Here is a 288,358-nt window from a genome sequence, read left to right as displayed (position 1 = left end):
TCCTTATTTCGGATAAGGAACAAAATAGCAAATTTTCCCGGAATTCGGTGACCCACTAGATCGGTTTTTCGTGGAATGGTTGATCAGAAACCGTTTTTTATTATGACTTATCTCTATTATGCATTTCTGTAATAATTCGATCCAAAATGCAAAGAGAATTTTGAGTAGACCTTTTGCATGGCTTAAATTTTGAAACACAAAATTTCATGCAATATCTGGAGTAACTTAAAGTTTAATTTCAGAAGAAAATTTTATGTAATTTGTAGATTAATCTCTAGCGAAGTGTGTGCCAGCTATTCAAAGTAATAGATTTAAAAAATGTAGATAAATTACTTGTAGGGTATTTTTATGCGTACTTGTTTGCATTTCTGACAGTAATGGAAAAGTACGAACATGTCTGCTGAACTGGACTAAAAACAAAACAAAATGCTTGTGAAAATCAGAGTGCTGACTTACTCGCATCTGTCGCAATGCCACCAATAATGTCATGTTCGGAATCCAGGAAAAAAAGCATTCCTCAAATCCATGTATCGTGATTCCTCTCCACTAAATTGCCAGCAAATCGATGAATGATTGATAAAAATGATCAACCCAAGAGCCACTTGACTCGCCCTTCAATTCACGCAAGGCAGGATTAGCCCACATAAGTCCACACGTTCAGCCAAATCGAAACATACAACCAGAGGCACATAAAAAACCTCCCCCTGCTCGTGCTAAAATTGTCCCGGGACCAAATGTCGTTTTATTTTATTTGCTCGCATCTATCACATCCGGCGGGAGCAGGCTTGCTGCCGCAATGAACCCCTCCTGGTATTGAGGTGGGTATCGTATGGCAGGGCACAAATTCCCATGTTTTACCAGTCAGTCAGCTCAGTCCAACAAGTGGGGGGAAATATTATCAAGCCCTAGGAATAGCAAAACCGTCTCTAGTTTACTTAAAAATAGCCAATGAAACAAATCGAAACAACCAAAAAAATCAAACATTAATAAATTAAACATTTTTCAAAAAATCCAATAAAACAAAGTACTTAAAATCTTATAAACAGAAATCAGATTTTATAGTAGTTTGGCCATTTTTTTATGTATGTATTTGTTTTTATTTTCCATTTTTTAAGTGCTAAGTTTCAGTTTTTCATTGATTTATTTTATTTAGGGTTAATTATTGAGTTTTTATAGGAATTAATTTCTTAGCGCTAATTTCTTATTTTTATTACTTGTTTACAACTTTTTTATAGGAACATCAATTGATATTTTTATTGCTAGTTTCCTATTTATCGAATTGTCTAATTATTTTATTGGCTACTTTTCAATAAAACGCTTAGTCTTCCCATAGTTTAATGCTTTTCAAATCAGCTGCCAACAAGTGTGCTCCATCGGCCGTGTTATGGTCGGATTCGACAGTGGATAAAAAACGATACGATTCCCTCCCCTCTGAGCTCGGTTCGGATTCTTCAATCTTCCGTTGATGCTCCTGTAGGGAGGACAACGTAGCAGCAGTTGACTGATTGATTGCCAGTAATAAAAAGTCGTGTATTACCATCTTGTTCGAGGGGTGGGGGAGTACTGCTTGCCGGTGGGGTGACAACATAAGTTTTTGGCAGGTTTTATGTCGCTGACCGACACTAGTTGCTTATCAGCTTCTGCCAAATTGGCGATGGGACTTACTGTTTATCATATCCATTTACAGTTCATCATACTCTAGACTAGCAAAATTATTTGATGGATCGAGAAAAATACATTTACGTACATTATGAATATAAAATTTAAAATAAATACCTATTCAAAAAAATTCTGACATGTAAGAGATTACATAATCCAACATAGTATGATTATTCAATTAATCCAAAAATATTTTACACACTTTGAAACATTGTTAACTATCCTACGAGCGGATTAAGAAAAATGGTTACGGTCATGCAAGGTCATCTTGTTCATAGGATTTTCACAAGTGCACTTTTTAGTTTTATATGATATTGGAAGTTCAAAATTTGTCTTGCATTACAATTGAGACACCTTCATACCTTAAATGTATTAAATAAGCTACGATTAGTCCAGATAGCCGTAGTGGTAAAAACGTAGCTATTCAGCAAGACCAAGCTGAGCGTCGTGGGTTTGAACATTAACATTCTAATTTTAAATTTGAGGATAATCTTTTGGTTTCAAATCTAAATGATTTTTAGGCTGTTCCTTAGTGTGCAGTACATTTGACCTATTGTTTTGTATCTGAGATTTTCAGTTTGTGTTGATTTTTGAGTTTGTTTAGAACTCTTTTACATAAATCTGAAAATGAAAATGTAGTGCTGGACCACTGCGGTGAACACATTTCCAGGATTTTAAAGAAAAAAAAGCATCAAAAAGTAAGGAAATCCAACATTAGTTTGATATATTTTGAATAAGTTATATTGATTTCAAATCATTTTTGCTCAAAAGAAGGTATTTGTCACTTACACCCATTGATCCCAACTTGCACTTCTGAGGGTTTGACAGCAGTTCAAAGCTAACTTCTGGTAATTCAAATCATATCCACAAACTTCGTGCGGGATGACATTGGGCCATGATTTTTACAGTAAAATAACAACAGAATAATGAAAACAATGTGGCAAGCTTCAAGAATGAATACGTTATAAATAGCTACTGGATGGTCATGGATTAGGTTTTTGACTTCCGTACTAGCCAGGAGATGCATCGAAAAGGGCGGTCAAAGTCTCCTCCTAGGCCCAATGTCACACCGCACGGCGGAACATTGAGCATAAAACTTTTTAAATTTCCAATGAAAACATACTATAGCATTTTATAGCAATATTGTTTTCTGGAACAAGGCCCCCACAAGACTCTGGCCCCGGGGCCCTCACATTTGTAAATCCGGCCCTGTTTTTAGCCCTAGGCTAGTTCATCTCGGGACCAACTTTTTACCTCAGAAGTGATTATCTCGGGGATGGGATTCGATCCCAGGTCCTTGGCGTGAGATGCGTGTGTTCTAACCACTACACCAGGTCCGTCCCAATGGACTGCTTTGGATATGCTCATAAAAACACTAAACGGTGAAGCAGGAGAGACGCAACGCCAAAAATTAATAAGAAGAAGTAGTTACGATTAGTAGTTCTTCGAAAAAGTATGATTCTCATTACAATTTTTCATGTTTCAATGGAAATTTATTTTTTAAGCATATAAACATTAATGTAATAGCAAGTTTTCGAGAAAAATAGGTATTATTCACAACATCACATTCAAAGAATTGTATTTTTTGCAATAAAGCCGAAATATTAGTTCCGTCTACCAGCAGTATTTTTTCTACAACAAAAAAAATCACACTTCAGTAGTCGCGTTGTTGTGTTTTGTACAACACATAACGAAGAAACTCGCTACTCGTACTCAGCCGGGCCGATTGTGCTTCTGATGTTGGTCTACCACGCGACAGGTGAAAGGTTAAATCGCTATAACTTTTTTTTGTTTTCTGTATTTTTGTACCATTTTTCTCATGGATGGATGGTTGTGGCTGTTTACATGCGTGAGCAATAACTTAAGTATGAAAATCTATAATTTCTGTACAAACAATGTTGGTAACTTTTTATTTTCAAAATTGAAAACATGTATATAATTGGAAACATTGGAAAAATATTGATTGCCGCCAACATAGTAGCCACTGCCTCACGAAGTGTTATCATATATTTTCTCGCAACACTAATTTGCTGATACGCAGGCCCAGATTGGGGGGGGGGGGGGTGCCAAGGGGGCAAATGCCACACAAACACCCTTTTTATTTATATAGATATAACTATTTTCGCGGTATTCTTCAAATATTGCATTTTTATACTAAGAGCTTCGATTTTACCCGATTCCTAAATTACTAGCCCAAATGAATAGATTATCATTTTCCGCTTGAGACCTACTTATAGAGACTATAGCATCATCTGCAATATCTGGAACAAAGCAAGGGACTAAGACATGAGCCTTGGAAAAGGTTTATATCACTAATTCTAGAAGTTTGTTAGTTGACCGGAATTTAAGCTAATGTGTTTTTCTTGAAGCAATTGCTCTTTGTTAAAAACTAGTAGGGTAAGTGTACCAGTTTTGGCCACCCTAAGGAAAAATATTGTTTATTTATGAATCAAAAGACCTTTGGTTACGGTCAATACATCAAACGAAAGCTTTCAATCCATGCTCAGCAGGGAAAATATAAAAACTAATCAGAAACTTTGTTCTTGTATTAAAAATGGTGGTGGCGAATACTGGTCCACTTGCACCAGTATTCGCCATGATTTTAATTTCGGTTCCTGAATTCGCCACTTACGTTGATTTCTTATGGAGGGTGGTGAATCAGGAACAGGTGGCGAACAATAGGTGCAAAGGAGCAAAAATTTTAAGGAAAATGATTTTTTCTATTTTTTCTAAAATTTTGCAGTTTCCAAGAATGTTTCCTTATCATCTTAAAGCAATTTAGCAGTAAGGCTTCGACTACCGAAGCGTTAACACGTCGTTTTGATAGCTCGTCAATCGGTGATATTAAGTGAAGTGTCGTTGGTGAACCACGTGCAAGTTGGCCCGGAATCCGGTGCCGGAAAATCGTTACACAGCGTGAGCATCTCGGACGACGGTTCGAGGATGAACAACCGCAAAATCCGCGAAAACACGTTCCGCGTGGAATTCGCGAAACTACCAAAAAAAACCAACCTCGGAAGAGGTACACAAAATGGTCGGGCTTCAGCTCGGCATCACACGGTCTCAGCTGGTGTGTATACAGTCACACAGACGAATGTGCCTTTGTGAAGGTCACAGAACAAGCTATCGCTCAGCGGGTAGTGGACCAATACGACAACAAACTCGATTACGACGTCAAGGGTGTCAAATATAAGCTACGGCTCCGTATGGCGGACGGATGCGTGGATGTGAGGCTCCACGATCTTTCAGAGAACACTACAAACGAACAGATCCGGAGACATATGGAGGTTCTGTCCGTACAGGAACTGTTATGGAGTGACAAACACCACTTTCCAGGACTCTCATCAGGTATCCACCTAGTGAGGATGGTTCTCAGAGAGCCAATAAAATCGTATATCACGATAGACGGAGAATCTACGCTGGTCACTTACCCCAGACAAAGACAAACGTGTCGCCATTGTGGAGAATACCTCCACACAGGAATATCCTGTGTCCAAAATAAAAAAACTTTTGGCACAGAAGGCCGGTTTGAACGATCGGCTCAAGAAAGCTTCGTATGCTGGAGCTGTGAGAGGCAACCCGGCTGAAGCAGCATCAACACATCAGGGAAACGATACAGCATTGATCTCAGCACAGGCTACCAATACATCGACGCAGGCTCCTTCTGTACAGGAAGCTTCAGGAGAGTCCGTTGGATTGAGAACAGACGTAGAAATAGAAACGGACAACACCAACAACGCTGCGGGCGAGAGCGTGGATGACCCAAGCACAGGCATTGCAGGATTCGCTCTCATTTGAGTATGAAGCACGATCAAAGCAAGCAAAGAAAAACATCCCATCTGTTGCGGTCCACGATCGTCATTGTATCGCAAGGTGTAACAAGTCTGATAAATGGAAGCAGCGAGCGAGAGCCCCAACGAGAGAGCGATGATAAAATCAATTTTTCTCGCTTGTTTACCGTTGGGGATAGGTGTTTTTCTTTACTGGCACGATAAACAATCCACGAACTTCCAATAGCAATTATGTCCCCCAGGCTTGGAGCATGTTTAGAGGGGTTTTATCATGCACTACTATCCCCCCAATCTGATCAAAGTTGTAGCAGTATACGATAAACAGTCTCTCATAACGTGCAGCATGTTATGATAGTTACAGAGAGCGATACGTGAGAGATTCTCTCAATTTTCTCTGGATTCAATCCCTGCCCAAGCAATCGCTCAAATCAAGCTCCAGACATCGGCAACATCGCTCAGACCAGCACGATACCTGATGAGCATGGTACTGATACAGCGTCCGAATATGGATCTGTAGAAGGATCGGGTCCCTCTCATCAATCCGTTCCAGCACAGCAGCCAGAACCAGAGGCAGGTCCTTCGTCACCTGGTCGGGTTATGCAAGCGCTATTAAGTATCACATCGAACGAAAATGAGGCCCAGAAAGGTAAGCACAAACAGGAAGACGGTAGTACCAGTGAAGATTCTAGCGCATTCACTGTCATTGGTAAGCAGCGTGGTCGAGGTCGCTCAAAGAAACTTAAACAGTAGAAAACATGACACTCGCGAATTTCTAAAATGGATTCCTCAAGCTACATCATAGGTACCGTTAATATTAACAACATTACTAACAAAACCAAATTAGAAGCTCTTCATCATTTTGTGAGATCACAGGATGTGGACATCCTACTTCTCCAAGAGGTGGAAAACAGTAGTATTTCATTTCAAGGATTTAACATTATTTTTAATGTGGATCATACTCGCAGAGGCACTGCGATCGCGCTAAAAAGTCACATAAAGTACACTCATGTAGAACAAAGCTTAGATACAAGGCTGATCGCCGTTAGGATTCATGATAAAGTAACCATTATTAACATTTACGCTCCCTCTGGCACACAGAACAGGGCATATCGAGAATCTTTTTTTAACACAACGTTAGCTTATTATCTGCGTCGTGCTACAGAGCAAGTGATTATTGGCGGGGATTTTAATGCGATAATACATCCAAAAGACGCTACTGGCGAAAGTAACTTCAGCCTCTCTCTCAAAAATACAGTACAACAAGCTCAGATTCATGATGTATGGGATCGCTTGCGCCGAAGGGTCACTCAGCACACATACATCACCCATAATTCAGCTTCCAGAATCGACCGTATATACGTGTCAACTGGATTGTTGGAACATCTGAGAAACGTAGATACACATGTGTGTTCATTTACGAACCACCATGCGTTGACAGTTAGACTATGCTTACCAAATCTTGGTAGAGCGGCTGGCAGAGGATACTGGTCAATCAGACCACATGTTTTAACTGTTGAAAACATGGATGAGTTTCAATTAAAATGGGACTATTAGACACGTCGAAGGCACAATTATAATTCGTGGATGTACTGGTGGTTAACCTTTGCAAAACATAAGATAAGATCTATTTTTCGATGGAAAACCAAACTTAAGTATGATGAATTTCACGATCGATACCAGTATTTGTATTCGCAGCTTCGTGAAGCATACGACCGCTATTTTGGCGACCGCTCGGTACTTCCAACAATAAACCTTATTAAAGGTAAGATGCTACGTTTGCAAAGTGAGTTCAGCAAAATGTTCGTACATTCAAATGAAAGCTTTGTATCTGGTGAGCCAATCTCAGCATTCCAGGAAGGAGAAAGTAGACGTAAAAGAACCATTATCAATCGACTCGATCTATCCGACACTGAATACATAGAAGATTCTACAGAGATAGAAAATCATGTCTACGAACACTTCCGAGAGATGTACTCTCAAAGAGAGGAAACTTTAAACACCGAATTTCACATGGTCAAATGTATTCCAGACGATAGTAGGGCGAATGCAAAGTACATGGACCCTATTTCTACGGAGGAAATTTACTTTGCCATAAAAGGAAGCGCTTCTGGTCCAGATGGACTGCCGAAGGAGTTTTACGCTAAGGCCTTTGATATTATCCACATTCATCTAAACCTCATACTAAACGAAGCACTAAGGGGTGAATTGGTCGGGGTTCTGCTAAATCGCACCAAGTGCCATTTTTTCACAAATTGGGTTTTTTACACCAAAGGAGTTAAATAATCATAACCTCTCTACCATAAAAGTATTGAGTGATTTGAGCACTCCATTATAATGTTAGATCATAAATTTTGTTTGGAAGATCACGTAAAATTGTAGTTTTGTTCAGCCAGAGTGAACCATAAACCAACGCACGTCATCAGAGGGAATTCATTTTTCAGATATAAAGCTATATTTTTCCAATTTCTTCTATATTCTTAGAATTTATCCATTCCAAGCAACTCATAGAAACAGAGGCCAGTGAAATTGGGCAGAAATTGATTAAAAAAAATTAAATATTGTTTCGGTGGCGTTGATGTATTTTCTTAAAAATTTTATCCAGCCACACCGCACTAAGTACTGTTTATCTGAAAAACACATTTAGACATGAAGTAAAGGCATTTACATGCAATGAATACTTGCATTTGCTTGTTATATAATATGTTTATCAATCCACACAGAAGCCGTAATGAAAAAACGAATTAATTTAATCTGTTGCTATGTGAACAACTCAGGTGGACTTGGTGCGCTTTAGTTGTTCAGTAAATGGAATTTTCGCCATCAAACCCCGTCAGACAAAGTGCACATTACTTGATTCAAGTTTATCACCATTCCTTCAAGAAGTAAAGATGAAGCACACTAGATTACTACTCAGGAGGCACGAGTTTGAATCCTAATGATTTTTTTTTATGATGATGGTGATGGAAATCAAACAACTTTTAGATTTTGTGGTTATTTTTATATTGCAGTAAAACATCAGCAGGTCAATGTACATCTGAAGTGATGGTCATTCTTGGTGAACACTTCACGCATTGAACTGTATACTTGATCAGCAAAGGTGCATTGAATTGGAACAACTTGGTCCGCTTTGCAGAGCGAATTCATGGTTTTCTTTGATCATTAGGATTTATGTATGAACACGTGAGAACCATGATTCAATACGTACGAATCCTTCCCATTGTCCATTGTGACATGGATTCCAACATGCACGGTGATGATAAGTATCATTTGTCTCTAATTTTACTTATGTTGTTGAAAACTGAAACACATCCAACCATACCGAACCAAGAACCATATTTTTCAATTTTTGTTCAGCCAGAGTGAACTGAGTGCATCATATTGTTTAATGAAATCCAATTACATCGTTAATTTTTGATGATTTATTTGTATATTTCATCTCGGTGTACTTATTGAACACTGTTAATCGCATGTGAGCGATAAAAAAATCAAAATTTTCGTCCGCGATAAACTAGTACAGGAAAAGACTTTGAAGTAAAATATCTCGGAATAAAGATTTTGGCACTTGGTGCGGTTTAGCAGAACCCCGACCAATTCACCTCTGATTTCACTAACGGTGTGATAGTCCTTATTAAAAAGAAAGGCACCAATAACACACTCAAATCCTATCGGCCTATTTCTCTTTTAAACGTAGACTTCAAACTATCATCTCGAATCCTGAAAACTCGGGTAGAAAGAGTGATGACGCAACATTCGGTTATCAGTAGCTCTCAAAAATGCTCCAATCACAAACGAAACATATACCAAGCCACATTGAGCTTGAAAGATCGCATAGCACACCTCCGAGAGAATAAACGTTGCGGTAAGCTAGTTTCATTCGACTTAGAGAGTGCATTCGATCGCGTCAACCGAACGTTTCTATTCGATACCATGAGCTCTCTTGGTTTTAATGCGAATCTTATAGAATTGCTTTCTAAGATAGGTACTCTTTCAAACTCCCGTATATTAGTAAACGGTCATCTCTCTCGTGAGTTCCTGTGCAGAGGTCAGTTCGTCAGGGCGACCCGATTGCTATGCATTTATTTGCCATTTACCTACAACCACTGATAACAAAGCTAGAACATTGTCTCAACGACCCAGAGGATCTGTTGGTTGTATACGCAGATGATGTAACCATAATAACCACTGATATAAACAAAATCGAGAGAGCCAGACTGCTGTTCGAGCAATTTGGTAATTCATCTGGAGCTTGCCTCAACATCTCCAAAACGATTTCGCTGGATATCGGTTTAATAAGCGATAACAATCGGTTGATAATATCGTGGTTATCGACAACGGACAGAGTCAAGATCCTTGGTATTGTGTTCACGAATTCGGTACGTCTGATGACCAATTTCAACTGGGATCCACTGATCTCCAAGTTCGCTCAGCAACTTTGGATGCACAAAATGCGTCTACTATCGTTGCATCAGAAAATTGTGTTACTAAACAGCTATGTTAGTTCCAAAATTTGGTAGGTCGCATCCATTGTGAAAATTAACAAATCGCATATAGCAAAACTGACCACATTAATGAATACATTCTTATGGTCAGGCTGCAGAAATCGAATTCCCATCAATCAGTTAGCTCTGGATATTGAGGAAGGAGGTTTGAAGTTACAGCTTCCAGGATTTAAATGCAAAGCATTGCTAATAAGTAGACACTTGAAAGAGATAGAGTCGATGCCTTTCTATTCTACATACCTAGAAAACGTAGGTAACCCTCCTAACGTAAGAATTATTCCTTCTAACTGTCCTTGTCTACAGTCAATAGTGCAGGAAGCAGCTTATTTGCCAGAGCAATTAGAAAGTCATCCCTCACCAAAAAAGGTTATGTACGCATTTTTGAAAAAAGTAACTATTCCGAAAATCATGCAGAAACATCCAGAAGTTTGTTGGAAACATGTTTGGTGTAGTATAGCATCTAAAACATTCAGCTCTGATGAGAGGAGCCTGTATTACATTCTAATTAACCAAAAAGTCATGCATCGTACTCTTCTGGTATCAATGCAACTGGCAGATACAGTTACATGCCTACATTGTAGTTCTGCAGATGAAGACTTAGAACATCTTTTTTTCCAAATGTCAGAGAGTAAGAGATTCGTGGAGAATACTAACACAGATGATTGAGGCCGTAGTAGGTAGAGCTTATAGTTTCTCTGAATTGTTATTCTCAAACATAAATACTTCAAAAGAAAAAAAAGACAAAAACGATGAAATTGTTCATAAACTATGTCAAGTTTATTAATAATGTTAATAATACTGTAGATGCTAGTGCAATCAAATTTCACCTAGAAAACCTGTAGATTATAGTTTTTAATATGAATGTAATTATACCAATGACAAATAAACGATTTTTATAAAAAAAAAATAATGTTTCCTTATCGTCTTAAAGCAATTTAGCAAACACTAAACAATTGGCAACCATATATGTAGTAAAACGGTATAAAATCTGGGGTGGCGAATAACTGGTACATAACGAATACCGGTACACCTTCCCTATAACGCCATTTTGCCATTCCAAAAATCAAATTATGTATTTGAACGTGTATTGCAGTGGTCATCAAAGTGCGGCCCGCGGGCCGCATGCGGCCCTCGAGAAAGTTTTGTGGGGCCCGCAAACGAATTTTGAATTCTATTATAATGTGGCCCGCATGATTTTAATAGAAAGTTGGTTGTTAAAATCATAGCGGATTTATTTGAATATTTTCGATGTTGAATATTTGAAAAACTATCAAACATTACTGAAAAATAGAGTGTTTCAATCAACTATGGAAAGAACAGAACATGCTCTAAATATCTCAATTGTATTGTAAATTCAAGACTGTTCCAACGCGTGAAAAGGTTTCTGTAGTTCTGTATTCTGTTTTTTTATATGAACCTCGTAAAAATAGTTTTCTGTACTTCATGATGCTAAGGACATTTCAAATTTTTGAAGTAAAATACAGCTTAAATGACGATTCAGAAGACGATTAAAAAAGGGCAAAGATGAATTTTTGAAATAAAAACTTAAGAAATTCCTTTTTTTAACTTAATTTTTCTTATTTATTCTTATCCCTCTTTTTGTACCTTCCAGGTGGTTTCGGACATTTACCCCTCTACCAGCAGCTTCATTTTTTACCGAAAAATAAATATTCAAAACGTGATTCCTACTCTGAATTAATCATACAAATCGGTTAAGTATTTTTGGAGATATCTAAAAATTATCATTACGTAATTTTTAGATATCTCCAAAAATACTTAACCGATTTGTATGATTAATTCAGAGTAGGAATCACGTTTTGAATATTTATTTTTCGGTAAAAAATGAAGCTGCTGGTAGAGGGGTAAATGTCCGAAACTACCTTTTTTGAAGTTTTCAAGATCTTTATTTGGCCAGCGTGGTACCAGAAACCTAAATGCTCATCACTAATTTTTTCACAACATACTCTCATTGATGAATTGATCCGAATAGTGATTATTTGATTACTTCGATAGAAATTCTTTAGCCCGCGAAATATACGTTGATTATTGCTACACGACGGTCTCCCAAGGAATTTTGTAAAAACTCCGGATCCAGATAATCAATCATCGAAATCGACACACATTCTTAGACTAGAAGAGTTTTTTGAGAACTTGTCAAAATATGGTGCAAAAATATCGAGAAACAAGAAAGTTATCGCGGTATGAATATCTATTTTGCGGTAAAAAAATGAGCTGCTAGTGAAGGAGTTAAAATAATAATATTTTTATCGACCTAACTTATCTTGCGGCCCGCGCTATGATTTGAAAGCATTGAGTTGGCCCGCATAGTCCGTTAGGCTGAGGACCACTGGTGTATTGTTTATTCCGGTCAATATAGGATCATATTTTTGTAACAATAAAGGTAGAAAATCAGAAAATTTCTACATTATCAAATAAAATATGTTTGAGGTCATGGCTTTCAGTCTTAAATAAAACTCAAAAACTCAAATTTTTGCTGCTTACATCCGACGGGCCCTGTGGGCAAATGATAAAACGGAACACAGCTAATCCTTGAAAAAGGCACAATACATGTGTCCGAAACGTTGGATGTAAGCAAAAATCCGTGTTTGAGTTTTATTTAAGACTGAAAGCCATAACCTCAAACATTAACATAACAGTCGAAAGTTCAAATAAAATAGTTAATCGATTTGTGCGTATCACTGTCGTTCATGTCCATTTAATAGAAATTTCTGCAGGAAAATTGATATAATATATATATATATATATATATATATATATATATATATATATATATATATATATATATATATATATATATAATTTTTGCTATTGTCATCGAAGTCTCTATATATATATATATATATATATATATATATATATATATATATATATATATATATATATATATATATATATATATATATATATATATATATATATAATTTTTGCTATTGTCATCGAAGTCTCGACTAATCGGAACTTTTTTAATTTTGACTTGATTGAGAACGACTCTGTCAAAATTCAATATCATAATATATTCTGTGCGACTCTTCAAGTATTTTATACGGATGATTTATTTAACTCAACGTTTACGATGCGATGTGGAAATATTCAATCAATCAATATATCAAATTTGAGCAAAATTACATTTTTTTGGAGTTTTCCGGGTATTTTATTTTCACAATACTGAACTAACCGCTCATTTTGTGCTAAGGGCCCTCGTCAAGAGACTGACTCGGGCCCCCCAAAGCCCAAATCCGGCACTGCTAATACTGACATTTCTGAAACCTTCCATAACGCCCGAAGCATCAAAACTAAGCCATGTTGAAGGTGGTTGAATTAAATTCTCAGTCCAGTCCAGGATCTTTCCATTCTGTAATAGCAGTTTACGCAACAAGTTGCAGAATGATAATTTTAAGTCAGGCATTTATCAAATGAGGCTTTCAGAGTTAGATAATTACGGTGAGTGCTATAAAAATTGAGCTCTGTAACAAGTTGTATACATTTTATTTTTACAATTTCGTTAAAGGCCTTTTGAGGATATCAGAAATTGTATCACTATTACTTTGCAATTTCTTAAAACTGTTGTATTATTCATTAACCAACTCAAACAAATTTTGTTATGAAAAAGCATTATGTAGTGAGTCATTACGCAACTGAAATCAGTCACGTAATGACTGTTATGGCACTGCATACTTCAGTGCTGGAAAGTAGGTCGTTTCATGGCAGATTTTCTTGATGAAAAAACAGTCTATTCCAACTTCTGGGTACAATATATCATTGTAACACAGCTATTTTTCCCGCCGAATTTGGGAAAATTTTGCTAAATTTTGCATTGCTGAAATTTTTAGAAATTTTTTTTTTTGCAAAATTTTTCACCAAATTCTGCTGATCAACAACAACAGTTTACTGAGTTTCAGCAATTGTTAACTGATTATCAGAAACTTGAATTGCTAAACGCTTCAGCTCCGCAAATGTTGCTGACTGGATTTGGTGTGCACTGTCACATAAGAAAATTAAATGCAAAAATGACTTGGGAGTTAAACAAAATATCAATTGATAGAAAATCGATTGAATGGTTTAAAAAAATATGCTTTTCACATACGCTTTCTTTATTTTTAAGAATCCTAAGGGCACTGTAAATGGCTGGGCATGACGTACCATTGGTACCTCGCGTACCTGCAGGAATAAAATAGACCCCTTTGTGTGGTCCTTAGCTTCTTGCCCAGCAACTCCTATCCCTACCTCCCCGTGGTACTGGCTGGGGAACGGGTAACCAACCCCGGTGAGAACATCGGTCGTATGCTGACAGGGAAGGGCTGGGGGGAGGCTTGCTTCTGCTTTTGCCCCTGCAAACCTGGAGCGTCTGTACTCCATGTTAGGAGCGGCTCACAACTGCGTCTGTTCCCCATGTCAGGGGCGGCTGATCAACGTCTGAGTGCCGGAGAATGACTCTGAGCTAAACTGCGCACTATGGCCCTCCGAACATTCCGGGGGAATGGTCCTCCGGAAATCTAAGGGGTTGGTGTCAGGCCCTGCAAGCCAGCCGTAAAAACACCAAACAACGAATAATCAACGAGAGGATACGAACCGGGCCGACGCCGTCATTGACTTTAAAATTGTAAGCTTCCGATCTGTGCACATTGAGTATGGCAAACGGATCCCAAGCCCCATTCATTGAATCTCTGTGCAACAATCGAATTCTGGTTAATCACGGAGTAGCAACTACGAAGCGATCATCTATGCTCGCTCATTCTCAAAAACATTTAAAATGTATTTAGGAATTGAAAAATTAAACTGTTTTCTTTGAAACAATTTTGTTTGAATTGTTTTTGAAATTATGTTTATGTTGTTGAGTTTTCCGTTTCCTTAACAAATATTTTCCACTACATATAATAAAAGTTTGTATTCTTGTTCTCCGAAGTGCATACATGTTTGTTTGTGTCCTGCTTTCGGAAATAAATATCTGTCATCTTAAATATTCAAATTTAATCTCCCCGGTCGTCGCGGCATCCGTTCGCTACTCGTTTTCTGTTACAGCTTCTACATTTTTCATTTGTCTTTTCTGTTACACGCTCAATTGCGAATCCACCGAATTGGTTACCGAGCGGCACGAGGCACAGCCGGAGGGAAGCAACAGCCAACATTTATTTTTATGTTGTCGGCAGCCTTTTTGCCACCCGACTCCTACACGATGACGACGACTTTGACTCTACTACTGAAGGAAGCAACTCCGAACAAGAGTTTCGTTTAACTTTTTGATTCCATAGAACTCTAGGCAAACACCCGCCCGGGTGCTCCACATGGACATGAAAGGGAATGGTAAAACGAGATCTGTTTCTTTTTCCACTGTTTTATGCTGATTATTCGCGAAAATTAAGTAATGCTGTGCAAAATTTATCAATCAACACCCTCCGCCGAATAGAGATCGGCAATCGTATACAGCCGCAATGGGAACGGAGCAATTTCCCCGCCCGAAAGACGACGACTCCGCCACCGCCGCGGTTCATAAAGTTTGCATGAGCTTGAAGAAGTTGTTCGGTAGGATTACTCGTTGGTACCGAATATGGTATCATGTAATGAACTCAGACGAATTGTCTGTCATTAAAAAGTGAATAATTTCTCACAAAACAAAACTCGAATAAGTTATTAAACACACTCATCTTTGAAAGGTAATTAAACATAGATTATCGAATCATAGTCATATAAATTGTACACATCCTACTTTGAACCTACTCGGTTTTTACGTTTAATTTCCTAATTCACAAAACGACGTAAGTAAGATATTTAACTTAAGATTACAAATCCAAACCACAACTAACGCCCACTTTATTATGTTGAGAGACAAAATGACGTAAGCAATCAAAACAAAACTTTGTGAAAATAACGTGAACATTGTTTGACAGTATTTAAAGGTACCCTTTACATTTTTACCTCACATACGCGTGAACCTAATCTCCAGAATCAATGTTTGATTATGAAGTTCTTGGAGTTTGCACGAGTGAGTGACTTTAACTGCCTAAAATTATGACTACTGACTTCGCTGGAATGCTTGTTTTCGTAATCTGAAACAGCCCGCGTGATTCAAATTCGGAGGGGAACATTTTGTTGTAATTGCTTACGCATGTTCATCATGGTTCATATGTTAATTGGAATTATTTGACTGATGAAGTTTTAAACTGGTTGGTTTCCTCTTTTTCTCACCCTTCTACCGTAAGGACATTGTCATGAGATACCTATATAGCAAACTCGTTCAACCCGCCCAGCTTTCCTCTTCAATTAACCAAAAAACAAACAAAACCTACCCTCCCCTATCGCAAGCGAAAAACTCCCGGCCAGCCTGTCGCACGTCCCGAAATCAAATTTCCAAACGATTAATCAACGTCACATTAATTTCGTCGCGGGTTGTGGAATTCGGGAGCTGGCACGATATGGCACGCAAGCAAGCCTGACTGCCCCGATTTTGGGACGCAAACTTTCACGTCCTCCCTGAAGTCAACTCCCGGGAAAAATAACTGCGTGTCATTTATTATTTGATTAACACGATGAGAAAGCCATAGGTCCCCGGTGAAATTCCGACGAATCATTACCCCACCGCATCTCCAGCGACTTCCAGCATGCTCAATTTCCTACTGTTACCTCAGTTCAGCTGTGTTTCAATTGGATGGTGTGGGTAAAGGACTCCGAGGAGTTTGGCACCAAGAAAAACGTCAAGCAAACGCATCAGCAAGCTGTTGACGCGTGAGATTCCCGTCGTCACCGGGTGGCGTTGTGCCTAATTGAGGGGGAAATTTGTTTGTAATTTAACAGGGTGTTTCGTGAAGGAAGGAAAATAGGAAATATGTAACCGGTCTTGCCAAAATATCGGTTGTGATGACGATAGTTCAATTACTGAATTAATTAAGTAGATTTCTGAAGCCCGTACTTATATCTGCAATAGTCTATTTTCAAATGGTATATTTCCCACTTGTAACAAGATTCAAGTCATCAACAACTTTAAGTACATCTTTACCAAGTACTAATGCAGTACACATATCACAAGATACGCTTTTGTCTCTCCCTGCAATCATGCACTGCATGCTTGGTAAAATTAATGGTCAAAATTATCAGAAAAATCTCCATAAATCGATGCCGATGAGGTTTATAATGTCTGTAATACCTTAGAAACGATCCTTAGTCTCCACGAGCCTACGTGTCATCTGTACTAAATTGCAAAAAAAAAGTTTAGATATTTTTTCTTAATGCTAGCAAAAATGGCATATATTCTAAAGCTCCCAACGACAAAGATACCACTCGCTCTAGACAACAGTGCATTTTATCGCATCACTTTGTCAAGATGCAATTGAAAATTCTAAAGGAAACGGGTCAACCTAGCCAATGAAACCCAATCCAGTCAGATTTGCCCACTAAAGTGACACAAAAGGTTCTTTATTCGCAGTGACACTTCTTTCAAAGAACGTCTCGTCTTGTGGCATTCATGATCCACCCCGCGGCCAAAAGTGTGACACGCAGACCGTGTCCATTCAAATCCTTTTATGAAGATAAAATGACATGATCACGACGACCAAGACGACGATGACACCAGTTGCCACGGTGCTCCGTAAGTTCGCAAATCCGATATAAATCAAAAATATTTAAACGGGTCCTTTTTAAACGTGATTATATACCTCGAAATTTTGAATTTCAAATGTTTTCAATGACACTCTGCACTGCCCATAACTGCATAATAGTCACATTCGACATTTTTGACAAATTGGAGTTAATACCATGGAGAGTCATTAAATGATAAATACTTTCGATCAACTTACTGAAATCTGTAAGATTGTTCTAGAAAATTGGAAAAAAAATACCAAGTTGTTTTGTCACATTGGTAATTAAAATCGCAGCTTATAACAGTCACACTGAGATTAGAAATGAGCCTCCTAATGTAATAGCAATGAAATTTCTATCAGAATTATTTTCTGACTATAACCCTAGTATGCAGTACCAGTACAACTCATATCTTGTACAAAATATCAGCCTTTTGAGTTTCTGGTAATTTTTAGAAATTTTAGTTTCCTCCCATACTGCTATAAAATGCACACTTCTTATTCCATTTACTCAATGCCTACTTTTGTCGAATGTTACAAATATGCAGTTATGGGCAGTGCATGCGTCAAATATATTTTACAATTGACTGGTTTTCCATAGGCTCAATCACTATAAGACATTGTGGAGCTAATTTCAGCATGAAACCAAATTAGTTTTTGTAGCACAATATTCTGGAAAGTTGAATGAAATATGCACACATGATCCAATATATTTTACATGCAACTCATTGATACATGTTGTATAACGAAGCAATAACCAGTGTTGTGAAAAACTCAATTTCTCACAACTCACGCTTGAGATTTTTCATGCGTGAGTTGTCAATCATGCAACTCAGCAGTCAAAAAATTATGGATGAGTTGGCTCACCTTTTTAACTCATTGTCTCGTATTTCCACAGTTTACTCACACACGGCAAAAATTTCTTGTTAGTCTGGTAAAATTATGTTAATCCTTTCTAACGTAAACAACAACATTCGGGTTTCACGAGATTTTGCTGGGTTTTGCGACTGAATCATTTTTTACAGTTTGAGTTGATTGAGTTGATTTTGCATCAAAATCTCAAGCGTGAGATTTGCGAAGCAGATCTCTAATGAGTTTGCTCTCACGGGAGAGCGTATTGATTGATATTTTGAGTGAGAGTCTATCAACACTGGCAATAACACTTTTGGACTTGGACGGTTATAGCAACTATCAGTCATACTTTGTTAGTCTTTCTTTGTCAGTTTTATATGGAATAGAAGTAAACTACTGTCGTAGAAAGGTGACGCAGCCAAAAGGAAAAAGATATGAAGTGTAGAACATCCGTTATTATTGTTTTCCATGGAATTAAAAATTGTAGTATATACAGAGCCAAATTTGTAGTTGACAACTTAAAAGCTTGTGTAGCTCCAGCAATACATTGTTTTTGTTTGCTTTTACTGATTATTATTGGCGTAGTTAGCGTAGATTTTTTCTGGAGGAAGCCTGGCCTTTTGTGCTGTTAAAGATATCATTCCGTCGCAACAACAACAATTATTATGAATTTCATAGCGCTTGTATTTTTGTTTCTCATTCCACTTTTTGTGGAGAGTGCGTTGGAAGCCCAAGCAAGCGGTTTTGTTTTTTCCCTGCCGCAGTGTTTTTTTATTCGGTTTGCACGTTTTGTTTTCATAGGCAGCTGTGCAATGGATAATGGAATATAAACTGGTGAGCTCGTTCCATGCTTCTGGTTTAAATGAGTGAAACATGATGGTTCTATTATAGAGACAGCGAAAGGGCATTTGTATCGGTTAAGCAAACACCAAAAAGTCGATTACTGTCGGAAAAACAAACCTTAAATCAAGTTTTGTATAATGTTTAAATGCAACATGCCTTATTTTGCCTATTTTTCAAATAATACAATACCTTTGAATGCTTTGACACAAGAAGTGTTGACATTTGCTTTATTAGTTCGTCATCAAAGGTGTTCACATATTGTGCGTTCAGTCATTTCCCTTTCAGACTCTTTCAAACAAGGCATTGTTATTGACTTTATTATATTTGGAATCTGTGTAACTAGTAAAAATGATGAGTTATTTCTAGATTACCCTTAGACCATTGCAATTTAGCATGTCGTTCACCAAGACGAATCCTTTAATTCAACTCTATCCCATTTTCCAAACTCCCAGTGTTTTCTCGTGGAAGTGTAGAAGACTCAATGGCTTCCTTAAAGCTAGTAACACGTCAACATTTCCTACCTATCCCAAATTGACCTGCATTCGGACGCAGCCGGCGCCGGTATTCTTTAGTACAACGAATGAAAACTCCAATACTTACACACTAAGTGTACAACTAATCTCAAGTTGCATCCGTTGATTCCTTGTGCAAGTATAATTCTTCCTGCAATAAAGAAGTATCACCTGCGGCGGTCAATCATCTTCATGCTCATTTGCTGTCATTTAACTTTTTGTGACTATCACGCATCTATCATCCTGTCTCGATTTGGTATTCATAGGAAATTTTCATAAACATAAATATTAAATTTCAATGTGGAAAATTTCAAACGTAAAATTTTCAAATTCATCCATGAACTGCAATCGAATAGTAATTTCAAGAATTCCTTCAGATATCATAATTTTCAATCATGGAATAGTACAGGAATTTTCAAAAAAAATATCAATGATTTTTTTTTTTCAGGATTATTTTTAAGAACGGCTGCATATATGATGGGAAATTTTTATGAGGGATTTCTCAAAAAACTTTAGAGCTACACGGGGATGTTTCTGGAAATCTTAGAAATTCACCATTTATTATAGCATGGATTATTCCCGAAGTTTCTCCACACGTTATATTACTTCAGGAATTTTACTAAAATTCTTCCTAAGGATTCCCTAGATTAAAGACCATGATAATCGTTAAAAGATCATTCAGTTTTCTCCAACAGATTTGTTAGTGAAATATCCAATAATTTCATCAGTGATTCCTACAATATTTCTCTCATTATATTCTGCAGAAAAAAAGGATTTTTTCTGATGTTTCTCTAGAATTTCTTAAAGAAATTCTACAGGATATTATTTATTATTATTTTGCAGTGGAAGTACCATGGCATTCCTCTTAAATTATCTCAAAGGATTGATCTAAAGTTTCCTCCAGAGATTAATCCATGGCTTGTTCCAGATATAATAAAACTTCTTCGAACATTCATGGGATGTTTTCTCTAAGATTCAAATCCAGGATTTTTCTAAGAATATCATCACATATCCAATAATTGTTCAAGGGATTCAGTGACTTTAGAAAAAGCAGTATTGAAATCTTAAACGTATTTTACTTTTACTTGAATTATCATCCTTCTATGAAGAATTGCTTCAGGTAGTCCATGATAAATTCCTCAAGAAAGAGGTTTTTGAAAGAAAATACTATAAAAACCGTTTGAACTATTGTCTGTACGTGTCTTCCAAACTGCTTTCAGAAAAAGCATAATTAACCCAAACCTGGATATTTGAAAAATTCTTCCAGGGATTTCCACAGGAATTATTTTTCAAAAAGCCAGAAGGGCAAACACGTTTCTGAAAAGCACGTAAGGATAACCTCTAAAAGAATTCCCAAAGCAAAATCTATATCAAAAAAAAAATAATAGTTTAAGAATGGTTGGTGAAATTACTTGCACAGTTACCGGTGGCAAATTTTCTAAAACTTTCACGGAATTTTCTATAGAATTAATGTTGATACAACTCACGAAAAATCTTGCTTCGACTGAAGAAAATTCTTTCATTTTATTATTGATTTAAAATGTCGACATAAAGAGAGAAAAACATTCCAGAATGAAATTCTTGCACACTTATAGAAAAGATGTCTTGGAATTCATTGACATTTTTGTAGAAATCCAGAACGAGGCTAATTTTCATCGCACAGTGAAAAAAACAGCTAAATTACCAGTTACCTAAACAAGGAAAGAACATAATTGAGGATATATGCATCCTTACTTTTCAAGGAATCAGTGTTGAAAGGTTTTATAGAATTTTTGACGAAATTATTGACTAATTCAAAAGTGAAATTTTGAAAGGTTTTTTTTAACATGAACAGAAAATATGTTCTTTTTATGGAATTTCCATCGCAACCCATTTGAATTATTCAAAAAAATTCTGAGGGGGGGCATTTTAAGAGCACGTGAACAATATTTCGGTGTTTTTTTGATGGAATTTCATAGTGACATTGCTAAAAAAATACTCATGGAAAGTTTTGTAACAGTATACTAGTCTAAGCTCTGCAAGATTTTGTCGTGTAGTACTGAAGCAGTTTCTTGCTATGAATATGCGTTTTCGTATAAAAAATTTCATGACCTTTTCAAGGAAAAGTCACTTAAAATCTGGTTTACTAAGTAAAATAAATGTATGCAAAAAATCTGAAATGAAGCATTCCGTTTAATATTCTTTATGGATTATGCTAGAATTTTATGCGTATTTTGTGATTAATTACACGAAAAGTGCCTATAGGATTTGCTTTGAAAAATCTGCCAAATATTCCTCTAACAACTCAATATTAAACACCGACAAATAATTGGCATATAAATAAGGCATATAAATAACTTAATATATCGTTTTATCAGAAAATGTTACCGATTTTATGAATAAAAAGCAAATTAAAGCAATTAATTTAGTTATTTATCTTAATTGAAAAATATTCTTCTTCTTCTTTCTGGCGTTACGTCCCAACTGGGGCAAAGCGTGCTTCTTAGCTTAGTGTCCTTATGAGCACTTCCACAGTTTTTAACTGAGAGCTTTCTATGCCAATTGACCATTTTTGCATATATATATATATATATATATATATATATATATATATATATATATATATATATATATATATATATATATATATATATATATATATATATATATATATATATATATATATATATATATATATATCGTGTGGCAGGTACGATGATACTCTATGCCCTGGGAAGTCGAGAAAATTTCCAACCCGAAAAGATCCTCGACCGATGGGATTTGAACCCACGTCCCTCAGCTTGGTCTTGCCGAACAGCTACGCGTTTACCGCTACGGCTATCTGGGCCCCAAGTACTATCCTATCAAATACCCCAAATAGTTCTATTATAAATTTATATCATAATTTGATTAAAACAAAAAATCCTAAGTCCGTGTATAGCAGAAATCTTTAGCATTTTCAACAAAATCAAAGAATACCTTTTGGTGTGTATTCTAAAGTAAATCCTTTTAGCGACCATGTCACCAACATCTTTTCGAATTACATATTCAGATAATTTTTTGTTGGGGACGGACCTGGTGTAGTGGTTTGAACACACACCTCTCGCGCCAAGGACCTGGGTTCGAATCCCATCCCCGAGTAACAAAAATCTTTGCCGAAGACACCAAATGCCGGAAATGCTTCGTTACCGATTTATTACACTGTTCGACAAAAAAAGTCGATCTGAATGCACAGAGACCGGACACCCCGGGCTTGAAAGTATAAAAATAAACAAAAATAATGGCGTTTTCAGAATGTTCGTGTCTGCCCCAGGTCATTTTTAAAATATACTTGAACTTTTTGCATTTTTTATTTAAAAATCTAATCTAATCAATAAGTGTTTTATATTCAGGACAGCGGAATTCATGTGCCATATATTTTTAACTTTAAATACAATATGAAGAGTTGTAATAAGATTTGCAGGGAGCCCTCCCATCTTTTTTTGTACCCTCCCCATTTTTAAAGTATTGCAAATGATGGAATATTTGAATATTTGGGGTTGTCAAAATAACTGGGACAGGCAAAAATTGGGCCAACTTTGGAATGCTGTAACTTTGACAAAAAATGACAGATTTCAATTCTTTAAGAAGTAATGGACGGGTCAACTAATCTAGTTTTGAGGTGCATCCACGGAGATGAACTATGACCACCGGATACCGATGATAATCCGGATTTCCGGAAGCATGTCTTATGCAGTAAAATTATGTCGTGTTTTTAGCAAAGGTCTCGGCCCGGAGGAACCTGTCATTGGGAACATTTCTGTTCTTACACCGAAACATATCATGCGACGGCTCTTTCTTCATGCCTTGTCGTAAATAAAGTAACTGTAGACTCAAAATGGGAATTTAATTGAATTGGCCACTTCTGGGACCACCGGGTGTCCCCCGATTGGGGACAATTGGAATTGAGCTCCAATACTCATCGTGCAACGGCCCATTCTTCATGTCTAGTCATGAATAGACCGAAAATTGATATTTAACTAGAATGGCCACTTTGGGGACCTCCTATAGTTCCCTAAGTAACCTAACACTTTTAAGACCACCGGAATTCCCCGGAGGAATCTGTCATTGGGGACATCACTGCCTCCCTCAGGGATATCCGGTGGTCCCAAAAGTGGCCACTGTAGTCAACTATCCATTTTGAGTCTACAGTTGCTCTATTTACGACAAGACATGAAGAATGAGTCGTCGCATGATCTGCTTTGGTGTCAAAATCGAAATGTCACCTGTGCAAGGTTCCCCCGGGGCACTTGGCGGCGCCATGAGTGGCCAAATCTGTACAAGACTCATTTTCAATGTATAATAGGATATTTTATGATGAGCTAGGGAGAAAACAATATTGCGCGATATATTTTGAGTGAATGTATTATTTGATCCCAATTCGGATCCACTACCGGCACCGATTCCAGGGAAATGGCCATATCTTGGTTGTTTCTGGACCGATCTTAATACTTGGCGCCCCAATCGCTTCAGAATTTAATCTTCTATCTTCATGTGTAGTAAAATTTTGATTTTTTAGCCGAGACCTTTGCTAAAATCACGTCATAATTTTACTGCATAAGACATGCTTCCGGAAATCCGGATTATCACCGGTATCCGGTGGTCATAGTTCATCTCCGTGGATGCACCTCAAAACTAGATTAGTTGACCCGTCCATTACTTCTTAAAGAATTGAAATCGGTCATTTTTTGTCAAAGTTACAGCATTCCAAAGTTGGCCCAATTTTTGCCTGTTCCAGTTATTTTGACAACCCCCTGCATATCAAATATTCCATCATTTGCGATACTTTAAAAATGGGAAGGGTACAAAAAAAGGTGGGAGGGCTCCCTGCAAATCTTATTACAACTCTTCATAGTGTATTTAAAGTTGAAAACATTATATGGCACATGAATTCCGCTGTCCTGAATATAAAACACTTATTGATTAGATTAGATTTTTAAATAAAAAATGCAAAAAGTTCAAGTATATTTTAAAAATGACCTGGGGCAGACACGAACATTCTGAAAACGCCATTATTTTTGTTTATTTTTATACTTTCAAGCCCGGGGTGTCCGGTCTCTGTGCATTCAGATCGGCTTTTTTTGTCGAACAGTGTTATTTTTGCCCCACCAGATTGCGTCCCTGGCCCATAGTTTTGAACCAAATTTTAATTTTTCAACTGAACTACAAAAATACAATACCTAGCTTTCATTTGAGGTAAGATTTTCTATCGACCTATTCTTGTGAACGTACCAACCATTACCGAAAATGGGCAGGCCTGATCTGAAGTACCGTAGTTTCAGGTGAAATTGATCATTTTTCACGGTATTTCTTATCTTTTTCCTACAATGTTAACAATGCCCATAAATTTTTTAACAAATGTAATTTTAGTGCTGAAAATCATATCTTAAATAAAACATGGGGGAAACCCATTTCGGGGTGAAATTGATCACATGCCAATGCGATTATTGTTAATTTTCGAAACAACACTACATAACAAATATGAGCTCCATGAATCCGAATATGCTTGCTAAATTCTTAACAAAACAATATTTATAGAAATAATGAATACCGTAAACTGGGGGGAAGTTGATCACTTTTGAGCGATTCTGTGCTATAGTTTCTAGTGGGATGCATGTATTATCATCCAAATATTTTTAAAACCTGTACTGGTTGAATGTTTAACGAATTATACAAACGAAATTTTGACGAATTGTTATCGTAATAACCAAAACAATTTTTGGAGATCAAAAAGTGGTGTTTTTTTATTCCGGGGTGAAGTTGATCAATTACTGCGATAGGTTTCCTAAAATAAAGAAGTATGCTATTCACTAAATTTGGGGTCTCTGAATCTGAATCAAGACTTAAAAATCTTACAACTTATTGATAAATCGGGTATTTTTTTAATTGAAAGTTGTGAATTACAGGTTACACCACATTAAACGCCTAAAGGTAGGCAATTTTCTTTGAAGTTAGCAACCATCTTGCAAAAAGATAATTTTTTCTCTAAAATAAGAATTTGTATCCTCAATACAAATTCGAAACTGGGTACACAAAGCATATCTGGAATGTATGAAACAGTTTATTAAAACTGTAGCTTTGTATAGCCGTGGAAAAAGTCGATTGTTTGGAGAAGAACCCTTCAACAGTTCATGAAACATTTCCTAAAAAATCTGTTTTTCCATGAAATAATTACCTTGAATGCCAAACCGAATTTATAAAAATCAAGAGTAGCTATCAGGTAATGCCACAACTCAGAAATAGTGATAATTGAAATCGTGGCATAGCTCTTATAACAGTCTATACATGTGGGTACGGGAATGAACAACTTCTCCTCGCTGATCAACTACACCCCGAATTACGGTAGTTAAATTTCAAGAATTACGCGGACAACGCCTAAATGTAGGCAATTTCCTAAAGAATTAGGTGATATATTACAGAAATTCAATTATTTCAACCGATTGAGCAAATGGGTACGAGTTTTGTTGATGAAATCTGGTTTGGAGACATATTTTAAGCATCCTCACAAACTTTCAGGTTCTTGCCACGTTCAAATCCTTCTTTAGAACTAGAAGTTTATGAATGTTTGTCAATACTGCGCCGAACATGATTTTGAAATTTACATCATTTTCATAGAAATAAACTTTCTTTAACGCAAAAAAACCTTTACAACACACAATTCGGCAACAGTTACGACAAACAACGTTCATTCACTGCAGGTTAAATTGATATTTTTACTCCATTCGGAAGAAAGCAAATCATGTGACACGGTGATCAATTTCACCCTTCTGATCAATTTCACCTGAATTTAAGGTATTATGAATTTTGTTGGTAAATATTGTTTAACACATAGAATTTTAATTCTGTGGCAAATCAAGCAAATAAATCGCCATACAAGCTGGTAAACTTGAATGAAAGTTGACTGAAATTGTCAAATTCATTTTCAATACTAAATATTCCAAAAACTATACGTGCTATGATATTTTTGAAAACTGCAATGAATTTAACAACCATGAACTAATTAAAAAGTGATATCGGGTGCTTTATCGGACCCGTTTGAAACACGCAAAGGACTTCGACAAGGCGATGGTCTTTCCTGCCTCCTGTTCAATATTGCGCTAGAAGGTGTTATGAAACGGGCGGCTTCAACATGCGGGGTACGATCTTCAATAAATCCAGCCAGTTCATTTGTTTCGCTGACGACGTGTAAATTGTCGGAAGAACGTTCCAGGTGGTTGCTGAACAGTATACCAGGCTGAAACGTGAAGCAGATCGGGTTGGATTGAAGGTAAATACGTCGAAGACGAAATATATGCTGGCTGGAGGAACCGAGCGCGATAGAGCTCGCATAGGCAGACGCGTGACGATCGACGGGGATGAGTTCGAGGTGGTGGACGAATTCGTCTACCTCGGATCATTGATAACGTCGGATAACAACTGCAGCAGAGAAATTCGAAGACGTATCATCGCCGGAAGTCGTGCTTACTATGGACTCCACAAGACCTTGCGGTCTGGTAAACTTCACTTCCGTACTAAGTTTACCATGTACAAGACGCTAATAAGACCGATAGTCCTCTACGGGCATGAGACGTGGACAATGCTCGAAGAGGACCTGCAAGCGCTAGGAGTTTTTGAACGACGTGTGCTTAGGACGATCTTCGGCGGAGTATGTGAGAACGGCGTATGGAGGAGAATAATGAACCATGAGCTTGCGCAACTCTACGGTGAACCCAGTATCACGAAAGTCGCCAAAGCTGGAAGGGTACGATGGGCGGGACACGTTGTGAGAATGCCGGACAACAATCCCGCAAAAATGGTGTTCAACTCAAATCCGGCCGGTACAAGACGAAGGGGAGCGCAACGAGCTAGGTGGTTTGACCAAGTGGAGCAGGATCTTGGAAGTGTGGGGCGATCGAGGAATTGGAGGTTAGCAGCCATGGACCGAGTTAGTTGGCGTAACATTGTGGCGCAGGTCATGTCTTGAAGGACGTAGAGCCAGCAAAAGTAAAGTAAAGTAATCTTTTATCCTTTGGATTTATGGACCTTTATAATCAAGAAGGGCGTAACTTCAAAACGGGCCCTACTATTTTTTAATTTTGCTCAGAAATGCCATTGAAACGAGCACACATTTCAAGAAAAATTAATGGTCTGAGGAGCACCGTGCTTACGCTTATCCAGCACAACGAATGCAATGCAGCAGCAGCGACAACATTCGGTACAGTATAGTTCACGGTGCATTTCCTTGGTCTCGATTGCAGATTATGCTTCTCCTTGTTCTTCGCGATCCGCGATTTCGTCTGATGAAGACCGCTTGGGGCAAACGGTCGAGTCTCGCGACGAGGATAAAATGATTAAAAAATTTGTCATTCAATCCAACTGGTGGCCACGATGCACCCGATTCCAGTTTATCTCTTTGTCGTCGTCGTCAACTTCGCGAGCTCAAAACTTCAGGGAGGACGTTTTTATAGCAAAGGAGACTGATTGTAATCAGAGATTGGATTTTTCCTCTGAATGGTGTTTTGTGCGACTTCCAAAGTCAAGAGTCACGTACAATGGCACCCTTTTATTGATGACGAGAAATGCAAGAAACCCTCGGTTCGTCTCGAGTGCTATATGTGGCCGTGGAGTGCAAACATTTGGACAGGACGTCAATGAACGACTTCAATGACACGAAATGTAGTAAGAACGTGCCGACCAAAGGTCACCCTCCACACGAAAACAGCATCATCAATTCGCAATAATCGAAATTACTTTATCAGAGCACATGGGGGCACACTCGAAGGACGACGATGGCCTTAATGACAGGGAATAAAACATTTGACATTTAATTTATTCCGATTCATTAATTATCACACACCGAAACTCGGGAAAAGCCTTTTTCCTACACGGAATACTAATCACCTTTTCACTTTCGTCGTCGTCCCCTCGAATTGGTTTGCAGCACATCCCACTGACCTTTGGTGCTGGAAAGGAGAAAAAATACAGCAAAAACGAGAGTGTTTCTGAAACAATAAAATTGAGATTAGCAAGAATGGCATCGACGAGGATGGGCAGCATCTGAAGGCATTCACACCATTAAGAGTGGCAAGGAAACTGGACACTTGATACGGACAGATGTGTCAATCGTTGTTAAGATCTATCGAGCTGCGGGAACATGTGCTGCTGTGGATTTAATGGAAAATCTTGTGAGGGAAAAGTCAAATGTAAGAATATGAATATTTCCAATTGAAGATACACTTTTGACGATCAAAATTAATATCAACGGTTGTTTCGGCCCTCTAATACACATTTTTTTCGATCCTAATATTATTCTTTGCTATCTTCTACCACCCCTGTTCATTTTACTACAACTTCCCCTAGTAGGGGAAGAGCACCAATTTTCATCCCTGCATTAGATTTTGGCCTACTTTGTATGAAAATCCGAAAATTGGCGCAGAATTATTGAAGGTCGGAAATTAGTGCTGCTCTTCTATTGGTATTGAAATAAGATTTATTTGAAAAAAAGAATAATCGAATCTGATTTAGGTAATTTTCGTTATTTTAATAGTATTTTTTAACAAATTAGGGAGTCAAACCAATACGACAACGTCTTTTCAAACCATACGGTTCAATCGACGAATCGATTTTGCATGTCAAATCAATATCAATTCTACAATATTGATTTATAGTCAAATCTTTCCAAAACTGAATTAAGGGGGAAAAAGATGGACATGTGGACCGGCAACACGGGAAAATCAACTCTGCAAAAATTGTGGAACAAATGGGCGGTTTCACATTGAAAAAATTTTAAAATCCAATCTCCCATTTCATTCTTACCATTTTTACGATAAAAATAGTGTTATGTGAAGTTATCAGCTTTTTCGTTGATTATTTGAAGAAAGCCCAAAAATAATGTAGTTTTAAATAACTACAAAAAAAAAATAAAAAAAGTACCATACTCGTTAGTACTGTAATGCAGGTACAAACGTATAATCCCAAAGTGTAAACTCATTCTGAGAACCATAATGAACAAAGTTGCTGAAGAAACAAATTCTCCCATCTATTTGATTGAATTGCTCTTTTCAGTAACTTCATTTCATATGGTTATAAGAATGAGTTTTCATTATGAGATGATAATTTTGAACTAACATTACAGTACTAACGTGTTTGAAGCACTACTCAAAATTTCTCCATAGCAATTAGGAACTGATAAAATTTTGGCATAGCTGGAACTCTTTTCAGGATTATTACAAATTCCGTTTTTGCATAGATTTGTATTGACTTTTTTTTGTGATTTTGTCTCCCATCGCTGCACAAATTGAAACACTTTGAATTTTCACTGTGGAAAATATCATCTTTTTTTTTAAATCTAGTATACAAGAAGAACATGAGGAATATCCCTTGTGATATTTACACGGACTTTTCATGTATTCATCCAAGTTATTGTAAAAGATTCCTCAGAGAATTCCAACTGATTTTCTTTCATGAAATATTTCTGTACTTTTCAATGCTTTCTCCAAGAACTCCTTTTCCAGTTTTCACTGAGTTCCTCCAGGGATTCCTAAATCATTCCCAGAATCAGTAGTTATGATTGAACAGACTTTTCGAGAAGATTTTTTTAGGCTTTCTGATCTTACCAGAAAATTTCTCGAAGAATATGCATACAAAAATCTATTCCGACAGAGAATGCTTTGGAAATTCCTTTAAACATATATCCAGGGAGGTCCTACGTACTTATTCCATATAAATTCCAACTGTTAGTTCCATCCAATCACCCAGTTGTTCAATCATGATTTATTTAGAATTTTATGGAGTTATTACAGATTTCTCCAGAAAATGGTACAAGAAATTTTAGGAGTGTCACCAAAATTGTCAGATTCTATCCACAAATTCTTCAAAGACTACATCGATGTTTCATTGGGGATGGAATGGCCCGTGAATGATTCTGGTCACGGCACCAATGTTTCGTCCCAGGAAGGGGGCCTACGTTGTGTTTAGGATGGCGGGGACGACGACGAAGAAACAACACGATGCATTTCAACTTCTAATTGAAACTTTTTTAAAGTTATTTTTCATTTATAAATGCCGTCAAACTTGGCTGAAACACAAATTTTATTTGTATTTGACCAAGTTCGATCAAAATGTGTATGAAGTAGAGATGGGCAAAAAGAATCGGTGCCGTTCAAAAGATCCTGATCACTCAAAAGAACGAGTAATCCGTGGCTCGTTTTTTGCGAGAGTCAGTTCATTTGATCAGCACGGATCAGACAAAAAGTGGCCCGGAAAAATAACGATTCGATTCTTTTCTCTTATTCTCCTACGTTCGTTCTTCGGTTTCATTATAGGCCTAATGCACGACATGTGCTTTGCTGGGTGCAGGTCGTCAGGCCGAATGCCGTTAGGTCAAATGTCGTTAGGCCGAAGGCCATTAGGCCAAAAGCCGTTAGGCCGAAGGGGTCGTTAGACCGAAATAACACTTGATCATTTACTATTACAGTCGCCTCTCCACATCTTGTATCGAAGGGACCATCGAGATAGGGAGAGATCGAGACAAAGAACTAATTTTTGATGAATACTAGATTGAAAAACACTCCGTTGCCAAGAAAATAATACATAAACAGACGTCATTTAGCGCTCCTAATTTGTTTTGAATCCCAAATCTTTGGTCTAGTAACCTTTGATATTGGTCATATCGACATACGGAGAGAAAATTGAGAACAAGAAATCAACAGAAACACATCGAGATATGAAGATATCGAGATATGAAGAGTTAAAATGTATGCAGACTGAAGGGACTTATGAAATCATCGACATAGGGAGAGATATCGACATCGAGACATCGAGATGTGGAGAGTCGACTGTATTTCAATTATCTAATACATTCATCAGTGTTTTTTCCTTCTTTTAATCAAAGGCTATTCTTTCAAGTTTTATATCACAGCGGTTATTGTGGGCTTCTAGGTTCATTACGACTATCGGCCATTTTCGGCCTAATGACCCTTTCGGCCTAACGGCATTCGGTCTAATGGCCTTCGGCCTAACGACATTCGACCTGACGGCATTCGGCCCAACGGCATTCGGGATGGCCGAAGGCCATTAGGCCGAATGCCGTTAGGCCGAAAGGGTCGTTAGGCCGAAAGGGTCATTAGGTCGAAAATGCCCGATAGCTCTAATGAACCTAGAAGCCCACAATAACCGCTTTGGAATATAACTAGGAAGGACAGCCTTTGATTAAAAGAAGTAAAGAACACTTATATGTAGCCCGACCATTGTGCATTGGTAAGATCCCCCTCCCCACATACATGACCACGTGGTTGATGGACGACCCCTTTAATGAATTCTTATTAAGGAAATCACCGGACACCGGGTATCGTCAGAATCCATGGGAAAATGTTGCTTTATCCTATTTTTTTTAACAATAATGTTTACTTGAGCCAGAAAATACGAACGCTTATCTACACAACAACAAGCTGGTTCTAGCAGTATCCAATCAAATCAAATAACAGCATGACTGTTAATCTTTCGGTTGTCGCTTGATTCACCGAAGTCAGAACCGCCTAGCTGATACTGTGTACGACAAGCGAGGTTTTCCCACTATTGTTGTACAAATTGAAAGAAACTAGCTACTGAAGACATTTTGTCAATAATAAGAGTCATGCAAATTGATTCAAAAGTGTTTTCATCTTGTTAAAAAATGGAAATAGTTTTTTTTTTTAATTTTATATTTCTCGATTACTTTTTTCAAATTGACGTAAGTTACTTTCAAACGTTTTTGAGAAAATTAATTAAGAAGAATCACAACCTGTCTTCTAAAACTGTTTTAAAATGAATCACCTTTTTAACATGGGCTGCAAAACGGTGAGTCGACAACTAGGAAGGAGCGTTCAACACAGCTCTGGTCCTCACAAGTTCCTACCTCACGCTTCCACGGGTCAAACGATGACAAGGACCGCCAGCTAAGCGTTGCGTACTTAGCTGGTAGTGCAGCCTGGGCACTGTTGTCCTTCTGACATCAGCTAGATTGAGGAGGTACGTCTCGAGCGTCTGTTCACCAGGAGGTGCGGCTCAAACAGCGTCTGTTCTGATATCTAGCGGCTGAGCAAGAAATGCTGAATCGTGCACAGCTAAATCCATGGTGGTAGCCCCGTCAGCGCGATCGTCCTAGTGTTAGTTGGGAAGTTAAACAGAGCTGGCACGATGGCGCTCCGGCGAGACAGGAGTGTTGGCGTAGGCTCAATAAGCCACCCGTAAAAAACCTTGTTGCGAATAACATAGGAGATAATACGACCCGGAACAATCGGCAAAGACCCACGCGACGAAATAAGGATTACGATTGGAAACTTGGAACAGGGAACTGCAAGTCACTTGGTTTCGCAGGTTGTGACAGGATAATCTATGATGAACAACATCCCCGTAACTTCGATATCGTAGCGCTGCAGGAACTTTGTTGGGCTGGACAGAAGGTGTGGAAAAGCGGGCATCGAGCGGCTACCTTCTACCAAAGCTGTGGCACCACAAATGAGCTAGGCTTCATTGTGTTGGGCAAGATGCGACAACGCGTTATCGTGTGGCAGCCGATTAACGCAAGGATGTGCAAGATGAGGACCGTTTCTTCTACTACAGCATCATCAACGTACACTGCCCACACGAGGGGAGACCCGACGACAAGAAGGAGACGTTTTACGCGCAGCTGGAGCAGATTTATGACGGATGCTCGCCGCGTGACGTGAAAATCGTTGTTGGCAACATGAACGCACAGGTAGGACGAGAGGAGATGTACAGACCGGTGATCGGGCGGAACAGTCTGCACGCCGTATCCAACGACAACGGCCAACGATGCGTCAACTTTGCAGCCTCTCGTGGTATGGTAGTCCGAAGCACCTTCTTCCCCCGCAAAGATATCTATAAGACCACCTGGAGATCACCCGATAACCTAACCAAGAACCAAATCGACCACGTTCTAATCGACGGAAAATTCTTCTCTGACATTACCAATGTTCGCACATAGCGCAGTGCGAATATAGATTCGGATCGCTACCTAGTTGCTGTATGTATGCGCTCATAACTTTCGACGGTTACCAACTCGCGTCGAAGCCAAACACCGCGGCTTAACATCGAGCGGCTACGGGGCTCAGAAGTAGCCCAAGAATACTCGCAGCAGTTGGAAGTGGCCCTACCAACGGAAGAGCAGCTTGGCGCCGCCACTCTTGAAGATGGCTGGAGGCACATAAGATCCGCCATAGGTAGCACCGCAACAGCAGAACTAGGTCCAGCGGCCGCGAATCAGAGAAACGACTGGTACGACGGCGAATGCGAGCAGTTGAAGAATGAGAAGAATGCAGCATGGGCGAGAATGCTGCAACACCGCACGAGAGTGAACGAGGTACGGTATAAACAGGCACGGAACAGACAAAGCTTGATCTTCGCCATCAAGAAGAACGAGATCACGAAGCGATGGAAGAGCTGTTCCGCGCTAAAGACACACGGAAGTTCTACGAGAAGCTTAACCGTTCGCGCAAAGGCTTTGTGCCACAAGCCGACATGTGCAGAGACTGTGACGGAAATTTTCTCACGAACGAACGTGATGTGGTCGAAAAGTGGCGGCAGCACTTCGACAAGCACCTTAATGGTGATGTGGCCAGTAGCGAAGGTGGCACGGAAATAACTTTGGGAGCACGCGCGGACGGACCAACTACCGAGCGAGTTGCTAAAATACGGTGGTGATGCACTGGCAAGAGCGCTGCACTGGGTTATTTCCAAGATTTGGGAGGAGGAAGTATTGCCGGAGGAGTGGATGGAAGATGTCGTGTATCCCATCTACAAAAAGGGCGACAAGTTGGATTGCGCCAATTATAGTGCGATCACAATTTTGAGCGCCGCCTACAAGGTTCTCTCCCAAACTCTATGCCGCCGTCTATCACCAATTGCTAGAGAATTCGTTGGGCAATATCAGGCAGGATTTATGGGTGAACGAGCAACAACGGACCAGATATTCATTATCCGACAGGTGTTGCAGAAATGCCGCGAATACAAGTACCACCCCAAGTAACATTAGTAGCTGAACAATGGTTTGTTAAATTGAAATAAGCTTCAGAGTTATTTGTTCAGCTCTAATTCAGCAAAAATGTTTGTTGGGACACCATTTATTCATCGATTTTAAATCGACCTATGATACAATCGATCGAGAACAGCTATGGCAGATTATACACGAATACGGCTTCCCGGACAAACTGATAAGATTGATCAAGGCGACGATGGAGCGAGTGATGTCCGTAGTCCGAGCATCAGGGACACTCTCGAGTCCCTTCGAACCTCGCAGAGGGCTACGGCAAGGTGATGGCCTTTCGTGTTTACTGTTCAACATTGCTTTAGAGGGTGTGATAAGAAGAGCGGAGATAAACACGAGTGGCACGATTTTCAGAAAGTCCGTTCAGTTACTTGGTTTCGCCGACGACATTGATATTGTTGCACGCAACTTTGAGACGATGGCGGATACGTACATCCGACTAAGGGCTAAAGCTAGGCGAATCGGACTGAACATCAATGTGTCGAAGACGAAGTACATGATAGCGAGGGGCTCAAGAGAAGACACGGCACGCCGCCCACCTCGAGTTCATATTGACGGTGATGAAATCGAGGTTATCGAAGAATTCATGTACTTGGGCTCACTGGTGACCGCCGACAACGACACCAGCAGAGAAATCCAGAGACGCATCGTTGCTGGAAATCGTGCCTACTTTGGACTCCGCAGAACGCTCCGATCGAGCAAAGTTCGCCATCGCGCGAAGTTAACCATTTACAGGACGCTGATTTGACCAGTACTCCTCTATGTGCACGAAACATGGACCCTACGTGCAAAGGATCAACGCGTCCTTGGTGTTTTCGAACGGAACCATCTACGGCGGAGTGCAGATGGAAGACGGAACGTGGAGAAGGCGGATGAACCATGAATTGCACCAAATTCTGGGTGAACCAACCATTGTCCACCTCGCAAAAATTGGGAGGCTGCGGTGGGCCGGGCATGTCACCAGAATGTAGGATACCAACTCGGTGAAAATGGTTCTCGAAAACAATCCGACCGGCACAATACGACGTGGTTCGCAGCAAGTAAAATGAGTTGAGGACAGCCAAGGCTGTCTTGGTAGTGTCATTCTCAAAACACACCCAAGCCGTTCCCATAGCGTTAGCCACAAGGAAGGACGTTTCAAGTAGCGGACTTTGGGGCAAGTGTGCCATAGGGGCAAGTGTGGCACCCCTGCTTTTTATAAAAACTACATTATATATTTTCTTTTAGAGCTTAACAATATGTTCCCTTATAGTTCACAATACAATGATCAAAATATGATGAAAAATGCTCTATATTTCACGTATTTACATCAACTTGAGCAAAGACAACCAAATTGGAGTGTATTTTTATAAGATTTTGTTGTTTTCTAATTGGCATGGTGAAAGATAAATTATTAATAGATTTTTATAACGTACTCTACATCGTGAAACCATTAAAATGTGTAAGTTATTGTGGCTTTTGAACGAAAAAAGTATTTGGATTTACACACGAGATCCAGTTTGGTTGAAATGAATACTAATTGGGGCAAGTGTGCCACCTATTTGGAAAACAAAAATTTTTGGAGTGAAATTTACAAAAATGTAAACATTATCAACAAAATCATAATAATAAACTAAAATGAGGCACCAGTAGTAGTTTCTGAAGTACAGTAGGGGAATAACTGACATTTTTGCCCCCCAAAGCGATTTTTTCTCAAAATATTCAAAAATACCATGTTTTTCGGCTTATTAAGTACCGGTTTACATATCTACATCAATATTTTACCCTTTTTTAGTGCTGATCTAGTTTAATATTATACATATTCATCATAATATAAAGGTTATACATATATGTTATTGAATGGAGTCAAAAATAACCATTTTAGTTATTCGAATTGAGTAATAGGGAGTTACGCATGTTTTGAAAATTGTTATAAAGCCTCTCCTTACTACGGTAAACTTAAAATTATTTTTTAAATTATCGATTAGCGTGTGCTTTGTAAGTAATATTAATAGGAAACAAAGAAAATTTCATTACAAGTAGAACTACATGCGATGTTCATTCGGTGGCCGTCTTGCCCCATATGGGTGGCACACTTGCCCCATAGTGTCGAAAAATAGGTTATTTTGGATGATATTTGAGAAGCTCCGAAACTAATACTTTTTGAAATTATTTTATTTTTAAATGGCATAGTGGTTTTGAAAAGATGTGAAACTAACCTCATGAGGCTAAATTGGTGGATTTTATAAGCTTTAATCAAAGTTAGAGAACAATTTGCTTAAGGTGGCACACTTGCCCCAAATTCCGCTAATACTGTTCCATATGGTATGCCCTCTTCAACATCTAATCCAATTTCTTTCGCCATTCCCTTACGGTACCTATCCATGAACGTCATTCTATTGACCACTGTAAAAGCGATTAAATGTGAATTTTATTCAATCATCCTTCGTTTACTACAATGTCGCAGCCGGTAGGATCGAACCTACGCTCCCAGAGGGAACCTAATTTCGAGTGCCTTTTGTAATCAACCAGCGCTATCGATTTTCAGCTTTTGGAACCATGGAAGTGGCTTACATGATGCATTTCAATTCTTACGAGAACAAAAAAGCGGACCAACAACATCAGTTCCTTCTGCATTTGGACTGAAGTTGATCAGATCAGATAGTCGAACTTCCGCTTTATTACAGACTCTACTCAAATAATCTTACAGCGAATTCAAATTTTATTTATTTATTTATTTATTTCACTAATAATTCGTAACATAAGACTAGCGTCTTTTTGAATTGTTACATAATGTAAGGAATGCTTAGAAAGGTGTGTCGTTAACCATTACTAATTCAAAATAAAAATTCAAACATTTCAATAATTTATACAATCTTAAAAATAACTTCAAGCTAACTATTAAAGTACTCCGTACATTTCCTCTTAAACGCAAATAAAGAACTCTCAAGGGTTATATCATTGGGTAATGAATTCCAATAGGAGATGCCTCTCACGAAAAATGAATTGCCATAAGAGGATGTGTTGTGTCGCGGAATAGCATATTTTTTTGCACGGGAATTTCTCAAAGGCTTTAGTTTTTTGTATAAATAACCTGGAGTTTTATGTGTCGCAAGTTTAAACAAAAATAAGCAGCATCTTAATGGAGCAAATTTGTCGAATGGGCATCCTAACAAGTAATGCTGAAGATGTGAGACACTAGAATATATATCAAGGCCGAATACTACCCTAATGCAAGCATTAAGAGCTATTCGTAATCTAGATTCAGCGTACATTGAAGATTTCGAAAGAATAAAATCACAGGCTATGAAATGTGGAAGAATTAAACTTTAGAAGAGTTTGAGCTTTATATCGACATTCAAAAAAGAAGAAACCGCACGGACAACTCGTAGACTAGCATAAATTTTACCACATTGACCAAATATGAAATTATCAAATTTAAAACTGGAATGAATCGTAATTTCCAAACAGATTGCCCGATCTACAAATTCAATTTCAGTGTTGTTTATTTTCAAAATTGGTTTAAGGATACTATTAGAACGAGAATTGCTTAGAAATCTTATTCGCATTCAATAATAATTTATTCCTTATCGACCACTCAGCAATGCTTGTAAGATCTTCGTTGATTTTTCTTGATATTATTGACGAAGAATCATCGCAACATCCAAAATACAATTGAACGTCGTCTGCAAATATATGGATTTGGCAATATTTTAAAACATTTGGAAGGTCATTAATGTATATAGAAAAGAGAATAGGTCCCAGAATTGAACCTTGGGGTACACCGGAAGAAATAGGGAGATAACTAGAGAAAACCCCGTCATTCAAAACAGTTTGGGTTCGTCCAACTAAATTGCGTGGCTGGAAAAACCAAAATTTGCTGTTAACTTGCGACAAAGAATTCGGTGTGAGATGGTGTCAAAAGCTTTCGAAAAGTCAAGAAGCAATAAAACGACTGGTCGTCCATTATCTATGACAAGACCTATGTCATTGAAGACTTTCAGCATTGCAGTTTTTGTGCTATGTTTGGCACGATAGCCAGATTGGTGTGAAATCAACAAATTCTCCTGATTGATAAAAAGACAGACTTGCTCCTTGATGATTCGTTTAAAAACTTTGGATAACGCTGACAATATACTTATTGGACGAAGATTTTGTGTAGAATTTAGATTAGCCTTTTTCTTGAATGGTATTATTTTTGATTTTTTCCATTCATCCGGAAATATACTCGTGGCGATAATACAATTAAACAAACGCGCAATAGGTCTAATTATCAATGGATTGATTGATTTCAGAAATTTGATTGGAAGTTCATCTAGTCCTATAGCATTAGATTTTGTGTGATATAAAGCATTGACGACATCAATTTCATTGATTTGGTCAAAGTAAAAACGATTTCTCCTGAAAGATTCGTTGAAGATACTGTTGACCTCTGATTCATCACTACTATCTGTGAAGTTATTAGCAAAGTTGGCATTGATTTCGTCTGAGTTGAACAGAGTTGTGGGTGATTTTGCTGTTTTAGTTACACCAATATTTTTTAATCTTTTCCATAGTTCTTTGGAAGGCAAACTAGTATCCAGTTTTCTTTCATAATGTGACTTTTTAGATTGCCGAACTTTCATGGTTACCTGATTGCGGAGTATTTTGAATAGATTTAGGTCATCGGGGCTTTTCAAGTTTTTCCATCTTTTGTAAGCAAGATCCCGATCCACAATTGCTTTACTGATTGTACTGTTGAACCATTCGTTTTTGTTATTCCTTGAAACTAGAGTGTCCATCCCGGGACATCCCGGGACAAAAAATCCCGGGATTTGGCAAATTTCGGGATTTCCCGTTTCCCGGGATTTTATTTCTGATATCCCGGGAATCCCGGGATTCCCGAAATGTACGTAGAATTTAATGAAAACCACTAAATATCAATGAAAAACATTATCATTTTTCCTCACTATCAACCTTATTTGATAAAGTAGAAAAGCATATTGAAAAAGAGAATAAACGAGTAATTAGTTTCATGAAAAGATCCATTTACCAAGTAAGAAACACAAATTTTTATTTTGTCTTGTTATAAAGTTTTAATGCTTTTCTTTTCAACATTAGCCATTTTTATAAGCCTATGCTGAGATAACAAATTTGAAAGTACACCTAAACTGCCGCAAATCGCAAATCGGTACCATTTGTAAAAAGTAGGCATTGAGAAAATAGACCGAAAAGTTTTCAATCCCGTTTTCCATGCAAATATTCAAAAAAAAAACAGGGGATTGGAACATGTTTCGATTTCAATAAAACTTTCATAATTTGCTTTTCACCCCGTTACCTTTCCAAGAAAAATATAAAAATGACCAAATAACGATTCATTTTTGTGTTAAACCATGCGAAAATCTGCTATGGAATTGACATGCGTTAACTTTTCATTATGGGACAATTCGACTTGGTGTTCTTTCCTAATTTTCCTGAACGAAAAGTGATTTCTCGTTAGTGCAGCAGAAAGATCATTAGAAGATATAATGAAAACTGATATCAACTCAATTATGGCCAAAATGTAGATACCACTGACTTGCGATTCACAGCTGTAAACTTCAGCCATTAATTTTTAGTAATTAACTTTTAGCATGATCTTTGATCGTTTCTTTTGTTCTTAAAGTTTTTATGGCTTCTCAAATGTTAGAAGCAAATTGCTTTAATATTGGGACTTAAGTTTTTATTATACTTCCATTCATAAGTGTTATAGAAAATTTGAAAAAAAGAACCATGACAAACCCGTAATTAGTCAAACTAGGTTTTGATTTTTGTTAGGTTTCTTCACCAGAATATCTGAAATGTGATTTTCTTTAATTAACATATTATATTACATTATCTGTTTATTTCATTGAAATAAACATTGTATTTTTAAATTTGAACTTACATTTTCAACCAACCAAACCAAAACATTCAACCAAAATGCTAGTTTTGTTGAAAAATTGATAAATCCCGGGATCCCGGGATTTCCCGGGACAAGCATAGATTTTTGTCCCGACGAGCAAAATGGCCGGGAAATGGACACTCTACTTGAAACAAATGAACGGATAGGAACGTACTTCTCATGTAATGCTAAAATACTTGAGTTGAAAAAACTAAGAAGAAAATTTGCATCATTTGAACGATAGTAATTAAACCAATCTAGAGAATCAAAATCATTAATGAGACTATCGATATCAATGGACTTGTAATCGCGATATTCAATTTTTTTAGGTGTATGAGTTGTGTCGAAATCGAACGAAACGAATATCATGTCATGATTTGAAAATGATGGGACATCGACTTGGTTGAATCTTAGAACTCGAGATCTACAATTAATAAGCATAAGATCGAGCTGCGATGAGCCGTTGTTATAAAAAAAGGTTGGTTCGGATCCGATACTAAACATGTCATGAATGGACATTGACGTAGAAGTTCTGTTGTTCTCGTTGAATTATGGTTCAGCAAATTTGTGTTCAAATCACCGACAAATAGTATATCGTTGAATTGAGTGCCATAACTAGATAATATTTCATCAAATATTAGAGCACAGTTTACGACAGGTGGGTTGTACATTACAGCAAGGCATATTTTTTCAGAACCAGTAACTATCTCGACTACCGCATATTCAGAATAAGACGATTCAGGTTTATGTAATGATTTTTCGAGTACTTTGAAGTGGATTGCTTCTTTTATAAAAAATGCGATACCACCTCCTAATCTTCCTTTTCTGTCATGCCTTATAACTTTATAGCCTTCGATTGTCAGCAATGAATCGTCGATCTTCTCATTAAGCCATGTCTCTGTTACGCAAATAATGTCAACTAAGCTCGTTTGAGCTATTTGACGCAGTTCGTCTAATTTACAAAACTTGCGAGCGCATATACTCTGGCTGTTAATACAACACACTGAAAGTTTATTTTTAACGAGTGCACTTTTCATAACGGTCCCTGGTAAACACCAATTCGACGAGGCATCTCTACTAGATCTACTAGCCATTAGGATAAATTTTGATCTTAGCGATTAAGAGGAAATAAGTAAGGAGTACAAGAAGCTGACTACAAACTAAAGAATTCATATTCGAAAATTCAATCATTATGTATTAATTCATGTACGACGCAAAAACTTGAGTTGAATTACAAACCACGATTAGAGATGGTCAACTATCCGTAGCAGCCATCGGCATCCCCTAGCAAATCCAGCATTTCCAGCAGCAATCGGCACCTGAGCAGCATCAGCAACAACAGCAACAGCAACGGTGTTTGACTTTTAGGAAGGAAACACGGGAAAAAGGATGGGAGGCAAGGATTAAACAATAGCTATTGAGGAAAGGTTAAAGCAGCCCCTGAACATCAATATCGGATGATACGGGTTTTCCTTGATCGTTGGCAGTCATCTTGATGTACACGACACCCATCCTTGTGTAGACTCCACATTTCACCTTTCTTTTTCATCTGCAAAGCCTTCGTGCGGAGCTCTCTTGCAACTGGTCCCAAATTTTCGTTTACGAAAATGCGTCGCTCACTTGAAAACCCAATGTCCGTGAGAGACAGCTTCCTTGATCGCAAATAACGTGCATAGAATTCGACGTGCTGCACGGTCATTCCTAATTGAATCAGGATCATTTAAACTTTTCCATTCATTGGTGTACCTTTGGCGTTTTATTTCGACCAATGGAACGGATTCTACAGCATATCCCAGAGAACGACACCAGGTGACGAAGTAATTAGCCAAACTTTCTCCAGTGATGAATGGAACACCGCTCACGACAAGATCATTTGCTCGCATGCTTCTATCGACAGCCGTCAAACATTCTGATTTATTCACCTCCACGGTATTGAGTAGATCAGTTGTAGCTTTTTGGTTCTCTTTGCGTATTTTCTCGAGGTCCAGTGAAATATCCGATCGCAGCTTAGTCATTTGAGTCTGAAGAGAGTATTCCATCCGACGTATCTCTTCAACAGTGCTCTGCTTGTAGGAAGCAAACTGTGACTTCATGATTTTGGCCAACTCAGAGACGCTCATATCGTCGGCAGAACTCGGAATCTTTGAAACTGAGTGGCTACGTAATAGACGACTATCATCAGTCATGAATGCCCGAAAATACAGCTGCTCGAAAACGGTGCTTTTGTTGGCAATTGTTGTTGTATCCACAGCTTGGAAATAACGTGAACAGTTTCACTTAATTTTGGCGAAAACTGGATTCCAATTTGTAGTTTTTCCACAATTAAACGATGAAACCTTGGATAGAATTAGCGACACGCAGCGAATAGTGATTTGTACTTGGAAAATAACCAGGAATTTAGCGATTTACGTCGTCACGATAACGTTTACGTCCACACCATTCTACAGCGTCACTCACCGTTTGTTGAGCTTAATTCAATTCAGTGAACAGTGCTGCCAGCTATCAAAATTTTTGTGTTCCTGCATGAAAAATTAGATAACACTGGACGTCCATTGCTAAATATTGAATATTTATCGCGTAACTTTTCAAAAGAACGTATACAACATAGAGGGGCTCTCTTTGTTTACTTCTTGTTAAATCAATAACTGAGCAACATTACCCGACTAAGGGTACATAACAAAATTATATTAGCATATGTTATTATGTTATAAGTTTTTTTCGAACATAGGTTGTTACAAACTTGATGCAGGATGTTGTTAAAATTACTTGAATTATAACAAAAAGTGTATGAATAGACATAAACATAACAAAATGTGTTTTAATTCTATCAAAAACATATCAAACCAAGTTATGATGTTTGATACAAAGTATCAAAATTATAATACTGTTCGATATAAGATTATATTGCATATTATTGAAATGCATAACTATCTTTTTATTTTGTTATAAAGTTGTTAAAAATGAATAAAAAAATATCTTAAAGGGAAATAAAACACATTATGCTATATTTCCGTTTTATTATGTTCATTGGATAACGGAGCCTAACAAAATTATATCATAATATGATATGCATATCATATTTTGATAAAATTTTATTATATTTTTTACAAGCCTCTAGTCGGGTAACCTCTTCTGTTGTGTTTTATGTATGAAACGCAAGCCAAGGGCATTGTCTTTTGATCTTAGCTTCAGTATTGCACTGTTATAACGCAGCGGAACTTGTCTCATGCACCAAAATTCCGCTATTTACTTAATTTGAGGTCGCTGAATTTCCGTTTTTGATAATGTCACAGCACGTCTAGATATTGAAAGTTAAAAATGCATTATTAATCGAGTGCAGTCAATTTGCATGAAAATTTACCAACTTGTATGTTAAATTAGGTGCTTTATTTGATACAGAAACCAGTTTTTAGGTACTAAAGGATACGAGTCAACCAAGTTTGTAAAACTTTCGGTCATAGAAAAGCATTTTTTGATGAGTTAGATTGTGTCTGATTTTAATACATTTCGTTTGAACATCAATAAAACCCATACTTTACACAACTTTGACGACCTGTCCAACAAAATTGAGACGAGCTGGAACTTTTCTGAGAACGACAGTGGACTCACCAACTCCAAATTCATGGAGACACATAATTCGATCTTTGAAACATGCTGAAAGGTTAATTCTGTTCAGCTGTGTAATCGAAAGAGAGTGTGAGAGGAGAGAATCTCATGTTGATATATGGGCCCTTTAATAAAGTTCAGCTTGATTTTATTCCACGATCAGCTTTTGTCCATTTATTTCCTTCCCTTATCACCCTTATAGCCTATGAAATGTACTAATTAACAGATTTTTCACGTGTTATTCGCTTCAAACTTCACATTATCTATGGAACCTTCTATAATTAAATGCCTGTTTCGGATTCCGAAAAATGACACATGCGTTCGAATAAACTGATGAAATATTCAAGCAATTTTCTCTCGGTTAAACGAACTTTAAGCCAACGAAAATTTCAGTTAACAAAACTACACAGACCTGAAATGATAAAATAGGCATTGACACGCTAATAACATTCAGGCACTGAATAAATTATGCCCACTTTACTGCCTTGCGCGAGATATTTCATTAATAACGCGACGTCCCTCCCGTCATGCGAAAATTTCGTCGCCTTTGAAGACGGTTCCTTTCGCGCAAGATTGTCTCCTTTGACTTTCCCTTCCAGCGATGCCACCGACTGGCAGCGAGCAGCAAAACAAAGCATGAAAATTTTAATACCTCCTCCACACACAACGTCACACAGTCGTCGCATTCTATACAAATGTTGGCCAAAAGTTTGAATCTCACTCAGATCGTTAAAAAAAAACATTCTAATATATTGAAAAAATACAAGCTTTTTGGAGGTAATCTTAAATGGTTGCTGAAGCAGAAATATCTTTATTTCCAGTTCTCAGAATCTGTTTAAAATAGGCATATTTCATAATTCCATTTAAAAAAAATCCTCTTATCTTCATCAAATTCATTGAAATGTAATTATTTGCTAACCAATCTGAAGTGAAATATCTTGAGTTTTCAATGGCTTCTGAGTTTATTTGAGACAGCTGATAATGGCAACAAGAAGATTCCAAAGGGTCAATTTTAGCTCTACATCTCTACAGTTAACATATTGCAAAAAATTGAAATACATGTACGTACACCAACCCATCTCAAGCATTGGGGAATTGCTATCGAACACTAAAAATAATAATTTGCAAACTTCATTTTATAATTTTTGGCCAATTTTGGACAACTGTGCACTAGAAGCAAATAAACTCCACCTCCAGAGCACGCGAGATCCTCATTGCACCGCCGGCATCGCGAACTTTCAACTCCAAGACGTTTGTTCTTTTGGTTATGCCGCGCGTTTATTCGCTTGGAGGGCTTTTTGCGGGGGTGAGTGGATGGAAGCGATGCCACGCGAAGTTAATCTTCTCGAAATTATTTTGTCATTTTTCGGGAAACTCTCTCGGGGATATATTTTTCACTTTGTTCTTTTGGCGGCAGCTCGCGCAGAAGATATGCTCAAGACAAGCAGTAGCTCGAAGGCAGCATCGCTTCCAGGCACCGCCTTTGACGTTTTCGCGGCAAAACGTCATCTTGTCTAGCGGGAAGAAAAGACGATAGCGAAGCGACAGCTTGAAGAAGCGGAAAGTATCTTCTTTTGGTGCTTCACTACACTTGTCAGTGTTCACATTTCTGTCTTGGAAAAGTACGAAACGGTTCCACTTTGCGATCAATATTAGGTATGAAGCAATCTTCCTTCATGTTCGTACGAGTTTCGAGAAACAAAACCTTAAAAAATCTTCGGTTACAAAGAAACGTGTATCGACGTCAAACGAAAGTCAAGGTAGGATTTCAGTGACTATCTTTCTGGCCAAAGATTTTATATGTCCTATCTATACATTTGGTTTGCAGTCTATTCGATGTAATGAAAGTATCCATCTATTGAGCAAGTTGATAGAATCATATGATATAACATACATTCTTGCCTCATACCCAAATTGAGCTCATTTCACCTTTGCCACTCCAACCGAACAACACTTTCCCCGGTTCTAACAATCTAATCGCATTTTCAATTGGCCAATGATTTCTGCATTCCAAACAACAACTATTTAACCAACGTTCCTTCGTATCTGCCGGCAGTCATAGTTGGGAGATAATATTTAATTACAGTCCTCAGTTCACATCCCACAGCATGGGGGCATTGGGTTCGTACTTGTTGACTTCCATCCACACCGGTGCACATATGTAAGACTATGCCTACCAAGGAGCTTCGGCTGTCTTACGTTTGTGTGCCCTCTGTCCCCGCGGACATTCGGAACGAAGTTTGCATTGGTTTGCACAGAGATCTAAGACGTTCGTCGTTGCCACTCTATCAGTAGTGGGGCTGCTCTTTGTCTTAATCATTTTGCCTCGAAGGTACAGTTAGTTGTATGCAGACAAAGTCCCTAATAGAATTAAGGTGTAAGCAGTGCTCACCGTTTACCAACTTGCAAAGTAAGAGTAACATGTGCCGTAGGTGTGCTGACATACAATGTCTCCGTATGCCGTAGCTATCTAAACTATCTAGTTAAGGCTTCGGAAATCGCTAGCTTTTCTTGGGGCAAAAGTGTTATACTAACTCAGATAGGGTAAAAGCTTTGATTTGGGCCATAGCTCCAAATGTAGCCATAGTGGATTGAACACTGTAACCTCAGTTTACGAACTAGGTCGGGGGTTGCGTATATTTTGAAGAATAGTTTGTATTATCAGATCCGAGTTTTGGAAACTAAGTGAGTGCAACAGGTGTTCTAGTTTATCCAAAAACTTCCTGAAATATATACTTGCAATGTTCTGGCGTATTTAGCAATCCTTTGATGTTTTTTTTTTTTTTTGATATGGCATAAGTCTTTATCTATTCATAGAGTGAAATAAGTATTTTTATAATTTATACTGATGTCCTAATGTTCTATCGATAGTTTTTTTTTTAATATGGTACAGTCTTTTAACCATTCATTTAAGTATTCGGAATATTTTGTTGGTTTGTACGGATGTTTTTGGTCCTCCAAGGATTCCATTGAATCCTAAATGGCCTTAGGATCTACGACCGTAATAAATTATTTAACGTTAGTTTTCAAATACTCCAAAGACCCCTTAACATTCATGTGGGTAAACGGTGTATTGTATTATTTTGTGCGGATGTTCTTGGTTTTCAAAGATCTATATCGGATATAGGCCTTAGGATCTACAAGATACAAGATCTATTGATAATCAATAGATAGTTCTTTAATATTGCGAAGGTCCCTAACTATCCATATTAGTAAAAGAAAAAATTGCATTGAGTTGTGTCGATGTTCTTGGGCTTCCAAGGACTCCGCGGAATAAACCTTAGTATCTACAAATGTAAGTAGTTGTATATTGATGATATTTAGTTATGGCCTAATTTATTAGTTATAAAATCTTAACTCTTCATGTAAGCAAATGAATCAATGTACTGATCTGTATAGATGTTCTTGAATTTACATCGTAAACAAGTGACGTCAATTGAATTTGCGTAAAAAAAGATTTCGTAAATTAAGGTTTTAGTGAATTGGATTTCAAAATAACGTCGTACATCGATTTTCGTCATTCCCTTGTCGTGCCCGTTCAGAAAATACCCATATTGCATGGGTTTCCAACGATTTACACTTCGTTAAAAAGTGACGTAAATTGAGTTTGCGTAAAAACAAGACTTCGTAAATTAAAGTGTACACTGTTTTGCATAGCAAATTGCCATGAATAATTTCGTGTTTCACAATTAAGCTACATTCTAAAATAGAATGCACTTTCCTTATAATATTTGCTGATGAAGACCTAATTTGGTTTTGATACTCCTAATTTGACCACTCTTAAAAAAATCAATGTGATTGATCAAAGGAACCGAATATTGAAATATGGCTGACACCTGGGGGATTACTTACTTTACTTTTGCTGGCTCTACGTCCTTCAAGACATGACCTGCGTCACAATGTTACGCCAACTAACTCGGTCTATGGCTGCTAACCTCCAATTCCTCGATCGCCCCACACTTCCAAGATCCTGCTCCACTTGGTCAAACCACCTAGCTCGTTGCGCTCCCCTTCGTCTTGTACCGGCCGGATTTGAGTTGAACACCATTTTTGCGGGATTGTTGTCCGGCATTCTCACAACGTGTCCCGCCCATCGTACCCTTCCAGCTTTGGCGACTTTCGTGATACTGGGTTCACCGTAGAGTTGCGCAAGCTCGTGGTTCATTCTTCTCCTCCATACGCCGTTCTCACATACTCCGCCGAAGAACGTCCGAAGCACACGTCGTTCAAAAACTCCTAGCGCTTGCAGGTCCTCTTCGAGCATTGTCCACGTCTCATGCCCGTAGAGGACTACCGGTCTTATTAGCGTCTTGTACATGGTACACTTAGTACGGAAGTGAAGTTTACCAGACCGCAAGGTCTTGTGGAGTCCATAGTAAGCACTACTTCCGGCGATGATACGTCTTCGAATTTCTCTGCTTCAGTTGTTATCCGACGTTATCAATGATTCGAGGTAGACGAATTCGTCCACCACCTCGAACTCATCCCCGTCGATCGTCACACGTCTGCCTATGCGAGCTCTATCGCGCTCGGTTCCTCCAGCCAGCAGATATTTCGTCTTCGACGTATTTACCTTCAATCCAACCCGATCTGCTTCACGTTTCAGCCTGGTATACTGTTCAGCAACCACCTGGCTGGATTTATTGAAGATCGTGCCCCGCATATTGAAGCCCGCCCGTTTCATAACACCTTCTAGCGCAATATTGAACAGGAGGCAGGAAAGACCATCGCCTTGTCGAAGTCCTTTGCGTGTTTCAAACGGGTCCGATAATGCACCCGATATCTTCACACAGCACTGTACACTATCCATCGTTGCTTTGATCAGTCTAGTCAGTTTCCCGGGAAAACCGTTCTCGTCCATAATCTTCCATAGCTCTTCGCGGTCGATGGTATCATAGGCCGCTTTGAAATCGATGAATAGGTGGTGCGTAGGGACTTGATATTCGCGACACTTTTGGAGGATCTGGCGCAACATAAAGATTTGGTCTGTCGTCGATCGCCCGTGCACAAATCCGGCTTGATAACTTCCAACAAATCTGCTTGCCAGTGGCGATAGACGGCGGAAGATGATCTGGGAAAGCACTTTATAGGCTGCATTAAGAATGGTGATCGCTCGATAGTTCTCACATTCTAACTTGTCACCCTTTTTGTATATTGGGTATATTATTCCCTCCTTCCACTCCTCCGGTAGCTGTTCTGTATCCCAGATCCTGGCTATCAATCGGTGCAGACAAGTGGCCAACCTGTCCGGGCCCATTTTAATAAGTTCCGCTCCAATACCATCCTTTCCAGCTGCTTTGTTGTTCTTGAGCTGTTTGATAGCATCTTTAACTTCACCTATTGTGGGAGTTGGCACGTCTCCCTCATCCGCCGTACTGATGAAGCCATTCCTCCTGCTGTCTTGATCTTCCTCCTCTGCGCCGTTTAGGTGTTCATCGTAGTGCTGCTTCCACCTTTCAATCACCTCACGTTCGTCCGTCAAGATACCTCCATCCTTATCCCGGCACATTTCGGCTCGCGGCACAAAACCTTTGCGGGATGCATTTAGTTTCTTGTAGAACTTACGTGTTTCTTGAGAACGATACAACTGCTCCATCTCTTCGCACTCCAATTCTTCCAGGCGGCGCTTTTTAACCCGGAATAGATGGGTTTGCTGTCTTCGCTTCTGTTTGTATCGTTCCACGTTTTGACGGGTGCCTTGCTGCAGCATCATCGCCCGCGCTGCATTCTTCTCGTCCAAAACCGTCTGACACTCCTCGTCGAACCAACCGTTCCGTCGATTTGCTTCCACGAACCCAATGGCACCTTCCGCCTTAACCCAATGACACCTGGGGGATGCGAACTTGAAATCAACAAGCAGCCAGGCTGCTGTCAAACTAAAATTTTCGGTAAAATGATCTGAGTATGCTTAGAAATGTAGGATCATAATTTCGTCACGCTAAAAATTGTTATTCAATTCATGTAACACAAAAACCTCCAAATTAAAAAAAAAAGTTGTGCATGGACCAAATTATGCATAAATCTTGTACAACTGTTTTAAAATATTGTCTGACTATCATACGGTCAAAAACTTTCTGATTAAGTCTATTTATTGGGTTCATTGCTTGCACTAAACTGATGAAGCTTTGTGTGAAGTATTTTACGTGTGCACTTTGAATGTGGTTTCCTGTGAGACAAGCAAACAAACAATGGTTAGCACCTGAGAGTTAGCACTCGTGAAAATGATCGTGTTCAATTTGAACGACTTAAATGTTCGAGTCCGCTCCCCTTAGGCTGACACTGTCTCGGATGCCTAATAATGACCAACGTGATTTCAATGCGAAGCAAAGCTACTACCCAGATAAGATATTTTTCACATATAACCTGGATTGTACGCTTCAATTTGATATATTTGCTGTACATATTGGCCAAGGGCATATAGGTCTACACTTATGTGGGCTCATTGAATTATGTTAAAACGAGTTCAATATTTTTCCGCTAATCATTGAATTCTTTTGAGTAGAGGAATTTAGATCAACAAGCGTAACGTGTAATCTTTCTGATGTTAGTGAATAAAGTTTAGAGACAAACAGGATCAATAAAATATGTCCCATCATGTCTCGAAATCAAAGAATATTTTCGATTTTCCAAAAACATCTGTAAGTAAAGGCCTTAGTATCTACAGACGTAGCCAGTGATCTTTCGACAGTTTATGAATAAAGTTCATACCCAAGCAGACTCAACGAACATATTTTATAAAGTTTGAAGCCCAACGGCTTTCTAGGGTTATTCAAGAACTCCGTTGAGCCTGGGTCTTCAGGTCAACAAACGTAACCAGTAACGATAAATCAACATAGTTTACACTCATGAAGGCCCATACAATTATGGTAAACCAAGTTTAACATTGTCCGGTAATCATTGAACTCCTTTCAGTTATGGCATTCAGATCTATAAGCGTAGCTTGTATCGTTTCTGACACTAATGAATAATCACTGCCAAACAGACTCAATCAAATATGTCCCATCAAGTTTCGAAATCAACGATTGATTACTGTTATGCAAAAACTTCTTTAAGTAAAGGCCTTTGTATCAACAGGCGTAACTAGATATCTTTCGGAGATTTAGGAATAAGGATCATACCCAAACATATTCAAACAAACATGTGATACCAAATTCGGAATCTAACGTCCTTTCCAGTGTTTTAGATGTACTTCGTTGAGTAAATGAACTCAAATCAACTTACCTAACCCGTAATCTCTTGAAGATAAACCAACAAGATTTACACTCATGTGAGCTCATACGATTATGATCAACCTAGTTTAAAATTCTTCGGTATACTGAGTTAAAACCATACTATCTACACATACACCCGATTCTGTTTTTGCACGGATTTTTTTTACACGGCCGTGCAAAAAAAGTTTCCATACATTTTTTTCCGCCAAAACCTTATTTTTGCATGAAACGTCGAGAAATGATGTTACTTTTTTTGCACGGTTTTTGAAATTTTGAACTGAAATTTTTTTTGCACGGTACGCATCCCCCGTGCAAAAACAGAATCGGGTGTATAACCAACAACCTTTCTAACCTCTATGAATATGGTTCACATTTACAAATTTGCTCAATGAAATACGCCCTATCATGTTTCAAAATCTACGATTGTTTACGGTTATCCAAAAACTGCTTTGAGTAAAAGCTTGTATAACTACATGCGTAACCATAGATGTCCAAGAAAACAAAGCTTGGTAGTACGTTACTATATGAGTCTGTATAGGTATTATTCTAGTTTGCAAGGTTCTGCTCATTACCGGTAGATGGGAGACCAGTAGGATCCAAGAAGCAGACGCGACAGGATAGTAGGGACGCCGCTCCAAGAGAGATATGCAGTACGAACGCCACTCCACGCGAGAATGAGTGGACAAAAGTAGTCGGCAGAGGGGAGAAAAACCAGCAGAAGCGGACGAAAAATGGAGCAGCAGAAGAAAGAAAAGCCTCCACCTCGGCAGATGCCACAGAAGAGAGAAGCCGTACTCGTTAAGGCTAACGATGCTACAACGTACGCAGCGCTTCTCAAAAGCGTCAGAGAAGACCCGATGTTAAGGGATCTGAGCGAAAACGTGGTCAAAGCCCAAGTACCCAAAAAGGTGAGATGCTCTTTGAGTTGAAGGAGCATTGACAGTTTGGCTATTCAAGAGCGCATGGCTCAATCCCTGGGTGATAGGGCAGAAGTGAATGCTTCATGCTCGGAGATTGTACTTGTCTGCAAGGATTTGGACGAAATTACGTCAGAAGAATAGCTGAATAGTGCACTTAAGTCACAGTGTAACTTAGGCGACGTGCAAATGGCGATCCGATTGAAGAAGATGTATGGGCACGCAGACAGCGTTGATTTGTCTGCCGGTGACCGCTGCGAACAAGGTATTGGAGGTAGGCTAAGTGTCGATTGGCGCTTGTAACGGAACAGATCCAAAATGTGTTGGAATTATGAGGGAACGTGTCATCTCGTGAAAGACTGCACGCAAAGACCAAAGTGCATGCTATTCACTCCAGAAGATGGAAACGACCATCAAATGCCACGGTGTTGATGTATTCCAGATGGTGGATCAGCTAACTGACAAGTATATCGAGAGGAAACCGATACTCATTTACGATACGTTTTGCAGTCCTGCACTGTCTGCGGATTTGAACTAGAAGTTTGTGAGGGGTACACCCATAGCAGTTCGCTATCGCATCGGTTAAAGAAACCCTGCGCCAACAAAGGGAAAAAAAAACTAGCGAGCGGAATTGGAAGACAAGAGCCTTTAATGAAGAACTATTCGTTGAGGCACTTCGTCAAGAAAGAACGCCACCGAGCTAATACAAAGGATGGCAATGGCTTGTGACGCAACTATGCAGCGAAAACTGGAGTCGAGGAACAAACGGCGAACAGCTTACTAGTGGAATGATACGCTTAGCACGCTTCGCTTTGCTTGTTTCAGCGCCAGAAGGCGGGCTCAGAGAGAAGGGAGCATAGGACGGCTTTTCGAGAAGCTAGGACTACACTCCAACAGGAGATCAAGCTTAGTAAATCTAATTGCTACAAGGAGCTGTGCCAAGATGCAGATACCAATCCGTGGGGTAATGCGTATCGCGCCGTCATGGCAAAGATCAAGAGCCCTTCGACACCAGCTGAGATGTGCCCAGACAAGCTGAAGTTGATCGTGGAGTGTCTCATCCCGAAGCACGATCCAACGTCCTGGTCACCAACGCCGTACGGTGAAGACGCAGAAGCAATCGTTTAGGATCGGCAAGTGTCTAACGACGAGCTTGTAGAAAAACCACTAAAACCAAAGAAAGCCCCTGGTCCAGATGGAATACCGAACGTAGCGCTGAAAGCTGTCATTCTTGCATATCCGGACATGTTCAGAAAGGTCTTTGCAGAAGTGCCTTGACGAAGGTAACTTTCCAGGAATTTGGAAGATTCAGAAACTGGTACTGCTACCAAAGCTAGAGAAGCCACTGGGAGATCCAGTCTCGTGTAGAACCATTTGCCTGCTGGATACGCTCGGAAAACTTCTGGAAAGAATCATCCTTAACAGGCTGACGAAATGTACGCAGAGTGAGTGCGGTTTGTAGCAAATGTATTCCGCGAAGGCTTATCGACGGTAGACGCAATTCGAACAGTACTCGAGTGTGCTGAAAAGGCGTCGAAGCGGAAACGAAAAGGGGATCGATACTGCGCTGTGGTCAGGATAGATGTAAAAAAATGCATTCAACAGCACCAGCTGGGAAGCTATCGCCGCAGCACTGCCAAGAATGCAGGTTCCCGACTATCAGTGTAAGATCCTGAAGAGCTACTTCCAGAGCAGAATCCTGGTGTACGAAACAAATCAAAGGCAGAAGTCAATGCAAGTGACAGCGGACGTCGCTCAACGTTCCATTCTCGGTCCAACTCTTTGGAACGGGATGTACGACGGAGTCTTGATACTGCGACTACCCAGGAAGGTGGTTTTGCGGATGATGTGTCACTAACGGTAATGGGCGAGACGCTGGAAGAAGTGGATATGTCAGTGATGGAAACACTTGAAGCAATCGAGGGCTGAATGAGCGGAGTAAAACTGCAAATAGCTCATCACAATACAGAGGTACTGCTAGTTAGCAACTACAAGGCGGTTCAGCAGGTGGAGGTCAACGTCGGAAGGTATGTGATTGCACCGAAGCGCGTGTTGAAGCACCTGGGAGTAATGATCGACGATCGGCTGAATTTCAACAACCACGTTGATTATACATGCGAAAAGTCCGAGAAGGCAATGAACGCAATAGGGAGAATCATGCCAAACTTTGGCGGTACAAGCAGCGGTACAAGGTGTCTACTAGATAACGTCTCGTCATCGTTGCTGAGGTATGAAGTTCTTGCTTAGGGCAAGGCACTAGAAGTAGATGAAAAAAAAACGAATTTAGTACTATACCATTTAATTCCACTAGAGTTTGTATCCTTTGACAGATACGCGTATTTCGACCTCAACTGTAAGGCCGACTGAAGACGTGCCCGTGTAGTTTAGTCGACTCTAGTACACGACACTGAAGACGGCCTTACAGTTGAGGTCGAAATACGCGTATCTGTCAAAGGATACAAACTCTAGTGGAATTAAATGTTATAGTACTAAATTCGGTTTTTTCATCTACTTCTAGATATTCTACTAAACAGCTCGAAGATTTATTATCAAGGCACTAGAAACAAAGTGAAACCGCGAAAAGTTGAACAGAGCGTTTCGGCTGATGGTGGTGCGAGTGCATATAGAACGTTATACGTTATATGCGTTATAGCCGGTATGATACCCATTTGTATCACTTTGGCGGAGAATATCGAGTTGGTAGAAGAGACGTCAGAAACGACCGGAACATGGTCAAAGTCGAACATATGGCGAAGTGGCAGAACGAGTGGGACTGCGCGGAGAATAGAAGATGGACCCACCGGCTCATCCCAAACCTGTCGACGTAGATGAATAGGAAGCATGGAGAGGTGAACTTTTACCTGACTCAGTTCCTATCAGGCCATGCATGTTTCAGAAAGTATCTCCATTGATTCGGGTACGCAGAGTCGCCACACTGCCCAGACTGCCCAAACATCGAGGAAACCCCACAACATGTAGTTTTCGACTGCCCAAGATACGCGGAACAAAATGCTCGGAAGCAGCGACGGAGATTTAAACCTAGATCCTCCGTCGGGGACTAGGCCGAGTAGTTCGAGCGTCACGTAATGTTGGTGATGAGTGATCGCGGCACCTGCGACCTGGAAGCCTTCCTCTACCGGAATCACTGGACCGACCTCGACACTCTACCGGCCAAAAACAGAATAAGCATAACGCATAACGTTACAGGTTTTGAGAGCTATTTCCCCGTTGGAGAACTTTTCATCGGAGAGTTAAGAGACCTAACAAGCACAAGAACATCTATCATAAAAAGTCTCACATGGCCCAAACGCGTGGCCGGCCTCAAAATGTAAGTGACGGAGCAAAGGCAAATCGCAGCCAAAGCGTATAGAGCCAAAGGAGACGAAATGACGAAATCTCGATGTTCTAAATCTCGATGTCTCTCTCTATGTCTCGATATCCTCCTCATCTCGATGTGATTTTCTTTTCCGTTTTTTTTTCTCTGTATGTCGATATGCCCCTCAATGGGGCAGAATCTAAAAAATGCGGAAACAACCTGTAGTTCTTCGGAATGAAGAAATAGATGTTTTTCGTCTTTAGCGAAAATGATCCTTTCCACGAGACCGATGATTTGAGATACAGTCATATTTTTTGTGTTATTCACATAAATGGCTCATATGCCATTTCGGTCAAATGGCATTTTAGGTGTGTGTTTCCTTGGGCAAAGTTGTTGGTTGTTTTATGCTGAAAAATATTGCTGAAGACGTCAAATTTCAAACACCCGCTATTTTGAAAATATAAATAATTTTAAAGAAAATGGTGCTAAAAACCGTAATATTTGAGTTTTGCTTGTATGTTTCATTGCTTTATTCAATTAAAATGCCATATATTGCCTACGACTATATCAATTATTGGCATAAAGCAGTTCTGGTAAAAATATGAGGGTAAAAATAAAATTTGGTTTGATTTTTCAAAGAATATCCATATCCATAATGTGGGCTTCGTGGCCGTGCGGTTAGTGTTACCAAGCATTTAGCCGCATCGAGTCAAGGGGTATGGGTTCGATTCCCGCTTCAGTCCGGAAAATTTTTCGTCAGGAAAGTTTTTCGACTGTGCCACTGGGCGTTGCATGCTATTCCGTTGTCTAGTGTGGTGCTTCCTTCAAAGGGCAAATCGTCTACTGGAAGCATTAACGTGTCGGTGTCTTTAATATTCCCAAAAATCATGGATATTGCATATAGGACATTCTTGCGATCGGGCAAGTTCAGGCAGGTGATTTCATCGCCATCCAATTACGAATGGTCAGAGCATTATTTTCTAGGATATGATATTTAATATATTTTTTATGCGATGCGCTAGTATGCTAAACTTATAAAAAAAATCAAAATTATTCTACATCACAATATAAGAGTTTTCCAATGAATACAAAAGTTCAAAATAACAATGAACATTCTTGCGGTTTACTGTTGGCTACATTTACTTTAATATGTGTTACATACATTGCTTATGTATTTTCTATTCGCAAAAATGTCCTAAACGCCATTATGTTAACCGAAAAGGTCGATTGGATATTCAGGTAGGCATATGATTTGTTCCGAAAAATTTGATCGTTATTTTATGCTGAAAATAATAGCTAAAGATGTAAAATTTCCAAAGCCTACTATTTTTGAAAAGCTGACAAAATTTTAAGAAATCTTGTTTAAAATATTTGTTGTTAAATGTAAGTTTTGCTTGATTTTTTTTTTCAGTTTAAATAGTTTTTTTTTAATTTCTTTATTAGTATCATTCTAAACATTACATTCATTTCTTATATCTAGATGTTCTGTGTTATTAGACAACACTATCATCCTAATTTGGTAAAACAAATTTAAGATTTAATTAACATTTTGTTAACAACATATTACATTTCATTTGCCGTAGCAGTTCAGTTTTTTTTACAGGTGAGTTGATTTCACCTGCTTATAAGAGAAAAAAAAACGTTTTTAATATACTTAACCTAACTTAACCTAAACATATAACGCATTAATCGTGGCAATATAAGATTGTAACGATTTTTGCCTGAAATTATTAATGATTGTATTTGACATTTATTCCAATGTTTCAACATTGGATATTCTATGTAACTCATTGGTACTATACCAGGGAGGAAGCCTCAGAATCATTATCAAAATTTTATTTTGAATTTTCTGCAGAGCTTTCTACCTGGTATTACAACAGCTAGTCCATATTGGTACAGCATACAACATGGCTGGCCTGAAAATTTGTTCGAATATCAAAAGCTTGTTCTTAAGACAAAGTTTCGATTTTCTATTAATAAGGGGATAGAGACATTTTACATATTTGTTACATTTGGCTTGAATGCCCTCAATGTGATTTTTGAAAGTTAAATTCTTATCTAGCATGAGCCCTAGATACTTAACTTCATCTGACCAATTTATTGGAACCCCTCTCATCGTGACAACATGTCTACTTGATGGTTTCAAATAAAGAGCTTTTGGTTTATGTGGGAATATTATTAGTTGAGTTTTGGAAGCATTAGGAGAAATCTTCCATTTTTGCAAGTATGAAGAAAAAATATCCAAACTTTTTTGCAATCGACTACAGATTACACGCAGGCTTCGTCCTTTGGCGGAGAGGCCTGTGTCATCTGCAAACAGAGATTTTTGACATCCCTGAGGTAACTCAGGTAAGTCAGATGTGAAAATATTGTATTATATTGGTCCCAAAATGCTGCCTTGGGGAACACCAGCTCTTACAGGAAGTCTTTCAGATCTGGAGTTCTGATAATTAACCTGAAGTGTACGATTTGATAGATAACTTTGAATTATTCTAACAATGTATGTTGGAAAATTTAAGTTTTTCAATTTTACAATCAAACCTTCATGCCAAACACTGTCGAATGCTTTTTCTATGTCTAGAAGAGCAAGACCAGTAGAGTAGCCTTCAGATTTGTTGGAACGGATCAAATTTGTTACACGTAAAAGTTGATGAGTGGTTAAATGTCCATGGCGGAATCCGAACTGTTCATTGGCAAAAATTGAATTTTCGTTGATGTGGGCCATCATTCTGTTCAAAATAACCTTTTCAAAAAGTTTACTGATGGAGGAGAGCAAACTGATTGGACGATAGCTAGAAGCTTCTGCAGGATTTTTGTCTGGTTTTAAAATTGGAACAACCTTAGCATTTGTCAGGAAAATATGCTAATTGAAAACATTTGTTAAATATATCAACTAAAAATGATAAGCTACTTTCTGGAAGTTTCTTGATGAGGATGTAGAAAATTCCATCATCGCCAGGAGCTTTCATGTTTTTGAATTTCTTAATAATAGTTCTCACTTCTTCCAAATCAGTCTCCCAGGCATTTTCGAAAACGTTCTCTTGATTAAGAATATTTTCGAACTCCTGAGTAACTTCATTTTCAATTGAACTAGTAGGTCCTAAATTAAAATTGTGCGCACTTTCAAACTGCATAGCAAGTTTTTGAGCTTTTTCGCAATTAGTTAGTAATAATTTGTTTTCCTCTTTCAATGCCGGTATTGGCTTCTGAGGTTTTTTTCAAGATTTTAGATAATTTCCAAAAGGGCTTAGAGCCAGGGTCCAATTGAGAAATTTTATTTTCAAAATTTTTGTTTCTTAATTGAGCAAAACGTTTCTTGATTTCTTTCTGCAAATCCTGCCATATAATTTTCATAGCAGGATCGCGAGTGCGTTGAAATTGCCTTCTCCTCACGTTTTTTGAGACGGATCAAGAGTTTAAGATCATCGTCTATAATCACGGATTCAAATTTTACTTCACATTTTGGAATTGCAATGCTCCTGGCTTCAACAATGGAATTTGTTAAAGTTTCAAGAGCATTGTCAATATCATGTTTAGTTTCTAAAGAAATGTTAACATCAAGATTAGAGTCAACATACGTTTTATATATATTCCAGTCGGCTCGTAAATAATTGAAAGTGGAGCTGATAGGATTGAGAATCGCTTCTTGGGAAATTTGAAATGTAACAGGGACATGATCAGAATCAAAATCAGCATGAGTAATCAGTTGGCTACAAAGATGACTAGAGTCGGTTAAGACCAAGTCAATCGTAGATGGATTTCTAGAAGAGGAAAAACATGTAGGGCTATCAGGGTATGGAATTGAGAAATATCCTGAAGAGCACTCATCAAATAAAATTCTGCCGTTGGAATTACTTTGAGAATTATTCCATGACCGATGTTTGGCATTAAAGTCACCAATGACAAAAAATTTTGACTTATTGCGAGTCAATTTTCGCAAGTCAGTTTGAAGCAGATTAACTTGCTATCCAGAGCATTGAAAAGGCAAATAGGCAGCTATGAAAGTATATTTACCAAACTGTGTTTCAACAGAAACACCTAAAGTTTCAAAAACTTTAGTTTCAAATGATGAAAACAGTTGATGTTTTAAACGCCGATGAATGATGATTGCAACTCCCCCACATGCCCCATCAAGTCGATCATTACGATAAACAAAAAAGTTAGGATCTCTTTTGAGTTTAGATCCAGGTTTTAAATACGTTTCGGTAATAACTGCTATATGCACGTTATTAACTGTAAGAAAATTAAACAGCTCGTCCTTTTTACCATTCAGAGAACGAGCATTCCAATTTAAAATATTTAAATTATTATTTGGATCCATTAGAAAAACGTAATCCAATAACATTTTGATTTGTAAATTTTACACCTACTTGGACTGCTTCAGTCATAGTGGTGGCTTTGAACATTGCATCAATCATTAGATTCAATTGTTCAGTTAGAAAATTAAAATCAGAGGCAGACATGTCATGTGATTTCCCATTGGAATTTCCGGTAGACGAAGAAGCGGAGTTACCTGTGGCGATAGGGTTTTTTCCATTTGATTTGAAACAAGTAGAATGGGTACCCATGGATCGAACAGGGGAGGAGTTCAAATTTCCTGCTACGATATCGGCAAAGGATTTACCGTGGGTAGATACAAAAAAAAGAAAAAAAAAAAAAAGATTCGAACGGCTACCCGACGGATTAAAATTAGTTTGTGAATGAGCATGATTATGATCTTCCTGATGGGTATGATTCATGATCAAGCGATCGTTAACTGAAAAATGAGCATTGTTCGATACTCTACCAGGCAAATTCTGGAAACGACCGTTATTGTAACGGATATTATCTTTCATCTGCCTGGCACGAGCCTCAATGACCCTTTTGCGTGGAGGACAATTCCAAAAATTGGACTTATGGTTAGCCCCGCAATTACAGCATATTAATTTGGTGGTATCTTCCTTCACTGGACAAACGTCTTTGGCGTGAGAAGAACCTCCGCAAATCATGCATTTAGCATCCATGCGACAATTTTTTGTACCATGACCCCACTTTTGGCACCGACGGCACTGAGTGGGGTTCTGGTAATTTCCTCCAGGTTTCTGGAAATGTTCCCATGTCACACGGACATCAAACAAAAGTTTTGCTTTTTCTAAAGCTTTAATATTATTTAGTTCTTTTTTGTTAAAGTGAACTAAATAAAATTCTTGAGAAAGCCCTTTCCGAACAATGCCAGATTGGGTTCTCTTTTTCATAATGATTACTTGGACTGGGGAAAATCCAAGTATATCATTTATTCCATTTTTGATCTCTTCAGGTGATTTATAGTCACTTGAGAGACCTTTCAAGACAACTTTGAACAAACGTTCAGTTTTGTCGTCATAAGTAAAAAATTTGTGCTTCTTCTCTTCAAGATATTTGAGAAGAAGTTCACGATCTTTAAGAGTTTCCGGCAAAACGCGACAGTCTCCTTTCTTTGCGATTTGGAAGGAAACCTTGATTCCCCTAATGGAGTTCAAGATCTCCTGCCTAAATCCCCCGAATTCAGAACAACTGACCACGATAGGCGGCACTCTTTGCTTCCTCACTTGAATCAAAGAGCCTGGGCTAGAGGCTGCTTCGATTTGGTGTTCGGAAAATTTGTCTAGAGCATCGAACTGATTGCTCATTTCAATACAATTATTCATTTCACCCTTGGAAGAAAGTTCGCATTCCGGGGAAACGTCCTTTCTTCCATTCTTGCCACGTGTAGTGACAGTTTTGAAACCCACTTTTTTGGAAGGAAGTAGTGAATTCAGAGATTCACCCTTCCTTTTGTTAGTTGTTGATACCATGTTTAGTTAATAAACGAGAAAGACGTGACCTTCGAGAGGATTTTCCCTAGACGGTGTCCAAGAAGGATTACCACCGCTAGCTTTCGCCAACGGGTCCAACGAAAAATCGAAGGCACGGGTCCAAACAAGGATCGTAAAGGGATCAATTTATTTATTTATTTATTTATTTAACTTATGAATTTTGAAAGAGGGAAAAGCCCCTTTGAGTGATATTCAAATGAAATCTTCTCAAAAAGGCACAAAACCTCTTTATCTTATCGAATAACGTTATAAAATAATATATATTAAATAAAGGCTCTCCCGGAATCGATCCATAACTGAGCCGTTCAATCAGTATGTTCATCAGTAATGTTCACAAGCACGTATCCAAAGAGCCAATCGATTAGATGGGATGAGTGCCAAAATTGTTGTCTCTGAAAGTAAAACCAGAAAAAAAAACGAGCAGTATCATACACGATAAGAAATTTCATTTAAAAATTCGTATAAAATTTTCATGATTAGGAATGAACGATTTCCCAAAATATCTCGAACTGGCACAGGAATATCAAGACCCAAACTAATTAAATTTTCCAGTAATTTTTCTCTAGGTGCTTCAAAACGACAACATTCAAAAACAATATGATCTATGTCTTCATATGACTTATTACATTCACAAATATTTGAATCTGTGATATTCATGCGGTACAAATGACTACTACAAATATAATGATTAGACATTAATCTGGAAAAGGAACAAATAAAATTACGTCCAACAGGAAGATGTCGGAACCAGGGAAATACTTTAACTTTCGGATAAATGGAATAACAATATCGACCTTGGTCACTTGTATTCCAAGAAATTTGCCATTTGCCATTTATTGAATGTTTTTTCAAATTAGTAAAATATTCCGAATAGTTAATATCGCGTTTATATATTGGTCCGCGAAAAACACCCAGTTTTGCCAATAAATCAGCCTGTTCATTACCATAAATATTGCAATGAGCTGGAATCCAAACAAATTTAATAACGAATCCTCTGGAATATAAATCATACAATAACCCTTTTATTGATAAAACAATATGATGAGTTTTGATATTGAAGCTAATGGAACTCAAAGCTTGAATACAGCTTAGGCTATCTGAACACACCACAAATATATTAGGTGTATAATTTTTGATCAAATTGCATGTAAAATATAAAGCTGTTAATTCAGCTGTAAAAATGGAACAAGGAGATTCTAATTTATAAAAATGAGCCAATTGAAAGTTATATACACCAAACCCAGCCATATTTTCAATTAAAGATCCATCGGTGAAAAGTAAAGGGATCAATAGTAGAAAAATTAGTACTGAAAAGTACTGTTTTGGTAGCACTGAAAAGTACCGTTTTTAATTTTAGCACTGAAAAGTACTGTTTTTGTAGCACTGAAAAGTACTGTTTTATTGCTTTAGGTAGTTTTTATGAAAACTTCCAAGAGCAGAGAGAATTCGTGTACGCACAGCACGAAGGTACGATGCGCACTGAGTTTCAATAGTTTAATACCATATATCGCCTAGGTAAAAAAAGGGTCTTTGTGTATAGGCTTTTCTGCCGTTCTACGCATATTTGTCCCAAGGTCCATAAGGATTACATAGAACATGGGACAAGTAGGCGTAGAAGGGCAGTATTCTTGCGATCAGTCCAGTTCGGACAGGTGTTTTTATCGCTATCCACTTATCCATTTTTGCCAAGAACATAATATTTGCTATATCTTTCAATGTTATCTTCTGGAAGTTGGCTAAGCTAAAAACAGGCTTGAAGTAGAAGTTTTCCAATTAATAAAGTTCCAAATAATGATGAATATTCTTGCGGTTAGCTATGTCAAACCTTGTATAGCTTTTCTAATGTTAGATAGTATTTCATACCGCGTGCATGAAGTACTCGTAGCATATGGGATTTCCGGTAATGATTTCAAAACGCAAACTTATCGCAATGCACAGATGCATTCACTCTAACCAAAGACGAAATAAAGACGATCGTTTCTCTTGCATTTTCCTAATATTCAAAATGAGGTAACATAAAAACATATAAAATACTGAGAGTGTAACAAACAAACAAGTGCAGCTCAAATTTTATAAGTCAATAACGGTGCCGGCCACGTCCTTACGGTCATCGGGGAAGGTAAGGAATGTTAGTTCGACAACTGTTGTTACTAGAGACCGAGATCACCTCTGCATCTCCACAGTTGTCATGGAAAGGATATTGGGTTAGTGGGATAAGGTAGAGATCTGGGAGTCACCAATGTTTGGTGATGCGATCCATGATACAATCACGCCTAACCGGATTCGTGAAATAATTCAATAATTGCATTGTACGTCGAACAAGTGTTCGTCACTCGCCCACGTAGGAGCAAGCGACACGATCAATAGATCAAACACTACTAACGATCAGCGGCGCTTTTTCATTTCTCTGAGCGAACGACGCGTGACAAGTTTGATCCTGACCTCATTGCCCGCCCCCGCAGGAGCAAGCGACAAGGTCGAAGGATCAAACACTACTAACCATGTTGATATAGATAGCTAAAAGAGCTATTAAACTGATAGATATAAGAAATTAAAAATCTGGAATTGATATCTTAAATTCACTCGTGGAACAACATTGGCATATCATATTTAGCTTTTGTAAGATCTGGCAAATAGCTGCGAACTATTCATTAGATCTGAAAACATCAAGTTTTGCTATGGTACAGAATATCCAGGAACTAAATTTTCATATTATCTTCAGATGTTTTATCTCTTATGACAATCATGTCAATATCACGTTTTGATTGTCAGAACTTATACTCGGGCCTTCCTTAGCCGCGACTACAAAGCAAAGCCATACTGAAGGTGTCTGGGTTCGGTTCCCGCTCGGTCCAGGATCTTTTCGTAATGGAAATTTCCTTGACTTTCCTGGGTATAGAGTATCATCGTACCTGCCACACAATATACGAATGCGAAAATGGCAACTTTGGCAAAGAAAGCTTTCAGTTATTAACTGTGGAAGTGCTCAAAAGAACACTAAACTGAAATGCAGGCTCTGTCCAAGTGGGGGCGTAATGCCAAGAAGAAGAAGAAGAACTTCTACTCTGAACGACCACTCAAAACTTCATTTGGTGGATTTGTTCCAGATCGTAATCCCATGTTGAATAATTTCAACACATATTGTCACCTTCATCTAAATTCCTTGTTAATATTTCTATACAATCTTTCGAATAGTAGTGGAAAACGACACCTCAATCGTCGGAGATCATCGCTAAGTTTATAAATAGCATCTGCTGGGAATCTTGCCCCACTTTAAGTTCTGAACAAGAAAAGAGATCATATGCTCAACCAAGTACCTAATCGGCAACACTTAAACGGCAGCAAACTTTGCCCAACATTATTCTGATCCACGACCGACATTAAGCTGATAGCGCAGAGGTTGACACTCACAAATGATCCTCGCGGCACAGTGACTTCAACAGCAGCAGACGACGACACCGCAGAAGTCACTGTGCGACACAAGAAAAATAATATCTTCGATTGGACCCTGGCAAGGGACTTCCAGCCCAGCCACAGGAATCCGGCGGAAGGCCACCTCGAACCGCACCGTGTTTCGTGATCTGAACCACCCAAATTCAAACTGTGGCACGACGGAACGGAAAATACGGTTTAATTAGTTAACCTTTTGTGCGACACCATCTTCAACGCCATCGCACGAGAGGCAAATTCTTTGGTGTCTTTTCCCGTCTTAAAAAAACGTTTATGCTTACCGTAATCCTAAGGTCGGAAATTAAACACCATCCAGTTGCAAGTTGATCGCGATTGGCACATTGTTCGGTTTGCGGTGACTGCGAGGGTGAAAATTAATTAAGGTGCTAAACGCGATTCACTGAAGGTACGACTTGGGAAGTGCACCGTTGGTAGGTGCTAGATCGGTACAATATTCCTTCTGTTTAATGGGGTTCCCAAAATGACACCAATGGATGGTTTCCTTCTTCCAACGGGGACAACGGTATTGCTGGGTGGGTCACGGACATCACTCGAAGAACAAGAGATTCAGCAACGATTATTCCTATATTTGTACCCATTTTCAATTTAGTTGCTCGATGTTCAAATTGCCCTACTGCTAGTGCAAGCGTTAAGGATGATTGTGTGCAGCACCACTTTGTTATCAAATTAATTTGCAAAGCGCATCTCGTTGGCCAAGTTGATCCACCTGGGACTCTGGGAGCAGAACAAATGAGTGCTATGTAGATCGTACGTCCCCACGGATGCTGGTTTGTGATGACCTACGTGGTTCACTATGTAATTACCAATCATTATTGGAATGCGATTGAAGATTATTCAGCTGTTGAGATTATTATGACCTACCATTCACTGTACCGAAGAGATCTTTGCCAATTGACCATTTTGCATGTGTATATCGTATTGGCAGATAGGAAGATCCTCTATGCCCTCGGAAGTTGAGAAAATTTCCTTCACGAAAAGATCCTCGACCGGTGGGATTCGAACTCTCGACCCTCAGCTTGGTCTTGGTGAATAGCTTTACGTTTACCCTACGGCTATCTGGGCACTGCAGGGATGGCAGTTTATAAAAAAAAACATTTACCCAACACAATTCCGAAATCCACCATCCCTTGCAGGGTAAACCCCTCAAACCCCAAAACCGCAAAAAGTTGCCTTACCGATTCTGCCGCCTCGTGGCGGGTGTTGCAATGATGATGTCAAAGGCAATTGTCATAGATCATAAACGCCTCAGTTACGCCGCGTCATTACCACGTCCCTGAACCCGCCGAGACACGGGATGTGTGAGACTTTTCCGGAAGCACTTTAACCACCGACAAAAACTATGTTTCACAACCCGTCCACCGCAAACCTCCCCACTTTTTATAGAGATCCGACTGTTTCCAGAAACGCCGAGGGAAACATTTTTGCAACACCCCAAAGTCAGCGGTTCCCATATCAAAGGACCATTTAGAGACCACGTTTTATGCTCGTTTGTACGGGATGGAGTATGTGACGGCTTGGGGATCACATTTGAATGTTTGGTTTACCCACCGCCGGCAGACGGAAACTATACGTGTCCCACGATGGCAATTGTAACTGCGAGTGGGAGGAAAAGGAAAATATCAATTACTTTAAACGGTTATGGGCATTGCTGTTTCGGGAGTGGATATGTCGTTTGTTCCGGCGGTTTGTCTCTGGAACCCTTCTCCCTTGCCGGTTGGCACTATCACTGGAGGAAAAGGACACACTGTTAAGATGAATATTTTATCGTGCGATAAACCTTTATGGCCATCAAAAGTTCATCTGCAAAAGTGCGATTTTTGATGGTGTTAGGATTTATGATGAGGAATCTGATTTGAATTAGGACGGTATCGTCTGTATACATTTATGATTCATAAATGTCATGGAATGTACCTTAAATCGCAAAATCTCGAATAATCTATATAAATAACCAACAATGATTTTAGAACATGAATATTTTCATGACAGTTTCATGATACCTCACAAACAGTAGGATGGGATGAATTCAATTAACCTGCTTATAAGAGCAAAAGCATTTTGATCAACTTTACCTAACAAAACTTTCATAAGGACTGTTCATTTAAGAAAGTGGACACGTGTTTTTTACAATAAACTGTTTATTTTCGAACAAATTCATGAGTTTACCTAAAATACATGGAAATCAACGTAATTTCGATCAAATTCACATAAATTTGAACATTTATTGAGCATTGCTGGAGAATGCTCTTACTTTTCTTTTGATACCTCCCATAAAATTCTGCACAACGTTTTTCGGAACTTTTCGAACTGCTTTTTGAACTGCTGACCACATTTTCTTGAAAAAATCGATGGAGCTTGCTTCTCTTCCATCCTTCTTAAGATGCCGTTTGATTATTGCCCAATATGTTTCAATGAGGCGTAGTTCTGAGCAATTTGATGGATTCGATCATTTTTCTACAAATTCGACTTATTCCTTCTTAAGCATCTCCAAAGTAGCTGAAGCATAGTGAGCCGATGCTAGGTCTGGCAAAAACAATGGAGGCATGGTATGCTTTCAGTAGATGGGCAGAAGCCATTTTTTTAATGTATTCTGTAATTTTCGCCGTTGATTGAACCCGTCGTGAAATATGTAGTACTTTCATACCGCAGGAGCAAATTGCTTGCCATACCAAATCATTTTTCCCAATTTTTTCTGTTGGGATGTATCGTACGTCGTCAGGAATATCTGTTTTGGCCACAGCGTTGAAAAAATTCAATTTGGACACTTCGCGATTTAAGCCAAACCTCGGAAAGGCAGTTTTTCTGTACACCATTTGTGCAGAAAAAAATTGAGAGTCGCCATGTCAATTCGACCCATCGTTTAGAATTTATAATTTTTTATGTCAACTTTTGTCTGCTGTCAAAATAAACACTTGAGATCACACTGAAACAAAATTTTATTTGTTTTTATGGAATTTTTACACCAAAACGCTAATATTTAGGTGTCCACTTTCTTAAATGAACAGTCCTTAGCACTTATCGTGATAACAACGATTTATGTCTTAAACTATTAATAATATCATTTGACATTTGTACCAATGTTCCAGCACTGAACATTCTATGAATTTAATTAGTTGTATGCCTGAAAGGCAGCTTCAAATTCGTCTTCAAAATTCTTCTTCTTCTTGGCATTTACGTCCCCACTGGGACAGAGCCGGCTACTCAGCTTTGTGTTCTTATGAGCACTTCCACAGTTATTACATGAGAGCTTTCTTTGCCTAAGTTGCCATTTTCGCATTCGTATATCGTGTGATAGGTACAATGATACTCTATGCCCAGGGAAGTCAAGGCAATTTCCATTACGAAAAGATTTAGGAATAACCGGGAATCTATTCCAGACACCTTCAGCATGGCTTTGCTTTGTAGCCGCGCACTCTAACCACTCGGCTAAGGAAAACCTCTTCTTCAAAATGTTATTAGTAATTCTCTGTAGAGCCTTGTTCACGGTACAACAGTTAGCCCATACATATTAGTATATCACACAACATGGCTGGCCTAAAATTTTGTTTGATGACTAAAGCTTGTTCTTAAAACAAATTTGTGATTTTCTGTTAATAAATAAATAAATTTTGTATATATTTGTTACATTTAGCTTGAATGCCCTTTAGATTAATGCGGGGCACAGAGATCACAGCAAGCCATGCGCGCGGGCGGCTGTGTTTTGAATTGTTTCACGTTTACTTCGTCACGCTTTTTTTTTTCTCAATTCGGTTGGTGAAGAATTAGATTCGGCTGATGGCGCTATTCCACGTGCAAATGTTCTGTGGAAATATGTTGTTAAGGTGAAGATGAATCAAAGCCAAACTTCAAATTTTCAAGAGCACGGATCTGGTGAACCAAACATCCGTTTAAGCTGAAAACTTAATCGATTGGTCACTAGCTGGAAAAATAAAATCCTGCGATGACGCTACACATGTGCTTGAAATATTTTAACGATCAACGCAGTATGCTGCCCTTCTACGCAGTAGGCGTAGAAGGGCAGCATACGAGTCAACTCAGTTTACGATTTTTTTATTACATTTTTAGGAAAATTCCACGCAACTTCTACTCCTCGCAATGAAGGTGCTGCGAAAATGGTCACTATTTGCTTCAAATAGAAGCTCACAAAAATTCATCAATTGATTGAAATGTGAGATGTGTGTTACGCAATAATACATTTAATTTAAATAAATGTATTTTGATTATTAAAATGTATGTTTATTTTCTTAGTCTTCTTGCAATCAAAAATATAATTATTTGCCGAATTTCGGTAGTGGTGTGCCGAGATTTTCAGCAACGGATTACCGATATTTTCGTCAAATTTCACCTTCGGCGGGATCATTTACGGGAAGATTTACGAATAATTCCGTTTCTGGTTTTAATCATGTTACTAATAAAATAGTGATAATGGGATAATATAGTGAGATGACGTTATTGTGTCGAATAAGTTTGTGTGATTAATGGTAGTAAGCTACAAAGATGGTGATTATTAGAGTGATGATAGTTGGTGAATTGTGAATATTAGTGATATAAGCAACAAGAACCCTTCTTTTATTTTAATGAAGATAATGATATTGAGTGTTGATATGTTATTTATTACAGTGAATATTTTTAATGAGAAGTTTTATACTTTAAACTTGATGAAGCAGTACTCTTGTGTTGTGGCTGGGTTATAGATGTGATGTTAATAATGAAATTGGTACCGTAATCCGGGGTAACATTGATCAGCGGGGTAACATTGATCGGAATGACTCATCTCGTTAAAAGTTCAAATAAAGATTTATTGATGAAACATTTTCGAATAATGAATAGTGCCTCTCTTTCTTATATTCATAAGCTAATGAAAATTAAGGTTTTTGCCAAAATTGCGTTTACTCCATGTGTAAATTTGTCAACTTTTTGAATCAATGATTTCTAGCACTTTCACTGACACTACCAAAAATTCATGTCTCACATGAGTTCTGCAGACGATGTGATCAAGAAAAATGCGGTTGTTACTAAATATGACATCGCCGAAAACGATTCCTTTGTCAAATCTTTTATAAGTTTATTCAATTAGGCAACATTAACTAATTACAATTAAGAATGTAGAATTTCCTTAGGAAATTGCCTACTTTTAGGCGTATTCCGCGGTTCAAGGTGTTTTTAATTTTGAAATTACTCAAAAAGTAAATGACTTGTAAGAGTTTGGTCTTCATATTCGGCTTCAGGGGCTATGATTTCAGTAAGTAACGACAATTCTAATATTACCGAACGTTGTTTACTTGGGTGATCAATGTTACCCCATATCAACTGAATCAAAAAAATCACTTAAAACATTTATTTAAACATGTTTAAATCTTTCGAAAAACAAAATAAAGTATAAAGTTAGGAGCGGTGGGTGCCAGTACTTGTTTTAAAAATATAAAACTTGTAACATTTGTATTGTGAAATGAAAAATTTGAGAAAAACTCAAAAAAATGATCAATGTTACCCCGGAGTACGGTATAGATAATGGTGACGCTGTTAGCAGAAATTCTGTTAATAATGAAGATGGTGATATCAATACAAGTGAATAGTGACATGAAGTAATCTAATAGTTATCAAGTGAAGTGATAGTGTGAAAAGAACGTTTCCCACCTTCTACCGTAACCTTCTGAGACAGATCGCAACAGTGTCTTTTTGGAAGCCATCTTTCCGTTTACGTCTGGTGAACTGCTTCAGAAAGATTACGTCCTCTTTCCTATCTAAAGTCTACTTTAGAGCTTCGGACAGTATTCACTGTACGGCTAGCAACATTAAAAGAAAAATACTACACTGCTTATTTTGGGCTTCGTGACCGAACGGTTAGTGTCGTCAGGCAGTGTGCGCATCGTGTCATGGGGTGCGGGTTCGTTTCCCGCCTCAACCATTAAAACTTTTCGTCAGGAATATTTCTCAGTTGTGCCATTGGATCATGCTTGTCCGTTGTCTAGTGTTAGGTTTACAGTTTGTGTGCCATGTGCAGCTAAATGCCGAAAAACGATGTCCGTGTCATTTTTACACTGTTTATTTTCTGGGCTCTATGTATTATGGGGTAGGTTAAAATTTTCTTCTCTTTTCAGAAACAGACCGCACAGTAAAAGTCAAACGTTTTATAGCGTGCATAGAAACATGAGGTATTTCTATTTGAATTGCATGTGTACCGAGTGACTAATTGTGACTAGATGACTCATAATAGTATGACCAGTGTACATGAGTTGTAAAAATTTGGATATCATTTCAGATTTAGGAGACCAAAATTTAGATAATAAGGAGGTGATCAAATATGTCAAAATTTTGAGTGACATGATTTGTGTAGAACCCAGAAATATGCTTTGTTTAGAAGAAGGGAAAATGTATATGATTAATAATATTAGCAGTCTTCTCGACAAATACTTTTGTCGATATAATTCTGAAGAACGGAAAAAGTTCAAAAGAAGGGTGATTCTCTTTGAAAATTATAGCAGTCATAATTAGAATAGCACGAAAAAGCATGTTCTTGCATCTACTTTAGAAATTTTTCCCGCTCAAAAAACGGCTATATCATATATAAACTTTAATTTTAAAAATGGGTTCAAATAACACTTTTGATCATGTTTGATGTTCACTTAGTCGACAAAAATGCCACAGGACTCTTAGTTTTAACACTGGGGTTGTTCCTATCTGATATTTCTGAAGGGACACGAAAATAAAGTACACCAAAAAATTGAGTTTAAACCAGGGGGTCTGACAAAATCTCAAAAAAACTGTAAAAATCGTAAAAAAATGTTTTTTTGGACTTGAACTAACGAAAAACATTTGAAAATTGAGTAAATATGTGTTTCTGGCTTAAACTACTTTGATTTGATACTGAAATTGGGACAGGGCTTTAGGTCCTCATGGATTTTGTTTATCAGTTTGAACATTATTATTAGTTTAAATAGCATAACTCTGTTCTTTGTATGAGTATTGAAGAAGGGCAGTTACCGTAAAATGGGGTTAAGTTGATCACTTTCGAGTGATTCTGTTCTGTAACTCCTAGTAGAATACATGTATTATTATCCTAATATTTTTAAAACATGTACTGGTTGGATGTCTATCGAATCATACAAACGAAATTTCGACGAAATGTTCACTTAATAACAAAAACATTTAAAAAAATCAAAAAGTAGAGTTTTTGATTCCGGGTGAAGTTGATCAATTATTGCGATAAGTTTCCTAAAATAAAGAGATATGCCTTTCACTAAATTTGGGGTCACTGAATCTGGATCAAGTCTCAAAAATCTTACAACCTAATGATTTATCGATCAATTTTAAATTTGAATGTTGTAAATTACAGAACACATCACATTGAACGCCTAAAAGTATGCAATTTTCTTTGAAATTTGCAACTCGCGTACAAAAATATACATTTTGTTACTCAGAAAATGATTGTTTATCCACTAAGCAAATACAAAACTGGATTCACAGATTATATCTGGAATGTATGAAACAGTTTATTTAAATGAACTGTTGAAGGGTTCTTTTCCAAATAATAGACTATTGACAAGACTATATTGTCAATAGTCTATTATTTGGAAAAGAACCCTTCAACAGTTCGTCAAACATTTCTAAGGAACATTAAAAGCAGCCATTAGGTAATACGACGTCACAGAAATTGTGCTTATTGAAATCGAATCATAGCTTTCTTGACAGTTTATACATATGGGTACACGAATGATCAACTTCTCTCCACTGATCAACTACACCCCGAATTACGGTACCCAATGAAAATATAGACAGTTTGGACAATAACACAATAACAATAACACGAAAACGGACCGACAGAAAAGTTCCATAACAACAGCACAAATATGGTACAGAGTTTTAAAATGTCTTGAGGTTATTTAGTTTTATAGTCATTTTACAGTTGTAAACTTTTCCAATGGATTCTGGGATCAAGAAAATTGGTCTACGTTATTTATATATATACATCCAAACTAAGTTTGGGATCAAAATGTTAAAAAAAAATCCTACCCATAAAAATTCTCGATCTGATGAAGCCCAACTCGTAATCTTGCTAACTAACTGAAAATATGGTCATTATGACTGCAAACAATTCAAGGGAATTCATGGAAATATGTCATATCCACGGGCGTAGCTAGGATTTCCGTCTGGCCTTAAAAGTTGATTTACGAATTTTACACATAAACGATCATCATACACAACCTTTGCATTCTTTTTGCATGAGACGTTAAACTAACTTTTTTTCAACACTTCCACTAATGATACATGCAATCTCTTATTCCATTGAATGTTTCCTCTTGAATTACACTCAGAATTCCTCTAAGGATTGTTTCAGGAATATTATCAATGTTTATTTCAGGATCCAATTTAGAACTTCATAAACAATTTATTTTATACTAGTGGTCCCGGCAAACTTCGTCTTGCCATCAAGTAGGCTGTTGGAAAACGCTATAGATTGTCCCATACAAAACGGCAGTTCCGTTCACTTTTGTTTTTCAACTTTCCTGTTGAATATTCTGGGATTTTTATACACACAAACACGTCGGAACCCCTGACGAACAAAGCGGAGGAAGAATCATACAAATCCGTGGACCCGTTCGCAAGCCATTTCGTGACATACAAACACCATTCCATTTTTATTTATATAGATTTAACATATTTTCAGTTCTTTGGATGTTTCTGGGGCTCTGCCATACAAGTTCTATGTGGAATCAATCTCTTTGGAAGTTTTTCGTTAGACATTCCTATGCATTCCAGGATTCATTATGCATTCAAGGATTTCTTCAAAAGTTCCTTCAAAGATATCTCTGAGAAAAACTTTAACATTTATCTTAAACTTTTTATAGAAATTCTTCCTGGCATCCTTTGGAGGATTCTTCTAAAATTAACACCAATAACTACTTCAAAAATCAAGAATTACTCTTAGATCACCAACAATCCTACAGAGGTTCATAGAATAGCTTCTATTTTGTTTTTTTTTTCTAGTATTCATCTGAGATTTTTTCTAGTATCCATCTGAGGATAATTCTAAAAAATAATATATTAAGAGAGTTAAATATAATTTTGTTTTCAATAATCCCTGAAAACACATCCATGAGTTCCTTTAAGAATTCTATTTTCAGATTTTTTCAGAAAGTCGTCCAAGGATTTATCAATTTTTTTTTCTAAGAACAACTCCAGAAAACCCGTAGGAAGCATTGTATGAAGTCTTGAAAAAATCTATGCACTGTTTTTCTTTCGATGCCTTTTGAAAAATTTCTGTTTCAATATTAGGAGGAATATTCAAGGGAAGTCACAAGAATCAGGAATGAAAAAATCAATAAAAGATGTTTCAGATAAATTTTGTTATGATATCTGGAGGAAATCTAAATAATGCACGTTTTTACTTCTGGTTGAATTCATGTAACTCTTAGAAATTTAGAAATGTTAGTTTTTTGAATACGGTTTTTGAAATTTCAAACTGTTAACTTGTTTGCACGATACGCATCCACTTTGAAAAAAGCGAATCGGGTGTATTATAAAAAAATCATTTTCTTTTTCTGGGATTCCAAAGTTAAGATACTTCCATCTTAAAATTATTTGTTTCGTAGAGTTTTCATAGAATTGTTTGGAGGTAAACTTTTGAAGAAATTTTGCGAGGAGGGAAAATATTTTAAGATGCGTAAGTAAGAACTCCATGAAACAAATTGAGCTACTCGCAGGGACTGGGGTATATTATTGAAATGATTATTGAAAAAACTACTTGAAGAATCGAAAGAAAAATGTATAGTAGAAAATAAAGAGGAATCCCAGAATTAATTCATGGCGCATATTTTTTGTAAGATTTTTTACACAAGTTTAATTTTTAGTTGGACTTTAGGTAAAATCACGTTGCCTGTTGCTAATTTGATAAGCTCTTAGTTACGTTTGAAAATATTTCAATTCAACATAAGAATATAAAGATGCAATTAGTCATGGATTCTCCAGACGATACATTATTTGTTTGAAAATTTGCTCTGGTCACTGTCCCATTTTATTTATTATTGAATATTTTTCCGCGAAATGGGTCATTCCGGGTAACGTCTATACGGGGAATGTCTTTCCGGGAAATGGCATATGGTTTTCGGGAAACGTCTTTCCAGGAAATGGTATAAAATCAACTGATCACAGTTCCATAAGATTTCATTACATACAAAATTTGCAACAATATCACACTATTATACGTCACCCACTTTTATGGGTCAATTCCATTTGAAATACATGTAAAACAGAGTGGCTAATAATCGTTATAAGGTGACCCATAATAGTGTGAACAGTTTTAATTAACGTTATTTGCCTCAACTTTTGTCAAATTAAAGTTGGTACATAAATCAAGTCATGCTGAATAGGAACTTTTTCAACCCCTGGGAAGTCTATGAACATAATGTAAAATTCATACATCATGCTCAAATGACAGACATTCAGAAACTCTTGGTACTAAACAAGGAGTTAAGTACGGTGACAGCCTGAAGCCCTTAGCCGAGTTGTAACGACTGCGGCTACAAAGGAAAGCCATGCTTAAGGTGTCTTAATTCGATTCTCGGTCGGTCCAAGAACTTTTCGTAATGTAAATTTCCACGACTTCCTAGGGCATATCATCGTGTCTGCTACATGATATACGTAAAAATGTCAATTTCGGCAACGAAAGTTCTTATAGAACACGAAGCTAAATGGCAAGAGTGTTTTGTTCCAGTGTAAAAATATTGTTTGAAATTGGTTCCAACATGCTGCCTTAAGGTGAAGATGAACCAAAGCCAAACCTCAAATTTTCAAGAGCACGAAACTGGAGAACCGAACATTCGTTCAGGCTGAAAACTTAATCGATTGAACACCAAATTGTGACCAATCGACGAAGTTTTCAGCTCAAATGGGTGTTCGATTCTCCAGATCCGTGTTCTTGAAAATTTGAAGTTTGGTTTCGATTCTACTTCACCTTAACCCTCTAATACCCAACCCCGCCTTTAGACGGGGTACACTTTGGAATTTTGTGTATTTTTTCATAGCTCGGAAATTAAAATGATTTTATTTTTGGCTTAAACCTTAACTCATAACACGCATATAAGAAAAGTTTTTTATGATTTTTGAAAATTATTTGTATTATTAAAAATTGTTTGAAAAATTGTATTCTTATATAACCTACAAATGCCTGGGATTCATTTAACGTGTATTATAAAAAATCGTACCTTTTATATTTTTCTACGATCAACCTATCACAGAAGAAGAGCCTGATGGTATTGAAATGATTTCAAACCTGTTTTTCCGTTAGTTACACGGAAAACAAAAAATGTTCCAGAAAAAAATTAAAATAATTATATTTTCAAAAGTATAGTAAAAACTCAAATTTTTATTATTGTCAAAAATCAGTATCCAGAAGAGGCTTTAAGAAAAAATTTAAAAGGATAGGGATGTTCAAAAATAAAAATAATAAAAATCAAAAACCAAAATTCATAAATTTGCGAAGAAAAATAAATCATTGCCCAAACCGTGTTTAGAATGATTTTAGATAACGAAAAATAAAATTAGGTCGCAAACAAAAATTTGGGTATTAGAGGGTTAAGTAATGCCAGCTGTAGTGTGAAGTATGCCAGACTTGTAATTCTGATAATTTGGACGTTCAATTCAATTCAAAATTTGGAGATAGTTGCAAATGATACTATACAAAGTGCGCGGAAAGAGTAATACAATAGGGCAACCCAACTAACAATTTTAGCGCTATAAGCCAGGATTATTTGCTTTGTGCTGTATAACAGTTGAATTGAAGCAGCGAACGCAGCAAAAAATGAAAGCTGTCAAAAATAGAACGATTAGCGTTAATACAGCTGTAACGCAAACGTTTGCAGCTACAAATCTTAGCTGAAAAAATTTCGTCAGTTATCGCTTTTGCTGCTTTCACTAAGCTGTAACTCAACACCGTAAAAGTTAGCAACCTAATGATGTGGAATAAAACTCGCCATCATCAATCCTGCTGCTTCTATACTATGATTTGTTATGCTGCTCAATATATATTTAAGAAGCGCTTTGTCGTTAGTTATACAGTGAGCATACAGCAGTATGCTGTAAAACAACAACTTGTGGCGCATCTACTCAGCTTGTTGAATGTAAACACTGCGTTTGACGTTTCGCACCCTTTTACAGCCTGATGAAGTGGTGTAAGCGTGGCTATGGCATCTTTTACGATCATTATAAAATATTGTGTGAACCGTTTTCGAGGTAGAACAAAACGGTGTGTTTTCTTTGTCTTTCGATATAGACTGTGGTGGCAACAAGGACAGCGTCGAGACTTGTGGATGCAGAGATCGTGAGTTCGATTTCAAGCGGTGGCAGGTAACGTTGGGAACATTAAATTTAGATACTTATTATATGAATTCCGGAAGCTGTGAAACAGCTTGAAAATAATATTTAATCAATAATACAGCGAAGCTGTATAATAATTATTCAACAGTTGCGAAATGGTTGAGAAAGCGCCTTCCGATGTTACACAGCTACTTGTCGTATAACTGTCGAGATAGAGCAATGATCGGTATGAATAAAGAGCTGCCAACACAGCTTTAGATTCGCCAGATTTGTTGGTAAACGGATCGCATATAAGCTTTCGTTCGTATGTACAGCGCCTTTACTCAGCATAAAGCCGTATAAAAGGGCCTAGAGCATGTTTAAATTTGCTCTAAATGTTATTTGGGAAGTCACTAGTTGTTGAACAAACTAATTTCTGGACAAATCTTGAATACTTCCTGAAAAAAGCATGTTCAACATTTGGGTAGAAATGACCCTGATCAACAATTGACGACTGTATTTTAACTAAGCGAATGTCTCGGTTACAAATTCAATTGAAAATTTTCCACACTAGTTTTTAGTGTATGTGATACATCACCTACTCATGAAAGTATTCAACTTAAACTCTCTACACGTCATAATGATAATAATAAATTATGTGAAACATTATCTAGGTATTTCCGACTTATGTTTGGGATGGACTCAACGAATGTTCATCATTATATTGGAGAAATCTGAGTAAAAAAAAAACTATTGAATTTTTAAGATTAAGAAGAATATCGAATATCTTCTTCTGCAAACCTTAATTACAACTGCATCGCATATCTTCGTTATCTTAATAGTAGAATAGAAAATCATCTTTATTATAAAATATCAGCATTATACAAACCATTATTCCTACTCTACTCTTCCGAGCTACACAAATCTATAATCTACAAACTACGGACAAATAATCTACATTCACGCACGGCACCAATCCAATCAATGATGCCTTCCATAGTACGACCGATCCTGCTCGTGTCGTGCCCCATCCTGGTGGTAGTTGTTATTCCTGGACCCTCCTATGTTCACCGAATACTGTCTCCGTCCGGCCGAATTGTTCGTCCCGGACGTCTCCTGTTGCGCTTCCAGGTCCCGAACGATCTTGATCGGCGTAGAGCTGACGTATTTGTCATCCTTGCGATCACTGCTGGGATTCCGTTCCGTGGACGCTTTGTAGGGAGCCTTCGTTGGGTAGAACGGATCGTAACGGTTCGGGTACTTGTTGTAGTTGCGATAGCGCAGATCTACAGTGGGAGGCGTTCGGACGACTTCCGGAAGTGTTGCGTAGTAGATGATGCGACGGTTTCTCGTTGGGACGTAGGGAGGAATGACGGGAGCATCCAGGACGTCGTTCGTCAGAAGATAGTTTCGATCCCGGTAGTATGAAGGAACATCAAACCTTTTGTCCGGATAGTAGTAGTAGCTGGGAAATGAGTATCTTGGGAAGTAGGTATCGTAGTCGTTGTCATACCGTCGCTGGTAGTACATGTCGAACCGGTGGGGAGCCGGTGGATGCATCCGATCCATCATATCCCGATGGTATTCGTCGTACTTGTTGTAGATCTTAGGATACATAGGGGACTGGGAGTGGGACGAGTATGAATCGTAAGCCCTTGGCGCAGCTGGGTATTCGTAGAATAGTCGGGCCAGTGGTTTCCGATACAATTCGGGAACAATCTTTTCCTTGTCTTCACGAGCCTCCGATTGATCTGAACTGAGCTTCTTCTGTGTGATGAAGTTTACCCGAGGAGCTCTCGCTTTGATTCCTTCGCTCATCATGGAAGCTTCCGCTTCGGAATCCATTTCTTCTTCTTTCACCGGTTTCTTCACCTGGTACGGGGTTTTCACCCAAGTTTCCATGGTGCGTTCGTTCATTCGTTGGTGCTCTGGAGTGGGAAGTTCTTCCGTTGGCTTCAATTCATCAGTTACACCGTCATTCTCATCCGTAGTACTTCTCCGTTGTCTTTTGTGCGTCGGACGATCTCGATTATTTTGACCTTCTTGATCTTCCATCTGAGGTCTGAAATGACTTCTCAATCCAGGAGACTCCAAAACTCGGTAAGGCACTTCTCGTTTGTCACGAATCGCTCGATAATAAAATGGTTCCAGTAAACTTCGCCGTTCGTAGAAATCATCCTCTGGGTTGATTTCGGTCCCAGCCGATTCTAAGTCGTACCCCTCCATAATCTCCATGTCTTCTGGAATGTGCATTGAACTGACCACGCACACCGTCAACAGCAGTACCGTCAACGAGGTCGCGCGCGCATTCCACAGGTGCGCCATTTCCGTTCAAAATCTGGCAAAAGAAACAGAGATGAAAGCATTAAAAATCTAATCAAACTGTATCAATCAGCTTCCCATTTACAAAGTTGGGAAATTTTGAATAAAAGAGCTGCACCGCAGATTAGATTGCCAGATCCAATCATGCTTCTTTATTACTGCTGAAATTGAAATCAGTAACTATTGTCCAACCGGAAGTGCTTAATAGAAAACGAGAAACAAAGCATCCAACACATGTCGCTGGTCATTCCCATTTGTATTGGGCCGTTGTCACCTGTGCTATTCAATCGGGGGATTGGTTGGATGAGTTTTCGTCACTGACATGGGTGTTGGCGTCAAGGTCAATCCCAGAAGGGGTACCTTTTGTTATGCATCGTTTTGTCTAGTCTATTAGAGGTTTACGTCATTCGACGCTTTACATTTTCATCATCCGATGCTCATATTACTCCATGGTTCCTGGAAATTGGAAAGATAACTCAACGTCTGAAAGTTTAATGTCTGCATACATGTTCGTGCCGTTTTCTAGATAACGCATTAAATATTGAAAATTTAAACTTCAATTATAAATGTCTAACTACGTTCAACAAGGCCCGGATTTGGGGGGGTGCCAAGGGGGCAAATGCCCCGGGCCCCCCCATGAAGGGGGCCCCCCGAGGAATCAAAATTAAGAACAAAAAACTTTTTGAAACACCTTACAATATTTTCTCTTTAGACATTTGGACATATAATTCTAACGTAAAGTTAACTTTCCAATACTTGAGTATTTTTTTTTTTCTTTGCCTAATCTCACAGTATGGTTTGGTCAATTATCATGCTTCGATGTATTACAAAAAATATGAATATTAGGCCAAAATCTTCTAAATTCTACTCTAATAAGTTTAAAAAAAAATTTGGAATTAAAAATTCGCTCAAAGTTTTTGCAGGGTCCGAAGAAATACGGCTAAACCTGCAAAGCACTGCTCATTCCAAAGAGTTTATCAGGTTCCTATCAGAACCTTAAAATTTTAACATATTTGCAATTCTATCAGAAATTTGCAGCGTAAGGGAAATTCTTATTTCTAAATACATTTTTTTGTATTCCGTAGTTTATGAAGTTTTATTTGAATTCAGTTAAAGCTTAGAAAAAAAAAATTTGAATATAATTAATAGAATATACAGTACTGCCAAGAATAAAGTACATGAAGATCGATTTTCATACAATAATGTTCAAGTTTAGGGAACTGTATAAAAGCTTCTAACGTGAACTACGTCTCAAAAATAACTTGAAATTTGATTTATAGAAAATTAATAAAATTATATTCAAGAGTTTGGAAGCTAATAAAAATATTATTTTGAGAAAAATGACAACATTTGCAAATTTGAATATTTCTGAAATGTGAACATTTAGCAAAAGACATGTTTTCTGTTTGCAAAATATCTAAGTATCAAAATTTTGATATTTTTGTCAAAATGGGTGAAGTTTAAGTACCTAGACATATTTGCATAGAATTAGATGATTTATTTATAAATCTGATTTGAAGCTACAGTTAACTCTCTCTTACTCGATATTCCGTATCTCGATATCGAGCTAGAGAACCATAATAAAAGTTGGTTTTCATGGCTAATTCGATGGTCCCATGGATCGCAGTTGCACTGGTTTTGTGTTAGGCGGCATCCACAAATTACGTAACGCTAAAGGGGGAGGGGGGGAGTAGGCTCAAGTGTTACGGCTCATACAAAAATTTGAAATTTTTCATACAAAAAGCGTTACGGAGGGGGGGAGGGGGTCGGAAATTTCCAATTTTAGCGTTACGTAATAAATGGACGCTGCCTTATGTAACTTGATACCTCCCTAACTCGATGGTCCCTTCAATATAGAGTTAGGGAAAGTTTACTGTATTTCCAACAAGCAGTTCAAATTTCAGATCAATCGGCCTTGTGTACTTTATTTTTGCTAGTAGGGAAAAAGCATAAATTTTCGACCTACAAGAAATCTGAATGGAGTCAAAAGGAGCTTTGGAAAAACGACTTTGAAGGTAAAAAGAGATTTTTAACTCCATACAAATTATATAGAAGCCAATCTCCTAAAAATTATTATATTTTTCCCTTTGGACGCAAAAATCACATCAAAACATTGTTGGAAAGCTTAAAAACAGTCGAATTTTTCAATGTTTATAGCAAACAAACGAAAATGTCACTCACACTACTTTGAATTTGGGCCCCTCATATGTTTGGACCGACCATCTCGTTCAAAACTCAAATACAATGCGTTAGTTTGTGGAATCCCAAAACGTGCTGAATTTTGTATAAAGGAGCCCCCTTCATGAGAACTGACCCGGGCCCCCCGAAGCCCAAATCCGGCACTGCGTTCAACTAGACTAGACAGTACGAATCCGCAATCCAACAAAATTCAATAGTGATAACCAGAGCAATTCGATGTTCAAGAAAATATCGTAGAACAGGATTTGAACAAGCTTATTCAGGGGTTAATTTCTGAGAAAATTGAGTGTATCTCTCATTAATCGCTCTCTGTAACATCCATGATCCGCAACACATCATGAGAGTCCGTTTATCGTCTACTGATACAGCTCTGAATATATCGGGAGGATAATAGTGTATGATAAAACTCATCATCCAGTATTGTAAAACATCTACAGCCAATAGTAAATAAGTGAGAAAATGGGTTTTATCATCACTCTTTCTTTGGGGCTCTCCTTTAAGGTTGCTATTTATCAATCTTACGAAACATTTGCGATCATGGGCCGATACAGATGCGACGTTTTTCTTCGTTTGCTTTGATCGTGCTTCGAAATCCATTATATAAATCCATTATATATTATATGAGCTTATATCAAGTTCTCTTAGAGCAGGGGTTTTCAGCCTTCTCGGCTCGTGGAACACTTTGTGAAATAAAATAATCAGCCGAGTGGAAGTTTGAACAGCTATCGTAAAACTATCTATTACATATACATTGATGTGAAATTTGCGAAAAAGTTACATGTCTTCTCGGTGAGAATCGAACTCATGACTCCCTTTTCGAGAGCGCATTATTTATAATGTATTGAAAGTTGTTGCGTGTAGCACCTGTTATTCAACATCACTCAGTTTGCAATCTGGACTTTTTACATGCTTAAATCGCCCCTATAATACGAAAATCACGTAGTAAGATTTATGTTGGCCAATCATTCATTAAGCTGAAGATGATTCTAAGCCAAACCTGAAATTTTCTAGAACTCAAGTCAAGAGAACCAAACATTCGTTTAAGCTGAAAACTTGATCGATTGACAACTACCGAAAAGCTAAACATTACATATACTTTGCAATTGGATTAAATGGACAAATTGATGTGAAGTTTTGCCAAAAAGTTACACGTCTTCTCAGTGAGAATCGAACTCGCAAAAAAGGACGCGAAAAAGGACCACGTGATTATTGAGCTGAAATCGAATTCAGGTTAACTTCTGCGTTCATGAGTCCTCTCATGGCGTAGGGGAAACGCGCCCTAACTAGAGATCAGGGAGTCGTGAGTTCGATTCTCACTGAGAAGACGTGTAACTTTTTCGCAAAACTTCACATCAATTTGTCCATTTAATTCAATTGCAAAGTATATGTAATGTTTAGCTTTTCGGTAGTTGTTAAACTACCACTCGGCTGGTTAGCCGTAAAACCACGATTCATAATTAAAAACAAGTATTGATCGATTGGTTTCTATCAAGTTTTTAGTTTTACTCACAACTCTACTGACCCGTCCGAACACAACAGGCAAATTTTTTTTCGCTTGTTTTGTAGCGCATCTTCCTCGCTCATTTTTCGTTGCAACTTTGCCTAGTATATTTTTCGCTCTCTCACAAAGAGGCAAAGACAGCACGTTGCTTAGAGCAACTACCGAACTCTGGTGATGTTGAGGAGTATTATGAAGCGAGTTTCTCTAACGAGATATTTCTTTATTAAACCTATATTAATGTGTTTGAATGGATTAGCCACAAGTTCAGCACACACGGTTCTCGAGTTCAACACTTCAGACATTTGATAAAATTCGTGAAATATTCTTAATTCTGTATCACGGTGTCAAAATTTTGATTATTGTCGAAGTTCCTTGTTCTTCATATATTTTTTCGTCGACAAAACATTCACACCCAGAAAGTTTCAAAATATTCTGTAATGGTAATTTGGGGTAAATAATCTCAAGTCAATTTTGAGAGTTGTTTTCCATACTAAATTTAAAAAAAAAACATTTTTGCAGCATAAACTGTCCCATACAAAATGTATGAGAAAATTTTCCTATACATAATATAAATCATCATCCAATAACAAAACTTTAGCCCAAATGTTGAACGTTTCCTTAAAAATATCCGAGGTATATGAAAGTTCAATAATGATCGAAATTTTGACACAGTGTGTAAAACATTCGTAAAAATTGTGTTCTGTCATCCGCCATAACGCCGAAAACAACATAAAGTGAGAATGAAAAATATAAATTTTCAGAAGTACAAGTCTAGAGAACAAAACAGAGGTCTTATATGAAAATTTAATCTCAGCTTATTATAATTTAAACCGTATTTTAAAGCAAAAAGTTGAGATATTTTGAGATTTTGGTACAAATTTTTAAAAACTCTCGCAGAGCACCAACTGCTGCTAGAGATTTTTAAAAATTTTGAGTTCAATCCGAATGCGAAAAAAATTCTATCGATTTTTTAGCACATTGTCGTTATCTTAATTGATGATATCGATAAGTGATTATTCAAATATTACGCAACGCAAAATTTTCCAATTTCAGACCTCCTCCCTCACTCACGTTACTACTTTCGTATGGAAAATTTAAAATATGTGTATGAGACATAGTTTGATTGAAATTTCCCGATTTAATGTATTTTTTCTCGTATTCATTAGGAATAGCTACAAGCTGATAAATTGCATGCAAGTTGACTTAAATGAATAAATAATGCTTTTTTAACAATCAGAATCTCAAAACCAGACGTACTATGACATTTACGAAAACGGCAGTAAGTTCAGCAATCCAATTTTAAGTAAATATCGGTATTTTTTACTTGAGACAAAAACTAGTTCCGCACTGAAATTAATCGATCAATAACATCATTACAGATGTACACGTAGTGATCAAAGGATGAATGCAGTATTACAACAAACGATTGGGTACACCCCAACCTCTTTTTACGACCGTTATCGGGAGGTCGTAAAAAAATCGGTCGTAAAAAAAATCAGGGTTATAATTATGTTTTTGAAAAATACAACGTCTAGATGCGGAAATACTGATTCGAGATATTCGGCAAAGTTGAAGCATGGGTTGAAAACTTTCCAAAATGGCCGTTCAAGTTTTCATATTTTGGCAATAGATGGCAAGACTGCTCGATTGTTATCAAAAGAGCCAATTTTATGAGGGTGTGATATGCAAATACCAAAAAAAAAATAAAGACAACGAATGTTCACCAAAGTTGAAGAAAGTGTTGCGTGCCATATTGTCGGCCGAATCACAAATGTTCATGTGGCTGGCAACACTGTTTGAGAAGAATAAAGTAAAGATCAAAACCATCAAACTTGAGCGGAACAGAATAATATAATGCTTAGCAACATAACAATACTCTTCAACTGCAGTCCAGTTTTTCATGAAGGGTTCAAAATTTTTTTCGTAGCTGGCAACACTGCTTAACCCTCTAATACCCAATTTTTTATTTTCGATTTAAGTATTATTTTTCGTTATCTAAAATCGTTCTAAACACGTTTTGGGCAATTATTTAATTTTATTCGCAAATTTTTAAATTTTGGTTTTTGATTTTTATAATTTTTATTTTTGAACATCCCAAGCTGTTTTCATTTTTTCTTGAAGCCTTTTCTAGTGGTTGATTTTTGGCAATACTAAAAAATTAAATTTTTACGGCACTTTTAAAAACATTAATTCTCGATTACTTTTTCAAATCGACGTAAGTAGCTTTCATACGGTTTTGAGAAAATTAATTCATAAGAATCACAACCTGTATTTTAAAACTGTTTTAAAATGAATCACCTTTTTAACATTTTTTCACAGTGTACACCACTTAAATTTTGCATACAATCAGCTCGCGTTCAAAAACTACGTAGTTTCTATTATTTCCCAAAATAAAATAATTATACAAAATGATAAGCCGTTTCATCAAGTTACTTTCGACGTTTTTCTACCAGTGTAAAATCGGCTCAAGTAGTGTTTTATTTTGATTCGTGGTTAAGTCACTTTGTCTCTCCATACAGCGGGGCGGCGAAAGTAGTGGTTAGGTTGCGAAAGTTGAAAATCTTACTTTCGTCGTTTTGTAAATCCGGAAATTAAACGTTTTAAAAGTGAAAAGTTGAGTTGGTACAGAGCGGTACGTGTAGAATTCTGCTGCTTAACACGTAGGATCGATAAAGTAAGTTTGTATACTTTTTTGACTTGAGTCTGTATGAATAAGTTTTCGAGAATTTTTTTAATTTTTTTCGGAGCGTATTTTATTTTCCGTGTAACTAACGGAAAAACAGGTTTGAAATTATATTAATACCACCAGGCTCTTCTTTTGTGATAGGTTGATCATAGAATAAAAGGTACGAATTTTTATATTACACGTTAAATGAATCCCAGGCATTTGTAGGTTATATAAGAATGCAATTTTTCAAACAATTTCTAAAAATACAAAAAAGTTTCAAAAATCATAAAAAACTTTTTTAATATGCCTGTTATGAGTCAAAGTATAAGCCAAAAATAAAAACATTTTGATTTCCGAGCTACGAAAAAATATACAAAATTCCAAAGTGTACCCCGTCTAAAGGCGGGGTTGGGTATTAGAGGGTTAAGTGAAATTGCGCCACCAGGCAGTACAAGTGTGCATGCAACTATTGTTTTGCGGATATCTCAGGATCCTGACCACTTAGAAAGATGGCCTCTTCGGCAAAGTTGTTCAATAGCTCAAGGACTTTCATTATAAAAGCTATGAGATTCAAAATTTTGCCACCAGGCGGCGCTAGTGAGCATAGAACTTTTGTTTTGCGGATAGCTCAGGATCCTGACCATTTAGAATGATGGCGTCTTCGGCAAAGTTGTTCAGTAGCTCAAGGACTATCATTATTCTAGCCTAGAAATTCGAGATTTTGCCACCAGGCGGCGCTAGTGAGCATAGAATTTTTGTTTTGCGGATATCTTAGGATCCTGGCCACTTAGAAAGATGGCCTCTTCGGCAAAGTTGTTCAGTAGCTCAAGCGTTATCATTATAAAAGTTATGAGATTCGAAATTTTACCACCAGGAGGCTAGTGAGCATAGAACTTTTGTTTTGCGGATAGCTCAGGATCCTAACCATTTAGAATGATGGCGTCTTCGGCAAAGTTGTTCATTAGCTCAAGGACTATCATTATAAAAGCTATGAGATTCAAAATGTTGCCACCAGGTGGCGCTATGCTCACTAACGCTACCTAGTGGCAGATCTCCACATTTCAATGACCACCATATGTTAGCCCTTGAACTACTGAACAATTTTGCTAAACATCATTATTCTCTATTTTTAATACTTTTTAAGATAATGATCATTTATAAAAACGGTCGTTAATCTGAATTTCGGTCGTAAAAAAGTGGTCGGAAAAAGAACCTTCGGTAAAAAAATGGTCGTAAAAAGAAGTTGGAGTGTACCTCGAAGGTTCAAATTTTTAAAAAAAAAGTTAAAAAGTCAACTACTGTGTTAGAATATCTAACAACTCCGATGAGAACAGGCTTTCAACGTTACATATGCATCCTGCTGGTCCCCTAAGATATGATAATAAGGTTCATATTCACGTAGGGAGACTTACGACTTCAGCACCATTCGACTATTATCGGCAATCAAATTTCAAACGCCAAATTCACAATATTATTCTATCAAAACACGTCAATGAAAACATTCAGATGATTCTTTGTTCTGTCCGCTTCCCACTGACGAGATTTCCGAGACTGAACAAACAATACCGCCAGATATGTCATCAATTCAAATGAACTCGCCTCAAAATGCGACTGATTTGGAGCTGCCGAAGTGATTCACCAGCAGTTCTTATGGGAAAGTTGCCGAACAGAATTAGGCTGCCGACAATAGTCACACTGACAAAAGATGTTCGCAGCGTTGTAAAAACGTTCCCAAAAGCATTTTGACAAGTCTGCCGGTGTGAATCGATAGAGGATTGAGCAACGCATAAATGTAAACAGACAAACACGGAATTTATCTGCTGATGTCCGAGAATATCACAAAAGAAGTACGGCATCGGCTTAGACTGCCGAGAATACGTAAATTCCCCTAGCTCATAAGGGATGGTACACAAATTATGTCACGCTAAATTTCAACTTTTTTGACCCCCTCCCCCCCCCCCTTTGTCACGTTTTTTGTATGAGTCCTCCAAAAATTTTGTAAGGCTTGTCACGCTTGGCTTGACCCCACCCCCCCCCCCTTGGAGTGTGACGTAATTTGTGCACGACCCCTAAAATTATGTTCTAAAAAGTTGAATAATGTAGAATAACTAAATACGCTTGTAGATTTACAGACAATTAATTGATGGAATTCATGGATATATTCGAAACATAGTTGTAGGTGATAAAAAAACGGGCAGAACTATATTCTATGATCCTGTCTATTAGGTATTTTCTAAGAAAATTTTAAAGTTTCTGATAATGTTGCCACATTATTTATATTACTGAGATGAGCCAGCCTCGGGCTGCAAATCTCGTTAATAAAGATAATAATAATTATTATTATTATTTATATTGGATTTGAAAAAGCTGAAACCAGACAACAAGTTTTCTATGGACCAGCCTATGTAAACATAGGAAAAAAAGTTATAAATCGATTATTTTCAGAGGAATTTATGACATTTAGTCGAATGACGTTTGGTCAAATGACATTTAGTCGGTATTGCACAGTGATTGCGTTAAATGTGTTTTTTTTACATTTTTTGCTATCATGTTTCTCATTCAGGCTGATTCTGCGAGTCGAATGAATTACGACAAGCTGATTTCAAATGGAAGCAACTCAAAATTTGACACCTAAGTTGACTCTTTTCACCTTCGTCAGAAGCGTTTCATAAATGTAATGGCCACTGTATTCGACGTGTTAAAGTGAATTTTATGCAGACATTTCGAGGTGACTAAATAGCACTATGCCCGTTCTAAGTCTATGGTCGCAACATTTCAAATGTTCAACCAAGTTCGTACTCTTTAAAAGTTTAATATCTGAGAATCAGAAAAGTGTCCAAGCACTCATGCCGAGTATCGTTGGGTAAGTATCAGCAGTTATAAATGAAGAACAATCAATCAATCAACATCGGTGAACTTGAAAAAAACTATTTTGAATTACTTATGAAATAAAACGGCCTGTCTTTCTATCCAACGGCAGCTGAAGGACAATATAACAGAAGAAAATAAATAAATTCCTTCGACCAAATGTACTTTCAACCAAAAATCTTTCGACGGAATGCCCTAACTTTTATCGTACCGAGCAAAGTCCAACATCAAAATGAAAGCAAGTTGAAAACATATGTTGTTTTCAGCATCAAGCTGATATCATAATTTGATATCAATTAATCAATAAAGTATTCAATATCATATTTTGTTTTCGTTTTGGTATCATTTTTAATTTTTGTTTATATATTTTTTATTTAATTATAAATTTATTCGTGCTGCATGTTTCAATACTATGAGAATATAAAAATAAAGCAGCCACGTTTTAATATCAATCGAAAATACATATATCTCAGTGAGTTCTCAATGATAGCAGAAAATGTTTTCAATTTGCTTTCACTGACAGCAAAAAGAGTTTTCAATTTGATTTCTTGGGACCTTTTATTGCTTAACCGTTAAAACAACCAAACTGGCAGCAAACTAAGTTGTTTCTCTTTCATTCATTCTTCATAATTTGTTAGACAAGCCAAAAAAAAAACCATAAATGGACAAAATTTGTTGCTGAAAGCTAATTTAGTCGAACACAAGCTTAATTATTCATAAGCTTGATTCTCCAAGATTCTTGAATTATTTTACACAACACTAAGAGGCATTTTTGCTTAATTCTGGCCAAAATTATCACAAAAGTTAGATATATTTCTAACCAAATCTAGGGTAAGAATCCTCACAGAATTCTGGATGAAACATGTTGAAGGGTTATCATAGAATGTTAGTTGGTACTCTCACAAAATAATTTTCACATATAAAGTTGATTGCTGACTGAATTCTGAATAGGATTATTGTGAAATCGACATCTTAAAGAGGGAAAAACATTTTTTGAACCGAATTTCATTAGATGTTACAAAAAATTGGAATAGCTAGAACAATGACCCGCAGAGCAATATTTGTTTCTGAGATTTGACCCGCGATACGAAAAAGTTGGGCAGGCCTGGTCTAAAACTTCACTGAAGCATGTTCAGTCAGCTCTCTCCAACTCAATATTCGGTATCTCGATGTCGAGTTATAGAATCATACCCAAGTACCATTAGTACGCAAATTCGCCTTTTTTACCTTATAAGGCTTATATAGGGTATGTAAGCCTATATAAGCACGCAGGACGAATTAAAGTGCCATTTGGTTACCTGGGTAGTAGAAGTTGGTTTTCATGGCTGCCTCGATGAACCGCAGTACACAATCAGTGTGCTCTATAGCTCGATACCTCCGTAACTCGATGGTCTGTACAGTATCGAGTTATAGGGAGTTGACTGTATACCATAGTTCTTACAAATAAGAAAATTGACTATTTAATTTCTTTAAAAATGTGAACCATTCTGAATAACACTAAACAAGAGGTCTAAATAATATCAGCAACTATGTAAAAGACACTTTTCGTCTAATGTTTCATTCATTCAAGACATCGTTCCGCGTAAATCTGCTCTCAGGATCATAGTGCACGGTTAACGTTAGTGTTCAGTTAGTTTATAACTATTGCATTTAATGAATTTTAAGCCACATCCACGATGAGAGAGATGTGCAGCGAAATCTATGTGATATTACAATTAATTATTTTTGCTGTGAAGTCCTCGTCATTAGTTTCTCATTGGTTTTAACAAGTTTTCAGCATTTCATTAAATATCACTAGCATTTATGATTGTTAACCCTTTTTTTAATTTTTTGTAAGTTTTGCTAAAAACCATCACAAATCCGGCGCCCAATGTTCTTTCAGTCACTTTATGTAATGTATCATCATTCATTCCACCTGCAATCCCAAAACTTTCACTAGCACAATACTTCCCCCCAAATGCCAGAGAACGTACCGAAACTGCACAGCAAAACCGCAGAACATCCAACCCGAACCGAACGCAATACCTAACTAAGCTGCGCCAAACTCTTGCCACCGTATGTCGATCATCGCGTCACACCACATCAGAACTACCGGTGGAAAAATCTGCAAAAAAAAGCTAGAAAACCTGAAAAGCGTCCGCAACCAATGCATGGGTGAGTTATTTCCCAGAACACAAAAGAGTTGTTCCTCTTTTTTTGCTACTTCTAACTCGGGCTCGATACAATTTGAATAGGACGGAGCAAAACGTCACATACCACCCGCACCTGTAATTACCGCGTGCCGTCACATGTGAAGTTAGAACCTGAACTATTCTATTATTGTTAATACCAGGCATGTAATACAACATGAAAGCCTAACTTGAGTGAAATGCGTTTTAAATGGGGCACAGTCGAGAACTTTTGGGTGTTCAAGAGCAACATTACAGATTATTACAAATTACTTTCTGTTCAATTATATTCACTAGTCTCTTAGAGCTGTTTAATAAAATCGCATCGGGACTTAGGGGACGGTGGGGAGTTGGTGATAATTAGACTGATGCAAATTTTGAAATTTCTATTCCCCTATGCTTAAACGATCTCAATTATGATAAAAATCATTCTCCCAAAATTTGAAGTGATTTGGAGGAAATTTAATTGTGCACACGCCATTTGAAGTTTATATGGAAATTACTATGAAAAAGACAAACCTTTTGTATTCAGTCTTCTAATTGCTCGTAATAATAATTTATGGAAAAGTGAACACACTCTTCTCAAGTGAATTCTTCCCAGCTACAACTTTGTCGAAGACCACATTTTGATTGGACGTAAGGATAATTTATTATCATTGATAAAAAAAAGTCTAAATCATGCTGAGATGATCATTAAATTACTTTCAGAGCAACACTGCGTTTTTTCTGTAGACCATAGTAGCCTGGATTACTTTGATCTACTCTTCCCGCCAGGAGCACCACTGTTGCCTACCGAGTAGTTGGTTAAGCATGCAAAATGCAAACCCACTTTATTATTATGAATAGCAATTTATCCTGACGTCCAATCGAAATGTTGTTTTCGGCAAAGTTGTAGCTAAAAGGATTTCGCACGAAAAGAGTTTGTTCACTTTTTCATAAAAAATCATCACGACGAGAAAGAAGGCTTTACACAAAAGGTTGGCGTTTTCCATAGTAATCTCCATATAAACTTCAAATGGCGTGTGCACAGTCAAATTTCTTCCGAATCACTTCAAACTTTGGGAGGATGCTATTTACCATAATAAAAATCGTTTGAAGCCAAAATTTCAAAATTTGCATCACTCTAATGACCATTCTGTGCCAAGCTTATAGGAACGCACTTTAGGGCAGAGTTGCAATATCAGCAGAGAGTCATATCAGCTGATGGCCTAAAACTATCAATATCACTTTCGAGCTATCAATATCATTTTGAGTTGACAACTAACAGCAGTGAAGCGACACCGCCCTCTAGGTGACCAACAAATAGTTGCCATCAATGCACTGCACTGTCAAAAATATCGTACTCATAAGTTGCCGTTTTATTAGCTTAATTTAAGACTCAACTTAACCTTTCAGTAATATCCATATTCTATCACCATCAGTGCACTGAGAATGGAGTAACCAGCATGATGTTGATGATATACAGAATGATCTGAGTTGTATCGTAGTCGGCTAGTCGGAATCAGCAAATTTTAAGCATTGATAGTGACAGCGAGCAACTCTGCTTTAGGGAACAATTTTTTATATCCTGCAAATAAAGAATAAAATAATATGTTAATCTGTCCACAGTTCGAGAAGTCTCCCTTCTGCGCCTACGGTAGCCAGTATTTATAGCTCAGAAATCCCGTAGGTACGAACAAGTAAAAGGTACCAGAGTCATAAGAAATATCACTTGAGATAGGTAGACATGACACAATTATGTTTGATTTATACTTTTCGAGAATTGAAACGATTTAGTTACTAACAAATCTATAGCCGATTCTTCCGGTCATTGAGTCCGAATGACTACAACCGGTATATGTTAAACGGTGCAAACCTCTTCATTTATAATGTTGAATATCAGATCTTAACGATTAATGCAAATTAAAATGATTGTCATTGGAAATAAACAAAAGTAACTTGGTATGTCCCAAAAAATAGCATTTTTTTACCAGGGTGTCTATTCATTTTCAGAAATGAAATTCCCTGATATTTCCAGGTTTTTTTCAGATTTTAAGCAAATAATTTCAGGTTCAGGAAATTCTCCAACATACATCAACTATTGACGAATTTTTCATTTAAGATGACTAAAAATTTATTTTCAAAGATTATGGCTTCGAAATACTGCAATAAAAAAACCTATCTGTTCTAAATGTCTAAACAACCTAAGAAAAAAATGACGATTATCTTTAAATTTCCTCGAAAACCAAGAATGCTTTTCAAATGATCTGAAAGTGCCTTTCAATAATCAAAGTCAGATATGAAGTAAAAATAGTCTATTTGAACTTTGAAATAGTCTTTCCCTTGAAATGTGATTCAGATTTATGGATATCAGCATCGCACCCAGACATTTTCTCTGGAAGGCGTTTTGTATTTTTGCATAGATAATATTTGACCGTCTTGGAAAAACATCTTTAAAAACCTCTTAGCAGAAAAAATAACTAACAAAAAGAACCTAATAGGAACTTCGACATGAGAGTTTGATTCCTCATATCAACAAGCAATTCTTTAGGAATATTTCCAATATTCTTCTTAAAATTCCTCGACATTACGACAAGTATAACTGCTCTTTCACATATTACTCCAAAGATCTCTTCAGAAGTATGATTGGTGATATTTCCCAAGCTTTCTGAGTAATTTGTCCATGATTTTCTTTTTAGATAGAGAGCCGGATCCTATTCTTGGCACTTTTGATTCACTTCGGCAGTGGGGTTTTTTGAAATCTACTGAGCTCATATTTTGCCACAATATGCGTCATTTTGAAGCGCTTCTTATCGCAAAATTTCCGACAATTCGGCCAAGAAAAACTCCCTATGCCGAAGTGAATCATGGAAGTGCCCAAGTAGCTCTGCACCCTACCTTCACGAATTCAATCTGGAATTTTTCTAGGAATTAGGATTCCTCCAAAGTTCATTTCATTCTTTAAGAAAATTTAAAGTTCTTAAAAAATTTATCCATTGATTTTCCTAGGGTTTTTTTATACATTCCCGTTTAGACATCTTCAAAAACTCGAAATTACTTCAGGTATTCCTCCATTTTTTAATTTTTCTAAGGAAGTCTTCAAAGAATTTTTCAATCATTCATTAAGGGATGTTTCCAAATGTCAAGGAAATTTTTCAGATTTTTTGGGAGAAAATATTGAAAAAAAAATCGCGAGGAATCGCTGAAGACAATTCTAGAATAATTGCTGATGAAACTTGTTTAAGTTCTAAGTATGCCTTGATGAATTCCTACGATGATCTCTGAAAGAAATCCTGGATTCTAGATGATTTTTTTTTCTAGGATTTTCTTGACAAATTACTAGGATGACTGAAAAAAATATTCAAATCTCTGAATAATGTCGCACAAGTTTTTCTTTTCAGAAATTCTGACACAATTTCTAAAGAAATTTATATATGTATGATCAGAGCTATAACTGTAATAACTGACGTAGTATTAACTGGCATGGACCTTAAATTAAGTTGTTAAGAATCCATGGAAATTTTGAAATTTTATATGAAAAATTATTTGAGAAACCGCAGCAACAATATTTCAATGAAATGCCGATTTTTTTAGCAATTCCTGAAAGTAATCGTAGATGATTTTTTTAAATAATCCTCATGAAAATGTTTGGCATAAAATAATAGACGTAAGAATTATCCTAGGGTTTGTGGGAAAAATGTCAGAACGATTTTTTTAAATACTTTGGAATAAACCTTTGTGTAAGAACTCCTATAGGATCTGTGGGAAATCTCGTAGAAGTAAAGGCTGGAGAAATTGTAAAAAACATCTGCAGAAAATCCTGGGATAATCACTAGGTTTTTTTTGCAGGGTAATCTCTGAAAATTACTAGAAGTCGTAGCGTAAGAAGGATTTTCTGGACTAAAATTCAAAGTGTTTCCGCTAAGCTTCCCTTGAGAAATCGCTGGTAGTATTCCTGGAGAAATTCCTAATAGAATTTGAAGAGGAATCTCTGGAGAAATCACTAGAACTCCTGAAGCATCCCTCTGGATCTAAAGAAATATCATTAAGAACTTGTGGAATAGTGGCGTAATAGTCTCTGGAGATTTGTCTTAGCCTCTAGAATTTCGCACCAGGATTGGATTCACTGCGAGCAGAATAAGCCAAAAAAGTGACTTTAAAGACAAGTTTGATTAAAATAGAGACCATGCATCGAACATAGAAACTTTTTGAAGACTTGCATTAAAGTAGTGACCAAAACTCTAAAAAAAGGCCTACTTTCCTAAGAAATGTACTAAATTTCGTACCTGTTGAAAGTTTTGCTCTTTTTCTATGAAGTTCAATATTTCTGTAGGCGAAAACATTAAAAAAATGTAATGTGTTCAACCATGTTTCATAAACACATGAACGACAACTAACTGGAACTGGGAACTCTACTTGCATTTACCAATTTGGAAATCATGAGTTATACTTCATTATTTTAAAATGTTTTTTTGAATTAAATTACACACACCAAATTTTCTATCCACCTTTCAGCAATAGAGTTTGCTGAAATCATTTCAGCAATACATAGTTTTGCTGATATACAGTACTTTTGGATTTGTTTGCTGAAATTCAGCAATATTATTTGGTGGATACTTGTGAACGCTTTCAGTTTTGCTGATTTTCAGTAATTTATTTGACAGATTTGGAAATTCGCCGTAAATCAGTAAACTCAATTGCTGAACTTACATCAGCAATCATGTTTTTGCTGTAAACCAGCAAACTGTTCGATCTGTCACACGAGAATCTTCACAAACAATAAAGATTTTCTCATCCGTTAAATCTGCTCGTCTAGATTTGTCGGAAGTGGGAAAAGTTAATGTTTTGTGATTTATTTGAATAAGTTTGTGTTGTGATGGATAATGCAATTTAAGGAGCTTTCTAGTAAGTACAAAACTTTAATTTATTGCCTAATTTTTAATTGCGATTGTATTCCAGGATGACGACAGAATCGGAAGGACGAATGATGGTATTGCTATGTCTCTTTACTCCAGAACACGGCTTGATTTTTTTATTTTTGATTTAAGTGTTCAATTATTTTCCGAGAATAAAAGTGTATTACATGTGTAAAATAATATCTTGTCTTAATTTTCAAAGTGATAATCACTAACATCTGCTATTTTAATACAATATGCAATTGCTTGAAAGCAGTAAGATTTGCCAAATCCCCATTACTGATCAATCAGCAAATTGAAAAATAATTTGCTGAATGTTCAGCATAACAGTTGTCACTTTTATCAAAATTCACTTTGCTGAATGATCAGTAATTTATAATTTTGCTGGATGGATTGCTGGACTTACAGCACAAAAAAAATCAGCAAAAATTTGCTGATTTACAGCAATGAAAATTTGGTGTGCAGAATGTGGTTTTGATAGCGGCGCAGCCGACAAAATTTTGTTTCACAAAAAAGACATATTATATGTACCATGTATTACAAATTCAAAATAATTTCCATGTTTGTGGCCGAAATTCCCTGAGAATTCCAGGTTTTTTTCCAGGTTGAATCAAATTCCCTGATAATTCCCGGTTTTCCAGGTTTTTCCAGGTAGTAGACACCCTGTTTACCTGACTTGACCCAGTTACCCACTGGAATAACTCCGGCCACAGGAATATTTCCGAGCTCCTCTGACTACATCTAAAAACTAGATATGAGTGCCAGTATAGGTACTGATAAAAAATCATTTCAATCCGTTAAGAATTCGCTGAGCGGTGAGGGTTTTAGTATTTTTTTTTCTTTCATTCAGGCCTATACGGATAAAGTAGGTATGTCTACGAATATCAGTTGAAGTATTGGCAAACTACTGATATGTTCTGCGATACTCAGAATCTTTAAAACAAATCCAGGTTTCAAATCACCACCAATCTCATGTTCAAACTTGACGTTGACCATAATGCACAAAGTTCCTTCATCAATTGCAATCGCACTTTTCAGTTCACATTCATTTACAGAGGTGAAAAATGCTTTCACTCTCACTTACCGGGCAGTTCACCTGTCGCAATTGTTGTAACACCCAGTTTACGAAACAATGAACTGACCTGTGCCATTCTGGTTTCGCCCCATTAATTTTATGCAAAACAACATCACGGTGGTCCTCCTACGAAGTCAACACCACAAATGCCTCCCAAAAGCGCGAATCATCGTATGTGCAGTTGCAACGTCACGCATTTGCATTTTTTCCATCTACGACGCATCGAAAAATGGACCCATTCTGTTGCTTGACGACATCACCAGTACGAGTCCAGAATTTATGTCGACTGCTCGGTGATCAATCGTGCGAGAGAGCTCGTTGAGGGAAAAGCCCCGGCAATATTGTATTCAAAATAGGTTGTCGTACCCAACGCTCGTTGACGAAAGAGTTATCTGACCAGAGCAAAAAATATCTATACTTGTTGTCACCATAGAATGCTTTATGCCACTAGATTAAAATTATACGCGTGTTGCACCATTTAATCGGTCTAGCTGTTCTGGATGATGCCGAACTGTGAATAATACCATAGAGCACGATCACGCTGCGAGAGCAATGTGTTTGCGGATTTACGCTTCAGGTGCTGAAGAGAGAGGCGATAGCAAGGCACGTTCGTGGTTTGACCAGGTTAGTGACCAGCAGCGTGAGTATGACGATATTTGAACAATTCGCATGCCATTACGAAGCGTTTTTGCCATTCAAGCTCTAAATTTACAATGCAAACATGATAAAGTCGTATCATTTTGAGGCTTCTTGAACACGGATGAGCAAAATACACTGCCAAGTAATAGGTACTTTTGCTGATTTTGAAGATCTTCAAGACCACAAATACAAGAGTTTGGGCGTTCTGCATAGTTCACGAAACTTCTCAACCCTTCTACGTGATGCTTCTTCTACTATTATAAACACATATCCAACTTCTTAACCCTCTAATACCCAAATTTTTATTTTCGATCTAAATATCATTTTCAGTTATCTAAAATCGTTCTAAACACGTTTTGGGCAATAATTTATTTTTATTCGCAAATCTATAAATTTTGGTTTTTGATTTTTATAATTTTTATTTTTGAACATCCCTATCCTTTTTCATTTTTTCTTGAAGCCTCATATAGTTACTGATTTTTGGCAATAATAAAAATTCAAGTTTTTACGGTACTTTTAAAAATAATAAATTTGAAATATTTTTCTGAAAATATTTTTATGTTGCGTGTAATTAACGGAAAAACAGATTTGAAATTGTTTTGATACCACCAAGCTCTTCTTCTGTTATAGGTTAATAGTAGAAAAATATAAAAAGTACGATTTTTTATATTACACGTTAAATAAACCCAAGCATTTGTAGGTTATATAAGAATACAATTTTTCAAACAATTTAAAAAAAACAAAAAGGTTTCAATAGTTATAAAAACTATTTCTCATATGCGTGTTATGAGTCAAGGTGTAAGCCAAAAATGAAATCATTTTGATTTCCGAGTCATGAAAAATTAGGTACACAAAATTCCAAAGTGTACCTTGTCTAAAGGCGAGGTTGGGTATTAGAGGGTTAAAGCATCTGTGTTCATATAATGGCACAATCAAATTAAATACAAAAATATGATTATCCGTAGTTTTCGTATTTTTCCACAAAATCATGATGAAAAGCTTTCAGATGATGATGCCGCTGGCTATATTTTTCGATTGCATACAAATATTTGTTCTTAGCTAAGCGGCTATTGGTACAATGACCCTACCGTCAAACGGGGTGACTTGCAACACATTGTTATTTACCACTAAATTTCACTATAAAACCCAAATTTCAAAAGAAAAATTGTTTTAAATCGGTGTTTTAATATGTGTGACTCACAATTCAAGTACCGTGGACGTACCATATTTGACGCGGTTAAGAAAATTCTAAATTCAAACACTTGTCAAATTGTCTAAATCTGTCCGATTTTGTTGAAATTTGAACCTATGCTAGCTCAACTATTATAGAATTAGGGAAAAATCAGTAAAAAAATATTAAACTTTTTTTCTTCATGTTTGATTGACTTTTTGTGGATTACATTAGGTTCCTTAATTGTGGTAGTGCTTCGTGAGGCCCAAGCAGGACAGTTCGGTTTTGCGTCGTCCGATAGATTTTACTCACGATTTCGCGCGTGTTTTCGTCGCCGGAGTATCTTTTGAATTGTTCGACATTGTGAATGTTGACGTATTTTTTAAAACTTCTACCATATCGAGACAAAATGCAAAGTAATACTCATATGTCATTTTCAAACAAACAATGTATGGTTCGTCACTACAAGTGTCGGCATTATTCCTGTTTCATATAATTTAAAATGTATACATGTAATTTTCAGTTTTCGTAATTATTAAAAACGTCTTTTGAATTGTTCGACATTATAGATGTTGACGTATTTTTAAAAGTTTCTACCAAAAACTTCTCGAGACAAAAATACAAAACTAGCTTTAAATATAAGTCGTATATTTCCCCCTTGTCCATGGATCGCATCACCGACCAGAGGTGACTCCCAGATCTTTTCCCCGCTCACTAATAAACACCCTTCCCGTGGTGATTGTGGAGATGCAGAGGTATTCTCGGTCTCTAGAAGCAACAATCATTACACCCTAACATTCCTTCCCCATCCCAACTGACTGTAAGGACTTGGCCGGCGCCGTTATTGATCAATAATATTAGATCTGCTAAAATTGCACTTCGAGAGTAAGCGAAAACTCCCATCCCTTATTCATTTGGATCGTAGTGCAATTCTTACCAGTTCCGATCAATCACGGAGTAGCAACCATTGACATGTACAGTCAGTCTATGCTATGCTATGCTATGCTATTACATTAGGTTCCTTAATTGACGCATCAATTCTTCAATGTGCCTAATTTGACGCACTATGTTCCTTATTTGACGCACTTAAAAAATATTTCCAAATTTTAAAATATACAAGAGTTTCAGTATTCAATAGTTCAATTAATTGAAAAAAGCGCTTTAGAGTGAACAGAAAAGTTAGAACCTTTGGAAAAAGTTTTGAATGACGTCATCCGGTAGTACTTTTGCTATGCGTTTAGTTAAGCATTATTGTTTAGTTTAATGTATTTTCGTCGTGATATCAAACAAGGGAAAGGTTTGAAAACTACGTTGCGGGGAAGGTAGTTGCTTAAATAAGGACAAATTAGTCAAAAACTAGAACGAAAACAACCGGTTCCAAAAATGGCCGTTTTAGAATCTTCGTTACTTATAACACGTGAACTACGCCTACTTGTCCCATGTTCTATGTCACCCTTATGGACCGGGGGACAAATATGCGTAGAAGTTCTACGGTAGAACCAACGGCAGTATGGGCCTCGAAATAGATCGAGAACCATATATGCGGTCATACATTAAGTACGTCATGTTATTAGGGGGAAGGAGGTGTTCTGCAAGATGTGACGAATCACACAAGTTTTTTGAAGGCTCTATATAAAAAGTGAAACGTAGGGCGGATGGGCGGGGTTTTTGTAGAAAATAGTATGTTTTTGTGACACGTATCTCATGGACACCCCCTATTGTATAATTTATACGAAACAAACCATTGAACCTACACCTCACCTCCTGACGCATTTATTGAAGCTACCTTGAAACATTAGAAGACGTCCATGAACCGCGATAAATTGTATAATTTTCAACCATCAACCCCTCTCAACCTTGGCCACATTTATTTTATGAAATGTGCGAATATTTTGTATAAATCGTTGCGTTTACCTGAACCTCCTCCTCTTCCTAAAAACGTGACGTAATCTATGGATGACCCTTTACATGTGATTACATAAAGCATTGGGTTGTTCTGCGGACGGATTTTTTGTATGCCAGCACCATAAATATTTCCGATTCAATAAAACATGCTGAACAAAATAGCAAATAATTAGGAACATTGTGTTCCTAACTTGACGCACAAGATTTTCATACAAAAATATGTCTTAAACCTTAAAAATAGAAAATTTTCGACGTCAATTTATGAATAAAAGAATATTACTGACTGTTGTTGATGATATTGCTGTAAAACAGCACAATATTTTCATGAAAATTGATTAACAATATTTAGCACATTCACTAAGGAATGGCAAAATTGACGCACTTGTCGGATGCATTTTCAAATAATTTTTATTTTTTGCCCATTATTAATCAAAACTAAACTTTTTTTGGTTGAAATCTTTCAATAACATGTAAATGAAGATTTAGGAATAATTTTTTGAATGCTATTTTGAACTAGAATTAATTTATAATAAAATTAATAAGAAAATGCGTCAAGTTTGGACCCGCGTCAAATATGGTACGTTCACGGTAACGGTCATAATTAAAGCTGTTATTACAAATATGTTTATTGATTAAACATAATTCTTTTAAATGTCTTGAAAACTGATACTTGATGGAGGTTCAAAATCGTGACCTGAAAACATGAGGTAGATATAATTTACAAAAGTAATACTCTACATGGTGTTTCTATAACTAATAAGTGATAAAATGACAAATTTTATTTTACGAAATTGTAGCAATAACTTATTAATAAAAATCATGTTTATATAAATGTACCTATGCGGGGTGACTTGCAACACTTTATTTTCAAGCAATTTAGAGTTTTATAAAAGTTAAAAACTTTTGTGTTAGGTCTACTTCATAATCAAAAGAGTAATAATTTGTCAATAAACTACAAACACTCGTTAAAAATATTGTTCAGTTAAGATATTGGACCTTGATGATTTAATGCCTCTTTTTCCCATACAAAAATAGCTCAATTATTTTCTTACAAAAAGGTATTCAAAATGTTCTTGTACTGGTTCGAATGTTTTAAATACACGATTAACAATACTTAACAAGTGTGACTAAGAAAAAATATCAACATTTTGTTGGAAAAAAACTGAATTAGCGTTGAGTGTTGCAAGTCACCCCGCACAAGAACATTTAAAAATTTTCACCTTTTAGATGACTTTTGATATGACAAAATAATTCAATTCAATCTTCTATCATCTCATTCTGTAGGCGGCCCGGCCATTCAAAGTTCTACAAGGAAATTAGATTTTTAGATGACGTTTAGATCATGGTTTTGGTTGATTGAAGTTGAAAAGTGTTGCAAGTCACCCCGTTTGACGGTACGTTCTTTAACCTATTTATTTAGTATTTCAGTCCTGGTTCGTCTTGACATTACTGGAGAGCGGAGCAGAGTAACATGAAAGATTTAACAATACTTCTTCTTCTTCTTTCTGGCATTACCTCCCAACTGGGACAAAGCCTGCTTTTCAGCTTAGTGTTCTTATGAGCACTTCCACATTTATTAACTGAGAGCTTTCTTTGTCGATTGACCATTTTTGCATGTGTATATCGTGTGGCAGGTACGAAGATACTCTATGCCCTGGGAATCGAGAAAATTTCCTTTACGAAAAGATCCTCGACTAGTGGGATTCGAACCCACGACCCTGAGCATGGTCATGCTGAATAGCTGCGCGTTTACCGCTACGGCTATCTGGGCCCCAATTTATTTAACAATACTTCTATCCCCCCAAATATCCCAAAACTTACCTACTGTGTTCCGTTTCCCACCAAACAGTCATCAACAACCAAATCGAATCACGAAACGACATATACCCGATATACCCATAGAAAGAAATAAATGATTTGTAATACATTTAAAATATGTGTATCATTTTCGCACACAGTTTATTCAACTCTTGATTCTGGTGTTTGATTTTCCTGTTCTTTTGCACGACTAAACGGGTGATCATCGCTGTTCCATTTACAAGCAATTTTCTGGTGGTGTGCCGGATAATCGCTCTTTGACTCACTATGCTATTGTATTTGCCTATGCAATGCTGGGATAACCACATAAAAAGAAACAAATGCCTAAACAGAACTGAGTAACAGTAGATGCGGTTGGTAGAGATAACTGTGTGACTAATCAACTAAATGTGCCTAAAACTAGTAATAGAGCATCCAACATATACGCTTATACTAGCAAATCGTGGATCCTAATAGCAATATCGGAAATAGCGTGTAATAAATTACAAAATAGTTTATTTGCAACGACAGATACACTTGAAAGCTGGTTCAATGCCCAGTAAAATTAGCATTACTCGTCTAACACAATGACCTCGCCAGGTTCGGCCGCTTGGCCGCCGTGATTCCCACTGGCGACCGGAGGATCAACCTCCATCGCTTCCGACGTGTGCTTCTTATTACTATCACTGCTACCCTTGGCCAAAAATTGACTGATTAGATTGCTCTTGGTGGTCTGATTGATGCTTTGCCCTCGCGGAACGGACATCAGCAGCTGGACGCGCTTCTTTACCGCCGGTTTGGCGTCTGAACTAGGTGACGGCGCAGCTACAGGTAGTTTTGCAGTAGTGGCAGATTTTTTGCTTGCGCTGCTGGGAGAGGCTGTGCTCGATTTTCGTCCCTTCGCAAACTGTTTTCGTTTGTCGTCCTCGGAGAGTTTCTTCGTGAACTTGGTGATGCTGGAGGCGGGTGTGGTCGGAGGTTTCGATTTTGTGGCCGAGCTCGGTGTCGATTGCAGTCTGAGAAGTCGTTTGAAACGTTAATCAAAGTATTTTAAATAGAAATATAGCACAACATGTGATAAGGGCATAACTTGCAAAAGTCTACATTGAGAAATTCATTCGGGAACTCAGATGTATCACTAGAACTCAGTTATTTTTGGACCGATTTGAATGGGATTTCCATAGCACGTCAAACAGAACTTTGAACCTCACATATTTTTTTTAGAGAATTTTTATTTCCATTCACAAGATTAAAAGTAACAACCAAGCTTCCGAATTCTCACCCACTCTCGCGATAATGGATTTCTCCCTCACCACAATTTTCAGCGAAAAGCTGCCTTGCGAAATTATCCGTCTACAAAACAAAGCGAAAATAGATAATGGCACAACTCCACAGCTGTAAGAATTTTATTTTATCTTTCTCCTCTCCAAGGAGAACTTTTCATGTGTCCATCGGTACAAGCAGCAGTTGCTTTTATGCATCAAATTAACAGCGGCTTTCGTCAAGTTGATGTGGTAGCATGGTTAGCGTGCACGCATCGCGGCTGTTTTTAGCAATGTTGTAGGTTCGAATCCCGTCGGCGGCACCAGTTTTTGTTTATCCACATAGTGATAATTCTCGGGAGAAGTTGGTGAGCGAAAATATGATGTGGTGAAAAAGAAATTATCCCCGGAGTGGAATGATTTTCGGTTATCCTCCATCGTAACTCTAGGGAAAATAAGTGCGAGCGAAAAAAGATTTTCACGTGAGGAAGTGAAAAAGCATTCTCCTTACGTGCGAAAAATCGTAGATTTCGCATCATTGATACCGTTTTGATTCATATTACGGACACTTAAGGCCTTAAACGCGCAGCTATTCAGCAAGACCAAGCTGAGGGTCGTGGGTTCGAATCCCACCGGTCGAGGATCTTTTCGGGTTGGAAATTTTCTCAACTTCCCAGGACATAGAGTATCTTCGTACCTGCCACACGATATACGCATGCAAAAATGGTCATTGGCATAGTAAGCTCTCAGTTAATAACTGTGGCAGTGCTCATAAGAACACTAAGCTGAGAAGCAGGCTCTGTCCCAGTGGGGACGTAACGCCAGAAAAGAAGAAGAAGACACTTAAGGCCTCAGTGAAGTATAACCCAGCTTGGACCATACAAAATAAATCATTCTGTATGATTTTTTAGCGTTATCGAGCGTCGGAAGCCCTTAACTTTCGGTGGGTAAAGAATACGCATCCGCAACTTTAATAATTTTAAATAGATCAAAACGTGTGGCCTTTTCATGATTCTTATTCCGGACGCTCCCTCACTTTTGCCTCATATTCCGGACGCTTTGATTCGAATTACGGACAGCTCATGATAATCATTAATGGAACAGTCAAATGATCAATTGAAATCGTTCAACCGCTTAAGAGACGTCTAAGGTAGTTGGGCATTATAAATTTGCAATGATATTTATGGAAAAAACCTAATAAAACGAGCCTCGTAAATGAGAACTTTTGGACGGCGAAAATTGAAACATTTCGTGTGAAATGTTTCCCATACAAACGAGAGTGTCCGGAATTTGAAGCTGTCCGTAATATGAATCAAAACGGTACGATAATTCAGAACCCTGGTAACAACAATTTGAATCGAGAACTCCCTATCCACGGTCACAGAGTTTGACGATGCCAAAGTAGAAGGTGCACTATAATAATATCCGTCTATGAAACATATCACCTTCACACTTAATAGGGTAGATGTATTAATCTTCGCCCCCCTGATAGAACATTAACTTGTTCTGGATTGTAATAAAATAAAAATGTTTTACTTTTTAACTTATATAAAAGATTTAAATAAAATATACTTAGTTTCCAAATTTTACGAATTAAAGCAATCTTCTAAACCGCCAAATAAGCGCATATAAAAATGTTGAAAAGATGAAACGCTATTTTTTCCGTTCAATGAGAAAAGCGTCTATTATTTAAGGCAAGGAAAACATATTAAGTTAACTAGTGCATCTGTAAAAAAATAATAGTTCTGATAAGACATGCATCAGCAAGAGACACGAATAGATTTTTTCAACTATTCCCGCAATTATAATCAGTTTTAAACTATTTTTTTCAGGTTGGCGAAAACTAAAGCACGTTTTAGTACGATTCTAATCTTCGCCACTGGCGAAACTACCTGTAACGTTCTTTCAGTGGTGCGTGTATTAATTTTCGCCCCTCCTCGAAATTGTTCGAAAAACAAAACAAACTCATTGATTTTTAACCTGTTTACAGGAGGTTACAGGAAGTTTAAAGGATTTTCTGAATGTGCCGAATAGTTTCTTCTTCTTGGTTTCCACTGGGACAGAGCATGTTCTCAGCTATATATTCTCAGCAGTATTCATATGAGCACTTGCACAGTTATTAACTGAGAGCTTTCTTTACATAAGCTGCCATTTTCGTATTCGTTTATTATGTGGTAAGCACAAAAACACTTTATGGCCAACGAAGTCAATATTATTCCCGTTAAGAATAGATCCTTGATCGACCAGGAATCGAACTCAGACATCTTCAGCATGGCTTTACTTTGTAGACGCGGACGTTACCACTAGAATTAGGTAGAATAAGGAACTTCATCAACGATTTTCAACCGACTACTAAAATCTGTTTAGTTTACAATAATCTGGTAAAAATCCTGACCAGTGCAGTAAATGTGACCATGTCCATAGTAGCACTCACTACAAAGCATTTCAATCCGTGACACCTACCGTACAGCACAGTGTGGTTCAATTTTTATAATAAAATCTATGGCGATGAAAATTTGAAAATGAAATTGAAAGTGATTGTGATAGTTTTGTTAAAAATATATGTATAATAATGATGTGAACCCTACTAATTTAATAATGGCCATAACACATTTTGCAATCATTTCTCAGAATATAAACACTTTGGGTTCATTCACAAATTTCATAACGCCAAAAATGGCCGTTTTGTATACCCACCCACCCCCTCGTAACGCTTTTTGTATTAACAATCTACAAATATTGTATGAGCTGTAACATTTTGAGGACACCCACCCACCCCCTTCAGCGTTATGAAATTTGTGAACAGACCCTTTTGCGTAGTTTATCACACATGCATGATAAAAGTGTTTATAATGACAGCGAGTGCAGAAGGGAGCTACCCCGTTTGGCATAAAGCCATTTGGCATAAAGTCGTTTGGCATAATGGTCATTTGGCATAATGGACGTTTGGCATAAAAGAAAGGAAATTATAAATTTAAATAGTGCTACTTAAAAGATGATCTGGTGATCAAAAGAAGTGAAAATCGTCGATGAAAATGTTAGTAGTCATAACGCCAACGTAGGAAAGAAGGCAAAATTGTCAATGAAAATGTTAGTAGTTACAATGCAAAACACTAGTTTAACAACGTATCGAGAAAGAACAGCCTATGACCAAAAGAAGGGAATATCATATATGAGAATGTTAGCAATGGTAACGCCAAAAACATAGCAACTCAGTTTTCAATGAGTATGCCAAATGTCCATTTAGTCACTTGGGTATGAAGTGAATTAACATGAATCACTCGAATATTTAGTCAATTAATCTTGAATCACTTGGATATGAAGAGGTTCCGACTTGAATAATTTGAGTATGATACTTGTTTTTAATTATGAATCGTGGTTTTACGGCTAACCAGCCGAGTGGCGGGTTAGCCGTAAAACCACGATTCATAATTAAAAACAAGTATTTATCGAACAACGGACTCATGTTCCGTAAACGGTCGTTTGAGAACGTCGCGAACCATTGGAAGCCCACACAATAGAAACCTCAGCCAGCGCAGTTGCTGGCTAGTGTAGTGTGCTATTCCTATACCTAAAAAACAATGCGCTCTCGGGCTAGGCATTGAATATATATAGAAAGTGTTGTGTTTGGATGGGCATCTAATTCTTCCGAAAGAGGTGCACTTTGCGAAAAAGGACCACGCGATTGTTGAGCTGAAATCGAATTCAGGTTAACTTCTGCGTTCATGAGTCCTCTCATGGCGTAGTGGTAACGCGCCCCAACTAGAGATCGGGGAGTCGTGAGTTCGATTCTCACGTGTAACTTTTTCGCAAATCTTCACATCAATTTGTCCATCTAATCCAATTGCAAATTATATGTTATGTTTAGCTTTTTGGTAGTATGATGTTAGTCAGGCCTGAATCACTTGCACATGAAGTAAATCATACGGTATTCTGGTTACCAGAATCACTAAAATAAGAATCAGACATGAATCACTTGAATATAATATGATTATGTCCCTAATCACTTCCACTTCCAAATGCCAAAGGATTTCTGAACATCATTCTGACAATCTATATTATCAAAATCATGAGATTTTGGTACAGCCAACCCTCCATAACCGGATGTTCGAGTTGAAGAACCATAGTAAAAGTTGATTTTCATGGCACTTGGACTGCAGTAGCACTGATTATGTGTTTTATAACGGGATTATCCCTTCAACTTCAAGTTCAAGATGCTCAATTTCACATGGTCACTAGCGCTACCCAGCGGGAGAATAACAAATCAAACTGTTTGTCGTGCGGTTTTTTGCCTTTGCCTAATACCGTGACATGCTCTATTACCGTGAGGTTAAAAAAAACTCAAGTTTCAATCGATCAGATAAAAATAACGTATGATTATTTTCAAGTCTTTCATGTTTTATATAGTAGACCGTTTTATACAATTTGCATGAAAAATATGATTTGAACCATTTTGGAATTTTTAACCATAGTTACAGTTGATGTTGTTAAACATACCAGTGTTTCAAATACCGTGCATCTGACCCCGACCAACGGGTCACATTTTGAAACATCTCTCAATTGAACGAACGAAGCGCATCAAAAATAAAACTTTTGTATCAAACAACGTATTGAGGTTTGCATCATTGATTCGGGAAATAAAATATATATTCCACTTCGCCATTTTGGAATTATAACTGAAACACGGTATTTGGAACACATAAACAACCGTGCCCTAATACCGTGTGTTGGCACCAGGCGATTGCATTCTAACATTATTTTTGTTTGTTTGTGTGTGCAACTTTAGTTCAAGTTTGTCATGGCTTTCTAAATACCACTTAACCCTCTCTTTCCCATGGTAGCACAGGTGATCCACCGATTTTCAACGAACGCTACCTAAACCGAATTGGTACGAGTAGCTCAATAATTATTGGAATAAATTTATACGCTCATTTGACTTATCAAACATCGAAATAAGTGACCTAAGGGTCAAACTATTGAAAAACAATCAACTAACTATTGAAAAACAATCAAAAATTTTTATTGTGATTTTGAATAATATAGCTTATTTGGAACAACTTTTGTTCAAGCACTTTTTTTAGAAACGCCATTTTGATAGTTAAATTATCGAACAAAGCTGTGGGAAAGAAAGGGTTAATGTGCTAAGGTTTGGGACTATCATTTAGAAAAATGAATAATATAATATGCTATAAATCCACATAATTCCCAAATACACGGTATTAGGCAACACACGGAATTAGAGCAGGTCACGGTATTCGAATTTGTTATTTCATCAGAATCACAATACAGAACTAGCATAAAATTCTCCAGGGGACGGACCTGGTGTAGGGGTTAGAACACACGCTTCTCACGCCGAGGACCTGGGATCGAATCCCATCCCCGAGATAGTCACTAAAAATTTCAGTGATGACTTCCTTCGGAAGGGAAGTAAAGCCGTTGGTCCCGAGCTAACACAAGACGTGACAGGTCAAAGTACAAAAACGAAACCAATTGCCTGTCAAAAAAGACCACTTCTCATTGGTCGTTTTGGCAAAAGCCTACTTTCACATCGTTGAGTTGAATTGCAACAGGGCACTTTGTTGCTAACTTGGCCGTGTTGCTAGTTCATAGATTAGAGTTTGCATCAAAAGTTTGTAAATTTTTCATGAAATTATATTGTTTAAAATCTGTTTATATTCGATGTTAAGTTCAAAGCATGTGTTCATACAATACAAAAACATATAAAAAATACCTAATTGAGACCAATATAATAGAAATTGTGTCAATTTTCTCTAAAAATATCGCTGTTTTTGTATTTCAACCTAAGTTGAAAAAAATTATAGCATCCTCTATTGCAGTTGATTAATAAAACGTGCAAGAAACAATCAAATTATGCGCCTTGATATTTGAATTTGTTCACAAGATTTGCTCAAAAAGGATACTGGTAACACTGGCATTTGTATCGTCAAGGTTATCGACTGAAAAACAACGGAGCAGTCTTAGTTGAGCTGTCACGTCCTGTCCTAGGTCCCGAGATGAACTAGCCCAGGGTTAAAAATCTCGTTAATAAAGATAGAAAAAAATAAAATAAAATTCTCAATTCAACATGTTCACTACCGCCACCTAGTAACACAATTAGGTACGAACTAAACTGTTTGCGTTTTGGATTTCCTTGGCTCTGCAAAAAACATAAAAATTCTTACTTATCAAAATCATGAGATCTAATATGAAGTACTCATTTAACATAATCAACAGCGCCACCTGAAAAATCAAACTGTTTCGCTTCCCTTGAATTTCCGAAAAAATTTACCGAAGGCTCAAATTTTCTATACCATCTGGTTCACAAGATAGAATTTTTTTCATATATTTGATTAAATATGCTTACTAGTGCCACCTAGCAGAAAAATTAGGAACCAAACAATTTGCATTTGACTTTCTGAACAATTTTTCCAAAGACTACAAACATTGTATCTCATATGGATCAGGAGATAGAACTTGCTTAACATGTTCAATTCCACATTTTTCATTTTCTATCTTATTTGGATCACAAGACAAAGAGTTAAGAATGCTCAATTTCACATGTTCACTTGCGCCACCTAGCGGCAAAATTTCGAACAAAACTGTTTGCATTTTAGATGTCTTTGATCTTCTAAACAACTTTGTTGAACGCTCGAACTTTTTATCTTATCTGGAGGATGATATAAATGCTCATTTTTATATGCTTATTAGCGCCTCCTAGTGGCAAAATTTCGAACAAAATTACCTGTTTTCCGGATGTCCTTGACTTTCTCACCAACTTTGCCCAATACTCGAACATTCTACAGTGACCGGTGAAAAAAAGATCATTTTGCCATTCTTCATACAAAATGGCCAATTTTGGAAACTTGGATCTTGACTCCTAGAGCTCCGATTGATCTGAAATTTCCACCACCTCTAGGAAATAACTTGAAATTTGTGCAGTACGAAACTCACACCATTTTAATCACAAACACACCAACCAAACTTGGTAATTTTGTATGGAAAATGGTAAAATGATCTTTTTTTTCGCCGGTCACTGCATCTCATATGATCACTAGGTAGAACTTGCTTAAAGTGTCCAATTTCACATGCATACTAGCACCAACTAATGCAAGATTTAAATCAAATTGACCATTTTCCGGACGTCATTGAGTTTCTGAACAACTTTGCCAAAGACTTGAAATTTCTATCACATGTGGATCAAGAGATAGAACATGCTTAAAACGCTCAATTTTACATGCTCACTAGCGCCACCTAGTGACAAACTTGCGAACCAAACTGTTTGCCTTCTGAATGTCCTCAATTTGCTGAACAAGTTTGCTGGAAACCGCACCATTATAGATCATCAACATATCGAGATATAGCATCATGAATGTTCCTGTTTTGATATTATGCTAAAATTTTCAGGGTGATTGAATATTCAGTTGTGTTGCAATACTTGTTCAAGCAAGTCCGTGTTTATAACGAGAATTGTATGAGTATACCTAGCTAATAATAATCTTGATAAGGAAGGATAGTGACAAATTTCATTCGTCCACATTTTAGAGCTATGCCCTTTTCACGTGTTATGCAAGAAATTACCATGCTTACCTGTCGTTCTTCTCTTTATCCTTGGGAGATTCCTTTTTCGACTCTGGCTTTTTCTCACCTTCGTCATCCCCATTTGCTTCCTCATCCTTCTTCGGCTTTTTCTCCCTCTTGCTCTTGATGATAGGCTTCAAGATAAACTCCCATCCGGTAGGGATTTTCAAATCGGTCAACCCGTACTTGACCAGTGCTTCCTTGTTGACGTACCAGCACATTTTGTTCTGCATTGGCCCTTCGTCCGGGCAGGGCCTCCAGCTGGCCACTTCCAGAATTTTCGTCCTTATACTGTCCTGGCCATACTGTGGTGCATTGACTTCTCCTTCGTCCCTACGCTTGGCCCAATATGCGAGGAATTCCTTTATTAGGAACTTTCTGTTCAGAGCACTGCCGTGGATAAGCGTAATCAGTTCCTTTACACCTTCGTCTACAAGTTTGACCTGTTTGGGCTTTCGCTCTATCGGTTCCTTTTCTTTCGAGGGTGAGGAGTTGTTTGATTCGGGTTCGGCTTTCTGAACCGTGAAGGAAATGGGTTCATCCGGGTCATACAGCATGGCTCGAGCTTTGAGAATTTCCCAGATGACCGGCGAGCATTCTGGCTCATCATCGGGTCCATTCTCCCACAAGCAACCAATGAGGCGAGGTTTGATCTTCTCTGTCTTTTTCTTCATTTCGGCGGCGAATTCTTGCTGCAGGATTTTCAGTTTGGCTTTTTGGGTTTCGGGGCTATTGTCCTCCATCACGTCGTCTTCGGCTTGCATCTCTTCGTCGCTCAAATGACCATGCGGTACGAAAAAGTCGTTGTCCACTTCGTAGTCCTCTTCCGGGTCCACATCCTTCTCGTCGTCACTGCCGTGGAGCGATTCTCCTGGTTCCTCTTCTTCCCACTCGTCGTCCGAATCGACTTCGTAGTCGAAGAATTTCTACAACACGGAGGGAAAGTCATAAGCCATTAGGTCAAAGTATTTGATAAACCAGGTAACTTACGGTATCCTGAATGAAAGGACGCCGAGGTTTGATCTGTGAGCTGCGTTTGCGCCATGTTCCGCGATATGGAGGCCGGCGATTTTCCTCGAACAGGAAGAACTTGGCCCGGTAGCGACGAGATGGGGCAGCTGACGGGTCCACTTCGATCTGGTGGCAAACGTTGTCGTCTGGAATTCACGAATGGAATGCATAAAAACAGGGGGAACTGATGCAACAAGTACAGGGCTGGTAGCGATTGATTGCCTAAAATATAGGAACTTTAAACATGCCTTAAAAAAGAGATCAGGAAGGAACCAGAAAGGGAGCCGGACCCAATTCTTGGCACTTTTGATTCACTTCGGCAGTGGGGTTTTTTTAAAGCAACAAAGCTCATATTTGGCCACAATATGCGTCGTAGTGAAGTGCTCCTTATTGCAAAGTTTCAGACAATTCGGTCGAGAAAAACCCCCCATGCCAAAGTGAATCGTGGAAGTGCCCAAGTGGTTCTGCACCCAATATACCAAGGGTTATTTTTTTTTCAACAGTCAAGTTTTCCGAAATTCGCTCATGGGAGCCAATTAAATAACCCTACGGACTAGGGCCCCTTCTTCAATATTAATTGACGTTTTTATTTGATGAATAAACATTATGCCTTTAATAAAAATATACTAAATTCGTTGAAAAAAAAAATGTTTACCAAATGACTGAAAACAAACCCCTTTTTTAATGGACTCCCGTTACAAATTACTACAAGGTTTTATTACGTAATTGTCAAAAGAGGGGGAATAAAGCGTTTTTTCATACCATCAAAAATATTCTATTTTTTCAAAATTTAGTTTCAAAAATTAACAGAAAACGTAATTAAAAGTTTTAAGTGCATTTAAGGAATTAATTCTTATCCTGTGCAATAAATCTTTACTTTCAATTTTCTCTATTTTAAGTGAAATCAGGGAAAAAACGGGTTCCACTAAATAAGCGATATTATGTCAGACATAACAGCATATTTTTCAATTTAATTCTTGACAAGTAACTTATAAAAGAGAAATTTTTATCATCTCATACTTCTTTCAACGCTTTTAGTAAAGAATGTTTAACTATTTTTAAGTATGATGTGAAATCAAATTTAACTAACAGGAAGGGCCTAATTCCTTAGCCGAGTGGTTAGAGTCCACAGCTACAAAGCAAAGCCATGCTGAATGTGTCTGGGTTCGATTCCCGGTCGGTCCAGGATTAAAAATGGCAATTTCGGCAAAGAAAGCTCTCAGTCAAAGACAGTGAAGTGCTCATAAGAACACTAAGCTGAGAAGCAGGCTCTGTCCCATTAGGGACGTATGGCAAAGAAGAAGGAAAAGAACAATCGTTGCAAATATTAAAAGAAGGAGAATCAGGGTATTCAAAATTCAACCAACATAATATAACGATCGCATACCATACTGAACTCTCTCTCAATGCATAAATAATCGCAATGAATCGTTTTGGTCTTAATCATAAAAACAGATGCATTAGAAAGGTGTTGAAATATGTCATTGTGCACTCAAAATAATCCAAACGTCAAAGCTACGTGAAAACATACGTAGTTTTTTTCCATCCTACTTTCCACGTAGCACTTACGGGAATCGTAGGTAGTCAGGAATGAACAAATGAAATCCCATTCTGACGCAGTACAACGTAGTAGCTACGTGAATTTCCCGTACTTATCACCAAGCGTGGTTGTGAAAGTTGCATTCTGTTCCGGCATATTCTATCAGAACTTCGAATGAAGAGCACGTTATTAAACAATAACATTCATAATCATATTTTGTGAAAATCACATGGCCAGGAAATTAAAGATTAAGATTGAACGTAATCATCAGCAATAAATTAGCGCTGATGGTAAGCATTTATTATTGTCACATTTTGGTAATTGCAAATCCGGAACAGATTGTTTACGATCCGAGTAGGTAATTGGTCGTTTGTGCGTAAGAACGACTGTGCAGCACGATATGGCGGCAGGCGCAGACGGAATGTCAGTCACTTTTGAAAACCAGTAGTTATCCCCTAATACAATAAAAAAAAACTAAATTTCGAAATTACTTATATCAAGCACATTTACTTACGTCCACTTCTCGTCGTGTGATGATTATAAAAAAGATGAAAGAATGCGTGCGGCGTCAACCATTTCGGGAAAAAAAACAAAGCTTTAATCGTTGCTGCAGAGGGTTTTCCAAAAAGTGGGTGTTTATCTACCACAACAGATTTCATCTAGTTCACCTGACGCATGAATATCACAAAATGAACTCGGAAAATAGGTACGTGTTTTTCCACATAGGGTCTACGGGTAGATGTGATACAAGATACCAGTGTTTCATTTCACATTCATTCGTTGTCCGGTGATAATTACCTTTGACAGATAAACTTAACGGAATGAATATAGGCCAGGGGAAGTGGTTCACCTAGAGTGAATTTCTGTCAGAGAAAAAGTAGAATTTGTATGAGATTTGACAGAAAAATGAATGACCAGTTCATCCACTTCTCCTCGCCTATGTTTTGGCGCTTACGTGTTTTTTACGTAGCATCGACGTTTGGATTTTTTTGAGTGTGCGTGACTAAAATTACTTCGTGCTTATTTTGCCTATCAAATGTTAGAAGACTGTTCCTTCGAAAAAATTAAAAAATTAAATAATTATCAAGTCTATAAAGAGACCCGCTACCAACCCTGCACGTAGATGTATACAGTCGCCTCTCCACATCTCGATATCGAAGGGACCATCGAGATAGGGAGAGATCGAGACAAAGAACAAATTTTTGATGAATACTAGATTGAAAAACACTCCGTTGCCAAGAAAGTAATACACAAACAAACGTCATTTCGCGCTCCTAATTTGTTTTGAATCCCAAAACTTTGGTCTAGTAACCTTCGATATTGGTCATATCGACATACGGAGAGAAAATTGAGAACGAAAAACGAACAGAAACACATCGAGATATGGAGATATCGAGATAAGGAGGATATCGAGATATGGAGAGTGAAAATGTATGCAGACTGAAGGGACTTATGAAATCATCGACATAGGGAGAGATATCGAGATGTAGAACATCGAGATGTGGAGAGTCGACTGTATATAGAGCAATGTAAAAAGATAAATTTGTATTTCCTGGACAACTTACCAACAATCATCACATCATCCTCATCACCCTCGTCATCCTGCGCCGTCCAAGTTCGGTCACATTTGCCCACCACATAATCTTTGCGCTTCAGTTGCTGCAGATACAGTCCCTGCCTGCTGACCTCCTGAGCCGATGGGGAATCAACTAGCACCTTCTCCAGCCGCTTCTTGCGATCCTCCTCAAGGGTAGCCCTACAAATTGGAGCCAGTCGCATATCGCCCTTTACACAGAAGGGCATAAATGCCAGGCGAGGTACCGCCTCGTTGCCATCACCCACCGACTGCCGATCCATCGAATTTTCGTCGTCCGATTGCTTCACATCCCTCTGCGCCGGTTTCTTCACGAAGAAGCTTTGGAAAGCCTGGGCCGTCTTCTGTTTGCGCTTCTCTTCGGCTTCCTTTTCCTCTTCCTTCTTCTTCCGCTCTTCCTCTTTCTGTTCCTCCTTTTTGCGCTTTTCTTCGTTCTTTGCTTCCACCTCGGCCAGCCGTTTGCGTTCCTTCTCATCCCGCTCCTTGCGCTTCTGTTCCTCTTTCTCTTCCTTCTCCTTGCGCTTCTGCTCTTCTTTTTCTTCCTTTTCCTTGCGTTTCTGTTCTTCCTTCTCTTCCCGTTCCTTGCGCTTTTGCTCCTCCTTCTCCTCTCGCTCCTTCTTCTTCTGGAGCTCCTGTTCCTCCTTTTCGCGCTGCTTGGCTTCTTTCTCCTCTTGCTTCTTTTTCTTCTTTTCCTCCAGTTCCTGTTGTTTGGCGGCCAGCTTCTGCTCGGCTTCCTTCCGCCGTGCAATCTGCTTGGGTGTCAGTTTCTTGTCCTGCTTGCTATCCGCCAGCAAGGATCGGTCCTTTGAGTTGGGTGTGCACAGCATGTAAGCATTCTCCTCATCATCCGCATTCGCTCCACCGTCATTGGAGTCGTCCAAACAAATGCTAACACTTATGGCGTTGGTAGCAGGGGTGCTGACAGCGCTTCCTTCCAGTTGATCCACTTCCATCGGGCTATCTTCCGTTTTTGGGGACTTTTTCTCTGGAGTCTTCAGAATCTCGATAGCTTCGTCAGGTTTCTTCTTGCTTTCGGTTTGAATTTTGGCAAACATTTTATCCAAAGCACCGGTGGTCGGTTTGCTGACCTTCTCTGTTGGTTCTTTGATTCCTTCGGCAGTTTGCTTGGCTTTAGAGTTCGGTGTATCAGCCTTCACCGCTTTTGAGTTTTTAGGTGTCTTGGTTTCAGAGTTCTTATCAGTTGGAGTTTTCTTTGCTGATTTGCTTCGTTTGGGTGTGACTTCGTCATTCTTCGGCTCAGCTTCACTGGTTTTCTGCGAAGCTGCTCTCGGAAGGCGTGCACGACGAGGCGTGATTGCTTCATCCTTCACTTTCTTCTTAGCATCATTCGATTGCTCGTTCTGCTTAGTTTCAGTTGAAGTATTCTCAACTATCGTCTCGTTTTCGGTTAACTCATCGGAAGCTTTTTCAACTTCTGCAGCTTTTTCTTCGGGGATTTCTGTACTTTCTACGACCTTCACTGGCTCTTCTGCATCGCATTGATCTTCAACCTTTTCCTCTACCTTCACATCATTTTCCTCTGTGTGCTCCTGATCCTTCTTATCATCGGAAGCATCGACTGTAACTTTAACTTCGTCCTTCTCAGCTTCCTTTTCAGCATCCGATATATCACTATCATCAAGTACGATTGATTCCTCCGCTGGCTTGGCTTCCTGATCATGCTCCTTGTTTTTCTTGCCCACCTTTCGATGCTTCTTTTTCTCTTTTGAGACTTTTTTCTTCGCTGATCCTTCATCTCCAGCGCTGCTCTTACGAGCTTTCTTTTTACCAACCGGGAACTTAATCATAATTCTGTCATCTTTGTCCTTGTCACCCGAGTCACCGTTACTTTCATCAGCCTTCTTAGTAGGAGTTTGCGATAAATCATCCTCTTGAATCTCAACCACGGCAGAGTCATTCGCAACGGGTGCCTCCGTACTTTCCTCATCTAGGACCACAACAGGTTCAACGGAATCCTTGACATTTTCCTTTGCTTCGGATGTTCGGCCAATTTTAGTTGCTCTGTTAGTATCAGCTTCGATCGATGGCTTCCGTTTGCGATTCGGAGTTGACTTGGTTGCTTCCGGAGCGGCCACCGGAGATCCACTTAAGATCTGTGAAACAAAGAATCATATATACAATTTTTCTAAACAAGAACTCTAAAAAATCAAGACCAACAATCCAAAAAGTAAACAATAAGAAATCTTATTTTGCTTTAAATAAATCACATGTATAATATATCTACCTAAAAAAAACAGCCTAGATTTTTCTAGGGATGTCTCCTGAAATTACTTCAAATTTCTGCAAAGATTATTCCAGAAATTTGTTAAGAATGTTTTAAGATCTCCCGGAATGTATTCAATGGATCTTCCATGGAATTTCATATTATCAAACCGGGATTCTCACGACAATCTTCAGTGGATTGCTCCAAGAATTCTTTAAATGATTTTTCAATCGATGTTTTCCAATAGTTCCTCCAAGATTTACTTCCAGGACTTCCTCAAGAAATGAATAGATTTTTACAGAAGTGCATGGTGTTTTTTTATTATTTCTCAATCAGTTCATCCAGTAACACCCACGGATTTGTTAAATTTTCGATACAATTGTCGATTTATTTAAGATTAAAGCTACGATGTTCGCTGAGGATACTTTTGGAGCCTGGCTCAAAAATTCTCTTCCCAGATTCTTCCCACAGAAGTCCTTAGGAAATTTATTTTTCCAAAAATTCTGAGAAAATATAGGAAGGTAGGATGCAGAACCACTGGGATTCACTTTGACATGGGGGTTTTCTCGTCCGAGTTGACTGAATCTTTGCGCTCCAGTACGACGCATATTGTGGCCAAATATGAATTCTGTAGCTTTCAAAAAACGCCACTGCCGAAATGAATCAAAAGTCCAAAGAATAGGTTGCGACTCCCTATTTCTAAAAGCAGAAGAGAATCCATTCAAGGGTCTCTGATGAAACTGCGGACCCTTTAGAAAGTTCTAGAGGATTATCTAGACATATTACTGGAAAAAATATTGGAAAATTTGCCAAACAATACCTCCAGCTCTAATTACAAGTATACCTAGATTTAGTTGACATTTTGATTATAAAATAATATCGAATTGTACATAAAATCGAAGCAAATTTTTATCACGCTTTTTGTTTTCTATTCATTTAAAAGATCATTAGAATGTAACATTACCGCTGAAATATTAATTTTCGATACAAGGCTCAGTGTTCCAAGGTTAACTTGAATTAAAAATTATTTGTAAATGCAGTCCGCATTGAATAAAATGCCTTCTAAAACAGATTGAGTATATATTCACATAAGAATACTGTTAAAAATTCGACAAATACGGCTTTAATTCAGATTTAATAATTTGTTTATTAATAGGCTTAAGCGCCATCAGGCATAACGGAGCCGAACTAATTTTTTTTTTTTTTTTTTTTTTTTTTTTTTTTTTTTTTGTCGGTAGCGATAGGGGTAGTACTGGCACTCTTAATCTGCCCTAAGCTCCTTCCCAGCATTTGCTTTTATAAGCCTCTATTGCGTTCATCACACAGACGTTCCTAAGCAATGTTGCTCAAATGGTCACTGTGTACCCTAGCAGCAATCAGCCCTTACCGTAGTAGTTTTGCAGTCTAGTACTTTAGACTACTATCAAACTATGATAAGGCCTGAAATGCTACTAGAGTGGTTGAAGTGAAGAACGAAATAGTTTTATTAAAAGGTCCTCATTTCCCATTTCATTTCATCACTCACTATCGTCACTTTTATTTTCGACACTATCACGTTTATCACCGATTATCACTCATCAACTTTCGTAATACACTTCAGATATACTTTCCATTATATCACTTTTCACATCACACCATTTTCATATAAATTCATTAGCATTTACCATCTGTTAGCATTACTAAGTAATTAAAAGATATTCAATTTAAATGTTTCATTATTTTTGTTGCTGTAGAGTCATTACTATTCAAACTACAATTTAGCACTATCAACAAGGTTACAGTAAAACAAAATCACTTCGATCCATTTTCTCCATTGCACTCGCTGTCATCATTAACACTTTTATCATGCATGTTTGAAGAACTAGGCAATAATGTTTATATTCAGAGAAATGATTGAAAAATGCATTATGGCCTTTATTAAATTAGTAGAGTTTACATAATTATACATCATTATTATTATATTTCTAACAAAACTATCAGAATCACTTAGAATTTCATTTTCAAATTTTCATCACCATAGATTTTATTATAAACACACTATTAGCACCAACACAATCACTAAATTTAATAACAACAAGTGTTACGCGCAGTTCCACCAAACACCCATTCTTATGTTGCATTATAAAACGATTGATCACACGTTAGCTTCGAAACTTAACAACCATTACTGATTAGTACAAAGGATGCTACAGCTCGTGGTAAACGAACTGAACCATCAACAACCAGCACTGGTTTATAAGTAACTAATGAGCCCTGGCGGTCACTCCGTTCGAAGAGGACCTGATAATATGCCGAAACATATTAACAGATCCTCCGCCTGAATGCAGCCGTTTCATGATAAATCATGAACCGTTAGAGGTGTGCCAAAGTATTTGGAAGGTGATATGTTTCACAGACGGGTATTATTATGGTGCACCTTCTACTTTGGCACCGTCAAACCCTGTGATCGTGGCCAGGGCATAACGGAGCCGAACTAATTAAACATTTTATACATTTCTGCGTATATCAAGAATCAAATCATATGTCTCCAGTTAATTTGGGATTGCTGAATCTGATCCCGCTGCCAGAAACTACATGTGGCAAAAGTAAAATACCAGTTTTATTAATATTTACATGGAATCCAAACTATTATATATTAAACTTTTAGTGATCTAATCCACCTACCATGAAGAATGAGACCTAATATTTGATGTAAGATATAATATGGTAAAAATTGCACGTGAAATTTCGATGAAATCGTTTTTTTCAGTATGCTTGTTGTTTCTATACCAAATTCTTCGTTTCTTTTAAAAAACAATATTTTTCAAAAACGTTAAAAATATCTTTGGAAGTTTTTTTTTTCATTTTATTTTTTTTAAGTATCGGAAGTATTATGAAATGCATATATTGATAAGTAATCTCTACACATTTAGTTTGAATTTAGCGGGAAATTAAGCAAATGAATCGTCACACAAGTTGGTAAACTTGCATGAAGTTGACTGAAACAGCACAGTTAATTAATTAATGGTCAAGTTATAGGCAATTTGACACGTGTTTCGTCGTGTACATGTAAACTTCAAACAGCTTTTCAACAGTCAATATTTCAAAAACTAGACATGGTGAAACGGCGTTTCGAAGATTCAATAATCCTAAATTAACGGCTTGAACGAGGTTAGAAATAAAAAGTGTTTTAAATAAGAATCATCTTTTCCGTAACATTAACCTGCATAATATTCTGGCGGTTTTGCTATTATTCAACGTGGAGCGGATCAAACGAAGGACTGTAACGACATAAAAAGAACTGATTCTGATGGGAAATGAGGCGACCGGCAAAACGACAATTTTCTAAAGATATCTCTAAAAATATTCTGATCCTTATCAAAGAAAACATTTAAAATAGTGAAAAATGTTTCATTTAAAAATGTGAAAAATGATGAGAAAGAAAAAAATTATTCTTGTAGGAAAATTTCATAGTTTAAGGTTTATTTTTCTTTTTTTCTCTTCTTCTCATTCGCACTTTGTAGTTAAAACCTCCTTAATAAATAATAATAATAGTTTATGGTGAAACAGCATGGAATCCAAATTCAATAATGTACTAAAACGTTAAAGACACAAATCTCGCGAAAGAAGCATCAAATGACAGTGCAATTTCATTTATCTTCACTGGTCGTATTATACACAGCACGAGTGTCATGATTCCTGAACGTGCGATCACTCTCTATATAATCTATCGAAGCATTGCTCAATCTTTTGGACGATTCCCACAGCACACTCTCTAGAAGTTCTTGACTGAAATCGACGTAGAAATTTCTAGAAGTAGTTTTTAGTTAATTTCTGAAAAATGATTTGCATAATTCATAAAATTATTTAAAGCAGATTGCGAGATATTTTTGCAATTCTTTTTAAAGAAAATCCAGTGAAATATTTGATGGAGTTTCTGCACAATGAAACATTTTTCAAGCATCTTAAGTTTCTCCTGAAAACTTTAACAGGGTCACTACAGTACAAAAACTACACTCACAGATTTTTTGCTGTTAATCCATTTGATATCTAGGGACAGATGAGGAAAGTACAACTCACTGGTTGTAAATGCTTACCTTCTGGTCTTTTTTTGACAACTTTGTTTAACAAAATTTATTTAAAAAAGATATAAATATGCAGGATACTCTGATTTTTTATATGAATTATAACAAAAGTTGATCCAATGAATGATCCTAATGAGTAGTAATGAGCTGGTAGTAATTTTCTTTTTAGAAACTTGGTCTCTATTTTAAGGCTAAGTAGCCCGTCATTCGTTTTGGCAACAATAATGACTTTTCAGCTTGCATTTCAAAGTGATAAAACTCAGTCTGGATAGCTTATATTGACTTGAAAAAGTATCACTGTACGCGCTAACATACATAAAGTATGCTGATACATTTTCAGCTGTGTCAGTGCAAAACCAACTGATTTTCTTTGATTCGAAATCGTGAGATGAATTAGCAACAATCATCAACCACGTCTACAAATTGCAATGACGGCTAACTTCAATAAAACCTTCAGAGACTGTAACGGGCTCTTCAAGAATTTAAAGTCTCGGACTCCCTGAAGAAAAGCTTCAAGAATTATCATAGTGATTTTATTTAGATTTCTTTCATGGCCTCCTACAGGGTCCTCTTCAGAAATTCTTCTAGAGATTTCTCTACCAATTCTCCCAGAAATTATTCTATCATATTTTCAAAGGACACTTAGAAGAATTTCTCCAGAATTTTCTCCAGGGAATTCTTGAGAACTCCAAAGCTACTATCTCCGGTAATTTTCTCAGTTATTACTTTGATTTTTTTCCAAAACTGTAATAGAATTTCAAACTAATTCTCCAAATCTCCAACTCAAGAAAATCTCCCAAGGATTTCTATAGAATTTCTTCCGAGGAAATCCACAATGGTTTATTCTAGAGTGTTTGAAAAAATAGCTCAAGGGTTTGTTTTTTTTTTTTTTCAAGAAACGGTGCAAGAAATCCTCCGCCTGTTCATGTAGGTCCCTTCAAGAGTTCATCAACGTTTCCTCCCAGAAATCCGAAATTCTTTGAGGGATTCTTCGAACAAATCTATTATTCTTAGTAATTTTTCCAGTATTTCATCCAAGTATTACTCCTGCTTACCAAACATTTCTTAACAAATTTCTCATGATATTCTCAAGCAATCTTTAGAAGTTTGCTTAAGCATTTCATACTAGTTAATACTACAGCAATTTTCCTATCATTCCTCCGAATATTTCTACACAAATTTTTAGAATCCAATAAAAAAAATAGCAAATTATCTACAAAATGTTCTAAAACTTAGCGTTGGCGTTAGCGTTAGCGTAGTTACGGTATACTTCGTAGATTGCATACTAGCAACATTCATGTTTCTTTTTAATAATCTCATCCTGACTACTTTCAGGAACAAGGCAGGGGAGTGTACCTTGTTCAAATCATATACAAGAATACTAAAAGCATGAATATCACTATTCCCGGCCACGCCCATCTTTACCGTAACTTGGGATAGGGGAAGGAAATGTTGATGTAGCACTTACTTAATGAGAGGCCACCGACTCAGCGACACCCTCATAAGTGCTACGGAGTTGGAGTTTGGGGAAGGTATATGTAATGTTCTGTCTTTAGAGTGCTTTCGGTAAAATCGATATGTATAAGTCTCTAACGAGATGAACTGAATAAAGTAGTTTATTCGAGCTTGAGCCGTGATCAAGAGCGGAGTCAAATCTTTAAGTGTTTTATTATAAATCGCATTATCACAAAGAAGTTTAATACAATAAGTTTATTTAGTCTAAGAGGGGATTAATATAAATGATATTTAGTGAACTTTACAGTGGCGACGAGAAAGTGAAACGAATCCACAGATAGTACCCCAGCTCAGACGGAAATTTACAGTGTGAGCTACGGTAAGTAGTTTGTAGAGCAGATATTGAGTCGAACAGTGAACTTGTAAGCGGAGTTGCTAGAGTATCTGTTGAGCATATCTGTGACTATAGGATCCATTGTAAAAAAAGGCGTTTCCAGCTAGTGAAATTTTGAATACCTATTGAAATTGTGAAATTTATCATTATTTCAGGATCTATTGTTCTACTATAGCGTGGCATCTAATCTCCATTTTGAAACTTTTTTCACAGTCATCATCATTAATCGATCGACATTTTGTCCGTCGGTGCCTTCTGTACAGAGCCGAGAAGAGTGAAGGAAGCAGTGAGAGGAGAGAAGTTTATGCAGAATCCATGAGCTGCGACTGCGAGCAATTCTAAGTGAGAAGTAAGCGACATCATTGGATAGGAGAGGAGAGCGTATGTGAAAAGATCAGTGAGCGAAGTGCATGCCGATTAGCTGAGCAAGGTGCATGAGAACTTGTGTCAGCAAGGTCGAATCGGATAGTAGATCGAACGGAGTGTAAAAGCTACCTCCAGCGCGAAAGAGAAGAGAGAGACAAGCAAAACAGCAGAGCAGGAACAGCAGAGGAGAAGACGACCACTGCGAGATTTTCGGCGGTGAGACTGAGTAGTGAGTCGAGTGAGAAATTGCATTCGCAACGTTTGAGTGAGTGTCCAGCATCTAACGTGAGTAAACACCTTTCATTTTCTCACTGGTAGCTTACAGAGTGCATTTGTGCATACAGGTCGATACGAAATGTCGGTACCAGGTATGATTGGGACCATTGATCATTACCATACGGGTAAATCGTTTAGTAATTATGTAGAGCGTTTCGAAATTATGTGTAAATTGAATACAGTTAAACCGGATGAGAAGAAACAGTGGTTTATTTCACTAAGCGGTGATGATGTTTTCGATTAGATTAAATTGCTATTTCCCAAGAAAGATGTTAACGATTTGGATTATGACGAAATGATAAATAAGCTTAAATGTCGGTTTGATAAAACTGAACCAGCTCTCATGCATAGATACAAGTTTTATAACAAATATCAAGGACACGCAGAAAGTGCTGAGAATTTTGTTCTGGCGGTAAAGTTGTTAGCGGAAAGCTGTAATTTCAAAGAATTTAAAGATGAAGCGGTGAGAGATAGGCTGATTATAGGTCTCCATGACAAGAAATTGCAGCGTAAAATTCTTATGGAAGATGAGATAACGGTTGATGCGGTAGAGAAATTGATTATAACGAAGAAGCAGGAGAGAAGGAAATTGTTGATCCGAACGACGCCGGTGCGATTTTATCCGTGAAAAATCGACTAGGTCAAAAGCATGAAGAATATAATTTATTTATTTATTCATCGTCTTCAACTTTAAAGCTGTACAGACTGATATGCGACACTTAAATTCTTCACAAAACATTGAAGATTAGAATAGTTTACATTACAACACAGCATCGATAAAAAAGAACAAAAAAAACGCTTCGAACTAAATAAAATCAAACACAAGTAAAATCAACAGCTTAACTGATCACAAAACTTCTTTACGGTTTCCATACTTTATTTTGTCGCCGGCGAAATTCACGACACCTAATACCATCTGGCCAGGTTGATGCACACAGAGCCTTATCCTTCCATTTCAACTTGAGTACGACTTGGAATGAAATGTAATCCAGAAGACTGCAATCCAATCGAGTTGACACCAATTTAACTATCCTCAGGCAGTCTCCAGAAGGCATCCCCAAGCATTTATCCACCAACGTTTCAATATCGTTCTCCGAAGTGGCATTGTCGATGTTTGTTAATAGCAACGAAAAACAGCGATCGCTTGGTGATGTCTGCAGATTCTCGGTCGGCATGATTTGATCTGGTATTGTAGCATCCTCGTGTCCAACGTTTGTTCCATTTATTCTATCAGCAGAAACCACAGGAGTAGAATGACGGGAAGACATATCAGTCGACTGTGTTTCATTCGGAGCGAATCGTTGAAGAGTGTCCACAATAAGAGATACTTGTGATTTCAAATCAGCTATTTCGGCGTGAATAAGGCTTGTATCATCCAGTGCTCTCGGCTTTTGTTGTGATTCTAACCATTCGTTGAAATTCGGCAAACATTCAGTACACATCCACATCAGGCCCCGTGATAAAGATCGTAGTTCTTCTCTCCTAACACCAGCGCATGCCATGTGAAAAGAGTTTTTACATGGTCCAGCGCACATGACATACAACCTTAGTTCTGTGTATATGCAAATTGCACACTTTTTGCATTTCACCATATCTTGGCAACTTTTTGATGCGATTTCGGTCATATTGCAGGCAGATGGTTGATAATAACGTAGTTTTTCCACAACGATACAATGAAATATTAGTTCGTTTGCAAACAGTAGACTATTTCAGCAATATTTTTGCGAAAAATTCTCGAGAAAACAACGAAAATCAACGAAGAGAAGGAGTTCAGCGGTACGTCAACTCAACACAAGCATACAACATCATAATAGCAGAAGGTTCGGTAGATTTAGTTCTAGGAGCAGAAGTAGAGATCGATCTGATAGTCGCTCCAGAAGTAGAGATAGAGGCACTGGTTTTTATCGTAGTGGCCGTGAACGTGAGTGGAATGGACACAGCAAGGCCGTATGTAAAAAAAAGAAAGCTGGCGATAGACCATAAACATTTGTTGTTTAAGGACTTCACGAAGCACTACCCAGAGCAAGACGCTCCAAAACAGGGAAAAAAAAATCTCCAGCGACGCAAACACGCGCGAAACCGCGAGCAAAATCTATCGGACGACGCAAAACCGAACTGTCCTGCTTGGGCTTCACGAAGCACTACCCAGCAAGACGCTCCGAAACAGGAAAAAAAATCTCCGGCGATGAAAACACGCGCGAAACCGTGAGCAAAATCTATCGAATAAATATCAACGAAGATTCTACCCAGCAAGTCTATCTAGAAAAAGTTCTGAAACTTCATCAAAAATCCAGAAGTTCTTTCAGATATCCTTGTTCAATAAGAGTAACTTGAAAACTTATTCTAGTTTTATCAGAAATTAACTTAGGAGTTTGTTCAAAAATACCTCACGGATTTATTTTTCAGAAAAAAAAATTTTCTTGTTATTTCCCTGGAGACAAAAGAAAAAAAAATAAGGCTTACTTCAGCAAATCTTAAAGAATTACTGGAGAAACTTCTGTATGAATCTTAGAAGGAATCTGTGGAGCAATTGCAGAAATCTTTAGAGAAATCCTTAGTTGAAATATTATTTAAATCTTAATAATCAATTTTAAAGGAAATCCCTAGAAATTTCTGGAGAAGTTATTGATTCTATTTTAGAAGACGTTTTGAACGGCAATCTTGGAGGATATCCTAGGGAAATCGATGGATGACTTCCTGAATAAAATCTTGAAAGAGTTAGGACTTTATGGATAAAAAAAAAACTCAAAGAACTTTTGGAGGAATTCAGATGATTTTAAAAAAATATTAGGGGATTCCATTTCTATGGTTCTTTATGATAAAATCCAGAATGAATTCTTGGGGTATCCTAAACAATTTTTTAGAAATTTTTTCCCTAAAATGTAGTAACTTTAAATTTCAGTCCAGTAGTAAATATTTTTATCTTCATTGTGCACAAAATACTCACCAACGTTTGTCCATATAGCGTGACAAAACCTTACAAAAAACGTGACAATGGGGGGGGGGGGAGTGTTCGAAAAAGTCGAAATTTGACGTGGCAAAATTTGTGTACCACCCCTAAGCCTTTATGAACAAGGATCTCCGAATTAACTCGTGAGCTTTTAAGGAAGTTTTAGAAGATTTCGTAGATAAACTCATCTTCGTGAATAATAAATAAACTGATAAACTGCTTGTTTTTAATTATGAATCGTGGTTTACGGCCAACCAGCCGAGTGGAACTAGTTATAAACTAGTTTTCTGAAAGAATCCTTGAAAACTATGGAACGGAATATCTTAAGAAATGTGTGTAGGAATGATCGGAAAAAAATTGTAGTACTAACTGATATGGATCCTTAACGTTCAACGCTCCGTCATCGTAATCATCGAAACTTCAAAAGCAATTTTTCTTATTAAAACTAAAAATTATTCGATGAAAATGTGTTCACTGTGTTTCGGTTGGAGAATAGAATGCAGTGAACACATTTTCCTGAAAATTTTCTTGATTTTGAACGAAAAAATATGCTTTTGAAAATTACGAAATCAATTACAGATCCTGCCCCCCTAACGCTTTCAGGATGAACGATTTTTAACCTTTATGGTCCAATTTCTTTTGCAAAGTTGTATTATGCGAAATTAAAAAAAAAAATAAGATCGCAGTTACTTCAAATCGTTTTGGTGGCTTCTGCACGATCATTCCTAGGACAATCAGCAATCAGACAACGCATCAATTTGAAGTAACTGCGACTGTCTACAAGTATTTTGAGATTTTCGAGATCGTCGTCGCGATAAATTGTACTCTTCACTAGTTGTTAATGTAACTCGGCTATGAAGAATTGAAAACTGAATGAAAGTATACTAAGTAGAAACTACTAGTAGAAAAAAGAATTTTTGGAGAGATCCCTTGACTACCCATAAAAGCATAACTGTCCCATATGGATTTTCGAACCAACAACTTTTGTTCTATTATATACTTTACAACATTCATGTTTTATTATATACTTTACTATGAATATAAAAAATTACACACTTTGTTAGAAAATATTATGAGCAATCCCATACTGAAAATGAAGACATAACAGTCTCTTTATGAACTTTCAACTAAAATAGCAACCGCAGAATGGAAATTCTGTTCAAGTTTTTATTTTTTGCTAACCAGTAGAATTGAAATAAGTTATCTGTGCGGTTGTGTGAAATTAATATGGCATGGAGAAGTGTACTAGAAAATTATGAACATTTGTATGAGAAGACAAACTTTAAACTTCAAGAGCTATTTTTATAATGCATACTTTTTTCATATTGAACAGTTATGTCTTTATGGGCAATGCAGGAGTTCATAAACGTATTTCAGACGAAATTTCTGAGATTCTATCCTGTTACCCCGAAAGCAGGCATGGTAGCGAATGAGTGCCTTTAACATAGGGACTAATGTCTCTAAAAGAGATACCGAACAGGACCAAAAATGGGGGCCAAAAGGGACCACGGTATTAACTCGAAATCGTCAAAATTGTCGAATGAGACAAAATGTAGTTATGGGCAGAGGAGTTTGCAAATGAAATGTTGTAGAAACACCTATAATAGTGTGGACAGTGCATCATCGAATCAGAGTTCACTGCAAGGAGAACGAAAACTGTGACTTTAGAGACCTTCTTCTGCTTCTCGACATTACGTCCACACTGGGACAGAGCCTGCTTCTCTGCCTCCCTTCCACAGTTATTGACTGAGAGCTTTCTTTGCCTAAGTTGCCAATTTTACATTCGTGTATCGTGTGGCAGGTACGATGATACTCTCTATGCCCAGGGAAGTGAAGGAAATTTCCATTACGAAAAGATCCTGGACCGACCGGGAATCGAACCAAGACACCTTCAGCATGGCTTTCCTTTGTAGCCTCGGACTCTTAACTACTTGGCTAAGGATTTTGTTTTACAATTTGTATACATACTTTTGAATGATTATCAATTTCAGAAAGAATAGATTCTTCTATATTAAAATCAGCAGAAGATCGATTAGTTTACACTTTGGACTTGTGGTCTTTTCTATTGTTGGTCTTGGAATCCTCACCTGGAACGGAAGTCTCGTTTGCTTCAGCTTCTTAGCCGATGCCGAAGGGGACAACTTGCAATCGCCTTTGGCGACCGATTCCATCCTTGCCTCGCGAATATATTCCTCTTCTTACTCCTTCTTTGTTGTCCGCTTGTTATTGAGTTTGCTTCTTCCTTTCGTCGCCCTTCTTCGAGCTCATTAATCCGCTTCCTGGCCCGGAAGATCTCTAGCGCTACCGATCGGGCGAACCTTCTCGTATCGTATCAAACCACGACCTCACGATCGATTTAAAATACCTCCCCCAAAACCAACTAATTCGTCCAATTTTCACGCACAGTCTACGGCACTAATTACACCCGCAATGAGTCACCGGCAATCGCACAGAATTTGCACAGAAAATTCGGAAAATGCACGTAATTTTCTTCGCACAGACACCACACGAACCGAACACTGGCTGAAGAAAACCGCGTTTGACGTTTCAAAAAGAGCGCGGATTTCAAAATAAACACCCCACCAGTGGAAAGAGTGGAAAGCGATGCACGCGTGGATGAACTTGGGCGCTTTCCAGGAACCATCAGCGAATGAACCCTTCCAGAGCGTTACGTGCGGGGTTACAGGCGTTTCGCGCTGGACAGTGGGAGATTATAGTAACAAAAATTGGTAAAACATTTTCCTGGATTTGGGATGTTCAGTGATGAAAAATTCACAGTTTTTGTAGCTTGATCGAAAAAGCACATTTTTCTAAGTGTAACACGATTTTATTGCTCTTTGATATCTTATCTTGTATAGTCATAAAAAAGATTGCATTCCGTCGACTCAATGACATTTCAATTTACATAATGACAGCGCGTCCCGAAGTAAAAGTAAATTTTGCCGAGTGGTGATTCAAACGGGATTTCCATACTAAATTCAAACGTGTTTTAAAAATAGTTCCAGGGCACGGAAAATTATGATTCTGGCTCAATTTTGAACGTAAAATCAAAATATCAAGCGTGTGCTGGAATAAGGGCGTAAGTCTCATGATCAATTTCTCTTCACCGATCCTCTCTTCTTTCTACACCCACCCACCCCTTCAAAATGCATTTTGTAAGAATATTTTCTGAATTTTGTATGACCTGTAACATCTTGATGACAATCACCCACCCCCTTTAGCGTTATGAAATATCTGAATGGGCCTGTAGCAGTTTTATAATTCTCTTGACAACTTTAACCTAAACTTTTCATCAACCAGAACCTGGTGACCCAAAATTGCTGAGAAGCAGCAAAAAAATCCCAAAATTTTATTGCTGCTAACCAGCAATCCTTCCAGCAAAATGAAATTTGCTGTATATGCAGCAATGCATTTTGACAGTTGTTTTGCTGGATTTTCAGTAATCATAGTTTAGGGCCCATTCACAAATTTCATAACGCTGGAAGGGGTGGGTGGGTGTTCTTGCGATGTTACGGTTTGTACAAAAACATAAAAAATATCAATACAAAAAGCGTCACAAGGGGGTGGGTGGGTGTCCAAAATGGCCAATTTTGGCGTTATGAAATATATGAACAAGCCCTTACAATTTTTAGTTGCGTTTTGCTGAAAGTTCAGCAATATAATCGTGATATTTATTAGTATCAAAATTATTGCATATGCAAACGACTTTGATGTTCAAAACTATATTTGTGTCTTAAAGTAGAGAATAACGCTTTTTTTTCGTTGTTTAAGCACAACAAACTGATGTTAGAGTCCCATGATGGGCAATCCTCCTTCTTTCATCATTATGAAAGTTCCTCCAGTGCCGGAACATCGTCATCATTGTCTATCCAGCTTTTCTCAGGGCCGTAATGACCGCCACAATCAGGCTCGCATTCTGGTAGGGATCAAACGATCTGACTTTTGGGTTGGGTCGTTTGACAGCTAATCGATAAGTTTTTGATCGATCTTATCGATATGCTATCAAACGACCAAAGCCAAATATCAGATCGCCTAGTCCCTAACATAAAGCGAGATTCTTTGTGGCGTCCATTAGCGCTCGTAGAAAGCTGAATAAAGAAACACTATCAGATTGATTGAAATAACTCAATTATAAATCAGAGAGAAACAGACGTAACACTTAGAACAAATCGCGATCAAAATCAGGTGGCGGTAGTGTGTAAACGTCAAACACAAACAAAAACGACGCGAGTGCTGCGGGTGGTCGATTGACCACCTACCAGATATTCGAATCGATCGTTAAAAAGTTGGTCGATGGACAGCGATGAGAGTGTGACGACAGTTTGTCTGTGTATAAACTAAAGCTTACCTTTAAGTGATGAAAATCTGGAAATTTAATTGGTTTTTCTCAAAATGAATAATTTTATGAGCATTAGAAACCTTTTATCATTAGTTTATACTGAAATAAAAATACTTATCATTTTCAGAAGAAATTATGAAAATCCACCGTACTGGACACCACACTTCAGAAGTGCGGGCGGGATCAAAATCTTTATTTTCGCCTTTGGCGGGCAAGGAAAGGCAGTGAATCGGTATCGTGCCAATGAAAACTTTTTTTACATTTTAGCAAAGCCATGTGCTTTCAGCAGGGTTGCTAGTCTGTTTGTTTCACTTGTTTTATAAAAAAAACACTTGCTTGTTAAACATTTGTTCCAGCTGTATCCAGCTTTTAAAAACCGCTAATGGCTGCCGCAAGCAAACTCGCTTTCTAGCAGGGGTCGGGCGATTTGACGTTTGGCTTGGGTCGTTGCTATAGAGCTTAGTGACATTTGAACACACGAACACTCGCGTACGCTCATCATACACAGTTTTTTTTCGTTTTCCTCGACGAAACTTGCACACGCTTTCGAGACTCATCAAAATGCGTATGGAAATAATACCCAATTTGATTTTTTACCCAGATTCTTGGTGTTTTTTGACACGAAGTGCATACTATTTTCCTCTGAGTTTCACAACTACATCTACACTAGAGCACCCATATCATTGAGCGTGATAACCACTATTTAACGAACCCAACCCAAACGTCAAATCACAGACAAACAGACGTAACACTTAGAACAAATCCCGATCAAAATCATAGTCACGATGACATCTACGCCCAATGCTAAAATCGGTGTGTTTGGCCGATGGACCAACAGATGGCGGTAGTGTGTAAATGTCAAACGCGAACAAAAACGATGCGAGCGCTGCGGGTGGTGGATTGGCCACCTACCATATATTTGAATCGGCCGTTAAAAAGGTGGTCGATGGACATCGGTGAGAGTGTGACGTCTGTTTGTCTGTGGTCATATCGTCTGATCCCTACCAGAAAGTGAAGCTATTTGCGACAGCCATTGGCGTTCGTAAAAAGCTGGATTGATTCCGCTTAAAATACTACGCGTTGCAAGAAAAAATTAGCTTCCTGGAAAATTCAGAGCATTCTATCGGAAAAATTTCCATCAAATTCATCCAAGCCACCCGTGAATTTTGTTGCACCTTCTGTTTGTGCAGATTTTACCTGCTTTACTAAGGGCTCATTCATTTATTTCATAACGCTGAAATTGACCATTTTTGACACCCACCCACCCCCTTGTAACGCTTTTTGTATGAATATTTTACAGTTTTTGTATGGGCCGTAACATCGTTAGTACACCCACCCCCTCTAGCGTTATGAAATTTGTGAATGGGACCTAAATGCATACAGCTTCTTGTATGAATATTTTGATGAATGAACAACAAGGAAATACATGCATGCAGATTTGCAAACTGGTAGGAATTGTTACATATTCTCAAAACGAACTGTGCGTTCAAAAATACAGTAAAACCTCCATGAGTCGATATCTGAAGGGACCATTGACTCATGGAAATATCGAGTAATGGAACAGAAATACTGTGGAAAGCTGTTTGAGGGGACCATCATAGTAACCATGAAATTTTGCTTTTAGTATGGTTCCATTAGTCGATATCGAGTCATGGAACATCGACTCATGGAGGTTTCACTGTATATGAAATCAAAAGCTTTGTAAGGAGTTTGAAGAGATGATATTGTCAAAAGCTTTACAATAAACATAAGAGTTAAAACAAACGATAATTTTTTGCCTCTACGAATCGTACGAACAATATGTTCGCTAGAAAAAAAAAAAAAAAAAACGGTGTGCAAAATATTCCATTCAGAGACTCCGGTTTCTTATAAGGATTCAGGATCAGATCGCATATCTTTGATTCTGATGGCTTTTGATTCCATGGATGGCTGATTTAGCTCATCAGCCGATCTCCAATGTTTATCTCATACTTTGTGAAGAAAATGATAGCTTAAACAGACTTAAACAAAGGAAAAGTAGCTGAAAATCGTATTGCAACTTTTGCTTACTGTCATTGCTTTGAAACGAACCTTCTGTACTCAAGCCGACTGCAGTGCTTGCTGTGATTCATTTCTTCTATGCGGGGATTGCTCACTGCGCGTTATTTCCGCGAAGCAATAAACCATTTCCGTCAGATCTTACCCCCTATTTTTATATTTTTCTTCGAAAGTCGATTACTTTTAATGAATATTGACGCTTTTAGAACTAATTTATATGAACTCCTTATTTTATTATATTTTTTTGAAAACTTGGATATTCACCACTTTTTGATGTAGAAATAGGGTCCTAAAGGCCAATGCCAAACGCTTAAGTTTAGGCTAAAAACACATGTTTACTCAATTTTTTAATGTTTTTCTTTTGTTTAGGTCCAAAAAACATTTTATTAGCTTTTGTCACATACCTTGGCTTAAACTTAAATTTTGGGTGTATTTTGCTTTCCGTATAATATAATATTTTAATACCAGATCAATTGTCTTGCCCCATGTCCGCGCCCATCTTTATGAGTTCAGTTCTGATACCACAGTATGAAAGTTACTTACATCGATTTGAAAAAGTAATCGAGTAATCGTCCTATCTCTACCAGAGAGCGAGCCTGATTGCGGCAGCCATTAACGAATTTAAAATACTGGATAAAAAACAATTTTGTCCAATTATTTTCATTGAATCACTGTTCAATGCAATCACGTTATGTTCCACCCCATCGTTACAACTGTTACATTTGATTGCAAATTCAAAGCACAAACAGACTCCGATGGCAACACTTCGATATTTTGATGTCTGCCGCAGAGAACTGTCAAAACAATCAATCAAAAATCGCGAAAATTCTAATTGGAATTTCGAGTTCTGGTCGCAGTGTTTGTTCTGGTCGGTCAGTCGGCTTCATCAGCAAGCGAAAAAAAGGGATTAAAGTATCGGGAGAAAGGCTAATTTGTATTGAAACTAGTCCAATCAAGTTGGGTTTCAAGAACGTTGCGAATCTTGCGGTTGTCGGTCAGTACTGCGCGTAGTGTGAGATTGTATTGATCCGTTCTGGCCATTCCTCTTCTAGCCTAAACAAAACGTAAGTACCCAAGGTCAATTTTTCCCAAGTTTAACCCACTACTAATAGGCTTAAATGGGTTTCAGTAGCTTCGATTACGATGAGTAAAATGACTAAGAACAAATTAAACCTAACGTTGCCGCCGGGTTCGGTGGATGTTACGGCCAGTCAGCAAACGACTCCAACGCCCTCCTTCAAGACCCCATCCGGGACGGAATATGTCATCGGGAAGCACAACCTGCTGGGGAAGCCGAAGAATAGTATCGATGCCCTGACGGAAACGCTGGAAGAGCTGGAAATCGACGAGAATGCCCGGAAGCGGATAAAGGTCTTCCTGAGTCAGAAGGAGAAGATCGGGGAACTGAGCGATGAAGATTTGGAGAAGCTGGGCGAATTGGGTTCCGGAAACGGCGGGGTAGTTATGAAGGTACGACACATTCCGACCGAGTTGATAATGGCTCGAAAGCTGATCCACTTGGAGGTCAAGCCGGCCATCAAGAAGCAGATTATCCGGGAGTTGAAGGTGCTGCATGATTGCAACTTCCCGCACATTGTCGGATTCTACGGGGCATTCTACAGCGATGGGGAGATCAGCATTTGCATGGAGTACATGGACGGGGGGTCGTTGGATTTGATCCTGAAACGGGCCGGGCGCATTCCGGAACCGATTCTCGCTAAAATTACCTGCGCCGTACTGAAGGGACTGAGCTATTTGCGGGATAAGCATGCCATCATGCATCGGGACGTGAAACCGAGCAATATCCTGGTGAATAGTAGCGGAGAGATTAAGATCTGTGATTTCGGAGTGTCCGGGCAGCTGATCGATTCGATGGCGAACTCGTTCGTGGGCACCAGGAGCTACATGTCGGTGAGTAGGCTTTTTTTTATTTCGGCTTTTAAACTGCGGTTGTAATTTATGGAATGGGTTGGTTTTCGACGAATCCGTACCAATGTATTACTATTTCTACGTTGAGATATTAAAACAGAACGTTGAATCTTTAATAGTACTCTTTAATACATTAATTCTAATCCTCTGAGCAAAATTTCAATAGAGAAACTAAAAAAGTAGATTGGAGTACCTTTTATCTTTTAATTCCGCCCTAAATTCTTATCTTTGACTGATATGCGTATTTCGTCTACCACTTGCAGTCTTCGTCAGTGTCAGTTACTCGTATCCACTGATGTGTGGATACGAGTAACTGACATTGAAGAAGACTGCAAGTGGTAGTCGAAATACGCATATCGATGACAGATATTCATAAACATTTAGGAATTAAAAGGTACAAGGTAATCCAATCTACTTTTCTAGTTTCTCTAATAGTAGCATAGTCACTGAACAAATTCTTTTTCATTGATGCCATAAGAATGATTCACAGCCAAGGAAGTTCGACATCACTGTAATAAAGTCCAAAAGTGCCTAATTATTGATCCATTATTCTATTAAGACATCGTGGGGCAAGTGATTGTGGAAAATCGTAAGGTTCTCGACATCATTAATACTTCCGGTTGAAACGAATAAGGATGCGTCATGGGACAACAATTACGTTTCTGTTACAGTTTTTACTACTCGGTAGGTTTTTTTTTTTTGTAAAAGTTGAATGTGACATTGGAAAAATGCTGGTCACCAAATTTCATTCGAACTTTATGGAAAGTGATCTACTAGACGTCAATCGCATTCTGGAATTCATAGACCAAGCTGATCCTGCTCCCGATAATTCTTGGCTTGTTCGTCCAAAGGACTTCTTCTTCTTTCTGGCGTTGCGTCCCAACTGGGACAAAGCCTGCTTCTCAGCTTAGTGTTCTTATGAGCACTTCCACAGTTATTAACTGAGAGCTTTCTATGCCAATTGACCATTTTTGCATGTGTATATCGTGTGGCAGGTACGAAGATACTCTATGCCCTGGGAAGTCGAGAAAATTTCCAACCCGAAAAGATCCTCGACCGGTGGGATTCGAACCCACGACCCTCAGCTTGGTCTTGCTGAATAACTGCGCGTTTACCGCTACGGCTATCTGGGCCCCAAAGGACTTAGAAAGGCAAATTCGCAACCTAAAAACAACAAGAAAGCTCAGATCAAGATCAGATAAGAAATGTTATGCTGAAAAATTGGCATTGTCCTATTGGCTAAGCTGTTCTCGGCATGCCTGAAATTATGTCTCTTCCTATATGGAAACACGCCGTTTTCTTCTTTTTTTATTTCTTTATTAGTATTATTCCAAACATTACATTAATTTCCAATATCTAGGTGTTCTGTGTTATTAGACAACACTATCATCCTAATTTGGTAAAACAAAAATTAATATTTTATTAACATTTTGTGAACAACATATTACATTTCATTTGCCTATACTATGTACTATACCAGGGAGGAAGCTTCAGAATCATTTTCAAAATTTTATTAAATTTTATGAAATATCCTGAAGAGCACTCATCAAATAAAATTCTGCCTTTGAAATTACTTTGAGAATTACTCCATGACCGATGTTTGGCATTAAAGTCACGAATAACAAAAAAAAAATGACTTATTGCGAGTCAATTTTCGCAAGTCAGTTTGGAGCAAATTAGCAAGTTAAGTCCAGAGCATAGAAAAGTCAAATAGGCAGCTATGAAAGTATATTTACCAAGCCGTGTTTCAACAGAAACACCTAAAGTTTCAAAAACTTTAGTTTCAAATGACGAAAACAGTTGATGTATTATACGCCTATGAACTATGAACTCCCCCACATGCCCCATCAAGTCGATCATTATGATACACCAAAAAGTTAGGATCTTATTTAGTTTGAATCCAGGTTTTAAATATGTTTTAGTAATAACTGCTATATGCACGTTTAAGCTGTAAGCAAATTAAACAATTCGTCCTCTTAACCATTCAGAGAACGAGCGAATAGGGGAGGAGTTCAAATAAACTGCTACGATTACGGCAAAGGATTTACCGTGGGTAAATACATTCGAAATTAAAAGATTCGAACGGCTACCCAACGGATTATAATTAGTTTGTGAATGAGCATGATTATGATCTTCCTGATGGGTATGATTCCAAATCAAGCGATCGTTGACTAAAAAATTAGTATTGTTCGATACTCTACCAGGGAAACTCCGGAAACGACCGTTATCGTAACGGATATTATCTTTCATCTGCCTGGCACGAGCCTCAACGACTTTCCTGCGTGAAGGGCAATCCCTATTGTAACAGATATGCGGAACGAACGGACATCGACCTCAAAGCGGACTACCGAGAGAACCGAGACCTTTCGGAGTAGATAACGTAGATCTGACTACTTTCGTGGTTTAATTTAGACTGACTAGAAGGGTATATATTTTGCTGTATAAATAGTATTATTTTGCACAGTGATGTAGTATTAGTTCACACTCAGAGAATTCAGTTCACTCATCACCGATAGCACCAGCTATTTTTCATCCGTTTACATTCGGACACCCTATCTAACCTGATTTGAAATTAGGTTTCTAATTCATTTTTTGAATACTTCGCACTTTTCTTAGTAGTTTTGCTACAAAATGTTACTAATTTCAAGTTAAACCCTGGGCTTGGAATTATATTTTCCAGGGAGCGATGAATTTTGATAATTGATCGCTGTTGTTAGTAGTTTTGATTAGATGTAGGGTGAATTTCAAAGCAATGGCAATGGCCTCTTTATTACAACATTTAAATTTTATCTTCTGACCTAAAGATTCTGGTTAAACTACTGTACTATGCAGTTGGGCTGCACTACGCTATCACTCATCAAAATTACTTTCACTTCGGGAAAATATAATTTCAAACTGGCGAGAAGATTACAGAGAGGAGCACAATCAGACCCTTGAATGTGCAATGTGGGGTAGTAATTGGGAATGCCATTGACGGTTTGTAATCTTCTACGAGGTTTTCGAAAACCAACAGGGCGCGTGCACCGGGTTGCGGATAGGAGCAAAGGGAGATCAATAGCATCTACTTAAAATAATAGAGCAAAAAGCCGTTCCATGATTAGGTAATGTTTAGCGATCTTCTATGGTGTTCTAGTACTATAAAATTCTTCACTCACTGGGAATTCTGGCCTTGATCATATCAATAGTGATAAAAACAAAATAATACCTAATATTTAATAAGTACAATGTAGCTTCAATGTAGTAATAAATAAAATAAAATCAATTTTCTATACTTGACAAGGCTTTGAAGACAATCAATGAGTGAAAGAACTACCTATTAGAAAAGCCACATCAGCTAAGGCTATACATATACAAATGTTGGTCATAGGGTCATGGCGAGCATTCGGTATGTATGTCTATGACTGATTCTTATCTAATAGGGGCACTAGAAGACCACGCGGAAAATTTCGAAACAAATTATTTTCATACATCGGTCTTACGATCCGAAAGGCTCAGCTATGCTGCAAAATTTTTGTAAGCTATTCATTACTACTGTTTAATTGTTTATAATTCTAACAAAACTACATAATTAACTCATTACTAATCACTGTTCCTATATTCTCTTTTTCTCTTCTTCTTATCTGTTGCATGATTATGAGCATCACTAATATAATGCATGAGCATGCACAATAAGAATAATTTCAGGATTGAAAGCAGTACATGGATACCTGGATAGAATAGCTTCGAAAAGGATGCTCAAAATAGAATATTTCTGGTCAGGGAAGTATCATCATCAAGGGTATGTAAATTTTTTCCATTATTAACTGATAGATCACACAAACAAATGAACTAATAATATCAAATATTTTTATATAAATCAGCATCGTCAATCAGTGCAAAACAGATACAGTTTGTAAAGTTATCACCATCGATTGAATTGCGCTCTTTATAGTAATGTTCAATCAGTATCAAAATCTCCTAAAGCGCCGCATCGTGCCATCAGCAGCCCTTAGCATCACTCTCATATTCTCATATTGTTATTATTTTGTTGTTTATAAAATTTCTAGAAAGCGATCAGCATACTCTTTCTTACTTGTACAATGGCCGATCTATCTGGAATTTTAATAAGTCAAATCAAACTTCAAAACTCAAATTAAATTGCTTTCAGCACATTTACATTTTGCAGCATTAATCGCATTACTGTGTTAAGTCTTCTCCAATTCCCTATACCCTACCCCAACCCTTCTTATCCTTTCCGATGGTGTTCAAGTGGTCCGCATAGACTATTACGGCCATTACCTATCCCTTCCCCCGGCTTTGGACTGACTTGCGCTCTCATTGCCCCACCAAACGCTGCAAAATGAAAATGAAAATGTTACTAATTTCAAGTTAAACGTCTAGTCAAACAATTCACATCTCTTCTTCTCCGTTGGATGTTTCACAACCATCTATATCTGCCAGTTGACACCAGCGTTTGATTCTGTCCCCCGAATACACTGTAGTAGCCCATCCTCCTCGAGCCTTTCGTTCCTGGTATTTCTTGAAGCTCATATCGATCGTTATCCAGTATTTTCATCACCACGAACGGCCCCTTGAATCTAGACTCCAACTTTCGGCTGTGTCCCATAGCAGTCAGATCTCGTTCAACTTTAACCATGTCACCTACCTGGTATTCTGTAGGTTTTCGGCGCTATTCATCGAAGTAGTTTTTCTGCACCTGCTGTCTGGCTGTAATTCTTGACATCGCTCGCTGCCTAAGTTCATTCGAGTCCCCCACCACGTTATCCGCTTCATCGTGCAACGCCATCACAATCGCGTTTTGATTTACGTCTCTCGGCTTGAATGAAAACGCTAACGCATTCGGGGCCAACTGTGTGGTCGAATTCACCACCGAATTGATTGACCACTGAACTGCTGCTACTCGTTCATCCCAGCGCGTTTTGTTCTCACCCACGGTGCACCGCAGAGCATTGAGTACAGTTTTGTTCGATCGCTCCACCTGTCCATTTGCTCTGGGGCTCCCCACTGCAGTCTTGATATGCTGAATTTGATTAACACGACAATATTCTACGAACTGTTTCGACGTGAACGCCGTACCTCTGTCGGTCACTATACGGTTAGGGGTCCCAAACACTCCGGTAATCTCAATCAAAAAACTTAGTACCGGGCCAGTCTGCGTCGATCGCACTGCGCGGACTATCACAAATTTCTAAAACCCGCAGGTTAACAGGAGCACATAACAATTTCCGCGAGCAGAGCGAACGAACGGCCCCATGTGGTCCAAATGAACTGTGCTGAAGGGTACTGGTTCTTTCGGCACTGGGTGCAGAAACCCCTCTGGCTTATTCCCTTTGCACTTGTAGTATGCACACTGAGGTCAGGCTTCAATATATGACCGAACATACTTCCTCATTTTCGGAAACCAAAACTTGTCACGTAACAACTCGAGAACTTTTTCTTCACCAAAATGTCCCATTTCATCGTGGTAGGTGTTGACCAATCTCCACCGCACTCTGCTCGGCACCACCCACAATTTTAGACCATCAACGATCCTCATCAACCGATTCTGCACTAATTCGTAGTTTAGTTTAACCTGTCTGTCTTCGCCCGTAGTAGGCTCGCGTCGCAAAGTGTCTATTATCAACAGCAATTTGGGATCTTGCCTCTGTAACATCTCTGCCAACACTGGTAAGGTTTCACTTCCTGATTCCACTGGATTCCGACTGAGGGCGTCTACGTGTCGCATCGAACTCCCTGGTCGGTGCACCATTTTGAAGTCGTACTCCTGAAGCTTTAAAAACCACCTAGCAATACGAGCATTCATCTCGCGCTTCTCGTAAGTGTCGCGCACCGCCGTACAATCCGTACGAATCGGGAAGAATTTCCCAATGAGATAGTTTCGAAATCTTTCTACACTCGTCACAACCGCCAAAACTTCTAACTCGTAGCTGTGATAATTGGATTCTGCTTCGGTAGTCTTCTTACTGAAATAACTTATTGGTTGAAGGCCCTCATCCATTTGCATCAATAGGATTCCTGATAAACCATCCTTTGAAGCGTCGGTGTGTAATTCGACCTCCCGCTTTGGATCAAACAGCACTAGCAGTGGTCGTGAACTCAACACCTTCTTCAGCGCCACAAATGCTTCTTCTTGTTCTCGTTCCCAGCCAAATCGTGCTTCTTTCTTCAGTAACGCGAACAAGGGCGATGCCACCAGACTGAATCGCGGTACGAATTTCCGGAAAAACCCGGCTAAACCCAAAAACTGCTGTACTTGCTGCACTGTTTGCGGCACCGGAAAGTTTTTCACTGCTTTTGTTTTGGCTGATCCGGGACGCACATCCTTTTTCGAGATTTCGAACCCCAAAAACTCGATGGTTGATTTAAAGAAATGCGACTTCTTCAGGTTGATTGTAAAACCACTTTCTTCCAACACTTCCAGCAAACGTCTAAATTTTTCCAATAATTCCACCACACATTTTCCCCCAATCACTAGGTCATCAATATAGACGACTATACCTTCTTTCCGCAATTTTGCCGTCAAATTGTTCATTGCCCGCTGAAATACCGAACAGCCATTCACCAGCCCAAACGGCATACGGAGGAAATGGTAATGACCATCCCTTGTCGAAAAAGCTGTACATGCTTGACTTTCTTCCGCGACGGGAATCTGGTAATACCCGGAATAAAGATCCACGGTAATAAACAACTCGGCCCCACTCAACTTATTCAAGCACCACTCTATATCAGGCATTGGGTAACGGTCCTTAACTGTCTTCTTATTCAGCAAGCGGTAATCAACTGCCATACGATACGATCCATCTTTTTTCGGTACCATAACCACTCTACTGCTATACGGCGATACAGACTCGACCACAATATTGGCATCCACGAATTCCTCCACAATCTCCCGCAACGCTGCCTCTCGGGCGAATTCCATGCGATGTGGTTTCACATATACGGGATCTTTATCACTCAGTTCTATCTTCATCTCAGTGTCTTTCGCGATTCCCAATTCCTTCATGTTCTTGGCAAAGCACGATCGAAACTCATTCACTAGTTTTAAAATTTCTTCCTTTGTGCCATCAGCATTCAAATCACTTTCCCTGATTTCTTCGAACTCGGAACGGTCATCGATCGTGAACATCGTCTCATATTGTCGCTTTTGGAGTTCAACAACCATTTGGCTTTCAGGTTGTGCCTCCACGGTACGCACACTACCGTCACGCTGAAACCTCACTTCACCACTTTTGTTCACCATCACTACGCCATCGTGATTTAACACATCTCGACCCAAGATCAATGCCGTGCTCTGAGTCCAGTTTGGAACAACGTTCAATTTTACCGAAACTTCTATTTCATCTAGCTTCACCGTGGTCTTCACCATTTTATCCACTTTCACTTTTCTTCCACCGAAACCCACTAAAGTGGTGTTTGTGTCTTCCAATCTGCCTGCATTTCCCGCGAACCGCCACTGTATAGTCGACACCTTGCATCCGGAGTCAATTAGGGCGTTCAACCTCATGCCTCCTATTCCAACCATTTTGATGAAATTGTTCTCTTCGTGGACCATCTGCACTCGCGACGATGGTCCGGCCCGAGGCGATTTAGGGCAACTCTACGCCTGATGGCCACTATCTCCACAGCTGAAACAACTCCGATCTGCTGTCGCTTTACACACTATCGCTTTGTAGCCAGGCTTATTACACCTATAGCACAAGGCACGCTTCTCTTTCCTTTTCTCCCCAATTTTCACTACATCTCTCTCCGAAGGAGCGTCCATGAAACCCTCCATCCATTTCCATCAACGCTTCGACGGTAGCTATTTTCCCGGCCAAGGTCACTTTACAGTTCGCCGTGAAGTCCCTCAACCCATTGATTACGTATTTCACTATCACTGATTCTTGAAAACCAGCACGCTTTCCCATAGCCACTTGGGTATAGACATACTCATCCAACGTTTCCTCTTTTTGCTTCTTTCGTTGGGACATCTGATTGTGGTAGAAAATCGGATCACGCGCCGACGGGTAGGCATTAACCAATTTCTGCGAGGAGGTTGCCCATGTAGTCGCAACGCTTTGAACCTCAGCCCACCACAACTTCGCCGAGCCCTCCAAATTCAACCGAGCACAATGGAGCTTTGTGTCTTCTTTCCACTTATAATGAGCCGCCGTAGTATCGATCTCCTCGATCCATTCTTCGGCAGACAAACAAGGCAGAGCTCCCAAAAATCTGGCCGGCGATCTACACTGAAACTCGTCCCACCACTCGTTCCAGCTCCGATTTGCAACAATTGCATTTTGACCTTCTGGATCTCTTCTTCTTTGGCTTCTAAATCTGCTTTCAATTTTGCATCCATCAGCAACAAACACGCGCGACTTTTGCTTAGCTTTTCGATCGGTTACGAAACACACCGGCGTTCTAAATTCACCGTCTCTATAACCAGCCGTCTCAACGTCCGACCTATCTTCGTCGTCCGTACTCATCCACGACTACCGTATCGTGAATTATCAACCGCGAACTTCCTTCGCTAACACCTGAACCGTGTGCTTAACAAATCTCCGCAAAAACCACACGTTCACAATTTGCAAATTTCACCATCCGACAATGCGCACCGTATCTATTGTTCGCACTGGCCCGTACCACACAAGGCTTTCATCCTGTCTACAGCTTGTAACAAATATGCGGAACGAACGGACATCGACCTCAAAGCGGACTACCGAGAGAACCGAGACCTTTCGGAGTAGATAACGTAGATCTGTCTACTTTCGTGGTTTAATTTAGACTGACTAGAAGGGTATATATTTTGCTGTATAAATAGTATTATTTTGCACAGTGATGTAGTATTAGTTCACACTCAGAGAATTCAGTTCACTCATCACCGATAGCACCAGCTATTTTTCATCCGTTTACACTATGAAAACCACTTATTATTTACAACAGGTTTCGCGTTGAACTTCATTATTTTGGCTTAAGAAACCAAAATTAAAAAGCAAAGTTTTCATGGCAACTGGAGACGATCCAAGAACCTTGCGATCGACAGGCTCATGCGTACACTACGCGCCTATCGACCGCCTCGAAGCAGAACGATCTTTAAACGATGCATAAAACGTTCACGTTGCAATAATCGTTCCACCTTTCAGAAGGCACAATATATGGATTTCGATAGAGTAGCTTGCTGCGTGCATGGTCTTCTGCTTACCAAGCAGAAGCGATTGTCATGAGACAACAAGGCATATTGAATGGGATTCTTAAATGACCTGCAGATTCTGATTGAATTTGAAACACAATTTTCATAGAATCTTGTGTAGAACTCAGGGACGCATTATTTTAGCATCCTGAGCTCAATAGCATTCTCCGTCTCCACAAACTCGAGCTAGCTCAATGGTTAGTAAAGGCAGAAATATTCCCGAGTACCTGAGGACTGTTCATTTTATAAAGTGGACACTTTGCTATATCTTTTTTAATTATTGATAAAATCGTTATCAGTTTTCTTTGCATCGTTCAACTGTTATTCAACAATACTATGGAAGTATAAGATCTGATAATATGTGGAAAATAAAATCGATTTTATTACAGCGGTGTAGCCAATTTTGATGATCGTCATTGTGCTTTGAAAGGTCTTCTAAAAATAAAGCAATTGTTTTTCTATTGTGCTTTAAATGTAGCGTGGGGACTAAATAAGTAACTCTATGAAGGCTTAAGTTGTTTTTAATATTAATGCTATATTAGCACTCCCGTCAGGACGTTCTTCAAACCAAAATAATTCTACTCATACTGACACGAAATAATTTGAATCAGTTAGTATTCGCTGCGCGGAGAGAGCTTTAGTATTTTTGCTTTCACTCAGGCCTATACGGGTTAAAAGGCTCTACAGACGAGGGACGAACTTTGGAACAACTGATTTCATAGATTAAAGAGCAAATTTTATGTTTCAGTTGCGTTTTCAATTTCCGTTCTAGTAAAATTTATAGATTTTTATTTAAACATTTTTCATTCGCAAAATTCATATTAATTACGAAATTATGATCATTGATTCATGTGCCTAAAGACCACCAGCCCGAAGTACACACATATCGAGGCCACTCCGATGACCAAGAAAGAGAGCAGCAATGACTTACCGGTGCTAACCGGAAGATCTTTTAGCTTGACACACTTTCCATTCACATATTCGTGGTTATCATCGTGAAAGCACTCTGGGTACACATAATTCTCCACATAGCTAATGTTGTTCGATGTTAACTCGGCTTTTATCGCATCCATTCGGAACTCATCGATTTGCCTATTGTACAAATAGACTTCCTTGAGTTTTGGGGCAGCCAGTAGCAGGGCAGTTACGTTGATCGCCGTTAACTGGTTGTCCCGAATGTTCAAATATTCCAACGAAGGAAGACTGACGTTGCTGAAGTCAACCGATTTGACCGAACTCCAAAAGCTATCCAAATGGATCAGTCCACAAGGCAAATCGGTCCATGGGATCGTTTCGAAAGAGTTGCCCTGGAGGTACAGATGCTTGAGCTTCGTAAGCAGACGCAGAATAGAACCGGGAATAGTGCGGATTTTGTTTCTCTCCAAGTGTAGCATTTCCAGGTTCACAAGACTGGCCACAAAGTCGATATTGGTCAACTTGCTATCTCGGAAATCGAGAGAGGAGACTTGGTAGGTCTGTGCGTGTGATACATTTACGGAGTGTATGTCGTTGTAGGCAAAATCTCCTAGCAGCAACGTTGGTGGCAATACCAGTTTTTCCATATGAACGCTGGCCATCTCAATAATCGATGGTTGATGCATTGCTTTATAGAGCACTTCATCGAAAGCGGTCACTCGTGATACCGTCTCTCTCTTGGAGCGTGATTCTTTAACTTGATACTGCTGGTAGCCTGTGGGAAACGTGATCACATCGCCAGGACGGTACGATATGTACTCAACAATGCACACTGAAGCCATTGGATACGGAAGGCACTGGTAGTGGACGGCAAATGCGTTTGCAAACAGTAGCTGAAACCTTGTGGCGGAAATGGGTCAATGTGTTTGGTGGTCAAACATAGAACGACAATTCTTACCAAATTAGCTTTAGCTGCATCTTAGTGGTGTGTTGCTTTCTATGCGTCGCAGTCGCTACTAATAAGAATCAATTAATTAAAGCTGACAAGCGCTGATAAGAGGATAGAGCATGACATAAAAGAAAGCAGCAACGAATTGAAACGAACGACGAATCAGTATTATAGCCAATTGAGCGGTTACGTAGAATCAGTACCTTCAGTCACAGTTCGGATTCTGCCATAGACATTCGTCCACTCACCAACTCTAATGTTTAACAAATTGACTCGTTTCAACAAATCTGAAAGCTAGTATTTCGACAGAGTTTGGCATGAAGGCTTGATTGTAAAATTGAAAAAAACTTGAATTTTCCAACATACATTGTTAGAATAATCCAAAGTTATCTGTCAAATCGTACACATCAGGTTAATTATCAGAATTCCAAGTCTGAAAAACTTTCTGTAAGAGCTGGTGTTCCTCAAGGCAGTATTTTGGGACCAATTTTATATACAATATTTTCACATCTGAATTATTCGAGTTTCATCAGGGATGTCAAAATTCTATGTTTGCGGATGACACAGGCCTCTCCGCCTAAGGACGAAGCCTACATTTTCTAATGCACAAAAATTTGGATATTTTATCTTCATACATGCAAAAATGGAAGATTTTTTTTAATGCCTCCAAAACTCAACTTAATCAAAAGCTCTTTATTTGAAACCTTCAACTAGACATGTTGTCAAAATGAGAGGAGTTCTAAAAAATTGGTCAGATGAAGATAAGTATCCAGCTTTATAAAAATTTAACTTTAAAAAATCACGTTGAGCCAATATTCTGTATGCTGCACAAATATGGACTAGAAGTTGTAATACCAGGAAGAAAGCTCTGCAGAGGATTCAAAATAAAATTTTGAAAAAGATTCTGAAGCTCCCTCTCTGGTATTATATAAAAGTACTAATGAGTTGCTTAGAATATCCAATGTTGCAGCATTGGAACAAATGTCAAATAAAATTATTAATAATTTTAGACAAAAATCGTTGCGATCTTTTATTGCGACGATTAAGGCGTTATATATTTAGGTTAAGTAAATTTAAAGCGTTTTTTTGTCTCTCTTACTTACTTACTTATTTGGCTTTACATCAATTATCTTGATAAAGCCTCGCCAACAATATTTCGCCAATTCCCTCGGTTCATGGCCGCTTCTCTCCATCCTCGACTGTGACCCACGCTCTCCAGGTCCTGGTGTACCTGATCAATCCACCTAGCTCGCTGCGCCCCACGCCTTCTTGTTCCGACCGGATTCGTGGCGAACACCATCTTTACAGGGTTGTTGTCCGGCATTCTTGCAACATGCCCTGCCCAGCGTATCCTTCCAGCTTTAGCTACCTTCACGATATTGGGTTCGCCGTAGAGTTGAGCGAGCTCGTGGTTCATCCTTCGGCGCCACACGCCGTTCTCCTGCACGCCGCCGAAGATCGTCCTTAGCACTCGGCGTTCGAAAACCCCAAGAGCTTGCAAGTCCTCCTCGAGCATAGTCCACGCCTCATGCCCATAGAGGACTACCGGTCTTATGAGCGTTTTGTACATCGTGCATTTGGTGCGGGGGTGAATCTTTCTTGACCGCAGTTTCTTGTGGAGCCCATAGTAGGCACGACTTCCGCTGATGATGCGCCTTCGTATTTCCCGACTAACATTGTTGTCAGGCGTCAACAAGGATCCGAGGTAGACGAACTCGTCCAAATTTTATGTTTCAGTTGCGTTTTCAATTTCCGTTCTAGTAAAATTTATAGATTTTTATTTAAACATTTTTCATTCGCAAAATTCATATTAATTACGAAATTATGATCATTGATTCATGTGCCTAAAGACCACCAGCCCGAAGTACACACATATCGAGGCCACTCCGATGACCAAGAAAGAGAGCAGCAATGACTTACCGGTGCTAACCGGAAGTCTTTTAGCTTGACACACTTTCCATTCACATATTCGTGGTTATCATCGTGAAAGCACTCTGGGTACACATAATTCTCCACATAGCTAATGTTGTTCGATGTTAACTCGGCTTTTATCGCATCCATTCGGAACTCATCGATTTGCCTATTGTACAAATAGACTTCCTTGAGTTTTGGGGCAGCCAGTAGCAGGGCAGTTACGTTGATCGCCGTTAACTGGTTGTCCCGAATGTTCAAATATTCCAACGAAGGAAGACTGACGTTGCTGAAGTCAACCGATTTGACCGAACTCCAAAAGCTATCCAAATGGATCAGTCCACAAGGCAAATCGGTCCATGGGATCGTTTCGAAAGAGTTGCCCTGGAGGTACAGATGCTTGAGCTTCGTAAGCAGACGCAGAATAGAACCGGGAATAGTGCGGATTTTGTTTCTCTCCAAGTGTAGCATTTCCAGGTTCACAAGACTGGCCACAAAGTCGATATTGGTCAACTTGCTATCTCGGAAATCGAGAGAGGAGACTTGGTAGGTCTGTGCGTGTGATACATTTACGGAGTGTATGTCGTTGTAGGCAAAATCTCCTAGCAGCAACGTTGGTGGCAATACCAGTTTTTCCATATGAACGCTGGCCATCTCAATAATCGATGGTTGATGCATTGCTTTATAGAGCACTTCATCGAAAGCGGTCACTCGTGATACCGTCTCTCTCTTGGAGCGTGATTCTTTAACTTGATACTGCTGGTAGCCTGTGGGAAACGTGATCACATCGCCAGGACGGTACGATATGTACTCAACAATGCACACTGAAGCCATTGGATACGGAAGGCACTGGTAGTGGACGGCAAATGCGTTTGCAAACAGTAGCTGAAACCTTGTGGCGGAAATGGGTCAATGTGTTTGGTGGTCAAACATAGAACGACAATTCTTACCAAATTAGCTTTAGCTGCATCTTAGTGGTGTGTTGCTTTCTATGCGTCGCAGTCGCTACTAATAAGAATCAATTAATTAAAGCTGACAAGCGCTGATAAGAGGATAGAGCATGACATAAAAGAAAGCAGCAACGAATTGAAACGAACGACGAATCAGTATTATAGCCAATTGAGCGGTTACGTAGAATCAGTACCTTCAGTCACAGTTCGGATTCTGCCATAGACATTCGTCCACTCACCAACTCTAATGTTTAACAAATTGACTCGTTTCAACAAATCTGAAAGCTAGTATTTCGACAGAGTTTGGCATGAAGGCTTGATTGTAAAATTGAAAAAAACTTGAATTTTCCAACATACATTGTTAGAATAATCCAAAGTTATCTGTCAAATCGTACACATCAGGTTAATTATCAGAATTCCAAGTCTGAAAAACTTTCTGTAAGAGCTGGTGTTCCTCAAGGCAGTATTTTGGGACCAATTTTATATACAATATTTTCACATCTGAATTATTCGAGTTTCATCAGGGATGTCAAAATTCTATGTTTGCGGATGACACAGGCCTCTCCGCCTAAGGACGAAGCCTACATTTTCTAATGCACAAAAATTTGGATATTTTATCTTCATACATGCAAAAATGGAAGATTTTTTTTAATGCCTCCAAAACTCAACTTAATCAAAAGCTCTTTATTTGAAACCTTCAACTAGACATGTTGTCAAAATGAGAGGAGTTCTAAAAAATTGGTCAGATGAAGATAAGTATCCAGCTTTATAAAAATTTAACTTTAAAAAATCACGTTGAGCCAATATTCTGTATGCTGCACAAATATGGACTAGAAGTTGTAATACCAGGAAGAAAGCTCTGCAGAGGATTCAAAATAAAATTTTGAAAAAGATTCTGAAGCTCCCTCTCTGGTATTATATAAAAGTACTAATGAGTTGCTTAGAATATCCAATGTTGCAGCATTGGAACAAATGTCAAATAAAATTATTAATAATTTTAGACAAAAATCGTTGCGATCTTTTATTGCGACGATTAAGGCGTTATATATTTAGGTTAAGTAAATTTAAAGCGTTTTTTTGTCTCTCTTACTTACTTACTTATTTGGCTTTACATCAATTATCTTGATAAAGCCTCGCCAACAATATTTCGCCAATTCCCTCGGTTCATGGCCGCTTCTCTCCATCCTCGACTGTGACCCACGCTCTCCAGGTCCTGGTGTACCTGATCAATCCACCTAGCTCGCTGCGCCCCACGCCTTCTTGTTCCGACCGGATTCGTGGCGAACACCATCTTTACAGGGTTGTTGTCCGGCATTCTTGCAACATGCCCTGCCCAGCGTATCCTTCCAGCTTTAGCTACCTTCACGATATTGGGTTCGCCGTAGAGTTGAGCGAGCTCGTGGTTCATCCTTCGGCGCCACACGCCGTTCTCCTGCACGCCGCCGAAGATCGTCCTTAGCACTCGGCGTTCGAAAACCCCAAGAGCTTGCAAGTCCTCCTCGAGCATAGTCCACGCCTCATGCCCATAGAGGACTACCGGTCTTATGAGCGTTTTGTACATCGTGCATTTGGTGCGGGGGTGAATCTTTCTTGACCGCAGTTTCTTGTGGAGCCCATAGTAGGCACGACTTCCGCTGATGATGCGCCTTCGTATTTCCCGACTAACATTGTTGTCAGGCGTCAACAAGGATCCGAGGTAGACGAACTCGTCCACCACCTCGAAGGTATCCCCGTCTATCGTAACACTGCGTCCTAGGCGGGTCCTGTCGCGCTCAGTTCCGCCAACCAGCATGTACTTTGTTTTCGACGCATTCACCATTAGCCCGACTCTTGTTGCTTCGCGTTTCAGGCGGGTGAACAAATCTGCCACCGTTTCAAATTTTCTCCCAATAATATCCATGTCGTCCGCGAAGCAAACAAATTGTCCGGATCTCGTGAAAATCGTGCCTCGACTGTTAAGTCCGGCTCTCCGCATGACACCTTCAAGCGCAATATTGAACAACAGGCACGAAAGTCCATCGCCCTGTCGTAGTCCCCGCCGAGACTCGAACGAACTGGAGTGTTCGCCCGAGATCTTCACGCAGTTTTGCACACCGTCCATCGTTGCTCTGATCAATCTTGTGAGCTTCCCGGGAAAGCTGTTCTCGTCCATGATTTTCCATAGCTCTATGCGGTCGATACTATCGTATGCCGCCTTGAAATCGATGAACAAATGGTGCGTAGGGACCTGGTACTCACGGCATTTCTGGAGGATTTGCCGCACGGAAAAGATCTGGTCCGTTGTCGAGCGGCCGTCGATGAAACCTGCTTGATAACTTCCCACGAACTCGTTTGCTATAGGTGATAGACGACGGAAGAGAATCTGGGATAGCACTTTATAGGCGGCGTTTAGGATGGTGATTGCACGATAATTTTCACACTCCAGTTTGTCGCCCTTTTTGTAGATAGGGCATATAACGCCTTGCTTCCACTCCTCCGGTAGCTGTTCCGTTTCCCAGATTCTGACTATCAGCCGATGCAGACAAGCGGCCAACCTGTCCGGGCCCATCTTGATGAGTTCGGCTCCGATACCATCCTTGCCAGCGGCTTTGTTGTTCTTGAGCTGTTGAATGGCATCCTTAACTTCCCCCATCGTGGGAGCTGGTTGATTTCCGCTATCCGCTGTGCTGACGTAGCCATCGCCTTCGCTGTCCTGACCTTCTGTGCCTGTGTTCTCTGCGCCATTCAGGTGTTCATCGTAGTGCTGCTTCCACCTTTCGATCACCTCGCGTCCGTCCGTCAAGATGCTCCCATCCTTATCCCGGCACATCTCAGCTCGCGGCACGAAGCCTTTGCGGGATGTGTTGAGCTTCTGATAGAACTTCTGCGTTTCTTGAGAACGGTACAGCAACTCCATCTCTTGGCATTCCACCTCTTCCAGGCGGCGCTTTTTGTCCCGGAATAGGCGGGTTTGCTGTTTCCGCTTCAGTCTGTATCGTTCCACGTTTTGCCGCGTACCATGCTGCAGCATTGCAGCCCGCGCTGCATTCTTCTCCTCTAAAACCTCTTGGCACTCCTCGTCGAACCAATCGTTTCTTGAGCTCCGTTCCACATATCCGACAACGCTTTCGGCAGCGTCGTTAATGGCTGCTTTGACTGTCCTCCAGCAGTCCTCAAGAGGGGCCCTATCGAGCTCGCCCTCATCCGGCAACGCTGCCTCAAGATGCTGCGCGTACGCATTGGCGACATCCGGTTGTTTCAGCCGCTCGAGATTGTACCGGGGCGGGCGTCGGTACCGTACATTGTTGATGACGGATAGTTTTGGGCGCAGTTTCACCATCACCAGGTAGTGGTCGGAGTCAATGTTGGCGCCACGATAGGTTCTGACGTCGGTTATGTCGGAGAAGTGCCGTCCATCGATCAAAACGTGGTCGATTTGCGATTCTGTCTGCTGGGGTGATCTCCAGGTGTACCGATACGGGAGGCTGTGCTGGAAATAGGTGCTACGAATGGCCATGTTCTTGGAGGCGGCAAAATCTATCAGTCGTAGGCCGTTCTCGTTCGTCAGCCGGTGGGCGCTGAACTTTCCAATCGTCGGTCTGAACTCCTCCTCCTGGCCAACCTGAGCATTCAAATCTCCTATGATGATCTTGACGTCGTGGCTTGGGCAGCGGTCGTACTCGCGTTCGAGCTGCGCGTAAAATGCGTCCTTGTCATCATCAGTGCTTCCGGAGTGTGGGCTATGCACGTTGATTATGCTGAAGTTAAAGAATCGGCCTTTGATTCTTAACTTGCACATTCGTTCATTGATCGGCCACCACCCGATCACGCGCCTTTGCATATCACCCATCACTATAAAAGCTGTTCCCAGCTCGCGTGTGTTGCCGCAGCTCTGGTAGATGGTATGATTACCTCTAAACGTTCGCACCAATGCTCCTGTCCAGCACACCTCCTGCAGCGCTACGATGTCGAAACCGCGGGTCTTCAGTACATCGGAGAGTATGCGAGTACTTCCAATGAAGTTGAGAGATTTGCAGTTCCACGTACCGAGTTTCCAATCGCTAGTCCATTTTCGTCGCTGTGGTCTTTGCCGATTGTTCCGGTCCGTATTCTCTCGTTGACGTTCCTGTGCTGATGTGTTTTTACGGCTGGCTCGCAGGGCCTGACACCAACCCCCTAGATTTCCGGAGGACCATTCCCCCTAAATGTTCGGAGGGCCATAGTGCGCAGTTTAGCTTAGAGTCCTTCTCTGGCACTCGGACGATGATCAGCCGCCCCTGACATGGGGAACAGACGCTGTTGTGAGCCGCTCCTAACGTGGAGTACAGACGCTCCAGGTTTGCAAAAGCAAACCCCCCCTTCCCTGTCAGCATACGACCAAAGTTCCCACCGGGGGTTGGTTACCCGATCTTCCCCAAGGTTACTCGTACCCCGGCCAGTACCACGAGGAGGTAGGGATAGGAGTTGCTGGGCAAGAGGCTAAGGACCGCACAAAGGGGTCTATTTTATTCCTGCAGGTACGCGAGGTACCAATGGTACGCCATGCCCAGCCATTTACCGTCTCTCTTATAAGCAGGTAATTTCAACTCACCTGTAAAAATTCTGAACTGCTACGGCAAGTGAAATGTAATATGTTATATAAGCTTAATTTAATTTTACCAAATAAGGATGCAAGTGTTATCTAACATAGGAGAATGTAATGTTTGAAATGATACTGATAAAGGAATTACCTACAGTCAAAAAGAGTCACTTTTTAATGACATGGTCACTATTTTTGCCCAGGTCACTAAAAATTCACTATTTGCAACATACAGTCACTAGAGTCACTTTTTTCGGTAAAAATCACTAAAGTCACTTTTTTCATGATCTAATGATAAAGTAACAATGGACTGGGTTAGTTTCTCTGACTCAAAGCAAGACAATAGAGCTGCACGGTTTTTTTTTCTTAAACGTAATTTTAAATAAAAGCTATGTTTGATTTCTAAATTTAGATGTCAACAAAAATACGGATTCCGGGCTAACTTTCTAGAAGAAATCAGGTAGAAATTTGTGAAAGATAGTCTGAAATAGTGTCTGGTGTTAGGGATCTTCCCCTATATCGAGATGCTGAAGAAAATTTATTTCTACAGTCGCCTCTCCACATCTCGATAACGAAGGGACCATCGAGATAGAGAGAGATCGAGACAAAGAACAAATTTTTGATGAATACTAGATTGAAAAACACTCCGTTGTCAAGAAAGTAATAAACAAACAGATGCCAGTTTACGCTCCTAATTTGTTTTGAATCCTAAAACTTTGGTCTAGTAACCTTCGATATTGGTCATATCGACATATGGAGAGAAAGCTGGGAACAAACAATCAACAGAAACACATCGAGATATAGAGATATCAAGATAAGGAGGATATCGAGATATGGAGAGAGAAAATGTATGAAGACTGAAGGGACTTATGGAATCATCGACATAGGGAGAGATATCGAGATGTAGAACATCGAGATGTGGAGAGTCGACTGTAGTGTTACCTAGCGGTTGAATTCTCAATAATTCTTTTCATGTCCAGATAGCCCTTGATCAGCTGATAAGTATCTTGAGATACAAAATATTGATGAAAATTTGTTAGTAGCACCGCCTAGCCCTTGATCTGCTGAACAGCTTTGCCGAAGACACTTACCTTCTAGCTGTTAAGGATCCTGAGAAAAAGATGATTGAATAAAAATTGTCACTAGCGCCAAGTAGCGTATGAATTATCAATCAGATTTATTTTATCGCCAGCTAGCCCTTGATTTGCTGACAAACATTGCCAAAGACACCAACCTAATGCTCATTTGCCAGAGATTTCGCCATCAGACCGTTTCTGATAGGGCTCCAGGATTACCTTCAGCAATTCCTCCGGGAAATTCTCCAAGGATTATTCCAGGAATTTTTGTAGGGATATTTCTACAGGGATTCCTTTATTCAGAGATTTCGCAAGGGGTTCCTGCAGAAATGTCTCCAGTAATTCCGTTGTAGGTTTCTCCAGTGAAATCTTTACTGGAATTTTTCCATGAATTTCACCAAGGCTTTCAGGATTTGTTTCAGTAGTATTCCGGATGTTTTACGGAGATTTCTCCAGGGATTTTTCAAGCGATTTATCCTTGTATTTCTCCAGAGGTTTCTCTAGAAAATCTTTCGGAGACTTCTCCAAGGATTCCTCTAGGAAAATCTCTACAAAGATTCTTGCAAAGATATCTTCAAGACATTTACCAGGAATTGTTCCAGGAGTTACACTAGGATAATCTTTTCAAGCATTACTCAAGATATTTCTCCAGTGATTTTTCCAGAGTTTCCTCCGAGAATTTTTCCACGGATACGTACAAAGATATCTCCTAGTAGCCATCTCGAGATTCGTCCAGAAATTATTCTGAAGATTTTTTCCGGGATTCTTCCACGACTTGCTCCAGAGATTTTACCAGATATTTTGTTCTACAACTCACAAATTCATCAATGGATTCTTCAAAAATTTATCCAGGAATTCTACCAGAGTTACTACCAGGAAAATCACTGCATGACTAACTCTAAGCATCTCACCAGATAATCCTATAGGGATTCCTCTGGGATTTCTCGAGAGATTCGTTCATGATTTTCCAAAAAACATCCAGGGATTCCTCCAAGAGTTTCTCTAAGAATTCTCCCATGGATTTCTGTAGAAATTTCATCAGAAATAATGGTAAAAATTTCTCCAGTAATTACATTAGGAAAATGTGTACAAAAATTCCTCCAGTAAAATCTCTACATCAATTCCTTCATGGATCCCTCCGAAGATTTCATCTGGGATTTCTACAAAAATTTCTCAATTGATTCCTCTGAGGATTCCAGAGTTTTCTTCAGAAAAATCTCTTCATGGGGTTTCTTGGGATTCCTCTAAGGATTCCACCAGCAAAATCTCTACAGTAATGCTTCCTGGGATACCTTCAAGGATTCTCCAGGGATTCCTCCAAAGATGCCTCCAGGAGTCCTTCAGTAATTATCATTGATAATCCTCCCTACAGAAGTTTCTCCAGAGACTCCTCCAAGGGCTACTCTAACATAATCTCTAAAAGGATTCCCGCAGAGAATTCTCCAGTTTTTTTTTCATGAATTCTTTCAAGATTACAGAGAATCTATAATGGTTTGTACTAATAATAATAATTGTACTAGAGATGAGCTGGTAGAGAATCGACTGTATATATTAATTGATGCTTTTCGTCTACGCCTTCTTTATCATAGAAAAAGTTGAAAAAATGAAGACTGCGTAACCGAAAAGCATGTTTTATGTTCCATGGATTTCTTCAGGAATCCTCGGGAATCACTCCATAGGCTAATGCATGAATTTCTCCAGGATTTTTCCATAAATTTCACCGATGATTCCTCTAGATTTTTTTTTTCAAGAGGCTCCTCCCGGGATTGTTCCGGGAATCCCTCCAGGAACTTATGCAGGGATTTTTTCAAAAAACTTCTTCAGGAAAGGAGTTTTAGGAAGAATCTCTTAAGAAAATCGGGATGGAAACCTGGAGGACTTCTTATTCTGTTTAATGAAATCCCTGGAGGAATTCATGGGTAAATCTGTGTAGGAATTCCTAGAGGAATTCTATGAGTTATCCCCGGAGAATTTTTTTTGAGATCCAGTATGAATCTCTGGAGAAATTTCAAGAATTACCTGAAGAAAAAAAATATAAGAATAATTCATGTAGTGAATTTTCTTGGAGAATTCCTAAAGGAAACTCTTGGGGAATCTATACGATTTTATGAAGTTATTTCTTGTAGTATCCTTAGATGAATTTTCGGTGGAATCCCCGAAGGAATTCCTGGAGCGATCTCTGGAGAAAATCTCTGAAATAATTCCTAGAAAAATTTAGAGAGGACTACTTGAGGAATTTCTGGAGAAATCACTGGAGAAATATCTGAAGTGATCCTTTAAGGAATTGTCGTAGTGTAACCTGGAGAAAGCCTTGAAAACATCTCTGCAATAATTCCTATGCAGATTTTTCTAGAGGAATTCTTAGATGTTTCTGGAAGAATTTTTGGAGGGATATAAGGAGAAATTGCTTGACAAATTATTGGATGAATCTACGGTGGAATCACTGGAGGCATTTCGACAGAAACTCCTGGCAAAATCGCTATAAGAATCCCTGTAGAAATGTCCTTGCAAAAATTACTCACGGCGTGTATATGGGAAAGGTTTATCACAAAAAAATATGCATCGCTAAATCTTTCACCATTCGAAAATATAGGTTTTTAGCTTTCATTTGACGTGTTCCTTAAAAAAATCCACCGAGGGATCCCGAACATTTTTTTTTTTTTTTTTAATTTTTGTTCTTTAGAGTACATTGTTTTTAAATGTAATCATTGCAAAAGACAGCTTCGTTGGATAAAAGTTTTATTTTCATATAAAAGTTCATAAAATAAATAGATATACATATCTATTGAGTAAAAAAACAAAACTGTCCTATGTGATTTTGAGGATTTATTGAGCTATAGGACACTTATTCGATTAGATATGTTGTAAGTCCGACTGTTCTCTTATTCATACTGTGGAAGTACAGTACTGGACAGAATAAAGTACGCATTGGCCGTTTTTCCATACAAAATGGTCAAGTTTGGAGATCTGAATCTCAGCTTTTAGTGGTCCGATTGATCCGAAATTTTCACCACAGCCTAGATATAACATAGATTTTACTCAATTAAAATATCACTGCATTTGAAACACAATCTTTTAAATCATTAAAAATCTCAGAATTGGCAAAAAATTGCAAAATTTAATTTTGAAAATATTTTGAAAACAATCAGTTTTAACGAAAAATTATGTTCTGCAAACTTGTGTGTCTTATCGAATTGTACATTTTTGCAGAAGGACATATTGCTCTAAGTATTTTCATTTAAAAATTATTTTTACTCTAAAATTTTGTCATTTTTATCAAAATTTGAGATTTGCGATAACTTAAAAGTTCGTTGATGAAAAACTAGGAATTTCTAGCCTAGCAAATTTGAGGTTACTTTCAAGCTGCGGTGAAAATTTCAGTCAATCGGACAACTAGAAACCGAGATATAAGACTCCAAACTTGATCATTTTGTATGAAAAAACGGCCAATGCGTACTTTATTCTGTCCAGTACAGTATATCTAACCGAGCACTGTTTCTTTTCATGCGGTTAGAATACATTAAATTTATTCTTCTTCTGTCTGGCATTCCACCTCTGCTGGGACATAGCCTGCTTCCCAGCTTAGAGTTCGTTGAGTACTTAGTTATTGATTGAGAATTTTCTTTGCCAATCAACCGTTAAAGATTAAAAGTAGAATGGATCAAAATTACAACGGCCTACGAAAGTAAATGGAATATGCTTAAACGCCCTGTTACCCAAGCGTTAGCAAAAAGCTTAAAAAATCCTCATTAAGAAGATTATCCTGGCACCCGGAGTAAGTGACACTACACAGAATTTTTAACTAGTATTGAAGTTATTTTGATGTTTTTATCTTGGAATTTCAAAATTTAATAAGAATATAGTGGAAGATATTTCCTGTTAAATTAAATCATAAAAATAATTCCACCGTGAAAGTGGTTTTCTGACAAGCAGAACAACAATAATACAATTTTCACAATTACTGCAGTAATTAAAACACGTAAGTTTTACCATTTTATACTCCTTTTAGATTGATATCATATTCATATAATATACATATGTTTTCAACATGAAATATGGTTAATTATGTGATTATTGGCAACGGTAAGTATCATAAGGAAGAATAAAAAGTTAAATTTCATGTACCCACTTGCCCCGTAGGGTTGAGTAACTGCAATTTACAGTAGATTTTTATGACTTTATTCTAAGGGTTTCAATATCTCGAAAAGATACCTTCCCATTCGTGCGGACATCAGCTAATACAGGGTGCAATTTTTGCAATTTTTTGGGCTATTTCGTGAAAGCAACATAAATCAAGTGGCTGCATTTATTGGTCGTAGCAAAATGAGCTCCATACAGCATGCATTTTACATTACCTTTTTGAGCTTTTTGGGGGGTTTTGCGATGATAGCGACTCAAGAGTCTGCCTTGAGCTCTGCCTCTGTTTTTACAGTAACTCCATAAACTTAAGTCAGGAGGAGTCAAATTAGGATCTCCAAATTCAAATCATGTGTCCCTTTTTTATGGCAGATGTCCATGGAATTTCCGTTTCCGACATAATGACATAATTTCGTTTCCGACATAATGAACAAACTTCCAAAGATATCGAATTTATCGACTGTTTCGTACTGTTTGGAAAAAGAAAAAATTCTCAATGATTTTTTTGGTCTAGTCCAAACTGTTAGTACTTACTTGGTCATGGAATGGCATTTCTTGAATCTTGAATAGATTTTCTGTTCCTCAAATGTGGCATTTTTGCTTATTTATGAAGCCAGATTGTGCCTGTTGACCACGATATTTTCAAGGATATAACAGTTGAGTTAACACAACTGCAAGACTTTTTTTCAATTCAAAGAGTCAATATTTTGGCATGTTGTTTTTTATATCATATTAATTGTGGAAAATATGACAATACTAACCCAGCAGCAAGTGATATTGATTTGTAAAAATGGTTCAAAAGAGCTCTATTTCGTATCAATCGTTTGGCAGCGTCCTATTATTATGTAACGCTAAAATCGGAAATTTTTGAACACCTCACCCCATCCCCCTCCGTAACGTTTTGTGTATGGAAAAATTAAACGCTATTCCTCCTCCTCCTAAAGCGTTACGTAGTTTGTGGAATTTTCAGGATGGTTGATTAGATCTCATCGGTCGAGTATATTTTTCTTACACACAATATATAAAAAAAACGATCATGATAGGCGAATCAAATTCTCAGTTAATGAGTAACCGAAGAACTCTTATTTGAGAACCTGGCTTTGTCTTAATAGGGGTGTAATTCCAGAAAAAAAGGAAAAGAAAATTAATCTTTTCTAAATATGAACAGAAACAGTTATACACTAGAATCAAATACACACTTAAATCCGCATGCCGATCTCAGCTGTGCAAATCTCGGTTAAAGGTCGTGTGTTGACATCTTAGTAAAAGTGACGTTTGGTAACGGCACTCAAAGGTGCTGTTTTAAGTAAGCTTGATGTTAGGCTGACATATCAGTTAAAATTAATTTGCTTACCGCTCCGCTGTGCGGATCTTGGTAAAAGAATGAAAAATTAACTCAACTGAGTGTGTCCTCCACTGTACGAGTAAGTGTCCTATCCACAAGATCACATAGGACAGTTATGTCTATTACAATATGTAATCTTATTTATCTATGTTATATCAACTTTAATTTGAAATTTGGGCTACCATCGAGCTTGAGAGAAAAAAAACTGTCTTTTACCATGATTATATTTGAAAATATTGTACTTCAAGGAACAAAAATTTAAAATAAAAAAAAAAATGTTCGGGATCCCTCGGTGGATTTTTTTGGGGAACCCGTCAAATGAAAGCTGAAAACCTATATTTTCGAATGCTGAAAGATTTAGCGATGCCTATTTTTTTTTGTGATAATATTGTTCTACCAGACACGCCGTGTACTGGAATAATCCTTGAGGGAATCCCAGGGGAAATTCCTGGCAAAATTCCAGAACGAGTCGCTGGAGGTATTTCTGGAGCCCTATCGAAGCCGGTCTAGAAAATCTGGTACCGAACAACAGTTCTTCATGAAGGAGTCTAATGGGTTTCGGAAGGAATCGATAAAACATTCAATAAATGATATCCTGGAGGAAATTCTAAAAACCGTGAAGTTCTCTAGTCTCCGACTAATAATCCAAACGATTTCCTCAACAATTCTTGACATTTTCATGACCCTTGCAGTCTTATAAGGAATTCAAAGAAGGATAAGTTGAGGAAAATCATTTGTTAATAATGTACTTTGATAACATGTAACATGTTGACGAACAATGAATACACCACACTTTGGTTGCTACGACCAGCAGTCATGGAACCAAAGACATGTTTTTTTCGAACTGTGTAAAACGAAGGGGAAACGAACCTACAGAACCTCAAACAGTTCGCGCGAATATTGAACGATTTTTTTAACGAACTTCCATGCATTGCGCGTAGTAGTGTAGTTAAGGCTTAAGAAATCCGCCAAAAAATTTCTACAATCAGCACCTTAAATTGCCGTTCTAAATTATCTACGAATGCTTCAAGCTTTTCATATTATATTTGTTCCGTGCAGTGAGATCCTTATTACGCCATGTTGGTAAAACTTCCCCTTAGTTTTTCTTCTACCCTATTGAATTTAGGGCACCCGCTTTCTAATTACTAGCCATGACAATCAAATCCTGGATGGATAACTGCTTTCAAATTACTAGAGTATATGTATTTAAATAACTATTTTCGTTTGTAGACATTCTGTTTTGATCTTCATCACTTTTTGGTAATTTTCCGATCATGACTGCTACCAGCCCTGTCTTATGATAAATTACTACTATATTGCCATCTGGAAGCTACCAACCATGCTACAGCTACCTGATTTCACATCAAAATGCTCAATTAATCTTTTTATCTTATTTTCTCAAAGGGGTATCTCTATTTATAAAATTATTTGGGTAGGATAGAAGCTCTAATTCTGGTCTTCTCCAACCAGTAGTTACCATAATGGATCATAGTATCATTTCACGAAGCAAATCAGCATTGATCATTTCGTGCTCAATTGCCCATTGCACGGTGACGTCATCAGAAAATCGCTCTCTTTCTCTCCTACAAGAGATCTGGAAACAACGGTGCCAGTACCTGTCAAAGTTGACAGGTACTGGCACCATTGTTTTCAAGTTTTGTTGAAGAGCGAAAGAGAGAGCATTTCGCCGTGAAATGCCTAATAGACTACATTAAGGTAACACGGGAGACCGTGTTATTTTCCCTATCTTCTGTTTCACTCTAACAATTTTCATCAAAACTTTGCAGAAGCAAATCTCGAGTTCTAGTGAACTGATGAAGCTGAAAATGTAATCGATTGTGCACTACATATGTAGAATTATATGATAAATTTTCCACATCGATATATGGAGTGGTACTTGAGATTTGCTTCTTCAAATGGATAGTGTGATTATAATAACGTCCCGTGCGGCCCTAACCTAATGTAGCACTTTTATTGATATTTATTGAATCGTCAAACAGAGGAGATAATATTCATTCCCAAACAAAATTGACATTCTCATAATCTAATTTGACCAGGGTGTCCCAAAGTAGCCACTATCATGAGTAATAAATGCGATTGACCGATTTAGGAACTGAAATTAAAAATTTGCTCAGAACTGGTTATGAAATTCCACAACGCGCTTTTCAATGCAACTAAATGATAACTACCCACTTTCAATGAATTGAAAGCTTCCATTTGACGTAAGTCTTGTTGGCTTTCCACACATATTTTTTAAATATATCCTCTAAGGCTGGCTAAAACCGGTGCTTCTGCCCCAATTGCAGTCTCTTCCATTCAATTCACTTCGTAATGGGTTCGAACTTTGAACCGTCCAAAATTACATTTATTCGCATACACATTTATTCACTTAATCATCCATTTACATCGAACAAACGCTACAAAACTTCATCTTTAAAAGCACTAACAATTGATAAGCATAATGCCTACCATTTCGTTGATTCAGACTACCTCTTGTTCCAACACAACTATCGTCATCGGTTCATGTGTCTAAACACCACTAGTACAATGTATAGAAATAGCACGGCAGTTACGATTACTAGGCTCGAAAGCAGTACAGCTTTACCGATGCTTACGGTTGATTCCTCTGGTCGTCTGTGGACGCAAATTCCAAATTTCCTCTCATAATTGTCATCAGTGTTACACATATCATACTTTTCGTCAAAGCTGACGTTGTGCGCCTTTAGTTCGGCAAATATCCTACTCATTTCAAGACTATCTATATGACTATTGTACAGATGGGCTTCCTTAAGTTTGGGAGCAGCCTGTAGCAGATCAGTTACGTTGATCGTTGAAAGCGAGTTATACTGAAGATTCAGGTACCCCAACGATGGAACGCTAATTCTGGAAAACTCCGCTGTCGTAATGCTGCCAAAATAGCAATCGAGGTGGATCATGCTGCTAGGCAGAGCATTCCAAGGGAATGACGTGAAATAGTTGTATTCGAGATATAGATATTTGAGTTTTGTTAGCGGGCGCAGTGCCGAACTCGGAATGTGATCCATAGTGTTACTCTCCAGAAGTAATACTTCCAAGTTCACTAAACGACTGATGAAATCTATGTTGGTTAAACTATTAGACGACAGATCCAGATAGGTGATTTGGTAATTTTCTGGATTGGATAAATTCACCAAAGTAATGTGATTATTGCTAAAATCTCCCATCGACAATTCAGCAGGCAATATCAGAGTCTGCATTTCCGTATTAGTCATCTCAATACTCGAAGGACGGTGCATGGCTTCGTAGAGCTCACTGTCGAATGTTTTCACTTTGGAAGAGATCATTTTTGCAGATGGTGACGATTTGATCTGATATTGCTGGTAGCCTGTAGGAAAGCTAACTTGATCGCCCGGATGGTAGGAAATGAATTCAATTCTGCACAAGGAAGCCACCGGATACGGAAGGCATTCATAGTGGGTAGCAATTGCTATGGCCAGCAATGAGAGAAACCTGGTGAAATAGTGTTACTCGATTAAGAGGTTAGAATTAAAAGGGGAAAGGCTACTTACGGAAGGAATGTTTGCAATCGCAGCATCTTGTATTAGTACTGCGTACAGGGAGCCGGTTCGAGTTCGAATGATTGCGCTGAAGCTGAACTCGCAAATTCGTGATAAGGTTGTTTTTATGTATTTCGTCGTGAAAGTTTTCGAAACTGATTATGCTAGATCAGAGGTTTTCAACCTTCTTGACACGTACCGCATTTTGAGAGTTCCACTAAAATTTCAATGAAATCTCTATTGTCGTATGCTTAGTGCTTATCGAGAGAGTTAAATCAACTAAAAAGTAGCTTTGTGTTTATTTGCTAAATTATTATAATAATTACAAGAAATTATAGCCTGTCTCATTAATTTTACTTGGTGGTGATTTCGATCTTGGAATCGTAAAAAATTACATATATTTACATCACATAGACCAATATAAACAGTTACATGTTTTCCTTAATCAAATTCTATTTACAGCTATCGAACGCTACAAAAATTCCTCAAACATAACACTTACAGTTGATAAGCATAATGCCTACCATTTTTCGCTGATTCACACTATCTCTTGTTCCATCACAACTATCGTCATCGGTTCATGTGTCTAAACACCAGCAGTACAATGTACAGAAATACCACAGCAGTTACGATTACTAGGCTCGAAAGCAGTACAGCTTTACCGATGCTTACGGTTGATTCATCTGGTCGTCGCTGAACGCAAATTCCAAATTTCCTCTCATAATAGTCATTGGTGTTACACATATCATACGGTTCATCAAAGCTGACATTGTTCGCCTTTAGATCGGCAAAAATCTCACTCATTTCGAGACTATCTATATGACTATTGTACAGATGGGCTTCCTTAAGCTTGGGAGCAGCCTGTAGCAATTCAGTTACGTTGATCGTTGAAAGCGAGTTATGCTCAAGATTCAAATACTCCAACGATGGAAGGCTGACTCTGGAAAATTCCGCTGTTGTAATGCTGCTCAAATAACAATCGAAGTGGATGATGCTGCTAGCCAGAGCATTCCAAGGAAATGACGCGAAAGAGTTATATTGGAGATATAGATATTTGAGTTTCGTTAGCGGGCGCAGTGCCGAACTCGGAATGTGATCCATAGTGTTACTCTCCAGAAGTAATACTTCCAAGTTCACCAAACGACTGATGAAATCTATGTTGGTTAAACTATTAGACGACAGATCCAGATAGGTGATTTGGTAATTTTCTGGATTGGATAAATTCACCAAATTAATGTGATTATTGCTAAAATCTCCCATCGACAATTCAGCAGGCAATATCAGAGTCTCCATTTCCGTATTAGTCACCTCAATACTCGAAGGACGGTGCATGGCTTCGTAGAGCTCACTGTCGAATGTTTTCACTTTGGAAGAGATCATTTTTGTAGATGGTGACGATTTGATCTGATATTGCTGGTAGCCTGTAGGAAAGCTAACTTGATCGCCTGGATGGTAGGAAATGAACTCAATTCTGCACAAGGAAGGCACCGGATACGGAAGGCACTCATAGTGGGTAGCACTGGCTATGGCCAACAATACAAGGAAAAAGACTACTTACGAAAATAATGTTTGCAATCGCAGCATCTTGTACTAGTACTGCGTACAGGGAGCCGGTTCGAGTTCGAATGATTGCGCTGAAGCAAAGCCCGCAAATTCGAGATAAGGTTTGTTTCATGTATTTCGTCGTGAAAGTTTTCGAATCTGATTATGCTAGAACAGAGGTGTTCAACCTTCTTGACATGTACCGCATTTTGAAAGTTTCATCAAAATCTCTATTGTCGTATTCCTTGAATTTTTGCTTCTTCTCTACATGAATATCTATAACGCATTCAGACATGAATGAAAAACAGTAAAACCAACTGGAAGCCTAACATTTTAATTTTTTCGAATGGAATGGTTATTCCAAATGTATTTAGCTTGAAGATAGCGTTTTATGTTTAATAGAAAGACCGGTCATGTTCTGACCTGACAAAGAACGATTTTTTTCCAATGTGGAATTATGCTTTACGAATTTCGTTATTATGAATCCGGCTCACGATAATAATTGTTGACGTTGAATTCTAATATTTTCATAAAAGATTTTACACTTATTTAAATAGGCTTTTCTTTAATCGATAATGTTAGAATGATCATAATCACATGAAGTGGCCGGCCTGCCGGCATTTTCACGTCTATCACTCTTCATCAATTCAGTAAACGAATCAAAATCTCATAATTCTTGCCCTTCCAGCCGGAACGCCTGCAGGGCACCCACTACTCGGTCCAGTCGGACATTTGGTCGCTCGGTTTGTCGCTGGTCGAAATGGCCATCGGAATGTACCCGATCCCGCCTCCGGATGCCAAAATGTTGGACTACATCTTCCAGGACAAAGGCGACGATAGTTCACCCGGCCAGAACATCATCGAACCGAAACCGATGGCCATCTTCGAGCTGCTGGACTACATCGTCAACGAACCACCGCCCAAGCTGGAGCACCACTCATTCACCGATCGGTTTAAGGACTTTGTCGATCGGTGCCTGAAGAAGAACCCCGAGGAACGGGCCGATCTCAAGACGCTAATCGTAAGTAATCGTTGGAACACATTTTTCAATTCTTTTCGTTTCACATCAATATCGTTCGCACAGAACCACGACTGGATCAAGAATATCGAACAGGAGGACGTGGACATTGCCGGCTGGGTGTGCAAAACTATGGATCTGCTCCCATCTACGCCGAAGCGCAACGCGTCGCCTAATTAAACCGAACGGAAGCAGTTTTAATAAGCATGAAAGTGAAACGTCTCTATGAATGTTTAAACAAAGGTCTTAACTATGCGCGTAGACTTATAGCCGCATAGCATGCGAGTAGGTTAGGTGCGCGGAATTCCGGCATCGTTCCGTGTTTGTAGTTTTATTTTTAGTAATGCATAGGAAGTTTTATTTTAATTGTGTACAGTATAACGCTTTTTATTGTCTCAATCGATATAGCATGCAATAGGGGCATCTACTTCAGTGTACGAGTTTTACAGTGATGCATTAAATGCTATCGAAAAGTATGATTCAACACAATGAATAAAATACATTTACTGAACATATGTGTCATTATAGTAAATATTAATGGGTATCTGAACATATTGATCCATGTACAACAATATTAAATCGAGATGCAAGAGAAAGGAAGAATGACAACACTTACCGGAAGGAAAACGCATTCCCTCTATTCTTAAATACTCTTTCAATGTAGTTGCAGAATTAACCTAACAGGAATGTATTCTACGACTTTTAGTTAGTATTTGGAAATGCATCTACAAATACACAGAATCAACTTCACTATCTAACTATACTGCACCGTGAAGAGAAAAAAATGATCCCACTTTGATGAATCATATTGAACAAACTACAAGCTTAAAACGTGTCGCTGACAACACTGATGACTATACAGGCGAAAATTCGAAAACAAAAAGTTTCAACCATTTACATTACATGCAGGACAAATGTATTGGAAATATTTTAAACTCGAACGTTGCTGGTTTTGAATGCTTTGTGAAAGAACATCCAATCGCTGATCGAACGGCTTGCTGTTGATTCTGACTTGATATGAGAACTTATTTTTCTGAGGTTCTTTCGACTAAACAGAAGAAATTTTGACCTTTAAAAAAAGAAGAAATTTTGACCTTTTTGACTATCATTCGTTGGTTAGAGTATCGACCTACAGTATTGGACAAAACATTTGTAACTTTTTCGATTTTCCATACAAAATTACCAACTTTGGTAAGCTAGATCTCAGCTGTTTATGGACTGATTTGAATGAAATTTTCACAGAACATCAGATATAACTTGAATTTTCACATATATTTTTGTATAATTTTTCCAATCACGAATTTATAAGTTATAACGGTTTAACTAAAGTGTAATTTTCGACGAAAAATTCAAAACAATTTATCTCAAAATCTAATAGCTCCACAATTAAATTGTCTTCAGCAAACTTGTTCATCTCGTTAACAGCTACAACTTTGCTGAAGATACCATGAAGCTATTCCTTCAAAATGTTTAGTACTGTCATTTATAAAAAATCGTCAAAAAATTCACTTTAGCCAAACCGTTACTGCTTTTGACCTTGTGATTGGAAAAATCACTCAAAAATATATGTTAAAATTCAAGTTATGTCTGATGTTCTGCCAAAATTTCATTCAAATCGGTCCATAAATAGCTAAGATATAGCTTACCAAAGTTGGTAATTTTGTATGGAAAATCGAAAAAGTTGCAAATGTTTTGTCCAATACTGTATGTGCATGGTGGACGAGAACATGATGCGAAACCGCAAGCCGCGAATTGTGGTGATTTTTGCAAGAAGCGAAAAACCAGAGAAAGAACCAAAACCGCAAAGCTGTTTTGACTGGTGAAACTTCTCTCACTGGCGAAGCAAGTGATTCAAAGGCTTTATTACGTTTGCAATTTGGGGCCTTCCTTAGCCAAGTGGTTAGAGTCCGCGGCTACAAAGCAAAGCCATGGTGTAGGTGTCTGGGTTCGAATCCTGGTCGTTCCAGGATCTTTTTGTAATGGAAATTTCCTTGACTTCCCTGGGCATAGAGTATCGTCGTACCTGCCACACGAGATACGAATGCGAAAATGGCAACTTAGGCAAAGAAATCTCTCAGTTAATAACTGTGGAAGTGCTCGTAAGAACACTAAGCTGAGTAGCCGGCTCTGTCCCAGTGGGGACGTTAATGCCAAGAAGAAGAAGAAAACGTTTGCAAATTAAGCTTGCAAATAGTAGTTTACGTAACAAGTTGCAGAATGATGATTTTTACAGAACGAGTCGTACATTTATCCAACGAGGCTTGTCGAGTTGGATAATCACGACGAGTGTTGTAAAAATCAAGTTCTGCAACGAGTTGCGTACAACATTTTTTGCAATTTCGTAGAAGACCACTTGAGAATATCAGAAATCATATCGACGCTCATCCACCATTATTTTGCAATTTCTGTAAATTGTTTTGTACTGATACATTAACCTTCGGGCTGTCGCGCTGTTGTACTTTGTACAACAGCTGTGATTTATATGCTATCATTTTGCAACAAAGACATCTATCAATAATTGACAGTATTTATTTACAGTATGACCCTCTATATTGCGGTAAAATCAACAAATGTACATGGAAGTCGCATAATAATGAACGCACTATATACGGTTCGAGTAAACCACAATTTGAAATCGGTATATCTCAAAATCTAGATAATTTAGAAACTTGGGGTCTTCAGCAAAGTTGTTCTGGAGATGAAGCGCTATCTTATGGTACCTCATTTAATTCGGAATTTGACCGCTAGGTGGCACTAGTGAGCATGGAAGTTTTACTTTTGTTTTGCAGATATTTCAGTATCCTGACCATTTTGAAAGCTGGCGTCTTCGGCAAAGTTGTTTAGTAAGTTAAGGACAATCATTGTTCGAGCTAGTTGATTCGAAATTTTGCCACTAGGCGGCGCTAGTTAGCATGAAACTTTTGTTCGTAGATATCTCATTAGCCTGACCCCTTAGAAAGATAGCGTCTTCGGCAAAGTAGTTCAGTAACTCAAGGGCTATCATTGTTTGAGTCAAGAAATAGGATATTTTGCCACCAAGCGAGGCTAATATGCATGATCCATTTATTACGTAACGCTAAAATTGGAAATTGTTTACCCCCTCCCCCCCATCCGTAACGCTTTTTGTATGAAAAATTTCAAATTTTTGTATGGGCCGTAACGCTTGAGCCTACTCCTCCCCTCCCCCTAGAGCGTTACGTAATTTGTGGATGCCGCCCTAGTGGCAAAATTTTAAATCAACTAGCTCAAACAATGATAGTCCTTGAGCTACCGAACAACTTTGCCGAAGACGCCATCTTTCTAAGTAGTCAGGATCCTGAGATCTGTGGAACAAAAGTTTCATGCTCACTAGCGCCACCTAGTGAAAAAATCCCGAATTTCTTGGCTAAAATAATGATAGCCCTTGAGCTACTGAACAATTTTGCCGAAGACGTTATCTTTCTAAGTGGTCAGACTCCTGGGATATTCGCAAAACCAAGGGTGTTGTACAAAGTACAACGCGCGACTACTCGCGTTACAAAAATTCGCGCGACGACCGGAAGGTTAAGCAACTCAAAACAAAAGTAAGTAATTACACAGCTGAGTTCAATTCTGTAATGATTATTACGGCACTGCATAATTCAATGTAAGCAAGTAAGCCGTTTTATGACAGATTGGCTTGATGGAAAACAGCGTGTTAGGTACGATTATGAATTGCATAATAGTAGTTTACGAAACAAGTTGCAGAATGATGATTTTTACAGCACGAGTCGTAAATTTATCCTACGAGGCTTGCCGAGTAGGATAAGTACGACGAGTGCTGTAAAAATCGAGTTCTGCAACGAGTTACGTACAACATTTTTTGCAATTTCGTAGAAGACCACTTGAGAGTATCAGGAATTATATCGGAATGCATTCACCATTATTTTACGATTTCTGGAAAATTGTTGCGTTATGATTTATTACGCAACTCAAAACAGTTGCGTAATGAGAAAGCGTTGCGTAATGAATCATTACAGCACTTGTTTCAGTTGCGTAATGACTATTCCCGCACTGCAAACTTTAGTGCAAAAACTAGGCCGTTTCATGACAGAATGGCGTGATGAAAAACAGCCTATTACGATGAGAAATTGCAAAAAGGCTTTTTACGGACGTGTTGAAACATGAATTGCTATAGAATTGAAATGTCCTTCTACAGTCAACCCTCCATGAGTCGATATCGAAGGGACCATCGACTCATGGAAATATCGAGTCATGGAACAGCAATGCTATGGAAAGTCGTTTGAGGGGACCATCATAGTAACCATGAAATTTGATTTTTAGTATGGTTCCATGAGTCGATATCGAGTAATGGAACATCGACTCATGGAGGTTTAGCTGTATATCTGACGCCGCCTAATTCTTTTATTCCAACTTTCTTTGGCTCTAGGATTAGATATGGCAAAATTTGATTTTCTCCAAATCAAAAAGCTTCGGTTGATTTCAAGTTTGTTATTGAACAATACAAGCTTAATAAAGACAGATTTTTTTTACGCTTTTAATGGAATGCAATTGAAGGTTTGAATCACAGGACTGGTAGCAAGTCACTTTTAGCTTTGGTCACTAAAAATCACTATTTCCAACAAATAGTCACTAAAGTTACCAGTGGCGATTCCCTAACCTCAAAACTACCTGTTCCACGAATAGAAATTCTTAACTTTACGCAACCAATTTGCATCTATCAAATGAAGATTTACTAGAAAGGAAGATTCCAATCACACTGCGGAACACGTTTTTGTCTCCGGCACCAAAATACCGCTATTCACTTAATTAAGGGTTGTTGAATCCTTTGCTGTTTTCAGAAATATCATAGCACGTCTAGTTTTTTAGATATTGGCTGTTGAAAATGCAAAACATGACTATTTTAGCCAACTTGCATGCAAGTTTGCCAGCTTGTAAGGTAATATATTGATTTGCCACAGAATTCAAACTTTATGTATATAACAATACTTATCATCAAAGATTGTAATACTTTCGATGCGGAAATAGTAGTTTACGGAACAAGTTGCAGAATGATGATTTTTACAGCACGAGTCGTAAATTTATCCTACGAGGCTTGCCGAGTAGGATAATTACGACGAGTGCTGCAAAAATCGAGTTCTGCAACGAGTTACGTACAACATTTTTTGCAATTTCGTAGAAGACCACTTGAGGGTATCAGAAATTATATCGGAATGCATTCGCCATCATTTCAAAGTTTCTTAAAAAAAATGTTGTGTAATGATTCATTACGGAACTCAAAACAGTTGCGTAATGAGAAAGCGTTGCGTAATGAATCATTACAGCACTGGTTTCAGTTAGGTAATGACTATTCCCGCACTGCATACTTCAGTGCAGGAAAGTAGGCCGTTTCATGGCAGATTGGCGTGATGAAAACCAGCCTATTACGATGAGAAATTGCAAAAAGTTATTTTTGATGGTTTACAGAATTGTTGTATTTTGCCATATAGAAGAAACGAAGGATTTTGTATGGAGACTGCAAGCATGTTAGAAAAATAGGTTTAATCGAAATTTAATCGCGCAATTTCAATCAAATTATGTCTGAAATGAAGGTTCAAGTTCTATTTTGCATGTTTGGTGGATTAGATTACAAAAAAGTTTGATAAATTGTACTTTAAATTTCATGTAAACATTAATAAAACCAGTATTTTATACAACTTTGGTGACCCTTAGCTAGCGAGTATTTATGTTGTTAGGGATTATTTTAAAAATTACATTAGTAATTCCAACAAACACTGTTTTTTTACACGATTTTGGTCAAATATTTCTATACAAAAATCACATTGAACGTTGTTGGACGATAATAAATAAACAATAGTGATATCAGTGGCTATTCCCAAACGTAAAATCCGCTATATCTATAATCTAAGTATGCAAAGTTAGTCATTTTCAGAGTCGTAGCTCAGATAAAACTTCAGGTAGACTATAATTGCATTCAATAATTTAGTTATTGAGCTTCTATTTTTTGTTTGTTTTTGAATTCTGTCAGGATTTTTTAGAATGTTTTGAAATTCATTTACAATTGTCGCTAGTATACGTCTTCAACCAAGATTTTTTCCTCGATTTATTCCACAGGTTTATTAAGGGGCCGTCCATAAATGACGTAGCATTATTTCAATGATTGTTTACACCCCCCTCTCCCCTCGTAGCATTTAGTCGCAAATGTCGATACCCCCTTGGAAAATACGTAGCATATCGAACACACCTACCCTCCTCCTATAATTTTTTATTTGTCTTCCTTAGCGATTGAGCAAAAACTAAACCTTTAAATTCAAAACAAAGTTTGATATTAATCACTGACTGAAACGTCAGAGATGTCCTGCAACATTGAACGCATAATTCGCTGAATAAGTATCTTGTTTTACCGTTATAACGTTAATATTTGGCTAAATGAGCATATTGTATTCTTTTGAAAAATTAAAGCTCCATCAGAATATATGAATAAACTATTGATTCTTTGTCCTGTTAATATATAAGAAAACAACAATTCCAAGTCGAAATAGCTTTGATTTAAATTTATCTTCATAAGCTTTTAATTTGTTTATTTAAAAATGAAGTAATTTAAATACGAATACAATATAATATTCACATAACTATTTAAAGCTTAAATCTGTTTAATTGCATTTATCGAAAAAAAAAGAATTTCTTAGAATATTTTTAACCTTTTATATTAATTATCTAGTTATATATTAATGGTTTGAGGCTGAATCATAACTAAAGTTTATTAAATTAAAGAAAAAAGTTTGATAAGAAACTGTTTGTTGTATTTTCAGTATTGCTCTTTTTACCTACATAACTCAAAATGCTACGTCCGCTTGTTGGGACCCCTCCCTCCCCCTCGTCACACATCGTCATAAATTTGTGATGATCCCCTCCCCCCTAAAATGCTACGTCATTTATGGACGACCCCTAAGAAATGTTTCAAATAATTTGTTTTGTACCTCTACTTCAAAACCTTCAAAGAACTTTTGCCAGTAACTTCCTAATAAACAGGAATTTAGCTAAAAAATCTATAACAAGTTTGTTTACTGGAGTTCATGCATTTAATTTTTTTTTTCAACTGAAAGCAGAACAATGCTGATATCTCCAGTAATTTCTACAGGAATTGTTCTGAAAGTTCTCTTACGAGTTCTTCCGGGAAATTACTCTTGTAGTGTTTCAGTTGTTACTCCAGGAAATCTTTCAAAGAGATTTATTGCAAGGTTTTTTTTTAGAGAAATTTGCTCGGGGATTTTTTTTAAAATCCTACCATAATTATCGTTATTTTTTTGTTTCATTAATCAATTGAGCAATAGTATATCTGAAAAATCTTCGCTGGCTTTCTCAGAGCTTTCTCCCATATTTTTCCTTCAGAGACTCTTGCAGGAGTTAATTAGGTAGGGTGGAAGCACCGATTTTGACCATATCGCCAGTTGTAGCCATAGTGGTTAATACATACACCGTTTCTAGTAGAAAACCAGTAGCTTACATTATCATGATAGAGCCATAGAACTACGTCCATTTACTAGTCCGAATTGGTTCAAAATCTTAGCAAAAACATTCATTTTCCGTACTTTTAAAAAAGTTATACAAAATCGGGCTTTTTTGGAACAACACACATGTTGTGTATTGTTTACACACTGATCGAGCTTGTGCCGATGTATGCTTCATTTTAACAAAACCGAATCGCAAATCGTACTAAAATTTGTATAACTTCTTGCGTGTATTCCCAATTTGGTGCTTCTACTGTAGGGGGAGATCCCCCAGTACCGGACACTTAAGCCACTGAATTCATAATTCGAAAAATATTGATTTTATCGGCTCGTGTTACCCATTTATGATAAATATTATCATTTTTATAGTGTAAAAAAATTAATTCGAAAATATAAATATTAATTTTGACATTGCATTTTGATGATGTATTTTAGTACCAAATTGGCCGATGTTGAAAGGTGGCACCCAATACTGGACACCATCTGGCAATGCCTCGAATTCTGTAAATTTGAACATCATTGAATGTGTACACTAGAGGAATAGTTTATAATTATCAATTAAATGCATTTGCAACATTTACAAGAATAATTTGAGTTTTTCTTAGTTTGCAAGATGCCTATCAAAAACCTCTTTCATGTATGATGAAAAAAAAGCACATTTTACGATGTTGTTCTGAATGTTCATTCTTCTTAATATTATTGCATGTTTGATACCTTGATCGACGGAACCCGTGAAAAATGAAAGTATTTTAAGACACTGATGCAATAATTACAAAGATATCATATAACAAATCAAGCTGTCCGAAACTACTTAACCAAAATTGTAATTTGGCCCTATTTAGTTCAATTATGGTATAAAATACATTCATACTCGGTTTAATTCTACGAGTGGCGTGAGGTGACAATTGTCGGTGTCGTATAGCGAGGTGACAATTCTCGACTCGAGTGAAGTGACTCGCCGTGCAAATCAAATGGATAGTCACTTCACTCTAGTCGACAATTGTCACCTCGCTATACGACACCGACAATTGTCACCTCACGCCACTCGTAGAATAAGCCCAACTATCAAATTAGGATTATGTGCGATCATGCTTGCGGGATCCAAAGTATTTTTTCATATTCAAAATAATTACTGAATAGGCTTAAAATTAAGGGGAAACGTAATTTTTTTAAAGATTTTCAAACTTTTCTACTTTTTTAAAAAAGCATGCATATTTCAAGGATGTGTTATTCTACGCAAACATTAGCCTACATGATAGCTTTCTTTTCTACTAATACACCATCTTGATTGGACCATGATTTCTCAATGTTTCGACTTTGTCCGGTATTGGGTACTGTAGCAGAAGTTTCATCTCAGATTACATTACAATTTTCTTCAGAAATACGTCCTGTTTTTTCATAATTCTCTACTTCTTCCTACAATTTTGGTAAACAATCATTGACAGGTTAATTGAAGACTTTCTAGGAATTATTAAAGGAAATCCGAGGAAGATACACTAGATGAATTGTAAACCAATTTTAAGAAAAAATTGGCCTAGAAATACCTCGATAACATCTGGTAGAATCTCTTGAGTTCTCTAGAAATTTCTGGAGATTTCACAGAGATTTTGTTGATGGAATTTCTGAGAATATCTCTGGAGTAATTTCTGGAAGAAGATAACTGAGAGAAATTTCTATTTGAATTCTTGAAGGTTCTTAGACGAATACCTTGTTGGGAAACCTTGACAAATCATTAGAAGAAGGAAACTGTAAATATGCCTGATCGATGAAATTCATGAAGAAACTCATGATAAGAGTAGTACCTGGCGAAAGATTAACTCCTTCTCGCCTACGACTTATTTGGATAAGAAAAAATGCTCTAGACAAAATTTGCTGGGACAAAAGTTGTTGAAAATTGTTTAAATTCATCGAAACAATGATGACGATGATTACGATGACGGAGCGTTGAACGTTAAGTTAAAATCGAGCATTTGTCGAAACTGAAGAGGGCAGTTTTTTTTTGTTAGGTCAATATATCAGTAAAATCATGAACGTGTATTCAATGTTATTGACAAAATAAAGAAATGGACGTTTTTATTTTACCAGATATGTTGTTCATTCGGGAGAAAACATTGAAAACCTGTTTGGAGAATGCATGACCCTAAATCGAACCTCAAGATAAATCTATAAAGAAACACTCTTAGTAATACCCTCAAAGAAATTTTTGATTAGATGCTCGAAGGAATCATCATTGAAACTTCTTGAGTATTTCTTGGTTCCAGGTGAATCTTTTTTGTTTTTTACTTATTTTTGATTGAGCTCTTTTGATTCATTCTTGGACCCTTTTCGGTTCTTTATCGGTCTTTAAAGTTCCTATTTTTAGATTCTCTGTCGCAATCGAAACGGAACTTTTTTTTTATTTTATGGTTTTATGAGCACTTCCACACTTATTACCTAAGGTTTCTCTTGCCTAAGGCCGTATTTTTTTTTTTGAATTCATCAGTGACGGACAAAACCTTGAGACAACTTCACTAAAAAAATACAATCGCTTGATTTCCTAATGTTACATATAAAATTGTATTTTACTGTTCAATTTTATCAATAATAATACATTCACAGAACACAACAGAAGCAAATGGAATGTACAAAATCACATGAACATACCAAACATATATGAACTTTAAACAATATCTGTATCATAAAAAAATGAAGTATATTGCACTATCGAGAATTTTATTCTTAACATATCTTTCCATCTTTTCACAATTGTGTTTCAGCATTAAAAGTGATATACTTATTTCATCATGTTGAAATATATGCAAAGGAGTTATTCGTAAAGTATCATAGTAAAATAATTTTACAAGCGTGTGCTAGAATAAGGGCGTAAGCCGTGTCATCAATTTTGCTTCATCGATCCTCTCTTCTGTGAATAAAGGAGACAAGATGCAAGTTTGTTCACATTTTTTCACCTCAGGACGCAAGATTGCATTCCTCGGTCAGGAGCAAGAAAATGCTAACAAACTTGCATATTGTCACCTTTATTCACAGAAGAGAGGATCGATGAAGAGAAATCGATCATGCGATAGTCTTGATGTTTTGTATAGAAGTCGCAAGGATTCCATATGAATAAAGAGAGCGTTATCGGTTCATGTGCCTATAGAACAAGAGTAAAATGTACGCGAACAGCACGGCAACTCCAATGGTTACGCACGAAAGCAGTACAGCCTTGCCAGTAGTGATTGGAAGTTCTTCATACCGTAGGCATCTTCCATCTACGTACTTCAAATTACTGTTTTGGAAACACAGATGCCAGTACTCATACTTTTCGACAAAGCTAATATTGTTCTCAGCCAGTTCAGCTTTAATTTCATCCATTCGGGACTCGTTAACTCTATCGTTGAACAGATAGACATCCTTAAGCTTGGGAGCAACCAGCAGCAAGGCCGTTACGTTGATTGCGGACAGCTTGTTGTATCGAAGGTTCAGATATTCCAACGACGGAAGACTTACGTTGGTGAACTCCACCACATCAACGAAATTAGCAAAGCAGTCCAAGTGGATCAAACCACGTGGTAGCTCGTTCCAAGGTATCGTTGCGATAAAGTTCCGCTGGAGGTAAAGATGTTTAAGTTCCGTCAGTGAACTCAGCACGGAACCGGGAATGCTTCCTATCATGTTCCTCTCTAAGTGTAGTATCTCCAGTTTAACAAGCTTGCTCACAAACTCAATATTTCTCAGCCTGTTGCTCTCTAAATCGAGATAGGCGATACGGTAGTTCTGGTCGCTGGAGACATTAACTGAATGTATTATGTTGCTGGCAAAATTTCCCAGCAGCAATGCTGGAGGCAATGTCAATTCTTCCATAAAAACCCGTTCCATTTCGATTCTCAGCGGTTGATGCATGGCTTGGTAGAGAGCATCGTCGAAATAGGTCACAAGTGATTCAAACTCCGTCATGGAATGCGCTGACTTGAAGTGGTACTCTTGATAGTTGGTGGGAAAGGTAACCAAATCGCCAGGACTGTAAGATATGAAGTCAATTATGCACACGGATGCAATCGGATGTGGAAGGCATTGATAGTTGAAGGCAAGTGTGCCCGCGAATAATAAGTTGAACCTAATGGGAAAACATCCTGTGAGAAAGGTATTCGAACGTGAAACGATAATTCTTACCAAATTAAATGTCGCTGCATATTTCTACGCTGTCGCTCTCAGAACGACTCAACCGCTAGAGTACAAATGAATAAATTGAAGCTTATGAATGTTGATAAGAGACGAGAGACAAGACATGATGACTGCTCAATGACAAAGGAGAGAGAGAGTAACTAAGCGATCAACGAGTAGATTCGATAATCTTAATATTATCGAAATGATGTGAATGCTATCATTAATATTAAATAACATGCTTACCGTATTAATTCTCAAACAAAATTATGGATTCTATAACATTCCCCAGAAAACCATTCCCCCGAAACCCGTTCCCCAGAATTCCATTCCCCAGAATCTCATTCCCCAGAATGTACCATTCCCCAGAATTTCACTCCCCAGAATGAACCATTCCCCAGAAAACCAATCCCCAGAATGGACCATTCCCCAGAAAAGTATATACCTACTCTACAGTTTTGAAACAATTTAGTTAAAAATACTTGAAAATGAAACTTCATACAAAGTTGTTTACAAGTACATGAGAAGATTAGCATTCATGCTGCTAATTATGAACACTTTACGCATAATTCAAATTTCATTTGCAAATGAACTATCACAGTAGTTTCACTTTTATTGGCACTTATGAAGACTGATAGATCAGTCTATAGGCAAACAGAATATCCAATATTTAATCAAAAGAATATGGAACTCATCACTATTCTGCACATAATAGAGCTACACCCTTCTTTCGGTATAGTAGTTTCCAAATGTATAATTTCTCATGTATGTCCAATTTTTACCAAATGGCTTTAGGACATTTCGTCGAATGACATTTGGTCGAATGACGTTTGGTCGAATGACATTTGGTCGAAAGTACATATGGTCGAAAGGACATTTAGTCGAATAATGTGTAGTTGAACGGAATTTTGGATGAAAGCTTATTTTGAAATGGTTTATTGGAAGATCATTTGGTAAAATTGATATTTGTTGTGCAAAGTTGATAAGATAACGTATTTTTTTGAATAATCTGAATCATTAACTTTTGTTGAATAAGAAATGGGACATTTACTGTAGTCTTATTTTCAAATTTGATACACCTTTTTATTTGTAATTTGAAGTTATGCCAAAATCAAAAATTTCAATGACTATCCAAATGAACTATTGAACAGTTTTTTGTCATTAACTGAAATACTGAGCTCTAGTGAATTTATTATTCTTCTAAAATATCATCATTCTTTTAAAAACTGCTCAACAAGTTATTTTATTACTCAATGATGTGAACATATTTTCTTCATTTATTATTCTTATGAAATATCATCGTTCTTCGTAATGAAGATCAGCTCATCTGATGGAAGCATTCGGAGAGAGAGCTCGTGATCTTTTTTTTGCATTCCGGGTCTTGCAGCTCAATGGACGTGGGTAAGATTTTTGAATGCGGAAATCAGAATTAAAACGGCAGGAAAAACTTGCTTTGAAGAAAACCTTTATGGCGAAGTGAATGTTAGGTGTCGGTAACTCTACCTATGGTCAATTAGCTTAGTGTGACTTCCAGCTTAATAACAATCCTCAAGCAAATATATGGTTTTGCTGACAAAGTTGATGACCTCGAGTGAATAACAGAGTTTGCAGTAGAAGATTTTGATTATTGAAAATGAAAAAAAAGTGCTGATTCTTTGTACCGCGTAAGGGAAGATCAGTTGACTGAGGTGACAAAAGTTGGCTTGTTTCCATTTCAAATCAGCTTATCTTGAATCTCAGAACATACCTGGACAAGGAAGCAGCATGAAACATCAAACACGCAAGAGGTAGATTAATACGTTGAAAGAGCGTCCATCAAACTGAATATCAAAATTTTGCTAATCGCATATAGATCGTAGGTAAAATAGATGATACTTTTTCAATTTCTTGTTAAAGCGAAAAAAATGCTACTCTCGACGGTAGTCAGACTGAACGTAAAACTTTGTTTCCATAGTATTTAGATTCGAGCACAATTTTTTCCATGAAATGTCAGTTCGACCAAATATTATATGCTTTCTGTTGCAACTAAACCTTTTCGACCAAATGTCCATTCGACGAAATGTCCGTTCGATCAAATGTACTTTCGACTAAACGTCATTCGACTAAATGTCATTCGACCAAATGTCTTTCGACCAAATGTCATAGATTCGTCCAATTTTTACCAAATATAGTGATGTATCCAGCTTTTCATCAATGTTCTAGGAAGGTGCATCATAGCTTACCCACGGTGCTCCCCTGACCGTTATTATCAGAAAAAAATCTCCATCAAATCTGTGCTCACCAGTCGTTATCTATAGCTAAGCTGCATGTCTGGGCAAAATTTAAAAAAAATCGTAGGGCCCGTTTTGAAGTTACGCCCTTTTCAATGTATAAGTCCACAAATTCGAAGGAAATCTGAGATATTTCAACGGATTTTTATCGACCGTGATTATCAGAAGAAATAAACCATTAAACTTTGGTTCAAAGTAGGTGTTTTTCAGTTATTTGTAACCTCTAGGCGCAGTTTTGAATGAGAAAGTCGTCGAAGCTTTGAGTTACGCCCTTTTTGAAGTGTAACTATTGAAATCACCAATATCAAATAGATTAATTGGGCATTCTAATACCGGTAAGCAAGTTCACATGTTTTAAATGACACAATGCACTTACAAGGCGTCAAAGTCTTTCATAATTGACTGATTGTTCATAGGCTCTAGCGATATAAGACATTACGGAGCCAGTTTTATCATGTAACCAAATTAGTTTTTATTCTACAATATTCTGGATGGTTTGGTGAAGCAATGAACTCACGATTCAGATTATTTAATATGCAATTCATGTTGTATATCGAAACGCAATTTGACGTCAAAGATTACTTTTGAACTTGAATTTTCGGTTATGAGTAGCAGGATATGGAATAAAATGAAATTAACGATGTAGACGACAACGATTCAAAATGGACAAACAATAATGCAAAGTGTAGAATATCCCAAGTAACCAATAGCCCGCTAATTCACCTTTTTGGGCTTATAGGGCTGTTATACGGCTAATATACGGCTTGTCAGCTCTGTACTAGCCCTATATTAGCACAGAGAGCGAATTAAAGTGCTATCGGTTACCTGAGATCTGTTATTTTCACGTTATTTGTTGAAATAATACAGAGCCTAATTTTAAATGTTTTGTCACCTATGAAAGGTTTGCTTAGCAAAGTATGATTTATTTTCGTTTGTGTTCACTAATTATAGCAGCGGGTGAGTCTTTACTTAACAGGCACAGTTTTCGATGGAAACAAATGAATGTTTACAGATGAATCATCAATTTGTGTAGGATTCAAACTCTGTTATGGTAGATAGATTAGCAGGTAACCAACACGGCTACAGAACAATTAAAAATTTTCCGGAAACAACAACTGGAGGTTAAGGCTTCTTCAAATTATACCCCTCTGATTTCCATTACCCCGAATATTATAAACCTGAAGAGCATAACCTCGAGTTCCAGTTCCTAGAATGACTTTACTTCGAATTCCATTATCATGGGGCAATGTCATTCAAGGTGAATATGAATTCGGGACAATAGCATTCAGAATAATGGTGCGTTTATGGTGATGACTCTCGGGTTAATGACATTCGGAGAAATGAAACTCGAGGTTATGGGGTGGAATCTTTCAAGGGAGGTTTGATTTGAGTATTGATTTTTACGGAAGACATGTGAAATAAAGCTCTGCAAGTTTTATGATTTTAAAATCATTGAATCCAAACAATACCGAATATTTCTTCTTTTCTCATACGTATTTCAAGTATTGATGCTAACTCTTCACGAGTTGGCTTAAGAATGGGTTGATTGATTTATACGATTCTTTCACTATTGTATTCTAGGATCCAGGACTCTTACGTGTTTGTGAGATCGAAAAGACCGAGTATATAGGCTGATACAAATATTAATTTTCTTTTATGTAAACCCCCGCCCCCTTCAAAAATCCGAAAATTTTAAAGGGGAGAAAAAAAAAGATTCATCATTTTTTTCATCAGTAAAAAAAAGGTAATGTAATGATCCAGATGACGATTGAAAAAAGTTTAACAACTATCGTTAAAAATAAAAGTTCGAAAAAATAACTCTTTTTTCAATTTTATGATTTTTGTTTCTTATTTGTTTTCATCCCCTCCCCTCGTTCCTTTCAAGTGAACTCGAACATAAAAGAAAATTAATATTTGTATCAACCTTATAGATTGGTGAAAAATCTAAATGTTGTAATGTATGATACAAATAATCACAAAAGCATTGATAGTGGTCTAGAGTGCCACAGTTTGGTCAATAGTGCATTACTCAGCAATTGAGGTTAAGTCCTAGGGCAGTACAAAGTTAGCCAGAACAGCCGGGGCAGCTAGTTGGGTTTTAACAATATGGTATGATAAATAATAACAATAAAAAATTGGCTCCGTAATGTCTTATATCGCTTGAGCCTATGAAAAATCTGTCAATTATGAAAGATTTCGACGGCATGTGAGTGTAATGTGTCATTGAAAACATTTGAATATGCTTATCGATATTAGAATACCTAATTAATCTATTTGAAATTGGTGATTTTAATAGCTACCCTTCAAAAAGGACGTAACTCAAAATTTCGACGATCTTATTATTCAAAACTGCGCCCAGAGGTGACAAATAACTTAAAACACTTATTTTAAAACAAATTTTAATGATTTATTTCTTTTGACAATCACGGCCAATAAAAATCTGTTAAAATATCTCAGATTTCCTTCGAATTTGTAGACTTATACATTGAAAAGGGCGTAACTTCAAAACGGGCCCTACGATTTTTTTGAAATTTTGCCCGGACATGCAACTTAGCTATAGAAAACGACTGGTGAGCACAGATTTGATGGAGATTTTTTTCTGATAATAACGGTCATGGGGAGCACCGTGCTTACCTTTTGAGGCCACCCCGAATGGAATAAAGACGTTCGTAGATTCATATTATACGTTTCCGATATAAGTATTACGTAAATTCGGCAAAATAAAAACGTAATATTATGCACATTAAAATGATACGCCCTTCTTTACGTCAAGTTCAAAAAACAAACAAATGACTTGTTTAATTTTGCACAAAATAGTGATGCACCCTTCTTTCAGTCTTATCCTGTTAACGATATAGGCAAAATGTTCCGTAAGGATACCAAATGACAAGAAGGCATTTGACATGATTGATTAAATGATCAAGGACCATTTGACATCATGGTCATTTGGCCAATGACCATTTGGCATAACATGAAGAACATCCTTTTTGAAAAGAAGGAGCATAAGTATGGCTGGATGGCAAATGACTTTATACCAAATGCCCTTATGCTATATGGGCTCTCCATCTGGCGTTAAGACTGGAAGAAAGGTGCATCACTATATAGGCAAAAATAAACATATAGTTTGTATATTTTATGGGAATTTACTGAAAGAAGGGTGTATTATTATAATATGCAAAATAATCATGAATAAGGGGATTATGGGGCATAATGGACACATTAGGCAAATGCTTATTTTACATAGAATGGCAATTTTTCAGTTACTCTCGGCTGGTTTCCAAGTTCGTAATTAGTATGACGTGCTGGATCCATGGTGAGAAAAAAATCTTATTAAATGTCAGAAAAACGAGATAGAAAATTGGGTCCAAAACACGACTGATAAAAAGGTATCCGGGTAAAATGAACACTTTTGTGGAATTTAGTAAAAACTAAATTATTAATGGGTGTCAAAACGTACTGACATGTAAAAGTGCTTCCCACTTATCACATTAACAAGAAGAAACTTCTCTAGGTTAGTTACTTTGCTCTAAAATTTAATTCTTCCACCGCTTTGCGTATGAACTAATTTTAGCTGAGAAAAAATATAGTAGAATTTCAGAGGACAAATGAAGCAAAGCATAAACTTGTATACCGTCAAAGAGTTCATATACAATACATATTTCGTACAGTTTATAAAATTTTGCTGAATTATGCATATTCCCAGAGAATAAGGGGGTGTCCATTTCGCCCCGTGTGTTCATTATGCTTCTAATCCCCTACTTACTTATTTGTTTTGTCACATCAGACCTTAGCCTGTCACATAAATGACTCACGCAAACCAAAAATTAAAAAAAGAAAATAGAAAATGGATATTCATATAGCTTTCTGGGGAATGGTGCATTCTGGGGAATGAAATTCTGGGGAATGTTACATTCTGGGGAATGAGATTCTGGGGAATGGTTCGTTCTGGGAAACGGAATTCTGGGGAATGGTTTTCGGGGGAATGGTTTTCTGGGGAATGTTATAGAATCAAAATTATGATCATAATTTCTGATGTGATTATTGTTAACTCGATCTAGGGGAAAGTGGGGAAATTTGGTCACCTTAAGAAAAGGTCGATAAAAATGCTGGAAATATTATTAAATTTTCGGATTTTTGCATGATTTCTAACATTTTTTTACACTAGATTAGAATGTTTTCCGTTGTCTCATGAAGTTCACGAATGAATGAATGATTATTCTAAACTTCGCGTGTCGATTTTTTACCGATGGGGTGTTATGAGCAGTGAGCACCCTATTTTTGGTTGAAAAAATAATCCCATATAATCTTAAATTCAATTATTTTTTCACTACGCTTGAGAGTTATTAGTATTCATAAACACTCATGTGCAAAAAGATTAAATTTTAAAGAACATTCTCATTGTCAAACATCATCATTCCATTCTGAAATGATGAATTGTAAAAGAGTCTTTCGGGGCAATATGGGCAGTTTTTTCAAACATCATTTATTTCTTATTTGAGTTTTTACACTGACTTTCAACATGCCTATTGGTTCATTTCCTTGTCAGTTTTGGGGTTGCATGTTATTTCAGATAAAATTTGAAGAATTTTGCAGTTTTCAAGGGGTGCTCATTCCACCCATAGGCCAAATCGTGTCGACTACCTCTATATATTATCAAATCAAATTATCATCATCTAAAAAACACAACAACAAAAAAAGTTTTCATTTTTTTTTTATTTTTAAAAAAGTTTTCATTTATTTTATCGGGTCCCGGAACAAACAAAAGAAGATGTCTAAAAGGGTACGGGCGATTTGGCATAAAGGACATTTGGCATAACATTCTTCATCAAGAACAGGCATATTTTATAAGAATAGCTTTTATTCTAGTCATACCATCATGCCAAAAGATCTTAAGACAAATGACCCGTACTCTCTCTAAAATTAGTACATTTAATTAGTTAAGTTTAATCCTCAGCTAAGTGTTTAGTTGTTGTTGTTATGCATTCCATGGCGTTTTCCTTAGGCGGCCCATATTGCCCCGATCACCCCTAGAGGAAGACCTAGAGATGTTGGTGCTGTGGTAGTGTTAAGTGGAGATTTATGTGAAGGTGCTGACAAATTGGTATACCTTTGAACTCGTGTGAAATTCGACAATGACGTTTCCTGCAAAGCGACAGGACATGTTGCGGCTGCTCATGAAACCTTTTAAGGACTACGTGACCAGCAAAAGTCTCAAAAATTGCAAGCGGAAACAAACGCCCTATATAACAGTCTGATATTTCTGGTATCTTTCTACAGCAGTCCATTTGCCTGAGTGTAGCAGAAAGCTTAAAATAAAAAGATTAAAAACGATTGCCAACTATTTCTCCAGTTTAGTGCCTTTGAAAACGTGAGTAGGGGCACAAGTCGGCCATTTTGCCGGCCATCTTTGGATTCCGAGATGTTTCACCTTAAGTGGACTGATCACTTAGTGTCAATGTTGACGACTTTGCGGACTGCTACGAATACGTTGGTTGTACGAAGTAATAGAGGCCATGGGAATTTAAAGCATTCGGGCCAATTGTCGAGGTTTCACCCAAGACCGGAAAAAAACGATGTAGTGCTTTGTACGATGTAGGAACATCATCAGAAAATCATTGGCTGTGATATCTTCACTCCTGCAATCAACTCCCACAGATAACTATTGTTGATTCGCACATGTATTTGCTCAATTTTTCACCAATTTTTCAGCCATGTCTTGTAAACCATTGACCCTAACATGACCATTAAACGGTCGATCTGGCGTGCCACACTTAAGTTAAACGTCCAGGGAGTTCTGAGAGTGATACGTAGGTACTTGAACAGAAAACGACTCCTTCCGGCGAAACAATCGGAAACAGTTCAACATTCAACCCCATCTCATCATAGAACCCCCATAAATTACCTATGTTTGTAAAACATTTAACCGAGTTGATCGCAAAACAACATTGCTTAATCCAGTAAAAAGTACATCTAACAAAATAGAAAGTTGTCGAAGCGTTTATCTCAATAACCATACTTAGCTAACATCCTTTACTAACACTTAAAAAAGCTCCTATATATTGCCAATATGAAGATATGACATAAACCTAGGTCGGTTGCGGTAATCGATCGCAAATCTTACAAATGCGCCAATCGAAGGATTTAGGTATAAGAAGAACGAATCATCACGTATTGGTATCACAAAAATTCCGTCGAAATGTCCACTAACTGTCCATTACCTGATAGGTAAGTGCGTACAGTCGTAATTAAGGGTCATAAGTAAGTATTTGTAATTTGTTTGCGGGTTGTTTGTCGTCGCCAAGCGGTTGGAAACGGTCCTGTGACTAATCTCATATGTTTTTTTTTCTTCTCTATTGGGGGGTTAGTGTTTGTGGTGTGATTAGAGTTGTGGTCAAGCTTGCTTTCTATTATCTATAACTCGCTGCTTATGCAGCTTAGTTTCATTGTCCTATTAGCAGGATGGATTGATCGTACATTGAAGTTACGTAATTGCAATGTTCGAAATAGGTGATGAGATGCAATAATTTTACTAATAAGGTAGCGGAAATTGATGAGAATGCACTGTTGCTTTCATTTACCTACACATAATTTATTGTTGATCTCTATTGTTTGAATAATTTACAATGCGGTAAACGATCCTATCACGTGCGATCACTTACCTTACTCTTCTAAGGTAGGCCACTCTATGTCTGACCGTTTGGCCAAGCTACCTACCGCCAAGCATACCGGATTGCGGCCCAACGGTTAGGTCGTGCCGCAGTCGGTTCGGTTGCGGTCAGGGTAGCATCAGCGGTTTAAAATACGCCCGGCAGAAGATGGCCGCCGACGAAGGCGGTAGATCCTGACTCCGGTAGTAGGTGTTGCACTCCTTCTCGGTCAGCTTGTCGAATACGGCTGCGTACTCTCGGTGGAACGAGATCAGATCGATGTTTGACCGTCCGATGGCAATAAACGCCAGGAACAGGATGTCCCTGTAGATTGAATGGGTGCGATCGACGCCACGGTGCTTGAGTTTGTGTCGTTCGTTGGCTAACCGCTTGATGGGAGTGAGCAAGTCGTTGCAACGGATCGAAGCTATGACTTGCTGCATGACACTGGAACGGGACAAAACGATTGAAATTAGAGTGAGTACGTTAGGTGGTTTTAAAACACTTCCCGAAAACCAGTACCCCGAATGGAGCGTTACTCCAAATACCATCGTCTATCATTACTCCGAATAACAAATTACACCGAAAACCAGTACCTCCACTATGCCACTTCCCCGAAAATCAGTGATGAACTTCAAAAATTCTTGCATCAAGCTTTTATACTTTGAAGCTTAGCTAGGGCGTCTGTACCAGTGGTAGAGGCAATAGTAACGGGTTGAGGAATAAAAAATCGCCAAAAAATAACGGAAGGTCGTGTTTCATTTCTGAATACGACATTCGAAAGCTGTTCTAGTCTATTTCACGTAAAAAATCAATTTCAATAAAATCATTTCCTCCATTACTGGAACATGTTCCAGTAATAGAGCTTAGTGACATTTCAACACGCGCTCGTCATACACAGTTTGTTTTTGTTTTCCTCAAAGGAACTTGCACTTGCTTTCCAGACTCATCGAAATGCATATGGAAATATTACTCAATTTGAAATATTTACACCCGGATTCTGGGTGTTTTTCGAGATAGAGTGCATATTGTTTTCCTCTAAGGTTCACAACTACATCTATACTAGGGCACCCATACCATTGGGCGTGATAACCACTATAGTGGTATTTGCTAACTTGTTTTCCTATTATAGTGGTTTACATTGATTTCCCATTGAGACTCACTATTATATTGGTTGGTGTATGGTTGGTAAATGGCTGGGTATGGCGTACCATTGGTACCTCGCGTACCTGAAGGAATAAAATACCCGCATAAATAAGAACCGTATTTGTACTATTTCACGTAATGTTCGCCACTATTTGATACTATATTTTAATTGTTTCACATACCATCCTAAATAACAATAAACCTACCGTACGACAAACGGTTTCAAAAGTTCGGGAAACGGTTTTTTGATAAATAACAATGTGGGAAATAGGCGGTTAAGTTATGTAACCATAAAAAATCGACGATTTTCTCGAGCAAATTTTTTCGTCTACAGTTTGCGAAACAGTTGATATACTGTCCATTTTTTTTCAATAAATCCCCGTAAGGCAAACAGTGTGGAATCGGTTGAACCATTTAAATTCTAGAAAAACAAATAACGTATGAGTAATTATTAGTTTATGGTGATGTATAGTATTTTGACCCCTTGCTGTACTGTTCTTTTGTAATAATATACTAAATGGAAAATTAAAACGATCGTATTTATAAGGTGCAATGAAACAAGTTGTGCATGTTATCTAATTTTACTTCACATGAAACATGTACGGCTAAGTAAGTTAAAAACCATGTTATTTGAGGTGAAATTAGAAAAAACGCGCTATATGTTCCATTGTTTCTTTTTTGAAATGAAGTGGCAAATTCAACTATCTATTTATTCAATGGTATATAATTGGTCAATTCAATAATTATTCTTGTCACATTCTCTGTTTGCATAGATTTTCATTTTTACTAGACATTGATTCGATGAACATGGACCAAAGGAAACATGCTGTCGATCCAGAAATTATCCAGCCTTTCTTTACTGATCCCGTACTACAGTTGCGCTGCGACTCCGGCGGAAAACGAAGTGGAAACAGGAACGTTAAATCCAGGCAAGTTCCATCATCCTTGACCGAGTTAAAAGGCACTAGCTTACCGGAATACGTGTTGCTTCGACGGACTGGTGCCATGGGAGGTTCAGCTTACATTTTAGATTCATTTTCGGAATCCCGCATGCCATCCGACGCCAATTTTAAGTAAATTCCATTGTTTGGTGGATACTGCAACGGCAAACGGGTGAATTTGCAATAGCCGCTTCGCGATCCTTCTAGGTCGATTAAAGGGAGGAATTAGTCGAATTGGATCAGATTTCGATAAGATAATACTCACGAATAATCCAACACCGGAACAGAGCTAACCATTTCACACAAAATATAGTTTTCAAACGAATTTTGAAATGAAACATATATTTTTCGCAACTCGTGGTGGCTTTTTTTTTTGACTGGCGCAGCTCAAGCGAAACAAACACGCTAAAAAATTACCACAGAGAATGTATGCGTTTCACACAGCGATCAAAAGTTTGTTCTTTTTTTTTTTGATTTTGAACAAAAAAGTTATAAAATACAATATGAACTTTGTTATTATAATTAATTTTTTAGTCGAATTGTGTACATAACAAAACAAAAGTTTACTTCCCGCATTCAAAACTTGAACAGTTTTCATTACCGCAGTACTAACTTTCAAGTGTGTATAATGAATATCGCTCACAAATACCAATGCGTTTAACTGTTCGTCAAACTGTCAAAACGCACATGTATTAATGCTCAAATGCGTGATTAGAAGAGCAAATCATTTCACAGATGGTAAGTATACATTGCAACTGTTTCTGAAGAGTTGTTATCTCCATATCATTGAACATAATCGGTACACTACAACAAATTGTCACAATTTAGCAGAGATTACTCGAAACGTTGTTTATTGTCTAGTGCTTTAGACTTCATATTGTTCAACATAAACGTAACTGTTTGGGATGTTTTAACCCTATCACTTAAAAGAGGTTTATTGTTTGCAATGTAAGGCAAATAGTATTTTTCTATGCGGGTAGACCCCTCTGTGCGGTCCTTAGCCTCTTGCCCAGCAACTCCTATCCCTACCTCCTCGCAGTACTGGCCGGGGTACGAGTAACCTTAGGGGAGATCGGGTAACCAACCCCCGGTGGCAACTTTGGTCGTATTATGACAGGGAAAGGGGGCCTTTTGCTCTTGCTTCTGCAAACTTTGAGCGTCTGTTAGGAGCGGCTCACACCAGCGTCTGTTCCCCATGTCAGGGGCGGCTGATCATCGTCCGAGTGCCAGAGAAGGACTCCAAGCTAAACTGCGCACTATGGTCCTCCGAACATTTAGGGGGAATGGTCCTCCGGAAATTTAGGGTGTTGGTGTCAGGCCCTGCAAGCCAGCCGTAAAAACATCAAGCAACGAATAATCAACGAGAGAATACGAACCAGGACAATCGGCGAAGACCACAGCGACGTAAAGGGACTAGCGATTGGAAGCTCGGTACGTGGAACTGTAAATCTCTCAACTTCATTGGCTTGTTCGAACGAAAACGGCTTACGACTAACTGATTTCGCCGCCTCCAAGAATATGGCCATCCGTAACACCTACTTCCAGCACAGCCTTCCATACCGATACACCTAGAGATCACCACAGCAGACAGAATAACAAATCAACCACGTTCTGCATTCACGAAAACGCGACGTGAGACAAGACATAACACTTATAGTTCTTACTATCGTCAAAAAAGCTTAAAATTTACCTTTCTGTCGACCGGTTTCGGGCGCGATGTAGCCCATCTACGGGACAATGTCCGACATTGTCCCGTAGATGGGCTACATCGCGCCCGAAACCGGTCGACAGAAAGGTAAATTTTAAGCTTTTTTGACGATAGTAAGAACTATAAGTGTTATGTCTTGTCTCACGTCGCGTTTTCGTGAATGTCGTGTTGTTCTTACGTTAGCACAAATCACATAAATTTATAGTGAAACCACGTTCTGATTGATGGACGGCACTTCTCCGACATTATCGACGTCAGGACCTATCGTGGCGCTAACATCAACTCTGACCACTATCTGGTGATGGTTAAATTGCGCCCAAAACTCTCCGTCGTTAACAACGTACGGTACCGACGGCCGCCCCGGTATGACCTAGAGCGGCTCAAGCAACCAGATGTCGCAGCGGCATACGCGCAGCACTTCGAGGCTGCATTACCGGAAGAGGGTGAGCTGGATGAGGACTGCTGGAGAACAGTGAAGGCAGCCATCAACAATGCAGCTGAGAGCAACGTCGGGTACATGGGACGGAGTCGACGGAACGATTGGTTCGACGAGGAATGTAGGCAGATTCTAGAGGAGAAGAACGCAACGCGGGCGGTCATGCTGCAGCAAGGGACCCGGCAGAACGTGGAGACGGAAATGGCAACAGCAGACCCGCCTCTTTCGGGAGAAAAACGCCGCCTTGAGGAGACGGAGTGCGAGGAGATGGAACAGCTGTGCCGGTCTCAAGAAACACGCAAGTTCTATCAGAAGGACAACGCATCCCGCAACGGCTTCGTGCCGCGAGCCGAGATGTGCACTGCACATTGTGCAGGGAAAAGGATGGGAGCATTTTGACGGACGAGCGTGAGATGATCGAAAGGTGGAAGCAGCACTTCGACAAACATCTGAATGGCGCTGAGAGCACAGGCAATGAAGGTTGAGACAACGAAGGAAATGCCTTTGTCAGTACTGCAGGCGATAGAAACCAACTAGCCACTTCGAGGGAGGTTAAGAATGCCATTCACCAGCTCAATAACAATAAAGCTGTTGATAAGGATGGTATCAGAGCTGAACTCATAATGATGGACCGGAGAGGCTGATAGACACAATATGGAAAACAGAACAGCCATCGGAGGAGTGGAAAGAAGGGGTAATATGCCCTATCTACAAAAATGCGACAAGTTAGGTTGTGAGAACTTTCGAGCGATCACCATTCTAAATGCGGCCTACAAAGTATTATCTCAGATCATCTTCCGTTGTCTGTCACCTGTAGTAAACGAGTTCGTGGGAAGTTATCAAGCCGGTAAAATTTTGATACAACGATCGAAGTGCCTTTTTACCATACAATTTTCTATAGATTTATAGGATGCATTATCAAACGCACTTTGAACATCCAGAATTGTCATGAAAGCTATGTCTTTCCTGTGAACCGTGGATCTTATTTTTATAACCAGAAACTTTTGGTTGAAAAGCTACCGAGATTTTTTCCTTAAGTTTTCTAAAGATTGATTCCACCAAGGAACATCTCTATTTGAGAATTCTTCCTTGATTGGACAACTAGTATCATACTTCCAAATAAGTTTTCCAGTTATATTCTCTGCAATTTTGTCTAGTTGTTCTAATGGCTCTAAATTGTTTTTGAATTAGATATTGTTGCTTAAATTTAACATCGATTCATATTTTTCCTAGTTGGTGTTCCTAGGGTTTCTGTAAGTCACTTTGATTGTTTCGCTGGCCCTGTAACCAAACACTATTACAGTAGTTTCTCGATTTTATCACTACTTGTTTTAATATCGCTTATAAACTTATAAAATTATATAGCAGAAAAATACATTTTCATTATACCACGCTTCGGTATATCACGCCAAAAATTTTTGGATCCGTGATATAATCGATAAATTATTGTATTCATCTGAAACAAGCCAATTTTTTTTTCTATTTCTACTAATCATTGAACTACACATAGTTATGTCTTAAGGTACCGTGGGGCAAGTGGGTAATGGAATTCGCTTAGTTGAGATTCTTCAAATTCAAGAGACTTTAAATTGAAACAAATGAGGTCGTGTATATTTTTTAACTTGACTCCCACCAAATATAAGCAGCACGCTAAAATTGATTTGTATGAAAAATTGAAGAAAAAAATACAGAAAAAGTTTTTTGAAAAATGTCTTCTTACTTTTCACTTGCCCCAAAAGTGGGGCAAGTGAAAAGTTTACTGCTTTGAACAATAAATTAAAAAACGAACAGTTATTTTCACGATTTCTATTAGCTTTAACATTTGTTAAGGCTTCACAATGAACAATAACATAAGAAACATGTAAACAAAGAAAATGTTATTCTTTCCACTTGAATTTTCTTCTGTTCAGTTATGTTAGTTGAAATGATTCGATACCATTATAACTGCAACATTTCCAATGCTAGTTCTTACATTATAGGACAGCAATTGCATTTCTGCTCTGTAGAATTTCCACCGCTCGTTATTTGTTTTTGAGAAAGTCGGATATGACGTCGGATAACTCTTCGGGAGAAATCAAACGAAATCCTTCAATAACGTATTTAGAATCTTTTTTATGTGGATAGGCCTATACCCCATTTTTATGTTTTGAACTAGCTTTACATAGACATTCCACGAGATTTCCGTGTGTTCTCTAATTTTGCAACTTTTCAGTCAACGTCTTCCTTTTAATTGGCTGCCCGAAGTAGACATATTAATATTGTAATGTTTGGCAACATCTTTTAGAGAAGTTCCATGATTTCTAATAGCTTTTAACGCTTGAGTATAGAGTTTCTTGAATTATCAGCACGTTATGTTTTTCTATGATAATTGCGAACCATGCTTACTTATGGCTACTTAAAGAGAAAACACAAATTCAATCTCTAATGATAAACTTTTCACTTGCCCCACCTGATAAGAAAATTGACGGTGTTTAAATTTAGTTATTTTTAGGTCTACGTCGAATTAATTCTAAAACTTTTTTTATTGCAGTTTGAAACTGTCACAGAGGACAACTAAGAAGTGGTACAGGAAATTATTTTCCGCAACTTTTTTCCACTGAAAATATTAAAACAAGATTGTACGCCGCCAACTTGTTACGGAGTAACAGTTGACAGGTTAACAATTTTTCGCTCTTTAATGCAATAATGGCTGAAACATCTCAGAAATCTCTTATCTATCGTAATGTTCTCAATGGCCTCAAAAGTTTACGCATGAGTTTAAAACGTTAATTCACATATTCAGTAAAATATATCAATTGTTTTCACTTACCCCATTTACCCACTTGCCCCGCGGTACCTTATACTTCTTGTCTATTTTGTGTTGTAAATGTAGGCTGATTTCCTTCGTTACATAAATCGATGTTGTTCGAAATTACGTATTCAAAAAGGTCTTCGTCTCGTTTATTTCGCTTATGAAGGAGATGTTTTTATTTCTTTGTATTAGAGAGAATTAATAACTTCCAACGACGAAGGAAGTGCTTAATCAACTATTCATTCTATGAAATATATGGCGTTCATTTGCCGAACCTTCATTTTGGATTTTTCGGGGTACGAAAAATGGGGGTATGGTCCATTTGGAGAAGTAATGATTTTCGGGATACTTGACCGGTGGTTTGCGTGATAATGATACTCGGGAAAATGTTATAAAATTGCATTGGGCTATCGGAATCAATTGAATCTATCATAGATACTTACGCTCGATTGATGGAGGTCTGGTCGGTGAGGAGAGCCTTCAGCAGAGGACTAGCCGGCTGGTTTTGCCTCCACAGCATGTACATGGCCGGTCCAGCCTCCGAGTGTAACCGTGGATTGTCCCACAAACAATGGACCGAAACTGTCTTCAGATTACTCAGGGGGTCCAAATTTTCTCCTTCCTAAAATAGGTGGTAAATCGCTGATTAGCTTCTTTGTTAAGTAGCGACATGATCGGCGCAAAGTTTACCTTCTTCGGCAGACAAAGGTTCGGTAAATGCGTACTGACATCGATTCGCTCCATGAACCACACCAGGTTCCAATAGATAATGGGATGTTCTTCGACAAACTTCGGTTTGGCCAACGCTAGGTCTCCCTCCTGGACCAAAATGTTTTCCAGTTCTTTTCGAAGTACCAAGGGATTTAGGTATGGCACGCTAATTACGTCCGTTGGCGGTTGTTGCTGTTTGGATATCGTCGTTTGGTTGGTCCTCTGTTCTTCGGAAATGATGAAAACGTTCAGGAACGGTACCGTTACTTTGGTGCAGGCGTGACATGTTGTATTTAGATTCGAATCTTCCGCCGACCAGCCGGCCATCACATCCTCGTCGTACAATAACACTGAACAATTGTGACACTGAGAGCAGGATGTAATCTGTAGGACGAAATCGGATTCGTTCGGCTCCGAAATCTGAAGAGAAAAGAACACAAGCTATTCGAACAAGTTCACGGAAACAAATTCCGAAATTGTATCATACCTCAGCCACCGTTGTATAGACATTGTCCGGTAGCGTGGGATATGTGTTCAAACTATTGTTGGACGTGGTGTTCTCCCCAAGAGGCACTAGATTATTGTAGCTGGATTTCCTAGACTCGCTGAAACGACCCCACAGATCGAACTCACTGGAAACTCTTCGCGAGCGGTTTCCATTGATTCCGTCTTCGTTCAGCAGGTCACTCTCCGAACCGTGTCCATCTCGGTCCAGACCATTACTGCCGTTCACCGGTCCGGATCCTGTCTTGACGGGTGTTGTGTTTGCCGAAATGGCTTCCTTGATTTCGTCCAGCTTCTTCGCAACCGAAGTAGCCGCGTATTTGATACTGCTCAAACCTCCCTGAAGAATGTCGCTCGATTTTTTACCCGTCAGACTGGGGCTGAAATATATGGCAACAAAGTGGAATTACTTGCCTGTTCATAGACTTGGGGACTTTCAAGATCTACGCACTCAACATGGAACATTGAACGAACACAATTCTAACGGGGGAATCAATCTCAGGGCTGGTAGCAGGACTATTTTCAGGGATTTTGTCACTGTTTCAATGCAAGTCTCTGAAAAGTCTCTATTCTTCTAAGAAGTCTGAAATCTCTAAAAAGTATCTAAGGCACCGTCCATAAATGACATAGCATTTTAGGGGGGAGTTTGCGAGTGTAGATATATATTCTAGAGAAATATAGAACATAATTAAAAAAGTTGTTAGGAAATCGATAAATTAAAAAAAAAGTTGCGATTATTGGTAAATGGGGCCTTCCTTAGCCGAGTGATTAGAGTCCGCGGCTACAAAGCAAAGCCATGCTGAAGGTGTCTGGGTTCGACTCCCGATCGGTCCAGGATCTTTTCGTAATGGAAATTTCCTTGACTTACCTGGGCATAGAGTACCATCGTACCTGCCACACGAGATACGAATGCGAAAATGGCAACTTAGGCAAAGAAAGCTCTCAGTTAATAACGGTGGAAGTGCTCATAAGAACACTAAGCTGAGAAGCCGGCTCTGTCCCAGTGAGGACGTTAATGCCAAGAAGAAGATTATTGGTAAATATACAATTATTTCAAAACACGCTTTTGTATTTTTAGAATTTTTGATTACGTTTTGTAACGATTATTGGTAAATATACCATTTGAAAAAGGTATTTTGAATCCTTAATAAACTTCTGGCGTAAAACTTTGGGCAAATACCTAAAATTAATATTAAATAAATTTCCTGTAGAATATTGCGAATATTAGCCATAATACGTATCGTAATGTAACGAGAAATTCTCAAATAAATATTCCCAAAGACATATGTCTGCTCAGGTTCTTCGAGGAATACTTATGAAAACTCCTATGTCCTGATTTATGTTTCATTTATTTTCATTTTCTTGGTTTCTGATCAGTCTCTATTCAGTCCCTGTTTAGTCTCCGGTCTCATTTTTCTGGCAATAGGTCTCTAAAGTTCGTAATTTTAGAACACTCAGTCGCTACCAGTCCTGAATCTTGAATATGGCGTGCACTTACCTGACGCTGGAAATGCTTTCTATCACGTTCGTCGATAGGGATTTGAAATCTTTTTTCATGGATAAACGTGCAGGTGAGTAACGGCTACCAAAAATATAAACATGATACATGAGTATGGGAAATTATAAGGCGCGATAAGTAGGAGAACCTATAACTATATACGGAGACTAGGATGTTGGTAGATCAGTTCGGGTTTGAATGCGACACACACATTGACTCGAACAACAATCGAACATCGAACCCCGGGATGATCGATTGGGCATGCATCATTCCAAATACAACTCAACTTTCTAAATGACATCGATGGCGACAACGATCAATCCACTAGTTCCCATGCACCTATCCCCCTCATACTCACCCGAAATTGAACTTCAACGATGACCCTATGCTGGCGAAGCTGGACGTGACCGAGCTGGTTACGGGCATTGTTTCCGACCGGTGCATACTCTTATTCAGCTGCAGCGAATCGTCGAACGTAGCGGACCGTTGACCCTTGAACAGGATCGGTTGATCCGTGTAGATCGTATTGTTGTGATGGATCCCATTCTGGCCACCCCTCAACGAAAGCTTCTCCGTGGACTGTTGCACTTCCAGCAATTCGTCGTTTCCGTCGTCGTTCAACGCACCCAACGGATCGTCCTGAGTCACTAACGTGCGTGGCGATACCCTACAATTATGCACATATAGGAATGAAACAATTCAAATAACCAGTGCAATAGTTTCGAGGTCATCGGATGTAAACAAGATTCTATCTTCAGATCCTGAAAGTACAGACCCATACTAGCACGACCCTATTTGGGTTTTGAAAGATAGTTCGATATTTGATCCTTTTCAATTTCTGCTTGATTTCTTCCTTGATTTTGGGATATTACAACTTCAGTTTTCTTGCCGGGCAAACATAAGTACACAAATACAACGCGTCGTATGAGGCAAAAGTCATAGACAATTTTGATCGATATATTCGATGATTCTATTAATAGATAATTAACCCGATAACTTTTGAGATCCATTCTTTTTCTGTTCGTATGAGCCATTGCGACCATTATTTTTTATCTATTATGGCATTACCCGTATCTTTAGTGTATAGTGCATGTCACATTACTCCATTTCCATTGATATGTAATGAAGCATCGATTTCTGTAAAGCTCGATTTGATTTCTGAGGAACCAAATCGGTAGTACATAGTGTTCGAAAATTATCCGAACAGCAAAATATGGGAAAGATGATCTTTTATCGAAAACAATAACAACAATATGTTAATACAAAATGGAATTTGAAATAATTTTGAAATAATTGCTACTTACAGAGAAATGCAAATTAAAATTTTTCGGAGGCGGCCTGAGGGGCGCTATTCGTACTAGAGATATTTTCTTCCTAAAATCTAAAATAGATAAATTCAAATGTCCTGTTATTATTCACAGCTCTTTGGCTTCAAGCTAGGCTGGAAATAGAAAATTATACGGTTCAAATCCAGTGAGTTCTATGGACATTTTTCTTCCGTCATAAAGCTCGAAAAACAGCTTTCCCCAAGACTATCACGTTTGGCTTGGTTTTACTAACATTTAAAATCGAAAATGTGTCAAACTTACTGCCTAACAATATGATAGGTCAATCATGTAAGAATACTGAATTTAGTCTGCTTGATTGCATAGAGCCATGCCTTCAAAGTTCATACGGATAAGTTGCGGACACAATGTACTTATTTTTTACCATGCAACGGAACTCTAGTGCGATCCTTGTTCGATAGAATAGTTCCAGAAAAATACTAGAAAAAAGGGGCTTTGTACTAGCACTCCAGCCTGTATCATGCTATGAAATTTGTTTAGTAATCAACACTCACCTGAGACCTAGAATTACCAGTATTTAACAGCATTGGCGTAGCTGGAGGGGGCCTAAAAAATTCTTGGTTCACCGAAGAAATGTCGTTTTTTCTCTCTTTATTAACGAGATTTTCAGCTCTGCGCTAGTTCATCTCGGGACCAACCCAACGGCTTTACTTCCCTTCCGAAGAAAGACGTCAAAATGACCTTCAAGTCATAGGTGACTATCTTGGGGATGGGCTTCGATCCCAGGTCCTCGGCGTGAGAGGCGTGTGTTGTAAGCACTACACCAGACCCGTCTTTAGTCATGTCCGTCACAACAATCACGATTTTTTTCATATTTCATAGTTTGCAAAGTTTTTTTTATTGATTTTATCTGTTTGTGATTTTGTCTCATATCGCTGCACGTCACTGATACACTACTAATAATTTTAGCTACGTAAAATATTCATTCTTATTCTACTCCAGTAAAAAATCGTTGAATATTTTTTTTCAAAGGATTCCCGAAGAATATCGCTTTGTACATCCCTTACTGTTGAGGTCAAAATTCGCGTATCTGTCAAAGGATACAAACTCTAGTGGAAATAAATGGTATATAGAACTAAATTCGTTTTTTTTTTTCATCTACTTATTCCTTTGTAATTCTTTATATCTTGATGTATTCCACCAGCGTATTTTCGAAATTCTTTTAAACTGTTTTAAACATTTCTGCATGAAGGTCCTTTACGTAATTATAACACATAAATTCCAATTGTTATATTTAAATATCATTAGAACAACTGATTAATAATTTCTTCAGCATTTTCTTGAATTACTGAGGATTTCACAAAGAAACTCTACTTCTCATAAAAATTGTTTTCAAGATCACCAAGCATGAATACTTTCCACAAGTTCTTCAGAGACTGCACCAATAGTTTTACCAACATTGCTTTTGAGATCCTTCCTAAAGTTTCTCGTCTGATTCATTCAATAAATCTTTCAAAAAATCAGTTGCAAACTGTTCAAGGTAAACAAAAAAAAACAATTACAGGAATTCAATTAAGAAAATGTTCAAAATTCTATAAAAATGAAAAAATCTAACATTTGTACAAAGTTTTTAGCGGAATACGTTTAATTCTTTCGTGCAAATACTCAAAATTTCCGAGCAATTTCTCCCGAGTCTTTTTCGGAGTATTATATTATGGTTTTACCTGGAATGCCGTCCAAGGATTCTTCCGGAAAAAAAATCACCAGGAATCCATCCATTTTCCAGAGATCAGGGTGGCCACCAAATATACATTTTGAAATTCCCGCTTTTTTCCCGGTTTTCCCGGTATAATTCTCAAAATATTCCCGTTTTTAACGGAGGTACCCAAACGTAAAAAAATGACATTTTATTCAGTTTTTGAGTTGAATATGCTAAAAAAATACTGTTTTCAAGCTTTTTAACTAAATGTTAAGGAAGGTGATTTTTCCGGCTTTAGGACATTTGGTCGAAAGACATTTGGTCGAATGACGTTTGGTCGAATGACATTTAGTCGAAAGTACATTTGGTCGAATGGACATTTGGTCGAACGGACGTTTGGTCGAATTACTTTAGAAAATTTCGTCGAAACTTTATTTAGTAATGGTTGATTAAAAAATCGATTAATTTAGCAGAACCAAAATCAAGCTAAAATTTTTGCTCAATGGATGATCTTTAGTTTATTTTGGGTAAACATATTTTTCATCTAAAGTCAAACACGAATATTTATACATGATAAATATTACCTACGCTTTGCAACGTGGCGAATGCTTAAAGCATAATTACATTTTCCAGACAAAAAATTCATATATAGACGCTAGAACATATACTACTAGCGTCTATATATGATAAATTATTCTTGATAATGTTATTATTCTGCAGCCTTTTTGAATTTAAACACGGGACGTTTTGTTGCATCCAATTTTGTAGAAGTTCAAAAATATTTATGCTCAACTTTGAATCATTATGTAGAGTTTATTATTCTTTCAAAATATCATCATTCTTTGTAAAGAAAAACCTCCTAAATGTTTGTGTCGTGCAGTTATTGAAATATTAAACATTGTTGAATTTATTATTCCTTCAAAATGTCATCGTTCTTTACATAATTGATAATTGGTTCAATCGAAAATAATCAAACAAGAGAATTGTGTTAATCCTGTGTATTGTGTGAGGTGAGACGAGTTGACCTATGTAACAAGTTGATTTGCCTTCATTTGATATCAGCTTGTCGCGATTCATCCGACCCGCAGAATAAGCTTGAATGAGAAAAATGACATCAAGTAACGCCCCCAACGCAAGAAATCGAGTTTGTGGGGGAGTCTGTGTTATCAACTGAAATTCCATAATTATGCATGTCGCATATTGAAGCTTTTAAGTTTGTCTAAGGAATACCAATACACCAATGCAGGTCTTACAGTCTTACAATCTATCATGTTGTACCAGCATATGCAACTTCCAGTAATAGGACTATACAGACCGTCACCTTTTCCAATGATTCTATCACTGAGTTTTATCGTCAAAACTACACTCTGTAAAATAAACTGAAAAATCCCTATTCGACTATATTTTCGACTAAAAATCATTTTAACAAAATATCATATGCTTCTATAAGCAATAAAATTCGTTTCGACCAAATGTCCATTCGACGAAATGTCCATTCAACCAAATGTACTTTCGACTAAATGTCATTCGACCAAACGTCATTCGACTAAATGTCATTCGACCAAATGTCATAGATCCGATTTTTCCGTCCAATAAAAAAATATATAATTCATAGAAGGCTTGTTTTTTTATTGACTCCCATAAAATTTGCATGGAATGAAAATAAGCTCATAACACTTAATAAGTTTGTTAGCATTTTTTCACTGCAAACGCTTGGCAGCGATGCCTTCTTGCGTCCTAAGGTGAAAAAATGCTGACAATCTTGCATCTTGTCGCCTTTATTCACAGAATCGAGGATCGATGAAGAGAATTCGATCATGCGACTTACGCCCGCACACGCTTGTTATAAGTCGGTTTTCTCAGAACTAGTTACTTGCTGCTTTTTTACCTCTTTGCTTCTCAATTGTGCTAATAGGACGGTTTATATTATTTTGTTTCATTTTGACAAGGTTTGTTTTAAAAGCTACCAAGCCCATATTTATCAATAACATGTGCATCTTACTACCCGAATTGGAAGTATTTAAATGCCTAATCTTTCCATTTCTCTTTTTCCATAAAATTGAAGAGATCGCTAAAGAAAAAAAAGTTTAAGGGATGGATGAAACAAAGCCACACGTGTTGAAGTGTTCGCCGTAACAGTCCCCGAATCGAACAATTTGTGAATTGAAAAGTATTTTTTAAAGTATCATATGTGGCCAATTGATTGTGATACAGATAAATCGGAGACAATAAACTTTGAGCATAACCTACTCTTAAAACGAGGGTACTATTGCTAGACCTCCGAAAGAATCCGTTCCAAACATTTAAGGATATATCTCACCTTACTTATTCAATTCGAGTTCTTCACCTTTGCTCTAGACATAAATCACGTTTACCTATATGGTTAAACTAGGTTTAATGCCTAAGCGATGGTGAAGAAACCGCTTCTTAGTTGATTAGATAACTAATGACAAATTAAAAGCTCTTATGAATAAAGGATTGCATACAAGAATATTTCAATTTATTGATTTATTATTCAGTGAATGAAGAAAACTTCGAATCTAATATGTTTGAGCTCTTGAACCTTCTGCAAGAAGCTTTGAAACTCTGATTAGAAACTGCGAGTCAGATAATTTAGAGAAAAACCATGGAGAGAAAACAATTCATAAAATATTTCTAAAACATTGCTAGCAAAAGAGAAAAGGGTCATATTTAAAAGAAGTATAGCGTTGCAAAGACAATTTATTGAATCATTACCGTTTGAAAATTATTTTTCCAAAATTACAATTACTTAATTAATATTACCAACCATAACATCGTTCTACAACTTATTTTTGGTGGTTTGTAGATTTAGAGCTTGAAGATGTTCGTTCAAAATGAAAGATTTTCTCGGTGACCATCTCAAATTCCCGGTTTTTCCCGTTTTTTCCCGATGGATTCAAATTCCCGTCTTTTTCCCGCTTTTCCCGGTTCGGTGGCCACCCTGAGAGATTGTTTACCTTAAACAGCATTATTGATTTTCCTGTTTTTTTTTTTAATATTTTTCAACAGATTTACAAGGATTTTGCAATTCATTCTTGAACTTAAAAAAAAATAAAGCATCAGGATTATGGGAAATTTTGGATTCTGTGTTAATTTTGTCCAGGAATTTATAAAAAATATGCAAGATCTGATTTGAACCCAAGTTTGAACCGAAGTACACATGTACCGGGTTCGGTTTGATACACTGGTACAGAGACGAAGCGCGTTTGAAGTTCACACAAGTTGCAAGGTTCAAACCAAAGTTGCACTTCGGTTCTATTCATGGAAAGACATGTTCACAAAAGATGTGTCTTTTGGTGTGACGAACATTTAGTTAATGAGATGAAGCAGTATTGAGAAAAAATCAAGCTGAAAATTGAAATGGGCGTAACTCTACACTTCGAGTTAATCTTTCAAAATCCAATAAGGGTTTGCTAGTAAGTGTGCTTCCAAGAACTGCAATCAAGAATTCTGTTTACATATTGTGTGTCACACTACTGTAATATACTCGACCACTCACTTGGTTGGACTGTCCTTGGCATTCTCTTTGTCGTCCGGCAGCTCCTCCTGTGAACCATTTTCATGCTCGTTCTGGAAATCCAACGCTCGCTTCACCTTGGCTATCGCGCTGTCCCCGATCGTGCCGTTGGGCGTCACGCTCCCATTCGGGTAGCTCTTCGCTTGCTTCTGCAGTTTGTCGATGAACTTGGAATCTCCCGCGAAGCTGTCCGCTCGAGCCAATACACGTGGGCTCAGATCGCACGGACTGGCTGGCTTGAAGGAGGATTGCTTTTCTTTCGGGCTGCTCTTCAGATGACCCGCATCGCCGCTGATGAGCAATCCGGCGCTGGATAGCACATCCGATGATTCCTGGTGAGCGGATGTTTGCCGCACTATCGCCCCTAAACGTCCACGCAGCTTATCAAATGCGGCAAAGTCGATCGCAGAGCTGGATTGATGTTCTGCTTGGGAGATTCCCGAATCCAAACTTGTTCGGGATGTGCCATCAACGGACTCCAGGGTGCTAAGGTTGTTCTCTTGCGACACGGAAAGCCTCCGGCGAGCGGCAAACTTTTTGCCAGCACGTTTGAAGTGTGCTGCGCCCATTACGATGTTCCGAAGCCGATTCCAACGCATTTGACTGGAGAGGATGGAGTCCGACGGCCATTGCGCTTCCAGCACGCAACGATTATAGAAGCCGTAGGTTAAGGCATTCGGTTGAATTCCCGAGCGTTTCATGAGATAATGCAGGCGCACCGCCAGTACAGGCAGATTGTGCATTCCACACAATTGCATCATGATGCGGTAGCAGACTTCATCGCACTGAATCTTCAGTTTGCAGGCCTTCCCCAGCAGGTCGTAGGCTGCCTTCAAAATGGCGTGTTCTCGGCCGGCGTTTTCAGAGATCAAGCTGGGCAGAATCATGAAGTAGATGGAATAGCAGGCTGCCAGCAGGTGCTTGGCCCACAGTTCAGGGTTGCCTTGATTCTTTCGGGCCAACTTCTGTGCCGTTTTAATCTCATGTTTTGTACGACGGGCCATTGGTGAACCGGGCGCTAAACTGTTGTGATGTTGCAGCGCGTTTGCCAATAGACTCCGGCGGGATTGTTTCAGTAGAATAGGATTCAAAACGAACGAACCGTAAATGAAGCCCTTCTCCGACATCCCCGGTTGGCATTCCGGTGGCAGAATGTATTTGGTTCGCTCGCTACCGTGGCCAGAATCCCACTCGATCAATTTGATCTCTGTGGGAGTATCCTCAAAGGCACTTACTTTTTCTGCGCACTCGTCGAAGAATGCCAGGTTGTGATCGCCATCGGACACGAACGATCGTTCCTCGATAAACTTGATGAACATTTGCGTTTTCATGAGCATTTGAAAGAATTTGTGATGAGCTTTGTCCCGCGATCTCAAGAATGCATTCATCTGAAACAGAGCGTCCGGATCGGTGGCCCGACTGGTCGGTGCCTTCGAAATCGGTACCAAGTAATCCCTGTAGCCCTTCAGAATCGAAGCCATGAACTGCAAAAACGCTTCCTGTATTCGTTGTTCAAGATTTTGTTCGCGTTTTTTCTTTTTGAAATCTCGATCCAAGCTGTTGGATGATTCGTTCGAGCTGGATTGATTGAGTTCTTCTAGGTTTCTCAGGGTCTGCCTTAGGATGCGAGCCGCTCGCTTAGGTAGTAGTTTGGTGTTGAGATGCTTCTGTGATTCACACAATCCGATCGTGTTCGTGTCCAGATCGACGCAGGTCACATCATTGGGAGGTTCATACAGATCGAAGAATCTGGAATCCACTCCAATCAGATAGGGCAGCGGTGCGTGGAGAACCTCAGCCAGTCCCAGTGGGCACAGGGGAATGTAGGGACATTGCCATTTGAAGGGGAAGAGGAAAGATGAGACAGCCTCGGCGACGGCCGTCAACGTGGCAGGTCTAAGGGAGTGGATCAGAATCTTCTGTTCGGTCATCACCAGGAGCAGAACATGTAGACAGTTCTCCGTTCCTAGGTTTGAGAGCAGTTGGCGGAATCCGGCTCCGCTCCGAGGAAGAGGAGAGTCCTCCGGAAGGGTGAGCAGAATACGATCGTTGCTCAAGTTGGATAACTGTAGCATGATACTCGGGGACGGGAATGGCACTTCGTCGAGCAGATGTGTAATGTTGCGCTCGATCGAAACCGTATGTGGTTCGTTAAAGATTGAAATTTGCTGGCAGATTGAGAGGGGATTGTTAGTTTTAATTCCGGCATGAACGGATCAATAACTTACGTGCAAAAATTGAAGCCATTTTTCGAAGGTATCACCAAACGGCCACCTGGACAGCAGGCAGATCGATTTGTTCACATGCAGGGAATGGGTTTTATGTGAATCCGGACCCCATTCGAGCAGCTCTCGTTGCTGATCGTTCAGTAGTTGTTCACTAGAATAAGAAATCGACAGATACATGAAAGTTGTTAGCTATGGGTATTACGGGTTCAGGTTGTCAAGCATAATGAAAATCCGAAGTTTTGAACAAGTTATAAGTTTATCGAAACAGTCATTTTGAAGGAGATATTCTAGAAATATCTCTAAATTTGAGTCTACAGAAAACAATAGAGCTAAGTAAGGCATATTCTGGATTCGACTGCTCGGCGTGTACCTATATAGAGGCTTAAGCTTTGATTACACTACGCGCGCAATGCACGAACGTTGGTTCAAAAAAAAATATCGTTCAATATTCACGCGAACTGTTCGAGGTTCTGTATGTACGGAATGTTTGTCCATGTATTACACAGTTTGAACAAACACGTATTTGGTTCCATAACTGTTAGTTGTAGAAACCAATGTGTGGTGTATTCATTGTTCATCAAAATGTCACTGCTGCTGTTGCTGTTATTAAAGTTTTTTTTATCACAAATGATTTCCCTCAACGAATCTTTCTTTACTTCCAGATATCAATTTAAAATTCTCCTGTGAATTCCTTCAGTGACCCTTGCAGACATCAATGCAAGAATGTGAAGGATTGTCTGCAGGAATGACCCAATACAAATCTTGAAGAAATCGTGTGGAAATTTCGTTGGAAACTCAACTGCCGTGAATCGCAAGTCAGTCCCATCTGCATTTTCGTCAAAATTGAGTTTAGTTCAGTTTTCAACATATTTTCCAATGCTCTTTCAGCAGCACTAATGAAATAATATTATTTGTTTGGAAAAATTATAAAAAAACAGCAAGTCAAATTGTCCCATAATGAAAAATAACCGCATACTGGTCCCACTACAGACTTTCGCACAGTGCAACACAAAAATGTAATTTGTTTTGATCATCTTTTTATTTTTTTTTCGGAAAGGTATCGTAGTGAGAAGCAAGCTGTGAAAGATTAATTAAGATTGGAACATAAAAACGAGTTTGAAAACTTCGCAGCCCATTTTCTCAATGCCTACTTTTTACAGATGGGAGAAATTCTTGCATGAGCCTGGAGTGGATTCCTAAGGAAATCTCTGGAGGAATTCCTGAAGAAATCCCTGGAGCATAAAACATGCTCTTCGGTTACGCAGTCTTTATGTTCCAACGTTTTTTTTTATAATAAAGACTGCGTAGACGAAATGTATAGGGGAAGGAGTGGTAAAATGAACATCTTAAGGAAATCATCTTGATTCCGATAGAAACACGAGGATTTTTATAGTTCTATCGCACAACATTAAAAATAGGGATGTTATCTATAGCAGCGACACGAATTCAGACTAAAATTGCTGAATTTTCACATATTTTTGTCGCTAGCAAAAAACGATGCAAATGTTCATTTTACCTGCACTATGTGAGTAGAATGAACTGCTGTTGGTGGTAAAATGAACATCATGCAAAAAACATGTGCAAAACAAATATTTCTGAAAATTTCAATTGTCATGCCGAAAATATATTTATTAAAAAAGAATTCTAAAGGTACCAGATTTGACATCGTTTTATAACGATATTCACCTCACTGGAAAACTTGAGTTCCGAGCTAAAAGTAACGTCGATTCCAATTTTCAAACGTGGTTTTCTAAAATCTTAGTTTTCGTTGATATTTTCACTTCTATTGACCTACGTATCAACTCGAACACTCCGATTTGTGCTCGATTGTCCGTGCGTGATCAAAATTCATCGAAATTTGTTTTTTCTCGATAAAAGGCACGGTGTTCATTTTACCACCCCTTCCCCTATTTCATTAAAATGTTCAGTCGATTATCTATCAGCTCATCCCTGGATTTTTTTTCATTAGAAATTTTCTGGCGCCTTGGAGGAATCCATGAAAAAAAATGGAGAAATCTCGGTCGGAATCCCTGTAGAGATCTTCCTAGAGAATCTCCCATAAGAAGGATTTTCTAAGTTAATTACTTTACTCTTAGGACTCCTTAAGAATCCTTGGAGATATCCCAAGAAGCAACACTGTAAATCCCGTGATAATCCCATGTAGAGATTTTTTGATGAAAACCCTGGAAGAGATTTTCAAATAGAAGTTGATGTAGAGATTTTACTGGAGAATTTTTTGTATACATTTTCCTAGTTTAATTCCCGGAGGAGTTGTTAGAAAAAAATCTGATGAAATTCCCGTAGGAATTCATGGGAGAATCACTGGAAGAATTCCAAGAGGAACTCGTAGAGGAACCCTTAGATGCTTTTATGGAGACCCAGAACGAATCTCTCAAGATATCCCTATAGTATTATATGGAGGATCCTTGGAGTATGTCATGCAGCAATTTTTCTGGTAGAAACTTTGGTAGAATTCCTGGATGAAATTTTTGAGGAATATATTGAAGAATTCGTGAGTTGTAAAACACCTGAAGGAATTCCTTGTGAAATATCTGGAGTACGTCCTGGAGGAATCCCGGAAAACATCTTCGGAATAATTCCTGGACGAATCTACTGACTACTTGGGGATACCTTTGTATGTATCTGTTTAGGAATCCTCGGAGAAAACTCTGGAGAAATCACTAGAGTAATGCTAGAAGAAAATATCCAAGTGAAACTCCTGGAACAATTCCTAGAGAATACCTTGAAGATATAATTGCAATTATCTTTGTAAAGATTTTCTAGAGAAACATCAAGGAATACAAGCATGCATATCCTGAAAAATCCCTGGAGAAATCTCCGTAGCAGTACTTCTGAAACAAAACCTAAAGAAATCCTTGGAGAAATTCCTTGAAGAATCCCTGTAAAGATTTTACTGGAGGAATCTATAAAGGAATCACTGGAGACATTCCTGCAATAATTTATTGCGAAATCTTTAAATAAAGGAATCCCTGTAGAAATACCACAGCAAAAATTCCTGGAATAATCCTTGGAGAAATTCCTGAAGGAATTGCTGTAGGTAATCCTGGAGCACTATCAGAAACGGTCTAAAATGTCTCATGGCGAAATCTCTGGCAGAAGCCCTGGTGGAATTCATGGAGAGATTACGGGAGATTTTTTGGTAAAATCCCTGAAGGTTTTCCTGAAGGAACACCTGGAGCTCCATTTGCACTGGTCATTTGATTGCTGTCAAAAGTTAACGTTGCATTGTCACCCAGTAGGTCGTTTTATTATTCATAATTCTCTCCAGGGGCCTTTCTTAGCAGAGTGGTTAGAGTCCGTGGCTACAAAGGACAGCTATACTGAAGGTGTCTGAGTTCGATTCCCGATCGGTCCAGGATCTTTTTGTAATGGAAATTTCCTTGACTTCCTTGGGCATAGAGTATAATCGTACCTGCCACACGATATACGAATGCGAAAAATGGCAACTTTGGCAAAAATAGCTCTCAGTTAATAATCGTGGAAGTGCTCATAAGAACACTAAGCTGAGAAGCCGTCTCTGTCCCAGTGAGGACGTTATGCCAAGAAGAAGAACAATTCTCTCCAAATCTCTACAGTATCCTTTTCCTCAAGAATACTTTAAATAATTTTGCCAGAAATTTCTCTAAAAAATATCTAGGAAATTCCTTAGGAATAAATTTAAGGGCTGTTACAAAAACTTCAAAATCGTATCCGCGAAAATCGCGACTTCTGAAATTTAACCCGCGCCTGAAAACACCAATGGGCGCCAAAAAAAATTTTTTTTTTTCCAATTGTCACTGAAATCTTGAATCATGTCTCAAACAAACATGTATATATACAAAACTTCATGTCACAATACCCAATTAATTTTTCGTAAAAAATATCTTAACATTGTTGTGAACATTTAGGGTCAGGCGGGGCAAGATGAGCACCATAAGGATAAGCGCGATTTAAGCCTACTTAAACGTTATTATTTTGGTAAAATTGGTAACCATCCTTATCTTTTACATTATTACTTTGACCTCCAACCTTCAAAAGTTTTAAAAAGTGATAAATAGTTTTCCAAATAACACTTTAAGAAATAGCTTTTTTATCATCAGTCAAAAAAACTGCGGGGCAAGATGGGCACCCCCATAAAAAGGTGCAATTTACTAAAGAAAACTATTATTTTTCAATGCTTGCAATATCCTAAGATATTATCATTAATATCTGATAATATTTATCTTCAACTAGCTTAGTTTTTAAAACTTTTATCTGAAAATAAATAAATTTTCATAAATTGCTAAGATTTTACTAAAAAACGATTAAATTTGTTGTTTGTTTGTATATTTTTTAGGAAAATTGTTTTGTGCAAAGAAGATACCGTAAGTCAAGCTCACAGATAAATGTGGTTCTATAATTTCACACTTTTACTTAATTTTGAACATGGTGCTCATCTTGCCCCAAGGGTGTAAATTTATTAATATAATCAAAACAATTGAAATATTTTTTAAATTTGATAAAAAGTTTTGCTCCTGATTATCTACAGAAGATTGTTCTATAACTATACGGCCAAAAACGTATGAATTAATTTGTTTACGCAACAAAAATATTACTTTTAAATGAACAAATCTTATATGAAAAGGTAAATTTTTGGACTTCTATGTATTTTGGACAATATTTACGTTGTGCTGTTGATTTTTTAGCTGAAATTTATGGCCATCATATCAATTTAATGATATTCATCAGAACCCCAAATAATGTATTGAAAAAAAAAAATCGGTAGAAACGACACAAACTAGGGGTGCCCATCTTGCCCCGGGTGCTCATCTTGCCCCACATTCCCCTAAGTGTTTTAACAAATTTCTGTGTTTTATAATTAATGGACTTTTTTTTTGGACCGTAATCTAGGGGCAAAAAAATCACTATTTTATAACTTGCTGTTACATTATCCTTAGGAACAGAGATATTGTCAACCTCAATTCGGCAAAACCAGTACTTCGTTGATCTCTGTCAGTGTATGTAACTGAATTTTTAGGAAATAATATTAGAAGTATCATAAAACTAGCTTGTTCATCAAAAACTGAAAATGACCCACTAGGGCAAAATTGATCATAAGACAAAAAAATAAATTTAACCCAGTTTTTTTTTATTTTCGATCTAAATTGTTCGTTTTCTAAAATCGTTTCAAACACGTTTTGGACAATGATAAATTTTTTTCGCGAATTTATGAATTTTGGTTTTTGATTTTTATAAATTTAACTTTTGAACTTCTTTATCCTTTTATTTTTTCTTGAAGATTACTGATTTTTGGCAATAATAAAAATTTAAATTTTTAACAGTACATTTTAAAACATTTTTTTTTAAAACATTTTTTATTTTACGTGTAATCAACGAAAACACAGTTTTGAAGGTGGTTTGAAGAAGCCTGGTGGTGTGGCTCTTCTTCTTTGATAGGGTGATTGTAGAAAAATATAAAAAGTACGTTTTTTTGTATTACACATTAAATAAGCTCCATGCATTTGTAGGTTATAAAAAATACAATTTTTAAAACATTTTTCAAAAATACGATAAAGTTTCAAAAGTCATAAAAAACTTTCCTCATATGCGCGTTATAGTTCAAAGCTTAATCCCAAAATAAAATCATTTTGATTTTCGAGCCACGAAAATATATACAAAATTCCAAAGTTTACCCGTCTAAAGGCGGCGTTGGGTGTTAGAGGGTTAAGAACAATTAATTTCCTTATATACTTAATTAGGGTCTGAACATCCAGCATCCTAGGAAGCTATTGCATTTTAGTACCCATCAAATTCGCCAAGTGATCAATTTGACCCTGGATATTTCCTTAGTCCGTCAGTAATACAGTACATTAGATTATACATTTAAAACTATTTAGAAATTCCATACAAGATGCCCAACTTTCTAGGTCCAGATCTGAGCAATCCTTCTAAGCAATTGAGCAATTCATCCCAATAACCTTTCCAGCTGAGATGCAGAGGTATACTCGTTTTCTAGTAACAATAGTTATCTAACTAACATTCTTTCCCTTCCCCGATGACAGGGACGTGGCCTCCGCCATTATTAAATTTTAAATTATGAGCTCTCGGTTTGTGCACATTGAGAATTGTAGAATTCAAAATTGTTAAACAGACTTTTTTTTCGATATTGTATCTAGATCAAATCATGTCAAATCATAGATGAGACGTCATCATTTAAACTTCAAAAGCAGTTCTCCTGGAAGCTGAAACTTATTCTATGAAATTGTGTTCACTGTGTTTCAGTTGGAGAATTGAATATAGTGAACAAATTTCATGTAAAATTCTTGACTTTTAACGGAAACACTGCTTTAGAAAATTCTCAATTCAATGACGGATTCTGCTTCCTTAATACAGTCGAAGCGCGTTATAACGACATCGCAAGGGACCGTCGCAATAGAGAAAAGTCGTTATAGAGAATAGATATAACATTGAAATATTTTTCATGGGACCGAAAAATGTCGCTATAGAGAGCTTTTGTCGTTATAAAAGTTGTCGTTATAACAAGCTTCGACTGTATTCCAAATGTTTCAAACTATTGAAGGAAAACAAATAAATACCTGCAAAAACTGATAACAGCAAAACTGGGCACCTAGTGACTATACTATAAAGAGCACTTTACAGCACTCAATGAGAAGGCGAGAGTTTACATTTTTGAATATACATTTTCCTAATGATGTAATGCACAATTGTTCGTATCAAAATAATTTGTTGTTGATTTTCCTGGCATGATTTGGGAAATCCGCGAAAATCGCGACAGAATTATATTGACTCGCGATTTTCGCGCCTGGCCCACCAAATCCGCTACAAATCCGCGAAAATCGTGAAATCCGCGAGCCCTGAAATTTCAATCACAACCGTATTTTATAGACCAGCTCCGATAAAGTTCCATGCCATTACTCTAGAGATTTCTCTAGAGAGTTCTTTCAGAGACTCCACCGGTGATTCCTCCAGAAAAAAATCCAGAGAATTTTTCAGGTAGTTGTCCATAATTTGGCAATTTGTCCAAGGATTATTCCAGGCAGTGGCGATTCCCTAACCTCAAATCTACCTGTTCCACGAATAGAAATTCTTGAATTTCAGCAACAAATTTGCATGTAATGAGTAGAGATTTGTTAGAAATGACGATTTCAAAAATTAACTGTTTGATTTATAATCTAAATTTGGCGAAATAGTCATTTTTAGAGTTGTAGAACAGGTAGAAAGTGAGGTTACGAGTCGCCACTGATTCCAGGGTTTTTTTTTCCAGAAAAATGTAGACACAGATTTCTCCAGCAAAATCTCTACAGTAATTATTCCAAGGATACTCCAGCCATTTTCTCCAAAGATGTGTCCAAGGATTTTTTCAGCATATTACCCAGGTAATTCTTCTGAGATTTTTCCAGCAATTTCTTCAGATATTTTTCCCGAGATTACTCAAGAGAAAACATTTCATGGTTCCTCCAAAAGTTGTCCTTAGCATTTTTTCCTCCAAAAAACTCCGACAAGAATTTCTCCAGGGATTTTTCCAGAGATTTCTCCCAGAAGTTCCTCTAGAGATTCCTCCGTAAATCCTACAGGGATTTCTTATAACTTTTTCTGCAGGTTCCTCTTGAAATTACTCATGAAAACTTTCTATGTATTTCTCCAGGAGTTTATCTACGGATTTTTCCAAAACAATCTTCATGGAAGAAGTTTCAGCATAAATTCTTGTAGGAATCTCTAAAAGTATTTTTGAAGGAATCCCCAAAAGTATTCTTGGGATTATTTTTGATGAAATTCCTGGAGGAATTCTTGAAGGAAATTTCTAGATGAATTCATGGAAAGATCCCCAAAGGTATTTTTTAGACAATTCTCTAGATAAACTTCAAGATAAATCCCTGGAAGATTTGTTAAAATAGTTGTGTAGTTGCGAAAAACCTTAAATCACTTCCTGTAGCGATTTTGCTAAATCTATCTCTAGGAGAATTTCTGAAGAAAACTTTTGAGGAATCCCTTCATGAATTCGTGAAGTAATTACTTGTAGAATCCCATGAGGTGGAATCCCTACAAGAATTCCTGGTAGAATCTCTGGAGCAATCCTTTGATAATCCCTGAAGAAATTCCCGGAGTAATTTCGAATGGACTACTTATGGAATACACTGAATGCATCCTCGAGGATCTTCGAGGGGGGCCCAGATAGCCGTAGCAGTAAACGTGCAGCTATTCAGCAAGACCAAGCTGAGGGTCGTGGGTTCGAATCTCACCGATCGAGCATCTTTTCGTAAAGGAAATTTTCTCGACTTCCGAGGGCATAGAGTATCTTCGTACCTGCCATACGATATACACATGCAAAAATGGTCATTTGGCACATAAAGCTCTCAGTTAATAACTGTGGAAGTGCTCATAAGAACACTAAGCAGAGACGTAGGCTCTGTCCCAGTTGGGACGTAACGCCAGAAAGAAGAAGAAAAGAAAGAATATCTGGAGAAATATCTGGAGTAATCCTTAAAGAAGTTTTCTTAGTGTAACCCCTGAAGTTGTCCTAGTGTAATCTCTACAGAAATCCTTGGACACATCTCTGCAAGAACCCCAGTAGATATTTTTCTGGAGGAATCCCTGGAATATTTCTGGCGAAATTTCCGAAGGAACTGCTGAAAGCACCAGGAGCCATATCTAATCTGGTCAACACAATCTGGTTGCGATCAAAACTTCTTCGGGAAGGAATCTTTGTCGAAATTGTTGTATGGATCACTGTAGAGATTATCTTGAATGCATTTGTAGTAAAGTTCCCGGAGGAATCTTCAAAAAACAATCCTGGAAAAATCTCTGGAAGAGCCTTTGGAGAAATTGTCTTCCATCACCAATGTTTTCATTATAAATCTGACCAGGACGAATTAATAATTTGGTTTTCTTTCCTACTACACAACTTTCTACGGTTGCTATTCAACGCAAGTTTAACGAACCAACAAGTTTGAATGCACGCATATGGTTCCTACAAAATGTTTGCAAGAAGCTCGAGCACATATTACACACTTCGCGCAAACATTCGTGCAACATTGCACGCACTGTGTGATCAAAGCTTTAGAAACAGAACTTCTTTGGAAGAAAGATGAGGTCAGTTTTCCAAACAAAATACACAGAAGTCACCTAAATTGTTCAACGAGTGCACGGGTATAGATATTGTTGATCAAGTTAGGAAGTGGACCCACCGAAGCTAGGCAGCCACATAAACTGTGTTTGATTTGGTATGCCACCGTTCAAGTGGACGTTTTTTGTTTATTTTACTTTTTTTTCGTAAGATCGGTAGTCCTCTACGGGCGTGACACGTGGAGTATGCTCGAGGAGGACATCCAAGTTCTTTGGGTTTATCAACTAGGATCATTTCGTTCGAAAAGCTTGTAAATTTTACGGTATTTGAAGGGGCCGATCAACAAGAGAGGCAATCATTTGCTTAATCAATGCTGATTGCGGAGGAGATATTATGAACACTCGACGATCAACTATGGGTACGAACGATCCAATTTTCAGATCTATAATCTAAGACCACTTACTCGAAGTCCTCGTAGAACGTTAAGGCCGAACCGTACACTTTGTAGGTTCCATCGTTGACTGTTAGCACGAAGGTGCTAAAAATAGGCTGGATGGGTTTGCGTTTCAGCTGAAAAGAGAAATTTTGTCATCACAACGATATCTATCGAATGCCAGCCAGGAAGCAATTTACCTTTCCATCACCGCCCGGCACGTGAGGCCATGCTTCCAAAGTGGTTCCCATCGGGAGGCAAAACAGTGGCACACTGGGGCACAGATTTAGCGGGAAATCGTTGTGGTCCACCGTGGGATACCGGTGCAAAATCTCCGGCTGATAGCTGATGAGCTTCGGACGGTTCATGGACTTTTTGTAGCACAGATACACGTCACTGCCCATGAGGCCCTTGTTGAGCGTCTTGTGGATCATACAAAAGGCATGCGGTGGTTTCTCTCCCTTGGACGGTATCACCACGCACATATCGGTGACGACCAGCTCGTTGCAGGGCATGTCATTCTTAGCCCTCCGAAATGTGAGGAACGTTTTGGAGGACGAATTGTTAACATTGGCCAACCGATCGCCGGGAGTGTAATGCACGATCTCCGCATCGGGCATGATTCGATCGGCTTCTTCGTACATGACCCCGATATCGACCAGCGGCGGTTTGTCCTTCCCCCGCCGATAGTATATGAAGCAGGCCGTGGTCCGCACGGAACCATAGTTGAGATCTGCCAGCAGACCGGTCGGTGTGTTTTCCAGCACTTCGTAGTCTGCGGGAATTTTTTCACCCAGCGACGGGAAGAACACACCGATGTCGGTGATGGGATCGATGGTGACCGCCGACCGCAGGTGGGACGAATCGTTGAAGATGTTCTCCTTCAGCAGCTTGGGGTTCTCCGGCATACCGGCTACCACAAAGTAATCCGCCACCCGACGCTCGTCCATCGTGGGTGCGGTGGTCTAGAAGACGAAGAAGAAAAGAATGGAGAACGTTAGTCGAGATAATAAATGCAATTCATTACGGGGCTGGGAGCGATCAGCCAGCAAATAATGACTTAAGTGACTAAAATTATTAAAATAGTAGTGACTGAAAAGTGACTTCAAAACTACAAGTAGTAGTCTAAAACATGCCTAGAAATAAAAACGCCTTCAATTATGAATACCAAACCACCCAATATATTTGTTGGGTAAAATCTGTAATGTAGTGAACTGGAGTAATTTGGAGTACTTTTTTATAACATTATTTTTCTGAGATACCTACATATACAATGTACTACTATTTCCAAGAATAGCACAACGCATAACTCCAACTCATTTCCAGTGATGACCTTGCCACCCATCATGCCAATCTAACTTTGCTCAACTCAACAGCAGCACTATATGTCGCGACCATCCGCACGTGAGTCAAGATATGAAAAAGTCACGTTTTTAATGGGTTTCAGCATCTATCCTGCTCTCCGTCAGGCGTTCGATTGATGGCATAATCATCGCAGGCATCTATCAACCGACCAACATGAATCACCACTGCCCACTGCCTCTTTCCCCTCAAGTACATACGAGCATTCCGTAACTTGGCTCGGTACTAGTCTTCTTACAAATTCTTTCAGACCTTAATCACCCGCAACCAACGACGGAACACGTCGATTTATCTCATAAGCAGGGCTGGTCACTGTAGGGAATGTCACGACAGTCACGTCTAAGTGTCGACGAAATCCTGGAATAATCCTTACATGAATTTCTGGGGGAATCTCTAAATATACTCCTGAACAATCTTTTAGAGCATACCTGAAGCATTTTATCGAGGAATGTGTGAAGGAAATGATTGTACCCCGTTTGGCATAAAGTCGTTTGGCATAAGGTCGTTTGGCATAAAGTCGTTTGGCATAATGGTTGTTTGGCATAATGGCTTTTTTAAGCTTTAACCGAGATCAACACTACCGAGCTCATAGCAAAAAAAATGACCGGTTTGCAATAGGCGTGGTGTTTGTTCAGAGATTTTCCAAGCTATGAATGTCAAAAATTGTTGTGACATTAGAGAGCATAACTAAACAAAACTCGTAACGGGTCTGGTGGAAGATCTTTTCGGAATGATTTTTTTTTTTCTACATCTCAGAACATAGAATATCTTTGAGCTTGTTGCGATCTACACGGCTAAAAAAATGTTGTAAATTTAAGTTTATTTTCATGCACATATTTGGAACATAAAAATAAACTTAAATTTCAACGACCAATCCATTATTTTTCAATCGAAATCACTTTAAATTTACACGGTCATGTAATATTCAACCATTTTTAGTTGAAAATTAAATGTACATTCATTTAGGTTTACATGATGCTGTAACAACACACGAATTTGATTTATTTTTACAGTAGACTTCAGTTTACATCTCATTGAAAATTAAATATTTTTTTTTCTGTGTACATATTTGAAAATATTAAATTGGCAAAGGAAGTTCGCAGTAGAATATTTCGCTCATAGAATATTTCGCTGCAGATCAAGCTTTGTCCAAGTTTGGACGTGAACACTTGATAAAAGAAGGGAAAATTTATTTTCAAAATATTTAAAGCTCTAATCCAAAGACCTATTATTACAGCATAATGCAAAAATGGCCTATATACGAGAGCAGATAATTTTTCGTTTAAAATGTTTGAGGCACTAACGCAAAAAAAGTTTTTCCACAGCATAACTCAAATGAACAACATATTTAAAAAATATGTGTGGCAAAACTTTTGAACGTTTCAATATTAATTATAATTTTGGAAGTGTACGTCAAAAATACCGTCTATCATCGAAAGAAGGGAAAAGAGATCATGTATTCACAAGAATAAAAATATGTTGATTATTGGCATGTTCTAAAGTAATTTTCATTCTTACAGCACGTCTTGCAAGAATTCATAATACAACAAAATATAAAAAAAGGTTGCCATTTAGCTTTACCAAATAAAAAAAATGTAAAACAGTATAAATATAAAGAACAGCCTATTTTTCAAAGAAGGCAACATTTATGATTAAATCTCGCATAATTTAGGTAAACGCCCTAAAAGCCATTGGTAACCGAGTGTGTAGCTCGTTGTTTATAAGCGCATGAATGGATCAAGATACAAAGTATCACAACAAGGAGATAGAGGAGAATCTTCTCTTCATCGTAGCATTGTTAAATAACGTGTATATTCATTCGTTTGCTCAGTAACAACAATCTACACACTTAATTACCAATGGATTTTAGGGCGAGATCAGAAATTATGCGAGAAATATAGAAGAAGACGCCAAAAATAATCGCGGAATAATACAACGAAAAGATATAAAACATTGCGTTCAGAATCATCGGTTCCCCGACTGCCAGTTCCCCGAATGACCGGTTTCCCCGAAAAGTGGTACAATTTAAATAGAAGCTATAATAGTCTTCAGTGGTTGGATAGTAAACGAAAAAGAACGATAAGCAATCAAAAGAAGGATGTATTATGTTTTTATTAGCTATGCACATGTTAGCAAAAATGCTGAGGACGGTAAAACTCGAAAGAACCGCCAATAAAATAAAGAAGGGTGTACAGGTATGTTCCGTTTTTATCACGTTCCGATTTTGTCACGCTCCGATTTTGTCACGTTCCGATTTCGTCAACAAATTATTCCGTTTTTATCAACACACAAAAATCAATTATTTTTTATTTTTTTAAATGTTTAGTATATTTATTGAATATTCATTTAGAAGCAATTTATATGTTTTCCAATAGCCTCAGGGTTAAATTTTCGACATTATGTTAATGTTGAGCACCATGGTAGGTGTTAAGTCATATACGATTCAATAAGGTTTGACTTCTTCCTATCCACTATTCAGTTGGAGTTTTCTAACTTGGCATGGGCTGTTGGACAAGATTGACCTATCCTTCAACAATCAAGAGTTGCTCTGGCCACGTCCTACCAACAACTGGAATTTGTGATATGTTAATACGTACTCAAGAGAGTTACAGAGACTCTCTTCTTTTTCTTATATAACATGGCATCAAAGAATTTTCAATGTAAATTTGATAAACATATACGTTCAGTTCTTTTTTATAAGTTCTTTTTTATAACTCAAAAATGTTTGGGCAACGGCAAGAGACGTGGTCGAGTTATTTTATTTTTGATAAGATTGTCGATCCCGTCATATATTGGACTTTATCTTCTATCTCTCAAACTTGCAAGCATTGCACAAATTATAGCAACCAACCATTGCCAAGCAAGGCATAGGGGAAGAGGTTCAGCAACACTTAGTAATCTATGGAAAATTTTGACATCTCCGCATAATAAGTTTGCATCGAGGAGAAGGGAAAAGGGCGTCTGGGAATAAAACTATTGATACTGGACGTTCCCATGCACGTTCCCATCCCACATTCGCTGGGATCTGGATCTTCGAGCAGACATAAACCCCTTCCCCAATTGGAGACTAAAAGGTTGATAAGGAATCTTATACCAACAGTCATACGCATATTCATAAAACTTTACATAAGAATTTCTTACCAACAAGTTCTAATTTGATGATGCTTGCTCTAGAGTTTGTACACTTTTGTGTATTCGATGATCTTATGTAATATTATTATTTAATAAAAAAAAACAACTATAACTTAAGTTTAGTTATTTGAAGGTCTATTTGAGATTTAATGCACTGCTAAAAGGCGATGGTGGCGCTGTTCTAGATTGACGATTAGTGCATTCCTGTCGATCTTTAGAAGAGAAATCACCACAATCATTTTACTTATAAGATTTTGAAAATTCAGCACAGAATATCGTAACTATTCATTTCAGTTCGCGAAATTTTCGCTACATAACTCCACATTTAATCGCCAATCGAGTGTGGTAAAAAATGCAAAAAATATACCTTGGCAAAAAAGCTCTCAGTTGATAACTGCGGAAGTGTTTGTAAGAACACTAAGCTGAGAAGAAGGCTCTTTCTCGGTTGAGAAGTAATACCATAAAGAACAAGAAGAAGAAACAGAAGGATGAGGATGAACAGATTTTGTTGTTTCTTGTTTAATCTTTCTTCAAAAAAGGTCTGCTTTCAGGATATGTTCAATGGATATTCCGGATTTTTCGGAGGACCAAGAAATGGTCATTTAAGATCATACCGAAACAACGATGGTATAATATTTTGATGCTCATCAATGCAAGTTGAAAAAAAACAGCTCTGTGGATCAATTTTCAGGATATATCCACTTTTACGAATGCTCCGGATCTTCCAAAGGACCAAGAAATGGCCATTCGAGTTAATACCGAGGCAACGATGGTGTACTATCTTGAAGCTCATCATTGCAAGTCGTTTGAAAAAATTCCAGCTTTTTAGCTTAATTTTCAAAACAAAAATCATACTTACGGATGTTCCGGATCTTCCGGAGGACCAAAAAATGGTAATTAGAGATAATACCGAGACAACTATAGTATACATATTTAAAGCTCATCACTGCAAGTCGCTTGAAAAAACAAATCCGGCTCTCTAGGTTGACTTTCAAGATATGTCCACTTTTACGGACGTTCCGGATCTTCCAGAGGACCATAAGGTGACCTTGATTGCAATTGGTTTTCCCACGATATCACAATATTAGAAGCATAATTTACATATTCGGGTAAATAAGAGGGGTTTAAACACCATTTACTATGGTTAATCTGTTCACAAAAGGAAATTGATCGAGTTGTTACGTTACCTGACCCAGGAGGACACCGGAATAACTCAGGCCATTTGAAATAAATTGGTTCCAGTATATGAAACTAGACGCTTGTGGATTGCATTTAGTGAAAACCGCATCTAAATCATAAAAACGTGACCCGGGCGGATTCGGGATAATGTTTATTACAGAATCATATTGATTGATTGGACTCTGCAATCAGCTTCCATTACGAACCTATCTCAATGCTCTTCACAGCTCCTTAACATCAATACTGTACATTTATTTGAAAAATTGAATAAAGTACAAATAAAACTGCAATTTTCTTTTCAAATTTTTAAAATTATTCATCTAAGAAAATTGTTCCGTTTTTGTCACGGTTCCGTTTTTGTCAACTGAAAATTGTTGATCGTGTTGATAAAAACGGAACATACCTGTATATTAGATGGTTAGTTCGTTCCCCACCCTTAAATGTATAAAGTTACGACAATTAAGAGTTGCAACGGGATATTCAGGGAACTGGCATTCGGGGAACTGGCGTTCAGGGAAACGACATTCGGAGAAAAGTAGCACAACCCTCCGAAGTAACTGCAGTAATCGATTTCTCTTTTTGTCAATGACTTGAGCAGATCAATGTTATCGATTTCCGCCCTTCTAACAATTGGAAACAAATAGAGCTCCAAAGAACTGCCTATGCATCCAGCTTTTTACGAGCGCTAATGGCTGCCGCCAATAGGCTCGCTTTCTGGTAGGGATCGGTCGATTTGACGTTTGGATTGGGTCCGCTCAATATAAAACGACCCAAGCCAAACGTCAAATTGACCGATCCCTACCAGAAAGCGAGCCTGTTTGCGGCAGCCATTAGCGCTTTTAAAAAGCTGGATAAAAGAAGGTGAAATTTATTAAAATTTTAAACCAACACTCTTTATGCCTATAATTATGGTTACATCATGTTTCGAAGAAAAAACATAGAATGTTTGAAAGAAGGCAAAAAAAAATATTCCAATAGCGAAACTCAAAAAAAGCAATAATATTTGAAAGAAGGATAATTTCTGGATAAATAATAAAAAAAACTATTAGTAATAACTTTCCTAATATGCTTAAGTTTATTCAAGAGCATATGATTGTTGAATAGTGTGTTATTTTGTTTCAATTGACTCCAAAACAAGCCTGATGCCATCAGAAAGTTTCAATTTTGTAGAAACGAATGTTATCTTAAGAAATTCTTGTTTTCAGACTCATTATGCCAAACGACTATTATGCCAAACGACCGTTATGCCAAACGACTATTATGCCAAATGACCTTGCACCAAGGAAATCATGGAGAAACTTTAGAGTGGTCTCGTAGAAATCTTTGGAGTCTCAAGAATTTAAAATACTGTATGTGGTTTTGTTACATTCAACAGCTGGGTTTTATACACTGTAAATGGAATTCGGTACAATGTTATACATTTTTATATGGACACAAGTCCCAATGTAACCTTTTTTTCTTCATGAATTGTTCAATTGTTTAGAAAACAGACAAATTGAGTTATTGATTTGCATTTGTATTATACTAAATCTGTACACTTGGACGTTCAATTAAATCAATCGATTTTCATTAAAAACTGAGAAATTGCGAGAACAGTGATATTAGGAACCACTTTGCTCAAACAGAAGACTATGAAGACCTTTCCTTGAAAATGACGACTTTTTAGAAACTTGTATTGAAACAGAAACCAAGTCTCTGAAAAGAGACCTGCTACAAACCCTGCAAAAGGGAACTCTACCCCATCAGCGTAAATGAGATTTCGCTTCAATCTGACGAGAAAAGCCACACGGAGCGTTTTCGCAACTCTTGCAATAATTAGTGGTATGTGCGGTGCAATTTGTCAACCTTCTGCACCCGATAGAGCTCTCGAGTACGCAAGTAGTCCGGCTAAGGGTGCTTCAACCTTCTCGGCGGCTACTCCATCCAATTAGTATGGTGCAATACACTTATAGAGACTTTGTGCGCACGAGTTCGGAACATCAATCTTGACGGAGATGCAATTGCAATCAAATGACGGTTTCCATTCGTTCACAGAATTGGGGTCAGTGCTTGGGATGGTACTTTACAGGACCCCCCGGTACATGCATATAAATAACTGATAATCAGGGCGGTCTCTGCAGTGCACTTTTTCTTACTTATATGGTGTACATTTATATGTGAGATTGTCGATTGGTTAACGAAGTGGAGCAAATAAACTGACCGATGAAAAATCAATTTCTGCTGGGCAAGATGATGCTCTGAGTATTCGTTCTAGAATATCATTTCTTTCTTATTCGCTATCAGACATACTCGATATGTTTCGATTGAAATTAGAAACTGATTCACATGAGATATTTGAAAATGATTTTGTAACCGACCCGACCAATGAACGAATTGTTTCTTAATTTTGTCACAATTTGTAACAAATACTTTTTTTACTTTTGTTAGAGGCATTATGAGGGAGAAGGAATTATAACATAATTGTAATAAAATCATAAAACACTATTGATACAATCGGCAGATCGGTAAAAAAAAGTCAACGTAACGTTAAACTATTAAAAAATTGATTTTACGTTAACTACATCTAAGAAAGTTCAACTTTTCTCCTTCAGAAAATAACAAATCTTGTCACATTTTAGCTACCTATGTAGAACAGAATTTAAATTTTGATCAATTAGTGATATTTCGCTCTATTCCATAAAACACAATTAGTTGTTATATAACATGTTGTTTTAATAACAACACATCTTGTTATAATCTTTATTCTTCTCTTTTTTTGTTTCGACTTTTGCAGTCAGCTATTTTTACTAATTGGGGAAAGGTATTCAATATCGATAGAGATATGTTTAGTAATAATACCTTTTCCAAATCGATGGTCGCATCATTTCTACTATAACACTTTTTCTAACTAGACATATATACTAAATATTATGATTTACTGCGATGGTTCTCAGACACAACATTCCAAAAATTTTCTGTTTTCCCAAAGTAGCTTCAGGCAAAGACGTAACTCTTAGAATTATATGCATCATCACTTTTAGTAAATGCACTGACATTTGAATGTGGAGATCTCTAGAGGAGTCCCTGAAGAATTAGTTGGAAGCACCACTTGTAAAATTCTCATCCTCGAGAAACCTGTCGAGGAAACCCTGAAGTACCTGTGAGAAAATTTCGTAAGAATTTCTGGGACATCTAGAATTTGAACTCAGATTCTCTGCAAGAGTTCTCCTGCGAAATTTTGCATAAAAATCACATTTCCGGGAATTACATCGGATTTCCTTCTAGAATTCATCTAACATTTCGTGATGTTATTTAAATAAGATCTTCCAAAAAAAGAATAATAGGAATCTGAACATGAGTTCCTAGAGGATTTTTTTATGTTGTTGAGTCTAGTGAAATCCTTAGAGGAACTCCATGTAAAAAATGGTAAAACTGAAACGATTTTTGGAGATATTCATTAGGAAATCTTCGGAAGAATGTGTGAGAATAAAAGTAGAAATCAATGCACAGTTGTTCGATCTAGAGCTAATGTCGGCCAAAACCTCAAAATCTAAATGGCTTAAATTATTTTACATATTTTAAGCCATATTCGAGAATGATGGACTTTTAATGAGCTTGAGCTTGATTGGCCGCCCGTGATTGCTTCTCCAGTATAGCCAGATCAGCTGCACTTACACAAGGAACCAACCGAATGACTGCTTGGGACTAACATACACCCTCAGTGTATAAGTGCTGGTGATCTTCTATTTTTAGGCAACAATGGCGCCTGCCACGTCACAATGCAGACCAATGAGGGGAAGGGGAAGGAATTGATGATGCATTAAACTGGCTCCCACAGTAGACCGTATATACCACTGCGTCTACGTCAGTTCATGCGGGAGTGTATGGGTTGGGGGAAAGGCATGGCAGAGTGGCTTGCTTCTTGGTTAGCAGACTGCCTATGTATCAGGCGTAAGGAAAGGTGTATAATGATGAGATAGAGTGAAAGCGTAGAGAAACGGTTTCTTGACCATCTCTAGTTCTAGCGTTTGCTATGAACGAGTAGGGTGTGAGTGTGATAGATTGAGAATGGAAGATAGAGGCAAGTGTAAGATACAACTACAAATTATGAGGAAAGGGACTGGTCTGGGATTGAACCCATGACCCTCTGTGTATGAAGCAGAAGCGGTGGCCATTAGACCACCGACCTCGTCAATTCAAGAATTATGGACTTTTAATTAGGACAAACAGTATTGGAACAGTATTGAAACTTTTCAATTTTTTGTGCAAATTGATCAAGTTTTTTGACGAAAAATCATAAACGATGTACACTGGGGCAAATCGCTATTTTCGACGGCCAAAACCTCTATTACTCTTGATGAACATCATGCATTCTAGAGGTTTAGTGTCTTCAACAAAGTATTTTGGAATAATGTGTACTACATTTTAACTCCTTCGGATGATCTAGATCATTTTTATCTTTTGTGCCTCCTAGCAAAAAACTTTTTTCAGCACTTCGCAAACTTTTTTTTGACATTTCTTCTAAGACACCTCAACTCTTTCACTGAAGTGGATGGCGCTGTATAACACTAGTAAAAACAGCCTAAAATCAATTTTGAAAGTTTTTCGTACTAAAAAATAATTAAAAAATATTTTGTTATCACGTTTTGAAGCTTAAGGCCACGCGGGACGACATCATAATCACCCTATTCATTTGAAGAAGCTCAAGTACTACTCCATATATCGATGCGAAAAAATTATCACTATATTCTATATATGTAGTGTATAATCCATTAAACTTTCAGCTTCATCGGTTCTCTAAAACTCGAGATTTGCTTCTGCAAAGTTCTGTTAATTGTTAGAGTGAGACAAAATATAGGGAAAATAACAATAACAATAACAAAATAAGTTTACATTATTAATTAGCAATATTTTCTGATTTAATGATACTTTTTAGTTTTTAATGATGATTTTATTCAAAAATAGAGAGCCCTACACAAAAACTGTCATAGTCGAATTTGTTCATCTCGTCTAAATATACAAATTTGCCAAAAAAAATCATTAGGTTTTTTTTTTGTAATACGTCAATTATTTAAATTGGTCAAAAAGTTGACTATGGTCAAACTTCTATTGGTTTTGAACTCATGATTCCCAAATTCGCTCAAAACTATATGTTGAAATTCAAGTTTGAAAAACTATGAAAATTTCTTTCAACTCGTTCCATGAATATCTCAGAATCGAACTCTGCCTCCATTGAAGTATTATCCATTTCATTATTATGTCTACAGGGTGTCCGCAAATTATCCGTACAAACTTTGAAGGCATGGCTGTATGCAATCAAGCAGAATAAATTCAGTATTCTTGCATGGTTTAAAACATTACCCTATTATATTATTAAGTTGTAAGTTTGACACATTTCCGGTTTCGAATATTTGTGAAACCAAGCCAAATGTGTTAAGGTGTCTTAAAGGGAGTTGTTTTTCGAGCTTTATGACGGAAGAGAAATGTTCACAGAACTCATTGGATTTGAACCGTATAATTTTCTATTTCCAGTCTAACTTGAAGCCATTAAACTGTAGGTTGCTTCAAAGAATAATGGGACATTTGGATTCATCTCTTTTAGAGTTTAGGGACACAACATCTCTAGTATGACTAGCGGCCCTCAGAAAAATCGCCTCCAAAAAATTCAAATTTGCCTGTCTCAGTAAGAAGCTACAATTTCGAAATTATTTAAAGGTGTATGTTGTGTTAACATATAGTAGTATTTAAAAAGGTACATAGACATTGATTTTTTATTGTTATCAATACGAGATCATCTTTCTCATATTTTGCTGTTCGGATAATTTACGGACACCCTGTACAGCTTCAAAATCTCTATGTCCAAGGAAGTCCAGAAACATTTTCAAATTTATGGGATCCTTGACAGAAAATTGAAAGTGATTGTTTTCATGTTAGTCATTACCACAAGACTAAGAAAGCTTCAAGCTAATTGGTAAGATCATCTTAATTAGTGATTTGTTAGTTAATCTAAGTTTATATCATGTTTCGGATGAGTTCACTTCGATAGGCTCGACAAAAACTACAACAAACTGCAAAATTCAACAGCCAGTGATGTTGTTCTACAATTCCCTCTTTAAAACATCAAAATGATGTGAATCTGTTTTTTTTTCTTTGTATTCTTTTTGAATTTTGAATGAAGATTTCAGTGGTATTTTAACAGAGCTCACAACAGATCTCTCTTAAAAGCCTATTTTTGACGGAAGGTATTTAAAGTCTGTATTTTAACAAAAGGTAAGTTTTTTTCCTTATTCTGCTTGCAGTGAATCCTGCCGCCAAATTTGAAATGTTCTTGAGAAAACTTCAAAGACTATTACGCGTCTTTTACACAGGTTCACATAGGTTTTACACAGGTTCTTCAGAAATGTCTTTTCAGATTCCTCGAGAAAAAGCTCCAGGAATTCTGCAAGAATGGGGACGGACCTGGTGTATTGGTTAGAACACACGCCTCTCACGCCGAGGACCTGGGACGACTTCCTTCGGAAGGGAAGTAAAGCCGTTGGTCCCGAGATAAACTAGCCCAGGGTTAAAAATCTCGTTAAAAAGATAAAAAAAAATTCAGCAAAAATGTTCTTCTGAGATTTCTTCTAGCATACTCCTTAAGAGATCCCTCCAGAAATTCCTCTTCAGACTTCTTTACTTATTCTTCGAGGTATGCTACCAGCGATGTTTCAAGTGATGCTTAGAGGAATTACTTCAGAATTTGCTACAAGAAATACTTGAAAACTCCGATGCTTCAGTAATTTCTTCAAGGATTATGGTGAAAGTTATTCTCAATAATACCTCACTCTTTCATGAATTGCCCTAGTTATTACTTCAGGAGATTTTCCAAATCCATATAATCTTCCTGGCATTTTCGTACGAATTCCTACAATAATTCATCCACATTTACTCAGGAGTTAATGCAGTTTATTCATGGTTTAATCTTGTAGTTCTTCCAAAGAATTTATCAAGTCATTTCACAAATAAAGCTTACTGGATATTTCGAAAATTTATTCAAGATTTTACACAAAATAATACTTCTGTAATTATTCCAATCATTCCTCCGATCTCTCCTACACAAATTTCGTTTTTATTTGGGAAATCCTCCAAGATTTCCTCGAGAGTCTAGAAGTTCTTACACATAACATTGTGGGTGTTAATCAAGGTTTAGTCTAGAACTCAATCGGATTTAATCAGGTATTACTTAAGGATTTGAAAAAAAATCAATATTATTTATCAAAAATAAATAACCGGAAAAATAATTTGAATATTTGGGAAATTTCTCAAAAATATCCTGGAAGAATTCCTGAAGGAATTTCAAGGACATCCAGAGCGACAATTTTGTGGAAATGCTTGTAAATTCCTGGAGAAAATACTGGTTGAATTCTTGTAAATATTCTACACGAGAATCGTGGAGGAAGTTCTATAGAAAACAATCTGAAAGATTTTTTGGAGTAATTCTTGATGAAATCTCTGAGGTAATTTCTGTAATTATTCTGAGTAGATTGTCTGATTTAATAAAAAGATAATTTTGAAAGTATTCCTTAGGAAGTCAGTAAAAATCACGAAATGAACTCCTGAAGGAATCTTTGAAGGAAACTCTTTGGGCAAACACCTCAATCAAATCCTGGAGGAAGTACATAATGTAGAAACTCATAGAGAAGTACGAGCAGTAGTACTTGTCGTAATGTCATGATGAATTCCATAAAAAATATATTCCAAATATTAAATTCTTCTTCTTCTTTCTGGTGTTACGTCCCCACTGGGACAAAGCCTGCTTCTCAGATTAGTGTTCTTTTGAGCACTTCCACAGTTATTAACTGAGAGCTTTCTTTGCCGATTGACCATTTTTACATGTGTATATTGTGTGGCAGTTACGAAGATACTCTATGCCCTGGGAATCGAGAATATTTCCTTTACGAAAAGTCCCTCGAACAGCGGGATTTGAACCCACGACCCTCAGCATGGTCATGCTGAATAGCTGCGCGTTTACCGCTACGGCTATCTGTGCCCCAAATATTAACCCATATCCATCCGCGTGGTCCGGGGGTTCGCGTGGTTTGTAGGTATTTGAATTCTAAACTTGTAACCAACTCAGTTATTGGGTCACCAAGTGGCTCGGTAGCTTAGTTGGTAAAGCGCTCGTCTAGCATACAAGTGTCCTGGGTTCAAATCCCAGCCAAGCACGTGGAATTTTTTCATAATTTCACCCATAATTTGTCCATCTTTACCACGCGTAATGAGTTAATTAATTTAATAACCATGCGGATTGGATTACCGAACAGCTCAATATAAGCGTCAATTTTTAGTTAATTTAATGTTCAAGAAGATGAAGGCTTGATCAAAGCCTAAACTTCAAATGAATTTTAAGAAATTTATGAACACAAACTACGCGGGGTAGATACCCTTTCTATCTACCCCGCGTAGTTTCTGATCACAAATTTCTTGAACTTCATTAGAAGTTTGGGCTTCGATACCCGAAAATAGTCACGACTAGCACACGACATTGAAGACGGCCTTTTGAGGTCGAAATATGCGTATCTCTCAAAGGATGCAAACTCTAGTAGTATCAAAGGGTACAGTACTGAATTCAGTTTTGATTTTATTAATCTACGTGGTTTATGACCAGCCCCTGGTGTCAGTTTCAAATCATTTATCATTCAATATCTGTGACTGTTTCATTGAGCTGACTTCCGAAAATAAAGAAAATACAAAATTCATCAATTCCCGGAAACAAACTAAGCCCCACCATAACTAAAATAGACGCTAAACGGTTCATTAACCCTATCCATTGTTACTATATCTACACTACACCTATAGGTGACATGCTGTTCGGTGCTGACTCAAACCCGCATTCATCGAGCATTATTTACAACTCATTTCGCCGCATGTGTAGGCTGGTCTCCGCTCTCTGTGACGTAATTGTGGAAACGCGCTAAACTACAATACCCGAGCAGGTGAAAAAAAGCATAGCAATATCAAACATTGATATTGATAGCTTTAAGTGATATCAATTTGATAGGTATTGAAGATAAAAAATCTGAGAGTGATATCTTGAACTTACTCCTGAAATACCATTAAAATATCATGTTTAGAATTTGTGAGATCTGTAAACATGAAATTAAGATATGTTAAAAAGTTTCAGGAATAAAATTTTGAAATTACATTTAGATCTTTCATGTCTTATGTCAATCAAGTCAATATCAAGTTTTGATGGTCAGTACTTTGATTCTGTTCGGGATATCTAGCCTTAAGGCCTCTCCAACACTACCCTAAAGAAACTACTGATCCGTCTCCGTTCAACACCTGGTGTGTTCAGCAAAGTCTCAGCTCATAATGCGTCGTAATTCGATTAGGTCATTCGAACACACGGTGATGATGATGACGATGACGACGACGATGAGTTCTTCCTGTCAACATAGAGGCCAATCTGTGCATTAGCATATGTAGCATAACAGCCATTACAAAAACCAATAAACGGGCGCCATGTGCAAGCTTAATGTCGGGGTCCCTCGTGGCAAACCGGTCGGTGACGTGCGGTGTTGATTCATTTTTGGACCATTGCCGAAGCTTTACGGTGCGTTGCGTGTCCCCACTGCTGCACCGATTGATTCGGGGGTATGAATGGTTGTCATTTGTATAGCTATGACTATGGGCTTCCGCCAAAACCTACAACTAGTAGCGGTGCGAGAATCGATTAGAAATACGGGTCACGTCGCGGGAGCGGATTTACCGAATACTTTTATGGCAAATCGGTGACAGAGAGGAAGAAAGCTGTTTATGGAACCATCTATTGGGAGTTTACTAACAGTAAAATATTCACACCTCGATGTTTGAATAGTTTGGTAGGATGAACAGCATGGCAAGATAAGGCTTTTGAACACTTTATATGTATATCAGACGAAAGCAGTCAATCCATGTTTAGCAGGAAAAATTAGGAAACTTGTCTGAAATGATTGTTGGGTAACTTTAATGAATTGAGCAAAATTTATAGGACTCTAGTCGCGTTCAATTCTGAAAATATCAGACAAGTAAGAACAATTCGTTACGAGGATTGTAGGTAGATTTGGAGAAAAAGTCCCGCTTAATTTATGATCTCGCCCTAGAAACCATTGCTACATTGATCCCAAAGCCATATCTAGCTAGAAGAAAATGTTTGCGCATAAACCTCCAGTTTTGGTTGTATGATGTCTTCGGGAATGTTTCTGTATATGTCTCAGACATTTTTTTTTTGTGACGTGGAATTGAGGTGGTCTGTGTGGTTTAGGAGATCAGAATATGAACTTTTTTTCTGATGCACTTAGACTTGAACAATGTTCTACATTGTTTTGGAACAATCGAATTGGAGCAAATTTGCCGAAAAACCCAAGTTTCTATTTCTTATGGTCAGCGAATAGTGTTTTTTAATGAACAAGTTAGGGTAATCCCTGAAAAATAATTTTTTTCTTGATAACCCTTTATACGGAGTATACCCCATTAGGCATAAAAACGTTAGGCATAAGGACGTTTGGCATAAGTATGTTAGGCATAATGGACGTTTGGCATAAAGACATTAGGCATAATGGATGTTAGGCATAAAATACGTTAGGCATAATGGACGTTTGGTATAAAATAATTTGCGTGAGTGTCATTCAAAACTCTTGTCATATCGAAAATGGCACGTTGATGGAGGTGGGTGGGTGTCTTAAGATGTAACAGCTCATAAAAAAATAATAGAAAAATTCATACAAAAAGCGTTACGAGGGTATAGGTTAATTGGTTGATTATAAATTACGTTTTCCGGTGTTATGAAATTATCGGAAGATATGGAAGGTTATTGTTATCATGTTAGCATTTCATCCATTTATGTAAGTATCCATTTATATTTGCGATGAGCAAGTGTTACTTATTTCTTGAGATGTTTAGTTTGATGAGTATATGAAATTTGTGTTATATTTTTCTTAAATAATTGCGTTGATTCTAAAGAAGGGAAATCTTCCATATAATTATTAGTACTGTAAATGATCAGCTACGTTGAAAATTTATCCCATTGGTCACAAAGCAAGCAAGCAACTTGATTGATTTTCAACGCGAACTGTTTTCAGATTCTCCAGTCTTGCGCACTTGAATATTTAAAGTTTGGCTTCGTTTAATAATCACCTTAATAGTCAAGCTTAAATTTAACATAGCATAGTATTCAGCATTTAGCATGGCGTGCATTTTTTATGGAAATATTTACATCTATAATTCCAATAACTATTAGAACAGCAAGAATCCACAAAACAGCATATTATTGAAAGAAGGTCTTACAGTCATAAGATTGACCGTAATAAGTATAAAGAATAGCCTATGATTCGAAGAAGGGCAAATGTATGATGGAAGTATTAAGTGCAATAGTGACATACATTTTTGAATAAGTATGTCTCGAAAGAACAGTTCAATTATAAAAGAAGAAAAATTTTCTGATTAAAACATTAGCAGCACTAACTCCAAAAAATTTGTCGAGAGTATAACTATAAAGAACAGCCTTCAACTTAAAAAAGAAGGGATAATCTCTGATGTGTACAACCAAACTCAAAAGACGAGTAGCAGTTACAGCGTCGTTCATATTCTTGGCATTACGCCCCAACCCAAGCTTCCAAGTTTAGTATTCTAGGAGTACTTCCACCATTATCAACCAAATGTTTGCTATGCCAAAGTGGCTATTTTGCATTCCTATTTGTGCACAATACATGAGCACGTTTATACTTCATGGCCTAGGATCCTGGATCGACTGGAAACCGAACTAAAATACCTTCAGAATGGCTTTACTCTATGGTCACAGAAGTTACCATAAAGCTAATGAAGGCAATTGCCAGCATTTTCATGCCAATCATTTATTCAAGTCTGGTCCTAGAAATCGACCTCAAAGGATTCACAACTATGGGACGACTGCAAGGCAATCGTGTTTCAAAGGACACACTTTTGATCTTTGCAGCCCTCCACAATTACCAAACAAGTCAGCTCACTTTTCACACAAACAATTTAATTTTTTTTTATTTGTGGAGTTATGCCTATCGTCAATTATGCATAATGTCCATTATGCCAAACATCTGATATGCCAAACGTCCATTATGCCTATCGTATTTATGCCTATCGTACTTATGCCTAACGTATTTATGCCTAACGTCTTCTTCTTCTTCTTTCTGGCATTACGTCCCCACTGGGACAGAGCCTGCTCTCAGCTTATTATGTTTCTTATGAGCACTTCCACAGTTATTAGCTGAGAGCTTACTGTGCCTATGACCATTTTTGCATGCGTATATCGTGTGGCAGGTACGAAGATACTCTATGCCCTGGGAAGTCGAGAAAATTTTCAACCCGAAAAGATCCTCGACCGGTGGGATTCGAACCCACGACCCTCAGCTTGGTCTTGCTGAATAGCTGCGCGTTTACCGCTACGGCTATCTGGGCCCCAACGTCGTGCACCCCTTTATACGATAATTTCTCGCAAAAACTTTATGTCAAGTACTTTTAGAACGCGTATTTTTTCCCCGATGAAACAAGTGTTCTATACCTTATGGTTTCATAGTTATTAGAGATATTCTTTGAAAAAAGATATGAGATCCTTTTGCGCCTTTTACAAACATTAACATTTGAAAACTATCATTTTGTTTCAAAAAATATCTCTGATAACTCTGAAACCATAAGAGACAGGCCTATGCATCTTGACGAACAGACGTGAAGTGATCGAAAGATGGAAGCAGCACTACGACGAACACCTGAATGGCACGGAGGATACAGGCCCAAATAGTCACGTCAGTGGAGCAAATGACTACGTAGGAGAAGTTAAGGATGCCATCCTCAAGAATAACGATGGCAAGTAAGAAGAACTCATCCAGATATGCCCGGAAAGGCTAAATGTTTGTCTGCAGAGGCTGCTGATAGTTAGAATCTGGGAGACGGAACAGCTACCGGAGGAATGGGGCATATATTAAAAAAGGGCGATCTGACGTCCCGGGAAACCCAGGATTTCCGAAATAAACGTAAATTTTGATTAGAATCACTAAACGCTAATGCAAAACAATGACATTGTCGGCGCAGAATTCATGGACGGCCCACATCCACACAGATAAACTGAATCTCTCTTAAAGTTTATATGAACTTGCACTCATTCTCTACACATACCAAACACTTGAATTGTTGAAACACTACACATTTGATATAGTAATAAATAATAAATTAGTTATATAGAATTCATTAAACCGTACGCACGTTTTTCAATTTCGATCCGAGTCGGATTGGGAAATCGTACTCCGGTTTTTTCCGTACAGTTTCGCGAACCGTTCGTCGTACTCCGGGCACCAGACATTTTTCTCACAATCATTTTTTTTCGAGAAAATAGAAAAGTACCATAAAGAGAAGCGAATAAATTGAATATTAATTTCATACAAAATTACCAAATAAATCAAAAATATTTTCATTTTCCTAGTTGTAAGGGTTAGTTTTGTTCTTCGACAACAAGGCCGTTTCGAAAAACCTTGGCTTTAAAAGTATACCTTACCATCTGTCAATAATATTTAGTTATTAACTTTAAGCATTATCTACCATAACACCCCAATGATTTTAGAACATATTTTACAAATTCTTTGAAAGAAATTGTTCAATATTATGCACAAGCAAAACGGCCGCGAAATGGACACTCTAATTGGAATGTGAAAACTATCGTGCTATTACTATCCTAAGCCTAAATGCCGCTTACAAAGTCCAGTGGCGCGGGAAGTGGGTAGGACAGGTAGGACATGTACTACGCACAAAAACACCTGGGTAGGACACTCAAAGGATTGTCCTACCCACGATTTAGCAGAAGAAATAATAAAAAAAGCCCAGCAGAAAGCTTGTAAAATAAATTAAACTATGCTTCAGAGAAATTTCAGAGACTTTAAAGGGTCCAACAGGCTCTTCATGAATTCTATCTCAGATTCCCCTAAGAATAGCTTCAGGAATTATCATAGTGCTTTTATTTAGATTTTTCCAGGGTCTCTTACAATTGTTCTAGAGATTTATCTACTAATTTTCCTAGAAATTCTATTTTACAAAGGATGCTTAGAAGAATTTCTTCAGAATATGCTCCAGGTTTCCTTGCGACTACCTCCAGTAATAATAGGAGATCTTTCTAAGATTTCCACAGGTTTCTACAGAATTGAGGAAATCCTCAAAGGTTTATTTTCGATTTTTTGAAAAAAAAAAAAAAATCGCGTTGAATTTTTTTAAAGAAAGCCTGCAAGAATTTCTTCTGTTCATGTGGATTTCTTAAAGAATACATCCACGATTTATCCCAGAAATCCAAAATTTCTTAAGGATTCTTCGAAAAAAAAAATTATTTACTTAAAAATTTCTTCAGCATTTCATCCAAGTATTACTCCTGCAGTTTTTCCAAACATTTAAAAAAAAAGTTTTACCAAAAATTCTCATGCAACTTTTGAAAGTTTATTTAAGTTTTCACACCAGCTAATACTATACCAATTTTCCTAATAATTCCTCCGATCATTCCTACACAAGCTTCTATAGAGATTGTTTCCAATGTTTTTCGAGGAATTCCTTTAAAAAATCCTGCAAAGTGCTATCCCGAGATTCGATTGATTTTGTTTTTAGGATTATCTTAGCAAATTATCTAGGAAATCCTCTGCAACTTACTCAAGAGTTCAGGCGTTATTTCAGAGATCATTGATGATTAATAGTGACTTTAATACTTCCACTAGTTTTATAAGAGATAACTTCAGAATTTTCATTGAAAGTTCTTCACGGATTTATTCTTCCAAAATAATTTATTGGCATTTTCCTGGAGAAAATATAAGTATGACAGGAGGAAATTTTGAAGAAACCTTAGAAGAAATTTCTGAGGGAATTGCTGAAGGTATCTTTAGAGAAATCTAGTTGAAATCTTATATTAACTCTCAAAGACAGTTTTATAGGAAATCCCTAGAAAGGTTGATTAATCATTGGATAAAATCTTAGAGGAATTGAGACTTTCTTGAAAAAATCCACAAAGAATTTCAGGAGGAGTTCTGATGAGTCTCTGAAGAAATTCTGTTTCTGTGGTCTTCTTTGGGTATATCTAGGTTGAATTCTTGAGGTATCCAAAACAAAATTCCCTAGTCAAACTCTTTAGGAAATTTTCGGAGTAACATCTAAACATTTTATCTTAATGAATTGCAGATGAAATTCCTGGGGAAAATCACGTAATTCCAAAAAGATCTTGGATCTTGAAATGCCTGCTCTGATGCTATGAAGAATCAAACTCTTCAAGAAGGAACTGCCTGAACTCCTGGCTTTTAATAGGTTTCGTTTTGTTTTCTTGGTTCCTGTTACGACAATTCACAGCCTCTTTCTGAATCTTTTAAAGTCTCTTTTTTCAGGCAATAGGTCTCTAATTTCCTATTTTAAGCCACTTGCGTAGTCTGGCGATATGAGGGGTTAGAAGCAAAGGGGTGTCAGTGAAAAAAAAACTCAGTTTTGAGAAAATCTACTTCGAACTTTAACTGAAATTTTTCATTCCATACAAATTGTATGAGAGCCAAAAAATAAAAACAAGCCAGTTTTCTAACAATCATGTTATTTCATTTATTGAGCGGAGAAGTCACTTGAAAATATCTTTAGAACGCTTGGAAACAGAAGAATTTACTCAACTCAAAACCGACCAAAATGTCACTTACACCCCTTTGCGTTTGAGCCCTTTGAATACGGTAAGTTGAAATTTCCAGTCTAGGATGCAATAGGGTCAAAATTTTGCTTAGCTTCAATGTGCACAAAATATTTTCCAACGTTTGTCCTACCCATGGTTTCGAACGTGGACGCGCCTCTGCAAAGTGCTATCCCAGATCATTTTCCGTCATTTATCATCGATAGCATCAACCGCAGAGAACTATGAGTACCAAAATAGTACATTAGAGTGAGGCAAATTTTGAAATTTTGGCTCCCCTATGTTTAAACGATTTCAATTATGATACATAGCTACCAAAATTTGAAGTGATTCGGAAGAAATTTGACTGAGCACACGCCATTTGAAGTTTATATGGAGATTACTATGGAAAACACCAACCTTTGGTGTTCAGCCCCCTATCTTGCCGTCATAATATTTTATGGAAAAGTGAACAAACTCTACTCATATGAAATTCTTTCAGCTACAACTTTGCCGAAGACCACATTTCGATTGGACGTCAGGATAAATTGCTATTCATAATCATAAAGTGGGTTTGCATTTTGCGTGCTTAACCAACTGCTCGGCAGGCAACAGTGGTGCTCCTGGCGGGTAGAATAGATCAAAGTAATCCAGGCTACTATGTTCTATAGTAAAAAAGCAGTGTTGCTCTGAAAGTAATTGAATGATCATCTCAGCATGGTTTAGATTTTGGAATCAAGAATAACAAATTATCCTTACGTCCCATCAAAATGTGGTCTTCGGCAAAGTTGTAGCTGGGAAGATTTCACATAAGATGAGTGTGTTCACTTTTCCATAGATTATTATGACGAGCAGTTAGAGGACTGAACACAAAAGGTTTGCCTTTTCCATAGTAATTTCCATATAAACTTCAAACAGCGTGTGCACAACCAAATTTCTTCCGAATCACTTCAAATTTTGGGAGGATCACTTTAGAAGGGGGTGGAATATTTTCTCTGTGACAAGTAAATACTTCTCTGGAACCTTGAAAACTCAACAAATATCCTCAAAAAAAACAAGCCACCAAATAATTGCATTTCTCGCTGACAGAGTACAATCCAAAACTAATGATTTGATGTCGTCCCCTCGTTTATGGCAGAATATGATCGATTATGTACGCTCTGTTTTGGCCGGCATCCAACTCCGACGGGTATATCGTAAGCTACCCCTACCGACATCAGACAAGCGGCACTCTTCACCAGCCGGCTGTTTCGTATTTCCAAACTGTGTGTACATTGGCAACGAGCGTTCCGAGTCCGAATCTCATTGCTGTAAACGCGGCGATGTTGCAAATTTCGAAAACAAATGAAGCATAATAGCCATCGGACGAAGTGTTGAGGAGCCGCGCCACTACCCCTATGCGAAACTTCAACCCGGAGGTCGACCGTGACCTGCATTCGGACCAATTACGGAGCTTTTTCTTCATTGTTGTCTATGGACGTTTTAAGAGCACTTGAGTATCTGTACCAAAAGCTGCCATAATTACCCTTTTAGCACTCATGTTGCCAGACATTACTTCGCGTTTGCATTACGTTCGACTGCTCTCTCGAAGCGCTGCTTTTGGGGATGTTGAGTTTTACGATGTTTATGTAAGTAATCACAAGCGCGATACCGAAAAACTGCTGATACGGACCTGCTACCTGTTGTTTTTGTGGAACAGTTTAGTTTAGCATGGGGTGATCTCACCTAGATTGAATTCAACATTATTTGAAACACGTAAATTTTTTTGAAATGATTATCTATTATTGTTAGAGACCACCATAAAAAAATCGAATTCATTGAAACAGTTTCATCAAACACGAACATCTATCACATTCCACGTAGGTGAATTAATGCTTTGATCGTCATCCGGCAATTTCGGAAGGTGACAAACCGGTCCGAGTCACGTCACGTAGTCCGAAAAATTGTCCCTTTTTAATGGGTTTCCGTGAGTGTGGCCAATTCAACGGCGCCTCATCTATCGTCCTCGGTTGGCCCGCGGTGAGGGTGGTCTTTGGGACGTGCTGCCCCAACAATTGGTCGTAAAATTTGTGACCATCATCATCATTGTTGGGTGACTTCGGTGAAGTTTAGTTACGAAAGATGTGAAACTTAATCCCTTTCCACTAATAGGCTGTGCAGTGGTCAGAGTCAAATGAGAGCAGATGTGGATTACGTCAACTCGCAAACACACCTGCTGCCTGTGAAGAATGAGTAAACGCGCTGAGTAGAGTACGGTGGGGCAAAAGTTCGACCTTAGTGGAATAATCATCGTTTCCAGGAAGATTATAACAGTTAAAAATAAATAAATATCATACAAAGGACCTATAATATAATGTAAAGGCGACTGAGACAAAAGCTTATTTTTAAATTTAATTCAATGTCCTTTTGCGGAGTGAATTGCAACACTCAAAGCTAATTACGTTTTTTCCCGACGAAACGTCGATATTTTTATCAGTCGCACTTGTCAAGTATTGTCTTTAAGGACTTTTCATTTAAGAAAGTGGACACGTGTTTTTTTACAGTAAACTGTTTATTTTCGAACAAATTCATGAGTTTACCCAAAATACATGGAAATCAACGTAATTTCGATCAAATTCACATAAATTTGAACATTTATTGAGCATTGCTGGAGAATGCTCTTACTTTTCTTTTGATACCTCCCATAAAATTCTGCACAACTTTTTTCGGAACTTTTCGAACTGCTTTTTGAACTGCTGACCACATTTTCTTGAAAAAATCGATGGAGCTTGCTTCTCTTCCATCCTTCTTAAGATGCCGTTTGATTATTGCCCAATATGTTTCAATGAGGCGTAGTTCTGAGCAATTTGATGGATTCGATCATTTTTCTACAAATTCGACTTTTTCCTTCTTCAGCATCTCCAAAGTAGCTGAAGCATAGTGAGCCGATGCTAGGTCTGGCAAAAACAATGGAGGCATGGTATGCTTTCAGTAGATGGGCAGAAGCCATTTTTTAATGCATTCAGTTCTGTAATTTTCGCCGTTGATTGAACCCGTCGTGAAATATGTAGTACTTTCATACCGCAGGAGCAAATTGCTTGCCATACCAAATCATTTTTCCCAAATTTTTCTGTTGGGATGTATCGTACGTCGTCAGGAATATCTGTTTTGGCCACAGCGTTGAAAAAATTCAATTTGGACACTTCGCGATTTAAGCCAAATCTCGGAACGGCAGTTTTTCTGTACACCATTTGTGCAGAAAAAAAATTGGAGGGGCCATGTCAATTCGACCCATCGTTTAGAATTTATAATTTTTTTGTGTCAACTTTTGTCTGCTGTCAAAATGAACACTTGAGATCATACTGAAACAAAATTTTATTTGTTTTTATGGAATTTTTACACCAAAATGCTAATATTTAGGTGTCCACTTTCTTAAATGAACAGTCCTTAATGTATTTGGAATTGGAACCAGTACAAGAGCATTACTTATTTGTAATAACCTAATCAAAATATTTTGAAATGGGAAGGTAAAGCGCTAAATCAGTAAGGTCCTATATCTCAACTGAACAATATTTTTAACAAGTATTTATAGAAAAACCTGAATCTCTATTAATTTCAGGTTTTTCTAATCACCAATCGGCTACAACCATGGTTGTCTAAGTATTTATAGTTGATTGATGAATAACTGCTCATTTAATTATAAAGTAGAGCTACCACAAAATCATTCCACTTTTATATAATTCTAAATTGCTTAGAAATTAAGTGTTGCCAGTCGGAATGCATACCGTTTTGATTCATATTACGGATACCTGAGGTCTCAGTGAAGATTAACTCAGTGTAGTGCACATAAAATAAATCATTTTATAAGATTCCTCATCGTTATCATGCTTAGGAAACCCATAACTTCGAATGGTGTATGAAGATAACGTTTCCGTAACTTGAATAATATGAGGTAAACCAAAATGTGTGGCCTTTTCATGGTTCTTATTCCGGACGCTTCCTCATTTTTGCCTCATATTCCGGACAGTTTGATTCGAATTCCGGAATAAAAAAATCATGAAAATCATAATGAGTTTTCACTCAAATCATGATTTAAACCCATTCTAAATTTTCATTAATATCTATAGAAAATGCTTAAAAAACGAGCCTGGAAACTTTTGGCGAGCACATTTTTAAACATTTCGCGCGGAATGTTCGGAACTTGATGCTATCTGGAATTTGAATCGAAACGGAACATTTTTATGAAAAGTACTTTTTTATTAAAAAGGAATTGCTACAATTTCGAAGAATGGAATGCGGAGTTTTATTACTAGTTAGCTTTAGTAACGATTTTGAACCTCCATCAAGTATCAATTTTCAAGACATTCAAAAGTATTAGATATGTGTGATGTCAGCATGAGCATTGATGACCATACAATTCGTACTTGCTACTCCGTGATTGACCAGAATAATCGAAATTGTACAGGGAACCAACAGATGTAGCTTGGGAGTAGCATACCATCTTCAATGTACATGTCATCGTGGAAGGGAAGGAATGTTAGTGTGACATCCATTGTTACTAAAGACCGAGTATACCTCTGCATCTTCATGGTTGCCACGGGAAGGAGTTTTGTTAGTGGGAGGGCTTAAATGCTATATGATCAGGATGCACATTGGTAAGTGATGCGAATCATGTAACCTCCGTTTAAAAAGTTATCTATCGATGCGTTGACATCTTAAACATCGAACTAATCAAAGGTTTGAATCCCAAAATTTTATAAGCCATGAATTAAATGTCAACATTTAAAGTGACGAACCATCCATAGTTTGTTCAACAAATTCATAAAAAATACATGTCATGATACAAATGTGTTATTACAAGCATGAAACGAGCTCACCTGTTGGTAATCCATCCTCGACTGAACAGTCACAATCGCAGCGTCAACACGTATAAGCAGGAATATAAAATAACTCCGATGGCGCACGAATAAAGTGCTAACTGAGAGAAAAAAAATCACTCCGAGCGCGCGAAAAATGAATTATTAAGCTTAAAATTGTAACAAAACGGTGTACTTATGATTGACGACATGATATAAGAACTTTATCATAGATCAAGGACTAGTCCAACCAGTAACCCAGAAAAGAGTTCATCAAGAATCAGGATTATCAATAACTAGAAACCCTCCAAATGACATTATTAATATTTTTTCCAAGATATGTATTAGTATATCATCCAAGAAAAATTAAACAACATTTTTGGCTCAGTATTTTGCCTACCTGCATGAATCTACTAAAAGTTTGAAACAAATTTAGCCAAGATATTTTTTTACAACCCACTAAAATCCTTATACCTACTAATAAACCTTCCAGTGATCTCTCAGAAATAACTATTGAGAAATTGGTTAATTATCGTTTCGATTTCCGTTAGGATTCTAGCACACATCTCATCAAAAATTTGCCAAGACGATTTCCAGGAACCCTCAAGTACGCTTTTAGAAATATTTCAAATATCCTAATCGTTAACTTTCTGTCTATCAACTCACCGAAAGTTAGTTATAATACGATGTGCGAGTGGCAGGCAGTGCTCGTAGAGCTCAAAATAGGAAGTCTTATGTTTGAAATACATATTTTCCCGGTGTTATCTCCAAATTCCCGGGTATTTCCCGTATTTTCCTCGGCCATTTTTATTTCTTGGGATTTTCCCGCTTCTCCAGGATGGACGGACAACTGTTACAACTTAAAGTATTGTGAAATTGCACTTCGATCAAGTCTTCGATTTTGCAGATACACCAATTCAAATTTGTTTTGAATCTTGTTATTTTCTATTTCATTGAAGAAAATACCTGATAATAGTCGAGAGAATTCGAAGGAAATTCAGAAAGATTTTTGAATTATACAAAAAAAAAAACGGCTCTGTGTATCTAAAGTAAAACCATAATTCCACAAAATGGCAAAGTTGAATATAGCCAACCCATACTCTTCGGAGAATGCCTTCAAAATTATGCGTTATGCGTGACCTATGACTAGTTTCTTCTTGCTGGTCCTTCCTTTATAACAGAAAAGATCTAATCAAAAAACATTTGATTTCTAGCTTGGTTAAAATATCACATACCATCAAACAAGCATAATCCCACCCGTAAAAACACGTGCGGTAAACATTACCATTTTGGGGGGTTAACATATGTGCTCGCACCGTCTATTTTAAGCAGACTATAAATGCATTTGATTTTACCATGTCTGTAGTCGAAATCTGATGGACAAATATGATTTTTGTCAAATTCGCCAAAAAGGTGGTGAGATGTACCATGAACGTTGTAAATTATTCTGTTATTCCATAATGCGAATAGCTGTCAGAATTTGCTGTAAATCTACTGAAATGCACGCAAAATCTCGTAAGGACTTGTCATGAATGGACTAATCAAGTTAGCAATCCTAACAAGCCTTCTTCAAGAATCTTATCAGAGTTCCAGGAATTCTGAATGAAGCAAAGTTACTGCAAAGATCTTATCAGAAATTTGCTATGAATTTTAATATAAATCTATCAAGCTTCTCATCGATGAACTCAACAGAAATCCCTAAGTAACTTCAAAATCTTACAAAATTTCAAATATCTCAATGATGCTCCATAAGTTTTCCTTCGAAACTGCTCGTTATTTTCTGCTAGGAATTCTCAAAAAATGTGAGAAAAATCTACCAAAGGTTTCTTGAGGAAACCAACGATTTTTCTATAAGTTACTACAAACAATTTATTATCTAGTTAGCAACTTACCAAAAACTAGTCATGATGCAAAATGCGAATTAAAAGGCTATCCCTTAGCTATATTTTCTAGTCTGGCTCATGGTTCTTTTTCCCTGGCATTTCAGGTATTTTCTCGGTCATTTGGGATTTATGTTTTTTTTTCGCTTTTCTCAGATTTCACAGATGGATGAACACCCTGTCCATCTTATCTGTTGTAGAATCATTTCATTTTATTTCCGCTAATGTTTGTTATAAAGAATCCATAGTATTTATCACTAAATTACAGCGAAATTTTGCTGAGCTGAAAAAAGTTCAGCAATGAGAATAGATTAAGAACCGCTGAAGCCTTCATGGTAAAGTTCTTGCAATAAACATTTGGAACGTCATTCAAATCTATCTAAACTCCATGTACAGTAGCGTTGATGTGAAATAGTTCACTACATTTACGCAGGAGTTTTTCCAATTTAAGAAGTAAGTTAGGTTTTGAATGTTTCAACAATAGATCTCTCCAAGCCAATTTTAAATGCTCAATTCAAATGTATCGATCATTAGTAGACTGGCCCACTTTAGTATGGGAGAAAAATAAAGTTGTATAATTCCACGGGGCACCCACCAGGATTATTCTTTAGGGTTAGAGGAAGACTTCCTGAAAGTTTCAGCTCATTTGGTCGTTCCATGAGCTGGCGCAATTGAATTGAAGTTAATATGGGATTTTCAGCTCCAACATATAGGAAACAGCACATCATCTCCTGTTTGAGTCAGGAAAATTGTTGATCGCGTTCAATTGAACCCAGAATGTCAAAAACACTACTTGATACTATAGCAAACAATATTGTAGAAGGTTGTATGATGATTAAAATTGATAGAGTTGATGTTTTAACTATCTGAAGTAGATTTGCAATATTGCATAGTATTCCTTCAACTTAGCTGGGTGGTAGCCACCAAGCGCATCATAGCCACCTATGACGCTGGGCGAGCTGCGGCACAAGGTGCATGCACATGTGTGATTGTACGGGAGTGCTGATCTAAGCCTAACTTTCAACAACTGAAAGCTTAATGAAAATGAGCTTAAATCCAGATACAACCTTCGGCAACTATGTTCATTAGCGTATCAACTAGTGAATTTGTCATTATGGGCTCAATTGAACGCGATTAACTAGTGTACGAGACGAAACAGTTACATAGGATCAATTTTCAATATATTTGAGACGAATATTCCATACAAACTTTGAATTGAATGCGCCAGCTGGGGGAGCAACCAAATGAGTTGAAATTTTGAGAGAGCTTTTTTCTTACCCTAAGGCACATATCTAGGGGGTGCCCCGTTGAATTTTACAACTTTTTTGTTTAAGGGCCAGTCTAATCATTAGTACTACTTGAGCTTATGCTTGATCACTTCTTCTTCTTCTTCTTGGCATTACGTCCTCATTGGGACAGAGCCTGCTTCTCAGCTTCGTAAGAGCACTTCCACAGTTATTAACTGAGAGCTTTCTTTGCCTAAGTTGCCATTTTCGCATTCGTATATCGTGTGGCAGGTACGATGATATTCTATGCCCAGGGAACTAACCACTCGGCTGAGGAAGGCCTCTACTGGGTGAAACATTGAAACGACCCACCAAACTATGGGAAACTATGTTTTTGACAATACTCAACTTTTTAGTGAGACAGTATATGTAGCTCTGATGCAAACTTTTGCCTCACTATGGGTCAAAACCAATTTACATTTTTTGCAAAAAATAATACACTTCTTCAAATGCCTTTTGCCCCGCTTTACTCTTGGTTGTGGTTGTGTAAATTCGTTATCTGTGTATGCCATACGAAGCCTCCGTAGAATCATAATGATACCATAGCGCGAGATTGAAGTATTAATTTCCTCGCCAATTATCGACAGCTGATGTTCATGTATCTCATCTCACGCAGCGATGATGAAACCACACGTCGATTGCCGGAATCGGTTCAAGTTCAATGACGCCTTTTTTAGTGCCGCACCCTGCAGCTTCTACCACCTGAGTAGCAGCTATATGTATTACTACTGCTGGCGCTGAGAACTGGTCGTCATACTCCGAGCTTCCGTGAGTCACGCATTGCGACTCTGCTGCTCGAGGCTGATGTAGCAATTTTGTTATTCATTGTTGATAGAGGTGGTTTCCCGCTTGACGGAAGCTGAGTTTTATGCGAACTGTTACAAATACGGAAACGCACGAGATTTATTCCTTATGTCAATGGAAACGAGATCAGATATATCGCTAGACTCGTGAAATTATGCGATCTGTATCGTTCACTTTGCAAGCAAGACTGTGACACCTGCCACGAATTCGATTTTGCTTAGACAAATCACGTACAGCCAGATCTCCTGAAACGTGCTGCCGATCCAACGCATTTCCCCTGCCATTTTTATCCTACATATTATGCTGGGGCCCAGATAGCCGTAGCGGTAAACGCGCAGCTATTCAGCAAGACCAAGCTGAGGGTCGTGGGTTCGATTCTTACCGGTTGAGGATCTTTTTCTAAAGAAAATTTTCTCGACTTCCCAGGGCATGGAGTATCATCGTAGCTGCCACACATGCAAAAATGGTCAATTAGCAAAGAAAGCTCTTAGTTAATAACTGTGGATGTGCTCATAAGAACACTAAGCTCAGAAGCAGGCTCGATCCCAGATGAGACGTATGATTTGAGTTCTGTAGCTCAACTTCTAGTGATTCAGTTCTGAGAATCAGGTTAATTTTACGCACATGGAGCTCAATGTTAGATTTTTGTTTCGATCAGCCTAAACGAGGTTAGCGATTTGGAGAATCTATCGTTTTTCAGTCTCATAACTACGAATTAACATGGGTGGTCCACCCATTGTTAGTTTAGTTCCGTTTTACACAGTGTACTCTGTACACTTCCGGCATTGGCGGTTCCTCACCCGATACCTATAATTTTATTTACGCTGCGAGTTTAGTGCAGTAAAAACGACCTAATAATGAAATTTATTTTTTGCGGTGTACTGAAGGGATTCTAGAAACGTAATAGTTTCTAAGAGGAAAACAGATCTCAAAAGCGATTTTCGTACGGTAACATAACTTAACTGCGCACTCGTTAGACGTCCAATCAATTTTTGTTTATCAATAATATAAATTATTTTCTCAATCGATCATCAGTTATGATTTAGCAAAGTGAACCACAACCGCCGCCGCAAAAGATTACGACCATCAGTCAAAACAATGCCGATAAAGAAACCGACACGCTACGGGCCTACAAACATATGCGCTGTTTGTAATCGCATAACTGTCCCATATGAATAAGAAAACGTTAAAAGACGGGACCGTCATGCGGCTTCAGGCTGTGCAATCTGCAGCGAAGTATCGCTCCGTAGAGTACACAGCATCGGTGCGTTTACTGCAACATAAACGTTATGCAACTTAATCGCTGAAGGCGCGTGTTAAAACAACGAAACCCTCTAGATAAAAGGGGGCCATTACATGGAAGTTTAAATCGTTTACATGTTGTGGTTCTTGTCAACGTGATCAATCGATTGAAGGCAGCGATGTCAAATTGTTTGCATAACGCTCCTAAGAAATCAACGACTGTCTATTTCTTCTTGGGTTTCCATCCCTACTGGGAGCACTTCAATCGATATTGACTGGTATATCTGCTTTCAAATGGAGCCACTTTTGCATTCACCTTTATCTTGTGGCAGGCGTTTTTGCACTTTGTAGTTGAAAGATGTTCCCAGATAGGAACTTGGAAGCAGCTGATTATAACATGATATGTGATATGAATAGCATCCTATAAACTTGTAAGTTTTGCCTTAAACATCAGACTTATATTCGTTGTTATCTAAAGTATATTTTCTTGAAACTATTTTGAAACATTCGTTTAATTTTAAACTCATATATGTAAGGGTCTTCTAAATATAGAGTATTTCTTCGATACAAAAATTTCAGGAAGCTTTCAGCTCCTAAGTGTTGTTGACCTTGTATCCTTCAAGACATATCCATAATATCGTATTTTAGCAAGGAAAGTCTTAAGCACAATTATCGTCAATAATAACTTCATAGTATTCAAGTAGAGGCAAAGTTTGTTGCTTCCATTTCCATGAATCAACTATCCAACTAGTAGTGTTCAACCGCGCTAGACAACACGGATGAGTCATCGTCTACCCAACCGCAAAAGTTCATGGGCAGCTGCGCGGTCTTGCAAAGAAAAGCTGTGGTAAATACGTGCTCCACCAAAATCGTCGTCGTCGAACCAAGATCGCACATAAAGACCAAATCATTGCGCGACTCGGCTTTATTGTACCGGAGTGCCCGCGAGTCGCGACTTAACCGGTTGGCAAAGATCGCCACATGTTCTCCTTCGTCCGTCTGCCGGTCTATGTACCAAACTGTATTACAGGCGGCCTACGGTTATGGATCAACTAATGGTCACTTTTTTCATACAAAAGTATCCGCATTGTTGCTTCGGGTCAAATTTACATTTGACTCGTACCCGGAAATTATTTCAGGAACGTTTCTAAGAATATGGTTGACATTTTAGGGTTTCGATCTACTTCGTCGAAAACGCTAATATTCGTCGTATAAAACTTAAAATGTTCCACTACGGCGGATATTCGAAAGTACCTAAAACATAAATTTTCCAAACGTAGTTTTTTGTGAAAGCTGTTATGATTCGTCTACTTGCACGCCAGAAAGGCAGTAACTTCAGTTCAATTATCCATTTTGCGCTCATTCATCAGAATCGCATGCGACGAAGACGTACCGAGCTAAATTTGAGCTACGCCCAGTGAATCAATCGTCACCCAACACGCAGCAACAAAGACATTGTCATCTCCTATTCTTGTTGCAACAATGTTATTCTGCAACATCAGTTTATCACCACTTGAAAAGAATATGACAATGATCGATCACCACGTGTGTAGCGATTTCTGGGCTTCACATTGCAATTTTCTAGAACTTTCTCCGTGTTGGTAAATATTGACACATTATCGAATAGCATCCATAAAAGAAATTTGGTTTTATTTTAAAATAACTGATTCATCGCGGGATGAAAAGGTTGAAACATTGTTGCGCTCTGTGATTGTCATGACAATTTTGCTTTTGATTGTATCCTTATCCGCAAAAGTTGGGACAAACGGTTGTAAGCGAGCTTGCTTTGTTGTTTGTTTTTCGTCTGCTTTGATGACAATTTGATTCACTGGCTACGCCACATTACTATTCATATTTCATCCCGCTCCTCTGTGCGACCTACTTCACCGGGCACTTATTTCTTCTTCTTCTTCTTGGCATTAAGGTCCTCACTGGGACAGAGCCTGCTTCTCAGCTTAGTGTTCTTATGAGCACTTCCATAGTTATTAACTGAGAGCTTTCTTTGCCAAAGTTGCCATTTCGTGTAGCAGGTACGATGATACTCTATACCCAGGGAAGTCAAGGAAATTTTCAGTCCAAAAAGATCCTGGACGGACCGGGAATTGAACCCAGACACCTTCAGCATGACTTTGCTTAGTAGCCGAAGGTCCCATACGAAGAATATATTCAATGATAAATAATAAATCCATTGCATTATTTTCAATAAACGAGCAAGATTTATGAACATTTTATGGCCCATTCAAAATATTTGATGATAATTTTTTTGTTTATTCCAACATTGATTCACATCTGTGGGATGACTGTATCTGCAATTCTGATTTTTTACTCCTTTCTTCCGCTGCGCTGTGGGTTTCGCTTTCGAAGCACGGTAGCCTTGTTTGCGTTGCTCTTTCTTTGCGACGGATCGGACAATCACTTTTGTTGCCTGTGGTGGCTCTTTGTGCGATCGTTAAAAAAAACGATCTTCCGCCCGGACCAGACGTTCGGGGATGGAGCATAAATTGGCTCAATTCTCGGTCGGTTGGTTGGTTGGCTGGATAGGTCGGTCGGTCGGTCAATCGGAAGCGCATCATTTTTGTATTAGTTTCGCGTGGAAGCAAAGGGGCAACTGCCCACCGATTCGTTTCGATAGTGTTTGAATAATTCATCGGTGGCGGGTATGGATTTTTCGGGGTTTTTATGCGGTTTTGAACTCTTGAACAGCATGCAGGAGGCAATCGAACGAGGATACCGTTGGAAGTAAATGTTTAATGCAATTGGAGGGCAATAAAATGCTATAGCGTCAACTGGGACTGCGACCTGAGATTGTTACAGTTTCGCTTTGTGGAGAGATTGCAACTAACCGGTTTTTAATCCATCACAAAGAAGATTGTATTTTTCTCGGATAATGTATTCATACAAATATTTATTTTCACGTTATAAATACATTAAAAATCTAGTTATTAACTCCAAGTACCGTCAAGCTATTATTGTGCATTGTGCAGAAAATGTGCACTTCAAAAAATATACAATTTTTCCAGATAACTTATACCGAATGAGAACATTATTAGGTTATGTAAATTGAAAGGGTTTTTTCTCTTATAAGCAGGTGAAATTAACTCACCTGTGAAGAATCTGAACTGCTACGGCAAATTAAATGTAATATGTTGTTAGAAAAATGTTAATAAAAGCTTAAATATGTTTTACCAAATTAGAATGATAGTGTTGTCTGACAGAGAGCACCTAGTTATAAGAAATAAATGTAATATTTGGAAGTATACTAATAAAGAATTTAAAAAAAAATGGAATTCATGTTGGAAATGTACTTTTAGAAGAGTCCTTGGGAAACACTTAAAATAATGAGGAACTCCCTAAAGCAATCACTGGAGGAGGTTTCTGATCAAACTTCATTAGGATTAGGATTAGGATTAGAGATTTAGGATTTATTTCCAGTGATTTATGATTCATATTCAAGTGATTCATGTCGGATTCGCTTTATATTCCAAAGATGCATGTCTGAATCACTTCATATTCATCTATTTCAAGTATGAATTACTTGATATTCAAGTGGTTCAGGTTTGATTAATATAGAATGTAGGTGCAATTTCAACTTTTTCAGGTATGACTTCATGTTCAAGCAGGTTAGGGCTTATTCACTCAAATTTCAAGTAATTCATGCTTGAATCACTTTATGTACGTGTTTCAGGTTTGATTAAATAGTTCCATATCCAAGTGCTTGATGTTTAATTTTGAAGTAAATTTAAGGCATTCAAATCTCATTCACTTTATATTCAAGTGTTTCAGATTTGATAAGCTCAATAAGGGACCCAGATAGCCGTAGCGGTAAACGCGCAGCTATTCAGCAAGACCAAGCTGAGGGTCGTGGGTTCGAATCCCACCAGTCGAGGATCTTTTCGGGTTGGAAATTTTCTCGACATCCCAGGGCATAGAGTATCTTCGTACCTGCCACACGATATACACAAGCAAAAATGGTCAATTGGCATAGAAAGCTGTCAGTTAATAAATGTGGAAGTGCTCATAAGAACACTAAGCTGAGAAGCAGGCTTTGTCCCAGTTGGGACGTAACGCCAGAAAGAAGAAGAAGCTCCATATCCAAGTGACTCATGTCCAATTCACTTCATATTCAAGTGTTTCAGGTGAGATTCTCTTCATATACAAATAACTCAGGACCAATTAACTTCTTGTTCAATTGATTCAGATATGATTCGCTTTATATCCAAATGATTCATGTCATATGACACTTCATTTTTGAAGAATGCAATACTGATTCATTTTATATTCAAGTAATTCAGGTCCGATTCACTTCATTTTCAAATGTTTCAGTTTCGATAAGCTCATATTCAAGTGATTCACATCTATCAATTCATTCATATTCAAGGGTTTTAGATCTAATTTACTTCATATTCAAATGTTTCAGGGATAATTAGTTCCATATCGTTTCATCTGATATCAAGATTTATTCATATTCAAGTGAATCGTGTCTGAGTTACTTCATATTCAATTGATTCAGGTGTCAGTTATTCAGACTTCAGTTATTCAGGTTTGTTTCATCTCGTAAATCAATTATTAGGGTTCATTTTATTTCACGGCTCAGTACTTCAGAGCTTACTTACTCATTTTAAAGTGGTTCATGTCTGATTCATTTCATATTCAAGTGTTTCAGGTTTGATTCTCTCAATATTAAAGTGAGTCAGGTCTGAATCACTTAATGTTTAACTAGTTTTAAATGCACATTTTTACATGCTCACTAGTGCCACATAGCGGAAAAATTGCGAACCAAATTGTTTGTCTTCCGGATCTCCTTGACCTTCTGAAAAACTTTGCCAAAGACCCGAACTTTCTGTCTCTTGTGGATCACAGGCTAGAACTAGTTTAAAATGCTTAATTTTACATGCTCACTAGCGCCACCTAGTAGCAAAATCGCGAACCAAACTATTTGCTTCCCGGATGTCCTTGATCCCTTGATCAACTTTGCTTAAGATCGCTTCTTTGCAAGTCGTAAGAATCTCGAGATATAGAAATGTGAGTTTACCTGTTTTGAGGTGATGCTAAACTTTTCAGAGTGATTCAATATTAAGCTGAGTGTTGCAATACTTGTTTTAGTGGGGGGTACGACATTTCGCATAAAGACGTTTTGCATAAGGACATTTTGTATACGGACGTTTGGCATAATCAGAATTATATGCCTTCTTTAAAATGCTACCTGTTCTTATATGGAACTGCTTTATGCGAAGCGTCCATTATGCCAAACGTCCGTATGTGAAACGTCCTTATGCGAAACGTCTTTATGCGAAATGAGTCACCGCCGTTTTAGTGAATCCGTATTTAAGACGGGTAGTGTATATTTGCTTCTAATAAAAATTCCTGAAAAATTATATCTTCATAATATTGTCTTATGTGCAGAGCAAAACAAGTGATTTTATCTGATTTTACAATTTTGACTAGTGTTCTCTGGCAAACCCAAATTAAACTTTCAACAGAAAGTTGTGCGAAACTTCTTAGATACAACATACTTGAACTTACCACAGTTAAAAATTTTGATAAACTTATTTTTTACTTGTTGAGTTTCCACAGAACAAAAATATGAGATCTGTGCTGGCCAGATAAGAAATGGTTATCGAAAATTAAAATTTCTTATATAAAGGGTTATATGATCAAACTATCTCAGGAAGCATTTGAAATAACCTAGAGAAAAATAAAAAAAAAAACATAAAAATATTTTATTGTTTGAAACATTACTACGATTCTCCCTAAAAGAATCGTGCCAATACTCTCTGGGACACTCTGTAGGCGTTGAATCTATTTGTGAAGATATTTTTAGTCAATCAAACCCGAAAGACATTAATCAGACATCAATCACTTGGATATGAAGTCAATCAAACTTGAACCACTTGTATATGAAGAGATTCTGACTTGAATAATTTGAATATGAGTCCTGACTGAATAACTCGCACATGGAGTAAGTCATACCAGAATCACTAGAATATGAATCAGATCTGATACACTTTAATATGCAATTGATCACACCTGAATTACTTTAATCCATATCCCCCCAGCGTCCTAAAAATAGGACAGAAGCCCCGAACGCCCAGCGTCCTATAAATAGGACAGTGCTTGTAGGGCAAATATCTTGAAAATAAAGAGGTTTAGGAGAAAACTGTCTTCTGCAAAGTTGATCACAGGACTGCTGACTTCCACTTGGTAACTATTTTAATTCAGAATTAACTCACCAGGTGGCGCACAGACGCCAACAAATGTCGCATATATAAGCAACATATGAAACAACTTGCGTACAAATATTTGCTTCGTTTATATCTCAGTCCAGCAATGAGATACAAAATTGGTGTCTTCGACAAAGTTCAATAACTAAATAATACCTATTCGCATAGAACCTTACAAATTCGGAAAACACTCCCAAGATGGCGCTAGTGAGCCAAAACTTTATTTGCTTATATCTTAGCCCAGTTATGAGATTCAAAAATGGTGTCTTCGACAAAGTTGAACAACTAATTATCACCTATTCGCATAGAACCTTACAAATTCGGAAAACACTCCCAAGATGGCGCTAGTGAGCCAAAACTTTATTTGCTTATATCTTAGCCCAGTTATGAGATACAAAAATGGTGTCTTCGACAAAGTTGAACAACTAAATATCACCTATTCGCATAGAACCTTAAAAATTCGGAAACCATTCCCAAGATGGCGCTAGTGAGCCAAAACTTTGTTTGCTTATATCTTAGTCCAGTTATGAGATACAAAAATGGTGTCTTCGACAAAGTTGAACAACTAAATAATACCTATTTGCATAGAACCTTATAAATTCGGAAAACACTCAAAAGATGGCGCTAATGGTCGAACATTTTGATTGTTTATATCTCAGTTCAGTGATGATATACAACGTTGGTGTCTTCGACAAATGTGTTTAACTGAATGAGATCTAGTCACCCGAAAACTTATTAGTTGGGAAAACACTCACTAGATTGCGCTAGTGGGCAAATATTGTATTTGCTTGCATCTCAGTTCTGTTATGAGATACAAAATTGTTGTCTTCGGCAATGTTGAACAACTAAATGATACTTAGTCACATAAAACCTTATAACACTTACAAGATGGCGCTAATGGGCAAAGATTTGATTAGCTAATATCTCAGTCAAGTGATTAGATACAAAGTTTGTGTCATGGGCAATGTTGAACAACTAAATGAATCCTATTTGCCTAAAACCATATTAGTTCGGAAAACACTTACAAGGTGGCGCTTGTGGTAATATATTTTATTTTTTTTTATATCAGTCCAGCGATGAGACTGAAAAAAAAACGAACTCTCGAATTTGGTATCTTCGTCAAAAGTGTTCAGCTGAATGGGATCTATTCGCCCAGAAACATAGTAGTTTGGAAAATTCTCCCAAGGTGGCGCTAGTAGACAAACACATTATTTACTTTTGTCTCAATCTAGAGATTGGATACAAAGTTAGTGTTTTTGACAAAGTTGGATAACTGAATGAGACCTATCTGCCTGGAAACTTATTACTTTGGAAATCACCTAAATGTCACTACTGGGCACACATTTTTTTCGCTTATATATCAGTCCACTGATTAAATCCAAAGAAAGCTATTCGCCTAAAACATTCTTAGTTCGGAAGTCATTCTCATGATTGAAGTCCAGTGATGAAAAATTTGGTATTTTCGAAAACGATGATCAACTAAAGGAGATATTTTCGCAAAAAAAAAACATATTAGCTGGGAATTGCTTTTATATGTGAAACATCAAGGAAACAACCTATAAGAACTTGGTCTGCCTAGATCAAAACAATGGATACTTACTATCGATTCGAGCAACAATCGCTTATTTCGGATGCAATGCTCCTTACATTTTTAGATGAACCTTGACACCATTTAGATCTTTTGAAGGGAGTGAAGAACGAAAAAACGACAAATTGACTTATCCATCCATGAACTGAACTCCAATGGTGAAGGGCGGCTATCAAATGGGAGTAAAATTGAATAGCCGCCAACCTAAGTCCAGCACCAGGTTTATGACTTAAACGTGGAAAAGTAAAAATAATTATTCGCAAAATTACAGGTAATAAACTGCAGTGCGTTGTTGCCAATTTAATCAGAAAATTCTACTTATTTCCCAAAACGAAAGTTTTCGAGAAAATTGATTACGGCTTCACCATTGTTTGGTCGTAGTTTTGTATGGCTGTTTACCTTTTAGAACCAGCGACGCGTTGAGGTAGCTGTAAAGAGCCTTCCTTGCTGAACTCACTCGGTCCAAAAATTGTGACATTTGAGCGGGCACGCTTCCGTATGCTCCCCAGGTATTCTGGTCAGCTCTAGTGTCAAAAAGCTTGGACCGCGTGGATTCGTTTCTATCGGTGAATAAGACTATATGCATCAGTGATGCAGTAACTTAAACGTTATAGCCGAATAATGTTGGCTTCAAATATTCACATCTGTAAAGCATGTAATAGTTGGAGTCCAATATTTGACTGTCATTGGGACTGAAGGACTAACTTTTGATCAGCACTAACGAAATTCTGATATTGCCAAATATAAATTTCGATCATTGTCAGATCAGAGTCACATTGTATACTGATAACTTGAGCCAGAAAAAATATTTTGATAGTTATGTTTCCATTTTATATAATCTTTTTGAAGACTATTCTGAAACATCTGTAGGTTTTTTTTCTAAATTCTAAATTTGATGTAAGATTTTATTTTGTTTTTGGTATAAATGGTTTAAGTGTGCATTATTGTACATGTACATTAGCCTGGGACACGGTTATATGATAAAATTAGATTCTCGCTCCAGTCCACTTTTTGGATTGCATTTAGGTCCCATAGCAACTGTGCCAAATTTCAGCTCGATCGGTGAAATTATTTTTTAGCGCCAGCCGTTCAAAGTTTGTATGGGATTTACTATGGGAAAACTCACTTTTGCAAAGAAAAATCGCCAGAGATAGCCCATTGACCTCTATAAAAATTCTGAACACAGACCTCGATAGGTATTTCTACGATGAACAACATTGCCGGAGACCGCAAAGCAATCCGATGCTTGTGGAAAAAGTTATTAAGCACAGACTATTCGGAAATTTTGCCCGATTTTGTTATTATTGTTATTTCTTAACGTGTTAATTAACGTCGCCTTGTCAATAGGTTTTTATTGAATAACTTTTTTCACAAGTGTCGGATTGTTTCGCGGTCTTCGGCAATATTCTTTATCGTAAAGGTATCTTTATCGAGGTCTGTGTTCAGAATTTTTATAGAGGTCAATGGGCGACCTCTAGCGATATTTCTTTGCAAAAGTAAGTTTTCCCATAGTAAATCCCATACAAACTTTGAACGGCTGGCGCTAAAATATAGTTTCACCGATCGAGCTGAAATTTTGCACAGTTGGTGTGGAACCTAAATGCAATCCAAAAAGTAGACTGGAGCGAGAATCTAAATTTTGTCCCACACTAATGTACATGTATGGAAATGTATGTATGTCTGTATCTTACTTACGTGGTAGAGCAAAAAACTGTATTGAAGTCACTAAATGATTTAGTTCTGACATGCACCTGTCGCCTCTGATTTTTTTATTCTTTATGTTGCAATTTCTTAATCAGGGTACGTCCATAAATTACGTCACGCAAAGTTTTGCCATATTCATCCTCCTCAATTTTCCTCTGTATCACATTTTTTGTATGGATTTCAATTTTTATATGGGTAGTCACGTTTCATTGTAATCTCCTCCTTCCTTTTCTGTACGTGACGTAATTTATGAATTACCCCTCACCAGCAGTTTTTTCCAACATGTTTACATTGTAATGGGTCGAACTGCATGAAAATATATTTGATTAATCTCGAAAATAAACTTATAGAACAGCTAGATATGGACGACACACTTTCAAGAATTTGTTCGGATCCCCACCATAGACTTGAAATATTTTGGTGAAATAAGGTTTAATTTATGGGAATACGACTATGAGTAACAAAAACGGAGCTGAATTCCAATTGTGAGATACCTTGGGCGTTAACGGGTTAATGTTATATGATTCCGTCCCTAATCACTTCAACTTCCAAATGCCAAAGGCTTTCTGAACACCATTCTGGAGATTTGTTCTAGAACTTATCTTGCCAAACTCATAAGGTTTAGGTACAGTAATCACTCCAGAACCAAAGTAAAAGTTGTTTTTCATTGCTATTTTGGACCGTACTAAAATCAAGAGATAGAGCTAGTATACAGTACTTATTTAAACATGATCAACAGCGCCACATGATGGCACAATTATAATTCAAACTGTTTCCTGGATGCCCTTGACTTTCCGAACAACTTTGCCGAATACTCAAACGTACCTTCTGGCCAAGCAAAAATTTAAAAAAACTTCGCTCAAAAATGACGTGATTTATGTTAAACTTGTAAGACATGCTTTTAGGATATGTTACGCCATCTACTAATTAATTGTAAAATAAAACGCTAAAAATTCGTAATCCACTCGTGATAGGTTCAGAAATTAAATGTGTGAAAATTAAGTTTTTATCTGCCCTAGTTTTGAAATGGCAGTATGGTGATGTCGTGCCAAAATTTTCTAAGATCCCGGATGTTGGGCTAATTATTCTGGACTTGGAAATAGTAGAGTGAAGTAAAATTCGCGAGTAGACAAACAAAGTGTGATTTATTATGGTTTTGAAAGACAAATCCATTATATATCCTCCATATGTACTGTAAGCTAAAAATTTGTAATCAAAAACTCTTAAAAACCATATATTAGAAGCGTAATTAACTCTGAACAGCTCGGAACACGGTCACGAATCACTTTAGCTTCATTTACTCGCGAGCACGACAGATGCAAATAAATCAACACTCTGATGCCCGCGAGCATTTTGTTTTGTTTTTGTTCCGATTCAGCAGACATGTTCGTCACTTCCCATCACTGCATTATGGTCGAACACTTTTGCCACACGTTACACTATGTTCACTATGTTCATTGAGCAAGACAGATAATAACACCGTTCTGAGTGTTACACTACCAAACACTACCGTGAAAAGAGACTTAAGACTTTCCAGAAGCTTCCAATAGAATAGTTACGAAGTCCTTAAAAAGAGATCAACTATCAGCTTTTAAATATGTATACCACTTTTTAAATAAAACTTTATTATGAGCTGCTCAACAAACTGTCATACCCATTCATGGAAAAAGGGTAAGTACCGATTCAACTTCAAAGGGAAAACGAAGACATCCAAGGTCCAGTTTGCCCACACAATCTGACAACTGGTCTGCGAACCTTTTAGTCGACGACTTAGCTCAGACAGAGAGCACATATCGACAGCAGACGGTATCCCATCTCCGTACGCTGGAATCAAGCCTTGCACACGACGGACAAAGACTGGTTGGTTAGATCAACAACTTTCTCTCCTCCGAAATGCCCCGAGGCTAGATGTCCAGTCCAGTTCCAGCCAGTCGTTGAACCGATGATGAAGTTTCACTGAAACACGTCTGCGACTAGCTCTTAATGCACCATCAACAGAACACGCTAAATCACCCTAATGAAATCACTTCTCGAGAATTCCTACGATTCCCGCTAATCAATCAGCGGCAATCACACTCCATCGCTGATAAGAAAATTACGCCATCAACGTAAACAGGAAAACCTCATACCGCCGAGATTCCCGCATCATAAGGTCCAAGGCTAGCGATTGTTTCTGGTTGCAGCGACACATAAGTTCGAATAAAGTGCATCATTCATAATTGCGCCGCTAGATGGCGGTTCGGATGTTCTGCTTCGAAGATGAGCCTATAGGGCTTAATTGCGACGCAAGCATTAATGCTGCTTCCACTATGGGAGTGTGTCTAATTGTATGACGACGACGAGGACAACGTAACGATAATGATCATACGAGATGCAAATAAATCGCGCACCTTTGCTACGATCACCGCGCAACTCATCGGTATACAGTGGTCTAGATTTGAAAAATCATTATTAAAACTTTAAGTGGTTGTGGAACATGGTTTATAGTTGCAGATCTTATTTTGGGCATAAATAGTCACCATGTTTGGTTATCACAGAACCAAATTCTTGCAAAATTATCGTTTTCCATACATTTTGAAGTCATCAACTCAAAAAAAAAAAACGTATGTTTGGGCAAACTTAGGCAAGAGGAACGTTTTCTAAACGATCCTTGGACTGGAAAGAGCATTTGACGAAGATATTTCCGCGGGGAGCGGCAGGGAGCGATTTGTACAATATGAAGAGTTGATAATCAATTTTCGAACTGCCTATAAATAAACGAAAATCGAAATTAGTACTATACCATTTAACTCCACTAGACTTTGTATCTTTTGACAGATAGGCGTATTTCGAACTCAAATGTAAGGCCGTCTTTAGTGTCGACATAGTTCAGTTTTTAGGATCAGAAAATTTCGTAAATTTTCGATATTGAAGATGAGTTTTTAACTTGCTTAGCTTTTAGAAAACTGAACCTCTGTACAACAGTCAGATTCGAAGGGATCGATTAGAGTGTCGTCGTCGTCCCAGTCGCAATAGGGTAATTTGCGTGCAGCTGTGATTTAAATGCAGCTCTTGAACGTCGCAGCCGTCAGAAAATCATCAAAGTGTGAAGCTTACGAGATTCCCCAGATTATTGTTTTTGTTTTCGATTCATAAATGACGCGACGTTCGTTCGCTGTTGATGTTGGTTGAAGCCAAACAGACTTGAAGTGAGTCACGAATGTTGTGATTCAAGTTGCCGTAGAAGGTGAGACGTTTGGCTGGATAACATTCATCATTTTCTAGATATGCAAACAATCATAGAGTGTGCTTAAGGTGAAGTCCACTTTTCATATACAAAATTATTTAGATTGTTGTTTCTCGTATCATTTGAGATGCAAAGCTTACTTGCAAGTTTCATGGCAATATTTTTCGAGATCCTCAGCAGGTTCCCCTGTAATCTCTGGTGGTTTCCTGGTGAGGTCATAGATTGAATCTTGACAAAATTTTCGCAAAACTTCAAGGAAAGTTATGCTAAAATCGCTTATTATCTAACTTGAATGGTCCTCCTTAATTTTTTGTTAAAAAGTTAGCCTTGGTAGCCATTTAAATCTTGTTGCGTATCAAAAGATTTTGCATTTGAAAAGAATGTCGATTTATATATTTAAGTTCTTTTTCAGGATTTCTCAACCAATGGTGCGCGGACCACTGGGGAGCCGTGTCGTTTTAGATTGATTAATAAATGTGACGAATCTCTTACCTTGCAATTCGCAATTCTTCGCTGTTTTGTCTCAAACAATAAACAGAATATTTTTTTATAAGATTTTCGACAGATATCCCACACGATTTCCTAAGAGTTGCGAAATCTTCTTCCAACCTCCTTTAAAAGGCTCCTTAAAAAGTTTCTTGAAATATTGAAATCAGCTTGCAATGGAAAATTTTTTAACGAAAACTTCACGGATTCTGGTGGAACCTGTGTGTACCCAATGTTTTTTTTTTTAATGTTCGGGTAAGTTTTTTGAGATGTAATCTTCATCTTACTCTTGGGAATATTTTTGTCAAATGTATGCTGATTACAGTCCACAACTCGATATACTCTATAACTCGATATATTTTTCAGTGCCTTCAAATTTCTATACACCGTGCCCTCCATTAGTCGATATTTCTATAACTCGATATCTACACTAGTCGATGTCACGTGAGAGGTAAATTTCCCTCCATAACTCGATATCTATTTTAATAACCTTCGTATTCGGGGAAACTGATCAATTATTATTTGGAGGTGAATAAATACTTGCAAGTTGTAATAAAAGTTGGTCCCTTGAATATCCCCTGGCCTGGATTATGGGGATTGACGGTGCCAAAGTGAAGGTGCACCGTAAAATAATATCCGTCTGTAAAACATATCACCTTCCCAATACTTAGGCACACCTCTAACGGATCATGATTTATCATGTAACGGCTGCTTGCAGGCTGAGGATCTGTTAATATGTTTCTGCATATTATCAGGTACTCTTCGAATGGAGGGACCGCCAGAGCTCAGTATGCACCACTACTTGTTGTTGCAGTTTATCTATAGATGAATTGTAGCATCCTTTGTACTAATCGGTAATGGTGGATAGGTTTCGAAGCTAACGCATTATCCAACTTTTTGTTATGTGACTTAAAAGTGAGTATTCGGTGAGTTTCTGTGTAATATTCGTCGTTATAAAATTAATGATTGTGAGGGTGATAATGATACTTGAGTACATAGTGGTGATAAACTGTTGAAATTGCATTTGAAGTGATTGTGAGGGTTACGTTAATTTCACAGACATAATAATAACAGCATGTAATATTAATAATAATAATAATAATAATAATAATAATAATAATAATAATAATAATAATAATAATAATAATAATAATAATAATAATAATAATAATAATAATAACATAATAATAACAGCATGCACTTATTTCTTTAAACAAAAATACTATTGCCTAGTTCCTTACACTTTTACAATGACAGTGTTCATAATAATAACGAGTGCAATAGAAGTGATCGAAGTATTTTTTTGTTACGGTGTCGTTGTGATAATACGTAGTTCAATAAAATAGTAAAAACAAAGTAAAGCCCTGTCCCAATTTTAGTGCCAAACGCTTAAGTTTAGGCCAAAAACACATGTTTACTCAATTTTCTAATGTTTTCCGTTGGTTTAAGCCCAAAAAACATTTGTTTTAGATTTTGTCACATCCTTTGGCTTAAACTCAAATTTTGGGTGTATTTTGTTTTCCGTGTCCCTTACGAAATGTAAGATAGGAACAACCCCAGTGGTTGAACTAAAACCCCTGTGGTGTTTTTGTCGACTAAGCGAACGTCAAACATGATCAAAAGTGTCAAGGTTCATTTATGGACCAAATTTTTAAATTAAAGTTTAAACATGATATAGCCATTATTTGAGCGGGAAAAATTGCTAAACTAGTTACTGTAACATGCTTTTTCGTGTTATTAAATAAAAACAAGATTTCATTAAAAATTTTAGGACCCAATTATTGGTAATAAAATAAATTGGTATAAAAAGTGGCGTGATGTAATATTGGTGAAGCTTTTAGCTGTGATAGTGGAAAGTGATAACGAAAGTTCATGAATGATAATCGGTTATAGAAGTGCTAGTGTCAAAAACAAAAGTGTCGACAGCAAAAGTGACCGAAAGTGGCAATTATGTGACAGTGAATGATAAAATAAAATGGGGAATGAGGACCTTTTAATAAAACTATTTCGTTCTTCACTTCAACCACTCTAGTGACATTTCAGGCCTTATCATAGTTTGATAGTAGTCTGAAGTACTAGACTGCAAAACTACGGTAAGGGCTGATTGCTGCTAGGGTACACAGTGACCATTTGAGCAACATTGCTTAGGAACGTCTGTGTGATGAACGTAATAGAGGCTTATAAAAGCAAATGCTGGGAAGGAGCTTAGGGCAGATTAAAAGTGCCAGTACTACCCCTATCGCTACCAAAAAAATAAGGCGATGGTCCTTTCAATATCGAGTTATGGAGAGTCGACTGTATTTTTTGTTGAGAAATCTTCTCAAATAACTGATTTTTAGTTGAATTTTGCCAAGATCATTTCTTGATGTTTTTTAACGGGCTTTTGGAGAGATGTTTGATAAGCACCTGTAAAGATTCTTAGTAGACTTAGTAGAAATCGTATGATTTTGGAAGAATTCTAAGTGATCTTATCAACATAGCACAAAGGATAGGATTTTAACTCTAATGGAGGATATATCTTGGTTAAGATTACACTACTAAATTTCAAATAAATCGATTTTCTCAACATGCTTTGTTTCTCTTATATGACAAGATACAATGCTTTTCTTAATCTTCAAAAAATAACTTTCGATCATCAAAAGTATTATAAACTTTGTTGATAAGTATTCTTGAACAAACAAAATTTGGATCCTGTAGGAAATTTTTGGCAAATAAGTCGTCATACAAGCTGCAAAACTAACATGCAAGTTGACTGAAATCGTTAAATAATGCATTTTCAACAAATGCAATCAAAATCCAGACGTGCTAGGATATTTTCGAAGGCAACTATGGATTTAGCAGCGCCTAAAAAAATAAAAATAATCGCAATGTAAGGGAAAAGCACCAATTTTTGATCCTTACATACGATTTTGGCTTACTTTGTAAGGAAATTCGAAAATTGGTACAGAATTTTTGTGGGTAGAAAATTAGTGCTTTTACCCTAGGCCATATCTTGAAGGATTTCTTTTTCCTAGAATATCATTTCTTCGATCGCCTGTTCTCCAAATAATCTTTTTCTCCGCTTACTATTACCCCGAATAACGCACTTCCTTGTAAAATTAGGGAGGGCTTCGTGGCCGTGCGGTTAGTGTCGTCAGGTAATGAGCGTATCGTGTCATGGGGTGTGGGTTCGATTCCCGCTGCAGCCATTGAAACTTTTCGTGAGGAATGTTTCTCGGCTGTACCATTGGAGCATGTTTGTCCATTGTCTAGTGTTAAGTTACAGTCTGTGCAGCTAAATGGCTGAAGACGGTGTCCGTGTCTTTAAAAAAAAAATATATGTTTGACTACAAAAGTAGGGAGTCCAGATAGCCCTATTGGTGTAAACGCGCAGCTATTCAGATAGATCGAGCTGATTCGAGCTGGTTCGAATTCCGCCGGTTGAGGATCCTTTCCTAAACTTCCTTCCTAAGGCATAGAGTATCGCAGTACCTGTCACACGATAGGCAGGCTCTGTCCCAGTAGGGACTTAACGCCAGAGAAATAAGAAGAACTACAAAGCTGCAATGATGTTTTTCAACGATCGAATGGCAAAGTAGAAAAAAAAGTAGATATTGGTCAAAGGTCTTTTTGTGTTGGAAATAGTGCGAACGTCATTACACCCGATTCTGTTTTTGCACGGATTCTTTTTTACACGGCCGTGCAAAAAAGTTTCCATACATTTTTTTTTCGCCAAGACCTTATTTTGGCATGAAACGTCGAGAAATGTTGTTACTGTTTTTGCACGGTTTTTGAAATTTTGAACTGAAAACTTTTTTTTCCCTCGTGCAAAAACAGAATCGGGTGTACTGTACAATGAAGCCGTGGTCTGTCGTCATGTCTATCTATCTATCTGTCTATCACTCTGTATATAATGCTTAACAAGTAAGGTAGCAAGCAAGCTTGCATACAAACTGAAAATAGGTTGTACACCTGTAGGCGAAAGTTAAGGTGAAACAGTTTGGAATCGACTCATAAGATTGTACTGAAACTTCAAAGGCACAAATCTCGCGAAGAAAGCATTCAACAACAGTGCACTTTTTATTTTGGCTTTGTGCACTGGCAGAAAGCTTAAAATAAGAAGACCATCAACGTTTACCAACTATTTCTCCAGTTTAGTGCCTTTGAAAACATGAGTGGGTGCACAAGTCGGCCTTGTTTGGATTCCGAGATGTTTTAATTTAATTCCAAATGTAATATCCATGTTGAAAGCAAGGGAATAATTAAATAAATTATTAAAAATAAGTCACAGTAAAGCAAAAATTACAAAAATTTGGCGATCACATACCAGATAATGTGAAGAAAGAAGATTGCTACAAATAAAATTGCAAATATTTCCAAGAGATCATCAGATTATCATCCCCGTCTTGCTTACTATGCAATTTTATAAATGGAGGATCTATTTTGTGTAAATGCCTAAATGGAAAGGAAGGAAAAATGCAAATCAAGCGCGATTTGCTAAAATCTATTGCAAGGTTATTATCATAAAAAGATCTTGAAATTACTATTTACCGATCACATTTAAACGGTACCGATAAACACAGAAATAGGTTCAGATTCTTATCTTAAAAATAATACCCCTGCAACGGCTGCAAAGGATACAGTGCATTCCCTGACGTTGCGGCGCATTTCTTCTGTATTCGGTGGACGTTGTCAACGGAAGACAGGTTCTTTCCATTGATAAATTACATACACCTCGCTCCTGGGCCTGGCAAGGTCAACCAACGACGGGAGGGCAGGTAAGTGAGCGGGTGTTTGCGTGATGAAAACAAACAAATTCATCGTCCATTCGGGGATACACCCACACCTGTTCTTTGTAGGGACTGTATCGAAAGTATGTTGAAAACATTAAAGGCGCTTGATTTCTAAGCTGAATGAATCTTTTTGTTTTAAATTGTCTGGGAAATCTTACCAATTACATGAAGTTCAAGATAAGCCAATAATCTTCCTAAATGAATAAGTTTAGGATAGGATAAACCAAGATATGCTAACCATTTAAAAATGAGATTTAACTAAAACACAGTTTTCTAAATATTTTTAGCGATCCAACATATAATAGTGAACCGAATTGCATGAAAAAATTATGGGAAAAATACCAATTTTGTTAGAAATGTTTACTTTATATACTACTGTATAGAGATTTGAAAAATTCCAACAGGAGCTTTCAAAAACCTGATCATATGAAAATAAAAAAGAGCTGAACAAGGTGATGCAAATATTTAATTATGGACCCTTGCCATAAACAACTTTTATGTTTATGCTTAAAAGTTACATTTTAATTTAATTAAAAAATAGTTTTTGTTTCAAGACGATGTCAAATACTATGGCTATTTAAGGAAAACAAGCTCCACTTAGTCGAGTCTAGTACACGACACTGAAGACGGCCGTAAAGTGGAGGTCGAAATATGCGTATCTGTCAAAGGATACAAACTCTAATGGAATTAAATGGTATAGTACTATATTCGGCTTTTCATCTACCTCCACTATAAGATTGTCCCTTCTTTTTTGGGATTGTTAAAAAGGTTTCCAACTTATTTCCGATACAGTCCTCAGTAGCACTCGCACTAGTACTCAACTCTGCTACGAATAAACCATCAACCAAATGCTACGAAGCGCAAGAATACGTTGGTCACATTACTTTCGATAGTAGCTAGATATAGAGCAGTATCAGTTGTACGTTGTTCGTATCAAATCTATACATGTGTGGCTCGGTTATACTACAGGCAAAAGGGCTCGAGTTTCCATATTCTAGCTAGAGTTATTGATCGATCGTGGAGCGCCCTTGAAAAACAAGTTACAAAAGTTGCAACCGTCCAACTCGGCGGCACTGCAACCGGAGCTATTGGTCAGGTCGTTCGGTGGGCAGCAGCTACGCCCTGCTAGAGGTGTAAGCACTACGCAGCAATTATTATTGTTGTGATATTTGTGAAACGAAATCAATACCCTTTTGGCGGGCGCGGTCCGGTTCGGTCCATTGCATTGGCGAGCGAGTCGACAATGAGGACCGGACCCAAGACGTTACCTTGAGGTTGTTTTGCATGGTTGGGTTGACAGAGTGCTAAAAATGTTGTACTATACTTTGAATTATGCGGTATCCGTGATAATCTGGGAATTAAGCAATGTGTTTAAAGCAAAAACTGTAACTGTGTAAAACATCACACTTTCTTCCGAAATCGAATATTTTTACACCAAAATAATTTATCTATAAAGAATGCTTAGTGTTGTACAAGATCCCAACAATTCAAAATCGGATTATTTTTCTTCAATTGATGTAATTGTTTATCCACTTTTGAAACAATTTGACTAAACTATAAGAACGACCTATTAGGTATAGAAACATATTATTATTTGATCATAATATCGGTTTACTTTATTTTTACTGGAAATCAATAAAGCTCTGAAGTTAACCTTCCTAATAAATTAAAAAAAAATAACACAACAATGACCCATGATTTTAAAACGCTCTCAAAAATCCATTTTTGAAACCATTTTTTTAAAGACACCTGTACGTAATGTTTCCAGTGGACGGTTATGTCCTTTGAAGGAAGCACCACACTAGACAACGGACTAGCATGCAACGCCCAGAGGCACAGTCGAAATACGTTCCTGATGAAAAGTTTTCCGGACTGAAGCGGGAATCGAACCCACACTCCTTGGCACGATCCGGCCAAATGCCTGACCGTGTGGCAAGCACGAACATACTCTATGCCTGGGAAGTCGAGGAAATTTCAGTCCCGGAAAGATCCTCTACTGGAGGGATTCTAACCCATGCCCCTTAGTTTGATCTTGCCGAAAAGCTACGCGTTTACCGCTATGGCTATATGGACCTCTCAAACATGAAGTAATCATACTGGAATTTAATTTCCGTTTTTACCAAATTAGAAAAAATATAAGGAATCGGAATCATTTGACAAGTCATAATTCATGTTTTGGATAAGTAAAACGACATTATATTGCTGGCAAATTATAATTTTTGGCCAATCGCAATTTTGAGACCTGTTCAAACAGGGTACTAGACGTTCTTTTAGGAAAAGCACCAGAGATTCCTTCAAGAATTTTTCCTGGAATTATTTCGAAGATTCCTACATGGATTTTACCAGAAAATTATCCAAGATAATCTTTACCGTAATCCTTACAGCAATTTCTTTACTAGGGCTTCTGCCAGAGATTCCTCCAGAATGAACTTTCGTTCGCCATAACACATTTTAGACTGGTTCCGAAAGGTCTCTAGGAATATCTTAGCAATTCCTCCAGGAGATATTTTTTTTCTATCTTTATAACCGAGATTTTCAGCCCTGGGCTAGTTCATCTCGGGACCAACGGCTTTACTTCCCTTCCGAAGGAAGTCGTCACTATAACCTTTATGTCATAAGTGACTATCTCGGGGATGGAATTCGATCCCAGGTCATCGGCGTGAGAGGCGTGAGTTCTAACCACTACACCAGCACCATCCCCCGCCAGGAGATTCTCCAGGCATTCGTCCAATGATTCCTGCAAAAAAAAAATATTCACAAGATTTCACAAGGAATTCCTGCAGAAATGGCTCTAGTGATTCTCCCAGAAATCCTTCAAGATCTGTTACAGAAATTCTTTCAGGAAAGCTCCAGAATTTTTCCAGAGATATTTTAAGCGATTTTTTTTCTGTTATTGCTTTGGAGATTACTCTAGATAATCATCGAAGGATTCCTGCTGATACATCTTCAAGGTTTTCTCCAGGAATTATACTAAGACAATTTCGCCAAGGATTACTCTAGATATTTCTCTAGTGATTTCTTCAGAATTTCCTACAAGGATTCCTCCACGCATACATACAAATATCCCCATGTAGACTTCTCTAGATTCGTCTAGAAATTATTTCGGAGATTTCTTCTGGAGTTCCTCCACGGATCGCTCCTGAGATTCTACCAGGAATTCCTCAAGGGATTTCCAGAAATTCTCCCGCGAACTACCTGGAAAATCGCTACATGACTTACTCCAAGGATTTCTCCACATTATTTTTCAGGAATTCTCCAGGAAATTTTCCAGAGAATCGTTCTTGGCCCCCAAAAAATCCTCAGGGGATTTTTTTCCAAGAGTTTCTCTTGAAATTCCTACTAAGATTCTTTCATGGATTCCTGCAGGAATTCATCAGAAATTATCCTGAGAATTTCTCCTGAGATTCTACCAGGAATTTCTCAAAGGAATATCATCAGGAATTCCTCCAGGTGCTCAACAATTCACGAATTCCTCAAGAATTTCCTCGGGGAATTCACCCAGACTTACTTACTCTAAGATTTTCTCCAGGGCCTTCCTTAGCCGAGTAGTTAGAGTCCACGGCTACAAAGTAAAGCTATGTTGAAGGTGTCTGGGTTCGATTCCCGGTCGGTCCGGGATGTTTTCGTAATGGAAATGTCCTTCCCTAGGCATAGAGTATCATCGTAATTTGCACACGACACACGAATGCGAAAATGGCAAATTTGGCAAAAAAGCTCTCGATTAATAATTGTGAAAGTGCTCATAAGAACACTAATCTGAGAAGCAGGCTCTGTCTCAGTGGGGACGTAATACCAAAAAGTAAAAATAAAGGGTTTCTCCAGATAATTCTCCAGGGATTTCCAACAGGACTCATTCATGAATCGCTCCAGATGTTTTACAACTCACGAATTCCTCAAGGGATTCCTGAGTAGGATTTCTCTCAGAGTTACCACCAGGAGAATCTTTACATGACTTACTCATAGGATTTCTCCAGGGATTACTCCAGATATTCCTCAGGAATTCGTTGTTGGCCTTTAAAAATCATCTAAAAATTTCTCCAAGATGGATTCCTCCAGAGATTTCTCCTGGAATTGCAACAGAAATTTCTGCATGGATTCCTTCAAGGATAATTCCATAGATTTCTCCTGAAAAATCTCTACAGAGGTTCATTTTTAGTGACTCCACTACGGATTCCACCAGAAAAATTTCTAGATTGATTCTTTCTGGGATTCCTACAAGGATTCTCCAGGGATGCTAGAGATGCCGCCAGAAGTCCTTCGTAAATAACTTAGATGATCCTTCAGAGTTTACTACATCCTAGAAACTCATCGGAAGGTTTTTCTAGGTAAATCTCTACAGAGATTCCTGCAGAGATTTCTTCAGTTTTTCTTCAGATATTTCTCAGAGGATTGCTCCAGAAAATTTTGAACATGGTTTTCTCTAGAAATTGTTCCAGGGATCTGGTAAAGAATCGCCTGTATATTTTAATGAAATAGGCTTTTTGTCTACGCAGTCTTTTTTTACAAAAAAGCCGTTGAAAAAATAAAGACTGCGTAGCCAAAACTCATATTTAATGTTTCAGCGATTTCTTCAGGAATCCCTCCAAAGATTGCATCGGGAATACCACAATAGGTACCTGCAAGAATTTCTCTAGGGATTCTTCCGAATTTAACTAGGGACTCCTCTAGGGATTACTCTAGACTTTTTCTAGTGATACCTCTAGGGATTGCTCCAGGAAGATGAATAAGCTCAGGTTACATGGATCACTTATCAAGGTGAATCCAGATCGATTCTGGCAGCTACATTTCGGTTTTCAACTCTTCCACTAAAAACAGCTCTTTCCTGTGAAAAAAAACTATGAAATTGCAGAGGTGATCTCGGTCTTTAGTAGCAATAAATTATTATTGACTTTACATTCAGGGACAAAACGTTGAAATAATTATTTTCGTATCCGTCCAATTCTCTTCTTTCGACGTTTTGTCTCTTCGGCATTTAGTCTTGTCGGTGGTTTGGCATTCTACGTTGTGTCTTTCGACATCTTCTTCTTCTTTCTGGCGTTACGTCCCAACTGGGACAAAGCCTGCTTCTCAGATTAGTGTTCTTATGAGCACTTCCACAGTTATTAACTGAGAGCTTTCTTTGCCGATTGACCATTTTTGCATGTGTATATCGTGTGGCAGGTACGAAGATACTTTATGCCCTGGGAATCGAGAAAATTTCCTTTACGAAAAGATCCTCGACCAGTGGGATTCGAACCCACGACCCTCAGCATGGTCATGCTGAATAGTTGCGCGTTTACCGCTACGGCTATCTGGGCCCCTATCTTCTTTCGACATACTAGGTACTTTAAAAATTTGAATTAACGCACAGAATAATTTATACGAAGTTATGAAATGTAACTATCTTATACGATTGCTCAACATTTCTCCGAATCCAATTTCCCCGAGTAAAGTTCTTCCCCGAGAATCCCCATTTCTCCGAAAAAAATCGTAATGTAATTTACGTGCTGAAAACTATTCATAATCCTGCTCCTGCCGTGCTAGCTGTTGTAAGGTTAGATGAAAAATTGTTCTAAAATCCACATGTTTGAAGTAACTGACGTTCAAAATTATGTGCTACGTGCATTAAACTCAAAACAACTTAGAAATCGTTCTTGTGGTAGCCTGACATGAAAAAGCGAGCACATGATAGACAGTATCATTAGAAGTGGTGTGTTTGGCTTATGGAAATTTGACCGAATGGACGTTTGACTGAGTGTTGCATTCTCAGAATTAAAGATTATTCTTTAATTTTTTCTGCTTTAATAATTAGATAACACAAAGGAATTTAAAGAAAAATCTTTATCAAGAGTAGATCGAAAGCATTAGGAATGTTGAATAAAAACATTAAATTCTGTAGTATTCGCTTTAACAATAAAATTTGATGGAATAGCATATAATTACCAGAAACAAATTTTATTAATGTTTCATTAGCTCTTTTAGTTTTTATGATTTTATTTATCTCTCAAAACCTTCTACTAAAAGAATGGAATATTGCTGTTGAAATCATTAGCTGCTGCAAGCATAACAATATTAACACAATTAAGCTTCAATCAACTGCTCACGACTAAAAAAGGACTAATTTTAAAATTTCAACTGTTTTCATGCCAATGGTTATAAGACCAGTCAAATAAAGAAGAACAATTTTTCAATATATTTTGAAAAGCAGACCTGCCAATAAGAACTGTCATCGATTTCCAATCCAAATATCTCGTCCTTTGTTTTTCGATTCAAATCATTCATAAGAGAATCATCAGAGAATATTTCTGGACAGCTACTGCACAGTAATGCTCTAAATTCTAGTAATGCTCTCGAGGATTTGTTCTATAAAGGTGTATTAAACCTGATATATGACCGCTCAAACAATATTATGTTACGATGGTACACATGGAGTTTGACATGGATTCGTCAAGTAATTTAGTTCAAAATGTGTAAGAAAATCAACATAAGAATCCACCTAAACCAGTGGTCACCAAACTGCGGCCCGCGGGCCGCATGCGGCCCTTTGCATGGTTTTGTGCGGCCCGCGAGCCTTTTTTGGGTATAAGTGAGTTGCGGCCCGCATGTTATGATTTCATCAAAAAAGGATTATAATTTTTAGTTTCTCACAAAAAAAAATATTAAATACGTTATTTCACATAGTAAATCTTGTGTTCCACCATGCTGAGCAGATGAAATGTAATAATAAATTTATGAAGTATCTTCTCCATTCCATGAAAAGTTCTACAGGGTGTCTACTCATTTACAGAAATGAAATTCCCTGAGATTTCCAGGTTTTTCAGGTTTAAAAAAAATCCAGGTTAAAACAAATTTCCCAAAATATATGAATAGTTAATTTTTCATAATAAAAAACATTTTTTTTTTCAAATGATATCTTTGAAAATTAATTCAAATTTCAAAGTATTTATAAAAACAATAATTTATTTTGTTCTTAACGTGAAAACAATGGGAAACAAATAAAAAAAATGGTGGTTTTTATTTAATTGCCACGAAAATCAAATATGTTTATCAAATGATCTGAAAGTACCTTTAATTATCAATGTGATTTATGGTTTATTCTAGCCCACTTCTAGCTTCTAGCTTCCAGCTTCCAGCTTCTAGCTTTTAACTTATAGCTCTAGCTTCTAGATTCTAGTTACTAGCTTCAAGCTTCTAGCTTCAAGCTTCTAGCTTCTAGCTTCCAGCTTCTTGTTTTTAGCTTTTAGCTTCTGGCTTTTAGATTCTAGCTTTTAGCTTCTAGCTTCCAGCTTCTAGCTTCCAGTTTCTAGCTCCTAGCTTCTAGTTTCTAGCTCTTAGCTGTTAACCTTCAGCTTCTAACTTTTAGCACCTAGCTTTTAGCTTCTAGCTTTTAGCTCCTAGCATTAAGCTTGTAGAATTTAGTTCCTAGCTTCTAGCTTATAGCTTCCAGCTTCTAGCTTTTAACTTCTAGCTCTAGCTTCTTGCTTCTAGATTTTAGTTACTAGCTTCAAGCTTCTAGCTTCTAGCTTCCAGCTTCTTGTTTTTAGCTATTAGCTTCTGGCTTCTAGATTCTAGTTTTTAGCTTCTAGCTTCCAGCTTCTAGCTTCCAGCTTCTAGCTTTCAGTTTCCAGCTTCTAGCTTCTAGCTTTTATTTCCTGGCTTCTAGCCTCTAGTTTCTGGCCTCTAGCTTCTAGCCTCTAGCTTCTAACCCCTAGCTTCTAGCCTCTAGCTTCTGGCTTCTAGCTTCTATATTCTTGCTTCTAGCTTCTAGCTGCTAGCTTCTAGCTTCTAGTTTCTAGCTTCTTGCTTATAACTTCTAGCTTCTAGATTCTAGCTTCTAGCTTCTATCATCTATCTTCCAGCTGCTAGCTTCTGGCTTCTAGCTTCTGGCTTCTAGATTCTAGCTTCTGGTTTCCAGCTTCTAGCTTCTATATTCTAGCTGTTAGCTTCTAGCTTCTTGCTTTTAGCTTTTAGCTCCTAGCATTAAGCTTGTAGAATTTAGCTCCTAGCTTCCAGCTTCTAGCTTTTAACTTCTAGCTCTAGCTTTTTGCTTCTAGATTTTAGTTACTAGCTTCAAGCTTCTAGCTTCTAGCTTCCAGCTTCTTGTTTTTAGCTTTTAGCTTCTGGCTTCTAGATTCTAGTTTTTAGCTTCTAGCTTCCAGTTTCCAGCTTCTAGCTTCTAGCTTCCAGCTTCTAGCTTCTGGCTTCTAGCTTCTAGCTTCCAGCCTCTAGCTTCTAGCTTCTAGCTTTTATTTTCTGGCTTCTAGCCTCTAGCTTCTAGCCTCTAGCTTCTGGCTTCTAGCTTCTATATTCTTGCTTCTAGCTTCTAGCTGCTAGCTTCTAGCTTCTAGCTTCTAGTTTCTAGCTTCTTGCTTCTAGCTTCTAGCTTCTAGATTCTAGCTTCTAGCTTCTATCATCTATCTTCCAGCTGCTAGCTTCTGGCTTCTAGATTCTAGCTTATAGCTTCTAGCTCGTAGCTTCCAGCTTCTAGCTTCCAGCTTCTAGCTTCTATATTCTAGCTGTTAGCTTCTAGCTTCTAGCTTCTTGCTTTTAGCTTTTAGCTCCTAGCATTAAGCTTGTAGCATTTAGCTCGTAGCTCCTAGCTGCTAGCTTATAGCTTCCAGCTTCTAGCTTTTAACTTCTAGCTCTAGCTTCTTGCTTCTAGCTTCTAACTTCTAACTTCTAGCGCTTCTGGGCTTTTCGAGCTTAAGAAAAAATATTCTTTCCATTAAAATGGGATTCAAATGACGTACCCACAATGTTTTTCTAGAGTACGTTTTTTTTATTATTTTATTTTATTTATTTATTTTTTTTTTTTTTTTTGAGAAAATCAGGTCTGAAATCCTGCTAGGATTTCTGCATCGAAGCCAAATCTTTAATTTTCAAGAGCACAAAACTAGAGAACCTGACATTTATTCGCACTGAAAATTTGATTGATCGATTTGTCACCACCAGCGAGTTCAATTTTCAGCACAAACGGCTGTCTGATTCTCTACATTTTTGCTCTTGAAAATCCGTGGTTTGGCTTCAATGCAGCTTCACCAGAAAGACCTCCTAATTTATGATGAAATTATTCCTAAAATTAAAAAAAAAAAGAATCTCCAAATGATGTCCTACAAAACTTTTTAAAGAAAATGCTTGTACAAATTTGGACCGACTCCCTGAAGCTTGAATAATGTTTTGAATAATCCAAAGATATTGGGCCATTTTATTTCAAAAATTATTAGAGAAATGTTTGCACCGCAGCAACAATATTTTGATGATATACTGGAGAAATTCCAAGAGAAATTTCTTTAGGAACCTAATGAGGAATGCTAGAATGGGAATTGGAAATTCCATTCTTGGAAAAGTTTATGATATGACATCTAATTCGAATAATGCATGAGGGATTTTTGGAGCAACTCCAGAGAGTAACCGTGCATGAATATTTGAAAAAATCCTTATGAAAAAGCCTGGAATATATGAAGCATTTCGTGAAAAAATGTCGAAACGATTTGTAGGTTTCCAAAAGCTCAGGAATAAACTTTTGTGGAAGCGTTGGAGTGCTTAAGGATGTTTGGACCAAATTCTGAGGAAATTCCTCTAACCATCCATTGCAAAATCGCTGGTAGCATCCCTGAAGAAATTTCTGAAAATAATCAAGAAGAAATCACTGAAGAAATTACCAGAATTCCTGGAGCATTCCTCGAGATCTGGAAAAAATATCATTGAGAACTTGTGGAACAGTCGCCTAATATGTTTTGTAGGTTTCTCTGGAACCTCTAGCATTCTGTACCAGGATTCACTACAAGCCGATTAAAAAAGTGACTTTAGAGTAATTTTTGATTAAAGTAGAGACTTTAGAGATCATAAACAAAACTGGAGAGTTGCATTAAAATGATGATCAAGACAATAAAAATGCATACCTGAGAAATGTACAAAGTTTATTATTTTTGTACAACAGGCGAAAAAACATTTTTGAACTGTACTTGCCTTTACCAATTTAGAAATCTTAAGTTCTGATCACCTGCCTAAACATTCTTCATGCTGATTAATTAAAAATCGTTAGAAGAACTGAACATGTCAACTAGCGTTTTGATAGCGACGCAGCCGAAAAATTTTTTGAATGAGGAGATTTTGTGTCACAAAAACGACATATTCTTCGTTTTATTACTGTTTCGAAATAATTTCCCTGAGTATAGCCAAAATTCCCTGAGAATTCCAGGTTTTTTCCAGGTTGGATAAAATTCCCTGATAATTCCCGGTTTTCCAGGTTTTTCCAGGTAGTAGACACCCTGTTCTAAATTTGTATCTGAGCCCTGACTTTAATCCAATTTTGAATTTTCCTTGCATCTTGAAGAAACCTTTTTCAACCAGTTAGCCTTAAAGCATCCTGAAATTTTTGAGATCGCATTTTTTCATGTTTAACATATCTTAGAAATAGATCAACTCGAGTGGAAGATTTAAAATTTTGAAGCGATCATTAATTTCTTTGGCTTTTTATAAGCATTACAATTCTGTTGAAGTAGCATTTATTTTTTAAACATACTTCAATTGTTAATACATTTATAATTATTAAAATAGAATCAGGAGACCGCCGAAATGTCTTCAAAACAAAATACATACTTTGCTTCAAGATTGCATTGAAGAGTTGCTGGGAACAGGGATTTTTCATGAATCAGTATTTTTTAATAATAAATTTCTATTTCAATACAAAAAAATCCTATAGGTATCTCTAAATTCAAAGATGGATAGCTGGATGGTTCAATTATTCTAATAATCTCGAACGTATGCTGAAATGATCGGCACAATTGCCTTTTCAAAATTACAAAACTTGTGTGGATTAAACCAGCTCAGAAAGTAGATGTTAGGAATATTTCAGCATTAAAAAGAAAACGCCATTTTTTGTTCAATCAAGGACATGCTCACCGGATTTTTTTAAACCTTTAAATTTTGAAAGATAATATCCTACTGCTGAAAAATAATAAATGACTTTAGGAAGATGTAGTTACTGAAGAAAGGTAATTTTTTTTATTATCTTTAATACCATCAACAAAAATTCTTGTATGTCTTGTGGCCCGTTTCTTGTTCTGAGATCACTGAAGTGGCCCGCAAAGTCAGTTAGGCTGAGGACCACTGACCTAAACAAACAAGTCAACTGTTCAAAAATGTATGAATTTATTTAACGATTAATTGTTCTTGAAATTCCATTCAAAACATGAGTTTCATAAGAAATACGAGTGAAATTTACCTTTCGAAACCCTTGAGGATATTTTGATGGTATTAATGGTAATTATTTTCCATAAACATAACTGACACCATTTTGTAGGAATTTATGGGTGTTGTAATACCATGAGAAATACCAGAAAGAAATCCTTAGAGAATTCGTTAGAAAATGTGTGAAGAAACAGATTCCTCAAATTTTGAGCTTTTGTTTTATGGGAGCTCTGACAAACCTGAATTCTGACGGCTCACAAAGAGCTTAAAAATATTTCATCTAACGAAACTCAACTTTATCTTGCATTTGACAGAGATCTTCCGGTACGCCTTTGAAAAGGACTGCTACAAATTCTTTGCCTGAAAAAGACATCTCCAACTATTCCTCGAAAATTCCAACAGGACTTCCATTTCTTCTTGGCATTACATCAAAACTGGGACAGAGCCTGTTAGTCAGCTTAATGTTCTAAGTGTACTTCGACAGTTACTAACTAACAGCTTTCTTTGCCAAAGTTGCCATTTTTGCATTTTTGTATCGTGAGGCAAGTACTACAATACTTCGAACTCAGGCAAGATCCTGGACCGTCAGAGAATTAAATCCATTTTCTCAGAATAAAACTTCCGTCTACTGCACTCGTCTGGTTTTCAACATTCTCGTAATATGGAATTTAGCACATTGAATGTTTGTTATCGATAACACGAACCTGTGTAAGTGCGGTGTGCAAAAATGTTAATCTTCACTGGGGAATCAAAATTCACAGCAGGCAAAAGACAGACGGCGGCGGCGGCGTCGCGCTTCTATGTAATTGAGACATCCAAACTCACCTGGCAACTGTATACCTACAAGGTGGCGATGCAACACCGTTTGGCCGATGTTTGTACTTGTTATCAATATCGTTTTGCGCGCGCCCATGTGGCAACAAAGTAAACAGATTGGAAGTTCGTTCTCTATATATTATTTGTATTTCGGTGTAAGCGCAGAGAACATTCTTCGAACTACTGTACGGTTGAAGGCGCGAGCTATCACTTCGCGCTGCTATCTGTCGTGTTGCTAATTAATAGCCACGGTACGGCGACGGTTGGTCCAACAATTAAGATCGAACTCACGGTAAAAAATAAGCACCATGCTCTCAATAGTTCTGCACTTGGATTTGCACTACTGTTGAATCTTGACAAAATCAAGGTAATAGCACTTGAATTCAACGTTGCATGTTTTGAATTGAAATAAAAAAAAGTTAAAATAAACATTTCCGCTTGACCTAGATTTGAACCAGCAATCTTCGGAGTGCAAGTCTAGTGTCTTACCTCGACACCAACTCGCATCTGTTGAAAGGGATTGAATTGATCTCAATCACTTTCTACAACGAGCTGTCAATGATTGTTTTCACACAAAAGACATGATATTCAAAATCAACAACTTTTCACTTCAGAGTCCAGTTGTAGAGACAGTAGAGCAAATCCAAAGTTAGAACCCTTCAAATCATGGTGATTGGTGTTTTGAATTGAGTCAAGTGATCAATCTATTCAATCGAACGTGCTGTTTTTTTACCGTGTGGCGACGAGGTTCACCTCGAACCTCGTCGAGCAATTGTTTGTTATGAGGGAAGGGGGGGTAGTAGAATTCTAGCTTGAACGCTAATAGTCTTGCGCCGTCTAGATTGCCATTAGTTTAACGACAACAGGACAGTACCTCGCGAGCAAGAACTGGGATCAAAGATCAACCGAAATGCGTAGTATACAAGTAGAGGCTGTCGTCGATTCGATATAGTTAGATATAGAGGCATGTCTCGGTTGATGAATGCAGCGAGTGTTGTCTCGAGTCGATCCCCGACTATATTGGAGTTGCGTCCCCACTGGGACATAACCTGCTTCTCAGCTTAGTGTTCAATGAGCACTTCTACAGTTATTAATTGAGAACTTTATTTGCTTAAGTTGCCATTTTTGCATTCGTTATATTATACTCTATGCCCAAGAAAATCAAACAAATTTCCATTACGAGAAGATTCTGAACCGACCGCGAATCGAACTCAGACACCTTCAGCAAGGCTTTGCTTTGTAGTCGTACCACTTTACCACTAAGCTGAGAAAACCCCCAAGTTTGGGTATATACAGCTATAACCGAACGAGTTTGTTTTGATGACTTGCCTTGATCTAGCTCTGTCCTATTGTGGCGGCAGCAGTAATACAGAACAACTATCGGAGAGTGAGGATTCGCTTTCGATGAAAATAACCGCGGACGTCATCCAAGCAGAAGATTATAGACGAAAAATAAAACAACGGGCGTGGTTCGTACGAGAAATTCCTTTCAGAGATTCGCATTCTTACGTCCGTTGTTTTGCTATCGTCGGGCGGCTGGCTTTGCGGCGACGACGTAATTTTTAGTGACGTATGTTCAATGTGTGTGGGAGGCACGACTTTAAAATAAAGACGATAATTATAATGGTTTTTGCTTTTGTCTCTGTTCTAAAAAATAACTCGTTGGTTGGGGTTTTCTGATGAGAAAATTAGTAAACACCATACATGAACAGAAATTTTGCAAGGTTGAATTAATAAAACATTTTGTTGAGATCAACTCCACTTATTTGTTAAAATAACAATCCTATTTTGTCAATTCAATCATGATAAAAATCATGATTGAAGGTCTCGGGATGATAACTTTGGAATGATTCTGATAAGAATTCTGAGAGGATTCTAATGAGAATTGTGCGAGGATACTAATGAGAACAGTCCCCTCAAAGTAATGGATCAACTACGCGTCGTTTTTACAGAACAAAATATGATTAAAAATCATGATGACGCTGTACAAAACAAAAATTATCTCCCTGAATCTGCAGAATTTAATTGTTTTCGGGAATTCGTCGTTTTCTGTAGAAATTTTAAAAACGTTGACTGAGGTAAACGAATGGTGTGTTTGTGAAAGGATACGTCATGGCGTTTCTTTTGGAATCGTCTTATTTCTGGTTAATAACTATCATATGTTTTCAATGCCCCACGATTATGAATCAACGCTTCTAGGAGTATGGTTGACATTTTATCTCCTACGGTTGACTGCTGACTGCGATGCTGTCTAGATTTATGGTTCACGTAGGTAAAATGTATTTTGCGTAATTGTAGCTCTATTTGATGAGATATTCTCCGTTCAATCCAACTCTGATTCATATCTGTGTGCTATCTATAACTGTAGAGGCTTTCTGGAGACCTAAAACCACCTTTTTGGTGACTGTGTCAACGAGATAGCTGATGAAATGAAGCCACTTGGCACATTACCTACATTCTTCCACCCCACATCCCCGATCGGTGATCTCAACCAAGAGAGCACAACCTGTGCAAATCAATTATCCACTAATTACGAAAGCTTGATTGTTGTAGTACATTACCTAATCTGGTTTTGCTGTTCTGCTATATATTTTTCCCAAGTTTCAGCTGCTGCTCACTTCTTACTGCACCAACTGCTGCTGCTGCTATATAGATACAGATAGGCAGGTATATCTCTGCTGCTCGTGTGTGTGTGCCTTCTGACGCGGTTTGGAACCGTTCGACCCCGGCTGGTCTCGGTTCCGATGACGGAGGAGAAAAAAATCCAAAATAATCCTCTTTCCGGGTATTCTGGGGCTGCAAATCTGAGCACTTTTGAACGTTCACAGGTGGCGAAATTCCTTCACCTTTATTGACATTTTCGCTGTTTGCGTTTTCAGCACATAGATTCACTCGAAACTGGTTGCTATATTTAATTTCATCACTACTACACCAATTCACTTCGTTGATTTTTATCACTCATTCTAAGACCATTCAATGCGATTTTTGATTCACTGATACCTGGATCGATTCAATTCACCTCCCAGCACTTGAACGAAAGTAAAGAACACTATGAAGCAAATCGACACGACGATATTTCCCAATGATCTAGGGCAAACGCTCCCTTAGTGGAGGTAGCTCCAATAGTGGAGGTAGTGTGTTTTGGCATGTTTCGTACTAATAAATGATTATGTGATATTTTTCTATGATGCACGATGCAAAAATGATATAAGTAATCGAATAATATTCATGAATTTTGCCCGTAAAACTATTTAAAACAATTATTTTGCTTAATTTTTTTGCTCCTTTGCACCTATAGTGGTGCATCAGTACCCATAGTGGAGGGTCCCATAAGAAATCAATGGATTGCGCCACTAAAGGAACCATTCTTAAAATATACCTCCACTAAAGGAACAGTGTTCCTATTATTGGTGCAAGACTTTTCGCAGGGAAATTTCAAATGAATCGTGATTTTTATACATTTGAGTGATAGAATGATTTGAGATCTATCGAATGATACATTAAACTCATATATTTCATGGTTTTAACACCATGTTTTAGCAGTTTTCCCTTAGGTGCACCACTAATGGTACACTTGCCCTAGGCAGCCTTGGATGCTTCAATGAAGACCATTATTTTTTTCGTCAGAAGCACTGCTCGGCAATGTTTTCCTTTCGACTTCAGTTAGCAGCTCGATTCATTCTCCGAGAGCCAGACTCTGACTGACCGTAGGTTGCTTTGCTTCTTTGTGGGGTTTGTTTTCTATCCATGGTTACTGTTCGTCGTCCGTTCTTCTTTGCTTACCGACTCGCTCGCCAAGAATCGCGCACTCACAAACACCCTCTCATCATTCGGATATACGGCTTACAGGGCACAGTGGGACTTGATTTAAATATGGTCAAATAGGAAGGCGGCCAAAAGGGTTAATATCGCGCTTAATAATTTATAAAGTTGCTCCAAAAGTCATGGGCAATAAAGAGTTTTGCTTGTTACTGCTAAGCAAAAGAATAAATTTACACGTTTTTTAACAGTAAAAAGATAAATCGAGATTCTCTCTTTACCAAAGAAAATCAATTGGGATCTCTATCTTTTTTATTTAACGAATAAGAATTCTCATAACGGTGAACAGTTCACGACTGTTTCACAACTGGAAAATGCCTCTAATGGGATCATTGACCAAAAGGACTCATCTTATCATGCTAGCTGTTCTATTCAACAAAGCTCATCTAACAGGGATGTGCCTTGGTGGGATGACAAGCTGGCAGGATTGAGGAAGAAAACCAGGCGGTTGTTCAATAGAGCAAAGATCATTTTAGATTGGGTTTAATATAAAAAGAGCCCTAACAGCATACAACACAGAATTAGGGCACGCTAAAAGTAAGGACTGGACACGGGTATGTGAAAGGATCAACAACGTTCCTGCAGCTGCAAGGCTGCACAAAATCCTTTCAAAAGACTATTTAAATGGTCTAGGTAGCCTTAAAAAGAAGACGGCAGTTTTACTGTTGGCTCTTCTGAAACACTGGAAGTAATGATGAGAACTCATTTCCCTGAATCGATTCCATATTCGGATGAAGAACAGGTCTCAGATGAGCCAAGACATGTAAGCGTGGCAAAAGGTTCAAGTTGTTTCCATTCCAAAAGCTGGATGAAAGGATTAAACAACTCTTGAAGCCTTTAGACCTTTAAGCCTTTCCTCTGTTCTTTTAAAGACAATGGAAAAAATAATTGATGATTTCATCAAGTCAACAAATTTAATAGAAATTGAAATGCCTCTTTGTAAATACCAATTTGCGAATCAATCATTACGGTGCTGCAGTCGCTGATAAATAAAATCAAGAAATCTCTTGAAGCCAAAGAAATAGCCGTGGTTGTTTTTTCTATATTGAAGGAACACTCGATAATGCATCCTATAGCTCTATGAGTGCGGCCATGGAAGCAAGGGGCTTGGATAAAAGTATTTTCGAATGGGTAATGACTATGTTCAAGGATCGGACAATTTCTGCTGATCTAGGATATGCGCAAATATCTATAAGATCTATTAAGGGATGTCCTCAAGAAGGAGTTTTATCGCCCTTACTGTGGTCTCTTGTGGACGAACTCCTTAGAAATCTATATTTGTGGAGTTTTCCTATCTGCACTTCTTGACAATTTGATTATTAATAATCTGTACCAAGGGCATGGCCTGCTTAGTATGATGCTAAACAACCACATCTCCATTAAGAATTTAATTTTTTTTCGCTATTAATAGCGGCAATGGAAATTCGCGATTTCGCGGAAGCCGCTCTACAAATCGCCGGACACGACATTTCGAAACAGACCCGATAGATCGAATCTATCGCTTTGGCAATGGTTTTTGTTAATAAAGCTTTCTTGATTTAGAATTTTAGAGAATTTCTAATTACTCATTTCCATCAAAACCAGAACATAGATACCGGAAGTGCAATTCTACCACAGTGGTAGTCGTGGAAGTTCCTCAAATCTTCGTCTTCCGCCATCACGTGGGTTCTTTCGTCGTCAATGTGGAGTTTTAATATCTGCACTTCTTGACAACTTGAGTATTAATAATCTGTACTAAGGGCATGGCCTGCTTAGTACGATGCTTAACTACCACAATATCTATATCTATCTCTGACAGAAATGCAATTAGTAATATGAAATGAGCGAATTGGTACGAATTTTGATGATGCAATCTGTTTTGGTAATATATTTCAAGCATTCTTACAATTTTTAGGCATGTTCAAATCATTGTTTAGAAAAAAAAGTTTATGGATGTCTATCAAGAGATGATTCTGGAGACGGAGTTGGTGGTCTAATGGCTACCGCTTCTGCTTCATAAGCAGAAGGTCATGGGTTCAATCCCAGGCCTGTCCCTTTCCCCGTACTTTGTAGTTGTATCTTTCACTTGCTCCTATCTACCACTCTTAATATATCAAAGTTTATATATCTATCACAGTTCATAACATTTGCTAGAACCCGAGACGGACAGAAATAAACCGTTTCCCTACGCTTCCATTAGTTCATCATTCATGCTATTCCTTTACGCCTTATACATAGGCAGTCTGCTTAGCAAACCAGCAAGCCTCTCTGCCATAAAAATTACCCCACCCTTTCACCCTTCCCGCATGAACTGGCGTTGATGCAGTGGTATATACGGTCAACCGTGGGAGCCAGTTGAATGCATCATCAATTCCTTCCCCTTCCCCTCATTGATCTGCATTCTGACGTGGCAGGCACCATTGTCGTCTTAAAATAGAAGATCACCAGCACTTATACACTGAGGGTGCCTGTTAATCCCAAGCAGTCATCTGGTTGGTTCCTTGTGTAAGTGCAGCTGATCTGGCGATACTGGAGTAGCAACCACGGGCGGCCAATCAAGCTCAAGCTCTATCAAGAGATAATACTGGAATTTTGCATAATTTCCATAGTAAAAAAATAAATTAAAAATTGGAATTATTTCTTCCTCTTCTTCTTAAAGAAGGCCAAGAATACTGTGCATATCTGTGCGTCGTGAAGTTTGAGAAAATTAAGCAGAAATCAGCATCAAATCGATTTTTCAGGATGTGTTAGTCCAGAAGAGCCCGATTTTGAGTAACTTTATTTTAGAGTACAAAATAAATTTTGACCAATTTGATTCCATACATCCCACTGTGCTTCGCTGAAATCTCATACCCTTACATACACACACAAACACCTTCACGAGTCGTCGCTAAGCCAGAAGAACACACCTGAATTTTTCAAGCACTTCAGAACTAATCTTCTCGAATGGATTTCCCAGCCGTTCATATTGCACTTTGGATATGAAATCAACTTTCTGACTGTCACCTTGTCACCATCATTTTCCAATTAAAATCATTGCACTTTTTTCTCTCTCACGGACCTCCCTCAACGAGGGGGGTGGTAAAGCAATTCGAATGATGAAAGAACGATTGAAAAAAATCATCACAATGAACGAGTAGAAACTCATCTTCCACTTTCTCGTTCCTGTCCAGTCCGACGAAGCCAACAAGTCGCAGTAGGCGGGTGGGAAGGACAACGCTATCAGCCACTCAAGCGTCCTCTCGATTTGGGTCGAAGGAAAAGTGCATCAGAATGCACTAAACAGAAAGAGAACGATGCCACTCCAAGAAACAATAACAACAACAATGGAACTCACACGTCACGCGCAAAATTGATCACCAGCGGAAATAAACCGAACCGATTCTAACGAAATCACATTCACGACTGAGCGCAACATCGCACCCAAGAAGTAGCCGAAGGCACGGTGCGATGAAAATCGTGCTTTTGGTGGATGTGTGAGTGAAAACTGTGGCGTCCAAAACAAACCGTCGAAACATCGCTGACAGTTCGAACGCCCACCCCCGCCAAGCAGGCACCCAATCAAACGAGGGGTGGTGGTTTTGGTAGCGATGTACGCTAAGAGTTTGCCACCTATGGAAACAGAATTTCAACAGAATTTCTTTCGCAAAAATTTTTACTTTTCTTGAGCTGAACAGCATACCTTAGGGCCGATGTTTTCACCTCCGCTTAAAGCTAATTGTAAGTACACCCGATTCTGTTTTTGCACGGTGGATGCGTACCGTGCAAAATAAGTTTTCAGTTCAAAATTTTACAAACCGTGCTAAAAGCACCTTTACTTAACGTTTCATGCAAAAATAAGGGTTTGATGAACAAAAATGTATGGGAACTTTTTTTGCACGGTCGTGTAAAAAACAAAATCCGTGCAAATACAGAATCGGGTGTGTGCTGCGCATTTCGAAAACTTTTGAATGTTTTAACATCAAGATAAATTTGAAATCAAACTACCTAGACACACAGAGTGATTAAACATTTAAAAACAATTACAGTGGGATTTCGTTTTTGGCATGCTCCATTTTTGGCACCCTCTGATTTTGGCAACAAAACGGCACCGTTTTTGGCAACATTTTTGAATACCTTAAAAATTTGTGAATTTTTGTAAATATTATCGTGGTAATAGGGTCCTAAAATGTTTAATGAAATCTTGGTTTTATTCAATAACACGAAAGAGCATGTTACTGTAACTACTTCAGCAATTTTTCCCGCTCAAATAACGGCTATATCATATTTAAACTTTAATTTAAAAATTGGGTCCATAAATGAACCTTGACAATTTTGATCATGCTTGACGTTCGCTTAGCCGACAAAAACACCACAGGGGTTGTTCCTATCTGACATTTCGGAAAGGACACGGAAAACAAAATATACCCAAAATTTTAGTTTAAGCCAAGGGGTGTGATAAAATCTAAAATAAACATAAAAAATGTTTTTTGGACTTAAACTACCAGAAAACATTATAAAAATGAGTAAACATGGGTTCTTGGCCTAATCCTAAGCGTTTGGCACTAAAATTGGGACAAGGCTTTAGGACCCTATTGCTTTAGTCATTTGAATGGCAGGTCAACTACACACCGATTACATTCCAGAGCTTAATTTTCATTGATATTCCCCCAAATCTCACCAGCTACTAAGGGCACCCGTACTCGCTTATTTATTTCGGGATGGTAATTGGTCATGCATTCGCAACGTTTCATGAGGCCACTAATCTCCCTCAGTGTCTCAACTAGAGACCAATCTTTTTTCTAAGGCATTCATACTGAGTGACCAGCCCACTTGAGTCTGCCAATAGGTAATACAACTAAAAACATTTTTCTTCAGATTTGGAACAGCTTGTTTGAACAAAGCACAAGTTTGAACAAAGCCTACATAAGATCCACAGAAAGTGCATTACTCGCAGAGAGTTACAATAATATTTTTTTCTCTCTATATCTCACTGTTTTTATCAGGCCCATGACAACCATATATCGATACACAGTGTTCTTCGTAGCCAGGATGTCCCGGGCGATAAATGAATATCGCCCACTGTCAGTTGTGACAACTGTGAAAATAAAGACCATTGCTTTGTTTAATTGTTTGTTATGGTTTGATTATCAATTATTGATATTGTTAAATCAGCTAATAAAGTGCCAAAAAGTTGAAGCACATTCAACATTTCGATGTTTTGGAAGGAGAGCAAACATTAAAAGGCATCCTGCAAGCCTCGAAGCAAGCAATCAGTGATTTGATTGCGACACTTGCTCGAGTATGGATCATAAACATTAAACAAAACTTTGCATTCTGATTGCACTCTCGATTCAAATTACCCGAAAATGAGATGGAGATGTTGACTACGCTAAAAGTCGTCCCGTGCCATGGGCCTGGAAAATATCGACTGAAATGATTGAGAAGCAGTTATTATGGCATTCTATTCATCTAAGTAGTGTCTCAGACATGCTTCTACAAATCATTCTACCTTTTAAACTCCATTCCAAAGCTTTATTCAGGAATGTCCAATGTAACATTAGAATCGTGTTTATTCATAAATGTTACATAGGACATGTGGTTGGTTCTCTGATCAAAGGTCCATTGTAACAATAGGGTCCTAAAATTTTAAATGAAATCTTGTTTTCTTTTGATAACACGAAAGAGCATGTTACTACAACTACTTTAGCAATTTTTCCCGCTCAAAGAACGGATATATCATATAAAAACTTTAATTTAAAAATTGGATCCATAAATGAACCTTGACACTTGAGATCATGTTTGACGTTCGCTGAGTCGATAAAAATACCACAGGGGTTATAGTTTCAACACTGGGGTTGTTCCTATCTGACATTTCGGAAGGGACACGGAAAACAAAATACACCTAAAATTTGAGTTTAAACCAAGGGGTGTGACAAAATCTACAAAAACATAAAAAAAAATGTACTTAAACAAACAAAATACATAAAAAAATTGAGTAAACATGTGTTTTTGGCCTAAACTTAAGCGTTTGGCACTAAAATTGGGACAGGGCTTTAGGACCCTATTGATTAAAAGCGATGCAGTTTTGAACATTGGTCATTTTTTTAAGCTTTAAATAGATTAATTTGTTGTTAATATATCAGAACGAGTGTTCTAGTGTGTTGCTAAGTGGTGCAACGCAAATGATATGCAATGATAATCTCGATTTGTTTACATTTGTTACTTAGGACGTTTTGAAAAGTTGCGCGAGAAATATTAGTAATAGAACGCTAATGGCTCTGTTCTCACAAAACTGAATTAGTTTATTATTACCTTTAACTGTATCTTTTCATTGTTTGTTGGATGCCATGTTGTAGTGGATGATTTTAAATTTTTTTTGACACTTTGAGGACCGGTACTCAAGCTATCAGCGCGTGGCAAACTAGATGTTGGTAACACGAACAGCAGCGACAATAGTAGGGGAAGGGGTGGTAAAATGAACACCCTCAGGAAATCATCCTGTTTCTGATAGAAAAACGAGGAATTTGTATAGTTCTATCCCACAAGACCAAAAACAGGGATGTTATCTATAGCAGCGACACGAATTCAGACTAAAATAGCTGAATTTTCACATATTTTTGTCGCTAGCAAAAAACGATGTAAATGTTTATTTTACCTGCACTATGTGGGTAAAATGAACAGCTGTTGGTGGTAAAATGAACATCATGCAAAAAACGAGAGCAAAACAAATATTTCTGAAAAAAATTATTGCTTTATCGGAAATATATCCATTAATGATTGTAACCCATTCAAAAAGAATTCTAAAGGTATCAGATTTGATAACGATATTCACCTCACTGAAATAGCTCAAGTCTTCCGAGTTAAAAGTTACGTCAGTTCTAATTTTCAAACGTGATTTTCTAAAATCTTAGTTTTCGTTGATATGTTCACTTCAATTGACCTACGTATCAACTCGAACACTCTGCTTTAAATCGTCCGTGAGTGAAAAATATCATTGAAATTTATTTTTCTCGATAAAAGTCAAGGTGTTCATTTTACCACCCCTGTTCATTTTACCACCACTTCCCCTATTCTTAGGTTAAAGGCTCCCCCTGATCGAAGCGACTTTTTACGGCAACAGCAACAAACAATCGCTGCGATTTCGCTTATGTTTCGCTGCAAGCACTGTTTGATGAGCAGGTCTAAGCCACAGCGACGCGATTTCGCAGCGATTCGCGTCGTGTCAGTCAAGATGGTTCCATAAAAGAGTGCTTGCAGCGAAACAACAACGAAATAGCGACGATTTTTTGTCGCTGTCGTCGTAAAAAGTCGCGTAGATTTGGGGGAGCCTTAATGCTTCTAAGTAGAAGCATTAGCCGTAGAAGGCCAATGTCGCGACTGTTCGTGTGACCAACATCTAGTTTGCCACGCTCTGACAGTTTCAGCACCGGGTCTATAAGTGTCAAATCAATTTTTTCAACCATAATAAAACATTCTCTACAACATGGCACTAACAAACAATCAAAAACTTCAATAGTTAGTATAATTAAAATAATTCTATTTTGCGATAACAGCGCCACTAGCGTTCTACTACTTATATTTCTATTTGCTTCTACTAGAACAGCCGAGCCAACAAATCTACTACGCAATAAATGGTTATTAGTTGGATGCTTTCGACTGTTATGAGTTGCATCAGGGATTTTCTTACCGGCTTTCAGGCTTAACGGCAATCAGAACTAGAAATATTTCTTCTACGCCCAACGGTTCGAGTGTATTTTCAATCTTTTTCAAGGGTTAATGAGAAGCAAATTGAGTAGTAAACCGTTGTCCAAGGTTTCCGTCTGTAAACCAGTTATATAGAAATTGATGAACAAAAAGAACAAAAATCGAAACGTTGGGCATAGAAGAAATATTTTAGTTCTGATTGCCGTCGAGACTGAAAGCCGCTAAAAAAATCCCCGGTGTAAATAGTTATTATGAATCATATTCTTTTAAATTATTTTCAAATTTCCATTGAATTTGTACCGCAACTCTTCCCATGTATAGATTTGTTGTCCTAGAGTACCTAAAATGATA

General features: G+C 37.9%; 8 protein-coding genes and 1 long non-coding RNA gene across 13 annotated transcripts; 1 reads left to right on the top strand and 8 right to left on the bottom strand.

Annotated features, from left to right (window-relative positions):
• Positions 1 to 78,141: 78,141 nt before the first annotated feature.
• LOC5576701 lies at positions 78,142 to 90,964 on the bottom strand. Its single transcript, XM_001662789.2, has 2 exons — positions 90,847 to 90,964; positions 78,142 to 79,653 (listed from the first exon to the last, which is right to left on the bottom strand). Exon 2 carries the CDS (start codon positions 79,638 to 79,640, stop codon positions 78,297 to 78,299), a length of 1,344 nt encoding a protein of 447 aa, XP_001662839.1. The 5' UTR covers positions 79,641 to 79,653; positions 90,847 to 90,964; the 3' UTR covers positions 78,142 to 78,296.
• Positions 90,965 to 102,649: 11,685 nt separating this feature from the next.
• Positions 102,650 to 129,806, bottom strand: LOC5576699 (chromatin assembly factor 1 subunit A-A). Its single transcript, XM_021855226.1, has 5 exons — positions 129,325 to 129,806; positions 115,480 to 117,622; positions 112,354 to 112,520; positions 111,373 to 112,289; positions 102,650 to 103,539 (listed from the first exon to the last, which is right to left on the bottom strand). Exons 1-5 carry the CDS (start codon positions 129,406 to 129,408, stop codon positions 103,095 to 103,097), a joined length of 3,756 nt encoding a protein of 1,251 aa, XP_021710918.1. The 5' UTR covers positions 129,409 to 129,806; the 3' UTR covers positions 102,650 to 103,094.
• A 4,616-nt stretch (positions 129,807 to 134,422) lies between these two features.
• LOC5576696 (dual specificity mitogen-activated protein kinase kinase dSOR1) lies at positions 134,423 to 167,589 on the top strand. 2 transcript variants are annotated; one of them, XM_021848761.1, is made up of 4 exons: positions 134,423 to 134,677; positions 134,746 to 135,524; positions 166,319 to 166,651; positions 166,715 to 167,589. In XM_021848761.1, exons 2-4 carry the CDS (start codon positions 134,757 to 134,759, stop codon positions 166,826 to 166,828), a joined length of 1,215 nt encoding a protein of 404 aa, XP_021704453.1. In that variant the 5' UTR covers positions 134,423 to 134,677; positions 134,746 to 134,756; the 3' UTR covers positions 166,829 to 167,589. The 2 variants fall into 2 exon arrangements, with proteins under 2 accessions (XP_021704453.1, XP_001662837.1); XM_001662787.2 differs by having other exon boundaries at positions 134,743 to 135,524.
• On the bottom strand, positions 145,337 to 146,841 carry LOC5576698. The gene is made up of 2 exons (XM_001662786.2): positions 146,585 to 146,841; positions 145,337 to 146,526 (listed from the first exon to the last, which is right to left on the bottom strand). The coding sequence occupies exons 1-2, from the start codon at positions 146,602 to 146,604 to the stop codon at positions 145,551 to 145,553; spliced, it is 996 nt and encodes a 331-aa protein (XP_001662836.1). The 5' UTR covers positions 146,605 to 146,841; the 3' UTR covers positions 145,337 to 145,550.
• Positions 148,247 to 149,696, bottom strand: LOC110677693 (leucine-rich repeat-containing protein 23-like). Its single transcript, XM_021848763.1, has 2 exons — positions 149,437 to 149,696; positions 148,247 to 149,378 (listed from the first exon to the last, which is right to left on the bottom strand). The coding sequence occupies exons 1-2, from the start codon at positions 149,454 to 149,456 to the stop codon at positions 148,412 to 148,414; spliced, it is 987 nt and encodes a 328-aa protein (XP_021704455.1). The 5' UTR covers positions 149,457 to 149,696; the 3' UTR covers positions 148,247 to 148,411.
• LOC5576697 lies at positions 162,511 to 165,722 on the bottom strand. Of its 2 annotated transcripts, none has more exons than XM_021848762.1 (2): positions 165,647 to 165,722; positions 162,511 to 164,041 (listed from the first exon to the last, which is right to left on the bottom strand). In XM_021848762.1, the coding sequence occupies exons 1-2, from the start codon at positions 165,670 to 165,672 to the stop codon at positions 163,066 to 163,068; spliced, it is 1,002 nt and encodes a 333-aa protein (XP_021704454.1). In that variant the 5' UTR covers positions 165,673 to 165,722; the 3' UTR covers positions 162,511 to 163,065. The 2 variants fall into 2 exon arrangements, with proteins under 2 accessions (XP_021704454.1, XP_001662835.1); XM_001662785.2 differs by lacking the exon at positions 165,647 to 165,722 and adding an exon at positions 164,101 to 165,640.
• An 8,981-nt stretch (positions 167,590 to 176,570) lies between the features above and the next one.
• LOC5576695 lies at positions 176,571 to 178,381 on the bottom strand. Its single transcript, XM_021853043.1, has 2 exons — positions 178,291 to 178,381; positions 176,571 to 178,234 (listed from the first exon to the last, which is right to left on the bottom strand). Exons 1-2 carry the CDS (start codon positions 178,308 to 178,310, stop codon positions 177,256 to 177,258), a joined length of 999 nt encoding a protein of 332 aa, XP_021708735.1. The 5' UTR covers positions 178,311 to 178,381; the 3' UTR covers positions 176,571 to 177,255.
• A 7,830-nt stretch (positions 178,382 to 186,211) lies between these two features.
• Positions 186,212 to 283,744, bottom strand: LOC110678647 (C-myc promoter-binding protein). Of its 3 annotated transcripts, none has more exons than XM_021851784.1 (12): positions 283,659 to 283,744; positions 279,085 to 279,551; positions 215,382 to 216,146; positions 215,212 to 215,318; positions 205,685 to 205,835; positions 203,439 to 205,624; positions 197,292 to 197,600; positions 196,934 to 197,017; positions 195,419 to 195,815; positions 194,911 to 195,351; positions 194,664 to 194,842; positions 186,212 to 187,645 (listed from the first exon to the last, which is right to left on the bottom strand). In XM_021851784.1, exons 3-12 carry the CDS (start codon positions 216,129 to 216,131, stop codon positions 187,327 to 187,329), a joined length of 4,923 nt encoding a protein of 1,640 aa, XP_021707476.1. In that variant the 5' UTR covers positions 216,132 to 216,146; positions 279,085 to 279,551; positions 283,659 to 283,744; the 3' UTR covers positions 186,212 to 187,326. The 3 variants fall into 3 exon arrangements, with proteins under 3 accessions (XP_021707476.1, XP_021707477.1, XP_021707478.1); XM_021851785.1 differs by lacking the exon at positions 283,659 to 283,744 and adding an exon at positions 283,328 to 283,646; XM_021851786.1 differs by lacking the exon at positions 196,934 to 197,017 and having other exon boundaries at positions 187,327 to 187,645.
• Positions 188,843 to 190,225, bottom strand: LOC110678648. Its single transcript, XR_002501805.1, has 2 exons — positions 189,551 to 190,225; positions 188,843 to 189,485 (listed from the first exon to the last, which is right to left on the bottom strand). It is a non-coding gene; the product is annotated as an uncharacterized LOC110678648 (long non-coding RNA).
• Positions 283,745 to 288,358: the final 4,614 nt, after the last annotated feature.

This window comes from Aedes aegypti, chromosome 3 (genome assembly GCF_002204515.2).
Source record: "Aedes aegypti strain LVP_AGWG chromosome 3, AaegL5.0 Primary Assembly, whole genome shotgun sequence".
NCBI lineage: Eukaryota > Metazoa > Arthropoda > Insecta > Diptera > Culicidae > Aedes > Aedes aegypti.
Note: the sequence above shows the minus strand (reverse complement) of the source record. Positions and strands in the feature narration are given on the sequence as shown.

What these genes read in the sequence shown, in the direction of transcription:
- LOC5576701 (XM_001662789.2), bottom strand. Translation starts at nt 79,640, where the DNA reads ATGGCGCACCTGTGGAATGCGCGCGCGACCTCGTTGACGGTACTGCTG.
- LOC5576699 (XM_021855226.1), bottom strand. Translation starts at nt 129,408, where the DNA reads ATGGAATCGGTCGCCAAAGGCGATTGCAAGTTGTCCCCTTCGGCATCG. An exon ending in GGATGATGTGATGATTGTTG is followed by an intron (nt 112,521 to 115,479) that starts GTAAGTTGTCCA and finishes CGTGAATTCCAG; the next exon opens with ACGACAACGTTTGCCACCAG. An exon ending in GATAAAGAGAAGAACGACAG is followed by an intron (nt 103,540 to 111,372) that starts GTAAGCATGGTA and finishes ACGACTTCTCAG; the next exon opens with ACTGCAATCGACACCGAGCT.
- LOC5576696 (XM_021848761.1), top strand. Translation starts at nt 134,757, where the DNA reads ATGAGTAAAATGACTAAGAACAAATTAAACCTAACGTTGCCGCCGGGT. An exon ending in GCACCAGGAGCTACATGTCG is followed by an intron (nt 135,525 to 166,318) that starts GTGAGTAGGCTT and finishes TTGCCCTTCCAG; the next exon opens with CCGGAACGCCTGCAGGGCAC. An exon ending in CCGATCTCAAGACGCTAATC is followed by an intron (nt 166,652 to 166,714) that starts GTAAGTAATCGT and finishes TCGTTCGCACAG; the next exon opens with AACCACGACTGGATCAAGAA.
- LOC5576698 (XM_001662786.2), bottom strand. Translation starts at nt 146,604, where the DNA reads ATGCAGCTAAAGCTAATTTG. An exon ending in ATGCAGCTAAAGCTAATTTG is followed by an intron (nt 146,527 to 146,584) that starts GTAAGAATTGTC and finishes TTCCGCCACAAG; the next exon opens with GTTTCAGCTACTGTTTGCAA.
- LOC110677693 (XM_021848763.1), bottom strand. Translation starts at nt 149,456, where the DNA reads ATGCAGCTAAAGCTAATTTG. An exon ending in ATGCAGCTAAAGCTAATTTG is followed by an intron (nt 149,379 to 149,436) that starts GTAAGAATTGTC and finishes TTCCGCCACAAG; the next exon opens with GTTTCAGCTACTGTTTGCAA.
- LOC5576697 (XM_021848762.1), bottom strand. Translation starts at nt 165,672, where the DNA reads ATGCTGCGATTGCAAACATTATTTTC. An exon ending in CGATTGCAAACATTATTTTC is followed by an intron (nt 164,042 to 165,646) that starts GTAAGTAGTCTT and finishes CTATTTCACCAG; the next exon opens with GTTTCTCTCATTGCTGGCCA.
- LOC5576695 (XM_021853043.1), bottom strand. Translation starts at nt 178,310, where the DNA reads ATGCAGCGACATTTAATTTG. An exon ending in ATGCAGCGACATTTAATTTG is followed by an intron (nt 178,235 to 178,290) that starts GTAAGAATTATC and finishes TTTTCCCATTAG; the next exon opens with GTTCAACTTATTATTCGCGG.
- LOC110678647 (XM_021851784.1), bottom strand. Translation starts at nt 216,131, where the DNA reads ATGGACGAGCGTCGGGTGGCGGATTACTTTGTGGTAGCCGGTATGCCG. An exon ending in GAAAGCATTTCCAGCGTCAG is followed by an intron (nt 195,816 to 196,933) that starts GTAAGTGCACGC and finishes CATATATTTCAG; the next exon opens with CCCCAGTCTGACGGGTAAAA. An exon ending in TCTATACAACGGTGGCTGAG is followed by an intron (nt 195,352 to 195,418) that starts GTATGATACAAT and finishes TTTTCTCTTCAG; the next exon opens with ATTTCGGAGCCGAACGAATC.